At 45.0% G+C, this 202958-nt stretch overlaps 4 protein-coding genes, 1 non-coding gene and 1 gene segment (V, D, J or C); 4 read left to right on the top strand and 2 right to left on the bottom strand.

Moving 5' to 3' along the window:
- The first annotated feature begins 402 nt into the window (after positions 1 to 402).
- LOC144485802 (uncharacterized) lies at positions 403 to 8850 on the top strand. 5 transcript variants are annotated; one of them, XM_078203887.1, is made up of 5 exons: positions 406 to 569; positions 1856 to 1967; positions 2174 to 2326; positions 7406 to 8063; positions 8145 to 8850. In XM_078203887.1, the coding sequence occupies exons 4-5, from the start codon at positions 7514 to 7516 to the stop codon at positions 8708 to 8710; spliced, it is 1116 nt and encodes a 371-aa protein (XP_078060013.1). In that variant the 5' UTR covers positions 406 to 569; positions 1856 to 1967; positions 2174 to 2326; positions 7406 to 7513; the 3' UTR covers positions 8711 to 8850. The 5 variants fall into 5 exon arrangements, with proteins under 5 accessions (XP_078060008.1, XP_078060011.1, XP_078060013.1 ...); XM_078203882.1 differs by having other exon boundaries at positions 403 to 569; positions 7406 to 8827; XM_078203885.1 differs by having other exon boundaries at positions 403 to 1099; positions 7406 to 8827.
- Positions 8851 to 11823: 2973 nt separating this feature from the next.
- On the top strand, positions 11824 to 20875 carry LOC144485820 (uncharacterized). The gene is made up of 2 exons (XM_078203900.1): positions 11824 to 11913; positions 19205 to 20875. The coding sequence occupies exon 2, from the start codon at positions 19529 to 19531 to the stop codon at positions 20873 to 20875; it is 1347 nt and encodes a 448-aa protein (XP_078060026.1). The 5' UTR covers positions 11824 to 11913; positions 19205 to 19528.
- A 34353-nt stretch (positions 20876 to 55228) lies between these two features.
- On the top strand, positions 55229 to 70082 carry LOC144485810 (Ig heavy chain C region-like). The segment is given in 7 exon segments: positions 55229 to 55321; positions 55454 to 55775; positions 57009 to 57043; positions 66331 to 66630; positions 67604 to 67915; positions 68833 to 69141; positions 69635 to 70082. Coding segments are annotated over 7 exon segments (1716 nt in total).
- A 6230-nt stretch (positions 70083 to 76312) lies between these two features.
- LOC144485819 (uncharacterized) lies at positions 76313 to 200505 on the bottom strand. The gene is given in 17 exon segments (XM_078203899.1): positions 76313 to 76448; positions 79424 to 79831; positions 86652 to 86740; positions 87013 to 87507; positions 92303 to 92399; positions 101741 to 102026; positions 116425 to 116467; positions 129845 to 130715; positions 147755 to 147865; positions 147946 to 148612; positions 158199 to 158308; positions 164746 to 165411; positions 170947 to 171306; positions 191277 to 191636; positions 196264 to 197194; positions 198907 to 198986; positions 200430 to 200505. Coding segments are annotated over 15 exon segments (5292 nt in total). The 5' UTR covers positions 196857 to 197194; positions 198907 to 198986; positions 200430 to 200505.
- LOC144485801 (uncharacterized) lies at positions 175807 to 180126 on the top strand. The gene is made up of 2 exons (XM_078203881.1): positions 175807 to 176084; positions 177625 to 180126. Exon 2 carries the CDS (start codon positions 177864 to 177866, stop codon positions 179124 to 179126), a length of 1263 nt encoding a protein of 420 aa, XP_078060007.1. The 5' UTR covers positions 175807 to 176084; positions 177625 to 177863; the 3' UTR covers positions 179127 to 180126.
- trnaq-cug (transfer RNA glutamine (anticodon CUG)) lies at positions 194798 to 194869 on the bottom strand. The gene has a single exon. It is a non-coding gene; the product is annotated as a tRNA-Gln (tRNA).
- Positions 200506 to 202958: the final 2453 nt, after the last annotated feature.

The raw sequence follows: 202958 nt of genomic DNA, 5'->3' as shown, positions 1-202958 counted from the left end.
TGGAGAACGTGCAGACTCCGCACAGACAGTCACCCAAGCCGAGAAACGAACATGAGTCCCTGGTGCTATAATGGTTGTCCACAGAGAGAATGTGGACAGCCATTAGCAGTCTTTTCCCCTGGTTTCTGTGGCTATGGCTCATCTTTCATTCCCTCACCCTGCAGTATAAATACCTCCCACTTGCTATTTCTTTTTGCTTTGATAAAGGGTCATCTGGACTCAATATTGCAAATATCTCTGACATTAAGTGATGTCCATCTTTGTGCGGGGCAAACGTGCTCCATTTGGACAGAAGGTGAAGTGTCGGAATAGATGCGCCCCTAAAAAAGATGACGACGATGTGGGGGCGGGGCTTTGGGCGGTGCCCGCAGAACGCTAAGGCGGTTGGGCTTGCACATGCGCATTGGAGCGGGAGTGTTTTGTTGACGGAAATACGCGGCTTCTTCTCTTGATCGGAATCAGATTTGAAAGGGGGGACGATTAACTGTCGGCGGCGTTGTCATGGCTGCAGGGGCGGGGCTTGACAACCGCGCGTGCTGGCACAAGCGGACCCTGAGCGGCACCAGCAGGTGCGGAGGCCGCGCGGGGAGCCGGGGTCTCGAGTAAGCGACAAGCCGGGTCAGCCCGCCTCTCCCGAGGGGACGCCACCGCACACTGACCCGGGGACGTGGCACCAACCCAAAACTTCCCAACCCCGGGTTTTTCGCGCCTCTTTTACCCCTCACCGAGCTCCTCAGCACAAAGCAGCCCCTCAAATCCCCCAGAAACCACTCAGACCCCACTTGGCATCTTTTCCCCAGGTCATGACCCTGAGATGCCCTTTTGGTTTCAGCCCCTCCACCTGATCAGGTGCCAACTGCGGTGGTGGTTGGAGGAACGATTGCTCGTTTCCAGGGCCGGGTGCTGAACTGGATCTCTCTCAATGTCCCGCAGTGTTTGTTTTCAAGATACAATTTGGTAGCTCTTTCGGCACCAATCAAGTAAACGAACTCAAATTAACTTAGGGACAAAGTAAAAGGGGCGGCTCCCCAAAAGGAAGGGGGGAACAGCCCGAACCAAAATCAAAGTCGAAAGGAAACTTAAAACGTCAAACCAAAAGGTGATTATCGGGGTCGATAATACACCCCAGCCCCTGCGGCGCCCAGCGGTCGCGGAAGGCGTCAACCGCGCCCGTGGACACCACATGCTCCCTCTCCAGAGACACCTGGCCGCGAATGTAGCCGCGGTAGAGGGGCAGACAGTCGGGATGGACGGCCCCGTTGATCGCCCGCTGCCTGGACCTATTGATGGCGCGTCTCGCCAGGCCCAGGAGCAGGTTCACGAGGAGGTCGGCATCCCGACCCGCCCCTCTCCGCACCAGGTGCCCGTAGATCAGGAGCGTGGGACTGAAGTGCAAACAAAACATCAGTAAAAGGTGTTTGAGGAAACCAAAAAGGGTGTGCAGCCTAAAACACAGAACGTAGACATGGTCCACGGACTCCACGAGGCCACAGAAAGGGCAGTCTTGGGAGCCCGTGTACCGGAAAAACCTACGGTTGCACGGCACTGCTGCGTGCAGCACCCTCCACCCCAGGTCCCCGAGATAATTTGGTACATGTGGTGATTTGTCACTTTGTCCCTAAATGGAGGGCAAGCGGATTGGCACCCTGATTATCAATTCACACTAAATCCACTTCTGCAGCCCTCCATTCCCGTGGCAGTTCAGTGGACACAACGGCAGTGTGTGTCTGAGGTTTGCCCAAGCTTTAGTTCGTGCTGGCACTATTGCCACCATGTTGGGGTCGTCAACAGAGAGACTCCCTCTTTAAAGAAGGTCTTGAAAGGGTGACCCACTTGTGTTTTCTGTTTCTCATAGGAGCCGTGATCAACAGTGTGGCCAGAGAGACTCCATGTACCCAGTCGTATATTCGGACAAACAGCTACCGGACATCTGCGTCCAAGAAACAGACCGGATCCTGGTTGAGAAAGTAAGTTGGATTTGAATGTGTCTTTAGTGTGTGGCTGACAACGCCCCTGGTTTGTCCACGGTGGTGAAGTACCTTGGTGAACCACAGCAGCCTGTGTGTTAAAGGGTTAATCGTCATCCTTACTTCCAGGCCTGGGTATAAGATCAGCATATGGCCTCCCCAAACCGGCCCCCTTTACTGATACCCTGCTCACTTTCTGTTTTCAGTCCTGCTGGGACACCGCCTTGGGCCCATTGAAACAGCTGCCCATGAATCTGTTCATCATGTACATGGCTGGCAACACCATCTCCATCCTCCCTATCATGATGTGTGCATGATGGCCTGGAGACCCATACAGGCCTTGATGTCCATGTCTGCAAGTGAGTATTGTATTGAATCTACAGCTCAGAAACAGCTCTGAACCGGCATCACTTGAGTGCAGCTTAGAATATAATTCTGGGAGTTGGGTAATTAAGGGAGTTAGGGAAGGAAGGGAAAGAGGTGCCCTTTTGCTTTCTAACTTTCTCAGCCTTTGGGAAGTGATCTTACTCTTCGACAGGAGAAGAAGCCAGATTTTTGGTGAGTATCTGCTAAGTAACGAAGATTTATTCTGTTCCTAAGGATCAAAATAGTATAGCAACAGGTGTTAAGGTTAATAAAATACTTAAAAACCAAAATAAATTATCATTGGATAAAAGAAATAGTTTATCAGTACACATTCAAGCTGCAGCATTTGGGAGTTCCTGGGTGTCAGTTTGATCCAGGGCAAACAGGGCATAGAGGTTTACAGCATGGAAACATACCCTTCGGCCCAACTTGTCCATGCCACCCTTTTTTTAAAACCCCTGAGCTTGTCCCAATTGTCCGCATTTCGCCCATATTCCTCTGTACCCATGTCTAAATGCTTTTTAAAATACAAAATTGTACCCCCTCTACTACGACCTCTGGCAGCTTGTTCCAGACACTCACCACCCTCTGTGCGAAACAATTGCCCCTTTGGACATTTTTCTATCTCTCCCCTCTCACCTTAAACCTATGCCCTCCAGTTTTAGACTCCCCTACCTTTGGGAAAAGATATTGACTATCTAGCTGATCTATGCCCCTCATTATTTTATAGGCCTTCATAACATCACCCTCAGCCTCCTCAGACCAAGAGAAAAAAGTCCCAGTCTATCCAGCCTCTCCTTATAACTCAAACCATCAAGTCCGGTAGCATCCGAGTAAATCTCTACTGCACTCTTTCTAGTTTCATAATATCCTTTCTATAATAGGGTGACCAGAACTGTACATAGTATTCCAAGTGTGGCCTTACCAATGTCTTGCGCAACTTCAACAAGATGTCCGAACTCCTGTATTCAATGTTCTGACCAATGAAACCAAGCATGCCGAATGCCTTATTCTCCACTCTGTCCACCTGTGACTCCACTTTCAAGGAGCTATGAACATGTACCCTTAGATCTTTTTGTGCTATAACTCTCCCCAACACCTACCATTAACTGAGTAAGTCATACATAGAAAATAGAACAGGCCCTTCGGCCCACGATGTTGTGCCGAGCTTTATCTGAAACCAAGATCAAGCTATCCCACTCCCTATCATCCTGGTGTGCTCCATGTGCCTATCCAATAACCGCTTAAATGTTCCTAAAGTGTCTGACTCCACTATCACTGCAGGCAGTCCATTCCACACCCCAACCACTCTCTGCGTAAAGAACCTACCTCTGATATCCTTCCTATATCTCCCACCATGAACCCTATAATTATGCCCCCTTGTCATACCTCCATCCACCCGAGGAAATAGTCTTTGAACGTTCACTCTATCTGTCCCCTTCATCATTTTATAAACCTCTATTTAGTCTCCTCTCAACCTCCTCCGCTCCAGAGAGAACAGCCCAAGCTCCCTCGACCTTTCCTCAGAAGACTTACCCTTCAAACCAGGCAGCATCCTGGTAAATCTCCTCTGCACTCTTTCCAGCGCTTCCACATCCTTCTTATAGTGAGGTGATCAGAACTGCACACAATATTCCAAATGTGGTCTCACCAAGGTCCTGTACAGTTGCAGCATAACCCCACGGCTCTTAAACTCCAACCCCCTGTTAATAAAAGCTAACACACTATAGGCCTTCTTCACAGCTCTATCCATTTGAGTGGCAACCTTCAGAGATCTGTGGATATGGACCCCAAGATCTCTCTGTTCCTCCACAGTCTTCAGAACCCTACCTTTGACCCTGGAATCCACATTTAAATCTGTCCTACCAAAATGAATCACCTCACATTTATCAGGGTTAAACTCCATCTGCCATTTTTCAGCCCAGCTTTGCATCCTATCTATGTCTCTTTGCAGTCTACAACAGCCCTCCACCTCATCCACTACTCCACCAATCTTGGTGTCATCAGCAAATTTACTGATCCACCCTTCAGCCCCCTCCTCTAGGTCATTAATAAAAATCACAAATAGCAGAGGACCAAGCACTGATCCTTGTGGCACTCCGCTAGCAACCTGCCTCCAGTCCTAAAATTTTCCATTCACCACCACCCTCTGTCTTCGATCAGATAGCCAGTTACCTATCCAATCGGCCAACTTTCCCTCTATCCCAACCTCCTTACTTTCATCATAAGCTGACCATGGGGGACCTTATCAAACGCCTTACTAAAATCCATGTATATGACATCAACTGCCCTACCTTCATCAACACACTTAGTTACCTCCTCAAAAAATTCTATCAAATTTGTGAGGCACGACTTGCCCTTCACGAATCCGTGCTGACTATCCGCTGATTAATCCACATCTTTCTAAATGGTCATAAATCCCATCCCTAAGGACCTTTTCCATCAACTTACCAACCACCGAAGTAAGACTAACCGGCCTATAATTACCAGGGTCATTTCTATTCCCTTTCTTAAACAGAGGAACAACACTCGCCACTCTCCAGTCCTCTGGCACCATCCCCGTGGACCGTGAGGACCCAAAGATCAAAGCCAAAGGCTCTGCAATCTCATCCCTTGCCTCCCAAAGAATCCTAGGATATATTTCATCAGGCCCAGGAGACTTATCGACCTTCAGTTTATTCAAAACTGCTAGTACATCCTCCCGCCGAACATCTACTTCCTCCAGCCTATTAGCCTGTAACGCCTTCTCTTCCTCAAAAACATGACCCCTCTCCTTGGTGAACACTGAAGAAAAGTATTCATTCATCACCTCTCCTATCTCTACTGACTCCATACACAAGTTCCCACTACTGTCCTTGACCGGCCCTAACCTCACCCTGGTCATTCGTTTATTCCTCACATAAGAGTAAAAAGCCTTGGGGTTTTCCTTGATCCGACCCGCCAAGGACTTCTCATGTCCCCTCCTAGCTCTCCTAAGCCCCTTTTTCAGCTCATTCCTTGCTAACTTGTAACCCTCAATCGAGCCATCTGAACCTTGTTTCCTCATAAGCTTCCCACCTCTTTTGTGAACCATGGTTCCCTCACTCGGCCATTTCCTCCCTGCCTGACAGGGACATACCTATCAAGGACACACAGTATTTGTTCCTTGAAAAAATTCCACTTTTCATTAGTGCCTTTCCCTGACAGTTTCTGTTCCCATCTTATGCCCCCTAATTCTTGCCTAATCGCATCATAATTACCTCTTCCCCCAATTATAAACCTTGCCCTGCCGTACGGCCCTATCCTTCTCCATTGCAATAACAAAAGACACCGAATTGTGGTCACTATCTCCAAAGTGCTCTCCCACAACCAAATCTAACACTTGGCCCGGTTCATTTCCCAGTACCAAATCCACTGTGACCCCATCTCTTGTCGGCCTATCCACATATTGTGTCAGGAAACCCTCCTGCACACACTGCACAAAAACTGCCCCATCCGAACTATTCGACCTACAAAGGTACCAATCAATATTTGGAAAGTTAAAGTCCCCCATGACAACTACCCTGTGCCCCCCACACCTATCCATAATCTGCTTAGCAATTTCTTCCTCCACCTGGTTTCAGCAGCAGGTGAGCTGAGGCCAGGACAAAGTGGGGCGATGTCACTGAGGTGGAAATAGGTAGTGTAGGTGGTGATGTGGCAAATAGAGTTAAATACAGATCAGTGTGAGGTGTTGCATCATGGAAAGTCAAACCAAGGTAGAACTTTCACAGTGAATGGTCGGACCTCAGGGAGTATCGTGGAACAGAGGGACCTTGGAGTCCAGGTGCACGGTTCTCTTAAGGTGGAGTCACACATAGATAGGGCAGTGAAGAAGGCTTTTGACATGCTGGCCTTTATCAGTCAGGGCATTGAGTATAGGAGTTGGGAAGTTATGTTGCAGTTGTACAGGACTTTGGTGAGGCTGCACCTGGAATATTGTGTTCAGTTTTGGTCACCTTGATTTGGAAAGATGTTATTAAACTGGAGAGAGTGCAGAAGAGATTTACAAGGATGTTGCCAGGACTCAAGTTATAGGGAGAGATTGGATGAGTTAGGACTTTTTTCTTTGGAGCGTAGGAGACTGAGGGGTGATCTTATAGAGGTGTGTAAGATCATGAGAGGCATGGATAGGTTGAATGCACTCAGTCTTTTTCCCAGGGTTGGGGAATTAAGAATTAGAGGGCATAAGTTTAAGTTAAGAGGAGAAAGAATTAATGGGAACCTGAGGAGCAGCTTTTTTACACAGAGGGTGGTACGTATGTGGAATGAGCTGCCGGAGGAAGTGGTTGAGGCAGGGACATTGTCAACATTTAAAAGGCATTTGGACAGATACATGGATAGGAAAGGTTTAGAAGGATATGGGCCAAATGGAGTTAGCTTACATGGGCATTTCTGGTGGGCATGGACCAGTTTGGGCCGAAGGGCCTGTCTCCGTGCTGTAGATTCTATGAGGATATGTTTGGAAGCTCAGTTTGAAGTGAAACATGTTACTGAGACTGTGAATACTCTGGTTCAGCCTCAGACAGTCGCAATGGGGACAGATGGAGTCAGTGGTTCGGAAGTGGAATTTGTTGCAGGGCTGAAGATGATAGCCTTCATCTTCCAATATTTAACGAAGGCAATTACTGCTCATCCAATCCTGGGTGTCAGACAAGGGAGGATGGTGTGTAAAGTTGGAGGGAATTTGGAGATGATGGTGTTCACATACACCTCTTACCCTGATCCTTCTCGGTGTGCAGGTTAACGGTTTTAAGGTTCAAACCACTGGTTGAGTTGTAGATACATTAAGTCCCTCCTTTGCCCCCACCTCTCTCTCCATCCATTGAGGCCAGAGCCTTGTGTAGTCCCAGACTGGATGGCAGATTATCTTCCCTGAAAGGCATTAGTGAACCAGTTGAGGTTTTATGACAATCCAGCAGTTTCCATGGTAACTTTTTCTAGTGCCGGCCCCACAAATGACCAGATTCATTCAGCTCAATTTCACAACCTGCCTTTGTGTTTTTGTGGGATCTCTCTCACTCCCTTTTCACTGTTTTAAATCAATTTCACAGAGTTTTAGAAGGGGAGGATTTGCGTCAGGAAACTCAGACCAAACATCACATCAGGATCTGACTGAGTCGCCCAATTTATTGTAACCTGAATATAACTGAACCTTGAGCATGGAAGGGAAAACCACCATTCACAATGGGGCAAAACTGTACACGTGTTCTGTGTGTGGACAAGGATTCAGACAATCATCTGGCCTGTCAAGACACAAGTGCAGTCACACTGAGGAGAAACCGTGGAAATGTGGGGAAGGATTCAGAGACCTGTCTGAGCTGGAAATTCACCAATACAGTAACACTGGGGAGAGGCTGTTCACCTGCTCTGAGTGTGGGAGAGGATTCACTCAGTCATCCACCCTGCTGACACACCAGCGAGTTCACACTGGAGAGAGGCCATTTATCTGCTCCGAGTGTGGAAAGGGATTCACTCAATCATCTAACCTGCTGACACACCAGCGCACTCACACTGGGGAGAAGCCATTCACCTGCTCTGAATGTGGGATGCGATTCACGCAGTCATTCAACCTGCTGAGACACCAGCGGGTTCACAAGGGAGAGAGACCATTCACCTGCTCCGAGTGTGGGAAGGGATTCACTCAGTCATCTACACTGCAGACACACCAGCGAGTTCACACAGAGGAGAGACCATTTAAATGTCCAGAATGTGGCAAGTGCTATAAAAGTTTAAAGGAAGTGATGTTCCATCAACGTGTTCACACTGAGGAGAGACCATTTAAATGCCCAGACTGCGAGAAGTGTTATAGAGGTTCCAGAGAACTAATGTTCCATCAACGTGTTCACACTGATGAGAGACCGTTCAGGTGCTCTCACTGCGGGACTGGGTTCAGGTGGTCATCTCAACTCACTGAACACCAGCGAATTCACACTGGGGAGCGGCCGTTCACCTGCACCGACTGTGGGAAGGGATTCACTCGGACATCACACCTCATGGCACATCAGCAAGTTCACACCGATGAGAGACCGTTTAAATGTCCAGATTGCGGGAAGTGCTGTAAAAGTTCCAGCAATCTAGTGTCCCATCAACGTGTTCACAGTGAGGAGAGACCTTTTAAATGTCCAGACTGCGGGAAATGCTATAAAAGCTGCAGCGATCTGATGTCTCATCAACGTGGTCACACTGATGAGAGACCGTTCAAGTGCACTCACTGCGGGACTGGGTTCAGGCGACCATCCCAACTCACTGTCCACCAGCGAATTCACACTGGGGAGAGGCCGTTCACCTGCTCCAAATGTGGAAAGGGATTCACTCAGAAATACAACCTGTTGAGCCATCAGCGAGTTGACAAGTGACTGCTGGAGTTTGATTCTGCTGTTTATCACAAATCACAAACATGTTGATTGTGGTCATTCGCCTCTGATGTAAATAAATTTGAGCCCACATATAAATACTAATGTCCTGGATGAAAGTCAAATCAATCTGCTTTTATGTTAAACAATCTGTTGAAACTTTTTTTATCTCTGACTCAAGTCCATTCCTTTCAAATGGCTCTCCCTCTCCCCTGTCTCCTCCATCCTGACCCCCAACAAAAAGTATGATGAAGTCATGGAGCTTCTTTGTCACTCGGATTGAGCCAACCCATTCAGCTGCCCCTGCTGCTTCCCTCTCTTCCACCCTCCCACTGAGCCAAACTAATATATCTAAAGCCTTTCCCTGTCTGAGCCCCGAACCCACATCTTTCAACAGTTTCTTTCCTGTTTTGCCCTGACTCTATTTCCACTAAATTGCCGACCATCCAACTTCCCCATATTGGCTGATATTGTTAATGATTCTCTCTCTCTCTTCTGGTTTTGTTCCTCTCACTTTTAAATACACAAACATCACCCTTTCTGAAAAAAAACCCTTTGATCCCACTTTGCTTGCAAATTATGGCCCCATCTCCAGCCTCCCTTTCCTCTCCAAAGTCTTTGAACTTGGTGTCTCCCAAGGAGACTTTTGGTCTCCTATTTGGGCAGCACGGTGGCATGGCGGTTCGCACTGCTGCCTCACAGATCCAGACACCTGAGTTCAATTTCAACCTGTGTGGAGTTTGCACATTCTTTCTGTGTCTGTGTGGATTTCCTCCGTGTGCTCCGGTTTCTTCCACACTCCAAAGATGTGCAGGCGAGGTGGAATGGCCATGCTAAATGTATGGGATTACGGGTATAGGGTGGGGAGAGGGACTGCAGATTTCCTTCCCCAGAGGATGTTAGTGAGCAATCAGCAATGGTTTCATGGTCAGAACATTGCCCTGGGTCTCTGGGTTACTGCTCCAGTGACAATATCACTATGCCACTGCCTCAATGTACACACATAGGGAAAAGACCATTCACCTGCTCCGTGTGGGAAAGAATTTGTGCATCCAATTTGAAGGGCTGTGATCACAATAACCTCAGTCTTCCGGACTGTTGTGGTTGTGGTGGATATTTAGTAAGGATACTCCAACTGTTGTGGAGAATCAAAGACACAGCTCCAGTCTGATACAGACCTTGTTCATAAAACCAAAACCTGATCACATAAACCCCAGTGCAATCTAACAGTGATTTGTCTTTCTCAGGTCATTTGGACACGACCTCTCACCTGATAAGTACATGGGATTCTTTCATACTGAAACATACCAGACAAATGATAATTATGAAAATTCAGGATATGAATGCCTGTTCTTTGTAATTCTAACATTCATCCACTCTTAACCATAACTATTAGACATAGGAGCAGAATTAGGCCACTCGGCCCATTGAGTCTGCTCCGCCATTTAGGCATGGCTGATATTTTTCTCATCCCCATTCTCCTGCCTTTTCCCCATAACCCCTGATCCCCTCATTAATCAAGAACCAATCTATCTCTGTCTTAAAGACACTCAATGACCTGGCCTCCACAGCCTTCTGTGGCAAAGAGTTCCACAGATTCACCAAGCTCTGGCTGAAGAAATTCCTCCTAATCTCTGTTTAAAGGATCATCCCTTTCGCCTGAGGTTGTGCCCTCTTTCGCCTGAGGTTGTGCCCTGGATGATTCTGGTTAACACACTGGAATACTCCCTTGGCCCTTTAGGATAATGTCACTGCAGTATATGGGATCTGCAGAAACATTCAACTAAATTCTACCAGGCACCTGATATGCTTAACTGTGGAAACCCTTTTCCATTAAGGTCTCAGATTACTACAGCAGATATGCATTGTTCTGACTCGACCAGCTGGGCTGTGGAATTAATTGGATAGCTCTCCTCGAGAGCCAGCAGAGACACAATGGGCCAAATGGTTTCTATTTGTGCTGTATCATTCTCGAAAAGAGTGAATATTCAGTATCAGGGACAGAGAGAAGTACCAGTGACTGTGCGATTGAACCCAGCCAGAATCAGTGCCATAAAAGGAGTGAGAGGGGAAACGTTATAAAAGCTTTGAAACCATTGCATGGTCCTGCAGCAGAACTTTAAGAAATGGAGCACAGCAGATCACCAATTCTCAATATTTCATTAATTTACCTCAAATGCTAACAATGTTATTTTGAATTAACTGTATGTAGTTTCAATGGCGGTTATTACCCAGCATCCGTTGCGGGTGTGAAAGTGCCCTATTCACGCTACAGGAGCCCAGTACGCAGACGCAGCGTTGTATCTGGGGCATGCGCATAGTCACTTTGCTCGGAGCCCTGCGAGTGTGGAGATGCTTATTTCAAGGGGTGAGAGTCGGTGGGGCGGAGGGAGGAATGGAGCCGGGAGTTGGGGTGGGGAGGGAGCAGAGGCTTCATAAACATCTGCTGTAGGCCGCAAGGTCTGAATAAGAGCCTTCCGGTCCCGGGTTTGCAGCTGCGGGGATTTTATCCGGGATCAGGCCCAGTGCCGCGGCCGCCATCTTTGTTTAGCGGGGAGCAGAGCGCATGCGCGGCCAGTGGGCGGAGCTTCAGGATTTGGGTGTCCAGGAGAGACAATGTTTGAGTCATTGACTGACAGGCCGGGTTCATGGATGCTGCCTTTCACCTTCTCAATTTGGAGCGGCGGCTCGCCGTCTTTTATACACTTTAATCATACAGACATTAGCGGTTACTTCGTCGTTAACTTTGGGTGATTACATGTATTTAGCCAATTGGGCTCCCCTAGCAACAACTGACCTCCAATCACATTCCTTCAAAAACAGCCGTTTGCAAAAACCCACAACTTCTTGTTTCGGTTCCGCTTTATCTGAAGCTAAACGGACCATCTGGACCTCGCGGTCTGGTTTTTTTTGTCTGTTCCGTATTTTTTATACAATAACAGGATGTAGCTCAAAGGTTAGTTCGTTATTTAGTCAGCAACAGAATGATCTTTGTTAACCACAGGATAAGTGCTGGGTGCAGCCGGTCCCTGTAGTCACGCACGCATTAACTTTCAAAGGTCACAGTCTTAATTTCACTCCAACAATCACATCTCATTTATCAAAAATCCAATGAGCATAGATGTACCCTGCCGAACCTTTCCTCATAAAACAGACCCCTTCATGCCCGAAATCAGCTCGTGAACCTTGTCTGAATTGCTTCCAATGTAAGTATATTCCATCTTAAGTAATCTTATGCTAGAAAACAGGAGGGGAGAATGTTATGGATTTATATTCGGGACTGACAAATGACTGTTGGGGGTGACACAGTGGTTAGCACTTCTGTCTCATAGCGCCAGAGACCCGGTTCAATTCCAGCCTCGGGTGATTGTCTGTATGAGTTTGCACATTCTCCCTCTGTCTGTGTGGGTTTCCTCTGGGTGCTCTGGTTTCCTCCCACACTCCAAAGAGTGGGTTGATCGACTATGCTAAATTGTCCCTTTGTGTCCCAAGATGAGGGGGAAGGAAAGGATTAGTGATGTACGTACATCAGGTTACAGGGATAGGGCCTGAGTAAAGGTGCTCTGTTAGAAACTTGGTGCAGACTCGATCGGCTAAAAGGCCTCCTTCTGCATTGCAGAGATTCTGTGGTTTTGGAATCTCCTTTTACAGATGGTTAGAAAAAGAGGATTTTTACAGCAATCTCAAGCCCCCAAAAAATGTGTATTTCTTAATTTCAAGCCACAATTGACACATGACTCTTGTAATCTCCTTTTGCAGGGAGTTAGAATATTTGAAGATTGCAATTTTTCTCTGATTCCAGTGCTTCTGACATCTTGTGTTTCAGCAGGTTGGATAACTGAGTGAATCCTTTCCCACACACAGAGCAGGTGAATGCCCTCTCCCCAGTGTGAACTCCCTGGTGTGTTTGTAAATGGGATAACTGACTGAATCCCTTCCCACACACAGGGCAGGCGAATGGTCTCTCCCCAGTGTGACTGCACCGATGAGTTTCCAGTGCAGATGGGTACCTGAATCCTTTCCCACAGTTCCCACATTTACACAATTTCTCCATGGTGCGGGTGTCCTTGTGACTCTCCAGGCTTGACAATCAGTTCAGTTACAACATAACATGGGTGCGGTCTCTCTGCTGCAATGTATTTTCAGGCTGTTTAACTGGTTAAAGTTCTTTCCACAGTCACTCAGGTGTGTGCATGTTTCAGTGTGTGTGTGTCTCGGTGCTTTTCCAGTCACACATGTTCAAAATCTCCTGAAGCAGAGAAACATTTCCATTCTAGATTCAAAGGTTGATGATATTCAGGTCCCAATGAACTGAGTGACGATGTTAGATTTCGATGTGAAGTTTGGTTTGATATTCGTCTTTAAATTTTCGCCTTCTGATATCCTGCAAAAGGAATTTACAAAATTCATCAGTGTCAGTACAGGACAGAAATTCAGAACAGACAGTTCCAGTTTCTATGGAGCATTCTTTCCTCTCTCATTCTCCAAAAGCTGTAAATCTCCATCCCACACACTCTCCCTCCATTCTCACTCTGCTGTATCTAATATTCACCCTCCCAATTCTCCTGAAGGTGCTGATTGAGGCTGATTGACAGATCCATGCTCACTGCTTCCTGTTCTGGACACAGAGAGCTGGAAATCTCCATGCAGGCTGCCAAACAGGAACATGTCTACCTGACCGGCCGAACAATGTGTGGAATATACAGACTGGATTCACTTCCTTTCCCTTCCCTTCAGTTGCTGCAAGTCCCCAATTTCCCCCAGAATGAGAAAAGAAATGGAAAGGGGGAAACATTGATTTCCTCCCAGATGTTGCCCAGAGGAGGAAATTTCACTCTGAAGCTCATTGGACAACTTCCGTATTGTGACATCACAATGGAGCCTGCCTGAATCAGCCAATAGGAATCACTGTGCTCCGCGGTGACGTCTCCGGGTTCCAGTGCGCAGGCCCGGGCGCGCGGACCCGGGAGCCCCGCCCCCACCCATTGTTCCCCTCCCCCTCCACCGACTGGAGCCAAGGTTTCCAGGCAACCGGTTGGCGGCTCCAGCCAGAGCGAGAAGCTGCTCGGTGATCGCCCCCCCCCCCCCCCCCCCCCCCCCCCCCCCCCACCCAAAAAACTGGACTGTGCATGTGCAAGGGAGAGGGGAAGCTGCGCATGTTCCGGGGAGTGCCCACCCCCCAGACCTTTATGCTTGAAGTGTTGACCAATGGAAAGAGTTGGAGGACCGGAAGGACTCTGGTCCTCCAGCAATCAGAGCGCAGGCTTTGTGTGAATGAAGATTGAGCTTCAGACAGACTGAAACTTCCTCCCCTCTCCAACATCTGTGAGTAAAATACCAAACGAGAAAATGCTGGAAAATCTCAGCAGGTCTGGCAGCATCAGTAAGGAGAGAAAAGACCTGACCTTTCGAGTCCAAGCTTTGAGATTTTCCAGCATTTTCTCTTTTGGTTTCAGATTCCAGCATCCGCAGTAATTTGCTTTTATCCTGTGAGTAAAACACTTTCTTTTGTCCCCCTTTTCCATTTCTTTTCTCATTCTGGGGGAAATTGGGGACTTGCAGCAACTGAAGGGAAAGAAAAGGAAGTGAATCCAGGGAGGCTGCAGACTCTGAGCAAAACACCATTAGTTTTTAAATAGTTCTGGAAAAAGATAAGGCGTGTCCACAGGTTCAAACCCTAAACTGGAGTAGGGCCAATTTTGTCAGCATTAGGTAGGATCCAGCAGATTTCGATTCGGTGAGTTTGTTTGAAGGGAAAGGAATGACTGGCAAATGTGAGGCTTTTAAAAGTGTGATAAAGAGTCCAGGAGTAGTATATTCCTGTTAGAGTGAAGGGAAAGAATGATAAATATAGGGATCCCTGGCTGACAAGGGATATTGAGGCTCTGGCCAAGTAAAAGAAGGAAGCATACATTGGGTTTAGGCAATCGGGGACAAGTAAATCCCTCAATGTCTGGAACAAGCTGCCACAGGTAATAGTAGAGACTGGTACACTTGTCTTTTAAAAAGCATTTAGACAGTGACATGAGTAAGATGACTATCGAGGGATATGGGTGACACGCAGGCAATTGGGATTTGCTGAGTCATTAAAAAAAGGGTGGCATGGAGAAGTTGGGCCGAAGGGCCTGTTTCCATGCTGTAAACCTCTATGACTATAAAACGTGTAAGGGAACACTTGAGAAGAAATCAGAAGGGCAAAAAGAGGGTATGATATGGATCTGGCAGGTAAGGTTGAAGAAAATCCCAAGAGGTTCTGTAACTATACTGAGAGTAAAACGGTGGCTCGAGAGAGAGAGAATAGGTTCCCTTAAAAATCAGCATGGCCATCTGAGCATGGAGCCACAGGAGATGGGTGAGATTTTTAATGGATATTTCTCCTTGGTGTTTACTGAGGGAAACATGATGGGTGCTAAAGCAATAAGGGAAACAAGTGGTGATGTCTCGGGCCACACGCATATTACTAGGGAGGAGGTATTGCAGCCCTGAAGTGCGTTAAGGTGGATAAATCTTCTGGGCCTGATCAATGCCTCTATTTCTCAGGAGACGAAGGAAATTTGGCATTTCTTCTACGACTCTCACCAACTTTTACAGATGCGCCATCGAGAGCATTCTTTCTGGTTGTATCACAGCTTGGTATAGCTCCAGCTCTGCCCAAGACCACAGGAAACTACAAAGTCATAGAGTCATACAGGTTTACAGCATGGAAGCAAGCCCTTTGGCCCAGCTTGTCCATGCTGCCCCTTTTTTTAACCCCGAAGCTAGTCCCAATTGCCCGTGTTTGGCGCATATCCCTCTATACCCATCTTACCCATGTAACTGTCTAAATGCTTTTTAAAAGACAAAATTGTACCCGCCTCTACTACTACCTCTGGCAGCTTATTCCAGACACTCACAACACTCTGTGTGAAAGAAATTGCCCCTCTGGACCCTTTTATATCTCTTCCCTCTCACCTTAAACATATGCCCTTTAGTTTTAAACTCCCCTACCTTTGGGAAAAGATATTGACCAGCAGGTCTATGCCCCTCATTATTTTACAGACCTCTATAAGTTCACTCCTAAGCCTCCTACACTCCAGAGGAAAAAATTCCCAGTCTATCCAGCCTCTCCTTATAACTCAAACCATCAAGTCATGGTAGCATCCTAGTAAATCTTTTCTGCACTCTTTCTAGTTTAATAATATCCTTTCTATAATAGGGTGACCAGAACTGTACACAGTATTCCAAGTGTGGCATTACCAATGTCTTTTACAACTTCAACAAGACGTCCCAACTCCTGTATTCACTGTTCTGACCAATGAAACCAAGCATGCCGAATGCCTTCTTCACCACTCTGTCCACCTGTGACTCCACTTTCAAGGAGCTATGAACCTGTACCTCTAGATCTCTTTGTTCTGTATCTCTCCCCAATGCCCAACCATTAACTGAGTAAGTCCTGCCCTGGTTCAATCTACCAAAATGCATCACTTCGCATTTGTCTGAATTAAACTCCATCTGCCATTCGTCAGCCCACTGGCCCAATTGATCAGGATCCCATCGCAATCCTCAATAACCTTCCTCACTGATCACTATGCTACCAATCTTGGTGTCATCTATAAACTTACTAACCATGCCTACTAAATTCTCATCCAAATCATTCCTAAATTCTCATCCAAATCATTAATATAAATGACAAATAACAGACCTCCAGTTTGAAAAACAACCCTCCACAACTATCCTCTGTCTTCTGTCACCAAGCCAATTTTGTATCCATTTGGCTACCTTACCCTGGATCCCGTGAGATTTAACCTTATGCAACAACCTACCATATGGTACCTTGTCAAAGGCCTTGCTAAAATCCATGTAGACAACATCAACTGCACTGCCCTCATTTACCTTCTTAGTTACCTCTTCAAAAAACTCAATCAAATTTGTGAGACATGATTTTCCACTCTCAAAGCCTTGCTGACTGCCCCTAATCAGTCCTTGCATCTCTAAATTCCTGCAGATCCTGACTCTCAAAATACCTTCTAACAACTTACCCCCTACAGATGTGAGGCTCACCGGCCTCTCGTTCCCATACTTTTACCTGCAGCCCTTTTTAAACAAAGGCACAACATTTGCCACCCTCCAATCTTCAGGCACCTCACCTGTGACTATTGATGATTCAAATATCTCTGCTAGGGGACCCATAATTTCCTCCCTAGCCTTCCACAATGTCCTGGGATACACTTCATCAGTTCCCGGGGATTTATCTACCTTGATGCGCTTTAAAACATCCAACACCACCTTCTCTGTTATATGTGCACTCCTCAAGTCATCACGATTTATTTCCTCGAGTTCCTTAATATCCATGCTTTTCTCAACAAAGTGTTTCTCAAAGGATTGTGAATGAAGCCCAGTCCATCACCCAAACCTGCCTCCCATCCATTGACTCTGTGTACACATCCGGTTGCCTCGGAAAAGCAGCCAGCATAATCAACCCTCGCACCCCGGAGATTCTCTCTTCCACCTTTTTCCTTTGAGGGAACGATACAAAAGTCTGAGCTCACGTACCAACCAACTCAAGAACAGCTTCTTCCCTGTTGCCATCAGACTTTTGAATGGACCTACCTCGCTCTAAGTTGATCTTTCTGTCCACCTTAGCTATGACTGTAACACTACATTCTGCACTCTCTCCTTTCCTTCTCTATGAACTGTATGCTTTGTCAGTATAGCCACAAGAAACAATTCTTTTCACTGTATACTAATACGTGTGACAACAATAAATCAAATCAAGTGCATCCTTGGATCTTGTGGGAGTTTGGGGAAGAAATTGCAGAGGGTCTTGCAGAGGTATTTGCTTCATCCCTTTCCACTGACAAAGTTCTGGAAGACGAGAGATTGGCTAATGTTGTTCCATTGTTTAAGAAGGGTTGCAAAGAGAAGCCTGGTAATTACAGGCCGGTGAGCCTGACAACAGTGGCGGGTAAGTTACTGGAGAGGATTCTGACCAACCTTTGGATAGTCAAGGTCTGGTTAGGGAGAGTTGTCAGAGATCCTGGGTCACAGCAACTTTAGGCATTCTTAGTCGACTTGAGTACAAACAGCACTGGACACCACGCACAATCGAATGTGGGGCCTTTAATAACTTGTGCACAATGAGAAACCCTGTGCAGCTGTCCCGCAAGTGGTTCTGATGTTACAGAAAAATAACTTGGCAATAATAGTCAATTACAGCAAATCAGAAACCAGGAATGTTTCTAATCCTTCATTGACGGACATATTCGCCAATTAAATCCTAGCTTTTCACTCTTTCACATTCAAAATTGACTTCTGCTCATCTTTTATTTGCATAGCATATCCCCATATCTCGCCTTTGGTATTTGTTATGGAGAAATCTGGTCTTGCTCACCCTCTGGTGAAGGCCGAAAAGCAGAATGTTCTGGGGCCTACGTAGGTGAAGATTAGCCTGTTCGTGCTGAAATAGCAGACACTGACTCCTTTGAAGGTCTGCAAGCCGAAAAACATTTTCACTCGCTGTTACAGAGAAGGCAGGAAACTATAATCTGAGCATTTCCACATAGTCAGCCCTGCTTCGTGCATGTGTTAGAGTGGGCCAAGGCTGAGGCAGCTGTCCTATATATATTTATAGAGAGAGAATAGACCAACGTTTCGAGTCTGGATGACCCTTTGTCAGAACTCTGATGAAGGGTCATCCAGACTTTAAATGTTGGCTCTATTCTCTCTCCACAGATGCTGTCAGACCTGCTGACATTTTCCAGCATTTTCTGTTTTGGTTTAAGATTCCAGCATCCGCAATATTTTGCTTTTATATGTATTTATATATCCAAATGTGCTATGTTAACAAAATGGACCGTTACTAACCGAAATATAAAGCATCATGTGATTTAGCTGACTTGACCATATTCCTATAGTTATTCAGTCATTAAAGACACAGTCATGGAGCATTAAACTTGCCTCGCAGGGCCCCTTGTATCAGCACACAGGCAGCTGCTTTGTGAGACTGCGAGCAGCACAGACAAGTCAGAGATAAGAGTGTCCTGAGAAGAGAGATTCATTGTGAAGGCTCAGGGACGGTTGATCAGATGTAAGAACTCTATGATTCTAATGAACATTCTTTCCTCTCTCGTTCCCCAAAAGCTGTAAATCTCCATCCCACACACTCTCCCTCCATTCTCACTCTGCTGTATCTAATATCCACCCTCCCAATTCTCCTGAAGGTGCTGATTGAGGCTGATTGACGGATCCATGCTCACTGCTTCCTGTCCACCACACACAAATCATAAGAAACAGGAGCTGCAGTTGGCCATTCAGCCCATCGAATTGCCTCAACCATTCATTGAAAATTGGCTGATCTACCACAGCATCATTTCCCACGCTATCCACCAGATGGAGAGAGAAAAGAGCCAATGTTTCGAGTCTGGAGAGAGGAAAGAATGTTCCATAGAAACTAGAATTGTGTGTTCTGAATTTCTATCCTGCACTGACACTGATGACTTCTCTAAACTTGTTTTACAGGATATTGAAAGAGGAATCACAGGCTGAAATCTCAAACGTCACATCTAGATCTGACAGTCACATTCCTTGGGACCTGAATAACATTGGCCTTTGAATCGAGGAGAAATGGTTGTCCGGCCTGATGACTTGAAAAGATTTCAAACATTAATGTGACTGTAAAAGCGCCAACACATTGCCACACAGGAGTGAGAGTGTTCCAGTGCACTGAGCTTGAACCAGTTACACAGCCTGAATAAATATCACACCATTCACAGCGGGGGTGGGGGGACTGTTCTGTGTGTGGACGAGTCTTCAACTGAAGAGAGAGGCAAGGACACCTGCACCATGGAGAAACCATGGAAATGTGCAGACTGTGGGAAGGGATACAGATACCCACATGAGCTGGAAGCTCATCGGCGCAGCCACACTGGGGAGAGACCATTTACTTGCTCTCAGTGTGGGGAGGGATTCACTCGGTTATCTCACCTGCAGGCACACCAGCGAGTTCATACTGGGGAGAGACCATTCACCTGCTCTCAGTGTGGGAAGGGATTCACTCAGTTATCCAGCCTGCAGGCACACCAGCGAGTTCATACTGGGGAGAGACCGTTCACCTGCTCTCAGTGTGAGAAGGGATTCACTGATTTATCCAGCCTGCGGAATCACCAGCGAGTTCACACTGGGGAGAGGCCGTTCACCTGCTCTGAGTGTGAGAAGGGGTTCAGTCAATTAGCTAACCTGCAGAGACACGAGCGAGTTCACACTGGGGAGAGACCATTCACCTGCTCTCAGTGTGAGAAAGGATTCACTGATTTATCCACCCTGCGGAGACACCAGCGAGTTCACACTGGGGAGAGGCCGTTCACCTGCTCTCAGTGTGAGAAGGGATTCAGTCAATTATCTAAGCTGCAGACGCACCTGCGTGTTCACACTGGGGAGAGACCGTTCACCTGCTCTCAGTGTGAGAAGGGATTCACTGATTTATTCACCCTGCGGAGACACCAGCGAGTTCACACTGGGGAGAGGCCATTCACCTGCTCTCAGTGTGGGAAGGGATTCAGTCAATTATCTAACCTGCAGACACACCAGCGAGTTCACACTGGGGAAAGGCCATTCACCTGCTCTCAGTGTGAGAAGGGATTCTGTCAGTTATCCAGCCTGCAGGCACATCAGCGAGTTCACACTGGGGAGTGGCCATTCACCTGCTCTCAGTGTGGGAAGGGATTCAGTCAATTATCTAACCTGCAGACGCACCAGCGAATTCACACTGGGGAGAGACCATTCACCTGCTCTCAGTGTGGGAAGGGATTCACTGATTTATCCACCCTGCGGAGACACCAGCGAGTTCACACTGGGGAGTGGCCTTTCACCTGCTCTCAGTGTGGGAAGGGGTTCAGTCAATTATCTAACCTCCAGACGCACCAGCGAATTCACACTGGGGAGAGACCGTTCACCTGCTCTCAGTGTGGCAAGGGATTCACTGATTTATCCACCCTGCAGAGACACCAGCGAGTTCACACTGGGGAGAAACCATTCACCTGCTCTCAGTGTGGGAAGGGGTTCAGTCAATTATCTGACCTGCGGACACACCAGCGCATTCACACTGGGGAGAGGCCATTCACCTGCTCTCAGTGTGGGAAGGGATTCAGAGTTTCATCCCACCTGCTGAGACACCAAAAGGTTCATGAGTGATTCCAGGGCTTTGGATTCTGCTGTTATTGTTTCTGCTCTCAATTACATCCAGGACTGCATTTTGTTCATTCTCACAGTTGGTCATTGGGGAGGGTCGGAGGGTTTCTTTCTGCTGGACTGGTCGGTCTCACGACTTTGCCTCCAGTGGGCTGATGCTCTTTGAGTCTTGTTGCGAATACCTGGTTTCAGATTTCTCAAGGATCACAGAGTGACAGTGTTAGGAAGTTCAGAGATATTTAGTCAGCATTTCTGTTTGAAACGCCCCAAATGTCCAACCAATTTCCTTTGTAATTGTTTATTGTCCTTCACCCTTGTAGGCAGCGAGTTCCAGGTCATAACCATTCGCTGCATCAAAATATTCTTCCTCACGTCCCCCCTTCCTCTCTGACCCAAAACCATAAATCTGTGACCCCCCTCGTCCTTGTCCCGTCAGCTAATGGGAACAGCTTTTCTTTGTCCACCTTATCTAAACCTGTCAGAATCTTGTCCACCTCTATCAAATCTCCCCTCAACCTCCTTTGCTCCAAGAGGAACAACCCCAGCCTGACATTGACAATAAAGAACAAACTAACAGAATATGTTAATCCCTGAAATCAAATGGGAATGTTTAATTTTTGTTTTAAAGAAATCAAGGAATTTACAAAAGTCATCACTGTCAGCACAGGAGAGAAATTGAGAACAGACTATTCTAATTTCTATGGAACATTCTTTCCTCTCTCATTCCCCAAAGCTGTGAATCTCCCTCCCACACACTCTCCCTCCATTCTCACTCTGCTGTATCTAATATTCACCCTCCCAATTCTCCTGAAGGTGCTGATTGAGGCTGTTTGACAGATCCATGCTCACTGCTTCCTGCCCTGGACACAGAGAGCTGAAAATTTCCCTGCAGGCTGCCAGACAGATAAATGTCTACATTACTGGAGTTAAATGTGTGGAATATACAGACTGAATTCACTTCCTTTCCCTTCAGTTGCTGCAAGTCCCCAATTTCCCCCAGAATGAGAAAAGAAATGGAAACGGGGAAACATTGATTTCCTCCCAGATGTTGTCCAGAGGAGGGAGTTTCACTCTGAAGCTCATTGGCCAACTTCCGCATTGTGACATCACAATGGAGGCCTGCCTGAATCAACCAATCGGAATCACTCTGCTCCGCGGTGACGTCTCCGGGTTCCAGTGCGCAGGCCCTGGCGGGCGATCGGACCCGGGAGCCCCGCCCCCACCCATTGTTCCCCTCTGGTGGCAAAAGGACTAAAATGGTCAGGATGATAAAGTCTGGGTTCTGATTCCCGAGCCCATGTAGAATTAACAAAATGAGTGAACCAGTTTATAAAGAACAGAAGTTACCCATCCCTAACAAAAACTGATCAAATGAAAATAATTAGGTTGAGGAAAATAATAAAAAATTAATCGATGAAGTTTAAAATCAAGTTTGTTTGGTTGATAGAGAAGTTTTTTAAACTTGTACAAAGTGACGTAATTGTGTGCCAAGTTTTTCCCGCTCACTCCCCACCCCTTTAGGTTCTGTAGAAAAGTTAATCCTTTCAGCAGACATTTGATTTGTTTTTAAATCACTCAGAAACTCATCTGTCTATTTTAGTTTATAATTGAGGATTTATGGGATCCAGTTAAATGTGGAAATTTACGCATAGCCTGGAGGAATTTGGAATAACTGAGAATTTTATCGTGTTGTCACCTCAACCCCAGGTAAAGAACAAAGATTTTTCCGGTGGCAACTTGTTTGCGATTTTGCCTATGAATCAGGTCTTGGAAGTTGGCTAAAAACGGTTAGAATGAAGGATCTTGTATCTTATTCAAGGAGTTGTGAGCTTGTAGTGCTCTGTCGCTTTAAGAAGCTATAGCTGAGAGAGAGAGAATGCTGACGATTCATTGCTTGAAATTTACAAGCTGTGAGAACCTGCATGTTTCATTTGTTTTATGGATGTTTGTAGATGCGTTTTATCATTGTTTTGGGCTACATTTGTTAAGGTTTATCTTTCTGGGAAATTAACCTTATCTTGAGTCTTTAATTAAAGGCATTTCTGGAAGTTTAAAAGCAGAACCACAAGAACGCTTAAGAAATTCATTCTGGTTATTGTTGTTGTAAAGCACATGCTAAGTTTCTCTGCTTGTGTATGGATGATATTTATGGATTCAATGCTTCAAGCTTTGAGGCTTTCTGTCTGTGATTTAAATCAAACAGATTTTAAAAAAGTAAGTGTGATTAATAAAGCTTTTTTTCATAAGTTATGAACCTGGAACCATATTTACTGGCCAGAGACAGGATTCCAGGATAGTTTACTAAACATGCAGGAATTTCAATCCAGATACAATTCACACGTGAGAATGAGAATTTTAATTTGTAATGGTTATTTAAAATTTGGGACATGTGAAATGATTCTGACCAATCCTGTGTTGGATTGATCTTGAGTTAAACTTCCTGTCGGATCCAAAGATTTATTCCTGACGCAATTAACACAATGAAAAGGAAAATTCTGGAATTGGATACTGAAGGAAAGTGTTGAAAAGGAGAAATTATGAAATAGAAATGATTCCCAGACCATGTGGTCATTAGATTAAAACAAAGAAAGGGCGCTGACATCCATGGTGGCACAGTGACAGTGACGGCATGGTGGCACAGTTTTTAGCACTGCTGCGTCACAGCGCCAGGGACCCGGGTTCGATTCCCGGCTTGGGTCTCTGTCTGTGTGGAGTTTGCATATTCTCCCCGTGTCTGCTTGGGTTTCCTTCGGCTGCTCTGGTTTCCTCTCTCAGTCTGAAAGACGTGCTGGTTAGGGTGCATTGACCTGAACAGGCACCGGAGTGTGGCAACTGGGGGAATTTCACAGTAGCTTCATTGCAGTGTTAATGCAAGCCTTACTTGTGACAAATAAATAAACTTTAAAAAAAACTAATTTTGAGAACTTTTAATCCACCCCTTTTCAAACGAAGGGAATCTCAGTACAAAGAAAGCCCAAGGATGGTAGGTAAGGAGTTTTGGAAAGCATCATGATGGGGGCAACTATCTGTACATGAGATAGAACATAGAACAGTACAGCACAGAACAGGCCCTTCAGCCCACGATGTTGTGCCAAACCTTTTCCGAAACCAAAATCAAGCTATCCCACTCCCTATCATCCTGGTGTGCTCCATGTGCCTATCCAATAACCACTTAAATGTTCCTAAAGTGTCTGACTCCACTATCACAGCAGGCAGTCCATTCCACACCCCAACCACTCTCTGAGTAAAGAACCTACCTCATACATCCCTCCTATATCTCCCACCATGAACCTTATAGTTATGCCTCCTAGTAACAGCTACATCCACCCGAGGAAATAGTCTCTGAACATCCACTCTATCTCTCCCCCCTCATCATCTTATAAAGCTCCATGAAGTCGCCTCTCAATCTCCTCCACTCTAAAGAGAAAAGCCCTAGCTCCCTCAACCTTTCCTCATAAGACCTACCCTCCAAACCAGGCAGCATCCTGGTAAATCTCCTTTGCACTCTTTCCAGTGCCAAATTTCCCTCTATCCCACACCTCCTTACTTTCTTCATGAGCTGACCATGGGGGACCTTATCAAACGCCTTACTAAAATCCATGTATATGACATCAACTGCTCCACCTTCATTGACACACTTAGTTACCTCCTCAAAAAATTCAATCAAATTTGTGAGGCAAGACTTACCCTTCACGAATCCGTGTTGACTATCCCGGATTAAGCTGCATCTTTCTAAATGGTCGTAAATCCTATCCCTCAGGACCTTTTCCATTAACTTACCAACCACCGAAGTAAGACAAACCGGTCTATAATTACCAGGGTCATTCCTATTTCCTTTCTTGAACATTCGCCACTCTCCAGTCCTCTGGCACTATCCCCGTGGACAGTGAGGACCCAAAGATCAAAGCCAAAGGCTCTGCAATCTCATCCCTTGCCTCCCAAAGAATCCTAGGAAATATCTCATCTGGCCCAGGGGATTTATCGACCTTCAGGTTTTTCAAAATTGCTAATACATCTTCCCTCAGAACATCTGCCTCCTCCAGCCTATCAGCCTGTATCACACTCTCATCCTCAAAAACATGGCCCTTCTCCTTGGTGAACACTGAAGAAAAGTATTCATTCATCGCCTCTCCTATCTCTTCTGACTCCATGCACAAGTTCCCACTACTGTCCTTGACCGGCCCTAACCTCACCCTGGTCATTCTTTTATTCCTCACATAAGAGTAAAAAGCCTTGGGGTTTTCCTTGATCCGACCCACAAGGACATCTCATGCTCCCTCCTAGCTCTCCTGAGCCCTTTTTTCAGCTCATTCCTTGCTAACTTGTAACCCTCAATGGACCCAACTGAACCTTGCTTTCTCATCCTTACATACGCTTCCTTCTTCCTCTTGACAAGACATTCAACCTCTTTTGTGAACCATGGTTCCCTCACTCGGCCATTTCCTCCCTGCCTGACAGGGACATACCTATCAAGGACATGCAGTATTTGTTCCTTGAACAAGCTCCATTTTTCATTTGTGCCTTTCCCTGACAGTTTCTGTTCCCGTCTTATGCTCCCTAATTCTTGCCTAATCCCATCATAATTACCCCTCCCCCAATTATAAACCTTGCCCTGCCGTACAGCCCTATCCCTCTCCATTGCAATAAAGAAAGACACCAAATTGTGGTCACTATCTCCAAAGTGCTCTCCCACAACCAAATCTAACACTTGGTCCGGTTCATTTCCCAGTACCAAATCCAATGTGGATGATATTGAACTGCGCTCGCAGGAAGTCTTACTCATGTTTGCAGCCAATCGTGAAACAAACAACAGCAACAGCACCGGTCAGGCAGCCAAACCTCTCTCCATCTCCAGCTGGAGAAATTGGACTCTGAACAGTTGATCAGAATAAGGACTCACTGACGGAATTTATGATGGAAACCAATCCAACCCCGCACTTTGCATTGTCTTCGGGAGCTCCTGTCTGTCGCATTGTAAAATAGTAATTGCTTAACGTTGCAAAGCCAATGCGCAGAGTGGACTGGCCAAGCCAGAATCCATCTCCTAATCGCCCCCAAAACCAATTCAAATTGAATCTAATTCATGGTCCTCGCAAAAGATCCAAGCTGACATGAAAGAGCATCGCACCTGATCTTGGGCTCCATTTGATGCTTGATCCGAGTCCAAAGACCGAGATGCCGGCTTTTTGTTTTAGTTATATCCAATCAAAAACCGAATTGGTCCACTCAAAAGTCGCTGCAAGAGAGACGTTGCAGATCGAAGCCGACAACACAGGGCCCATTCCTCCAGTCTTGGGCTTGATTAACAACATCCTAGCTGATTGGAGCAGGTATTATATTCCTTCCAGCGCTTGACCTGAGCTTCATCTTAGCAAAAGGCCCAGATGGCATTTTTCAAAAATTGATTCAAAAGAAACCTCGATGTAACCTTATTGATTTCTATCAAGTGCAGGGTTAGCAAATTACACTTGATGTTAGACAAAGGATAGAATCTGGATAGATACAGCCACTGTGAGCAGTGCTGTTCTCAGCCGCATCAAAACACACACACCCAGCGGAAAACACATTAACCTCGGACTAAACATTCACCCATTTTTTTTCCAGTCATGACCGAGAAAATTAACTGCAGATTCCGATCAGACCGGCAGATCCGTCATCAAATCAGTTTACAGGTTAAACCAGTTTCTGATCAGTTGTAAATTCCCACAAACTCAGGGCTGGATATTCAGATCAGCTCCGGGAGAGATGTTTCTGTCCCTCAGACCAGACCCACTGACGTCAAAGGGCTGCATGGTGACGCCGCACATGCCCGCATTCTGACGTCACAGAGGCGGATACTCTGATGTCACAATGTCTGTTGCTCTGATGTCACAATGCGGGATGCTCTGACTCTTGCGCACGCTCCTCCCCCACACCCTATCGATGCTGGAGCTCCCTCACTATTTCACTCCCTGATCAAAAGTCTCAGAGATCCAGCTCTGGTCGCGAGAGTATAACTGGTGTTGGGCTCAGATTCATGTCCAATAGCTTTGCTTTCCCAGGAGCTTTTCCTGTCCTGAGATCTTCCTACAACTGTTTTACAAGTGTCGATAGGTTCCGACATGAAGCTCAGCTTCGCTTCAGTGATCATCTCCCTGGATTTCTTACTCTTCCCTCAGTGTAAGTGTGGTCGCTATTTCTGACAGCGATATTTCACACATTAGCAATGCTACGTTCTGTTAAATAGTATTCTGTTTTGTTGTGTTATCTTGTATTATGCATTCAATTGTACTTCATTGTGCAACATTGTATTGCACTATGAGATTTTAATTTTATGATATTATTGCGTATCTACATATCCTTCCCAGATGCCGCTGGTAGTGAAGAGGTATCACAGTCTCCAGAGTCTGTGGTGGTTACTGAGATAGACCTGGCATCGTTGAAATGTTCCACTACTGCAACTGGACTGGTCCTACAATGGTACAGACAATACCCGGACCGAACCGTGCAGCACCTGGTGAGCGGTACCAGCGATCAGGGCAGGATCAGTGCTCGGAACATTGTTGCAGAGAAACGAAGCGTTCTGAATGTTGGTGGCACTCGGGTGACAGACACTGCTACCTATTTCTGTGCAGTCGAGGCACAGTGTTGTAAAGATCAATACGAGTCGTACAAAAACCTATAGAGGAGCAGTCCTGACAGTTTGTCGCCTGTGCTTCATCAAAGAGATAGACATTTTATAAACTTTATTGTAGTAAATCCAGTGAACAACACAGCCCTCCAAATCTATAGCAAATAATTTCCTTCGCAAGCCGTACCGGGAGATATCAGCAGAAGTAGTTGTGTTTCATAAGTCATTTGCATCTGTTTGCGATTTTCTGGGTTCTGTGGTGTAATGGGTATTACTCTTGACTTTGAATCCAGCGATCTGAGTTCAAATCTCCGCAGCACCTTGCTTTTCTTTGTCAATGCCGATGATTGCTTTGCTGAAGGACATTCCGCTTAAAGTTTTCACCAAGTGCGAATCGAGAGGACAATTTGCCAGCCTATTCCACTGCTATTACAATGCACATTGCTGGGCCTCTGTCGACAGATGCCTGCAACATCAGTGTTTCTCTTTTTCATTTTCGCTCCTCTTTAACGCTCTGTCGATAGAAAGGAGCAGTTGGTGTCAAACAGCAACAGCCCTTATTGACCAAGAATGTGTATGTGTGAGATCTGAGTGAAAGACCTCCTGCCTTATACCGGCGCCTGTTGGTTTCATGATGTAACGGTGAGCACGTTGGACTTTCAATCCAGCAGTCTGAGTCCGAATCTCGGTGGAACCACTATTCTCACCGTCCCAACTCCTGTTTATCTTGGGACTCCTGTTTATCCTGTTCATGTTGAGTGAGGTTTTGAGAGTTTTTGTACAGGTTCAGCCCAGCTCTGTGTCTCTGTGGGTCTCAGTGCGCAGTAATAAACCCCGGCGTCTGCCAGCTCTGTTTTACACATTTTCAGCGGGACGGTACGGGTTGTATCATTGAGCTCTGCTGATAAACGGTCCCCTGGGAATCTCTCTTTGTTCCCGGTATATTTGCTTCCCCTCAGCAGGTACTCCATGGATCCGCTGGGATACTGACGGTACCTGAATAGGTAATAATTGTCAAAGCTTGCAGTTGTATAATTACAGAATAACTGAACATCATCTCCTTCACTCACTGTGACTGCAGCCGGTATCTGTGAAACTGGATCTCCTCCACATTGTCCTGTAAGAGCCAAGAGTAATGCTAAATTAAACGATGTCAGTTCACTTTGTTTAATGGCCGGATTCGGCCCGTCACCCTGGCCAATAATCTGAAAAACGAATCACAGGATCTAAACAGGAATATAAATCCCGCAACACGCAGGTTGTAACGGGAACGTGTTTGTCGCGGTTAAATGACACTCCGTTAAATGAACACCTCCTGAGGAGATCAGATCCTCGCCTTCGTTTCACGTTATTTGATGGGGAAACTAAACTGTCCGTGGGTTTATAGATCTCGGGTTTGTCAACGCTTTCATCCAGATTTTATCAAGTTTGTCAAAGTCCCTCAGCGGCTCCGGCGGGGCCTGCAATCCCACCTTAACTCTTCACTCTCATTCAGCTGAGGTATTTTGCCTCCTCCCTTGGTGAGACAAAGATGATTCTAATTGATATTAGAATCAATATATATTTTTACCAGTGCGTTAATCGAACTGCTCAATTGAATGCAGTGAATGGTAAATATGTGAAACGCAGAGTTTGTAACTTGTGAACCTACCGGTTAGTAGAGCTGCAGCTGTGAGGAATAAGCTCAGAGTCACAGGAGACATGTTTGCAGAGAGGTCGAGCGGGATGTGAGCAGAGAGGGTTGAAGTTAACATTTTAATTGTCAAGAGCGGGTGAGAAGTTGAGTTACATCCGGGCCGTTGTTGATTGGTTCATTCCTGACACCGTCATTCATTGACATCCAACCTTAGAATTCCATTGTCTTCAAATGACCCAATCAGCGCACGGCTCCCTTGGCTCTCAGCGTCGGGAGAAATAAACTAAGGAGTTTGTTCCCCCTCGGGGACCTGGAAAGGGATGAGACCCAAACTTGTCCATTTAATCGCTTCAACCTGTAAGGCGGAGTGAGAACAGGAAGTCGGTTAATTTTATTAATTTTTTAACTGTTCTCTTCCTTTTATTCCTGTATTGTCTTTCTTATCCGCCTCCTATTCTTTCCCCTTTCCTTATCTTTTCTCCACCTTTGCTTCCCTTTCTCCCCGTTTTCACCTCTCTCCCACCAATTTTACCTCTCTCCCACCAATCTCCCTCCTCCCCCCTTATCTTCATCTGTCACAGCTTACCCTCTGATTTCAGCTTCTCTGCCGTTTGGCCATTCACACCTACTATTTCCACTGGTGTCTTCCACCGTGAAGACTGATGCAAAGTAAATATTCAGTTCCTCTGTCATTGCTTTGTTTCCTATTATTACTTCTCCAGCCTTATTTTCCAGTGGTCCAATGACTACTCTTTGCCTCTCTCTTACCTTTTATATCTTGAAAAAAAAATTCTTTCTATGTACTTTTATATTACTGGCTAGCTTACACTCATATTTCATCTTCTCCTCCCTTATTGTTATTTAGTTGCCCTCTACTCGGTATATTGTAGAGCAGGAATCCGGGAGAATTGGATTAATTGCTGGGTTACAACTGATATGTTACAGAGCAGGAATCCAGGAGAACTGGATTAATTATTGGATTACACAGTGATATGTTACAGAGCAGGAATCCAGCAGAACCGGATTAATTGTTGGATTATACAGTGATATTCACAGAGCAGTCATCCAGGAGAACGGATTAAATTATCAGAATACACAGTAATATTTTATAGAGCAGATATGGATGCAAAGTTTGATGACGACAAAAAGGTAGATAGGAAAATAAGTGGTGAAGAGGATGTAAGGAGACGATCAAGGGACATAAATAGGTTAAAAGAATTGGCAAACCTCCGTCAAATTTAGTGTAATATAGGCAAATGTGAAAATGTCCATTTTGGCATGATGAACATTAAATATGCTTAATATCTAAATGGTGAGAGATCACAAAATTCTGAGGTACAGAGGGGTTGGGCTGTCCAAGGCCGTGAATCAAGAAGGGCTAATATACAGGTACAGCAATTAATTAGAAACGTCATAAAATGTTACCATTTATTGCTGGGGAATGTATCATTAAATAGGAAGGGTCATAAGTTCATAAGATATAGGAACAGAATTGGGACATTCGGCCCATCGAGTCCGCTCCACCATTCGATCATGGCTGATAAGATCCTCATCCCCATTTTCCTACTTTCTCTCATAACCCTTCAATCCTTTCCCAATTAAAAAATCTGTCTAACACCTCCTTACGTTTACTCAAGCATCCACCGCACTTTGGGGTAGGGAATTCACAGATTCACAACCCTTTGGGAGAAGTAGTTTCTCCTCAACTGTTTTAAATTTGCTACCCCTTATCCAAAGTCTGTGCCCTCTCCTCGAAGAATGCCCCACAAGAGGAACATCCGCTCCACGTCTACTTTATCCATATCTTTTGTCATCTTGTATTCCTCAATTTGATCTCCACCCATTCTTCTAAATTCGAGTATGTTTCTGTTGTGTAGGGCATTGGAGAAATCACATCTGGAGTATTGTGTACAATACTTGATTCCTTATCTATAGAAAGATGGTAATGCGTTAGCAAACGTCCAGAGAATGTATTACCAGGTATGAGCGGGTTTTCTGGATAAGCAGAAGGGTACTGATGCTGGATTTGTATCCACTGAGTTTCGGAGATTGAGAGATAACTTTCTTAAAGCCTTAAAACCCGAAGGGGTATTAATGGTGTGCATGTGGAGCGGATATTTCCTCTTGTCCGTGTTGTACCTGTACTAGATATTTCTGGGTTTTTATATTTCTCAGACTGTACATATCTGGGCTCTTCGTTCTGCATCTGTTTCCAATGCGCTGGTACTGTCCACGGGAGGGCGCGCTCTGATCACTTATCAAACATCACAGTCGCCTTCTGCAGAGTGACTTTTTGCAGATATAAAAATGGGCGAGGAAAATAAATCCCAGCCAATCGCATCACACCTTGCTAATTCTTTCAATTTCTCACATTCCAGGTCCCGTTCAGACAGAGATCACCCTCCCTAATTCTGGAGCTCAGATTGGAACCATGGGGGTGAAAATGTTCCTGACCCTGGTTATTGCTCTGATGTGGAGATGCCGGCGTTGGACTGGGGTAAGCACAGTAAGAAGTCTCACAACACCAGGTTAAAGTCCAACAGGTTTACTCAGGTTCCACTCCATCTGACGAAGGAGCTGTGCTCCGAAAGCTTATGGTATTTGCTACCAAAGGGGTCGCGGCCAGACGGGTCTGTCCGCTCCAGGATCGACTTCATGTTTGCATCCCGCGCGCTCATGGTCAGGTCCACCGACGTCAAGCCGGTGTTCTTCTCTGACCACTGCCTCCTGCTGGCAGACTGTCAGCTGGAGGAAAACCAGAAAGTGGGCAGGGGGTCCTGGAAGCTTAATGTAGAACTGTTGACCCCAGAGAACCTCGAGGAACTCAAGAGGGTTTACCACGGTTGGAGAACCGTGAAACCCTTCTTTGAGTCTCCATCGCTCTGGTGGGAAACCATCAAGGGCAACATCAAGAGATTCTTTATCCGAAAAGGGGTTCAGAAGGCCAGGGAGAGACGGGGGGAAATGTCCCGACTCCAGAAAAGCATGCAGGAGCTACTCCAACTGCAGTCGATGGGGGTGGATGTCAAGGAGGACCTCCGGGAGGTGAAGAGCCAGCAAGCCTCGCTCTTTGCCTCGGAGGCCTCCAAGGTTATCTTCCGGTCCAGGGTCCGCTCTGTGGAGCAGGACGAAACGTGCTCGCGTTTCTTCTTCCAGGAGGTGCACAGAGAAACCTCTGTGATCACAAGCCTGAAGGAAGAAGATGGCTCTGTAAGGTCATCGCAGTCTGACATCCTGAGGATTTGCAAATCCTTCTATGCCGGACTGTATGACCTGAAGCCAACAGACAGCACGGCCTCCCAGTCTTTCCTGTCGTCTATCACGCAAGTCTTGGACGACGGCGAGCGGGAGAGCCTGGACAGACCGGTAGCTCTGGATGAGCTGACAAAGGCAGTCGAGTCCCTTCAGAAGGGTAAAACTCCCGGTAGCGACGGCTTACCGGCTGAGCTTTACTCGGCGTTGTGGGACTTGACGGGCCCGGACCTCCTGGAAGTATACGAGAGTATGCTTCTGGAAGGCAGCATGTCAGAATCCATGAGGAAAGGCATCATTACCCTCATCTACAAGCAGAAGGGGGAATGGGAAGAGATTAGAAATTGGAGACCTATTTCACTATTGAATGTGGATTACAAGATTCTGGCCAAGGTCATCACCAACCGGGTCAAGTCTGCTCTGGGGTCAGTGATCCATCCTGATCAAACCTGTGCTGTACCCGGCAGGAAGATCTCTGATAGCCTCGCGCTACTCAGGGATACGATCGCCGAACGTGCAGGACAGGCAGGTGGACACCTGCCTCATCAGTCTAGACCAGGAGAAGGCGTTTGACAGAATATCGCACAGCTACATGATGGATGTGCTCTCCAAAATGGGCTTTGGGGAGGGAATCCGCATTTGGATCCAACTGCTCTACACAGACATCAGTAGCGCAGTTTCAATCAATGGGTGGGAATCAGATATGTTTCAAATCAGGTCTGGAGTCAGGCAGGGCTGCCCTCTCTCCTCCGTCCTTTTTGTGTGTTGCATTGAACCCTTTGCCGAGGCCCTCAGAAGCGACCCAGGCATCAAAGGGGTTACAATCCCAGGCAGCGGAGGGACGCAAGTTAAAGCCTCCCTCTACATGGATGACGTGGCTGTTTTCTGCTCGGACCCCTCATCTGTTCGCAGGCTCCTCCGAGTCTGTGAGCAGTTCGAGCTGGACTCGGGGGCCAAAGTCAACCAGGGTAAGAGTGAGGCCATGTTCTTTGGGAACTGGCCTGACACATCCTTTGTCCCCTTCACCATTAGGGTAGACTACCTCAAGGTGCTGGGGATATGGTTCAGAGCGGCAGGGGCATGCGCCAAAAACTGGGAGGAGCGCATCGCCAAAGCCAGACAAAAATTGGGATTGTGGGAGCAACGCTCCCTCTCCATCACTGGGAAGAACCTTGTGATCCAATGCGAGGTTCTGTCCGTGTTGTTGTACGTGGCGCAGGTGTGGCCTCTCCCCAAGTCCTGCGCAACAGCAGTGACCCGGGCCATCTTTAAGTTCATCTGGAGATCAAAGATGGATCGTGTCCGGAGGGAGGCGATGCACAAATCTCCAGAGAATGAAGGGAAAAACGTTCCCAACGCCGCCCTCATCCTGATGGCCACCTTTGTGTGCGGCTGCATCAAGCTGTGTGTAGATCCTCGGTACAGCAACAGCAAGTGCCACTATTTTTTGAGGTTCTACCTGTCCCAAGTGTTGCGGAGGATGGGTCAGGCCACATTGCCGCGGAACGCTCCAAGTAGTTGGACCGTACCGCAGCACCTGTCCTTCGTGGAGAAATTCTTCCGGAAACACACCTTTGACCACATGGCTATCAAGCAGTGGTCAGCACGTAATGTCCTTGAGGCCCTGAGAGAAAAGGAGACGGCAGATCCTGTCGGATGGTTCCCTGAGCGGACTGTCAATGTCATTTGGCAGAATACCTCATCACCAGAACTCACAAACAAGCACCAAGACCTGGCTTGGCTGGTGGTGAGAAGGGCACTCCCCGTCAGATCCTTTATGCACGCCCGGGGTCTCAACCTCACCGCACGCTGCCCTCGAAGCGGCTGCGGGGCTGATGAGACGGTGGCACACCTCCTTGTGGAATGTGCCTTTGCAAAGAAGGTCTGGAACGAGATGCAGTGGTATTTGTCGCGGTTCGTCCCGAGCAGCTCGGTGACGCAGGACTCTGTGCTCTACGGGCTGTTTCCGGGGACGCACACCGAGACAAATATCAACTGCTGCTGGAGGGTCATCAACTCGGTGAAGGACGCGCTTTGGTCCGCCCGAAACTTGCTGATCTTCCAGCTGAAAGAATTGTCCTCGACCGAGTGTTGCAGACTGGCACATTCCAAGGTCCAGGACTACGTGCTCAGGGACGCGCTCAAGCTTGGGGCAGCCGCCGCCATGGCACAATGGGGAAAGGCCACCGTGTAAAGCGTCTCAACCGAGGCAGACCGAGGGCCAGGTAACTGCAGAATACTCTCGGCCTGCGTAACTGTGTGCCAACCTGAAAAATAACGGCACACAGTAAACTCTGACACATGTATATAGTTTTAAGAAATGAAATGTAATGGAATGTAATGTTTTTGTAAATGAGCACGGTATTGGACTGTAAAAATGATTCTTTTTTACACTGTTTATGACTTTTGGATCTGTAATTTTGCAATGTTTTATTGGAGAGTTTTTTTTGTGTGAATAAAGTATATTTTTGAAATAAAAAAAAACCTGTTGGACTTTAACCTGGTGTTGTGAGACTTCTTACTATTGCTCTGATCCCAGGTCAGTGATTCTGATCTTATATTGTAAAGTATATTTCAACCCTTGTGCAATTTCCGTTTCCCAGCTCTGTGTGACTATTGTCTTCCTCTGTCTCCTAACCCGCTTTGTATCCGCTGTATATTTTCTTTTTTTTAATACTTTTCCAATTCAATCAAATCAAATCCAATTCAGAGTCTCAACAAGTTGAGACATTTCAGATCCAGGCTGACAAGACAGGACGGGAGACCAAAACCCCCCTGTCCTGGGCCTGATCTACATGAGTCAAGCTGATTGGAGAAGGGGGAGGTTCCTCCTCCAAGACTTGAGCTCATTTGCATCTTAGCCAAAAGGCCGAGATGCCGCTTTTAAAAATTGCTTCATATGAAACATATGAAGCCTCAGCGTAACCTAATGACCTCAACCAAGTGCAGGCGATCCATACTACACTTGATCTTAGCCAAAGGCAGACGTGAGTAACGGAGACTCAGTATCCCAGTCAGAACCAGGAGTTGAAGCAGCAGAGGGTGAAGATTCAGCAATACCCTGCAGTTACTCGGTACCGAGTTCAGCTGTACAACATTACCTGTTCTGGTATCGCCAGTATACACACCGAGCTCCTCGGTATCTGCTCAGAGCCGATAGTTATGGGTTTAACGAGACGGCTCCCGGCTTTGAACATTTCAGCGGGAACCTCAACCAGAAACAAAGCACTTTTCACTTGTCAATGAAAGATTTGAAGATGACTGACAGCGCCGTGTATTACTGTGCACTGAGACCCACAGTGCATGAGCCTCCCATGGGCCTCATACAAAAACTAGTGCAGGTCGATAATCAAGTGTTCTGTGTCAGGAAAAGAGAGTCGGATCTCATCGAAAATGCACAGAAAGGGAAGGGGACAATACAGCCCCAGCTGAACGATATTCCCCGCAGAGCTCATCCATTATCAGTATTGTGAAATGTCACATTTGGCGGTCATATTATTCCCGGATCAAATCCAATCATTCTCCGATCAAATTCGAACAAATTTGCAGATTACCCCAGGTGAATAACTTCGTTAAGCTGTACTTAGAAAAGATATGGATCAGGTGCCTTTCTGTCAGGCGACACATTTTAAAAGTGATCAATTATCAAATGCAGCTTCAGAATTGTCCCATTTTATATTTGTGGAGAAGAAATATTGACTGATTGAAATCAGAGCTTTACTATTTGAGGAAGGATATCCTTGGTATAGAGGGAGTAGAGGGTAGGGTTAAAGAGAATCCTAAGGCGTTCTATAGGTATGTCAAGAACAGAAGGTTGGTTAGGGCAAGTTTAGGGCCAGTTATAGATGGCAGAGGGAAGTTATGTGTGGAACCGGAGGAGATTGGTGAAGCATTGAACCAATATTTCTCTTCGGTGTTCACGCAAGGGGACATGAATATAGCTGAGGAGGACACTGGGTTGCAAGGGAGTAGAATAGACAGTATTACAGTTGATAAGGAGGATGTGCAGGATATTCTGGAGGGTCTGAAAATAGATAAATCCCCTGGTCCGGATGGGATTTATCCAAGGATTCTCTGGGAGGCAAGAGAAGTGATTGCAGAGCCTCTGGCTCTGATCTTCAGGTCGTCGTTGGCCTCTGGTATAGTACCAGAAGATTGGAGGTTAGCGAATGTTGTCCCATTGTTTAAGAAGGGGAACAGAGACTTCCCCGGGAATTATAGACCGGTGAGTCTCACTTCTGTTGTCGGCAAGATGTTGGAAAAAATTATAAGGGATAGGATTTATAGTTATTTGGAGAGTAATGAATTGATAGGTGATAGTCAGCATGGTTTTGTGGCAGGTAGGTCGTGCCTTACTAACCTTATTGAGTTTTTTGAGAAAGTGACCAAGGAGGTGGATGGGGGCAAGGCAGTGGACGTGGTATATATGGATTTTAGTAAGGCGTTTGATAAGGTTCACCATGGTAGGCTTCTGCAGAAAATGCAGATGTATGGGATTGGGGGTGATCTAGGAAATTGGATCAGGAATTGGCTAGCGGATAGGAAACAGAGGGTGGTGGTTGATAGTAAATATTCATCATGGAGTGCGGTTACAAGTGGTGTACCTCAGGGATCTGTTTTGGGGCCACTGCTGTTTGTAATATTTATTAATGATCTGGATGAGGGTATAGTTGGGTGGATTAGCAAATTTGCTGATGACACCAAAGTCGGTGGTGTGGTAGACAGTGAGGAAGGGTGTCGTAGTTTGCAGGAAGACTTAGACAGGTTGCAAAGTTGGGCCGAGAGGTGGCGGATGGAGTTTAATGCGGAGAAGTGTGAGGTAATTCACTTTGGTAGGAATAACAGATGTGTTGAGTATAGGGCTAACGGGAGGACTTTGAATAGTGTGGAGGAGCAGAGGGATCTAGGTGTATGTGTGCATAGATCCCTGAAAGTTGGGAATCAAGTAGATAAGGTTGTTAAGAAGGCATATGGTGTCTTGGCGTTTATTGGTAGGGGGATTGAATTTAGGAGTCGTAGCGTTATGTTGCAACTGTACACAACTCTGGTGCGGCCGCACTTGGAGTACTGTGTGCAGTTCTGGTCCCCACATTACAGGAAGGATGTGGAGGCTTTGGAGAGGGTGCAGAGGAGGTTTACCAGGATGTTGCCTGGTATGGAGGGGAGATCCTATGAGGAGAGGCTGAGGGATTTGGGATTGTTTTCGCTGGAAAGGCGGCGGCTAAGAGGGGATCTTATTGAAACATATAAGATGATTAGAGGTTTAGATAGGGTGGATAGTGATAGCCTTTTTCCTCTGATGGAGAAATCCAGCACGAGGGGGCATGGCTTTAAATTGAGGGGGGGTAGTTATAGAACCGATGTCAGGGGTAGGTTCTTTACCCAGAGGGTGGTGAGGGATTGGAATGCCCTGCCAGCATCAGTAGTAAATGCGCCTAGTTTGGGGGCGTTTAAGAGATCCGTAGATAGGTTCATGGACGAAAAGAAATTGGTTTAGGTTGGAGGGTCACAGTTTTTTTTTAACTGGTCGGTGCAACATCGTGGGCCGAAGGGCCTGTTCTGCGCTGTAATGTTCTATGTTCTATGTTCTATGTTCTAGAGCGAAGGTTTACCAGGCTGATTCCTGGGATGGCAGGTTTGCTATATGAGAAATCTGTTGGTCCCTCACGCCTGACCCGCCATTCAAGAAGATAATGTCCGATATGAGCAGGTCTCAACTACTTTTCACCAGACAGACACCATTTAGATACTTCTCATGTGCAAAGAGATTGATTAAGTTACCCCATTTGTCAATACTCCACCACTAAAAGCTCAAACGATTCGATCAACAGGCAGTGCATTTGTGGACACATTCAGCAAGGCATATGACAGGATGGGCGTCGGACTAAACAGTAAAAATTAAAAAGTTCTCTACCAGTGCTCCCCTGCAACACAAAGCTACCCTCCAAGCCATCAGGATCCAAGGGGAGTCCTTGGACAACGTGGATCATTTCCAATAAGTCAGGTGCCTCCTCTCGGCAGGAACAGAAATTGGCGATGAAATTCAGCATCGACCCCAGTGTGCCAGTGCAGTCTTTGGACGCCTGAAACAGAATGTTCAAACACGGAAATCTCAAACCCAGCACTAGGCTCGTGGTCCCCACCATGCTGTAATCATGAGAAACATGGGTTATGTACTGCAGACATCTCAAATCCATTTGGAGATATCACCAATATTGCCTTTGCAAATTCGAGCAACAGGGAGGATAGACGTACGAATGTGAGTGTCCTCTCCCATGCAAATATCCCCAATATCGAGGCACTGGTCACACTCGACCAGCTGTGACCGACAAGGCACATAGTCGCATGCCATACTCAAATCTCCCAAAACATGTGCTCTGCACCGAGCTCTGTATAGGTACGCGATCACTCGAGGGGAGAGGAATAAGGACACTCGGAAAGCCTCCCTAAATTAATACAGCATCCGAATCGACACTTGGGAATTGCTTGCCGTAGAATGACCAAAATGGAGAAGAAACATCCGTGAATCACCTCGAGCATCACTGGGCACAGCACATGGTGGCAAAACATCAACATCAGAAAGAGAGCACATTATCCAGAGTGTCCCACCTGCCCACCACCGAAGAAAGCTGTGGCAGAGTCTCCATCTCCAGCATTGGATAATTCAAGCACCACGGAACACTTCTTTGGAGTGCAAAACCAGACCGTGAGTGACTGCAAAAGTGCAAAAGATAAGTGAGGGGAGAAGAAAAATCAGATTTAAAATCCCACACTGATGAGCTGTGAATCTTGAGGTTGATTTCCATATTAAAAATCTCAAACGACACTAGGATAGAGCGGAGGGAATTTTAAACTGTAAATAAATCCACTCCCAGCAGGCTTTGGACTTTTGGATCTGCAGTGGAGGTGAAGCTTTACACTGAATCCCTGGTGTTAGAGTGAAGGAATGATATCATATATAGTTTCAATCAAACCTTAATGGCAATGGACAGGATTGATAAAGAGCAACTACCTCCTCTTGTTGGAGATTTTAGGACTTGATTTACATGTCATGATTTTAAACTGCTCCATTAAACCTCTGTTCGGAGGTAAATATCCCAACTTTCACCAGCCCCTCTGAGAAACTGTTCGATCTTATCCTGGGGACCATTCCAGTAAATCTCTGTGCCTTAAAGGAAGTGTTCATGTGCTTCCCAAAGTGTGGGGTCCAGCAATTAGCACACTACACCAGCTGAAACACATAGTATATTTTATCAAGATTTAGGACTACTTCCTGATATGTGAACTTGGTTCCTCTTTTTGTTTGTGTCTGTGATGGTCTTTTTGTTAATTTGTGGGTGCTTGTGAAAAATTCTGTTTTTTTCTGTCTGTTCTGCTCTGTGTGAGTGAGTGTCTCTGTGTTTATAAGTGTGCCTGTCCATATATATCTGTGTGTGTGCGTATGAGATAGAGAGAGAAATAGATAGAGAGAGAGGGTCAAAGAGAGAGAGAGAGAGAGAGAAAGAGACAGAGAGAGAGAGAGACAGAGCGACAGAGAGACAGAGAGGAGAGAGACAGAGCGACAGAGAGACAGAGGAGAGAGGCAGAGAGACAGAGAGGAGAGAGGCAGAGAGACAGAGAAGAGAGAGGCAGAGAGACAGAGAAGAGGGGTCGTGGAGCATTTGGAATCCAAATCAGTTGTTTTATCTGTATCTTCGTTTCTTGTAGATCAAGAGCTGCAAAATGGGAAAACGTTGATATCTCTTCTTTTTTTGATACAGCACGGACACAGTGTGATTAAGGCTCGAAAGATTTCTCTCAATTTTCCATTCCTCAGCTATTATTTCTTTTCTTCGTCCCGTCACAAATCCAGCCCAGCCCTACTTATATTTTATTCGTGTATGTTTAAAGTGTATTTGCTTATCTGAATTCTTGATTCCAGCATATTTAGGGTCCGATTTCACTCTGAACTATAAGCCATTGGTCAGACAGAAACAGAAAGCCAATCGGAAAAATGTCGAACGTGCCCGCCAGAAAGACAAGTACACACACAGGCACACACATGGACAAGCACGTAGACAAACACGCAGACAAACACACGGCCAAGCACGAACAAAAACGCACAGACAAACACACACACAGGCACACACCAACAAACACACACATATGTACTGAAAGCGTTAAAAATCATACAAGTTTTTTTTTAAGTTGCATTCTGTTAAAATTTCAAAGACAGAGAGACCCTGATGAAACAAAATGTTTCTCAGATACAAATAATATTCAAGGGCAATGGTTGTTTTAATTACACGAAGGATTTCTTGATATAATATACACACAAGAATCAAATTGAACTCTGTGCAGCTGAAACTTGTGTACATTCGCTGAAAACATGGAAGTCGATAAACTATTGGTCAATTAAATATATAGGTATTATGTCGTGACGTTGGTGGATCAATAGAATGGAATGTATGGTTGATATTGCAGTTAAATAGATGTACTTAAATTGTAATTGGACAACTATACTCACATGTTATACATTATGTAATCCCAAATATTAAACGGAATGGGCATAGATAATTTGTAAACAAATCTATTCATGGTCGAACATAATTGCTTGTAGTTGAGCTAAAGTTCATAGCTGGCATTGCATTTTCTTATTCGGAGTGCTTGCGATCCCCAGTGGCTGACAGACGTTCTTGCTTTAACATGAATAAAGTTCTTGATCTGGAACTTCCAGTGCCGGCTGGTCAGTTGCAAAACAGTCGAACAGCTGCGGAACTCCAAGAACACACACACACAGGCCGACTCATATGCATCTATCTATGCAGGAATCATTTGGGTTAGAATTGAAATAGTTGGAAAGGCTGAAAGGAACAATATCGCTCATTTGCCTTGTTTTGGCGAAGTGGACTTTCCCACACCGCGTGAAATTGCATTTTTCTCAAGCTGTTGCGTGGAGGAAAATGCGTGGAGAACTAACAACAAACGAGGTAGGGGACGAGCCTTTTGACTCTAGTGGTAGCGGTCGAAACATTTCCTGAATCAGCTCATAGAACATAGAACAGTACAGCACAGAACAGGCCCTTCGGCCCACGATGTTGTGCCGAGCTTTATCTGAAACCAAGATCAAGCTATCCCACTCCCTATCATCCTGGTGTGCTCCATGTACCTAGCCAATAACCGCTTAAATGTTCCTAAAGTGTCTGACTCCACTATCACTGCAGGCAGTCCATTCCACACCCCAACCACTCTCTGCGTAAAGAACCTACCTCTGATATCCTTCCTGTATCTCCCACCACGAACCCTGTAGTTATGCCGCCTTGTAATGGCTCCATCCACCCGAGGAAATAATCTTTGAACGTTCACTCTATCTATCCCCTTCATCATTTTATAAACCTCTATGAAGTCTCCCCTCAGCCTCCTCCGCTCCAGAGAGAACAGCCCTAGCTCCCTCAACCTTTCCTCATAAGACCGACCCTCCAAACCAGGCAGCATCCTGGTAAATCTCCTCTGCACTCTTTCCAGCGCTTCCACATCCTTCTTATAGTGAGGTGACCAGAACTGCACACAATATTCCAAATGTGGTCTCACTAAGGTCCTGTACAGTTGCTGCATAACCCCACTGCTCTTAAACGCCAACCCCCTGTTCATAAAAGCTAACACACTATAGGCCTTCTTCACAGCTCTATCCACTGGAGTGGCAACCTTCAGAGATCTGTGGATATGGACCCCAAGATCTCTCTGTTCCTCCACAGTCTTCAGAACCCTACCTTTGACCCTGTAATCCACATTTAAATGAGTCCTACCAAAATGAATCACCTCACATTTATCAGGGTTAAACTCCATTTGCCATTTTTTCAGCCCAGCTTGGCATCCTATCTATGTGTCTTTGCAGCCTACAACAGCGCTCCACCTCATCCACTACTCCACCAATCTTGGTGTCATCAGCAAATTTACTGATCCACCCTTCAGCCCCCTCCTCTAAGTCATTAATAAAAATCACAAAGAGCAGAGACCAAGCATTGATCCCTGCGGCACTCCGCTAGCAACCTGCCTCCAATCCGAAAATTTTCCATCGACCACCACCCTCTGTCTTCGATCAGACAGCCAGTTACCTATCCAATCGGCCAACTTTCCCTCTATCCCACACCTCCTCACTTTCATCATAAGCCGACCATGGGGGACCTTATCAAACGCCTTACTAAAATCCATGTATATGACATCAACTGCCCTACCTTCATCAACACACTTAGTTACCTCCTCAAAAAATTCTATCAAATTTGTGAGGCACGACTTGCCCTTCACGAATCCGTGCTGACTATCTCGGATTAATCCGCATCTTTCTAAATGGTCATAAATCCCATCTCTAAGGACCTTTTCCATCAATTTACCAACCACCGAAGTAAGACTAACCGGTCTATAATTACCAGGGTCATATCTATTCCCTTTCTTAAACAGAGGAACAACATTCGCCATTCTCCAGTCCTCTGGCACCATCCCCGTGGACAGCGAGGACCCAAAGATCAAAGCCAAAGGCTCTGCAATCTCATCCCTTGCCTCCCAAAGAATCCTAGGATACATTTCATCAGGCCCAGGGGACTTATCGACCTTCAGTTTATTCAAAACTGCCAGGACATCCTCCCTCCAAACATCTATTTCCTCCAGCCTATTAGCCTGTAACACCTTCTGTTCCTCAAAAACATGGCCCCTCTCCTTGGTGAACACTGAAGAAAAGTATTCATTCATCACCTCGCCTATCTCTACTGACTCCATACACAAGTTCCCACTACTGTCCTTGACCGGCCCTAACCTCATCCTGGTCATTCTTTTATTCCTCACATAAGAGTAAAAAGCCTTGGGGTTTTCCTTGATCCGACCCGCCACGGACTTCTCATGTCCCCTCCTAGCTCTCCTAAGCCCCTTTTTCAGCTCATTCCTTGCTAACTTGTAACCCTCAATCGAGCCATCTGAACCTTGTTTCCTCATCCCTACATAAGCTTCCCTCTTCCTTTTCACAAGACATTCCACCTCTTTTGTGAACCATTGTTCCCTCACTCGGCCATTTCCTCCCTGCCTGACAGGGACATTAAGAAGTTTAACAACACCAGGTTAAAGTCCAACAGGTTTATTTGGTAGCAAAAGCCACACAAGCTTTCGAGGCTCTGAGCCCCTTCTTCAGGTGAGTGGGAATTCTGTTCACAAACAGAACTTATAAAGACACAGACTCAATTTACATGAATAATGGTTGGAATGCGAATACTTACAACTAATCCGGTCTTTAAGAAACAAAACAATGGGAGTGGAGAGAGCATCAAGACAGGCTAAAAAGATGTGTATTGTCTCCAGACAAGACAGCCAGTGAAACTCTGCAGGTCCACGCAACTGTGGGAGTTACAAATAGTGTGACATAAATTCTGATTCTAGGATCGCATGATAAAGACTCAGGAGGAAAAAAGCAGAAATATTTATGTGAAATAGTGTGACATAAACCCAATATCCCGGTTGAGGCCGTCCTTGTGTGTGCGGAACCTGGCTATCAGTTTCTGCTCCGCGACTCTGCGCTGTCGTGTGTCGCGAAGGCCGCCTTGGAGAATACCTATCAAGGGACATACCTATCAAGGACATCCAGTATTTGTTCCTTGAAAAAGTTCCACTTTTCATTAGTTCCTTTTCCTGACAGTTTCTGTTCCCAACTTATGCCCCCTAATTCTTGCCTAATCGCATCATAATTACTTCTCCCCCAATTGTAAACCTTGCCCTGCCGTACGGCCCTATCCCTCTCCATTGCAATAACAAAAGACACCGAATTGTGGTCACTATCTCCAAAGTGCTCTCCCACAACCAAATCTAACACTTGGCCCGGTTCATTTCCCAGTACCAAATCCAATGTGGCCTCACCTCTTGTTGGCCTATCCACATATTGTGTCAGGAACCCCTCCTGCACACACTGCACAAAAACTGCCCCATCCGAACTATTTGACCTCCAAAGGTTCCAATCAATATTTGGAAAGTTACAGTCCCCCATGACAACTACCCTGTGACCCCCACACATATCCATAATCTGCTTAGCAATTTCTTCCTCCACATCTCTGTTACTATTTGGGGGCCTATAGTAAACTCCCAACAACGTGACCGCTCCTTTCCTATTTCTAACCTCAGCCCATATTACCTCAGTGTGCAGATCCCCCTCGAAGTGCCTTTCCGCAGCCGTTAAACTATCCTTGATTAACAATGCCACTCCTCCACCTCTTTTACCAGCTTCCCTACACTTAGTGAAACATCTATACCCCGGAACGTCCAACAACCATTCCTGTCCTTGTTCTACCCACGTCTCCGTAATGGCCACAACATCGTAGTCCCAAGTACCAATCCACGCCCCAAGTTCATCTACCTTGTTCCAGATGCTCCTTGCATTGAAGTAGACACACTTCAACCCACCTTCCTGTCTACCGGTACCCACCCTTGACCCTGATACCTTCCCCAATACCTCACCACCCTCACTGACTTCTGGACTACAACTCCTTTTCCCACTCCCCTGACAAATTAGTTTAAACCCCCCTGAAGAGCCGTAACAAATTTCCCTCCTAGGATATTGGCGCCCCTCTGGTTCAGGTGCACCCCGTCCTGTTTGTACAGGTCCCACCTTCCCCAGAATGTGTTCCAATTATCCACGTATCTGAAACCCTCCCTCCTACACCATGCCTGCAACCACATGTTTAACTGCACTCTCTCCCTGTTCCTCAACTCGCTATCACGTGGCACCGGCAACGTACCAGAGATGACTACATGTTTCGTCTTGGCTCTCAGCTTCCAGCCCAGCTCCAGAAATTCCCGCTTTAAATCCCCGTCCCTTCTCTTACCTATGTCATTGATACCAATGTGTACCACGACTTGTGACTGTTTCCCCTCCCCCTTCAGAATCCGGAAAACACGGTCTGAGACGTCACGGACCTTGGCAACATACCATCCGTGAGTCTCTTTTGCTGCCACAGAACCTCCTATCTATCCCTCTAACGAGTCACCAATAACTATTGCCCTCCCGCTCTGCCCTTACCCTCCCGAGCCACAGAGACGGACACAGTGCTGGAGATCCTCTCACTGCGGCTCACCACTGGTATGTCATCCCCCTCAACCGTATCCAAAGCGGAATACTTGTTGCTGAGGGGAACAACCACCGGGGATCCCTGCACGGACTGCTTCCTCCCAGCCCCTCTCACCGTCACCCATCTGTTTTCATTCCTCGGAGTAACTGTATTCCTAAAGCTTCTGTCTACGGCCACCTCTGCGTCCCTAATGATCCTAAGTTCATCCAACTCCAGCTCCAGTTCCCTCACACGGTTTTGGAGGAGCTGCAGATGGGTGCACTTCCCACAGGTGTAATCAGCAGGGACACTGTCGTCGTCCCTCACCTTAAACATAGTGCAAGAGGAACATAGCACTGCCCGCACACCCACCCCCTCTAGATACCTTGCCAGTACCAGGTAGAAACAGCAAAAATGAATTAAACTCACACCTGCTTGTCCTTTCTGCCTAAGCCCTGTGAGCCAAAGCCTTATAGCTCACACTCTGTTTCCCACTCACTCCACAGCCCGCTCCCGACGCTGCCCGCTGTATACTGCAGCCGACCTTTTATACTTCACGCACTTAAAAAACCCTTCCCAGACTCCTTCGCAGCCCACTTCCAGTTTTCACTTTAAACTTAAAATACAACTGCAAAAGTAAAGGCCAAAGAAAACACACACGAGCTAACTAATTAAATAAATAAACAATTCAATTAATCTCTCACCAGCACTGCTGACTCCAATCACTCCCTCTCAGCTTGCTCCAGTGGAACAATGAGGAGGAACCTCCCAGGTAACTGACTTTTAAAGTTAAAATAAAAACCCTTCCCAGACTCCTTAGCAGCCCACTTCCAGTTTTCACTTTAAACTTAAAATACAACTGCAAAAGTAAAGGCCAAAAAAAAAACACACGCTAGCTGACTAACTAAATAAATAAACAATTCAATTAATCTCTCACCAGCCCTGCTGCCTCCAATCACTCCCTCTCAGCTTGCTCCAGTGGAACAATCATGTTAATATTTACTTGTCAAACAGACAGCCGTTTCGGTGACTAAGAGATGAAAGCAGTTACAAGTTCGTAATCGAGAGAAAACATTCATCCGCTGTTTTTTTACCGTATTATTTTGGAATTCGAACATACAGGAAGGGCAAGTTCAAGTTGCATGCACTATAAGAATGATAATATCAAGGTCATATGTCTACTGACTGTACTTGTCCACCAACATTTAATTGATAAAATGAGGATTGAAACGACTTCTCATTGCGTTGCATGAGTTTACTGGTGAATTTATTTCAAATATACATATGAAGAGCCATCAGCAAAAACATGAAACGAAGAGAGCAATTATCGTTTGACACAGTTCACCAGTTCTTACGAACTTCGAGAGCACAGGTTACGGAGCACGCATTGGGAGACGAATTCTGCTCGATTCACTGAAAGCATGCACGGAATAGTGTCAAATAAAGATATCTCTGAGCAATCTGAATGTCAAAGAGGCAATGAATCTTCCTGCTTCAGCTTTTCCCTTTATTTTATGGCAACATTCGTGTCAATGCCACTTAATTTTAGAATGAAATTGATTTCTTCCAATAATTACATCATAAAGAACCTGAGCTACTCAAATAAAAACTTCTAAAATGCAATTATATAACAATATCGTTAATTCAGAATGGAAGAATGGACGGTGAGTCCACTTATGACATTTGCATGTGAAGGAATTGTGGAGAGACAGAGAATTGGCCTTCCCAGCTGCTCTAAATTCATCCTTCATGAATAAAACTCCACGCATGAGAGTGCATAGCCTGTCAACTATTTTCCAGATGTTCTCATGTCCACAGCAGCTGCAGCATCTGACACCACCGAGCACACACCAGGTTTTTGTCATCACTTTGAATCTGAGTACCTCTACTCCCACCCCCCAGACGCCCCCCCCCCCCCCACTAGTCTTCCGCCAAGATGGACGCTGCCTCACTACACGTTTGGCTGTTTTATGCTGTGCTCACCGGTCTGTCTCTCCTGCCGTTACTTCGAGTACACTGGCAATGGGCTGGTAACCTCAGGAGACATAACCTTCTGATTCCAACTGCAAATGCCCTCGAAGTTGACAGGAACACAGTCCTCGAGGCTGTACCGAGAAGAGAACTGGAAAGCTTTTTTTTGGGTGAAAATGCAGATCGAATCGAGAATCTCTCCCATATAATTATATTCACATATTTGGTGAATGATTAAGCGTGACTCAAAATTGGGAGGGCGGCCGTGAGTGCTATGATCAAGCCCGGAAATTTTTGGAGCTTAAATGAAAAATTCATGCATAATTTTCCTCTTCTCAAAACCTAAGTAATTTAACAAGTCGGCTCAGTGGGAAGTTCACAACATTTTTTAACTCTGTTCTGAATTTAGACTGCACCCCAGCGTAAATAAATGGGTTGGTACAGGAACTCAACAACTGAAGCATATGTCCGCTTTCTTCCAAGATAAATGATGGTTCACTGATATCAGGAACTGAGGAATAAGGAACCTCTGCAATTTGGATATAGAGGATCGTTGTGAAAAATAATGAATATAACAAAATGAAACTACCCGAGATTGCAAAGAGCAAAACCATGGACCTTCTCCTCTTATCCATCTGTGCATCACCCTGATTCTCGCCATTGCTCAGTGTCTGGAGTCTCCTGCGGGCTTTGTTGGCCGCGAGAATGTGTCTGACGGTCAGGGCATTGAGCAATAAAACCACAATGAACGGGATGCAGGGCATTAAAATGGAACAAATCCACTCGTATGCGGCCCATGCAACTGATGTATAGAATATCGATTTCACCACACAGAACCACGGCATATTATTAATTACGTATAGAGGTTCAAACACAAAATACAAGAAGCCATTTTTTACAAAGCTCAGAGCAGAGATTATCCCTATCACCCATGCTGCTGTTTTCTCCTTGCAGTATTTTATTTTCATCTTCTGACAGGAAATAGCTACAAATCGATCAAAAGTGAAAGCGACCGTTAACCATGCTGAACTGTCTATTGCTGAGTAGATTAGCACAGTGCGGAGATTGCATATTGGTGTTATCGACAGGAAACTGACTGGGAAATAAATACCAGCAATCTTGTTTAATATCACGGTTGTGATAATGACCAGGAGGTCCGTAACTGCCATCGACACGACGTAACACCGAATACATCCGGAGAGACCACATGATCTTCGAGACAAGATCACAATCACTGCCAAGTTAGCTGTAAAAGAGGAAAAAAAATGGTGACTGGTTTAGTTTTGATGAATATCAGCATCCGAATTCGAAGTAAGTTCGATCATTTTCATATCATTTTTTAATGGCGCATATCAATAGAACCGTTAGAGAATTGCATTGAAATCACATTACAACACTGTGGGAAATAGGCTAGAAAAAGAAATCAAGTCACCAGGCAATCATAGCAATCATTCCACTCGGTAACAAAAGCACAAAACAACGCATGTCTTAAATCCAACCAGAAAGCACATTCCATCTCGCCCGGGTCTGAACGTGGTCACATTGAATGAATTACTGTAAAATGATTGTGGCAATTCCATTAAATCAACTTGATCATAATCATCTTCAGGAATAGCGAATGGACAATGAGCGTTTCTCTGATTTTGCAGAGGGTTTTTTGAATAGGACATAGTGGTAAATCAAGTTTCTTGACCTGATAATTACCTGAGACGTTCTGTGCCAATCTGAGCCAGATGATGACTTGGCAACAGGAGAATGGCCCACCTGCAATGCAACATTTCCTCAGGGTTGAACAGCATTTCTCCGAATAATGATCAACTTTGACCTGCAGTGGATGTTTGAACTCAAAACTTTGCGTCTTTGATGTGATAGCTGTCACCAGATACCTGGCCTCAGTCAATATCAAAAACAATATGAAAGCTGGGAACATTGCTCAATCATGACAGATGATACGAGCAATAAGAAGCCCAGAACTCAGCTGTACTCAACGTGGTACCATCCGCAGCAGTTAATAGTAAAGAGCCGAGACAGTTTTATGCACTGTCCATTCGGGGCTCGGGCAAAAACACTCTGCTTTGTCAGTTCAAGCAAATGTAAACAATACAGCAAAGGGCGGCTGCTACATGCGTCACACAGCTATTAACAACTCGGAACCTTACAATGACTATTCAATAAAATATTTTCTTATTTTCATCCGAAAATCGACCAATATTCTAATCCCTCAAACCATGAACCATTTATGCAATTTACTTCGTCACTGTCAATGTCAGCGATAAACAAGATCAATAATTTAACAGTGATGCAAATGTCGGAATTCACCCACAAACATAGCGCCAGCCAGACAAGAATTTGTACGGATGCAGTGATATCCAAGTGAGAATTCATCAACACCAGTAATGCCAAATGGACAATTTTTGCAACTCACAACCTAAAAATAATACTCCCACGGCAGTATTGCCAATAACACAAGAGTGCACTTTACATGTGAGAGTGTAGAGATAAATAGAAGACACTGTTGGAGGGAGGAAAAAATTCGGGAAGTAATGCCAAAAAGTGGAACAATTTTACGCTAATACGAAGAATTAAGGCAGCTAAAGTAAATAAAAAAAACATGAAACTCTAAAAGAGTGGAAGTTACATCAGTATATCATTAGAATTCATATAGATCAATGAGCAAATGTATCACTTATGCCGTAAAAAGAATATTCCTATTATTAGCCTGAATTACATTACGAGAGGGTCATTAATGAGATAAAGCGAACTAACAGACCTTACCTGGAATCCCGATAGCGGCAAGGACGGGATAGTAAATGGCAAACAGCAGACCTTTTGGTGCTATATGCATTTCAATCAGAAAATCTACGTGCTTTCTGCATTACACTGGAGTGTGGTAAGATTTATATGTCATGTGAAGCTCCAGGGAAACAATTAGTTGCTTTGATTTTTCTAACATTAATTGTATTGATTGCAAAAAATAAAATTTGCGCAGCTGCTGCCCAGCTAATGTTTATATTTTCATGCAATATAATATATTCTACTGAGACCTCACAAAGTTTTAAAGTGTAATACCTTAGTATGCCCGCATTATACCAATTAAATGTATTTATGAAACTGCAACCTGCAGCAGTAAACACACAAACATGGTGAGGCAGCTCCATCTAGTGGCTATCTAAGGCTAATTCCTGGAAATTCACCGAATTCTCAAGTTCCTGAAAGATGTTGTTACATGATTTTGCCGCATTATTCTTGCACATATTGTTATTATTGCAATGCAGTGAACATGAGAGAAAATTCCACTTTTATTTTAAACCCTGCCGATTTATTGTAATGCCTCAGCCATTCTGGACCAAGAAGCTTGTTTTAGCAATATGAATCCGCCAAGATCCCAATGAAATCATGACTTTAAAATACCAACACATACAAATTATGTAAATAGACCCCCTGTTCACACATTCGTTCGAGATTAAATGGTATTGTTTCAATTTTAGTTACTTTGGTTGGCAGTAAACGAGGAAACTAATGTCGGAATTAATATTAAATAGTAAACGTAACAAAAGTAAAACAATGAAAAAAGCATAAGCAGCAGGAATAATAAAATCAAAGCAATAAAATCCGTAATAATCGGGCATAGTAATATTTTAGTAACATCATACCGCAATATTCGAGAATAATTGTGTTTACACAGATCATTCCACTAGGTGGCTCTCCAAGAATTTATGTTTAACCGAAACTACATAAAACTACAGTTCACCGCTCTCACAGGTGACAGCTGTAAATTACAGGAAATAATGTTGCGAAGTGACATTTCACTGTGAACAGTGGTATATTTAGGACAAGCACCTGTGATGAATTGTCAATGTTATGGCAGAGGAGACTTAGAGAGTGAACTTTGCAAACCATTGCATTTCATGGTGAACGGTCACAGGGTAGTCTGTAGGAAAAAATCAGCGCAATGTTTCTAATTAATAGCGTTGATCAGAGAGAGGGACAGCGAAAGGGGAGGGACAGCGAAAGAGAGAGGGACAGCGAAAGAAGGAGAGAGAGAGGTGTAAGATCTGATGTAAGATTTTGCTTACTATTGTTCACAATCTCAAAGTACCCAGAAAATACCGGGACTTGCAAACCTCTTCATTTGACTATGAGCGTCAGAGTGACAATTCTTTCTGGCGGGTGATCCACAATGCCCCGTGTCCTCTGTATAAATAATGTTTCAAACAGCACACAGCGGCTACACTGGAAATAAACTTCCATAATTTGTAAAGTGCTTTCAGGTGAACAGTGGGAAGCTTTTTCCCAGGTCGGAGGTGACGAACACAAGGGGTCACGGTTTCAAGGTGAGGGGGGCAAGGTTCAACACAGATGTCAGGGGGACGTATTTTACACAGAGGGTGGTGGGGGCCTGGAATGCACTCCCAAGCAAGGTGATTGAGGCGGACAGGCTGGGATCGTTTAAGACTTATCTAGATAGCCACATGAACAGACTGGGAATAGAGGGATACAAACGAATGGTCTAGTTGGGCACATGAGCGGCGCAGGCTTGGAGGGCCGAAGGGCCTGTTCCTGTGCTGTATTGTTCTTTGTTTGTCCAGAATCCAAAAAGGGTGCTAGACCAGCAAAAAACCTTTCTTTTCCTTGACGAGTAATAGTTGATTCCAAAGGTTAAATATGTTATCCGGCCGCTTCCATCAGGACCAGCAAAGGTTACTGCTTTAAATTTCCGTTTCTTTATTTTAATCCATGACTGGGTTTATGAGCAGTCACTGCCTCCTGGGATATCCAGGGTTCAGTCTTCAGTCTATTCTGAGATTCTTTCCTCTCCACAAGACACTCGGATTCTTTCAGGAAAAACTACCCGAGAAGGTACTTGGGTGACCCTGATGGAAAGTGACTGAGGCACCGAGAGGCTGCTTCCTATCTATCTCTCAGTTATCAGGCTGATTACCTCGATTAACAGTTGCATCAACCCGGCATGTGTAAATATAAACTCCTGATACATAGCTGGTGTGGTGATTTCCACAGTAATGAAATGCATTAAAGTACCTTGCACCTAATATGATTTTACTGAATTTTTAAATCCCGATTCATTATTACACAGTTTTGGGAAATAATGTAACACTTGTAGTTGTCCAGTGAGTTTCACAATATATCTGTTGCCACATTATTTATTTTACAGCATGTTACCTTCACTAATTTGGGTGAGGGCATGGTGAGTGATTTGCTGCACATGTTTCAAATATTACAATCCTCCCTCCTCAGCCAAATCATGTTCCCTCTTTCGATCTTGGATATGAATATTCAGTATCAACAGAGAAATGAAACATCCGTGCCGCAGGAAAACGCCCTCTTCTTTTCGTGAGGATCAGCTTGCTAACTCCCGAGAAAATCGGGTTTGATTTCACCCAGACCCTCTGGAAGTATGAAATTATTACACTGACAGAAATGGAATCAAGGAACTGTTTCAATTTATGAACCAGTCAAGTACAAATATGGGAATGTGGAACAGCATCTTTCAGTACCATTTAACAATGCATCCACCAATCCGTTCACTGATTCCTCAATCAAAATATTCAGGCATCCAACTGATATTCATATCATTCATTCAACGGTCATTCATTCCTGCATCAACACAGTCATTCATTTATTGTTTGCGCAGATGGTGACGTAATATTAATTGAAGTGGCCCAGTGATCCAGAGGCCCAGGACAATGATGTGGGGACAGGGATTTAAATCGGAGCATTGCAGCTGGTGGAATTTGAATTCAATTAATAGATATGGAACAGATACTAATGGCGACCATCGGACCCTCTCTGATTCCCCAATGAGTGAAATCTGCCATCGCGACCTGGTCTCACACGGATGTGACTCCAGATGGACAGCAAAATAGCTGACTCCTTCATATGTTCAGAAGTGGCCGAGAAAACCACTCAGTTCAAGGGAATTTGGGACAGGCAAAAACTGCCGGTCTTTGCATCCAAACATCCCATGGAAAGATAAAGGGAAAGAAAATACAAACATACATGTTCATGTATCGTCTCTCTGAGACATTTCTCCGTTTGCCTGTAATTCTTTCTATCCATCTATCACAATATCCTGATGTGTTGGAAAAATCATCATTGTTGCTAACAGGGTGCCAGAGAAGCTGCATGACTTTCCTTTCATTAGAGATGGGAAAAATTCATCTAGATTTACAACTTTAAAAAAGTAAAGTGCCTGCAGTACTGTTGCTGGGTAGATTTATTTATAAATAGGCCTGATTGACAATGTGAATGGTTTTAAGTTGGCTTGCAGCCAAGCGGTCAGTACTGAGGAAACAGATCTTTGTTCTGCTGCACAACACCCCCAGATGCTTCCTGTCAATAACTTTGAGCATTTGGCAGAAGGCTGGATTGCTGCCAAATACTGTGTGGGACAGATTAGCGTGAACCAAAACGGACAAAATGGGATTCAGCCATTTAAACAATAAATGTTTCATTCCCACAAGAATGACACATTTTAAATCGTAATCATTCTAATCAAATATTTTCATTCACTGTCCTGTTCATTATGTGAGTAAATAGTATCGCAAAACAATAATGTGACCAGATGCTTTTTCATTTGTATAACTTCCAAGTAAATGCCATTCCAATAATTAAAGTCAGTTTATTAACCACTTCATGAAATACGAGAGAGAGATGTTGATGGTCCCAATTCCCCAGTCAATTGAAATCAGTGCAATGGCATAAAATGCATCGAAATAATATTAAGGGAACATCATAAAACTGACATGAACAGCGGGAATTCCTGGAATATTCTGAACGTTCTGTATCACACTTAAACAGCAGCGTCTCTTGTACCTGATTAACACCCTATTCTATTGTACAGAATAATCTGATTCCTGTTATTGAAGAGTTCCAATCATAGCTGCCAATGAGTGGAGAAATGATCAGTTCATAACCTGATTCAATGGAAGATAAAACATTTATTCTTGTGATATTGTGCAAAGCCCTGATATCTTGTGTTCGCAATACCAGCGAATGTTAGACAGCCGGTGGCCGATAGAGTGACCTGCAATGATCTGGATGCTGAAGAAGAATTTTAATGATCTTCGTGTCCGTTCCATTCATTAACTTCTCTGTCAAAAGTCGAGGTTAATTTTATGTTTCTCTGTCAACTCACTATTTAATTATCAGGAGGGCAGGATTCTTATTATTTTCAAAGGGCTGTCTTCGAGATTGGGGCAGTTTGACAAATATAAGGAGAAACATTGTATTGTGTGAGAGTTTCTTCTCATCTCCAAACCCAAATTGTACAGTGATAGCCATCCGCACTGTAAATGCAATCACTTTGTTCATACTCCGCATTTAGTTACAGAAATCGGTAAAAATTCTTCTGATAAATGATGCTTTATTATTGTGATGTGACAGAGACCCAGAATTGTCGCAAAATAGACTGACGGTCTCCTTATTCTCCAAAAATGTTATTTCATCATTGTTAGATTTGTGTTCTTCTTGGGGCGTGGTAATAAAATCACCATATTTACAATGGAATTAGTTATTTTAAATAAAGAAATGATGAACTGCAATATCACCATCAGAAATAATGGAGACAATACAATTAACATATTCAGCCAAACAAATATCCCGACACAGACAAAATGTCCATTTTAATATTAACCTATTGTAAATCTGGAAGTCCATTCTATTGGGGGGTGTGGAAGGTGGGACCTGGATCCTGTCGCCGCCTCCAGCAGGGAATCAACAGGCGGCGCCTGGAAAGCCGCCCCCTTCTGCCGGGTATTTAAATACCGCTCACTGGGACCGGAATCCTACAGTCCGGGAGGTGGTTTGTTCACTGAGTTCCTGACACAACCATTTCCCCCAAATCACCAGAAGGATGAGGTCGGCAATTTCTCTCAGTTTGTTGCTGACTTTCTTATCCGGTGAGTAGTTATTTTTCATTGTCTAAGTCTCCCACAGTTACTGTCTCAGTTTTAGTCCATCTCTGTAATATTCCCGACTCAAAAATCATTACACCAGGATTAATCCTCGGGTTTTTTGATCTATTTTTACAGGTGTCCAGACGCAGGTTGTGTTGACTCAGCCAGAGGCAGAGACCGGGCGTCCCGGAGGCTCCCTGACACTGACCTGTAAAACCAGCGGCTTCGATCTTAGCAGCTATGCCATGAGCTGGATCCGACAGGTTCCAGGACAGGGGCTGGAGTGGCTGGTGTGGTACTATACTTCATCCAGCAACAGCTACGCCCCAGCAATTAAGGATCGATTTACTGCGTCCAAAGACACTTCAAGCAACATCTTCTCTTTGGAAATGACGAGGCTGAAGACCGAAGACACCGCCATCTATTACTGTGCAAGAGACCACAGCGAGAGGAACTAGGGATGGACCCGAACAAGAACAGCTCGAGAGGGAATTCAGCAACTTTCATCATAACCTGAAGGTCAGTATCTGTTTTAAATATAACACTAACGACAGTGATCAGAAGCAAAACACAAACTGCTCCTGACAAACCTAACTTAGTGAAAATTAAACATTAAACCAAGAAAACACACAGACATAATGGGCTGAGCTTTTCACTCTGTTTATATTTACTGTTAACAGTTTCAGCAATTACACACCTGGATATAATGCTCGTTTTAATATTTCTGATACTTGGAGGAGATGTTTTTAGATTGTGTTTTGTAAACTGTTGCATGAAGTGTAAATTACATCACGAATAATGGTCTATTTGAAGTGAATATTGAGCGGCAGTACTGAACAGAAAGTAAGTGCAGTTTTTGTGCGAGTGTGTGTCACTGTGATACTACAGTGGGGTCACAGTGCTGAGCACAGCGACATCCTCATACAAAACCTCATGGAAAGAGATCGCTCAAATTGGTGATCAGCACCACAGCAGGATTTTCAAAGTAAAAGAGGCTTCAATGAAATAATGCGCAGAAGCAATATTAGTTTGTGAAAAGGTATAAACATCTTCCCGTAAAATCTGTGTTGAACGATATGCTAAATCTACATAGAGGGTTTAAAAGCATTCCGATACCCCTTGTAAATATAATGACTTGGACAAGCTACAATATCTCACTCATTCGCTCTTAGAAGAGGCAGAATCAGATTTTTGAGAGTAGTGAAATTAAATCTCTGTATTTTACAGTTAGCAGTCAGACTCAGTATTTGTCATGCTGTGTCTCACTGTGATAACTGGGGTGGCACATCAGTTACTGTCAATACAAAAACCCTCAGCACTAATTGACCGAGACTGGGTCAGTGCTCTGTTTTGCAATCCAAAATTATTTGCAGTGCTGTATTATTTATGCCCAGCTCTGTACAAACAGCGAGAATCAAATGGAAAATTTATGATAACTATTCAATTATCATTTGGTGTTTTCAGTAACATGTTCATGTTATACCCGGTGAAATACAAAACATAAGGGTTATTTATGTAGAGCGAACGGTATCCACAAATACAATAATAATCTCATGAATATTAATTGACTTTGCTTTTCCTCAGGTTTGTGAATATTTAAAATAATGGCGGCTTTTCTGTCTATTTTTTGCAGAGCCAGTTATTGTATGATCCAGCCAAGCGAATGTGACACTGTGACTACTTTGACTACTTGGGGACAAGGGACCATGGTGACGGTGACTGCAGGTAAGAACCATGCAATTATTTAGTAACTGTTTTACTTGAGCTTTTGTTTTATATTTTTTATCGATTTTATTAATTCATTCGTTCACTGAAATGTGGTTTGGCGGATTCTGTACTAAAAATCTGAACAATGTTTCATGTGATTCTGCTGAAAATGGGGGTTATAAAATTATACTGTTAATTGACAAGGCGATGCTGAGGGATTCAATCCTTGGTTGTTGTATTTTGGTGTTTATCTGCTGAGGACATTGTGTGGCTGGGTTACTTTAAAAGTTACTGTCTAACTTCTGTTAAACAGTTCGATGTTTCTGCAGTGTATAAACTCGGTGACATCTAGTGGCTGCGGGTTGTGCCATCTGCTGCACACGCATTTGAAATCTAACCCAATATTTTAAAAATGTGTTAAAGATTCTGTATTAATTGAGTGATCATATTCCGCTTACTCGCAATGCCGGTGTGGTTCTGACATATTTCTGTTAATTTAATAATTGATTAGTTTGGTGATGAGCGGATTGGCTGGATTTAAATTTGAGATTTGCTGTCAATGTTACATTTGATTCTATTGAAAGCGTTTGTAGAATTGAGCTGCTTCTGCATTATGCGGGGTTCAGTGATATATATTTTTTCTGTTGAGGAGATTGTGGGTCTGGGTGACTTTGAATAAGTAAAATTTTTGAAATGGTTTGGCGATTCTGCATTATTTAATCTCGGTGACACAGCTGTTACACACTTTGTGATTGAATACAAACAGTCTTCGCGTCTGAAACTGCTTGACGCATGATTATATGTTGAAATCAGGCAGGCTTTATTCCATTGGCATTTTTGAAAATCATAATTGATAATTGCAGGTTAAACTAAATCACAGTTTACGCAGTTTGTTCAGAATATAGTTTGCCACTGCATTCACTATTTGGTTAACCTGCAATGTTAAATCTCAGTGATTGCTGCAGCTTTTACCATCCAAATGTTTAAATATGTTTGAAATATGATCCAATATGAATAAAATGTGGTAAAGTTTCCATATTAATGTGTTGGATATATTCTATCTCTTCACAATGCTATTGCTATTATTCCAGATTTCTGTTTTGTTTAATAATTCATACATTTGGTGAAGAGCTGTTTTGCTGGATTCGATATTGAGATTTTCTTGCAATGTTACATTTTATTATGTTGAATGAATAATTGAGCTGCTTCTTCATGAAGCGGAATAATTCCCTCAGTGATGTGCTTTGGAGTGTTTATGTTCAGGAGATTCTATGATAGTTTAAAATTTGCGAAGTGATTTGGTGTTTCCGCATTGTTTCTGCATTGTTGAAACTCGGCGGCACTGAGCGGTTACACGTTTTCTGGTTGAATGCAAAGAATCTCTGAGTTTGAAAGTCCTTGTAGTAGAAAACAGGCAGGTTTTGGAAAAAAATGAAATCAAGATATCACAACATTTTTATAAATTTTAACTAATGTTTAAATATTAAAATAAATCATGACTTACAAAGTTCACTTGGACACTAAGTCATTGCTGCAATCACAAACTTCTCATTAACCAATTTGATCATGAAATTAAGATAAATCAAACAATTATTGATCGGCAATATAACTCCATATTCACCAAAGATTTTTTTATGTTAATATCATTATTCATTAATCACCTCTAATAGTTCTGTTCAATTAAAATGACCAGAAAAGTTTCTGGGCTGGAAATATTTTGTGATAATTCCAGAAACTATTTCAATGATAACGTGCTGTTTCCATAGCAGCGCTCAATTCAACAAGATACTTTGCATTAGTCGTTATATCCCAGATTAAGTTCGCATTCACTGGAATACGAGTTTTGCAGAATAAGACGTTGCTTTTTGGCAATTTATGTATCCGATTATTACATTTTCTTTCTGTGCAGTCGCAATCAGATTATTCCTTCCAAGTAATTTGTAATTGGATACCGAGATAATTAATTACTAATCTCATCTCAAAATTTGTGAAATGGTTTGGTGTTTCTCAATTGTTTCTGTATTGTTTCAACTCTGTGAAACTGAGCGGTTACACGTTTTCTGGCTAAATGAAAATAAAACTGCGTTTGAAAATTCTTGCAGGGATAAAGGAAAAAGGTTTCGGAAAAATAAAATAATTAGATGTTTGGGCTTTTATTCAAGTTAACTGATGCTTACATATTAAAATAAATCATGAATTACAATTCTTACAGAGACACTGTATCTCTGTTAGGGAGATTACACTACCCTGAATCTGTTATATTTGAGGTGCTCATTTTCAGAAAAAATACATTTTTGCCCAGTTTTCATGATTTGAGACAGACAGGGAGAGATAGTTAAAAGGCGAAGGGAGTTTTGAAATGAACATCAGGTTAATTTAAATTTTTTATTGACTTTTTTGCAGTTGTAATTTGACCTTAGATCAATTAGAATCAAACAGTTTGAATAAATTTGACAGAGCGAACAGAGTTTTCTGACAGGTGGAATTCGCTGACACTCATGCAATTGTTCACATAATTGTGTTTGAATTGTAGTAAAGTGTCAACAGAAACTGGCTAGAGATGGACAAGTTAATGCTTGAAATTCAAAAAGATTAATTTAAATAAAAATATTATACTATTATAAATACTATAAAAATAATCTTATCTCTGCACTTGATAATAACATCATGTCTCCCATTACTGCTGAACACAGGATAGAATTATGGGAAGAATAAATGACAGAATAGAAGAATTGATTCTATCTGAACCTTATGTTTAATTCATATTAAATATTATAATGAAGAAAAAGTCTGGACTTACATTCTGCATCATGTTTTAGTGTTACAGAGGATTTGAATCAATTGTCCTCTTTGTGTTTGCACTGTTTAATTCAGATCTTCTTTAATTAAACAATGTGTTCAGTAATTAAGTTATATGGATGTTCTAAATTACTAAATCTTGGAAGCAGTATTATTGACTTCAAACTGCCAGGCCGTTACAGTCTATACATATTCAGCAGTATGCAATTTTAACACTTTTGCAGGTTATAATAAGACACTTGTAGTAAAAGTGAAAAAGTAAAATATTACAATGTGATTAGATTTAAGTAAATGAATGACAGATGTCTGAATGTTTCTGTTCAGTAATTTGAAATTATATTTAACATTGTCTAAGATTTAATTGTAACCTAATTATTTAACAATGTTGGAGGCAGAAGCACATTTTGAATGATTGAAAACCCATTTTATTACAGAGTACAAATGAGCTGACAGGAGAACTAACTAGTAATTAACAATAACTTAAAATATAATAATGCTGCTGATTAATTCAAAACAAACTACCTTGAATATTGTACAGGCGTGCAAAATACAATCCGTTTTAGAGAATATTCAATTGTATCGGAAATGTATTCAGAAACAAAACATTACTTTACTCAGCTGTGCTCACTCGATAAAGTGCTTTGCTTTGATTAATTTGTTGAGTACATTTAATTAAGAAATTAGATCTAATCAGGTAATGATTTTCAATCTAAATGTTTCTTGATTTGGTTACTTCTTGCTGTGTCACTGCATCTCTGTTAGGGACATTGAACTGTCCTGAATCTGTTATTTTTGATTGCTCATTTTCGGCGAAATTACATTTTTACATAGCTTTCGAGAAGTGAGACAGAGGAATAATTAACAGTCGAAAGGAGTTTTGAAATGAATATCAGTTTAATTTAAAATAGGTTATTAATTTTCTGTTGTTGTAAGTTGGCCATTGATCAATTAGAATCCAACAGTTTGAATGAAATTGACAGATTGAACAGATCTATCTGCTGGGCACTCGATTGTTGCACCGTTTATGTCTGTTCTGTTTCTGTGCGCGTGGTCACTGTGTTGGGGCCAGGAAACACACACACACACGCACACACACACATGCACTATCCCTCCCACATTCCCGTACTCTCACTTCGTCTCACACTCATTCACATGCTCCCTCTCTCATACGAACACTTCCACACGCATTCTCTCACGCAGGCACATATTTCTCTCTCTTTCACACGCTTACTCCCTTACACATTATCTCACATACGCACAATCTTGCTCTCAAACACTGTCTCTCACAAAGACTCTCTCTCACACGCCCACAGTTCTCTCCGTCTCTCACACACGAACACACATGTATACACAATGTATCTCTCTGAAACACTCCACCTATCACAGACACGTTTTCTCTCAATCGTTATTTCACTCACACACACTCACACATCCACTCTGTCTAATTTTCACACTTTTTCTCGCTCACACTCTCCCCGCCCCTCCACACACGCACACACACACACACACACTTTGAAGAACAGAGACACTCTCACACACATAAAGAATATCTCTTCAAACACACACTCTCTCTCACACACACATTCGCGATATCACATATCCATTCTCTCACGCACACTCTCTCCTCTTGCACACACAGACCACTGTCTCACACACGTGCAAAAGCACTCATGCGTCTGACACACTCTCACCCACATAAACCACACACAACGCCTCTCTCTCACACACAAAAACTCTTTCTCTCTGTCACAGACACACACGCTCACACACACACACACTCAAAAATATTGCTTCTATCACCCACACACATTGTACACATCTTTCTCACTCACACGCAATCCCATGCACACTTTCACACACTCATGAACCTACTATTTTGCTTTCAAATAGGCACTCCCTCTCGCACACACTGTCTTTCACATGAACACAACACTCTCTCCCACACACAGACCCTCCTTCTCAAGCACACGCACTCTCTTTCACAGACACCCTGTATCTCATATAGACACACTCCTTTTCACATAAACACACACTCAATCACACACAGAAGTACTCTCTCATACATTCTCCCCGCCCCTCCACACACACACTTTCAAGGTGAGACACACTATCACACACAAAGAATAACTCTTCAAACACATGCTCTCTCACACACACACATTATCTCACACACACTTTCTCGCACACACACTCTCCCCTCTTGCACGCACAGCCCACTGTCTTACACACGTGCAAACGTAGTCTATCACACACAGGCACCCTCCCACACATTCACTCTCTCTCTCTCTCTCACACACACACCCAAACACCCTCTCACACACTTTCCATCTCACATACGTCAGAGTGTCTGTCCTTGACATTATAGAATAGAATCATAGGATCCGACAGTGCAGAAGGAGGCCATTCAGCCCATCGAGTCTGCACCAACAGCAATCCCGATCCCCATAACCACATGTATTTACCCTAACTAGTCACCCTGACACTAAGGGGCAATTTAGCACGGCTAATCCACCGAACCCGCACATCTTTGGACTGTGGAAGGAAACAGGAGCACCCGAATGAAACCCAAATAGACATGGGGGGAACTTGCAAACTCCACACAGACAGTGACACAAGTCGGGAATCCAACTCTGAGGCAGCAGCGCTAATCACTGTGCCACCGTGCCACCATCCCCCCGCCCCCCCACTTACTCACTCGCATTCACTCACTCACCCTCATTCACTCACACTCACACCCTCATTCACTCACCAGCACTCACTCACACTCTCTCACCCTCACACATCCTCACTCACTCATCCCCATTCACTCACTGTCACTCAGCCACCCACAATCACGCGCTATCACTCACTCAACCTCACTCACTAACCCTCAGTCACTCACTCAGAGCCTCAGTCACTCACCAACACTCATAGTCACCTTCATTCACTCATCCCACTAACCCACCCTCACTCACCCAGTCTCACTCACTCTCACTCACTCACCCTACTTACCCACCCTCACTTATCCAGTCTCACTCACTCTCACTCACCCTCACTCACCCCACTTACGCACCTTCACTCATCCAGTCTCAATCACTCTCACTCACTCACCGCATTTACCCTCCCTCACTTATCCAGTCTCAATCTCTCTCACTCACACTCACTCACTCTCCCCACTTACCGACCCTCACTCACCCAGACGCACCCCCACACACTCAAGCTCAATCACCCTCTCTCTCTCACATACGCCACCTGACCCATTCAAACTCACTGAGACTCGCGCACCTACATTCACTCACACACCCTCACATATTCACCATCACTCAAGGTCACCCACCCTAACTCACAGATCCTCAATCACTCATCCTCACTCAAACACCTTCACTCACTCACCCTCACTCATCCACCCATCCGCATTTATTCTCCCTCACACACTCTCACACCACCCTCAATAACACACCCTGACTCACTCACTCTCTCACCCTCACTTACAAAGTCACATTCACTCCTCACCCTCATTCACTCGCTCTCACTCACCCACCTTCACTAACCTTCATGCATCCTCACTCGCTCACCCTCATTCATTCATTCTCACTTACCGACACTCACTCACCCACCTTCACTCACACATTCAGCCACCTTCACTCACCCACCCTCTCTCACACACCCTCATTTACTCACGTTCTCTCACCCTCACCCACACTTACTCACTCACACTCAATCACTCACCCTCACTTACCCACCTTCCATCACTCACACACCATCACTCATCCACTTTCACTCCTTCAATCACTCACCCTCACGCACTCACATTCTCTCACTCACACTCGCTAAACCTGTGTGTGGAGGTCTGCAACGAGAGAGAAGAAAGATCTCAAGCGGCAGTTTGGTGTTCAAATGTGGGAGCTGCCCTGGGAATGTGGAGAGCTGGGGGGAATCCCTGGGGGCTCAGGGCCAAGGACAATGGCAAAGAGCCGGGGAGAACAGGAGGCGTGCTAAAGGGCAGAGAGCTGGGGGGGGGGGGGGGGGGGGGGGGGGAGGGCACAGAGTCTGGGGAAAGGGCCGAGAGCCGGGGGAAAGGGCAGAGAGCCAGGAGAAAGGGCAGAGAGCCAGGAGAAATGGGAAAGAGCGCCAATGGAAAGGGCAGGGAGCCAGGTGAAAGGGCAGAGAAACAGGAGAAAAGGCAGCGAGATGGAGGAAATGGCAGAGAGATCAGGGAAAGAGGAGAGAGCCAGGATAAAGGGCAGGGAGGCCGGGGAAAGGACAGAGAGCCGACGAAAAGTGCAAAAGAGCCCTGGGGAAAGGGCAGAGAGTCAGGGGGAAAGACAGAGAGTCAGGGGGGAAGGGCAGAGAGCCGGGGGAACGGGGAAAGAGAATAGTGAGCAGGGACAGAGGGCAGAGAGCTGGGGGAAACGGTAGGGAGCTGAGGGAAAGGGCAGAGAGCCGGGGGAGAGGGCACAGAGCTGGAGGAAAGTGTCGAGAGCCAGGTGGAAGCGCAGAGAGCAGGGTGTAAGGGGAAAGGAGCCACAGGGAATGGCAGAGAGCCAGGGGAAAGGGCAGCGAGGCGGGGAAAATGTGCAGAGAGTGGGTGATCGGCGGGCGGAGTGAGGAGGTGCAAAATAGAGCGAGCACCACAATCAGATCATCTGTAATCTCAGTGAACAACGGAGGTGACGTCAGGGTCCGAATGGCCAACTCTTGCTATTAATGTACGGCCCTTCAATTAGTCAATGTTGCAATTATTTGAATTTGTAATCACATTCAGAGTTTCCTGGTCATTCAGTAAGTATTCATTCCGAAGGTATTTCTGAAGGAAAGTCACTGATCTTCGTTTTATGGAGTGAGAGGCAGTGAGTTGGAGCGAGGAAGGGGATTCAGTCAGTTTGAACACAGGCAATATCCCAAAATTACAATGTGGAGATGCAGGCGTTAGGCTGGGGTGGGCTCAGTAAGGAGTCTGACAACACCAGGTTAACGTCCAACACGCTTATTTGGACTTGCGAACTTTTGGAGCTCTTTCATCAGGTGAGGGGCCACTGCTGTTTGTAATATTTATTAATGATCTGGATGAGGGTATAGTTGGGTGGATTAGCAAATTTGCTGATGACACCAAAGTCGGTGGTGTGGTAGACAGTGAGGAAGGGTGTCGTAGTTTGCAGGAAGACTTAGATAGGTTGCAAAGTTGGGCCGAGAGGTGGCGGATGGAGTTTAATGCGGAGAAGTGTGAGGTAATTCACTTTGGTAGGAATAACAGATGTGTTGAGTATAGGGCTAACGGGAGGACTTTGAATAGTGTGGAGGAGCAGAGGGATCTAGGTGTATGTGTGCATAGATCCCTGAAAGTTGGGAATCAAGTAGATAAGGTTGTTAAGAAGGCATATGGTGTCTTGGCGTTTATTGGTAGGGGGATTGAATTTAGGAGTCGTAGCGTTATGTTGCAACTGTACACAACTCTGGTGCGGCCGCACTTGGAGTACTGTGTGCAGTTCTGGTCCCCACATTACAGGAAGGATGTGGAGGCTTTGGAGAGGGTGCAGAGGAGGTTTACCAGGATGTTGCCTGGTATGGAGGGGAGATCCTATGAGGAGAGGCTGAGGGATTTGGGATTGTTTTCGCTGGAAAGGCGGCGGCTAAGAGGGGATCTTATTGAAACATATAAGATGATTAGAGGTTTAGATAGGGTGGATAGTGATAGCCTTTTTCCTCTGATGGAGAAATCCAGCACGAGGGGGCATGGCTTTAAATTGAGGGGGGGTAGTTATAGAACCGATGTCAGGGGTAGGTTCTTTACCCAGAGGGTGGTGAGGGATTGGAATGCCCTGCCAGCATCAGTTGTAAATGCGCCTAGTTTGGGGGCGTTTAAGAGATCCGTAGATAGGTTCATGGACGAAAAGAAATTGGTTTAGGTTGGAGGGTCACAGTTTTTTTTTTAACTGGTCGGTGCAACATCGTGGGCCGAAGGGCCTGTTCTGCGCTGTAATGTTCTATGTTCTATGTTCTATGAATGAAGAGACAACTTCTTCATCACAAAGTGCTGTCGTTAGAGAAATAGGTAGTGCTTGAAATAATGGAGAAAATCTTTACTCTTCTCTGTTAATCCAATGAATGGTATGTCATTACGATGACATCAAAATGTTTTTTGTCTTTCCAATCTGATAGAGGTGGAGACAGTGATGTGAGTTTCTACAAAGATGGCGATTCCCAAATGATAGGAGTAACAGAAGCTCAAAGGTGTGCGTAGGTCTTAATCGGGAAATATTAACTTAAGTTTATTATTCTAGTCAAATTGTGACGTTGAAACATAAAAAATAGAAGCAGGAGGAGGCCATTCGGCCTTTTGACCCTGCTCTACCATTCACTTTGATCACGGCTCATCAATATCCTGACCCCGCCTACTACCCATATCCACTGATCCCTTTAGCCCCAAGAGCTATACCTAATATAGAAACATACTTGCATAAATATGTTTGATTAATTAATAAATGCAGGTAAGAGTCTAACTTATTTAATCGACTATTCTTTCCCAGTGACACCGTCTCCGCCCACTCTCTACATCCTCGGTTCTTCCTGTCAGCAACACAACTCCGATGGCTCCAACATCTACGGCTGCGTGGCGATGGACTACTCTCCAGATGTCTCCAAACTGACCTGGAAGAAAAATGGGCAGCTGATCACCTCTGGATTTAAGACTTACCCGTCAGTGAGAAACGCGAAGGGAACCTATACCCTGAGCAGCCAGTTAACCATCACCCAGTCAGAGGGAGAGTGCAGCAAAATCAACTGTGAGGTTCGACACAGCGGCTCAGTCAAGAGCATTGTAATGCGATGTAAGTGTTGTGGAACTTGGGCAAGACAGGAACTCGCCGATTGAACTATATAAGGCCTTAATTATAACTGATCTGTAGCATTCTGAAAAAAATGAATTATGCAAAATCCAGGTAAGTGCCTACTGACTGAAAAGTTGCTCAGAATCAAAGAACAACAGAAATGTTACTGTGCAGAATGAGGCCATTTAACCCATCATGTCTGTGCTGGCCAAAAGGGAGAACAAATAAACTAGCCAGACAAGTTAAGCCTATTTTCCAGCCCTTGCTCTGTAGCATTGCAGGTTAAAGCACTTGAGATGCAGACCCAGATACCTTTTAAATGACCATGCTCCCTGGTAATTGAGCCCTCCACTTGGGGAATGAATTATTTCAGCCTATGTCCCTTATAATTCTGTGAACCACAATTATGTCACGCCTCAGCCTCCTCTTTTTCTAAGGAGAACAAACCCTGCCTATCCAATCTCGCCTCATGGCGGGAATTTTCAGTCCCTGGCAACATTCCTGTAAACCTCATCTCTCTCCAGAGTCATTACGTTATTCCTGCAACGTGGTGACCAGAACTGTACAGCAACCTCCAAACGTGGCCTAACTCGGTTTTATGCAGCTCCATCATTGCATCACTGTTTTTGTATTCAATATCTCACAATAATAGAGGAACTAATCCGATATGCTTTCTTGGTCAACTTTTCCAGCTGCCCTACCATCTACAAGGACCTGTGGACATGCACTCAAAGGTCTTGCATTTCCTCAATCCCTTTTAACATTCCAGTTTATTGCCTTGCTTTTTTTTCCCTCCCCAAATGCATTGTGTGGCACTTTTGACGGTTGAATTCCATTCGCCATTTCCCTGCCAATTCAACCAAACCATGGATATAATTCTCAAATCGGCAGCTATGGTGCTAAAATAAAAGAACTAAATTTAATTGGTGTCAATTGAATCTTCAAGTAACGTCTGAACATTTGTTTGTTGAAGGCCCACCCGTTCTCCCCCCAACCGTTATCCTCACCGTGAGTTCCAGTGAAGAAATCACCAGCAGAAAATTTGCAACCATCGTCTGTTCAATCATCGATTTCCAGCCAAAGTCAATGACGGTGAAGTGGCTGAAGAATGGACAACCCATGGATTCAGGAATTGTCACCTCTCCCGCCTGTGAAGTGAATGGGAACTTCTCGACCAGCAGTCGGTTGACAGTCTCCGCTCAGGAATGGTTCAGCAAAGCGGTCTACACCTGCCAGGTCACTCATCAAGGATTCACTCAGAGTCAGAACATCAGCGGATCTCTGGGTAAGAGACTCAAACCGATAAAAAAATTATTCCGCTGTTAATCGAAATTAGGGATCTATTAAAGTTAATACAAAGCATAGAACAACTTCTAAGTTATTGTCATGTAGTTTGCTGCATTGGGACAGTGCCCCATTCAGAACTTCATCACAACATCAATTTTTGTTATTCCTTCATGAGATGTGCATTTGTGGCCCATCCCGGAGGCCACTTAAGTGTCAACCACGTTACTGTGGATCTGGAGTCACATGCATGCCAGGCCAGATAAAGACAACAGATTTACTTTTCTAAACGGCATTCGTGAACCAGGTGGGTTTTTACAACAATGGCTTCATGATGATCATTTGACTTTTAATGATAGATTTTTACTAAATTCAAATTTCACCATCTGCAGTGGTGAGATTCGAATCTGTGTCCCCAGAGTCGTGCCCTGGGTTACAAGACCATTGGTAACACCACCATGCCACTGCCTCCCCTTGAAATAGTGTTCCCTTTCATTTTAAAGTAACATAGTAAGCGAGGTGGTCTTGATGTCAGCTTTTTCCTGAGACAGCTGGTAAGATTTGGAGAGACAGTCGGTGTCGGACTGTTTCACAGGTCACAGCATAGGGGTAAAATATTGGGAAGTGTATCCACCCTACTTATAAACTAACTGCCAGTACTTGGTTCCTGAGTTCAGGAATGCTATATTTGTTGGGGAATACTGCAATGTTGATTCATGAGAATGATACCGCTGCTAAAATACTTGAACAAAAAGAGAATAATTTCACAGAGCAGGCTGGTTTTCCATCCTCCATAGAGGCTGAAAGGTGATAGTTAGAGGTTGATATATCGAAGGCAACTTCGTCTCCTTCAGGCTGAAGACTGCTGTCCTGCTTCTGAAGAGGGAACTAGGGTTGATTTTCATTTTTCATTCACAGATCCTCCCCAGTGCCCTGATACCACAGTGACGATACAGCCCCCGCCAATAGAACAGGTCTTATTGGAGGCGACCGTGACCTTAACCTGCATCATTTCTCATGCTCCCTATGGAGTCAATGTGTCCTGGATCCGAGACAGGAAGTATTTGAAATCAGAGATTGCCGAAAAGCCAGGAGCGGATCCTGACAGCGTGGTCAGCAACTTAAACATCTCGACACAAGCCTGGCTGAGTGCGGCTGTGTTTGACTGCGTGGTGAGCCATCAGGATCTGCCGACTCCTTTAAGAAAATCCATCCACAAGGAAACAGGTGAGCTGAGAGATTGAAGCAATAAATGCGTCACTGTGTCTATTTCCAGTGTCAGTGTACTGGTCAATATTCAGTATTCAGTGCATTAATGGTCTCCCCTGAGTGGAAACTCCATTAACTAAAAACTGGGAGTTGTAGATATTTTTACGGGGAAATTTGATGTGTTGATGAATGAAAAGTGAACTGAAGGCGATGTTATTGGGTTTAGATCGAATAACGAGGGAGGAGCCTGATGTGGAGCATGAAAACCAAAAGAAAAGCCGATCAGTTGGGCCGAATAGCCTGATTCTGTGCTGTAAAATTTCTGAAACTTCCCAGTCCAGCCCCCTGAATTATTTGATAAAATAATTGTGTTCACATCTGCTCCAAACTGGAAGTCAAAAATGGAAACATTTAAAATCGAAACGAAGCACATTTTTCTGATACCGAGCCAGCAGTTTCATTGTCTCCAGAATCCTCCAGTTTATTGACATTTATTGTACATTTTCTGCAGATCCAAATCCGCGGGAACCGTTCGTCTCTGTCCTCTTGCCCTCGGCAGAAGAAGTCTCCGCTCAGAGATTCGTCTCCCTCAGCTGCTTAGTGAGACGTTTCTCCCCGCGAGAGATCTTCGTCAAGTGGACCGTCAACGACAAGCCAGTGAATCCTGGGAACTATAAGAACACCGAGGTGGTCGCGGAGAGCGGGAATAGCTCCTTCTTCATTTACAGCCTGTTATCCATTGCAGCAGAGGAATGGTCCAGCGGCGCTTCTTACTCCTGTGTGGTGGGACATGAAGCCATCCCCTTGAAGATCATCAACAGAACAGTTGACAAATCCAGCGGTAAACCCAGTTTTGTGAACATTTCCCTTGCACTGATGGACACCGTTAATTCATGTCAATGAGAATCACTCGGTTACATTAAAAACTTCAATAAAAAGAATAAAATCTTTTTCCTCCAACGATAAATGAAATACCCAATAGCTTAATTGATTGGTTTTCAATTTTACTTCCACTATGTATCTTCGGTTTGAGTCAGGTATTTTCACGTCTCGGGCCCAAGTTTTGTTGAACCAGTGCACCCAGCTCAGATACACCCTGGGTTAGAGACAGAGTAGAGCACATTCATTACAGTATTCTGCAAAATATCTTCACCGACTTGCCTCCCACTGAGGAGAAATCTGACAATTTGAACATTTCTGACAAACAAACACAATTTAGATCTCGGTGTTCCTGCTTCTCTCGTTGTCCATGCCTTTACCATTGATGTCAGCTTTAAGCTGCTGCACCACACCCACTGGGAACTGAAGTGAGGGTCACACAGAAACATGGAGCAACAATCCCCCCATCAGAGAGAGGGGAGAGTGAAATTGTTAACATACCAGATTCCTACTCACCCAACAAAGAGAGGGGAGAGCCGTAGCTAACCCATGTACCACCACTTCCTCAATGAAAAGAGGAGGAATGTCATTATTTATTCCACTCACCTCGTCAGTGGTTAGAACCATCAGGCACATTACTTCACCGGGTAGAGAGAGAAATTATGAGCTCACTCTCCTCCCTCTTCGCAAGTAACGTGTTTGGACGGGACCATCTCTCTACTAGAAGAACCCAGTTGCCAACAGTACAAATTAGCTTCTGGTTTATTTGCTGCAGAGTTTGAAGTATCATTATCTTAATCAATGTGATGCATACATACTTATGCAACATAATTTTTAAATGTTTCTGCACTCTTGTTCCTGTTAGTCATGTCCTGGCATTGATTTCCCATAATGCAAATTGAAACAAATGATTGAATCCTCCCCGGTTTTTACTGTTCTGTCCCTGATGTTTCTGAGATGCATCAATGAATGATTTCATTCGTTCTCCTGATATCACCGTGCCACTCACATAAACTACATTCATACAGCAAAACATTGAAAATATGCTCCATTATTCGTATTGTTTGGATCATTTTCAGTTAATGATTGCGATGAAACTTGGAGCAACAGCTAAGAAATATACACACTGACAATACTCCACAAAACTGTCACAATTATAAATACACACATAAGCGCACACACACACACTCACACTCACACACATACACACACACACACATCGACACAAATGCACAACTACACACACAAATACACATACTCACACATATGCACACAAATACAGAAAGACACATGTAAATATACACGCACAAACGCATGCACATACCCCCACACACATACATATACAGAAATAGGGACAGGCACATTCAAATACAGACGCAGAAACACACAAATACACAACAGATACACTTTCACACACCATAGGTACACTCAATACTTGCACAGACGAACACACATGCAGAGAAACAAGAATGCACTCATGGGCAAAACATGCACAAACTGAAATACACACTTACACAAATACACCCACACAAAAATACACCCATACACAAACACATCCGTACACAAATATACATAGGGACACACCCATTCTCTCTCTCTGTCTCTCAAACACACACACACACATACACACGCACACATACACACATACAGACGCACACATACTCACACACACATACGAACACATAGACACGCGCTCTTGGACAAACAGACACTAAAGCAACAACATACACATAATCAAATATGTACAAACGCACACATGTACACATGAAACACACAAGTACATACACATGCACATACGCGAGTAGGTACAGACCCAAACACAAACACATACATGCATAGACACAATACAGACAGATACACACGCATGCAGACCCACATAAATACACAAGCACATACTTAGACTCAAATAAATACATATATTAGCACACGTTCACGCTGATAGGAATATAGATATAAAGACACACAACGTTATACACATTCACAAACATATATGGAAATACATATAAACAAATCACCAGACTGCATACAGAAGAACAGACAGCAAAACATTTACACACAAACATGTAGACGCAAACATTAACATGCTCAGAGAACAGAACACCATAGCACACATTACTACACATCGAAACACAAATATACATCAACGCACCGTTATAAAGAATGTCAACACGTGTATACATACACTGACATGTTAACAGGCGTGCACACAGACGCATGGAGAAACAGACGCACACAGAAAGGGAAACAGTAAGTAGTCACCTGATGAAGGGACAACGCTCCGAAAGCTCGTGCAACCAAATAAACCTGTTGGACTTTAACCTGGTGCTGTGAGACTACTTACTGTGCCGACCCCAGTCCAACGCCGGCAACTCCACAGAAAGGGAAAGAAACATTATTAGAGTGACAGAAATTAACACAGAGCAATAGGCATAAACACATGTGCACGCATTAAGAATGGCATTAATATATATTCATAGACTTCACACAATAATAGAGTCATATACACACAATGACAAAAGAATAAAATATGCGCACAGATGCAGACACTCAACTACACAAATCAACAATCACAGGCAAATGTACGCGCACATTAACACTCATAATCACATATTAACTCAGAGCCAAAGATTAATGCAGAGCACGAGATGCTCATGCACACGCACACAAATGCAAAATCTTCAATACAAACGGTAGGCAAATGATGAAAGTACAATTTAAACGTGACTTTTTAATGGAGATATCCACAGATTTATTATCCCAATGTACAATGAACAGATAAACACGCTGAGAAACTGAATTAAGCTCACGATCGACTAAACATTTCCACCATAAAGAAGCACAGATCGGAAATTACATCCCAACTCTTAAACAACAACATTCACAGTTTACAGATCAGTAACCATCTGTGAAAACAATCATTGATCAGTGAACGTACCTCGATATCAGTGATAATATTCTTCAATAAGGGATAGTTCCGAATTGTTAAAAAATCAACTGATTTTCGAGAAAACATCTTCAGTGCTTTTTGACATGGACTGTCCAAGGAATGTCAATAAAGATCAGGTGTGAAAATAGTTACGGAGATCGGTTACTGAGTGTCCTGAGCTTAAGAGTAGGTATACATTGAAAATTAAGTTCAAGAATAAATGAACAGTTTAAAAAGGAGAACGGGGAAAAGAAAAATAACAATAAGATTACCTGGATAAACAAAGTAATCTAATTTCATATCCTGGTCTCCGTCCCCTAGACTCCACCGACCGCATCTGGATTGAAGACAATGAGGATGATAACAGTAACATCTGGACAACGGCTTCCACATTCATTGTCCTGTTCTTCCTGAGCATTTTCTACAGCACTGCGGTCACTCTGGTGAAGGTGAGATGATTGAATGCACTCACATATCAAACTGACAGAATGGATTTGAAAAATCTCTCAATGTTCCATTAAAAACTCTAACTTTAATATCCCGCATCATAAACAACTGCTTCATTATTGTATCTTTCTTTTACAGATCAAGTGATGGGTTGAATTTTGGAAGCTGCAGATTTCCCTCAGCTGATTATTATGATCTCCGTATGACAGAAATACAATATCTACTCTTGGTGACTCTATCAGTAAAATTCTCTCAGTTTATCATTCTGAATCTGTAACTGAGACAATCGTAGACGGTATTTCAGTTTTCAGAGTGAAAAGCACGAGGCATTTTTTGTTATAATGTAATTGTGGTTAACAGTTTCCCCATAGTTTAAATATCATGTATAAATAAGAAACTTTTCTCATTCCTTATCCATATTTGTTAATTCCTCTTTCTATTAAGGTCCTGTTTTCTCTTTCTGGTGTATGTAACAGATGTACAAATATTGACGGATTCCCTGTGCATGTGTTGTGTTCTCAATGTGAAGCTCGATCGTTAAATTCACTTTTCTAACTTTAAAAAATAATGTCGCTGTAAAATATTCTCTGAATTTTTAAAATAAATATTGAATGAAAATTTAACCATCTCTGGCTTGGCTTAATTCCGTTTTCCAAAGCCCATCAACTCCGCCCCATATTCCATATTATACGGTTTCCCCTCTTTCCCAGACATGTCTGTTCCCCCAGTCCTGTGCGGGATGTGTTTGAACTCAAGGCCGTTCAGTGAAAGAGTCACTGCGCCACCCAGTGGCCAATCCGTATAAAGACACCTTCATCTCTGCCTTTTTATGATAAAATCCAGAGACAGAGCGAGTGAAGAATGAGAAGAACCTCGGTGATTTCACTCATAAACTGGTCTGCCACTGACCGAGTTTCAGGTAATTCTAAAAAGCAAAGGCTCTGTTTCATCAGAGGCCGATGCAGGACAGTGTGTGGCAGAAGATAGTTTCCTTTACACTGCCCCTTAAAAAAACTATCAGTGTCGCTGCAGCGTGGGTCAACAGTGTGAATCTCTCTATATTTCGTCCGATGGAATACTTACAAGGCAGACATGCCACAAGCTAGATAGAGAACACATACAGAGCAGAGGTGCAAACCATGAGGTGAAACCAAGAGACTGAGGTGCATTTCACATAAGCACATAATAGATTACAAATTTCCAAATTAAGGCGAGTGCTATGGGATAATTTGAGATGACCAATACTGTATTTAACTACAGACAATATAAAACTCACGTGGCAGATATCTCTGTGTAAGGACGGAACATTTATTTAAAACAAAAACAGAACTATCAGCTGCTTGGAGATGACCAAAAGGGTTAAGTAGCTCTGGAACCGAGCGGCAGGATCATTCCGATACATCTAACGTGTACCATCAATAACAGATCAATTATAGATTGTCGTACCGATCGTTCCGACCTCATGTTAGTTTAAGAATCAATTACGTTCAGTAAACATACATCAATAATAATTCCTGACAAGTTGCTCAGCCAATCGCATTTTACAACACAGCATAATGATATCTCCTTCATCCATTTAAATCGGAGGCTGACTCATCTGTAATCATTATCTGGGAGAATCAGGAAGGTGAGATAGAGTCATAGAGTCACAGAGGTATAAGCATGCAAACAGGCCCTTCGGCCCAACATGTCCATGCCGCTCTTTTTAACGACAAAGCTCGTCCTAATTGCCCGCGTTTGGCCCATTACCCTCAATAGCCATGTAACTCTCTATGCGCTTTTTAAAAGACTGTCTGGCAGCTTGTTCCAGACACTCACCACCCTCTGTGTGAAAGAATTACCCCTCTGGACCCCTTTATATCTCTCCCCTCTCACCTTAAACTTATGCCCTCTCGTTTCAGGCTCCCCAACCTTTGGGAAAATATATTTACTATCAAGCTGATCTATGCGCCTTATTATTTTATAGACCTCTGTAAGATCACCACTCAGCCTCCTACGCTCCAGAAATTAAAAGTCCCAATCTATCCAACCACTCATTATAATTTAAACCATCAAGTCCCGGTAGCATCCTAGCAAAGCTTTTCTGCACTCTTTCAAGATTAATAATACCCTTCCTATAATAGGGCGACCAGAACTGCACAAAGTATTCCAAGTGTGGCCTTACCAATATTTTGTACAACTTCAACAAGACGTCCCAACTCCTGTATTCAATTTTCTGACGAATGAAACCAAGCATGTCGAGTGCCTTCTTCACTGCTCTGTCCACATGTGACTCCACTTTCAATGAGCTATGAACATGTACCTGTTGATCTCTTTGTTCTATAACTTTCCCCAACGCCCTACCATCCTGCTGGTCTAGTGGTAAGGGTTCAGCGCTTTCAGGGTCGCAGACTGGCTTCGATATATTAAGATTTAATGTTTTTGATAAACAAACTTGAATTACTTCCTGATCGAAAGCAAGTCTGTCAGCATCAGTCGAGTGAGATTTTGCTTCCTAGTTGGAAAAGTCACATGGGCAACAGGCTGAGAACAAACACAGATAGTGAAAAGGGGGTGTTCGGATGCAAAGCACTGACGATGGATGTGGTGATACAGGGTAAAGTCTGGGTAATGGGTCAGATTTAACCGGATGCACTGACAGAAATATCACTCATTTGTGGATGAAAATCTCGGGCGAAATGACAAGGAAATTTCTCACTGAATGAAACACTAAACTATTTGACTTCGACTGATTGTAAGCAGTTTTCATTCAGAAAACAGTAACTGTGAGATTAGCAAAGCGGGATGGAGACAGTCTCAGTTTGAGAGGTGATGCAGCAACGTTTAAAATTAACGAGAACCAATCAACGTTGTCCTTGTCCATCAATCCTTGTGTCAGTTAATCCATCCTGTCTTGCTCGCTATCACAGGGATTCTTTTCACTGTGTGATTCCCGTCCTAAATGCCGGAAAAACTCATCAGCTCAATTAATGTTTCATGCGAAACGAGAATAACTGAAATCAGAACCATTATGGAAATGTTCAAATGTGACCGGGGACCTTCCACGTGTGAGGCCAACGTGACAACCACTACACTACAGAAACACGGCGATGCATGCATGTGAAACAGATCCGGCTAACTGGCGGAACAACTAAACTCGTTTCAAGGCTGTCAGTTACTCGCTTTGCATTGTCTCTGCTGGTTTTTCGAGTCAAAATGAATGATGATACATTCTACTGCATTCAATTCAAGTAATCACATGCTTTGACCAAAGGTGTTCAGAACGTTTATAGTAATTTAAGTGAAAATGTGACAGTGGGGGATTTGATCCCACTCCGCCATAAACATCACGATCCTAAATTTGTGTCTTAGACTTCCCAACAACGGCAGCAGCAGAAGTCATTGCTGTCAGAGCTGGTATTGGCAGTGAACAAAATCAATGGAGTTGAATTCGGTCACAGAGTCCCTTTGAGTCTCTTCTGCCATTTAAAATCAAGACGGATCCCCAGCTCAACGACCACCTCATTTCAGGAATCAAATCAATGAAACTTGATTCCACCCAGACAGGGAGAGAAGAGAAGGAACAAAAACAAAAGAGGGGAAATGGAGAGTTAGACTGAAAGAGGGAAAGACCAAGGCAGATGTCCAGAGAGAAAGAGGTAAATATAGAGACAGAGTGGGGTAGACATTGAACGGAACAGATACACTTCACCATTCCTTATGATTTCAAGAAAAAAACAAACTTGGAGCATTGGAAAGAGCAAATACTACAGCCCTGAAAAAGATTCTGGCAATGGTGCTGAAGAATTGTGCTTCAGCACTTGCCGCAACCTTAGCTAAGATGTTCCTCAGCTAGAACACGGGCATCTAACCGCCAATGATACAATATGCCCAAGATTGCCCGCTTTACAAAACTCAGATCAAATCCAACACCGCCAATAACTACCAGTCTACTCTTGATCATCTGTAACGTGACGGAAGGGGCAATAAACAATGGTAACAGGAGGCACTCCAATGCAAACTGGAGGAACCGGATAAGTGTGTGGTGATCCATTTTGGCAGCTCCAATGGGATGAAGCAGCAGTATAATATGAAGGGTACCATTCTTAGCAGTGTAGAGGATCAGAAGGACCTTGGGGTCCGGGTCCATAGGACTCTTAAATCGGCCTCGCAGGTGGAGGATGCGGTCAAGAAGGCGTACGGCGTACTGGCCTTCATTAATCGAGGGATTGAGTTTAGGAGTCGGGAGATAATGCTGCAGCTTTATAGGACCCTGGTTAGACCCCACTTGGAGTACTGCGCGCAGTTCTGGTCACCTCATTACAGGAAAGATGTTGAAGCCATTGAAAGGGTGCAGAGGAGATTTACAAGGATGTTGCCTGGATTGGGGGGCATGCCTTATGAGGATAGGTTGAGGGAGCTTGGTCTCTTCTCCCTGGAGAGACGAAGGATGAGAGGTGACCTGATAGAGGTTTACAAGATGTTGAGAGGTCTGGATAGGGTAGACTCTCAGAGGCTATTTCCAAGGGCTGAAATGGTTGCTACGAGAGGACACAGGTTTAAGGTGCTGGGGGGTAGGTACAGAGGAGATGTCAGGGGTAAGTTTTTCACTCAGAGGGTGGTGGGTGAGTGGAATCGGCTGACGTCGGTGGTGGTGGAGGCAAACTCGTTGGGGTCTTTTAAGAGACTTCTGGATGAGTACATGGGATTTAATGGGATTGAGGGCTATAGATAGGCCTAGAGGTGGGGATGTGATCGGCGCAACTTGTGGGCCGAAGGGCCTGTTTGTGCTGTGGCTTTCTATGTTCTATGTTCTATGTAACATTTACTGATAAAAGTTTATTAATGAAACAGAACATGGTTAAAACAAACAGAAAATGACTTGAGGATCAAAGACAACCAGAGTAAAAGGAAGTTCACAATGTTCTGGACACAAATATGGTTTCTCTTTAATTCATCTGTAGCCTGTTCCCTGCCCTCTTTGTGGAACACCTCCGCTCAGTCCACAAGCATGACCCTGACCTTCCGCTTGCCATTAGAATTCACCACCTTGCTCTCACGCTCACATTTCTGTCCTCGGCCTGCTGCAATGTTCCGGAGAAGCCCAACACAAGCTGGACAAACAGCCCCGCATCTTCCAATGTGGCACTTTACAGCCTTCTGGATTCAACATTGAGTTCAACAACTTCACACCCTGAACTCTCTCCTCCATTTTGATTTGTTTTTTATTTGCTGAGTGTCAGTCTGCATCTTGTTTTCATGTTTTTTTGCTTCCAGACAGAGCTGTCCTTTATTCTGCCATTAACACTTACCAATGCTTTGTTTCTTTACGATGTGGAGATGCCGGCATTGGACTGGGGTAAACACCGTAAGAGTTTTAACAACACCAGGTTCCTGTTGGACTTTAACCTGCTGTTGTTAAAACTCTGATTGTTTCTTTATTACAACTATTACCTCTCCCTTTGCCTTTTGTTCCAGGACATTTTTGTCATTTAATCTCACCCGCCCTCTAACCAATCCCTGACTTTCCCTTTTGTTCTCCCTGCCCCTCCCCCCTTTCTCAGCAGCATCAAACCCATCACATTTCTCCCTCTCTTTCGTTCTGAAGTAGAGTTACATTGGACGTGAAACATTAACTCTGTTTCTCTCTCCACAGATGCTGCCAGACCTGCTGTGTTTTTTCAGTTCTTTCTGTATTTATTTTAAATCTACCTTAGTCATAGGAAAAGCACTCTTTACTATCCAGGATAAAATAAATGTCCTTCATCAGCTTTTGTGGATCATTTCAGTGGAAATGTGCTCTCCCAGGCTCAAAGAGCATCAGCCCACTGGAAGCAAAGTTGGGAGACCGGCCAGTCCAGCAGAAAGAAACCCTCCGACCCTCCCACTTCACCAACTGTCAGAATGAACACTGTTCAGTCCTGGATGTGATTAACAGCAGCAATAACAGCAGAATCCAACACCAGTAATCACTTGTGAATTCGCTGGTGTCTCAGCAGGAGGGATGAATCACTAAATCCTTTCCCACACTGAGAGCGGGTGAATGGCCTCTCCCCGGTGTGAACTCGCTGGTGTTCTCGCAGGTTGCATGAATCACTGAATCCCTTCCCACACAGAGAGCATGTGAACGGTTTCACTCCGGTGTGAACTCGCTCATGTTTCCGCAGGTTGGATGAAGTTCTGAAGCTCTTTGTGCAGTGAGAGCAGGTGAACAGTCGCTCCTCAGTGTGAATGCGCTGGTGGGACACCAGATCCTGAGACCTTTTGAAGCCACTCCCACAGTCAGAGCATTTAAAGGGTCGCTCATTGGTGTGAACTCGCTGGTGTTCCCACAGGTAGGTTGATGTTGTAAACCTCTTTGTGCAGTGAGAGCAGCTGAACGGTCTCTCCTCAGTGTGAATGCGCGGGTGGACCAACAGTTGATGAGAACTTTTGAAATCTTTCCCGCAGTCAGAGCATTTAAAGGGTCGCTCATTGCTGTGATTGACTTTGTGACTGCAAGCTAGATAAATCACTGCATCCCCTCCCACACACACAGCAGGTGAATGGCCACTCCCTCGTGTGAACTCGTTGGTGATTCCGCAGGTTGGATGATCTTCTAAACGTCTTTGTGCAGTGAGAGCAGCTGAACGGTCTCGCCACAGTGTGAATGCGCTGGTGGGACACCAGATCCCGAGAGCTTTCGAAACCAGTCCCACAGTCAGAGCATTTAAAGGGTCTCTCACTGGTATGAGTGAGATTGTGACTCAGCAGATTGGATGACCGAGTGAATTCCTTCCCACACACAGAGCAGGTGAACGGCCGCTCCCCAGTGTAATTGCATTGATGAGTTTCCAGCTGAGATGGGAACCTGAATCCCTTCCCACAGTCCCCACATTTCCACAGTTTCTTCATGATGCGGGTGTCCTTGTGACTCTCCAGGTTAAACAATCAGTTAAATCTCACACAGAACGTGGGTACAGTCTCTCCCCGCTGTGAATGCTGTGATGTATTTTCAGGCTGTGTAACTGGTTAAAGCTCTTTCCACACTCAGTGCACTGGAACACTCTCACTCTGGTGTGTTTGTGTCTCGGTGCTTTCCAGTCACACTGATGTTTAAACATTCTGAAGCAGAAAAAACAGAGAAATATTTCTCCTTCTAGATTCAAAGGTCGATGATGTTGAGGTCCAGATGAATTGAGCGACTGTCAGATCTTGATGTGATGTTTGGTTTGGGATTTCCGTCTATGGATCTTAACCTTCTGATATCCTGTAAAGGAGTTGCAGCAGAAATCACAGTCAGTACAGGATCAAAATTCAGAACTAGAATTCTAGTTTCTAAGGAACATTCTTTCCCCACTCATTCCCCTAAATCTGTAAATTGGTTAAGATACAGGGGGTTGTGATTGGTCATGTTCTTGACCTTGCTGCCTGTGAGGGGAGTCAAGCAGAGATGGTCAGTAATTTTGAATGTGATTGGATGGGTGCTGCAGGGTTACAGAATGGGACCCACTCCAGACTGACAGAATTGCTCGGCAGGGACTGGAGTTGTCCAATGAACTCCTCCTGTGCTGTAATGACTCTGACTGGAAATATATGACGGAGCTACAGTACAATATTACAAGACTGGAAATAATAATAAATGTACTTTATTGCAGAACCATCCGATATTTATCACATAACAACACTGGTCATATTTCTGTCCTCAGAGTTTTAAAGCACAGCAAGAGGCCCTTTGGCCCATCGAATTTGTGCCAGCTCTCAAGCATCGATCTGTTCTAATCCCACCTTCCACCATTTGGTCAGTAGTAGCCTTGTAAGCGATGCCATTTCAAGTGCTCATCTAAATGCTTCTTAATGTTGAGCGTTCCCACCTCTCCCACCCTTTCAGGCAGCAAGTTCCTGATTCCACAATCCTCTGGGGTGAAAATCTTTTCCCTCAAATCACCTCTAAATCTCCTGCCCCTCACCTTAAATCTGGATGTTGACCCAGCGACTAAAGTTACTTGAACTAAGGGTTCATATTTTTGTCCACCCCAATCAGGCCCCCCTCAGCCTTCTCTGAATTAGGGAGAACAATTCGAGCCTAACCAGCCTCTCTTCATGGCTGAAACTTTCCAGCCCAGGCAGCATCCTGGTGAATCTGCTCTGCACCTTCTCGAGCGCAATCTCATCCTTGCTAAAATGTGGCGACCCGAATTGCAGACAGTACTCTAGCTTTTTATACAGCTCAATCATAACTTGCTTGCTCTAATATTCTATGCCTCGGTTAAAAAAGGCAAGTATCCCATATCCTTCTTAACCACTTTATCAATTTGTCCGACTGTCTTCAGGGTCCTATGGACATGCGCCCCAAGGTCCCTCTGGTCCTCTGTACTTCCTGGTGTCCTATTGTTCATTGTCTATTCCCTTGCCTTGTTAGTCCGCCCAAAACGCATCACCTCGGACTTTAGGGGGTTAAATTACATTTGCCACTGTTCTGCTCATCTGACCAGCCCGTCCATATCCTCCTGTAATCTCAGGCTTTCCTCCTCGCTATTTACCACCAATTTTTGTATCATCAACAAACTTACTGATCGAACCCCCACATTCAGGTCCACAGGAAGCTCCACGCGGTCATTGATACAAGGCCCGGACTCTGATTGGCTGGAGGACCAGCGCCCATCCGGTCCTCCACACGTTGCCATTGGCCAATCTGCCGCATATAGACAATGAGAGGGCGGAACCCGAGCCCACGTGAGGATGGGCGGGGCTTTGACCGCCAGCCGCGCTGAGCTGGTGTCCAATCCGCAGTGTGCGGCTTCTGTAACCAGTGACATTGCTGCCAATGGGACACTGTGTGCTGGGAACGCCCCTCTGAGTCATTGTGACGGCACAATGGAGCCCTGCCTGAATCAGCCAATAGCAATCACTCTGCTTCGCGGTGACGTCTCCGGGTTCAGCCGCGCGGACCCGGGAGCCCCGCCCCCACCCATTGTTCCCCCAGTCTGTACATTCCACATATTTTTATTCATTCATGGGACACGTCCCTGGCTGGGCAACATTTATTGGGGTAACATTTACTGCCCATCCCTTGATATCCTTGGAGGACATTTGCGAGTCAAACACATTGCTGTGGCTCTCGAGTCACATGTAGAACAGGCCCAGTAAGTATGGCAGATTTCCTTCCCTAAAGTACATTTTAATGCACTTAGATTTCCAGATAGCATTTGATAAGGTACCACATCAAAGGTTATTGCAACAAATAAAAGCTGTGGGGATAACATACAATCACAGAATCCCCACAGTGCAGAAAGAGGCCATTCGGCCCATCGAGTCTGCACCAACCACAATCCCACCCAATCCCTCTAACCTATGCATTTTAGGACATTAAGGGGCAATTTTAGCATGGCCAATCAATCTAACCCGCACATCTTTGGACTGTGGGAGGAAACCGGAGCACCCAGAGGAAACCCACGCAGACACGAGGAGAATGTGCAAACTCCACGTGACCCGAGCCGGGATCAAACCCAGGTCCCTGGAGCTGTGAAGCAGCAGTGCTAACCACTGTGCTACCGTGTCGCCCCATCATATTGGCTTGGATAGAAGATTGGCAAGCTAGCAGGAAACACTCGACATATGTAGGTCATTTTCTGGTTGTCAAAATGTAATGAGAGCTGTCACAGGGTATAGTGCTGGGGCTCCAACATTTTACAATTGATATAGATGACTTACAAAGAACAAAGAAAATTACAGCACAGGAACAGGTCCTTCGGCCCTCCAAGCCTGCACTGACCATGCTGCCTGACCTAACTAAAACCCCTACCTTCCGGGGGCCATATCTCTCCATTCACATCCTATTCATGTATTTGTAAAGACGCCCCTTAAAAGTCACTATCGTATCTGCTTCCACCTCCCCCGGCAGCGAGTTCCAGGCACTCACCACCCTCTGTGTAAAAAAAACCTGCCTTGTACATCTCCTTTAAATCTTGCCCCTCGCACCTTAAACCTGTGCCCCCTAGTAATTGGGTCTTCCACCCTGGGAAAAAGCTTCTGACTATCCACTCTCTCTATGCCTCTCATAATCTTGTAGACTTCTATCAGGTCGCCCCTCAACCTCTGTCATTCCAGTGAGAACAAACCAAGTTTCTCCAACCTCTCCTCATAGCTAATGCCCTCCATACCAGGCAACATCCTGGTAAATCTTTTCTGCACCCTCTCCAAGCCTACACATTCTCTGGGAGTGTGACAACGGGAATTGAACACTATATTCCAAGTGCGGCCTAACTAAGGTTCTATAAAGCTGCAACATGACTTGCCAATTTTTAAACTCAATACCCCGGCCGATGAAGGCAAGCATGCTGTATGTCTTCTTGACTACATTCTCCACCTGCATTGCCACTTTCAGTGACCTGTGTACCTGTACACCCAGATCCCTCTGCCTATCAATGCTCTAAAGGGTTCTGCCATTTACTGTATATTTCCTATCTGTGTTAGACCTTCCAAAATGCATTACCTCACATTTGTCCAGATTAAACTCCATCTGCCATCTCTCCGCCCAAGTCTCCAACTGATCTATATCCTGCTGTATCCTCTGATGGTCCTCATCACTATCTGCAAATCCATCAACCTTTGAGTCGTCTGCAAACTTACTAATCAAACCAGTTACATTTTGAGGGACCTTGTCAAAGGCCTTACTGAAATCCATGTAGAGAACATCCATTGCCCTACCCTCATCAATCATCTTCGTCACTTCCTCAAAAAACTCAATCAATTTAATGAGACACGACCTCCCCTTCACAAAACCATGTTGTCTCTTGCTAATACATCTGTTTCCAAGTGGGAATAAATCCTATCTTGAAGAATCCACTCCAATAATTTCCCTACCACTGATGTAATGCTCACCAGCCTGTAATTACCTGGATTGTTCTTGCTACGCTTCTTAAACAAAGGAACAATATTGGCTATTCTCCAATCCTCTGGGACCTCCTCTGTATGTGGAGATGCCGGCGTTGGACTGGGGTAAATACAGTAAGAAGTCTAACAACACCAGTGTAAAGTCCAACAGGTTTATTTGGTAGCAAATGCCACTAGATTTCGGAGCGCTGCCCCTTCGTCAGGTGGAGTGGGAGATGTGCTCACAAACAGGACATACAGAGACACCAACTCAATTTACAGAATAATGATTGGAATGCTAATACAGCTAATCAAGTCTTAAAGATACAGACAATGTGAGTGGAGAGAGCATTAAGCACAGCTTAAAGAGATGTGTATTGTCTCCAGACAGGAGAGCGAGTGAGATTTTGCAAGTCCACCTGACGAAGGGGCAGCGCTCCGAAAGCTAGTGGCATTTGCTACCACATAAATGTGTTGGACTTTAACGTGGTGTTGTTAAACTTCTTACTGTGTTTACCTCCTCTGTAGCCAGTGATGATACAAAGATTTCTCTCAAGGCCCCAGCAATTTCCTCCCTTGCCTCTCTCAGTATTCTGGGGTAAATCCCATCAGGCCCTGGGGACTTGTCTATCTTAATGTTTCTCAAGAACCCCAATACCTCCTCCTTTTTGATCTCAACATGACTCAAACTATCCACACACCCTTTCCCAGACTCATCATCCACCAAGTCCTTGTCTTTGATGAATACAGACGCAAAGTACTCATTTAATACATCGCCATTTCCTCTGGCTCCACGCAGATTCCCTCCACTGTCCTTGAGTGGGCCAACCCTCTCCCTGTTGCTCTTTATATATGTATAAAAAGCCTTGGGATTTTCCTTAATCCTGCTGCCCAATGCTTTCTCGTGACCCCTTTTAGCCCTTAGACTGAGGTGAAAGGACTGAGGGGATGGTTGCTAAATTTGCTAATGGCATAAAGATAGGTAGGAAAGTTGTGAAGACGACATAAGGAGACTACAAAAATGTATATTTTTATTTCTTGATTGTGTTTCTTCATTTTTCTTCCTCCCTCCCACTCTTTCTCCCTACTTTATTCCCCTTCCCTGACCTTTTCTCCCTCTTTGCTAAATCTTACCTCGTCCCATTCATTCCATCCACCACGCCGCCCCCCCCCCCCCCCCCCCCCGACTCCCAAACATGTTCATTTTAGCTTCTCTGTCTTTTGGCCATTCAAACCCTTTATTCTCTCTGTGGACAGCTATGAGCAGTCTTTTCCCCTGGTTTCTGTGGCTATGATTCATTTTTAATTCCCTCACCCGGCAGTATAAACATCTCCCACTTTCTCTGCCTTTTAGCTTTAACAAAGGGCCGTCTGGACTTGAAACGTCAGCTCTTTCCTCTCCTTACAGATGCTGCCAGACCTGCTGAGATTTTCCAGCATCTTCTCTTTTTGGTTACAAAAATATATAGATATGTTAAGACCGGGGCAAAGATCTTCCAAATGGAATATAATGTGGCAAAAAGTCAAATCATCCATTTTGGCAGGAAGAATAAAAAGAGAAGCTTATCATTTAAATGGTGTGAGATTGCAGAGCTGGGATTGCAGAGGGATCTGGGTGTCCCAGTGCATGAATCACACAAGGCCGGTATACAGGTTCAGCAGGGAATTGGGAAAGCTAATGGAATGTTGCTGTTTATTGCGAAGGGAATTGAATAAAAAAGTAGGGAGATTATGCTTCAGTTATACAGGATATTGGTGAAACCATCTGGAGTACTGTGTACAGTATGGCTCTCATTTAGGAAAGATGTAAACACATTGGAAACAGCTCAGAGAAGGTTTACTGGACTAATACCTGAAATGGCTGGTTTGTCGAATGAGGAATGATTGGACAGGCTAGGCTTGTATCGACTGGAGTTTAGAAGAGTAAGACAAATAACAGGAGAACGTCTTCCTCTCAGAGGGTCTGAATGTCTGGAACTCTCTTTCTCAAAGGGCAGTGGATGCAGAGTCTCTGAATCTTTTGAAGGCAGAGCTGGATAGATTCTTAATAAGCAAGGGGGTGAAAGTTTATCGGGGGGTCGGCGGGAATGTGAAGTTGAGGTTACAATCAGATCAGCTGTGCACGTATTGAATGGTGGAGCAGGCTCGAGGGACGTACCCCTGTTCTGAATGTGCATATTCATCTGTTATCACATCCTGTACAATAGATTGGAGCATTTTCCCTCCGGCTGATGTCAGGCTGATGGGTCTGTGGTTCCCCGTTTTCTCTCTCCCTCCTTAAACAGTGGGGTTTCATTTACCACCTTCCAATCTGCAGCAACCATTCCACAATCTATAGAATTTGGAAAGATGACCACCAATGTATCCACTATCTCCACAGCCACCTCTTCCAACACTCTGGGATGTAGATCAGCAGCTTTTTGGGGATTTATTCACTTCCAACCCCATTAATTTCTCCAGTGCTACTTTTTCACTGATACTAATCTCTTTCAGTTCCTCATGCTCACTACTCCCTCTGCGTGCTTTGCGAGCCTTCCAAACATAATTGCGAACAAAATATCTTTAAACTACCGAACACCCTTTCACTCTGTGATCCTTGAGAAATCCAAAGCCAGATATTCGCAACAAGGTTAAAAGATTATCAGCCACTGGAGGCAAAGTTGTGAGACCGGCCAGTCCAGCAGAAAGAAACCCTCCAATTCTCCCCAGTGACCAACTATGAGAATGAACAAAATGCAGTCCTGGATGTAATTGAGAGCAGAAACAATAACAGCAGAATCCAACCCCTGGAATCACATGTGAACTCGCTGGTGTCTCCGCAGGTTGGATAACTGAGTGAATCCTTTCCCACACTGAGAGCAGGTGAATGGTCTCTCCTTGGTGTGAACTCGCTGGTGTGTCTGAAGAGTGGATAACTGAGCAAATCCCTTCTCGCACTGAGGGCAGGTGAACGGCCTCTCCCCAGTGTGAAACCGTTGGTGTGTCTTCAGATGGGATAACTGAGTGAACCCATTCCCACATTGAGAGCAGGTAAACGGCCTCTCCCTAGTGTGAACTCGCTGGTGTGTCCGCAGGCTGGATGACTGACTGAATCCCTTCCCACACTGAGAGCAGATGAATGGTCTCTCCTCATTGTGAACTCGCTGGTGTGTCTGCAGGGCGGATGACTGAGTGAATCTCTTCCCACAATGAAAGCAGATGAATGGCTTTTCCTCATTGTGAACTCTCTGGTGTGTCTGCAGGGTGGATAATCGACTGAATCCATTCCCACACTGAGAACAGGTGAACGGTCTCTCCCCAGTGTGACTGCGTCGATGAGTTTCCAGGTGAGAAGGGTATCTAAATCCCTTCCCACAGTCCCCACATTTCCACCGTTTCTCCATGGTGCAGGTGTCCTTGTGACTCTCCAGGTCGGACAATCAGTTGAAACCTCATCCATACACAGAACACGGGTACAGTCTCTCCCCGCTGTGAATGCTGCGATGTTCTTTCAGGCTGTGCAACTGAAGCGTTTTCCACACGCAATGCACTGGAACACTCTCACTCTGGTGTGTGTGTCTCGGTGCTTTTCCAGTCACACTGATGTTTAAAATCTCCTGAAGCAGACAGAACAGAAAAACATTTCTCCTTCTAGATTCAAAGGCCGATGATATTCAGGTCCCGTTGAATTGAGTGACTCTGTCAGATGTTGATGTGACGTTTGGTTTAAGATTTCTGTCTGTAAATCCTCACCTTCTGATAGCCTGTAAAAGGAATTTACAAAAGCCATCACTGTCAATACAGAATCGAAATTCAGAACAGACAATTCTCGTTTCTATGGAACATTCTTTCCTCTCTCGTTCCCCAAAAGCTGTGAATCTCCATTCCACACACTCTCCCTCCATTCTCACTCTGCTGTATCTAATATTCACCCTCTCAATTCTCCTGAAGGGGCTGATTGAGGCTGATTGACAGATCCATGCTCACTGCTTCCTGTCCTGGACACAGAGAGCTGAAAATCTCCATGCAGACTGCCAGACAGTCTCGAGAGTCATAGAGGTTTACAGCATGGAAACAGGCCCTTCGCCCCAATTTGTCCATGCCGCCTTTTTTTATAACCCCTAAGCTAGTCCCAATTGCCCGCATTTGGCCCATATCCTTCTATACCCATCTTACCCATGTAACTGTCTAAATGCTTTTTAAAAATCAAAATTGTACCCGCCTCTACTACTACCTCTGGCAGCTTGTTCAAGACACTCACCATTCTCTGTATGAAAAAATTGCCCCTCTCACCTTAAACCTATGCCCTCTAGTTTTAGACTTCCCTACTTTGGGAAAAGATATTGACTATCTAGCTGATCTATGCCCCTCATTATTTTATAGACCTCTATAAGATCACCCCTAAGCCTCCGACACTCCAGACAAAAAAGTTCCAGTCTATCCAGCCTCTCCTTATAACTCAAACCGTCAAGTCCCAGTAGCATCCTAATAATTATTTTCTGCACTCTTTCTGGTTTAATAATATCCTTTCTATAATAGGGTGACCAGAACTGTACACAGCATTCCAGGTGTGGCCTTACCAATGTTTTGTACAACTTCAACAAGACATCCCAACTCCTGTATTCAATGTTCTGACCAATGAAACCAAGCACGCTGAATGCCTTCTTCACCACTCACAAAGCCATGCTGACTGTCCCTAATCAGTCATTGCATCTCTAAATGCCTGTAGATCCTGTCTCTCAAAATACCTTCCAACAACTTACCCACCACAGATGTGAGGCTCACTGGCCTGCAGTTCCCAGGCTTTTCCCTGCAGCCCTTTTCAAACAAAGGCACAACATTTGCCACCCTCCAGTCTTCAGGCACCTCACCTGTGACTATCGATGATACAAATATCTCTGCTATGACTGAACTAAAAATATATTTAATGGATAGGATGGCTCCAGTTGGTTAAGATACAGGGGGTTGTGATTAATTATGATCTTGAACTTGTGCCGTGGGGGTAGTCAAGCAGAAATGATCAATAATTTCTAAATGAGATTAGATGGGTGCTGCAGGGTTACAGAATGGGACCCACTCCAGACTGACAGAATTGCGTGACAGAGGATTTATAGTTTACTTTTGATAATTTATTAGTTCGTGTCACAAGCATGCTTACATTAACACTGCATGAACTCACTGTGAAAATCACAAAAAAACTGAAAAACTATGAAGTTACAGTGAGAGTCAGCATGGACTCGAGTTATCCAATGGACTCCTTCTGTGCTGGAATGACTCTATGACTGGAAAATCTGATTTCCACTCCATCGGACGAAGGAGCAGCGCTCCGAAAGCTAATGGTATTTGCTACCAAATAAACCTGTTGGACTTTAACCTGGTGTTGTTAAAACTGTTACTGTGTTTACCCCAGTCCAACGCTGGCATCTCCACATCATGACCACATAATAACACCAGAGACATTCTCTGCTCAAGTTTAGCTTCTGCTCAACTTTAAAAAAGTAAGAGGCAATTTAATTTAAACCTTCAAGATTCTGAAAGGTCTTGGATGTGGAGAGGATGTTTACTCTTATGGGAGAATCTGGGGGTCACTGTTTAAAAAACAGTGCTGCCCATTGAAGACAGAGCTGAGAAGGTTTTATTTCATTCAGAGTCTTGAATCTTCGGAAGACCCTTCCTCAAAAGTAGTAGAGTCTGATTTCAATAAGGAATTAGATACATTTCTTGGGGATCAAGGGATACGGGGGGTGGGGGTGGGGGGAGGCGGGATTACGATATTGAATTTGATGATCAGCCATGACCATAATGAACGGCGGAGCAGGCTCGAAGGGCCGAATAGCCTCCTCCCTACTTCTATTTTCTAGTATGTTTCTATGTAAACATGAGGAGCCTGGGGCTGAAGTGTAACCAAATTCTTTGCCACCGCTTCAGGCAACTTCTCACACTGAAACATAGAATCTAGAAGTGGGGGTAGGTCATTCAGCCCTTCGAGCTTGCTCCACCATTCATTATGGTCATGGTTGATCATCAAATTCAATATCCTAATCCCCCCCACCCCACTCCCGTTCCCCCATATCCCTTGATCTATATTCTGTGGCAGTGAATTCCACACATTCATCACCCTCTGGGTGAAGAAATTTCTCCTCACCTCAGTTCTAAAAGGTTTACCCCTTATCCTCAAGCTATGCCCCGGGTTCTGGACTCCCCCCACCATTGGGAACATTCTTCCTGTATCTACCCTGTCCAACCGTGTTAGAATTTTTAAGTTTCTATGAGATCCCCTCTCTCTCTTCCAAACTCCAGTGAGTATAATCTTAACCGATTTAGTTTCTCCTCATATGACTGACTTGCCATCCCAGGAATCAGCCTGGTAAACCTTCGCTGCACTCCCTCTATAACAAGGACATCCTTCCTCAGATAAGGACACCAAAACTGTACACAATACTCCAGGTGTGGCCTCACCAACGCCCTATACAACTGCAGCAAAACATCCCTATCCCTATACTCAAATCCTCTTGCTATGAAGGCCTACATATCATTTGCCTTCTTTACTGCCTACTGTACCTGCACGCTTACTTTCAGCGACTGATGCACGAGGAATCAAACATCTTGTTGAGTATACACCTCCCTCAATTTACACCTATTCAAGTAATAATCTGTCTTCCTATTATTGCTACCAAAGTGGATAATCTCACATTTATCCACATTATACTGCATCTGCAATGCTGATGCCCACACACTCAGCCAGTCCCAATCACGCTAAAGCATCTCTGCAGCCTCCTCACAGCTCACCCTCCCACCCAACTTGGTATTATCTGCAAACTTGGAGATAATACATTCCGTTCCCTCTTCCAAATCATTAATATATAATGTGAAGAGTTGGGGTCCAAGCACAGATCCCTGACAAACCCCACGAGTCACTGACTGCCATTCAGAAAAAGACTCATTTATGCCAACTCTTCGCTTCTTATCTGCTAACCAGCTTTCTATCCATCTCAAGACATTACCTGCAATCCCATGTCCTTTAACGTTACATAGCAGTCTGTTATGTGAGACCTTGTCGAAAGCCTTCTGAAAGTCTAAATAAACCACATCCACTGGTTTTCCTCGGTCAACTCTACTACTTACATCCTTACAAAATTCCAATAGATTCGTCAAGCATGATTTCCCTTTTGTAAATCCATGCTGTCTTTGTCTGATTATACCACTGCCTTCCAAATGCCGAGTTGTGAAATCCTTGATAATAGACACCAGCAACTTCCCCAATACCAATGTTAGGCTCACTGGTCTATAGTTCCCTGTTTTCTCTCTCCCTCCCTTTTTGAATAGTGGGTTTACATTAGCTACCCTCCAATCTGTCGGAACTATTACCGATTCCAAAGAATTTGGGAAAATAACCACCAATGTATCTACTATTTCCAGGACCACTTCCTGAGATACTCTGGGATGAAGCTTATCTGGACCTGGAGATTTATCCACCTTCAATCCCATCAATTTCCCCAAAAACTTCTCAACTGATGCTGATTTCCTTCAGCCCCTGACTAAAACATGTTTCTTTCAGCACTTCTGGTACATTATTCACGTCTTCCTTTGTGAAGACTGAAGCAAAGTACAAATTTAATTCCTCAGCCATTTCTTTATTCCCCGTTATGAATTCTCCTGTTTCTAACATTCGTTTTTGTCAAACTTTTTCTCTTTACATATCTATAGAAACTTTTACAGTCAGTTTTTATGTTCCCTGCTTGCTTCCTTTCATACTCCATTTTTCCCTTCTTAATCAATCCCTTGGTCCTCCTTTGCTGAATTTTAAACTGCTCCCAATCCTCGGATCTATTGCTTTTTCTTGCCAATTTGAATGCTTCTTCCTTGAATCTGATTCTATCTCTAATTTCCCTTGTAAGCCATGGCTTGGCCACAATTCCCTTACCACTCTTGCGCCAAACAGGAATAAACAACTTCTGGAGTATATACATGACCCATGGATTCCTCGAGGCTGCAAACATTAGCTGCCGCCTGGGAGTGGGTGAAGCTGTTGAGAACCTGTTACTCAGTCTGCTGTGCTATCCGGTCACTAGGACCCAGTCGGGAGCAGAAAACGCTGAAGCCCCACCCACTCACTGTTGCGTCACCAAGACACCAGCGCATTCGCTCCGCTCCCTGCTGAATCAAGATGGCGGCTGTTAACCTCGCCTCGTCTCGGGAAAAAGACCTGAAGCTGTAAACACGGAACCTGCGGGTTACTTTTAGAGGTTTGAGACCTTCACCAGATATTTAGAAACCCTCTCCGTCCATCTGCTGGTTCCAATCCTCCCTCCATGTATCCGCATCCTAACCGGTTGCTGATGAGACAGAGGAACGTCCTTCTCCATTGCCATCGTCCACGCTACGCATGCGTCAAACACTGCTTCACTGCGCATGCACAACTCTCCCGTGCTGTGGATAGGGGACATTCCCCACCGCGAGGAATGGTGGGTAAAACGCACGCCATCGAAACTCCTCATTTGTGAACAGTAGCTTTTTCTGCTGCGATGTGAAAATTAGGGATAGGGGTGCAGTTAATAAAATTAGGAATCAAATTGTACTGTAATCGAAGTGCTCAAGACATCCATTATCCACCAGGAAGTAGGGGAATGGAAATTCTCGACCAAAGTATCTGAAATTGATACATAATGAGGGGGAAGTCAATCCGTATCTTTAATGAACATCAACACGCAAAAATGGAACTTGACGACTTTTAAACAGCTCGCCCTCTTGACATAGAAGTGTCATAATGGGAAATGTGTGTGATGGATAGAGCTGTTTCTGGGGCACAGGAGATTGTGGGATCCACGGCCCCATTAAACAGCAGCTATTGGTATGTGTTTTATTAGAGGAGCATCAGTGACTGCAAACATTAACTCTATTTCTGTCTCTATAGATGCTGTCTAACCTGATGAGTATTTCCAACGTTTTCTCTTTTCATTTCAGATTTCCAGCAGCTGCAGTGTTTTGATTTTGTTTAGTAAGGAAGTTAAAACTAGAGGACACAGCCTCAAAATAAAGGGGGGTCGGTTTAAGACAGAGTTGAGGAGGAACTTCTTCTCCCAGAGGGTGGTGAATCTCTGGAATTCTCTGCCCACTGAGGTGGTGGAGGCTACCTCGCTGAATATGTTTAAAGCGCGGATGGATGGATTCCTGATCGGTAAGGGAATTAAGGGTTATGGGGATCAGGCGGGTAAGTGGTACTGATCCACGTCAGATCAGCCATGATCTTATTGAATGGCGGGGCAGGCTCGAGGGGCTAGATGGCCTACTCCTGCTCCTATTTCTTATGTTCTTAGTTGAAGGCGTTGCTCATGGAACTGAATCTAGAAACAAACGGACCATTTAAAGCTGTGTTTCAAGTAAGGAAAAAGTAGTTATGTCGGGTATTTTTGTAAAATTTACATTTAGAAAAATTTCATATTAATAACTGGAACATGGACATTACTGGAATTACCAGCAATTGGCTAAACCTCCTTTGACAGCAGCTTCCAAAACTACAAACCTCTTCTCCAATATGGATTAGGGCAGTTTGTGCATGGAAACCCCACTACCTGCATTTACTCTTCAGAATCACACACTATTCTGACTTGGTAGTATATACTGCTCTGCCTTCACAATCACTCGGCCAAAATCCTAAAACTTATTTCTGAGCAACATAGTACAGTGGCACAGGGTAGCACAGTGGTCAGCACTGCTGTTTCACAGCACCAGGGACCCGGGTTCGATTCCAGCTTTGGGTGACTGTGTGGAGTTTGCACGTTCTCTCTGTGACTGCATGAGTTTCCTTTAGGTGCTCCGGTTTCCTCCCACACCCCAAAGGTGTGCAGGTTAGGTGGATTGACCAGGCTAAATTGCCCCTTAAATGCAGGAGGTTATAGGTTACCTCACGATTACAAGTTGTTTTGAGATTGAAAGCGACATTTGGAGGTGATAGTTATCCTGCATCCTTTGAGTTGGTGAAGGTTGTGGTTTGGCAGGTTCTGTCAAAGTTCTTGTCCAGTTGCAGATGTATAAAGTCCTTACCGTTCATTCCCTCCCTGTTTCATCTCTATCTTTCTCCTCCCATTAAGGTTGAATTCTTGTGTAGATCTGGACTGGGTGGCAGGTTTCCTGCATTGAAGGACATTAGCAAACCATTTGAGTTTTTAATCACAATCCAGCAGCTTTCGTGGTCACTTTTTCCTTGTGCCGGCTCCACAAATTACCGGATTCATTCAGCTCAATTTCACAACCTACCTTTGTGTTTATCACTGTTTTTTTCTCCTTTTTGAATTAATTTTACAGCATATTGGAAGAGGATGATTTGTAGGTGGGAAACTCAGATCAAACATCACATCAGGATCTGACAGACACCCAACTCATCAGGGCCTGAACATCATCGACTTCTGAACATGGAATCAAAAAGCACCGTTCACAATGGGGAGAAGGTGTTTACATGTTCTGTGTGTGGACGAGGTTTCAGTCGCTCATCAAACCTGTCAAAACACAAGTGCTGTCCCACTGGGGAGAAACCGTGGAAATGTGGAGACTGTGGGAAGGGATTTGATTACCCATCTGAATTACATATTCATCACCGCAGTCACACTGGGGAGAGGCCATTCACTTGCTCTGTGTGTCAGAAAGGATTCACTAAATCATCCCACCTTCTAAGACACCGGCGTGTTCACACTGGGGAGAGACCATTCACCTGCTCCGTCTGTGGGAAAGACTTCACAAACTCATCCCACCTCCTGTCACACCTTCGTATCCACAGTGAGGAGAGACCTTTCCAATGTTCTGACTGTGAGAAAAACTATAAACGGAAAAATGATCTGTTGAACCACAAACACACTCACACTGGGGAGAGACTGTTCCCCTGCTCCGTGTGTGGGAAGGGATTTACCCGTTCATTCGACCTACTGACACACCAACTTGTTCATACTGATAAGAGACTGTTTAAATGTCCTGACTGTGAGAAGTGCTTTAAAAGCCAGACGGATCTGCTGATGCACCAACTCACTCACACCAGGGAGAGACCCTTCACCTGCTTTTTCTGTGGGAAAGGCTTCACTTGGATGTCCAACCTACTTAATCACCAGCGAGTTCACACTGGGGAGAGGCCGTTCATCTGCTCAGTGTGTGGGAAGGGATTCACTCAGTCATCCACCCTGCTGACACACCAGCGAGTTCACACCAGGGAGAGGCCATTTCCGTGCTCAGTGTGTGGAAAGAGATTCAGTCGTTCATCCACACAGCTTAGGCACCAGCGAGTTCACAAGTAACTAGAACATAGAACATAGAACAGTACAGCACAGAACAGGCCCTTCGGCCCACGATGTTGTGCCGACCTTCATCTGAAACCAAGATCAAGCTATCCCACTCCCTACCATCCTGGTGTGCTCCATGTGCCTATCCAATAACCGCTTAAATGTTCCTAAAGTGTCTGACTCCACTATCACTGCAGGCAGTCCATTCCACACCCCAACCACTCTCTGCGTGAAGAACCTACCTCTGATATCCTTCCTATATCTCCCACCATGAACCCTATAGTTATGCCCCCTTGTAATAGCTCCATCCACCCGAGGAAATAGTCTTTGAACGTTCACTCTATCTATCCCCTTCATCATTTTATAAACCTCTATTAAGTCTCCCCTCAATCTCCTCCGCTCCAGAGAGAACAGCCCCAGCTCCCTCAACCTTTCCTCATAAGACCGACACTCCAAACCAGGCAGCATCCTGGTAAATCTCCTCTGCACTCTTTCCAGCGCTTCCACATCCTTCTTATAGTGAGGTGACCAGAACTGCATGCAATATTCCAAATGCGGTCTCACCAAGGTCCTGTACAGTTGCAGCATAACCCCACGGCTCTTAAACTCCAACCCCCTGTTAATAAAAGCTAACACACTATATGCCTTCTTCACAGCTCTATCCACTTGAGTGGCAACCTTTAGAGATCTGTGGATATGAACCCCAAGATCTCTCTGTTCCTCCACAGTCTTCAGAACCCTACCTTTGACCCTGTAATCCACATTTAAATTTGTCCTACCAAAATGAATCACCTCACATTTATCAGGGTTAAACTCCATTTGCCATTTTTCAGCCCAGCTTTGCATCCTATCTATGTCTCTTTGCAGCCTACAACACCCCTCCACCTCATCCACTACTCCACCAATCTTGGTGTCATCAGCAAATTTACTGATCCACCCTTCAGCCCCCTCCTCTAAGTCATTAATAAAAATCACAAAGAGCAGAGGACCAAGCACCGATCCCTGCGGCACTCCGCTAGCAACCTGCCTCCAGTCCGAAAATTTTCCATCCACCACCACCCTCTGTCTTCGATCAGATAGCCAGTTACCTATCCAATCGGCCAACTTTCCCTCTATCCCACACCTCCTTACTTTCATCATAAGCCGACCATGGGGGACCTTATCAAACGCCTTACTAAAATCCATGTATATGACATCAACCGCCCTACCTTCATCAACACACCTAGTTACCTCCTCAAAAAATTCTATCAAATTTGTGAGGCACGATTTGCCCTTCACAAATCCGTGCTGAATATCCCGGATTAATCCGCATCTTTCTAAATGGTCGTAAATCCCATCCCTAAGGACCTTTTCCATCAATTCCATTAGTGACAAAAACGGTTGATGAAGGAAGGGCCGTGGATGTCGTCTATATGGATTTCAGTAAGGCATTTGACAAAGTCCCACATGGCAGGTTGGTTAAGAAGGTTAAGGCTCATGGGATACAAGGAGAAGTGGCTCGATGGGTGGAGAACTGGCTTGGCCATAGGAGACAGAGGGTAGTGGTCGAAGGGTCTTTTTCCGGCTGGAGGTCTGTGACCAGTGGTGTTCCGCAGGGCTCTGTACTGGGACCTCTGCTATTTGTGATATATATAAATGATTTGGAAGAAGGTGTAACTGGTGTAATCAGCAAGTTTGCGGATGACACAAAGATGGCTGGAATTGCGGATAGCGAAGAGCATTGTCGGGCAATACAGCAGGATATAGATAGGCTGGAAAATTGGGCGGAGAGGTGGCAGATGGAATTTAATCCGGATAAATGCGAAGTGATGCATTTTGGAAGAAATAATGTAGGGAGGAGTTATGCAATAAATGGCAGAGTCATCAGGAGTATAGAAACACAGAGGGACCTAGGTGTGCAAGTCCACAAATCCTTGAAGGTGGCAACACAGGTGGAGAAGGTGGTGAAGAAGGCATATGGTATGCTTGCCTTTATAGGACGGGGTATAGAGTATAAAAGCTGGAGTCTGATGATGCAGCTGTATAGAACGCTGGTTAGGCCGCATTTGGAGTACTGCGTCCAGTTCTGGTCGCCGCACTACCAGAAGGACGTGGAGGCATTGGAGAGAGTGCAGAGAAGGTTTACCAGGATGTTGCCTGGTATGGAGGGTCTTAGCTATGAGGAGAGATTGGGTAGACTGGGGTTGTTCTCCTTGGAAAGACGGAGAATGAGGGGAGATCTAATAGAGGTATACAAGATTATGAAGGGTATAGATAGGGTGAACAGTGGGAAGCTTTTTCCCAGGTCGGAGGTGACGATCACGAGGGGTCACGGGCTCAAGCTGAGAGGGGCGAAGTATAACTCAGACATCAGAGGGACGTTTTTTACACAGAGGGTGGTGGGGGCCTGGAATGTGCTGCCAAGTAGGGTGGTGGAGGCAGGCACGCTGACATCGTTTAAGACTTACCTGGATAGTCACATGAGCAGCCTGGGAATGGAGGGATACAAACGATTGGTCTAGTTGGACCAAGGAGCGGCACAGGCTTGGAGGGCCGAAGGGCCTGTTTCCTGTGCTGTACTGTTCTTTGTTCTTTGTTCTTTGTAATTTACCAACCACCGAAGTCAGACTAACCGGTCTATAATTACCAGGGTCATTTCTATTCCCTTTCTTAAACAGAGGAACAACATTTGCCACTCTCCAGTCCTCTGGCACCATCCCCGTGGACAGTGAGGACCCAAAGATCAAAGCCAAAGGCTCTGCAATCTCATCCCTCGCCTCCCAAAGAATCCTAGGATACATTTCATCAGGCCCAGGGGACTTATCGACCTTCAGTTTATTCAAAACTGCCAAGACATCCTCCCTCCGAACATCTATTTCCTCCAGCCTATTAGCCTGTAACACCTTCTCTTCCTCAAAAACATGGCCCCTCTCCTTGGTGAACACTGAAGAAAAGTATTCATTCATCACCTCGCCTATCTCTACTGATTCCATACACAAGTTCCCACCACTGTCCTTGACCGGCCCTAACCTCACCCTGGTCATTCTTTTATTCCTCACATAAGAGTAAAAAGCCTTGGGGTTTTCCTTGATCCGACCCGCCAAGGACTTCTCATGTCCCCTCCTTGCTCTCCTCAGCCCCTTTTTCAGCTCATTCCTTGCTAACTTGTAACCCTCAATCGAGCCATCTGAACCTTGTTTCCTCATCCCTACATAAGCTTCCCTCTTCCTTTTCACAAGACATTCCACCTCTTTTGTGAACCACGGTTCCCTCACTCGGCCATTTCCTCCCTGCCTGACAGGGACATACCTATCAAGGACACCCAGTATTTGTTCCTTGAAAAAGTTCCACTTTTCATCAGTGCCTTTCCCTGACAGTTTCTGTTCCCATCTTATGCCCCCTAATTCTTGCCTAATCGCATCATGAGTAACTGAAGGGATTGGATTTCGAATCTGCTGTTAATGACATCCAGGACTGAACCATGTTCATTCTGACAGTTGGAGTTTGTTGCTGCTGATATTAATAAGCATGAAAGCTGGTGTGTGCAGTGATGTTGTTTGTAAATGTTGATTAAATCAGCTTTGATTCAAACACAGTGTTTTGGATTTCTCCAATAATAAGAGGAGAATGATTGATCTCCTGTTTTTGACAGTGCCATTATTTGGGCCTTTTCTTGCTCAAGATTATTTCTGTTCTCTGATTCATCTTCTCCCGGATTAAACTCTGAACTTTCATCAATCCTATCAATCTATTGAAGACATTGGGTGCTTGGTGAAACCCACCTGATGTTGGTGTCATTGCCTTTCGGAAGATTTCCCAGTTTTCTGAAATTCCATCGTGGTTCTGGTGTTGATGTAATGATGGGAGTTTCAGTTCCAATGCTGATGATGTGGGGTCTGTGCTGACAGAAACACAGAATCCTCACAGTGCAGAAAGACACCATTCAGCCCATTGAGTCTGTCCTGGGTCTCTGAAAGGGCATTATACCCAGTCCTACTTCCCTGCCTTATTCCCGTAACATTGCACATTCTTTCTTTTCAGATAGCAATCTAATTTTCTTTTCAATACCTCAATAGAACCTGCCTCCACGACCTCCTCAGTGAATTTGTTCCAGACTCCAACCAACCTCTGAGTGAAACATTTTTACTCACATCACTCTTACTCCTTGGCTAAATACTTTGAATCTGTGCCCTAGTTCTTGGTGCTCTCTTGAGTGGGAACAGTTTCTGACTATTTACTCTGTCCATACTCATTGCTCAACCCTAATTGCCCTTGAACTGAATGGCTTGCTGGACCATTTAAAGACCCACATTGCTATAGATCTGGAGTCACATGTGGAACATACCGGGAAAGGGTGGCAGATTTCCTTCCCGAAAGGACATGAGTTTTTTATAACAATCGGCAATGGTTTCATTAAAAGTTTATTTCCGGATTTTTTTGTTATTGAATTCAAATTCCACCGTCTGCCATGGTGGGAATTGAACCTAGGTCCCCAGAACATGACTTTGGGTTTCTGGATTACTTGGATTTGGTGTCTGGGTGTAAGTGGTCTCTGGATTTGGTGTCTGGGTTTAAGTGTTTGGATTTACTACTATTTACTGTCTATTCATGTCTCAGTGGAAACATTCTGTCCATATCTACCTGTCCATCCCATTTGAAGACCTGTATCCGAAGAATCATAGAATCCCTACAGTGTAGAAGGAGGCCATTCAGCCCATCGAGTCTGTGCTGACTCTGCAATAGGGCATCTTACCCAGGCCCACCGCCAGCAACTCCACACGTTTACCCCACTAATCCTCTAACCTGCACATCTTTTGACTGTGGGACGAAAGCAGAGCACCTGGAGAAAACCCCTGAAGTCACAGGTGGAATGTGCAAACTCCACACAGACAGTGAGGCAGCAGTGCTAACCACTGTACCACCCTGTAGAGATGAACCTTTCTTTAGTTTGAGATTGCCGTGTGTAAATCCTCCTCTTCTAACCCCCTGTAAAAGGAGTTTCCGAAATCCATCCAGGATAGAAATTCACAACATTCTCTCCTCCTGCTCCAGGTTTGTCACCGGGATAATTCCCCTTGTGTCCATTCAGTAACTTCTCATTTGGGATTTGCAGTTTACACAACAGGTTTCCAGAGAATCTCTATCCACCCACCAAATCCATTCCTCCCGCCATCCCACCTTTTACCCATCGTGGATCCGAGAGAGAAATGTCTGTTCATAGTCATGGCTGACACTGCGGATGCTCCAAACACAGAATAGAACCAGGCCTGCCCACTGCTCTCCTGTGCTGTGGAAAGGGGATACTCTCAACCATTGGGAATGCTGGGTTAAAAACACCACCACTGATGGTCCCAATTAAATGGTGACAGAACCCAGAGGAAGATGCAGGTTCAGAGCTCAGACAATGAGGAACTTTAGAAGCAGTATTTTTCTGGTGGGCTGTTGGAAGTAGTAGAGGTAATTCATTGGATGTTCTCAATCCTAAAGAAGCTCTATGAGCTGCTTACACTTGTTATTGGAAGTGAGGATGGAGGAAAGAGGGAATGGGCAGAGATTCTCAAAAACTCCTAACATATTGGAGATATCAAAAAGATTGACACTCAGCTTAACATAAAGCTGATTTATTTAACTTTTAACCAGAAGATTAAAAACATACAACTGGCCTGGAGTTTATCATCAGCAGTAGAAACAGACCCCAAAGAATGCGATTTAGTGCTGGTTGTGATTAAAAGTAAAATACAATCAATGTAGTTATTTCTGAAATCACTGGATCTCAGCGGATGGGACGAATGAGTGACTCTCTTCCCACATTCAGAGGGAGTGAACATTCTCTCCTCAGTGTCAATGCACTGGTGTACAGTGGGAAGAGGTTACCTGAACTCAGACCAAAAATGACAACACTTGAATTGTCTCTAGTCAGTGTGGATTTGTTGATGGGACAGCAGTTCCCTGGAACTTTTGTTGCACTTTCCGCAGTTCAGTCTCATCAGTGTGGATCTGCTGGTGCGTTAGCAGGTGGGATGAATTAATGAATCCCTTTCCACACTCAGGGCAGGTGAATGGTCTCTTCCCAGTGTGAATCCACTGGTGTGTCAGCAGAGTGGACTTCTGAGCAAATCCCTTCCCACACTCTTTGCAGGTGAGTGGCCTCTCCCCAGTGTGAATCCACTGGTGGACAGTGAGGTCAGATGATTGTGTGAACCCAGTCCCACAATGAGAGCACCTGAACGGTCTCATGTCAGTGTGAACATGTTGATGGTGCTTCAGTTCCCAGAAGTTTTGCAGCACTTCACACAGTCTGTGTATTTAAAAGGTGTGAACTGGTTGGTGTCTCAACAGATGTGATGAATGAGTGAATCCCTTCCCACATTCAGTGCAGGTGAACGGCCTCTCCCCAGTGTGAACGAGCTGGTGTCTCAGCAGGTTGGTTGAATTCACGAAGCTCTTCCCACACTCGGTGCAGGTAAATGGCCTCTCCCCAGTGTGAACGCACTGATGAGTTTCCAGTATAACTGAGTAACTGAATCCCTTCCCACAGTCCTCACATTTCCACAGTTTCTCCATGCTGTGGGTGTCCTGTGTCTCTCCAGGTTCTATAATCAGATGAAGCCTCATCCACACACACACAACACACGGACGCTTTCTCCCCACTGTGAATGGTACTTTCTCCTTCCATGTTTACAACACAATGATTTCAGGTTTGGATAAATTGAGTGACTCCATCAGATTCTGATGCGATGTTTAGTTTGAGTTTTCCAACTGCAAATCCTTCCTTCCAATTGCCCTGTGAAATTATTTCAAAACAGAGAAAAGGGAATGAGAGACAAGCCGCAAAATCAGGCTGTGAAATCGAGCTGAACAAATTTGGTAATTTGTTGGGCAGATACGAGAAAAATGTGACCATGAAAACTGACATTGTTGTGAAAAACTTAACTGGTTCACTGGTATGGGAACCTACCACCTTTTCTGGACTGACACCAGGCTCTTCTCTCTGGGAGGGGAGGGAGAGGGTGAGAAGTGGAGCGACATGGGGTGACGGGAGGGAATTTTACTTACTTACAAATAAACCAACCTCCAGCACCGAGGAGGACCAGGGTAGTAGGTGTATGTGAACATCATCCCTCCAAAATTCCCTTCAAGTCACACATCACCCTGACTTATCTGACATCTTGCACTGGATGAACAGAAATTCCCTCCATTTAGCAGCATAGAGTTTTACAGCATAGAAAGAGGCCCTTTGGCCCATCATGTCTGTGCCGGCCAGCAAGCACCTATCTATTCTAATCCCATTTCCAGTAATTGGTTCATAACCTTGAGTGCTATGGTGTTTCGCCTGCTCATCTAAATGCTTCTTATATAATGTGAGGATTCTTGCCTCTACCACCCTTTCAGACAGAGAGTTCCAGATTCCTACCACCCTCTGAGTGAAAGGTTATTCCTCCATTCCACTCTAAACCTCCTGCCCCTTAACTTAAATCTATCTCCCTGGTTATTGACCCCTCTACTAAAGGGGAAAAGTTCCTTTCAATTTACCTGATTTATATTCCTCATAATCTTGTACACCTCAGTCAGGTCACCCCTCAGCCTTCTCTGCTCTAAGGAAAACAACCTCAGCCTAACCAGCCACTCTTCATAGTTGAAATGGTCCAGCCCAGGCAACATCCTGGTGAATCTCCTCTGCTCCCTTTCTGATGCAATCGCATCCTTCCTCTAGTGTTCCAAACAGAACAGCACACAGGACTCGAGTTATGAGTAACAAGTGTTTATACAGCTCCAACATAACCACCTTATCTACCTGTCCTGCTGGCTTCAGGGATAATTGGGAATGCTCCCCAATGTCCCTCTGGTCCTTTATATTCCCTGGCCTTGTCCTCCCAAAATTCATCACTTCATACTTTTCAGGGTTAAGTTCCATTTGCCACTGTTCTGCCCGTCTGACCAGCCTGTCTGTATCACCCTGCAATCCAAGGTTGTCCTCCTCGCTATTTACCACACCACCAATGACAATCTGTTCAATTCTATCACACACCCATCCCTGCTTTCTGTACCTACATTGTCCTTCCACACAGTGAACACAGATGCAAAATACTCCTTTAATGCTTCAAATACATCTTCCGGCTCCACACCCAGGTTGCCGAATGGGCAATTAATTCCTAACCTACCAACCACTCTTTCCCTGATTACCCTCTTGCCCTTAAAATATTTATAAAGCATCTTGTGATTTCTTTCCTTCTCTGCCACCGCTCTGCCTCATCAATAAGACATTGGGACTCAGAGGGTTGATGCAGTTTGATGGACAAGTTGTCTCCATTCTGAACAATGGGGAACCCGCTCCTCCCAGTCATTGACAATATTGCCCCCTACAAAGATGGCGATCACCCATGCGCACTGCCGCACATTGCCCCCAATAAAGATGGAGGTCGTTAACGCGTGGGCCGATCTCAGGGATCTTTGACCCGCTCGATGCAAATGGGGTAATTGGAGAATTTTGGGGGGAGTTTACAGATCGCACAACCGGTTTCTGAAGCCTTCCCGTCCACTCGCCGGTTCCATCGTACCCACCGATCGGCGATTTTCCGCTGACAAATTACGGATCCGAAGCAGGAAGCCTTTGCCGTCGCCATTACCCGCAATGCGCATGCGTCAGTTGGAGCCCCTTTTTCACCCTGATTGGTTGGAGGACCAACCCCCCCACCCACCACCCCCACCGCGTCATCCAGACCCGCCCCTCGTATTGGTCCGGAGCCGCTGTCAATCACCCTCCCCGGGGCATCACGATCTGGCACATGCGCAGTCCGGTCTGGCTGATCATGCGGGACACTCTGTCTGAATGTGGAGCATGCGCAATTCCTTTGTTCGCCTCGGGAGCGAGAGTCCTTTGTCCCGGAGAAGCGGAGTCAGCGTTAGGCGGTGGCTGGGAGGATTTGGAAACACTTTGTGGATCCGCAAACCCTTCAGAATCATTGTCAGCTCCCTGGTTTGCAGCTGCGGGGCTTCTCCCTCCCTCCCTCCCTCCCGGGAACAGGCCCAGGTTAACGGCCCCATCCTGGCTCAGCCACTGGAGGATGGTTCACATCAGAGGATGGGGGAGGGGGACAATAAATAAGAGGTTACACTTTGGCCTCAAATCAATGAGGACTCTGATCTCTGGGAAGGAAGGAAACCCTGGGAGGTGGGCGGGGAGGATTCACAAACACCCGCTGGAGTCCCCAACACCCCCAGTAAAAAGCTGCAGCTCCCAGCAGTGACCAGGAGAGAAAATAATTGATTGATTTTATTTTGACTCTGTACAAAAGAACTGAACCCAGCCAGAATAGAGAGTGGGAGAAAAGATTTGTGAAGATATTTCACACTGGGTTTGCCAGGCTGACCAACTCTCTCTGAGAAAATGAAAGGACATTCTTCACGAGTCTGTTAGAGCAGGTGAGCAGTATTGTGTGCGGTGCTGCTGGAACTGTGTGGGTGGGCATGGGCTGGTTGGCAGCCAGAACAGTTGGAAGAGGGTGCTGCACAGATCCATCTTATGGGTGAAACAGCACCCATACGCCATGCAGCCTGGCACACTGGACTCAAACATGGGACAATCAATGAAATATGAGATGGTTGTTCAATGTGGGAGTTGGTTGCAGGACAGGGAGGTGGGAAAGTGTTCAGGATGAGGATTTACTGCTTTACAGGAACAAGTGAGGAAACGATGTTCCACAGAAAGTAGAAATGTCTGTTCTGAATTTCTATCTTGTATTGATAGTGATGATGTTTCTAAACTCCTTTGACAGGATATTTGAAATATACACACATTAAATCATCCAACCTGGAGAGACACGAGGACATCTACACCATAGAGAACCCATGGGAATGTGGGGACTGTGGGAAGGAATTCAGTTCTCCATCCCAGCTGGAAGCTCATCAGTGCAGCCACACTGGGAAGAGTCTGTTCATCTGCACCGTGTGTGGGAAGAGTTTTAGTCGAATGTTCAACCTTCACACTCACCAGCGACTTCACACTGGGGAGCAGCCATTCACCTGCTCTGTGTGTATGAAGGGATTCAGCAGTTCATCTCACCTGCTGAAACACAAGCGTGCTCACACTGGGGAAAGGCCTTTCACCTGCTCCGTGTGTGGGAAGGGATTCACTAACTCATCTGATCTCCTGATACACCAGCGAGTTCACACCGGGGAGAGGCCGTTCACCTGCTCCATATGTGGGAACAGATTCACTCAGTCACAAAACCTAATGAGACACCAGCGAGTTCACAAGTCTTCTGGAGGCAGATTCCCCAGTTATTGAACAGGTAATCACATCCTGCACTGACCCATGTTCATTCTGATAGCTATGGTGTGTTTCTGCTGCTGTTAATAACTGCTGTAACCAGCTTGAGTTAACAATTCAGATATTTGTTCAAGTTCAGATAGACTAATGGATCAACCAGGGTCTAATTGAATAACAGAGCAGACTTGAAGGGCCGAACAATCTATTCCATTTCCTGAGTAGTCTGTCCACAGGACTCTCCTACTCTTTAACTCTGCTCCATCGCTGGTTCCTGGTGAAGTGTCTTCTCCCCAGTTCACCCATCACTTTCCATTCATCAGCTGGTGTTTGAGCCCAAGTTTATTGGGAACAGGAGGAAATCATTTATCCCCCTCGAGCCTGTTCTCTTATTGACTGGGGTCACGGCTGATCTGTGACCAAACTCCATTTACCCAGATATTGTTTTAATCCTGACTTCCCCAATCTGTTACAATGTGATTTAAAACTAACTTTCATTTATATCAGACCTTTAATGTAGGAGAGTGTCCCAAGGTTAATCTCAGAAACATCAACTGACAGAATCAGACAGAACGTAAGGACAGTAGTGGGAACTTGTGTATGGAGTCAGTAGAGATAGGCGAGGTGATGAATGAATACTTTTCTTCAGTGTTCACCAAGGAGAGGGGCCATGTTTTTGAGGAAGAGAAGGTGTTGCAGGCTAATAGGCTGGAGGAAACAGATGTTCGGAGGGAGGATGTCCTGGCAGTTTTGAATAAACTGAAGGTCGATAAGTCCCCTGGGCCTGATGAAATATATCCTAGGATTCTTTGGGAGGCAAGGGATGAGATTGCAGAGCCTTTGGCTTTGATCTTTGGATCCTCGCTGTCCACGGGGCTGGTGCCAGAGGACTGGAGAATGGCGAATGTTGTTCCTCTGTTTAAGAAAGGGAATAGAAATGACCCTGGTAATTATAGACCGGTTAGTCTTACTTCAGTGGTTGGTAAATTGATGGAAAAGGTCCTTAGAGATGGGATTTACGACCATTTAGAAAGATGCGGATTAATCCGGGATAATCAGCATGGATTCGTGAAGGGCAAGTTGTGCCTCACAAATTTGATAGAATTTTTTGAAGAGGTAACTAAGTGTGTTGATGAAGGTAGGGCAGTTGATGTCAATACATGGATTTTAGTAAGGCGTTTGATAAGGTCCCCCATGGGCGGCTTATGATGAAAGTGAGGAGGTGTGGGATAGAGGGAAAGTTGGCCGATTGGATAGGTAACTGGCTGTCTGATCGAAGACAGAGGGTGGTGGTCGATGGAAAATTTTTGGATTGGAGGCAGGTTGCTAGTGGAGTGCCGCAGGGATCAGTGCTTGGTCCTCTGCTCTTTGTGATTTTTATTAATAACTTGGAGGAGGGGGCTGAAGGGTGGATCAGTAAATTTGCTGATGACACCAAGATTGGTGGAGTAGTGGATGAGGTGGAGGGCTGTTGTAGGCTGCAAAGAGACATAGATAGGATGCAAAGCTGGGCTGAAAAATGGCAAATGGAGTTTAACCCTGATAAATGTGAGGTGATTCATTTTGGTAGGACAAATTTAAATGTGGATTACAGGGTCAAAGGTAGGGTTCTGAAGACTGTGGAGGAACAGAGAGATCTTGGGGTCCATATCCACAGATCTCTAAAGGTTGCCAGTCAAGTGGATAGAGCTGTGAAGAAGGCCTATAGTGTGTTAGCTTTTATTAACAGGGGGTTGGAGTTTAAGAGCCGTGGGGTTATGCTGCAACTGTACAGGACCTTGGTGAGACCACATTTGGAGTATTGTGTGCAGTTCTGGTCACCTCACTATAGGAAGGATGTGGAAGCGCTGGAGAGAGTGAGGAGATTTACCAGGATGCTGCCTGGTTTGGAGGGTAGGTCTTATGAGGAAAGGTTGCGGGAGCTAGGGCTGTTCTCTCTGGAGCGGAGGAGGCTGAGGGAAGACTTAATAGAGGTTTATAAAATGATGAAGGGGATAGATAGAGTGAACGTTCAAAGACTATTTCCTCGGGTGGATGGAGCTATTACAAGGGGGCATAACTATAGGGTTCGTGGTGGGAGATACAGGAAGGATATCAGAGGTAGGTTCTTTACGCACAGAGTGGTTGGGGTGTGGAATGGACTGCCTGCAGTGATAGTGGAGTCAGACACTTTAGGAACATTTAAGCGGTTATTGGATAGGCACATGGAGCACACCAGGATGATAGGGAGTGGGATAGCTTGATCTTGGTTTCAGATAAAGCTCGGCACAACATCGTGGGCCGAAGGGCCTGTTCTGTGCTGTACTGTTCTATGTTCTCTAACACTGAGGAACACTATAGGAAGGATGTGATTGCACGAGAAAGAGTGCAGAGGAGGGTCACCAGCATGTTGCCTGGGCTGGAGTGTTGGGAAGGCGACTTATTATCTAAATGGGGAGAGACTTCGGGGTGCTCCAGTGCAGAAGGATCTGGGTGTCCTCATTCACCAGTCACAGGAAACCAGCATGCAGGAACAGCAGATTGTAAAGAAAGTGAATGGAATGTTGGCATTTATAGCTAAAGGATTAGAATATAAATGTAAGGAACTATACAAGGCATTGGTGAGGCCGCACCTGGAGTATTGTGCATAGTTTTGGTCCCTTTATTTGAGGAAAGATGTCGTGGCTTTGGAGGCAGTTCAGAGGAGGTTCACGAGATCGATTCCAGAGATTTCGGGTTTGTCGTATGAAGAGATATAGGCCTATACTCTCTGGAATTTAGAAGAATGAGGGGAGATCAAATTGAGGTGTACAAGATGATAAAAGGTCTGGATAAAGTAGACGTGGAGTGGATGCTTCCTCTTGTGGGGCATTCTAGGATGAGAGCTCATAGTCTTTAGGATAAGGGGCAGCAAATTTAAAACAGAGTTGAGGAGAAACTACTTCTCCCAAAGGGTTGTGAATCTGGAATTCGCTGCCCCGAAGTGCGTTGGATGCTGGGACAGTGAGTAAATTTAAGGAGGAGTTAGACAGATTTTTAACTGGTTATGGGGAGAAGGCAGGAAAATGGGAATGAGGAGCATATCAGCCATGGTCGAATGGCAGAGCAGACTCGATGGGCCGAATGCCCTAATTCTGCTCCAATATCTTATGAACTTAACACAGCCTTAAATGTATTAAATGACCAAGCCTCCTACTTACTGGAGAAGGGATTTCCAAAGACTAATGATCTTCATAAAGAATACGTTTCTCCTCATGGTGTAAACTGAGAGACCTCTTATTTTTTAACTGTTCCATAATTCGATATTACCCCATGAGGGGAAACATCCTCTCAGAATCGACCCAGTCAAGCTCCCCCAGGATCTAATATGCTTCACCAAGATCACCACTCATTCTTCTGAATTCCAATGGGTAAAGACCCAACCTGTTCCACCTTTCCTCAGAAGCCAAACCCCCTCATCACAGGAGTCAGCCGAGTGAACATTTTCTCATCTGCTTCCAATGAAAATGTGTCCCAGCTTAAGTAATCCTGAGCCGGAAAGCAGGCAGACACAATGTTGTGAATTTCTATCCTGGACTGAGAGTGATGGGTTTTGGAAACTCATTTTACATGGGTTAGAAGGGGAGGATTTACCCACACCAAACTGCAATCAAGTGAATGTTTAACAAAAACAAAGTGCTGGAAAATCTCAGCATGTCTGACAGCATCTTTGGAGAGAGAATAGAGCCAACGTTTCGAGTCTGAATGACTGTTTGGAGAACGGTCATCCAGACTTGAAACATTGACAGAAGTGAAAGACCTGATGGGCCGAATGGCCGACTCCTAATTCCTGAGGTGAAACATGTCACCATGGTTGTGAACAATCATGTTCAGCCTCGGACAATTATCAGGGAGAGAGATGGAGTCGGTGGCTGGGGAGTGAAGTTTGTAGCAAAGACTGAAACCAGTGGCTTCAGTCTTCCCAATATATAAAATATCTGTTCATCCAGTACTGGATGTCAGACAAGTCAGGACAGTGTGTTTAACGTTTTTTAAAAAAGTTTATCATGTCACGAGTAGGCTTATATTAACACTGCGATGAAGTTACTGTGAAAATCCCCTAGTGTGTGAGACTTGAAGGTGAATTTCGAGGTGTTGATTCACACTTGTGATCCTGGTCCTTCCAGGTGGTGGAAGTTGAGGGTTTGGGAGATTCTGTCAAAGCTCCAGCTGAGTTATAGATGTGTAAAATCCCTCTCCTCCTGCCATCACCAGCACCTCCCCCATCCCCCCACAACCTCACCTCCTGCCATCACCAGCACCTCCCCCACCCCCCCACAACCTCACCTCCTGCCATCACCAGCACCTCCCCCATCCCCCCACAACCTCTCCTCCTGCCATCACCAGCACCTCCCCCATCCCCCCACAACCTCACCTCTTGCATCACTCCCCATTCTCTCCCACTGTCTTGAACTCTCCTTAAGTAGAGGCCTGAGTCTGTACAGACCCAGACTGGGTGGTAGTTTCCTTTCCCTGATGGACATTAGTGAATCAGCTGGGTTTTTATGATAATCCAGCACTGTTCATTAGTATCAGACAAATGACCAGATTCATTCAGCTCAATTTCACAAGCTGTCTTTGTGTTTTTGTGGGTTCTCTCTCACTCCTGTTTTTTTGTTTTAAATCAATTTCACAGGGTTTTAGAAGAGGAGGATTTACAGTCAGGAAACTGAAACCAAACATCACACCAGGAGCTGACAGAGGTGTATCATTTATCGTAACTTGAATATCATTTAATATTAAACATGGAAGGAAAAAGCACTGTTCACAGTGAGGAGAAACCATACACGTGTTGTGTGTGTGGACGAGGCTTCAGTCGATCATCTGGCCTGTCGAGACACAAGCACAGTCACACTGGGGAGAAGCTGTGGAAATGTGGGGATTGTGGGAAAGCGTTTAGTTATCCATCTGACCTGGAAACTCATCGACGCAGTCACATTGGGGAGAGACCATTCACCTGCCCTCAGTGTGGGAAGGGATTCACTCAGTCATCCAGTCTGCTAAAACACCAGCGAGATCACAATGGGGAGAGACCATTCACATGTTCTGAGTGTGGGAAGGGATTCACTCAGTTATCCAATCTGTTAGGACACCAACGTGGTCACACTGGGGAAAGGCCATTCACCTGCTCTGTGTGTTGGAAGGGATTCACTCAGTCATCCCACCTGATGACACATCAGCGAATTCACACTGGAGAGAGATCATTTACCTGCTCCGAGTGTGGGAATGGATTCATTCAGTTATCTGATCTGCTGAAACACCAGCGAATCCACACTGGGGAGAAACCATTTACCTGCTCTGTGTGTGGGAAGGGATTCACTCAGTCATCTCACCTACTGAAACATCAGCGAGTTCACACTGATGAGAGACCTTTTAAATGCCTGAACTGTGAGAAGTGCTTTAAAAGTTCTGTGGAACTGACATCCCATCAACGGGTTCACTCTGACGAGAGACCATTTAAATGCCTGGATTGTGGGAAGTGCTTTAAAAGTTCTGGGGAACTGGTGACCCATCAACGTATTCACGCTGACGAGAGACCGTTCAGATGCTCTCGTTATGGGACTGGGTTCAGGAAATCATCTCAGCTCACCGTACACCAGAGAATTCACACTGGGGAGAGGCCGCTCACCTGCTCTGTGTGTGGGAAGGGATTCAATCACTCATCCAATCTGCTGAAACACCGGCGCATTCACACCGGGGAGAAACCGTTCTCCTGCTCTGTGTGTGGGAGGGGATTCACTCAGTCATCCCATCTGCTGAGACACCAGCAAGGCCACAAGTAACAGGTGATTTTGCTGTTAATCACCTGCAGGTCTGAAGATTATTCACTGGAGTCTGGTCCTGCTCTTGCTAATAAACACCAGGCCGGTTATAGGTGTAAATATTCTGGATAAGAGTCAAATAAATCAGCTTTGTGTTAAACACAGTGTGTTGTGTCTTTTTAATATCACTAATAGAAGTTAATTCCTTTTGAAAGGTTCTCCCTCTCCCCGTCTCTGCCATCCTCACCTCCAACAAGTGTGAGTAGCTCCATCGCAGTTTATTTTTTACAGGTCAGTAGCTGAGAGACAGGCTCCACAGCAGCTGTCCCCCTGAGGGAGCGTATTGGAAATGCCAACAGCACCCTCGCTTTCCTCAGTGCCCGTCCCCTTCCCTCCCTCCCCGGCAGCACTGAGCCTTTCCCAGCATGCATTTCACACTGACTGATCATTAATTGGCCAGTCTGAAATCACATTCCGGGGCCGATTGCACCCACTTCCAGGCTCTCCCGTGTGAGTGTGCCCGACAGATGGAAAATTCAGATCTTGGTGTCAGATTTAACAACAGGATGAGTTTCTGACCACATATCCACACCATCACTAATACCAAATATTTCAATCTCCATAATGTCAGCAATCTCCACCCCACCCCAGCTCATCTGCTGCTGAAACCCTCACCCATGCCTGTGTTTCCTTTAGACTTGATGATTCCAGTACATTTCTGAGCAGCCTCTCACATTCACCCCACTCCCACATGGAAACGTGAGATCATCCAAAACTCTGCTGCCTGCCGGCTTTCTCACACCAAATCCCATTCACCCATCTCCCCCCACCCCTGCCTTGCTTACTGACCTACACCGGCTTTAAGTCAAGTCATGCCTCGATTTTAAAATTCACATCCTTATTTTTAATTTCCTCCATGACCTTATCCCTCTCTATCTCAGTAATCTCCAGTTTCACAATTCCCTGAGTTCATAGAATAGAATCCCTGAAATGCAGAAGGAGCCCATTCGGCCCATCAAGTCTGCACTGATATCAATCCCACCCAGGTCCTATCCTTGTAACCTCACATAATCCCCCTGACACTCAGGGCAACCCCATCCAGAACTGTTTCCCATAACCCCAAGTATTTACCCTGCTAATCCCCCTAACCTGCACACCTTGGGACACTAAGGGGCAATTTAGCTTGTCCCCCAGATATCTGCACTCTTCTCATTCAGGCCTCTTGCGCATCCATGGTTTTAATTACACCGTAAGAAGTCTCACAACACCTTCTTACTGACTTCTGACAACTGACTTCTTACTGTGCTTACCCCAGTCCAATGCCTGCATCTCCACATTTTAATTACACCACCATTGGTGGCAGGGTCTGAGTGTGAAACTCTGAAATTCCCTCCCTAAACTGTCCATCTCTCTCTCTCGTAATTCAGGATCTGCCTCTCAATCAGGCTTTTGTCCATCCATCCTAATATTATGCTCTGTCACTCATAGAATCCCTACAATGCAGAAGAGGCCATTTGGCCTATCGAGTCTGTACCGATATTCTGAAAGGGAATCATACCCAGGCCCTCACCCTATTCCTGTAACACATTTACCATTTCTAATCCATCTAACCTGCACATCTTGGGACACTAAGGGGCAATTTAGCATAGCCAATCAACCTAACCTGCACATCTTTGGACTGTGAGAGGAAATCCAAGCACTCAGAGGAAACCCACACAGACATGGGGAGAGTGTTCAAACTCCAGACAGATAGTCACCCAAGGCCTGAATTAAACCTGGGTCCCTAGTGCTACGAGGCAGCAGTGCTAATCATTGTCATTTTTTTCTTCATGAAACTCCTCTGAAATACCTTGGGGTGCTTTCATTCCCAGTCTTCTCATTTCCAGATCTATCAGTAATGAACTTGCTGCCGTCTGGAACAAAACTGTTTTCACCACTAAGGCTCCGCTGTGATGTAATAGTCTCTATGACATCATTGCAGCAGGAGTGGATGACATCATCAGAGTCCATTGTTTCTGAATGATCCACATCAATAACAACAGGAAATACTCATCAAGCTGAGCACATTATCTAGGCTGACACTGCAGTCTGACATTGAGGGACTGCTGTACTCTGACACACACTGTCCTTCACATGGAGCTTGTGGAGCTCTGACTACAATCTTACAATCCTTACAGAGTAGTGGTGACAAAGGACTGAGAGATTGTAAATGTTACATCCCTGTTCAAGAACACAGCAATTACAGAACAATCAGCTTAACATCAGCGGTGGGGTAAATGAAACCAATAATCTGGGACACAATCAACTGATACTTGGAAAAGTATGGATTACTAACTCCAGCATTTTCTGTTTTTAATACTGAAACTTCCCTGAATCTCTAGGCTGGGAGAGACACTCTGGAAGGTACGAGGAGCTGGGACTTGTCCATGAGAGTAACTGAAGGTATGAGAACTGAAATAATCTAGAGTTAGAAAGGAGAAAAGATCCAAAAACAGAACTGTCGGTAACAGGACATCAATTGGGCGGCACGGTAGCACAGTGGTTAGCACTGCTGCTTCACAGCTCCAGGGTCCCGGGTTCGGTTCCCGGCTCGGGTCACTGTCTGTGTGGAGTTTGCACATTCTCCTCGTGTCTGCGTGGGTTTCCTCCGGGTGCTCCGGTTTCCTCCCACAGTCCAAAGATGTGCGGGTTAGGTTGATTGGCCAGGTTAAAAAAAAAATTGCCCCTTAGAGTCCTGATGTGTAGATTAGAGGGATTAGTGGGTAAATATGTGGGGGTAGGGCCTGGGTGGGATTGTGGTCGGTGCAGACTCGATGGGCCGAATGGCCTCCTTCTGCACTGTAGGGTTTCTATAATAAAAAATTAAAAAAAATTAATCAATCAATTAATCCTGGAGAAATCAAGTACTTGACACACTGTGTTTGAAACAAAGTTGATTTATTTAACTGACATCAAGATATTAAACTCCAGCCCAGTTACAAAGATATTAATAATCAGTAGAAATAAACTCCAATTACCAGAATCAACATGGTTCAGTTCTGGGTGTGATTAACAGTGACAGTAAAAGAATAAAACACATTAAGAGGAACAGAGGGTAAATATAAATTATTTCTGCTGGTTTGACAGTCTAGGAATCCGTGGCATTGTCTAAAAGTTTGAAGCAGACCCTTCAGGAGTGAAATGACACAGGAGGCAAAACAGGCCATTGGACACAACTCCAGCTCAGTGTATCTGCTCCAAAGGAGCTTCCTCACATCATTCCTCATTTCAATCTCTCATTGTACCTCTAGTTTCCCGTTCAATACTAACATACATACAGACGTATGAAATAGGAGCAGAAATAGGCCATTCAGCCCTTTATTCTTAGTGCCATAACTGACAGATTAAGAGTGAAAAAATCAACTGTTTAATAGTAAGGGGAAGAGGCAAGTTGGAGATGCTCCACAGTGTTACAGACTGACTTGTTGAATCTGTTTATTCCATCCCATCTCATATTCAGCTGATTGGAAAATGGCTAAAATACTTCAACATGCAGGGATTTGGGGACAATAGTGAGTTTGCTGCTCAGATTAGCTGATGTCTCCAGTCTCCATATTATAAGATGGGTCTAGAAGGACTGGAGAAGATGCAGGAAAATAGACTAGAAAGATGCATGAACAGGCAGTTACACCCAGCAAGAAAGACTGGACAGTCTGTAAATATTTTCTCTGGAAAAGGGAGTGAGGATGATCTGATTAAGATTATGAAAAGGCTCGACACAGTAGACAAGTGGAAGATGTTTCCATTCTCAGACAGATGAGAAATAAAAACAGAAAATGCTGGAAATAATAGCCTATCTCTGGTAGGAGAAAGTGTGCTAATTTTCAGGCCTGGGTGTTGAATGGTCATGGGCCTAAAATGCAAACTCTGTTTCTTGCTCTACAGATGCTACTAGATCTGCTGAGTATTTCCAAAATTTTACATTTTGATTTCCAGCATCTGCAATATTTTACTTGTCTTTGACTGGAGAGCACAAAGAATGCTGAACACATCATCAGAAGGTGTGAGATTACCGTCGGAGCTGTAAACCTTTGGGTAAAATCCCATTATCAAAAGATTATTTCCCAGTTGAATGTGGAAATGGATTCACTCAGTCGTCTCATTTACCAATAGAACAGCACAGTTAGACTAGAGGGACAACACTCAGACACTTCACATGTGCAAAGGCATTTCCTTAGTTTTCCTCAGTGGCTAATACTCTGACTTTAAAAGCTCAAAACATTTGATCCAATGTCAGCATTCTTATTGGCAAGGGGCAGTTTAACTGTTCTGTCCATGGGGAAAACCTGCTGAGATCCTGATGTGTTCACTTCTAACTGTAGATGTTTGTTCTGTTGTCAATCAGACCCAGAACCGAACTTTAGTGGAGAGCCTATGCTCATAGAATCATAGAATCCCTACCGTGCAGAAGGAGGCCATTCAGCCCACACCGACAACAATCCTACCCATGCACTATCCCCATAACCCCAAGTATCCACCCTGCTAATCCCCCTGACACTAAGGGGCATTTTAGCATAGCCAATTAACCTAACCTGCACATCTTTGGACTGTGGGAGGAAACCAGAGCACCCGGAAGAAACCCGCACAGACACAGGGAGAACATGCAAAGTCCACACAGACAGTGACCCAAGGCCGGAATTGAACCTGGTTCCCTGGTGCTGTGAGACAGCAGCGCTTGCAACTGTGCCACCCCAGTCCTTAGTTACTATATCAGTCCTTAGTTCCATATCAATCGATTTAATACATTTGTTATTGTGGCCCAATGGTACCAATCATGTTCAGATCGCAAACCATATTTTCTATTAAACAAAACCAGTGTGAATGGCGGGGTGATTACCCAACATTCTCTGCGGGTGAGAAGGTGCCCTATCCACATTACGGCACCGCCTTGCGCAAACGCGGTACCTGGCTCTGACCGGAGCATGCGCAGTCCGGACTGTGACTGGAGCTGCGAGGAGCCGAAAAGAAACAATGGAGTGAGGTTCAGCAATGGAGCCGCTGGGTGACCGGGGAGGGATAGAAGCAGCGGAGTGGGCTGGGAGGCTTCATAAATATCCCCTAAAGGCTTCAATCCAGAATAAAATGTTCCCGGTCCCGCTTCAATTGGTACTGAATAGAGTCGGAGCTGAGCGGCTCCAGGCCCGGGTTAGCGGCCGCCATCTTTACAGGAACAATGTACAGAAGGGCGCATGCGCTGTGAGCCTGACCCAGTGACCAACTCTCCCGGATTGGACTGGAGTCTCCAGGAATTTTTTTATTCATTCAGGGAATGTGGGAGTCGCTGGCTGGACCAGTATTTATTGCCCATCCCTAATTGTCCTTCAACTGAGTGGCTTGCTAGACCATCTCACAGGGCATTTTAAGAGTCAACCACATCTATGTAGTTTGGAGTCATATTTAGGCCAGACCAGATAAGGATGGGAGATTTGTTTCCCAATGCATCCAGGGAATGTGGCTGCCACTGGCTGGACCAGCATCTATTGCCCATCTTTATTTGCCCTTGAACTGAGTGCACTTCACGGGGCATTTTAAGAGTCAACCAACCACACTGCTGTGGATCTGGAATCACATATAGACCTGACCAGGTCAGGTAGCAGATTTCCTTGGCTCAAGGACATTAGTGAATCAGTTGCTTTTTACAACAATCGACAATGGTTTCATGGTCATTATTCGACTTTCAATTCCGGTTTTTTCTTGAATTCAAATTTCACCATCTGCTGTAGTGGGATTCAAACCTCAGTCTCTAAAACATTCAGGACATTAAAAAAGATATCTTTTGTTGTCATTTTCCTTTGAACATTTCTCTTCACCGGATATAAAAATATTGAAAATGGATAAAAAATGTTTGCCTAACTGTCAATCATTATGCTGTAAGGTGCGGAGTCTTTTTTGCTTTCCAATTGGCCCAGGAAGGCAGTGGGGATGGATGTGTTGACTGATTAGTGGTTGGAGGATGGGCACAATAGAAAAGACGTGATAAAACCTCCAGGAACCATTTAATCACAATTGGCAACTCGGAGGAGAGAATGTTGTGAATTTCTATCCTGGACTAACTGTGATGGTTTCTGTAAATTTACAGAGTGCTGAAAGTGGAGAATTGACATATGGGAAACTCAAATCAAACATCACATTGTGATCTGATGGAGTCATGCAATACATCAGAACCTGAATATTAGCAGCCTCGGAATGTGGAAGGTAACAGTTTTGTTGATTGTGTCTGTGAGAGAAGATTTTGGGTTTCAGTGTGACTGGAAAGGCCCTGAGATTCACAAACCTTGGTTAGACCACATCTGGAGAACTGTGCTCAGTTCCGGGCAACAGGACATAATAGCCCTGGAGAGAGTGTAGAACAGATGGACCTGAGTGATATCTGAACTCCCAGGTTAAATTAGAAGATGAGATTACAAGAAAGTGTCATTCTGGTGCAGGGCCATTCAGCCCATTGGATCCATGCAAGGTGTCTACAGCAATCCAGTCAGTCCCATTCCCCTGCTCTATCCTCATATCTTTGCAGCTTTATTTCCCTGATAGATAATATAGATAACTGATAGATAAGTAACTGGCTATCTCATAGAAGTGGAGATGCCGGCGTTGGACTGGGGTAAACAAGTAAGAAGTTTAACAACACCAGGTTAAAGTCCAACAGGTTTATTTGGTAGCAAAAGCCACACAAGCTTTCGGAGCCTCAAGCCCCTTCTTCTGGTGAGTGGGAATTCTGTTCACAAACAGGGCATATAAAGACACAAACTCAATTTACAGAATAATGGTTGGAATGCGAATACTTATAGCTAATCAAGTCTTTAAGATACAAACAATGTGAGTGGAGAGAGCATCAAGACAGGCTAAAGAGATGTGTATTGTCTCCAGACAGGACAGCCACTTCAGTGGTCACGGGCATTCGGCCTCTGATATTCAGGTAAGCATTCTCCAAGGCGGCCTTCACGACACACGACGGCGCAGAGTCGCTGAGCAGAAACTGATAGCCAAGTTCCGCACACATGAGGATGGCCTTAACCGGAATATTGGGTTCATGTCACACTATCTGTAATCCCCACAGCTTGTCTGGACCTGCAGAGTGGCTGGCTGACCTGTCTGGAGACAATACACATCTCTTTAGCCTGTCTTGATGCTCTCTACTCACATTGTTTGTATCTTAAAGACTTGATTAGCTGTAAGTATTCGCATTCCAACCATTATTCTGTAAATTGAGTTTGTGTCTTTATATGCCCTGTTTGTGAACAGAATTCCCACTCACCTGAAGAAGGGGCTTAAGGCTCCGAAAGCTTGTGTGGCTTTTGCTACCAAAGAAACCTGTTGGACTTTAACCTGGTGTTGTTAAACTTCTTACTATCTCATAGAAGACAGAGGGTGGTGGTGGATGGAAAATTTTCAGACTGGAGACCAGTTACCAGCGGTGTACCACAGGGATCAGTGCTGGGTCCTCTGCTATTTGTGATTTTTATCAATGACTTGGAGGAGGGGGCTGAAGCGTGGGTCAGTAAATTTGCTGATGACACCAAAATTGGTGGAGTAGTGGATGAGGTGGAGGGCTGTTGTAGGCCGCAAAGAGACATTGATAGGATGCAGAGCTGGGCTGAAAAATGGCAAATGGAGTTTAACCCGGATAAGTGCGAGATGATTCATTTTGGTAGGACAAATTTGAATGTGGATTACAGTGTCAACGGCAGGGTTCTGAGGAATGTGGAGGAACAGAGAGATCTTGGGGTTCATATCCACAGACCTCTGAAGGTTGCCACTCAAGTGGATAGAGCTGTGAAGAAGGCCTTTAGTGTGTTAGCGTTTATTAACAGGGGGTTTGAGTTTGAAGAGCTGTGGGCTTATACTGCAACTGTACAGGACCTTGGTGAGACCACATTTGGAATATTGTGTGCAGTTCTGGTTACCTCACTATAAGAAGGATGTGGAAGCGCTGGAAAGAGTGCAAAGGAGATTTACCAGGATGCTGCCTGGTTTGGAGGGTAGGTCTTATGAGGAAAGTTTGAGGGAGCTAGGGCTTTTCTCTTTAGAGTGGAGGGGGATGAGAGGCGACTTAATAGAGGTTTATAAGATGATGAGGGGGATAGATAGAGTGGACATTCAGAGACTATTTCCTCGGGTGGATGTAGCTGTTACTAGGGGGCATAACTATAAGGTTCATGATGGGAGATATAGGAGGGATGTCCGAGGTAGGTTCTTTACTCAGAGAGTGGTTGGGGTGTGGAATGGACTGCCTGCTGTGATAGTGGAGTCGGACACTTTAGGAACTTTCAAGCGGTTATTGGATAGGCACATGGAGCACACCAGGATGATAGGGAGTGGGCGAGCTTGATCTTGGTTTCGGACAAAGCTCGGCATATCGAGGGCCGAAGGGCCTGTTCTGTGCTGTACTGTTCTATGTTCTATGTTTATCTTTCAAGCTTCAAGGAATACAGACCTCGACATTTATTCTCTCTTGATCGGACAACCCTCTCATCCCAGGAATTAACCTGGTGAACCTCCAATCTTACTATATCCTTGTTTAAATAAGCGGATCAAAACTGTGTGCATTATTCCAGGTGAGACCTCACCAACACCCTGTGCAGTTGCCACAAAACCTCCCTGTTTTTAAACTCCAACCCCTTTGCGATAAAGGTCAAAATTCCATTTTCCTTCTTACGTATTGTGGGACCTGCCTGCCAGCTTTTTGTGATTCATGTGCAAAACACCTCGATCCCTCTGTACTTCACTCACCTGCAGTGCCTCTCCATGTAAATAATCTCCCTTTTGATTCTTCCTAGTGAAATACAGGACCTCACATTTCCCCACAGTAAAGTCCATTTGCCAGGTTTTCGTCACCCAATCTATCTATATCCCACTGCAGAATCAAAATATCCTCATCACAACATGTCCTTTCACTTATCTTCATATCATTTGGAAACCTTACATTCTGTTCCTTCTCCAGGTCATTAATTGAATCATGAATTGCGGGCCAAGAACTGATCCCTGTGATACTCCACTAGTTACATCTTTCCACTCTGAAAATGACCCATTTATTCCAACTCTCTGTTTTCTATGTGACGGCCAGTTTTCAATCCATGCTAACACATTTGCACCAATTCCATGGGCCTTTACTTTATGCACCAGCCTCTTATGTGGCACCTTGACAAATGCTTTTTGGAAATCATAGAATCCCTAGAGTGCAGAAGGGGGTCATTTGGCCCATCGAGCAGCTTGAACATCTTTCCCAGGCCCCATCCCATAAGCCCACATTTTTTCCCCACTAGTCCCCCTAATCTAAATCTATTGGGACACAAAGGGATAATTCAGCATGGCCAATCAACCTAACCTGCACATCTTTGGACTATGGGAAGAAACTGGAGCACTCGGAGGAAACCCACACAGACATGGGGAGAATGTGCAGACTCCACACAGACGGTCACCCAAGGCTGGAATTGAACCCTTGTCCCTGGCGCTGTGCAGCAGCAGTGCTAACCACTGTGCCACCCTATGTAAATACACTACATCTACAGATTACTCTCGATCTACACGACCCCTTGCATCCTCAAAGAATTTGAACAAATTTGTCAAACATGATTTATCTTTCATAAAACCATATTGACTAGGTGTTAAATTCACTGGGGCAGCACGGGGCGGCTTGGTGGCACAGTGGTTGGCACTGCTGCCCCACAGTGCCATGGACTTGTGGAGTTTGCACGTTCTCCCCGTGCTTGCGTGGGTTTCCTCTGCGTGCTCCGATTTCCTACCTCATTCCAAAGAAGTGAGGGTGAGGTTGATTGGCCATGATGAATCGCCCCTTAGTGTCGGCAGATTAGGAGGGATAGGACCTGGCTGGGATTGTTGTTGGTGCAGGCTCGATGGGCCAAATGGCCTCCTCCTGTTCTGTAGATTCTATGATTCTATAAACAGGTCTATAGTTCACTGCCTTCTGCCTTTCTCCCTTTTTGAACAAAGGAGTCACATTGGCTGTTTTCCAATCTTCTAATATCCTCCTGGAATTTAGCGAGTTACAAAATATTTTAACCAAAGTGTCCACTATCTCTTCAGCCTAGTGTGCAGTTCATTGGGTCCTGGCGACTTGGCCGCCCTTAGCCGCTGAAGGGAAGGAAGGGAGTCCAGTCTGTACATTCCACACATTGTTAGTCCAGTCAGATAGACATATATCTGTCTGGCCGCCTGCATGGAGATTTCCAGCTCTCTGTGTCCAGGACAGGAAGCAGTGAGCATGGATCTGTCAATCAGCCTCAATCAGCACCTTCAGGAGAATTGGGAGGGTGAATATTAGATACAGCAGAGTGAGAATGGAGGGAGAGTGTGTGGGATGGAGATTTACAGCTTTGAGGAATGAGAGAGAAAAGAATGTTCCATAGAAACTAGAATTGTCTGTTCTGAATTTATATCCTGTACTGACATTGATGACTTTTGTAAACTCCTTTTACAATATCAGAAGGTGAGGATTTACAGACAGAAATCTCAAACCAAACGTCACATCAACATCTGACAGAATCACTCAATTCATCGGGACCTGAATATCATCGGCCTTTAAATCCAGAGGGAGAAATGTTTCTCTCAGCTGTCTGTTTCAAGAGATTTTAAGCATCAGTGCAACTGAAAAAGCACCAAGGCACACACACACCCGAGTGAGAGTGTTCCAGTGCACTGAGTGTGGAAAGAGCTTTAACCAGTTACACAGCCTGAAAATACATCACAGAATTCACAGCGGGGAGAGACTGTACCCACGTTCTGTGTGAGATTTAACTGATTGTTTAACCTGGAGAGTCACAAGGACACCCACACCATGGAGAAACCATGGAAATGTGGAGACTGTGGGAAGGGATTCACGGTCCCATCTCGGTTGGAAGTTCATCAACGCAGTCACACTGGGGAGAAACCATTCACCTGCTCTGTGTGTGGGAAGGGATTCACTGACTTACCTAATCTGCAGAGACACCAGCGAGTTCACACGGGGGAGAGACTATTTACCTGTTCTGACTGTGGGAAAGGATTCACTCAGTTATCCCACCTGCTGAGTCACAATTTCACTCACACCAATGAGAGACCCTTTAAATGCTCTGACTGTGGGAGTGGATTCAAAAGCTCTGGAGAACTGGTGTCCCACCAGCGCATTCACACTGAGGAGAGACCGTTCAGCTGCTCTCACTGCACAAAGAGATTTAGAACGTCATCCAACCTGTGGACACACCAGCAAGTTCACACCGGAGAGAAGCCATTTACCTGCTGTATGTGTGGAATGGGATTCACTCAGTTATCCCACTTGCTAAGTCACAAAGTCACTCACACAAGTGAGAGACACTTTAAATGCTCTGAGTGTGGGAGTGCCTTCAAACATGTTTCAGATCTGAGGGTCCACAAGCGCATTCACACCGGGGAGAGACCGTTCAGCTGCTCTCACTGCACAAAGAGGTTTAGAACGTCATCACACTTGCAGGTTCACCAGCGAGTTCACACTGGGAAGAAACCATTTACCTGCTCTGTGTGCGGGAAGGGATTCACTCAGTCATCTGCCCTGTCGACGCACACAGTCACTCACACCCAGGAGAGACCCTTTAAATGCTCTGAGTGTGGGAGCAACTTCAAAAGCTCTCAGGAACTGATGGTCCACCAACGCATTCACACTGAGGAGCGACCGTTCAGCTGCTCTCACTGCACAAAGAGATTTAGAACAGCATCCAACCTGCAAAGATATCAGCGAGTTCACACTGGGGAGAGATCATTCATCTGCTCTGTCTGTGGAAAGAGATTCACTGTTTCATCCTCCCTGCAGAGACACCAGCGAGTTCACAAGTGATTCCAGGAGTTGGATTCTGCTGTTATTGTTTCTGCTCTCAATTATATCTCGGGCTGCAATTTATTCATTCTCAAAGTTGGTCACTGGGGAGGGTTGGAGGGTTTCTTTCTGCTGGACTGGCCGCTCTCATGACTTTGCTCCCAGTGGGCTGATGCTCTTTGAGCCTGGGAGAGCACATTTCCACTGAAATGATCCACAAAAACTGATGAAGGACATTTATTTTTCCGGGATAGTAAATAGTCTATTCCCTCCACTAGATCAAAAATAAAGACAGAAAGAACTGGAAAAACACAGCAGCTCTGGCAGCATCTGTGGAGAGAGAAACAGAGTTAATGTTTCACGTCCAATGTAACTCTACTTCAGAACTAAAGAGAGGGAGAAATGTGATGGGTTTGATGCTGGTGAGAAATGGGGGAGGGGCAGGTAGAACAAAAGGCAAAGTCAGGGATTGGATGGAGGGTGGGTGAGATTAAATGACAAAAATGTCCTGGAACAAAAGGCAAAGGGAGAGGTAATGGTTATAGTAAAGAAACAAAGCATTGGTCCAGAGTAAGTGTTAAGGCAGAATAAAGGACAGCTCTGTCTGGAAGCAAAAAAATATGAAAACAAGATGCAGACTGGCACTCGGCAAAAAACAAACCAAAATGGAGGAGAGAGTTCAGGATGTGAAGTTGTTGAACTCAGTGTTGAGTCCAGAAGGCTGTAAAGTGCCTCATCGGAAGATGCGGGGCTGTTTGTCCAGCTTGTGTTGGGCTTCTCCGGAACATTGCAGCAGGCCGAGGACAGAAATGTGAGCGTGAGAGCAAGGTGGGGAATTCTAATGGCAAGCAAGCGGAAGGTCAGGGTCATGCCTGTGGGCTGAGCGGAGGTGTTCCACAAAGAGGGCAGGGAACAGGCTACAGATGAATTAAAGAGAAACTATTTGTGTCCAGAACATTGTGAACATCCTTTTACTCTGGTTGTTTTTGATCCTCAAGTCATTTTCTGTTTGTTTTAACCATGTTCTGTTTCATTAATAAACTTTTATCAGTAAAAATATTTGATTGATCTGGATTTTTCCTGCTGAGATTGATGCACTTTAGGGAAAGTGGGTGAGAGGGGTTGGCAGGCTCTTTAACAGAAAGTGATCCCTCTAAGGTAATTGGCAAAAGAGCCAGAGGGGGAGATGGGATTTTGTTTTTGACTCAGCGATGTTAGAAAATGGGGTTCAGGGAGTCAATTAACCCTTTCTCCCCTTTTCCCAAACTCTGAAATGATTCCCAGTGATAACCCTTATTGGTGACAGTGGTTAGATTTTATTCAGTATCAATAAGAGCTGACACAGGCTAATGTCTGAGCAGTCGTATCAAAGTGCAGCAGCATTACCATTACACTCTGGGTAGAAGCAGCATCTCCACGGAAATGCTCCCTGCTCTGCCCCAGATGCCATGGCACCAGTCAATGCAATATGTAAAACCTCGACAAATCTCTGTGCTCGGGGAATCCCTCCTTATACTTTGTTACATCACAAAGTCTATGGAGACTGATTTAACCCAATCATTGCCCAGCTAACATTTGAACGGACCAATTAGAAAACGTGTCATTGAACCACCTGTATCCGCCCAAGCCAAGTCAAACTCTCAAACAATTGTCTTCCCACGCTCCGTCCCTGGTACAGGGAGTCAGCATTCCCATGCCAAGCAGTGAAAACATGGTGGCCTTGACACACAGGTGTCATCCAGGATTCAAGGCCCTCTTGTTTTGCCTGTCTTCTCGCAGCTGTTTATCTCCCTGTTCCCACACAGGAAGTCATCTGTTCTCAGCTCTGCTGGATTTCTGATGAAGTTTGATTCCTTTTACACCTTTCAGATCAACAAAACATTTGGTCAATGAAGATCCAAGCCACAATTTCCCATCCTGTCACCTGTCAACCATCCTTACCCAGAGTGTAATCACAACAGGAATAAAAACAGGAGAAGTGTAACAATCAAATTCAAAATAAACGCACAGCCAGTCATAGAATCTAATATAATATTCACTAATTAGCAAGAAAACCCAAAGAAGGGGGTTCCCCAGGATTCTTACAGTCCACACCTTGAGGGGGAGGAGAACTCTCTCTCTGACCCTCACTCAATTTCACTCCGTTATTTTCCAGTTCTGTTCTGGCCCCGCCTGGGGTAACACTTGGTTGATCTTGTCTTCCGAAAGAGCATCGTGAGTTCCAGGTTACTTATACAAAAGGACAGATGCTTCAAGCAACAGATCAAGCATGGATGCAAAAGATTCTCCAGCTCTCTCTTTACCCCTATCCAACTTGTGGACAGTTCTTACTCAGTATTATTTCTCCCAAGCGGTTAATTGTCCTAATCTATAATATTATCCATTTTACTTTAATTTTCCTCACTTTGTGAGCATGTGCAGTGTGTTTAATTGGATCCTGATTGTTTTGAACTCAGTTTCTCTGGAGTGTGTGTCAGTGCCTTGATGGAGTCACAATGTTGTCTCAATGCCCTGGCCACATTAACCATTTCATCTCCTGCTGTGTCTCAAGTAGCTGTGCGTGTTTGGGACCCGCTCTTCACTCCATCTCACCATGAATTTAGGCTTGCTATTTTTCACATGTAACAAATCACATCTGTACACTCACTCCGCTATCCCAAAATCATGTCACACATTCTTAACTCTCAGATGTGTTGATGAAAAGATCAATATGTCTGTCTTTCTTATCTTCCCCTGTTATAGTGCTGATATTTCGTATAATGGCTGGGCTTTCAAATATGGATTTCTTTTTAACAGAGTTCATGGACAATGATAAAAGTTCCAAGAGAAAATATCCACCTCTTCATCCCATCTCACGTTTTAGAGGTGTTGATGGAAAGGAGGTCATTGATATTGTTAAATATCATAATAAAAAAAACTACCAGTTCAGACAATACTGAGATGTCAATCATTAAGCAGATTATTGATTGTGGAGTAAAACCATTGACATATTTGCAACCAGTCTTTTCAAACTGGGCTATTTCCCTGTAAAATGAAAATCGACAAAGTTACTCCATGGTTTAAAGCTGGAGACAAACCTGATTTTACTAATTACAGGAGTGTCCTCACTTTTCTCATTTTTCAAAGAAAAGAGAAGTTATTTGCTAAATGGTCTGATAATTCCATTCCTCAATGTAACTCACTGTGTAATAGTCAGACCAAGTCAGTCTATCTCATTATCACTGATGGAATTTGTGGAGAAAATGACGAATGCTGTGGACAAAAAGACAATTTACAATCGAGGTTTTTACTGATCTTACACAGATTTTGATACAATTGGCCATGGAATATTACTTAAAACACTGGAAACAAGGGACTAGGGGAGTAGTGAATAAGTGGCTCAGAAGTTATTTGGAAAATCTCAACAATTTGTAACAGTCGATGATGTGAATCAGATTTTGTGAATAATCTGTGTGGAGTCTCACAGGGATCTGTTTTGGGCCTTAAATTGTTTATTTTATATATTAATGACATTTGGAATGTATCAAAGTTATTACAATTAGTTTTGTTTGCAGATGATGCCAATATTTTTTATTCTGGGTGGGATCTTCAAGAGCTTATTGAAATTGTTAGTGCTGAATTGGAGAAAATAAAAATATTGTTTGTCAAAAATGAATTGTGACTGACTCTGAGTGGAACGAAGTTTATGTTATTTGGTGAAGTAAATCCCTTGGTTAATATAATAAACAATGGCAACATTCACAAAAACAGAAGAGGGGTCAGACCCCTCTGATGAAGGGTCATTTAGACTCGAAACGTTGGCTCTATTCTCTCCCCACAGACAATGTCAACATTTATTTATTCATGGGATGTGGGTGTTGCTGGGACAGCATTTATTGCCCATTCCTAATTGTCCTTGAACTGAGAGAGCAATTAAAGGCAGCCATGTTGCTTTGGATCTGGAGTTACATGTTGGTCAGACCAGATAAGGTTGGCAGATTTGCTTCCCTAAAGGACATCAGTAAACCAGATGGGCTTTTAGGACAATCGACAATAATTTCTAATCATCATTAGACATTTAATCCCAGATTTTCATCTAATTTATATTTCACCATTTGCCACAATAGGATTCGAACCTGGGTCCCCGGAGCATTACCCTGAGTCTCTGGGTCACTCGTCCTGTGACACTGCCACTACACCATCGCCTCCCCAATATGGAAATATAGTTCTGGGTGTTCTCCTAGACCATACCTTTTGTTGGAAACCACATATACAATATATATTAAAACAAAATAATCAAAGAGTATTCTATGATTTCTATGAGTATTGAAATTCTGAGTAAAACTAAATTTATATTGGATCTGCAGTCCTTGCATATTTTGTATTGTTCATTTGAGATGATTCTTCAGAGGTTTGGGGAAACGTTATAAAGCATGAATATTTGGGCGACATGGCGGCACTGCGGTTAGCAGTGCTGCCTCTCAGTGCCAGGGACCCGGGTTTGATTCCTGGCTTGGGTCACTGTGTGGAGTCTGCACGTTCTCCCTGCGTCTGTGTGGATTTCCTCCGGGTGCTCCGGTTTCCTCCCACTGTCCGAAAGACGTGCTGGTTAGGCGCATTGGCCATGCTAAATTCTCCCTCAGTGTAGCCAAACAGGTGCTGGAGTGTGGTGACTGGGGGATTTTCATTAACTTCATTTCAGTGTTAATGTAAGTCTACTTGTGACACTAATAAATAAACATCAAACTTTAACTTTATTAATCCGATCTATATGTTACAGAAAAAAGCCAAATTAATAGTAATAAAGTGAATTTTCAAGAACTTAGCAACAAATTATTTCTAAAATGTCCAGGTTTTAAAGTTTAGGGAGTCCGTTGAACTGAAAACTGCAATGATTTTGGATGAAGCAAAAAATGAATCATTGCCTGAAAATTTGCAAAGAAACTGTTGACTTTAAGGGATGATGATCATGTATTAAATAGAAAAAAACAAGTTTAAAAAATGTTATGTTTGTACAACTTTGAAGTCTGTGTATATTTCAGTTTGTGGATGAATCTTTGGAATGCTTTGGGTGAAGATTTGAAAATATGTGTAAATACAGCTTTAAAACAATGTATAAGCTTCAAATGTTAGTTTATAGAAAGTCATGGAATTAAATAATGGTATTATCTATGAGTTTAATAGAAATACTATTTGAATAATCACAATAATGAGAAAATTATGTGACTGGGAAATGGGAATGATGAAGTATTTGATCTGTATTTGTGAAAAGGAGTTGAGATTTATAAATTTATACTTTTTCCTAGTCCTTTTTGATCAGGTGTTTATTTTATTTATGTGCAGTGCAATATAGTATCTTAGTGCAGCACGGTGGTATAGTGGTTAGCACTGCTGCCTCACGGCACCAGGGACCCATGGCCAGTTCCCGGCTTGGGTGACTGTCTGTGCAGAGTCTGCACGTTCTCCCCGTGTCTGCGTGGGTTTCCTCCAGGTGCTGCGGTTTCCTCCCATAGTCCGAAGGACGTGCTGGTAAGGCACATTGGCAGTGCTAAATTCTCCCTCAGTCTCCCCAAACAGGCGCTGGGTTGTGGCAACTAAGGGATTTTCACAGTAACTTAATTGCAGTGTTAATGTAAGCCTGTTTGTGACACTAGTAAATAAATATACTATTATAGTGTCATGTTCAAAATAAAAAAATCAGTTCAGTGTAACATAGGTAAGGGGCCCATTAAATACTCCCACAAGAGACCTCATACCTTTACCATTTCTTATCTCGACCCAAACCGATCCTTCATCCTGATCTTTCAGGCTAAGGTGGTAGCTCTGTACTGAACTAATGTCATCGTTAATTAATGGGAGATCCTGTCACCTTTTCCTAGCTTCCTGCCATTCCATTATGTCAAATACCCTTTATTTAGATCCCAGCCTAGGTCACCTTTCAACTAAGTCTCTGTAATGTCTATCAGGACACACACATTTATCTCTATCCGCGCTGACAATTCATCCTTTCTGTTATAAATGCTGTGTGCATTTTCAGAGATTCAATAATCCAATAGGGATTTAATGAGAAACCTCTTTACCAGCGAGTGGTGAGACTGTAGAACTCACTACCACAGCGAGTGGTTGAGGTGAACAGCATGAATACATTGAAGGGGAAGCGAGATACATACATGAGGGAGAGAGGAATAGAAGGATATGCTGATGGGGGAGATGAAGAGGGGTGGGTGGAGGCTCATGTGGAGCATAAATACTGACACAGACCAATTGAGCCGACTGGCCTGGCCCTGTGCTGTAGACTCAATGGAACAGAGACAAATGTATTTATTTTAGATCTACCTGTAGTGGTAGGAAAAACAATATTTACTCTCCAGGATAAAATAAATGTCCTTCACCAGTTTTTGTGGATCATTCCAGTGGAAATGTGCTCTCCCAGGTTCAAAGAGCATCAGCCCACTGGAGGTAAAGTCATGAGACCGGCCAGTCCAGCAGAAAGAAACCCTCTGGCCCTCCCACTTCACCAACTGTCAGAATGAATGTGGTTCAGTCCTGGGTGTGATTAACAGCAGAATCCAATGCTTGTAATCGCTTATGAACTCGCTGGTGTCTCAGCAGGTGGGATGATCGTGTGAATCCCTTTCCACATTCATTGCAGGCAAACGGCCTCTCCCCAGTGTGAAGTCGCTGGTGTGTCAGCAGGTTAGATAATCGACTGAATCCCTGCTGACACACAACGCAGTTAAATGGCCTCTCTCCAGTGTGAACTCGCTGGTGTGAAATCAGGTTGGATGAATCACTGAATCCCTTGCCGCACACTGAGCAGGTGAATGGCCTCTCCTCGGTGTGGACTCGCTGGTGTGTCTGCAGGCTGGATGCCTGACTAAATCCCTTCCCACACAGAAAGCAGGTGAATGGCCTCTCCCCAGTGTGAGTTCGCTGGTGTGAAAATAGGTTGGATGAATCACTGAATCCTTTACCACACTCAAAGCAGGTGAAGGAAGCCTCCCCAGTGTGAAGTTGCTGGTGTCTCAGCAGGTTGGCGGAGTTACTGAATCCCTTCCCACACACAGAGCAGGGAAACGGCCTCTCTCCGGTGTGAACTCGCTGGTGTGAATACAGGTTGGATGACTGAGCAAATCCTTTACCACACATGGAGCAGATAAATGGCCTCTCCCGAGTATGAACTCTCTGGTGTGTCTGCAGTGTGGATGAATCGCTGAATCCCTTCTCACACACGGAGCAAGTGAATGGCCTCTCTCCATTGTGAACTCGCTGGTGTATCAGCAAGTGTGATGACTGAGTAAATCCCTTCCCACAATCAGAGCAGGTGAATGGCTTCTCCCCGGTGTGAACTCGCTGGTGTGTCAGCAAGATCGATAACCGAGTGAATCCTTTCCCACAATTGGAGCAGGAGAATGGCCTCTCCCCGGTGTGACTGCGTCGATGAATTTCCAGCACCGATGGGGAACGGAATGACTTTTCACAGTCCCCACATTTCCATGGTTTTTCCATGATCTGAGTGTTTTTCTATCTCTCCTGCAGTTTTCACAATACATGCACTGGAACACTGTCACTCGGGTTGCACGGGCCTCGATGCTTTTCTGTTCACACCAATGGTTCACCCAACTCAAGCAGATAAACGTTTCTTCTTCCAGATTCAAACCGATGACATTCAGCTCCCATGAATTGAGTGAATATTAGACCTTGACATTTCTATCAGCAAATCATCTCCTTCTAATATCCTGTAAAAATAATTTACAAAAGTCATCACTGTCAGAACAAGATAGAAATTCAGATCAGACAATTCTAGTTCCTGTGGAACATTGCAAAGGATGTCAATAACTTTAAGAGAGAGAGAAACCTGGGCCAACCTTTCCAGAGCCTGCAACCTCCTTGGATTCACTTCCTTTCCCTTCAGTTGCTGCAAGTCCCCAATTTCCCCCAGAATGAGGAAAGAAATGGAAAGGGGGAAACATTGATTTCCTCCCAGATACTGTACAGAGGAGGAAGTTTCACTCTGAAGCTCATTGGACAGCTTCCACATTGTGACATCACAATGGAGCTCTGCCTGAATCAGCCAATAGGAATCAGTCTCTTCCACAATGACGTCATGGTGTTCCAGTGCGCAGGCCCGGGCGCGCGGACACGGAAGCCCCACCCCCACCCATTGTTCCCCTCCCCCTGCACCCCCTCCATCCAAGGTTTCCAGGCAATCGGCTGGCGGCTCCGGACAGAGCGAGAAGCCGCTCAGTGATCTCCCCCTCTCCCCGGCCCGGGACTGCGCATGTCCAATGGAGAGGCGACACTGCGCATGAGCGGGGCAGCCCGCCTTCTGACCTTCGTGCTGAGGTGTTGACCAATGGGAAAAGACCGGAAGGACTCTGGTCCTTCAGCCAATCGGGCTTTGTGATACTCAGATTGAGATGCACAACAGACTGAAACTTCCTCCTGTGGCCAACATCTGTGAGTGGGAAAGATTGGATTGTCCAGCCAGTCCACCATATTGGCCGTTCGCTTTGCGTGTTGGCCAGTATAGTGTGCTCCAGGCAGGGGGCGGGCAGGCAGAGGATAAGGAGTTCAAGCGGGCTTAATGCGCGCCTTGCGGTGAGCTTTTGGAAATGTGGCCGCTGGGAGGAACGCCTTGGTCGGCGTGAAGTTTCTGTTTCAAGTGCTTGGGTTCGTGACTTGTGCAAGAACTTTTTGTTTCGGCTGGGGCTTGTTGAATGCTGCTCTCGCTGGGATTCCTGTGCCTTGAAAGGCGTGGCCCAGGTAGATGCAATCTCGGAAGACCCAAGCCAGGGAGGAGCCATTTGGGAACTATGGTTTCGGAATGTTCAGCCGCGGAAGGTGTGACCCCAGACGGTGCAGCCCCAGTGGGTGTGATTTTGGAAGATCTGGCCCAGAGTGGTGGACTTTGGAGGACTGTAGTTGAGCGTTGTCGACTTCGGACGGTGGAATGTTGATGGGCGAAGCTCTGGAAGGCGATGCCTCCGAAATGTTTCACAATTGTCTGGTTGTTCATGGATTGTTTGTTATTGTAATATGTGGTTTTCCTGTTATGGTTGTTGGTGGTTTGTTCCGGCCCCCATCTATTTTCTTGCGTTATTTGTGGCCTGGGGGGCATCCCCCCCTGGATAAAGTCACCCCCGGGGGGTGTGACATCCACTTGGGGAAAGTTCTGGGTGGTGAAGCCCCGGACATAGTAACACCAGAGGGATTTTTATTCTCCGGCAGAAAAATTGGGAAGGCAGGCCCGAACTGAGTACCCTGGAGAGACTCTCCCACCGCCCCGGCTGAAATTCCGGAAGGGATTCCGGATTGAGTAGGCGGGGTGGTTTCCCCATTTCCCCCCACCGGCTGAACATCCGTAAGGTGTAACCCCCGGATATGAGTACCACTGGAGGGTTGCATCCCCCGGCTGGTGGACAAACCCAGGGGACGGTGCCCTTATGCTTCAGTGTTTATTTTTTGTTGTGTACAGTTGTAGTGTTGTGTTAATATTTGTAGATTATGATTTGTAAATGGAGGTGTATTTTGAGGGCAATGCCCTGGAAAACAGTAATTGACGATGAACCCTTCCGAAATGGAAGGTAGTAATTGATAAATGGATGGTGTTAGCCATCGGTAATGTATTTTTCATGGATTGTTTGTTATTGTAATATGTGGTTTTCCTGTTATGGTAGTTGGTGGTTTGTTCCGGCCCCCGTCTATTTTCTTGCGTTATTTGTGGCCTGGGGGGCATCCCCCCCTGGATAAAGTCACCCCCGGGGGGTGTGACATCCACTTGGGGAAAGTTCTGGGTGGTGAAGCCCCGGACATAGTAACACCAGAGGGATTTTTATTCTCCGGGAGAAAAATTGGGAAGGCAGGCCCGAACTGAGTACCCTGGAGAGACTCTCCCACCGCCCCGGCTGAAATTCCGGAAGGGATTCCGGATTGAGTAGGCGGGGTGGTTTCCCCACTTCCCCCCTCCGGCTGAACATCCGTAAGGTGTAACCCCCGGATATGAGTACCACTGGAGGGTTGCATCCCCCGGCAGGTGGACAAACCCAGGGGACGGTGCCCTTATGCTTCAGTGTTTATTTTTTGTTGTGTACAGTTGTAGTGTTGTGTTAATGTTTGTAGATTTGTAGATTATGATTTGTAAATGGAGGTGTATTTTGAGGGCAATGCCCTGGAAAACTGTAATTGACGATGAACCCTTCCGAAATGGAAGGTAGTAATTGATAAATGGATGGTGTTAGCCATCGGTAATGTATTTTTCATGGATTGTTTGTTATTGTAATATGTGGTTTTCCTGTTATGGTAGTTGGTGGTTTGTTCCGGCCCCCGTCTATTTTCTTGCGTTATTTGTGGCCTGGGGGGCATCCCCCCCTGGATAAAGTCACCCCCGGGGGGTGTGACATCCACTTGGGGAAAGTTCTGGGTGGTGAAGCCCCGGACATAGTAACACCAGAGGGATTTTTATTCTCCGGGAGAAAAATTGGGAAGGCAGGCCCGAACTGAGTACCCTGGAGAGACTCTCCCACCGCCCCGGCTGAAATTCCGGAAGGGATTCCGGATTGAGTAGGCGGGGTGGTTTCCCCATTTCCCCCCTCCGGCTGAACATCCGTAAGGTGTAACCCCCGGATATGAGTACCACTGGAGGGTTGCACCCCCCGGCAGGTGGACAAACCCAGGGGACGGTGCCCTTATGCTTCAGTGTTTATTTTTTGTTGTGTACAGTTGTAGTGTTGTGTTAATGTTTGTAGATTTGTAGATTATGATTTGTAAATGGAGGTGTATTTTGAGGGCAATGCCCTGGAAAACTGTAATTGACGATGAACCCTTCCGAAATGGAAGGTAGTAACTGATAAATGGATGGCGTTAGCCATTGGTAATGTATTTTTTCACATTTGTTCTTTGTGTATTTGTAATTGTTTTGTATTAACGTATTTGTAATAAACAAAAAGAAACCAACATCTGTGAGTGGGAAAGATTGGATTGTCCAGCCAGTCCACCATATTGGCCGTTCGCTTTGCGTGTTGGCCAGTATAGTGTGCTCCAGGCAGGGGGCGGGCGGGCAGGCAGAGGATAAGGAGTTCAAGCGGGCTTAATGCGCGCCTTGCGGTGAGCTTTTGGAAATGTGGCCGCTGGGAGGAACGCCTTGGTCGGCGTGAAGTTTCTGTTTCAAGTGCTTGGGTTCGTGACTTGTGCAAGAACTTTTTGTTTCGGCTGGGGCTTGTTGAATGCTGCTCTCGCTGGGATTTCTGTGCCTTGAAAGGCGTGGCCCGGGTGGATGCAGTCTCGGAAGACCCAAGCCAGGGAGGAGCCATTTGGGAACTATGGTTTCGGAAGGTTCAGCCGCGGAAGGTGTGACCCCAGACGGTGCAGCCCCAGTGGGTGTGATTTTGGAAGTTCTGGCCCGGAGTGGTGGACTTTGGAGGACTGTAGTTGAGCGTTGTCGACTTCGGACGGTGGAATGTTGATGGGCGAAGCTCTGGAAGGCGATGCCTCCGAAATGTTTCACAATTGTATGGTTGTTCATGGATTGTTTGTTATTGTAATATGTGGTTTTCCTGTTATGATAGTTGGTGGTTTGTTCCGGCCCCCGTCTATTTTCTTGCGTTATTTGTGGCCTGGGGGGCATCCCCCCCTGGATAAAGTCACCCCCGGGGGGTGTGACATCCACTTGGGAAAAGTTCTGGGTGGTGAAGCCCCGGACATAGTAACACCAGAGGGATTTTTATTCTCCGGGAGAAAAATTGGGAAGGCAGGCCCGAACTGAGTACCCTGGAGAGACTCTCCCACCGCCCCGGCTGAAATTCCGGAAGGGATTCCGGATTGAGTAGGCGGGGTGGTTTCCCCCATTTCCCCCCTCCGGCTGAACATCCGTAAGGTGTAACCCCCGGATATGAGTACCACTGGAGGGTTGCATCCCCCGGCAGGTGGACAAACCCAGGGGACGGTGCCCTTATGCTTCAGTGTTTATTTTTTGTTGTGTACAGTTGTAGTGTTGTGTTAATGTTTGTAGATTTGTAGATTATGATTTGTAAATGGAGGTGTATTTTGAGGGCAATGCCCTGGAAAACTGTAATTGACGATGAACCCTTCCGAAATGGAAGGTAGTAATTGATAAATGGATGGTGTTAGCCATCGGTAATGTATTTTTCAGATTTGTTCTTTGTTCATTTGTAATTGTTTTGTAATATCGTGTTTGTACTAACCAACGGAAAATCTTTGCATTGTTTGTGGCCTGGGGGGTATCCCCCCCCCCCCCCCCCCCCCGGATAGAGTGACCCCCGGGGGGTGTGACATCCAGTTGGGGAAAGTGTCCGGGGCACCCAGAGGGGTAACACCGGGGGGGTTTTGTTCTCCGGGAGAAAAATTGGGAAGGCAGGCCGAATTGAGTATCCCGGAGAGCTTTTCCCACCGCCCCAGCCGAAAATCCGGAAGGCAGTCCGGATTGAGTAGGTTCGGGGTGGTTTTCCTGTCCCCCCGCCTCCAGTCGAACATCCGTCAGGTGGAACCCCCGGACCTGAGTCCCTCTGGAGGGTTGCATCCCCCGGCAGGGGAAAAACCCAGGGGACGGTGCCCTTATGCTTCAGTGTTTATTTTTTTTGTTGTGTACAGTTGTAGTGTTGTGTTAATGTTTGTAGATTTGTAGATTATGATTTGTAAATGGAGGTGTATTTTGAGGGCAATGCCCTGGAAAACTGTAATTGACGATGAACCCTTCCGAAATGGAAGGTAGTAACTGATAAATGGATGGCGTTAGCCATTGGTAATGTATTTTTTCACATTTGTTCTTTGTGTATTTGTAACTGTTTTGCATTAACGTATTTGTAATAAACAAAAAGAAACCAACATCTGTGAGTGGGAAAGATTGGATTGTCCAGCCAGTCCACCATATTGGCCGTTCGCTTTGCGTGTTGGCCAGTATAGTGTGCTCCAGGCAGGGGGCGGGCAGAGGATAAGGAGTTCAAGGCGGGCTTAATGCGCGCCTTGCGGTGAGCTTTTGGAAATGTGGCCGCTGGGAGGAACGCCTTGGTCGGCGTGAAGTTTCTGTTTCAAGTGCTTGGGTTCGTGACTTGTGCAAGAACTTTTTGTTTCGGCTGGGGCTTGTTGAATGCTGCTCTCGCTGGGATTTCTGTGCCTTGAAAGGCGTGGCCCGGGTGGATGCAGTCTCGGAGGGCCCAAGCCAGGGAGGAGCCATTTGGGAACTATTGTTTCGGAAGGTTCAGCCGCGGAAGGTGTGACCCCAGACGGTGCAGCCCCAGTGGGTGTGATTTTGGAAGTTCTGGCCCGGAGTGGTGGACTTTGGAGGACTGTAGTTGAGCGTTGTCGACTTCGGACGGTGGAATGTTGATGGGCGAAGCTCTGGAAGGCGATGCCTCCGAAATGTTTCACAATTGTATGGTTGTTCATGGATTGTTTGTTATTGTAATATGTGGTTTTCCTGTTATGATAGTTGGTGGTTTGTTCCGGCCCCCGTCTATTTTCTTGCGTTATTTGTGGCCTGGGGGGCATCCCCCCCTGGATAAAGTCACCCCCGGGGGGTGTGACATCCACTTGGGGAAAGTTCTGGGTGGTGAAGCCCCGGATATAGTAACACCAGAGGGATTTTATTCTCCGGGAGAAAAATTGGGAAGGCAGGCCCGAATTGAGTACCCTGGAGAGACTCTCCCACCGCCCCGGCTGAAATTCCGGAAGGGATTCCGGATTGAGGAGGCGGGGTGGTTTCCCCCATTTCCCCCCTCCGGCTGAACATCCGTAAGGTGTAACCCCCGGATATGAGTACCACTGGAGGGTTGCATCCCCCGGCAGGTGGACAAACCCAGGGGACGGTGCCCTTATGCTTCAGTGTTTATTTTTTGTTGTGTACAGTTGTAGTGTTGTGTTAATGTTTGTAGATTTGTAGATTATGATTTGTAAATGGAGGTGTATTTTGAGGGCAATGCCCTGGAAAACTGTAATTGACGATGAACCCTTCCGAAATGGAAGGTAGTAATTGATAAATGGATGGTGTTAGCCATCGGTAATGTATTTTTCAGATTTGTTCTTTGTTCATTTGTATTTGTTTTGTAATATCGTGTTTGTACTAACCAACGGAAAATCTTTGCATTGTTTGTGGCCTGGGGGGTATCCCCCCCCCCGGATAGAGTGACCCCCGGGGGGTGTGACATCCAGTTGGGGAAAGTGTCCGGGGCACCCAGAGGGGTAACACCGGGGGGGTTTTGTTCTCCGGGAGAAAAATTGGGAAGGCAGGCCGAATTGAGTATCCCGGAGAGCTTTTCCCACCGCCCCAGCCGAAAATCCGGAAGGCAGTCCGGATTGAGTAGGTTCGGGGTGGTTTTCCTGTCCCCCCGCCTCCAGTCGAACATCCGTCAGGTGGAACCCCCGGACCTGAGTACCTCTGGAGGGTTGCATCCCCCGGCAGGGGAAAAATCCAGGGGACGGTGCCCTGGAGGGCGGCGGATTTGCTGCAATGTTTATTCTTGTTGTGTTGTACTAATGTTTGTCACTTTGTAGATTATGATTTGTAATTGGAGGTGTATTGAGAGGGCAATGCCCTGGAAAACTATGACCGTTAGTGAACCCTTCCGAAATGGAAGGTAGTAACTGATAAATGGATGGCGTTAGCCATTGGTAATGTATTTTTTCACATTTGTTCTTTGTGTATTTGTAACTGTTTTGCATTAACGTATTTGTAATAAACAAAAAGAAACCAACATCTGTGAGTAAAACACTTTCTTTTCTCCCCCTTTCCATTTCTTTTCTCATTCTGGGGGAAATTGGGGACTTGCAGCAACTGAAGGGAAAGGAAGTGAATCCAGGGAGGCTGCAGACTCTGGAAAGGTTGGCCCAGGTCTCTCTCTCTTAAAGACAGTGACATCCTTTGCTCCCTCAGCTTGACACATTTATTTGTCTGGCTAAAAGGATGGTCTCTTTCCTAATGTTCACAATTAAAGGGCTGGTTTCCCCAGGAGATGGCTGACATTTAAGGGAACAAATTAATATAGGACAGAGATATGTCTAGTTTTGTTCTATTGTACAGATTAGATTTTATTTATAGTCCTGTAATAAAGTACATTTATTTGGAGAGAAAGCGAAGATGAGGTGGGATTTCTTCACTCAAGGATGTGGTGAAGCTTTGGAATTCTTTACCTCAGAGGACTGTAAAGCTCAGTCATCAAGAATTTTCAAGTAAGGGTTTGATATGTTTCTAGATATTCAAGATATCAAGGGATCCAGGGGATACTGTGGGGAAAATGGTGCTCAGGTACATCTGGGTGGCACGGTGGCTCAGTGGTTATCACTTAAAGGGCAGGAGATGGCTGACATTTAAGGGGACAGTAAATTAATATAGGACAGAGATATGTCCAGTGTTGTTATATCAGACAGGTTTATTCCTGGTCCTGCAATAATTACATTTATCATTCCAATCTTGTAATATAGTCCTGTAGCTACGTTATATATTTCCAGTTATAGAGTCATTCCAGCACAGAAGGAGTCCATTGGACAACTCGAGTCCATACCGACTCTCTCTGTAACTTCACAGTTTTTTTGCACTTTTTTCATGATTTTCACAGTGACTTCATTGCAGTGTTAATGTAAGCCTCCTTGTGACACTAATTAATAAACAATCAAAACTAAACTATAAACCGCCTTGGCGAACACTTACCCGAAGATCAGAGGCTGAATGCCCTTGATCTTCGGGTAAGTGTCCTCCAAGGTGGCCTTCAAGACTCACGACAGTGCAGAATCGCTGAGCAGAAACTGATAGCCAAGTTCCGCACACACGAGGACGGTCTCAACCGGGATCTTGGGTTCATGTCACACTATCTGTAACCACCACAACTTGCCTGGGCTTGCAAAATCTCACTAACTGTCCTGGCTTGAGACAATTCACACCAGTTTAACCTGTGCTTAACCTTCTCTCCACTTGCATTGTACCTGTAAAGACTTGATTACCTGCTAAGACTCGCATTCCAACCATTATCTTGTAATGGAGTTTGTGTCTATATATGTCCTGTTTGTGAACCAAATCCTGCACACAGCTGATGAAGGAGCAGTGCTCCGAAAGCTCGTGCTACTGATAAACCTGTTGGACTTTAACCTGGTGTGGTGAGACTTCTTACTGTGTCTACCCCAGTCCAACGCCGACATCTCCACATCCAGGACAGGAAGCAGTGAGCATGGATTTGTCAATCAGCCTCAATCAGCACCTTCAGGAGAATTGGGAGGGTGAATATTAGATACAGCAGAGTGAGAATGGAGGGAGAGTGTGTGGGATGGAGATTTACAGCGTTTGGGGAATGAGAGCGGAAAGAATGTTCCATAGAAACTAGAATTGTCTGTTCTGAATTTCTATCCTGTACTGACACTGATGAATTTTATAAACTCCTTTTGCAGGATAGATTTGCAGAAGGTGAGGATTTACAGGCAGAAATCTCAAATCAAACAACACATCAAGACCTGACAGATTTATTCATTTGCTCAGGTTCTGAATATCATTGGCCTTTGAATCTAAAAGAGAAATCTTTTTCTGTTCTGTTTGCTTCAGAATTCTTTTTTAACATAAATGTGACTGAAAAACCACTGAAACACAGATACACCCGAGTGAGAGTGTTCCAGTGTACTGTGTGGAAAGAGATTTAACCAGTTACACAGCCTGAAAATACATCGCAGCATTCACAGCGGGGAGAGACTGTACCCGTGTTCTGTGTGAGAGTTAACTCATTGTTGAACCTGGAGAGTCACAAGAACACCCGCACCAGGGGGAAACCGTGTAAATGTGGGGACTGTGGGAGGCGATTCAGGGTCCCATCACGGCTGGAATCTCATCGACACATTCACACTGGGGAGCGGCCATTCACCTGCTCTGTGTGGGAAGGGATTCACTCAGTTATTCAGCCTGCAGAGTCACAATCTCACTCACACCAATGAGGGATCCTTTAAATGCTCTGACTGTAGCATTGGCTTCAAAACCTCCGGAGAACCAGTGTCCCACCAGGTGTCACACTGAGGAGAGACCGTTCATCTGCTCTCACTGCACAAAGAGGTTTAAAAGCTCATTCAATCTGCAGCGACACCAACAAGTTCACACTGTACAACATGCTACTGTGCAAAGGGACCTGGGAGTCCTTGTGCAGGAGTCGCAAAAACTCAGTCTGCAGGTCCAACAGGTGATCAAGAAGGCAAATGGGATGTTGGCATTTATCGCGGGGGGATAGAATATAAAAGCAGAGATGTCTTGCTGCATCTGTACAGGGCATTGGTGAGGCCGCAGCTGGAACACTGTGTGCAGTTTTGGTCCCCTTACTTGCGAAAGGATATATTGGCCTTGGAGGGAGTGCAGAGAAGGTTCACCAAGTTGATACCGGAGATGAGGGGTGTAGATTATGAGGAGAGATTGAGCAGATTAGGTTTGTACTCGTTAGAGTTTAGAAGGCTGAGGGGGGATCTTATAGAGGCATATAAGATAATGAAGGGGCTGGATAGGGTAGAAGTGGAGAGATTCTTTCCACTTAGAAAGGAAACCAGAACAAGAGGGCACAGCCTCAAAATAAAGGGGGGTCAGTTTAGGACAGAGTTGAGGAGGAACTTCTTCTCTCAGAGGGTGGTGAATCTCTGGAATTCTCTGCCCACTGAAGTGGTGGAGGCTACCTCGCTGAATATGTTTAAATCACGGATAGATGGATTTCTGATCGGTAAGGAAATTAAGGGTTATGGGGAACGGGCGGGTAAGTGGAACTGATTCACTTCAGATCAGCCATGATCTTATTGAATGGCGGGGCAGGCTCGAGGGACTAGATGGCCTACTCCTGCTCCTATTTCTTATGTTCTTATGTACACCCAGATCCCTCTGCCTATCAATACTCTTAAGGGTTCTGCCATTTACTGTATATTTCCTATCTGTATTAGACCTTCCAAAATGCATTACCTCACATTTGTCCGGATTAAACTCCATCTGCCATCTCTCCGCCCAAATCTCCAACCGATCTATATCCTGCTGTATCCTCTGATGGTCCTCATCGCTATCCGCAAATCCACCAACCTTTGTGTCATCCGCAAACTTACTAATCAAACCAGTTATATTTTCCTCCAAATCATTTATATATATTACAAACAGCAAAGGTTCCAGCACTGATCCCTGAGGAATGCCAGTTGTCACAGCCCTCCATTCAGAAACGCACCGAGTCAGTTTTGTATCCACCTTGCCAGCTCAACTCTGATCCCATGCGACTTCTTCTGCACCAGCCTACCATGAGGGACCTTGTCAAAGGCCTTACTGGAGCCCATGTAGACAACATCCACTGCCCTACCCTCATCAATCATCTTCGTCACTTCCTCGAAAAACTCGACCAAGTTCGTGAGACACGACCTCCCCTTCACAAAACCATGTTGCCTCTCACTAATACGTCCATTTATTTCCAAGTGGGAATAAATCCTGTCTCGAAGAATCCTCTCCAATAATTTCCCTATCACTGATGAAAGGCTCACCGGCCTGTATTTACCTGGATTATTCTTGCTACCCTTCTTAAACAAAGAAACAACATTGGCTATTCTCCAATCCTCTGGGACCTCCCCTGTCGCCAGTAAGGATAGAAAGATTTCTCTCAAGACTCCAGCAATTTCCTCCCTTGCCTCTCTCAGTATTCTGGGGTATATCCCATCAGGCCCTGGGGACTTGTCTACCTTAATGTTTCTCAAGAACCCCAATACCTCCTCCTTTTTGATCTCAACATGACTCAAACTATCTACACAACCTTTCCCAGACTCATCATCCACCAAGTCCTCTTTGGTGAATACTGACACAAAGTATTCATTTAATACCTCGCCCATTTCCTCTGGCTCCACGCATCGATTCCCTCCCTTGTCCTTGAGTGGGCCAACCCTCTCCCTGGCTACTCTCTTGCTCTTTATATATGTATAAAAAGCCTTGGGATTTTACTTAATCCTGCTGACCCCTTTTAGCCCTCCTTACTCCTTGCTTAAGTTTCTTTCTACTTTCCTTGTATTCCACACTTGCTTCATGTGTTCCCAGCCTCCTCGCTTTGACAAATGCTTCCTTTTTCTCTTTGACTCGGTTCACAATATCTCTCGTTATCCAAGGTTCCCAAAACTTGCCATACTTATCCTTCATCCTTACAGGAATGTGCCGGTTCTGAATCCCTATCAACTTACACTTGGAAGCCTCCCACACGCCAGATGTTGATTTGCCCTCAAACATCTGTCCCATCTTGTAGCTATTTATTAGCGACCAGTCATTAACAGATGAGAAAGTTATGAGCCTTAATTGAGTTATAGTTAATCAATGAATCAGTCGTTATAGTAAAAGATTGAGTTTTATTTGCTGTAAGAGTTTAATTGCTGTGTATGTAAAGAATGTGCAATGAGGATAAACGTACTGGCGAGAGAGACCTTCAAGCTCTGATTAGCCTCAACATTTGAAACTGTGTGAATAAGGGATTGTATAGAATCAGCTAAAGGGATAGTATGAACCAGTTCTCTTGTATTCCTGTCTAAGATAATGAGAGGTGGTGGTGTCAGTAATTGAGGATCCAGTTAAATTAATCTAGTGATCAAATTGACCAACTGTTGTGATTCAACAGGCCCAACTCTGACGTGAGGTAATTGTCACTTTGGGAATAAAAGTAGAGGTTCTGAAGGTCTTCCTTGGGAGCCAAATACTAAAGACTCCCAAGGCTGAGTTCCAAGGAAATTACTGTCAGAGAAGGAGCCAGACTCCCAAGGCTGAATTCCACAAGAATTCCTGTCAAAGAAGCAGCCAGAGAGGGTTACGCTTCAACGGACCAATCACCCACTTGAAGTTGTAAAAGTCAATGTCCTAAAGTTGTTCAGTAAAACTTTTTCATTCAGTAAAATTCTTTTTAAATTTGCTATCCAGAGAATTCTGCCTTTACCACAAAGAGGGCAGGGAACAGGCTACAGATGAATTAAAGAGAAACCATTTGTGTCCAGAACATTGTGAACATCCTTTTACTCTGGTTGTCTTTGATCCTCAAGTCATTTTTCTGATTGTTTTAACCATGTTCTGTTTCAATAATAAACTTTTATCAGTAAAATATTTGACTTTTCTGGACTTTTCCTGATGAGATTGATGCACTTTAGGGAAAGTGGGTGAGAGGGGTTGGCAGGCTCTTTAACAGAAAGTGAGTCCCTCTCAGGTAATTGGCAAAGGAGCAAGAGGGGGAGATGAGATTTTGTTTTATTTTTTGACACAACGAGTTGTTCTGATCTGCCTGAGAACAGATTCGATAGTATCTTTCCAAAGGGTAAAGACTTGAAAGGGAAGAATTTGCAGGAATGTGGGGACAGATCAGTGTGGTCGGATGAATCAGAGAGTCCTTTCAAAGCGATAGCAGGGGCACGATGGGCTGAATGGACTCCTCCTGCAGCCTGTCAATCTCAGCCTCCTGCTTTTGTGCAGGTTTGAAGGGCAGATTTCATTGCAGCCTCTTCCCTGTATATGTATTTAAAGAGACAGGTTTCTCTTTAGCTCTGAGTGACTGATATAACAATTGGTTGGAGGCCCATTTCCCAGTCAGTCCTCCAGCACCTTCCTGTCTCTCTATTAGTGCGACGCCCAGGGCAGTTTCCCAACTGGGGCGCAGGCCCCATTATTCTCTGCTAAATTCAGCCCTCAGCTCCGTCGCCTGGCTCTCATTGACACGAGCAATAGGGAGACAGAAAGGTGCCCCAGGCTCAAATGGGAAATCAAAACTTGTGGCTTTAAATGAACTGTTAGAATTTCTGTGACAATCAATAATTTAAAAAATGAATTCTAAACCCAGTGAGTAAATTAAAGAATCACATGACAAAACTTCAAGTTTTTTGATGTTTACTCCAACAAACTGGAAGCAACAATGACTAAACACCGTTCTTTGTAAGGAACATTGCCCTTATTCTGTAAAATTGAACTTTGCCCTTTTACTCTTAACACAATCAAATATCCCACTGAACAATTATATTTTACTCTGTCTCCAAAATTTTCCAAAAACCAGTCCAAAGTGATTCTTCACTCCCCGAGTGTTTATTTCCTTTTCCAGTCTGGCAACCTTTAATCCCAGAACTGTCCTTCACAGTGATGGTTCTCCTGGACATTTTCCCACTAACACAAGCAAGGTGAATCTTCCAGCCTTGTTACACAATCCTCAGGAATTTGTGACCGACATTCAACACCGGAGCAGAAGTCGGCCATTTGGCCCTTTGAGTCTGCTCCACCGTTTATTTAGATCATGGCTGATCTTTTTGTGTTGAGTTCCACATTCTTGTTCTACACCCGATACTTTTGATTCCCGTACCCAACAAGAATTGGTATGAAGGCAACGTTCTGCTGTTGTTGGAATCTGAAACAGAAACAGGAAATGCTGGACAGTCTCAGCAAGTCTGACAGCATCTGCAGAGAGAGAGAGAATGGAGACAACATTTGGAGTCAGGATGACCCTTTGTCAGAGCTGAAAACAAAGAAAATCAGACAAATTTGATACTGTGAGGGTCAAGAATTGGGAAGCAAACTATTAAACCTCCTCTGAACCACTTTCAATGCATTTGTATCATTTCTTAAATAGGAGACAAAGCTGCAGCCAGTGTTCAAGATGCAGTCTCAGCAACGCCCTGTATAACTGAAGAACATCTTTACTCCTGTGTTCAATTTCTCTCGTGATAAAGGAGAGCATTCCATTTGTAAGAACTTTGATTTATTTGAACTAAGATTTATGGGGGTTCTCTTGTTTACAATAACCTCCCTAATCGTAAATCACACCAGGTTCCAGTGACTTAACCATATGGCAAGAAAGAACACTTTAAATGGTGAAATCAGAAAGTTTGTTAACCATTAAAAACGTAACAAGTCAGAACGATAAAAGGCAAAGTATCGATTAACAGTGAATAGAGAAAGCTTAACTTTAACAATTGAACAGACTTCTCTCCATCCCTCTCAGACCAGGACATGAAGTGACCGCTCCAAAAACGTGGATAGCTTGTAAAACCAACAGCTCTCAACACCTCTCTGTAAACATCTCTCCCTCCACCTCTCTCTACCAAATTGCCTTCTCAAGACCACTTTTTTATACTTTAAAAATGTCAAAAGTCCATCTGAGCCAATTCCCATAAATCTTCAATTATGAATTAAAATAGACACGAGTTTTCAGGCGATTTAAAAAACAGGCCGAAGGGCCTGTTTGTGCTGTAGTTTTCTATGTTCTAAATGAACTGTCTGCTGAAAGGGTTAACTTTTCTACAGAACCTAAAGGGGTGGGGACTGAGCAGAAAAAACTTGGCACACAATTACATCACTTTACACAAGTTTAAAACAAAACAAATGATTTTGAACTTCATCTATTAATTTTTTTGTCATATTCCTCAATCTATTTACTTTAATTTGATCAGTTTTTGTTAGGGATGGGTAACTTCTGTTCTTTATAAACTAATTCACTCATTTTGTTAATTCTACATGGGCTCGGAGAATCAGAACGCAGACTTTATCATCCTTATCCTTTTTCTCCCTTTGCCACCACTCCCTCTGTTTTGCGGGAGGATCGTGGGGATTCCAATCAGAACGAATCATTTTATCATAAAAGTAAAATACTGCGGATTCTGGAATCTGAAACAAAAACAGAAAATGCTGGAAAATCTCAGCAGGTCTGACAGTATCTGTGGAGAGAGAATAGAGCCAATGTTTTGAGTCTGGATGACCCTTTATAAGAGCTCTTACGAAGTGTCATCCAGACTCGAAAGATTGGCTCTATTCTCTAATCATTTTAATCGATAAGTTTCCTGTTCTTAGTTTCTGAATGGCAGGTAAGAGACCTGTCCGGTCCCCACTGGAGCTCTGATTTTTCACTGGCCATGCTTGGGTAAGATTATAACCATTAGAATCTACTCTCAGAGATCTGCTTTTCAGTCCAGTGCTACTTGGAGTATACCGTCACTTCACCGACTATCAGGTCACAAGTCCCTCACAGTTCTGAGCACAAATTTATAAAATAATTTAAACATGCCTGAGAACGCTTCTTAACTTCTTAGTCAGCTTCCTACCCCCGTCTGTTGATTAGTCAGACCCCATTTTTACAGATTCCAGGTTTCTCAGCTGCTGAACACCAGCCGGTCCTGCAATAATCTCATAGAATCTCTAAAGTGCAGAAGGAGGCCATTCGGCCCATCAAGTCTGCACCAACCACAATCCCACCGACCCTATCCCCATAACCCCATGCATTTACCCCAGCTAGTCCCCCTGACACTAAGGGGCAATTTAGCACAGCCAATCCACCTAACCCACACATCTTTGGACTGTGGGAGGAAACCGGAGCACCCGGAGGAAACCTACACAGACACGGGGAGGATGCGCAAACTCCACACAGATAGTGGCCCAAGCTGGGAATTGAACTTGGGTCCCTGGTGCTGTGAAGCAGCAGTGCTAACCACTGTGCCACGTGCCGCCCCAGTTTAATTCTAACTCATTCTGAGTAAATATTCTCACCAGGTCCTCTGTTGGGGCCCTGCTAAGCAGCTTTAATGGTCCATGATTGCAGAAACTGAGCAGTCACAGGAATGTGGTCAAGATAGTCCAGTCCCATAATGCCTCACATTCAATCTGCAGTCCTTCAATTATAACAGAATATGTGGCTGTATGTAGCTGCCTCGGACATGGTCAACCCCAACACTGCCTTCCTGAACTGTTACAATGCCTGAGGTGTAAGTACACCCACAGTGCTGTTAGGGAGGGATTTCCAGCTACACATTCCAGACTTTCACTGGACTGTAGGTGGGTTCCAGATTGATATATTCCATTCAACCACACCCAAGGTGAGTTATTCCAATTCCTTTATTGTCCAGGACAATATATTCACAATATCTTTAAAACAGAAATTAAACATTCCCATTTGATTTCCGGTATTAACATATTCTGTTAGTTTGTTCTTTATTGTCGATGTCAGGCTGGGGTTGGTCCTCTTGGAGCAAAGGAGGTTGAGGGGAGATTTGATAGAGGTGGACAAGATTCTGACAGGTTTAGATAAGGTGGACAAAGAAAAGCTGTTCCCATTAGCTGAAGGGACAAGGACGAGGGGGGGACACAGATTGAAGGTTTTGGATCAGAGATGCGGGGAGGGATGTGAGGAATGACCTGGAACTTGCTGCCTACGAGGGTGGAGGAAGTGGAGACAATAAACAATGACAAAGGAAATTGGATGGGCTTCTGGGGGAGTTTCAAACAGAAATAGTGACGATCTCTTAACTTCCTAACACCCTGTCACTCTGTGATCCTTGCGAAATTTGAAACCAGGTATTCGCAACAAGACTCAAAGAGCATCAGCCCACTGGAGGCAAAGTGGTGAGACCGGCCAGTCCAGCAGAAAGAAACCCTCTGACCCTCCCCATTGACCAACTGTGAGAATGAACAAAATGCAGTCCTGGATGTAATTGAGAGCAGAAACAATAACAGCAGAATTCAACCTCTGGAATCACTTGTGAACTCGCTGGTGTCTCAACAGGTTGGAGGACCGAGTGAATCCCTTCCCACACTGAGAGCAAGTGAACGGCATCTCCCCAGTGTGAACTCGCTGGTGTGTCCGCAGGCTGGTAGAATCACAGAATCCCTTCCCACACTGAGAGCAAATGAATGGCCTCTCCCAGTGTGAACTCGCTGGTGTGTCCACAGGTTGGATGAATGACTGAATCCCTTCCCACAGAGAGAGCAGGTGAATGGTCTCTCCCCAGTGTGAACTCGCTGGTGTGTCTGCAGGCTGGACAATCGAGTGAATCCCTCCCCACACTGAGAGCAGATGAATGGCCTCTCCCCAGTGTGAATACGCTGGTGTGTCCGCAGGTTGGATGAATGACTGAATCCCTTCCCACACACAGAGCAGGTGAATGGTCTCTCTCCAGTGTGAACTCGCTGGTGTGTGTGCAGGCTGGATGACTGAGTGAATCCCTCCCCACATTGAGAGCAGATGAATGGCCTCTCCCCAGTGTGAACTCGCTGGTGTCTCTGCAGGTCAGATGACAGAGTGAATCCCTTCCCACACTGAGGGCAGGTGAATGGCCTCTCCCCTGTATGAATGCGCTCATGTGCCCGCAGGTCGGATGACCAAGTGAATCCCTTCCCACACTGAGAGCAGGTGAATGGCCTCTCCCCCGTGTGAACTCGCTGGTGCCTCCGCAGATTGGATGAACAAGTGAATCCCTCCCCACACTGAGGGCAGATGAATGGCCTCTCCCCAGTGTGAACTCGCTGGTGTGTCCGCAGGCTTGATAAATGACTGAATCCCTCCCCACATTGAGAGCACATGAATGGTCTCTCCCCAGTGTGGCTGCGTCGATGAGCTTCCAGCTCTGATGGGTATCTGTATCTCTTCCCACAGTCCGCACAATTCCATGGTTTCTCCATGGTGCAGGTGTCCTTGCCTCTCTCTTGGGTGGACAATCAGTTGAAGCCTCGTCCACACACAGAACACGGGTACAGTCTCTCCCCGCTGTGAATGGTGTGATATTTATTCAGGCTGTGTAACTGGTTAAAGCTCTTTAGTCCGTGCGCTGGAAGACTCTCACTCGAGTGTGGCAGTGTGTTGGTGCTTTTCCAGTCACACGGACACGTGAAATCTTTTCAAATCAACAGACTGGACAACAATTTCTCCTTTTAGATTCAAAGGCCGATGATATTCAGCTCCCAAGGAATATGACTCTGTCAGATCTGGATGTGACGTTTGAGATTCGGCCTGTGATTCCTCTTTCAATATCCTGTAAAACAAGTTCACATAAGTCATCAGTGTCAGTACAGGATAGAAATTCAGAACAGACAATTCTAGTTTCTATGGAACATTCTTTCCTATTTCAGTCCCAAAAAGCTGTGAATCTCCATCCCACACACTCTCCCTCCATTCTCACTCTGCTGTATCTAATATTCACCCTCCCAATTCTCCTGAAGGTGCTGATTGAGGCTGATTGGCAGATCCATGCTCACTGCTTCCTGTCCTCGGATGAGGAGGATCGCAACAGACACCTCCAGACGCTGAAAGATGCCCTCATAAGAACAGGATATGGCGCTAGACTCATTGATCAACAGTTCCAACGCGCCACAGCGAAAAACCGCACCGACCTCCTCAGAAGACAAACACGGGACACAGTGGACAGAGTACCCTTCGTTGTCCAGTACTTCCCCGGAGCGGAGAAGCTACGGCATCTCCTCCGGAGCCTTCAACATGTCATTGATGAAGACGAACATCTCGCCAAGGCCATCCCCACACCCCCACTTCTTGCCTTCAAACAACCGCACAACCTCAAACAGACCATTGTCCGCAGCAAACTACCCAGCCTTCAGGAGAACAGTAACCAAGACACCACACAACCCTGCCACAGCAACCTCTGCAAGACGTGCCGGATCATCGACACAGATGCCATCATCTCACGTGAGAACACCATCCACCAGGTACACGGTACATACTCTTGCAACTCGGCCAACGTTGTCTACCTGATACGCTGCAAGAAAGGATGTCCCGAGGCATGGTACATTGGGGAAACTATGCAGACGCTGCGACAACGGATGAATGAACACCGCTCGACAATCACCAGGCAAGACTGTTCTCTTCCTGTTGGGGAACACTTCAGCGGTCACGGGCATTCGGCCTCTGATATTCGGGTAAGCGTTCTCCAAGGCGGCCTTCGCGACACACGACAGCGCAGAGTCGCTGAGCAGAAACTGATAGCCAAGTTCCGCACACACAAGGACGGCCTCAACCGGGATATTGGGTTCATGTCACACTATTTGTAACTCCCACAGTTGCGTGGACCTGCAGAGTTTCACTGGCTGTCTTGTCTGGAGACAATACACATCTTTTTAGCCTGTCTTGATGCTCTCTCCACTCCCATTGTTTTGTTTCTTAAAGACTGGATTAGTTGTAAGTATTCGCATTCCAACCATTATTCATGTAAATTGAGTCTGTGTCTTTATAAGTTCTGTTTGTGAACAGAATTCCCACTCACCTGAAGAAGGGGCTGAGAGCCTCGAAAGCTTGTGTGGCTTTTGCTACCAAATAAACCTGTTGGACTTTAACCTGGTGTTGTTAAACTTCTTCCTGTCCTGGACACAGAGACCATAACAAATCGGAGCTGCAGTCGGCCATTTGGCCCATCGAGCCTTTTAAACTATTCAATGAGATAATTTGTTCATCTACCTCAGCATCATTCTCCCCACACTAAACCCATATCCCTTGATATCTTCAATATCTAGAAACCAATCAATCTCTCTCTTGAAAATAGTTGATGTCTGAGGCTCCACTGTCCTCAGGGGTTGAGAATTCCAAAGCTTTACCACATCCTTGAGTGAAGAAATCCCCCCACATCTTAGCTTTTGCTCCATCTTCTTGTCTGTTCCCCATAACCCTCAACACCCTTGTCAGTCAAAAATCTGTCTAACTGGAATATATTCAATGATCCTCAGCCTCCACTGGTCCCTGTGGAAAAGAAATCCAAAAGACTAACAACTCTCTGAGGGAAGAGATGTCTGGAAATATATAACATAGCTACAGTTCCATATTACAAGATATTCAGATCCCAAGGAATATGACTCTGTCTGGACATGACAGTTGAGATTTTTGCCTGTGATTCCTCGTTCAATCATAGAAATCATAGAATCATAGAAACCCTACAGTATAGAAAGAGGCCATTCGGCCCATCGAGTCTGCACCGACCACAATCCCACCCCCATATCCCTATATATTTTACCCGCTAGTCCACGCATCCCAGGACACTAAGGGGCAATTTTAGCAGAGCCAATCAACCTAACCCGCACATCTTTGGACTGTGGGAGGAAACCGGAGCACCCGGAGGAAACTCATGCAGACACGAGGAGAATGTGCAAACTCCACACAGACAGTGACCAAAGCCAGGAATCGAACCCAGGTCCCTGGAGCTGTGAAGCAGCAGTGCTAACCACTGTGCTACCGTGCCGCCCCTGTGAAATGAGTTTGCAAAAGTCATCACAGTCAGTATAGGATAGAAATTCAGAGCAGACAATTCTAGTTTCTCTGGAACATTCTTTCCTATTTCATCCCCAAAAAGTTGTAAATCTCCATTTCTGTGGATTCTATTTACAAATGAAAGTGGTTGGGCATTTGAAGGAAATAAACTTTCAGTAGAGTGAGGATATCGAGTGAGAATGGGACTGGAATGTTTTACAGAGAGTCAGCCTGGACTCGAGTTACCAAATGGATTCCTTCTGTGCTGTAATGACTTTATGACTGGAAATGTATAACATCGCTGTAGCATTATATTACAATGCAAGAAATAATAATAGAAGTATTTTATTACAGAAACATAAATAATATATCTAATCTGGGTACCATCTAACAACACCAGACATATCTCTGTCCTATATTAACGTACTGTCCCCTTAAATGTCAGCCTTCTCCTGGGGAAAGCTGCCCTTTAATTGTGAACATTAGGAAAAAGACCATCCTTTTAGACAGACAAATAAATGTGTCAAGCTGAGGGAGCAAAGGATGTTCACCAGGCTGATTCAGGGAATCGTGGGACTGATGTATGAGGAGAGATTGACGAGGTTAGGATGGTTTTCGTTGGAGTTCAGATGAATGAGGTGGGGGGAGTCTCATAGAGACTTTATAAAATTCTAACAGGTCGAGACAGGATAGATGCAGGGAGGATGGTCCCGATGGAGTCCAGAACCGGGGGTCACAGTCTGAGGATTCAGGGTAGACCATTTAGGACAGAGGTGAGGAGACATTTCTTCACCCAAAGAGTAGTCACCCTGTGGAATTTATTACCACAGGACGTAGTCGATGCCAAAACATTGAATGTATTCAAGAGGAGGCTGGTACAGCACTTGGAGCGAATGGGATCAAAGGTTATGGGGAAAAAGCAGGTTTAGGCTATTGAGTTGGATGATTAGCCATGATTGTAATGAATGGCAGAGCAGGCTCGAAGGGCCAAATGGCCTCCTCCTGCTCCTATCTTCTATGTTTCTATATCAATGTCTTTAAGAGAGAGAAAGAGACCTGGGCCAACCTTTCCTGAGTCTGCAGCCTCCCTGGATTCACTTCCTTTCCCTTCAGTTGCTGCAAGTCCCCAATTTCCCCCAGAATGAGAAAAGAAATGGAAAGGGGGAGAAAAGAAAGTGTTTTACTCACAGGTGTTGGCCTCTTTTTAGGTCAAACCAAACAAACAAACTCAGGAAGTTTGAGTCTGTCTGAAGCTTAATCCGCATTCACACAAAGACCGCGCTCTGATTGGCTGGAGGACCACAATCCTTCCGGTCCTCCAACTCTTCCCATTGGCCAGAGCTGGTAAGGGACCGTGAATCAAAGGTGCGCATGTGCGGGTTCTGGGGGAATGCGCATGTGCGGGTGTGGGGCGGGGCCCGGGACAAAGCCGGCGCACTGACCATTGTCTGTCCGGCTCTTCCAGCCTTTTCCATTGGACAACAGCTCAGCGCGGTTGGAGGACAAAGTCCCGCCCACCCCATGTGGGGCTCTGCCCCTCATTGTCTGTCAGCGGGGATTAACCAATGGAAACCCTGGAGGACCGGAAGTTCTCTAGTCCTCCAGCCAATCAGAGCTCCCCATTGCCTGAATGCGGAGGTTGGACAATGAGCTTGTTAGAACATAGAACAGTACAGCACAGAACAGGCCCTTCGGCCCACGATGTTGTGCCGAGCTTTATCTGAAACCAAGATCAAGCTATCCCACTCCCTATCATCCTGGTGTGCTCCATGTTCCTATCCAATAACCGCTTAAATGTTCCTAAAGTGTCTGACTCCACTATCACTGCAGGCAGTCCATTCCACACCCCAACCACTCTCTGCGTAAAGAACCTACCTCTGATATCCTTCCTATATCTCCCACCATGAACCCTATAGTTATGCCCCCTTGTAATAGCTCCATCCACCCGAGGAAATAGTCTTTGAACGTTCACTCTATCTATCCCCTTCATCATTTTATAAACCTCTATTAAGTCTCCCCTCAGCCTCCTCCACTCCAGAGAGAACAGCCCTAGCTCCCTCAACCTTTCCTCATAAGACCTACCCTCCAAACCAGGCAGCATCCTGGTAAATCTCCTCTGCACTCTTTCCAGCGCTTCCACATCCTTCTTATAGTGAGGTGACCAGAACTGCACACAATATTCCAAATGTGGTCTCACCAAGGTCCCGTACAGTTGCAGCATAACCCCACGGCTCTTAAACTCCAATCCCTTGTTAATAAAAGCTAACACACTATAGGCCTTCTTCACAGCTCTATCCACTTGAGTGGCAACCTTTAGAGATCTGTGGATATGGACCCCAAGATCTCTCTGTTCCTCCACAGTCTTCAGAACCCTACCTTTGACCCAGTAATCCACATTTAAATTAGTCCTACCAAAATGAATCACCTCACATTTATCAGGGTTAAACTCCATTTGCCATTTTTCAGCCCAGCTTTGCATCCTATCTAAGTCTCTTTGCAGCCTATAACAGCCCTCCACCTCATTCACTACTCCACCAATCTTGGTGTCATCGGCAAATTTACTGATCCACCCTTCAGCCCCCTCCTCTCAGTCATTAATAAAAATCACAAAGAGCAGAGGACCAAGCAGCGATCCCTGTGGCACTCCGCTAGCAACCTGCCTCCAGTTCGAAAATTTTCCATCCACCACCACCCTCTGTCTTCGATCGGATAGCCAGTTACCTATCCAATTGGCCAACTTTCCCTCTATCCCACACCTCCTCACTTTCATCATAAGCCGACCATGGGGGGCCTTATCAAACGCCTTACTAAAATCCATGTATATGACATCAACTGCCCTACCTTCATCAACACACTTAGTTACCTCCTCAAAAAATTCAATCAAATTGGTGAGGCACGACTTGCCCTTCACGAATCCGTGCTGACTATCCCGGATTAATCCGCATTTTAATCCGCATCTGTTCAGCTGCTCATTCCTGCCCAGCAAAGCTGCTGCTCTCTCTCTCTAAATGAAGATTGAGCTTCAGACAGACTCGAGGAAGTGAAAAGAATCAGCCAATGCCTACGACCATACTAGCCTGAAAACGCCTGATCTCGGGAGCTAAGCAGACTCAGGCCTGGTTAGTACTTGAATAGGAGACCTCCTGGGAATACCAAGTGTAGTCGACTTTAGGGTGGCATGGTGGCACAGTGGTTAGCACTCCTGCCTCACAACGTCAGGGACTCGGGTTCGATTCCTGGTTTGGGTCACGTCTGTGTGGAGTTTGCATTTTCTCCCCATGTCTGTGTGGGTTTCCTCCGGGTGCTCCGGTTTCCTCCCACAGTCCAAAAGATGTGTGGGTCAGGTGGATTGGCCATGTTAAATTGACCCTTAGTGCCAGGGGGACAAGTTAGGGTAAATGCACAGGGGTACGGGGATGGGGCCTGGGTGGGATTGTGGTTGGTGCAGACTCGATGGGCCGAATGGCCTCCTTCTACACTATAGGATTGTATGATTCTATGAAGTGAATCCAGAGAGGGTGCAGACTCTGGAAAGGTTGGCCCAGCTCTCTCTCTCTCTCCCTCTCTTAAAGACATTGACATTCTTTGCTCCCTCAGCTTGACACATTGATTTGTCTGGTTAAGAGGATGTTCTCTTTCCTAATGTTCAGAATTAAAGGGCTGCTTTCCCCAGGAGATGGCTGACATTTAGGGGGACAGTAAATTAATATAGGACAGAGATATATCTCGTGATTTTTTTTGTCACAGATTAGATAAATTATTTATGGTTCTGCAATGAAGTAATTTATTCTTATTTATATTCTTGCAATATTGTTCTGTACCTATGTTCTATACTTCCAGTTATAGAGTCATTACAGCAAAGGGGTCCTTTCAGCCACACAAGTCCATCCTAACTCTTGGTAAAAGTCTCTTAGTTCTGGAAGCAGTGAGCATGGATCTGTCAATCAGCCTCAATCAGCACCTTCAGGAGAATTGGGAGAGTGAATATTAGATACAGCAGAGTGAGAATGGAGGGAGAGTGTGTGGGATGGAGATTTACAGCTTTTGGGGAATGAGAGAAGAAAGAATGTTCTGTAGAAACTAGAATTGTCTGTTCTGAATTTCTATCTTGTACTGACAGTGATGAATTTTGTATACTCCTTTTACAGGATATCAGAAGGTGAAGATTTGCAGGCAGAAATGTCAAACCAAATGTCACACTAAGATCTCACAAATTCACTCGATTTATCGGAACCTGAATATCATCAGTCTTTCAATTTAGAAGGAGAAATTTTTGTCTGTTCTGTCTTTTTCAGGAGATCTTAAATATCAGTGTGCTTGGAAAAGCACTGAAACACACACACACACCTGAGTGAGCGTGTCCCAGTGCACGGACTGTGGAAAGAGCTTTAACACAGTCTGAAAAAACATTGCACCATTCACATGAGGGAGAGAAATTAATTGTGTTCTGTGTGTGGACAACGCTTCAACAGATCGTGAAACTAGCAGAGTCACAAGGACACCTGCACCATGGAGAAACGGTGGAAATGTGGGACTGTGAGAAGGGATTCAATTGCCCATCAAAGCTGGAAACTCATCGATGCAGAAACACTGGGGAGAGGCCATTCACCTGCTCTCTTTGTGGGAAGGGATTTAGCCAGACGAGAGATGAAATCGCTGGGCCTCTGACGCAAATCTTTGTCTCGTCACTGGACACAGGTGAGGTCCCAGAGGATTGGAGGATAGCTAATGTGGTCCCGTTATTTAAGAAGGGTAGGAAGGATAACCCAGGAAATTATAGGCCGGTGAGCTTGACATCCGTGGTAGGGAAGTTGTTGGAGAGGATTCTTAGAGATAGGATGTATGTGCATTTAGAAAGGAATAAACTCATTAACGATAGTCAGCATGGTTTTGTGAGAGGGAGGTCATGCCTCACTAACCTGGTGGAGTTTTTTGAAGAAGTGACTAGAATGGTTGATGAGGGAAGGGCCGTGGATGTCGTCTATATGGACTTTAGTAAAGCGTTTGACAAAGTCCCTCATGGTAGGTTGGTGCAAAAGTTTGGATCTCATGGGATAAAGGGGGAGGTGGCTAGATGGGTGGAGAACTGGCTTGGTCACAGAAGACAGAGGGTGGTAGTGGAAGGGTCTTTTTCCGGCTGGCTGCCTGTGACTAGTGGTGTTCCGCAGGGCTCTGTATTGGGACCTCTGCTGTTTGTGATTTATATAAACGATCTGGAAGGAGGTGTAGCTGGGGTGATCAGTAAGTTTGCGGACGACACAAAAATGGCTGGACTTGCAGATAGTGAGGAACATTGTCAGAGGCTACAGAAGGATATAGATAGGCTGGAAATTTGGGCAAAGAAATGGCAGATGGAGTTCAATCCAGATAAATGCGAAGTGATGCATTTTGGTAGAGCTAATGTAAGGGGGAGCTATACGATAAATGGCAGAACCATAAAGGGTGTAGATAAAAATCAACTGTCTGCTGAAAGGGTTAACTTCTCTGTGGAACCGAGAGAGGCGGGGAGTGGGCAGAGGAAACTTGGCATGGAACTGTGTCAATTTACATAATTTAAAAACCTCTCTTGTTATTTTGTTCAAATTTCATCTCTTTTATCTATCCTTTTTTGAACACCAATTAAGTGGTGGCGAGCTCGAGCTGGGAACTGTCAGTGTAACTGTGACACTGACACTGTTTTCAGATGTTGTCACTATGGAGAGAATGTTGGTGAATGAGACAACGTCAAGGCTGGAATCTCTAGAGACACCAGAGGTCAGGGTGACAGTGGGGAGGGAAGACATTACAAGTGATTCTCTGACTCTGATCAGACGAAGAATGGAAGCAGGAGAGAGCAGCCCCACCCAGCTGGACGACAGCTGGAGAGGGGATGGAGCATGATGATGTGGAAACCTTGTCAAAGGCTGCAGACAGGTCGAGGATGAGAAGGGAGAGTTTATCTTTGTTGTATAGGATGTCATTGGTAACTTTGATAAGAGCTGTTTCAATACTGTGGCAGGGCAGATACTTGATTGGAGGATTCAAATATGGAATTCCAGCAAATGTGGGCAGGGATATGGGAGGTGACAGCACGTTCAGAGAGTATAGAGTGGCTGAAGATGGGGCAGTAGTTTGTAAGAATGGCGGGATTACAGGTCTATTATTTGAAGGAGAGAGGGATAGTACCTAAAGAGAGAGAACTGATCAAGTCATGGAACGTGGGAAAGTTGGGTGATCAGCAGTTTAGTGATTATAGACTCAATGAAGGAGGAGGTTTCATGGATAAAATGAGTCCTGAGAGGGCATGAGGGGAGATGGATGAGAAACTGGAGAAAATTGTGTTCAGGACTCAGGAAAGGATGAAATTTAGAGACAGTCTGGCCCAATGAGCTAGTGGAAGGGAGCGAAGCAGCAGAGGCAGCTGATCAGATTGTCCCAATCTTAGTGACAGAGAAGCTCCATGAGCTCCTCACACTTGTTTTTGGAGGTGAGGATGGAGGAGACAGGGGAGAGGGAGAGCCCTTCAAAAGGAAGTAACTTGTGTTAGAGATATTAAAAGACTCCGCACAGTGTGTTTACAAATCTTATTTATTTGACTTTTAGGCAGAATATTAGCCCCTGTAAGTGGGCTGGAGTTTAACATCAGCAAAAAGAGCCTAATGATTCAGTCCTGAATGTGATTAACAGCAAAGTTCACTATAGTTACTTGTGAACTCGCTTGTGATTCAGTAGATTGGATGAGGTCGTGAATCCCTTCCCACACTCAGAGCAGGTGAATGGCCTCTCCCCGGTGTGAATTCGCTGGTGTACAGTGAGTTGAGATGATCGTTTGAACCCAGTCCCACAGTGACAGCATCTAAATGGTCTCTCAACAGTGTGAACACGTTGATGGGACATCAGGTCCCAATAACTTTTAAAACATTTCCCACATTCTGGACATTTGAAAGGTTTCTCCTCAGTGTGAACTTGCTGGTGACTCAGCAGGTGGGCTGAAATAATGAATCCTTTCCCACACTCTGAGCAGGTGAACGGTCTCTCCCCAGAGTGAATTCGCTGGTGCTTCAACAGGTTGGATGAATTACTGAATCTCTTCCCGCACTTGGAGCAGGTGAACATTCTCTCCCCAGTGTGAACTCGCTGGTGTGTGGACAGACTGGATGACTGAGTGAATCCCTTCCCACATGTGGAGCAGGTGAATGGCCTCTCCCCAGTGTGACTGCGTTGATGAGTTTCCAGCACGGATGGGGCAATGAATCCTTTCCCGCAGTCCCCACATTTCCACAGTTTCTCCCTGGATCGACTGCACTTGTGTCTTGACAGGGCAGATGATTGGTTGAAGCCTCGTCCACACACACAACATGTGTATGGTTTCTCCCCACTGTGAACGGTGCTTTCTCCTTCCATGTTCAAAGGCCGATGATATTCAGGTTAAGTTAAATTGGGTGACTCAGTCAGATTCTGATGTGATGTTTGTTTCGAGGTTTTTGGCTGCAAAGTCTTCCCTTCTAATATCCTGTGAGATTGATTTAAAACATGACAGTATGTGAAATTGAGCTGAATGAATCTGGTACTGTAAGGGTCAGCACGAGGATAAAGTGATCAGGAAAGCTGCTGGATTATTGTAAAAACCCAACTGGTTCACTAATGTCCTTCAGGAAAGGAAACCTGCCACCCGGTCTGGACCCATGCAAGGCTTTGGTCACTATGGCTGGAGAGAGACAAAGGTGGGAGGCAAAGGAGAGGAAATTTGTATATTTATCAAAGATTATGAGAGAGTAGTTAGCAAAGCAAATTAGATCTTGAGCTTCATAAACAGAAATAGTGATACAAAAATAGGGAGGTTTTGCTGAATCATTCTCAAGCTCTGGTTAGGTCACAACTCGAGTATTGTGTCCCGTTCTGGTCAGCAGACTTTAGGAAGATGTGAAGGTTCTTGAGAAGGTGCAGAGGAGATTTACTGGAATGATCCCATCAAAGGAGGCTGAGGGAAGATTTGATTCAGGTTCTGACAGGTTTAGATCACAGACAAAGAAAATCTGTTCCTGTTAGCTGATCATACGAGAATTAGGACAGAGTTTTACATTTTTAGATAAGAGATAGAGGGGGATATGGGGGAGAACATTTTTACACAGTAAATAGTAATGAACCAAAATCTACTGCCTATGAGCAGAGTAGAAATAGGCATGATGAATAATTTCAAAAGGACATTGGATAGACACTTGAGGGAAATAAAGCTGTGAATATACAGGGATAGAGCAAGGCAATAGGATTGATTGGATTGCTCCAGACAGCTGGGACTCAGTGGGCCAAATGACCTTTTCTGTTGTCCTTGAATATTTTATGTAGTCTGGTTTTGTAATTTAACCTGGTGGTTCAGATATTGCTCAGGTAAATCTTTGCTACGTTCCCTCCAAGGCCTTGTGTCCTTCCTAAGGTTTGTTGCCCAGAACTGAGCACTAACCAGAGTTTACGAATCTCGGGGCTTTTCCAGTCACACTGAGACCTGAAATCTTCTCTCACAGACAGAACAAAAAAACCTGTTACCTTCCACAATCAGATGCTGCTGATATTCAGGTTCTGATGCATCGAGTGGATCTATCAGATTACAATGCGATGTTTGGTTTGAGTTTCCTGTCTGTCGATTCTCCACTTCCAGTAACCTGTAAATTTACAGAAACGATGACAATCAGTCCAGGGTAGAAATTCACACATTCTTCTCGAGGATTACTAACTGTGATTAATTATTTTCCTGGAGAATTTATCACATTTTATCTCATCCTCCAGCCATTAGTTGGCCAATACATCCATCCTTCTGACACACTGCCCCCTTCGGCCAAGTGGAAAGCAAAAAGACTCATTCCCAATTGGATATATGATTGACTATTATCCGGACAGTCTTTACCCCACTTTCAAGGTTTTTATGTGTGACAAAAAAAGATAATTACAAAAAATATATATCTTTCTATTATCTTTCCCAGGGTTTGCACAGACTGTGCTGGAGATTGATCTTCAGTTCCTGGAGACTCCAGTCCAACCCTGGAGGGTTGGCAACCCATGTCTCCTGCTGACCCCTGACCTGAGTTACTGAGCATGCACCCTGCTGTTCAACGCCCCCGATAAACATGGCGGCCGCACATGCTCCCTGCTGTAAATTGCCCCCTATAAAGATGGCGGCCGCTAACCAGGGCCTTTGACCAGGAGGCGCCTCAGAGCTCATATTCTATTCGTGCCAAGACGGGGCTGCTGACTTGTTGTTCGGGATCTCAGCTCTCCCTACGCTATTTATGAAGCCTATCTGCCCGCTCCACTGGCTCTATTCCTCCCCACACAGCCACTGGCTCCATTGTTCAGCTGCACTCAACTGTTTGCTTCCAGCTCCTTGCAGCTGGTCACAGTCTGCATGCTCCAGTCACAGCCGGGCGTTGCGCTTGCGCTGGGAGCTCTTGCAATTTGGATAGGGCACTTTCTCACCCGTGGTGAATGCTGGGTAAGGACCTCGCCATTGAAATAAGATGTCACAGAATATAAAATTATGATTTGGGATTCGATTATGATTGGAGTCATTGGGCCAAAGGGCCAACTTCTTTTTAATTAATTGATGGAGCAACTAAAAGCATAAGCCTTCCTCATGGGTGTAATTAACATTAGAATGACGTGTACAGTTTGATGTAAACTCAGTGGCGTCTCAACAGGTTGGATGGAAAAGATCTTTCTTTCTCCCCATCAGAACAGTTAAACTGCCCCTTGCTGATTAGAATGTGCTTTGAACTTTTAAAGCCAAAGGGTTAACCAGTGGGAAAACTAAGACAATCTCTTTGCACATGTGAAGTGTCTGAGTGGTCTCCCTCTGGTGTCCCTTTGTGCTGTTGTGTCAGTAAATGGGATGACTGAGTGAATAAATTTCCACATTCGGCAGGGAAATATTTATTTTCATGGTGGGATTTTACCCGTGAGCTTCAAGCGGAGACAGGGATATCAAAACCTTCTGAAATTAGTTTCCTATTCTCAGTGCTCTCCAGTTGAAGAAAAACAAAATCCTGCAGATCGTAGAATCCCTACAGTGCAGAAGATCATTCAGCCCATCGAGTCTGCACCAACTCTCTGATAGAGCATCTTGCCCAGTCCCATGACCCACTCCACAACCCCTCACATTTACCCCACTAATTCCCTTAACCTACACATGTTGGGACACTAAGGAGAAATTTAGCATCGTCAATCCACCTAACTTTCACATCTTTGGACAGAGGCTTGAAAGAAAAATTAAAAATGGAAAATTATGGAAATACTCAGCAGATCTGGTGGCATCTGTGAAGGCAGAACCTGAGTCTGTATTTCAGGCCCAGGGACGTTCATCAGAACTGCACTGCACCAGTGCTCAGATCTGAAACATTAACCTTCTTTCTCCATCCACAGCTATGTTCCGTATTTTCAGCAAACTCTGTTTTGATCCTTGTTTGAAACTCCTGCTCCAGAACTACACATTAGATTTATTAGTGACTGATATTTATTTTAATCTGTCAGCAAGTGGAAACATCTTCCACTTGTTTATTCTGCCAAACCTTTTCATTATCTTAAAGGGTCAGAGATTTAGTACAACATTCTTGCTGGGTGTAAACTGTCAGTTCTAGCATTATTCTAGTATTTTTTCATAGAATCATAGAATCCCTACAGTGCAGAAGGAGGCCATTCAGCCCATCGAGTCTGTACCGACCACAATCCCACCCAGGCCCTATCCCGATAACCCCATGCATTTACTCCAGCTAGTCCCTCTGACACTAAGGGGCAATTTAGCACGGCCAATCCACTTAACGCGCACCTCTTTGCACTGTGGGAGGAAATCGGAGCACCCTGAGGAAACTGACGCAGACACGGAGAGAATGTGCAAACTCCACACAGACACTGACCCAAGTCAGGAATCAAACCTGGGTCCCTGTGAGGCAGCAGTGCTAACCACTGTGCCACCATGCATCATTTCCAGTCCTTCTAGATCCATTTTATAATATGGAAATCTGAGCTAATCTGAACAGAAAACTCACTATGCCCAGATGCCTGAATACCACAGTATGTTAGTAATTTTCAAATGAGCTGAATATAAGATGAGATGGAATAAACAGATTCAACGAGCAAGTCTGAAACCCTGGTTGGTGGTCCGTATACTACACCAATCAATGTTTTTGCACCTGAATCATTCCTTCCCAGAGAGGTGTTATCTTTGACCCCATAAAGGATATTATAAACTATTTGATCAACCTGTCCTGATAGATTCTAGGATTTGTGGACATCCACTCCCAGATCACTGTGTTCCTGCACTCTGTTTAAAATGGTCCCATTTAGTTTATTCTGCCACTCCTCATTCTTCCTTCTTTAATTCACCATTGATTCTGAATCACTTTAGGATGTTCTGAGAGTGTGAAAGATTTTAAATAAACGGAATAACTTTCACTCCACGTACTGTCCAGTTCTCCTGGTGCAGTGGGACCAACATTCATGTTTTAACTAACATCACCAAAAAAACTGGATTAATAAGTTGGCCTGATTGTTGTTTGTGGAATCTTATTTTGCTCAAACTGACTGTTGTGAAACAGTAATAACTTGTATTTATAGAAGACGTTTAATGTCATAAAACATTCCAAGATACTTCAGTGGTGTTTCATAAAGAAACAAAATTGCACTGTGTTCCACAGGCTGATATTAGGGTACAAGCAAAATGTTGAAATCTGAAACAAGAACAGAAAATGCTGGAAATCTCAATAGATCTGTGGAGAGAGAATAGAGCCAATGTTTTGAGTCAGGATGACCCTGCGTCAGAGCTATTAGGGTAGATGGCCAAAAGCTTGATTGGAGATACATTTTAATAAGCATATTCATTTGAAAGAGGTGAGTTTAGGGTGGTTATTTCAGAGTTTCATGCCGATGCCCAGCCACCAATGGTATTCAAAATCAGCGATGCTAAAGAGTCCAGAATGAGAGGAGCGCTGATATCTCAGAGGGTGTGGAACTGGAGATTACACAGATCGGGAGGGATGAGACCATGGAGGGATTTGTAAACAAGGATGTGAATTTTAAAATGGAGTCATCACGTGACCAGGTGCCATTACCGGTCAGTGAGCACAGGGGGGATGGGTGAACCGGGCTTGGTGTGAGAAAGCACATGGGCAGAGTTTTGGATGACCTCACATTTCCGTGTGGGGGTGGGGTGAAGGTGAGAGGCTCATCAGGAATGTACTAGAATTGTCAAGTCTAAAGGTAACATGAGCATGGAAGAGGGTTTCAGCAGCAGATCAGCTGGGGTGGAGACAGGTGACATTATGGAGATTGAAATATCTGCTTTTAGTGATGCTGTGGATATGTGGTCATAAACTCACCTTGGATAATGTTGCCCAGTGACAGCATGCAGATGAGAAATAAGAGCAGCGAAGGAGAGCTCCTTGGAGAACTCCAATTACCAGGATTTTGGAGAGGAAAGGGAGGTCGGAGTTGAGGCAGCAGTTTGCAAAGATGGTGGGGTCAATTGTTTTTAAATTATGATTACTGATGGTGAATTTAAGAGAAATATTTTTGAATGATATCAGCTAACATGGAGAAGTTGAATGGTCAGCAGTTTTGTGAGGCTGGGATCAAGAAAGCAGGTGGATCTCATGGACAGGATGATCTGTGAGGGGGAAGGAGATAGAAGAGAAACTGGAAAAGGATGTGAGTTCAGGGCTTGGTCAAGAAGGAAATTTACAGACAGTTTGGCCGGTGAGCGAGTGGAAGGGAGGGAAGCAGCAGAGGCAGTTGATCAGATTGTCTCAATCTTAGTGACAAAGAAGCTCCATAAGCTCCTCACGTTTGTTGTTAGAGGTGGGGATGGAGGAGACAAAGGAGAGAGAGAGCTCTTCAAAAGGAACTAACTTGTGCTAGTGAAATTATAAAGGCGTAACATTATGTGCAATACAAAGCTGATTTTTGTGACTTTTATCGAGAATATTAGTCCATACAACTGGATTGGAGTTTATTAAAGTAAGCAGAAATAGACCCTAATGAATATGGTTCAGTCCTGTATGTGATTAACAGCAAAATCTATTCACTTATTCGTTGTGAACTCGCTGGTGTTTGCACCATGTGGATGAGACAGTGAATCCCTTCCCACACGCTTGGCAGGTGTGAACTCGCTGGTGTCTCAGCAGTGTAGATGACTGAGTGAATCTCTTCCCACACTTGGAGCAGATGAATGGCCTCTCCCCGGTGTGAATTCGCTGGTGTGCAGCGAGTTGTTCTGGTCCCCTGAACCGTGTCCCGCAGTGAGAGCACCTGAACGGTCTCTCATCAGTGTGAACACGTTGATGGCGGATCAGTTCCCCGGAATATTTGTAGCATTTCTCGCAGTGTGAGCATTTAAAAGGTCTCTCAATGGTGTGAACATGTTGATGGTACAGCAGTTCCCGAGAACTTTTATAGCACTTCCCACAGTCTGGACATTCAAATGATCTCTTGTCAGTGTGAACACTTTGGTGTTTCAGCAGAGTGGACATATCAGTGAACGTCTTCCCACATTCGGAGCAGGGGAACGGCCTCTCTCCAGTGTGAACTCGCTGGTGTGTTAGCAGTGCAGATGACTGAGTGAATCGTTTTCCACACTGGGAGCAGGAGAACGGTCTCTCCCCGGTGTGAACTCGCTGGTGCACAATCAGTTCTCCTGATCGTCTGAACCCATTCCCGCAGTGAGAGCACCTGAACGGCCTCTCATCAGTGTGAACAAGTTGATGGCGCATCAGGTCCAGGGAACTTTTATAGCACTTGCCACAGTCTGGGCATTTAAAAGGTCTCTCCTCAGTGTGAATTCGCTGGTGTTTCAGCAGGTTGGACAGTTGAGCAAATCCCTTCTCACATTTGGAGCAGGTGAATGGCCTCTCCCCACTATGAACACGCTGGTGCGTCAACAGCCCTGATGATCGAGTAAATCCCTTCCCGCACTCGGGGCAGGTGAATGGTGTCTCTCCACTATGAACACGCTGGTGTCTCCGCAGGTGGGAGGATTGACTGAATCCCTTACCACACTGTTGGCAGGTGAATGGTTTCTCTTCAGTGTGAACCTGCTGGTGTTGTAGCAGGTTGGATGACCGACTGAATGTCTTCCCACACTCAGAGCAGGTGAATGGCTTCTCCCCAGTGTGAATGCGCTGATGAGCTTCCAGCTCGGACGGCGATCTGAAACCCTCCCCACAGTCTCCACATTTCCACCGTTTCTCCTGATTCTGAGTGGTGCTTTTTCCTTCCATGTTAAAAATTCAAGAATATTCAGGTTACAATAAATGGGCAACTCTCTCTGATCCTGATGTTGTGTTTCGTTTGAATTTTCTGATTGTGAATCCTCCTCTTCTAACACCCTGGGAAAGTGATATACAATAGAAAATACAAGAGTGAGAGAGAATCCAGAAAAACAGGTTGTGAAATTGGTAACTTGTGGGACCAACACTAGGAAAAGGGGACCATGAAAGCTGCCCAGATTGTTGTAACCCAACTGGTTCAGTAATGTCCTTCAGACAAGGGAACATTCCACCCTGTCTGGACCTAGACAAATTCAGGTCTCTATAAAAACATAAGAGATAGGAGAAGCAGACCATTCAATCTGCCAAGACTGTCCATCTTCCAATACAATTGAGGCTAATCCTAATCTTCAACTCCGCTTTTCCACACACTCCCCATATCGTTTGACTCACTGAGATACCAAAAATCCCTTTATTTCATCCTGAAATATATTCAATTTAGAAGCATCCAGAACCCTCCGGGGTGGAAAATTCTGTCTGATAAGTGTAGCAGAGAGTGGGAAAATGCAGCTATATGTGACACCATCACCTGCAGATCTCCTGCAGGTCACACACCATCCTGATTTGTCTGACATCCAATACTGGATTGACTCTATTTGAAAAGGAGAAGACCAAAGTCATTGTCTTCAGTTCCCAGTACAAACTCATTCGCCACCGACTCCATTCCCCCTCCCTGGGAACTGAGGCTGAACAAAGCTATTCATAAATTCCCAAACTGAGATTCTGAGCACAGTTTCAAATCATCAATAAGACCGTCTAGGGCAGCATGGTGGCACAGTGGTTAGCGCTACTGCCTCATAGTGCCAGGGACCTGCGTTCCCGGCTCAAGTCACTGTGCGGAGACTGCACGTTCTCCACGTGTCTGTGTGGGTTTCCTCCGGGTGCTCCGGTTTCCTCCCAAAGTCCGAAAGACATGTTGGTTGGGTGCATTGGCCGTGCTAAATTCTCCTCAGTGTACCCGAACAGGTGCCGGACTGTGGGGACTCGGGGAATTTCACAGGAACTTCATTGCAGTGTAAGCCTACCTGTGACACTAATAATAAATATTTCCACCTCAATACCGCCCTAGTCTCACGTGCTCTGCTGTCTATTACCCCCACAAAGATGGCAGCTGCGCATGTGCTCTGCTGTCCAGTGCCCCCTGTAAAGATGGCGGCAGCACTGCCTATTGTCCAAGATGGCGGGGCTGCAAAATTGATCATAACGCGGGATCTTTAGCGGCTTATTTGTGGTTTGAGACCTCCATCCCTGTTTATGAAAGCTCCCTTTCCTACACCGGGTGTTTATGAAGCCTTCGTTCTCATCCTTCGGCTCCATTTAACCTCACTCACCCGCTGTCTCCAATCTGCTCTCCCCGTGGCTCTGATACCACCCCGTCCGTGACTGCTAACACCAGCATTGCGCATGCTCCAGTCAGAGCGGCACTGCGCCTGCGCAATGATCTACGATTACTAATGATAGGGCTTATTCACTCGGTAAAGGCAAAGTGCTGAATAGGTTGGAATCTGAAACAGAAACAGAAAAATGCTGGAAAATCGCAGCAGGTCTGACAGCTTCTGTGGAGAGAGAGTAGAGCAGAGCTTTGACGAAGGGTAATCTAAACTCAGAACGTTGGCTCTATCTCTCCACAGATGCTTTGATTTGATTTGATTTATTGTCACATGTATTAACATACAGTGAAAAGTATTGTTTCTTGTGCGCTATACAGACAAAACATACCATTCATAGAGAAGGAAATGAGACAGTGCAGAATGTAGTGTTACAGTCATAGCTCGAGAAAGATCAACTTAATGCAAAGTAAGTCCATTCAAAAGTCTGACAGCAGCAGGGAAGAAGCTGTCCTTGAGTCGGTTGGTACGTGACCTCAGACTTTTGTATCTTTTTCCCAAAGGAAGAAGGTGGAAGAGAGAATGTCCGGGGTGCGTGGGATCCTTAATTATGCTGGCTGCTTTGCCGAGGCAGCGGGAAGTGTAGACAGAGTCAATGGATGGGAGGCTGGTTTGCGTGATGGATTGAGCTCCATTCATGACCTTTTGTAGTTCCTTGCGGTCTTGGCAGAGCAGAGCCATACCAAGCTGTGATACAACCAGAAAGAATGCTGTCTATGCTGCATCTGTAAAAGTTGGTGAGAGTCAGATCTCCTGAGATTTTCCAGCATTTTTGTTTTTGTTGCTTATTCACCCTCCCCCGTGCAGGCTGGGTAATAACACAGCCACTGCCTTCAGATATTGTCAAATGCAAAACCATCCCTTTTTATCTGATTACGATTTGAACCATACACCTAAAATGATTAAATCACCAGATTAAATACTTTGGATCTGCGCCATCATTCATTTGCATTTGATTGCAAGCGAAACAAAACCCTAAATGTCAAATGCGAATTCACTGGAATCTCAACAGGGGGTGTGAGCAGATGTTTCTTTTCTCAGAAAGAGAACATTTAAGCAGCACCTCAGCACCAAGAATGCACTGATTGTATATCAACTACTCTGAACTTCCAAAGCTGTTAGCAGATTAAGGAAAATGACAGAAGACAGATTTACTGTTGAAGAATAAACAATACAAAATCCAGTACACTTTTCGCTCGCTTCTGCTCTGAAGAACACATTCAGACTCAAACTATTAAATCTGTTTCATTCTCCACGGATCCTGCAAGACCTATTGAGTTTTTCCAGAATTTTCAGTTTTTATTTCAGATTTCCAGCATCTGTGGTGTTTTATGTTCTGGACCCAAATAGTTTCTCTTCAGCTGCTTTGTTCCTGTGTCTCCCAGATTTTGACACAGAGGCACTGAACCTAATGCAGGGTCGTATCAACATCAGCCCTGGTCACCCCACACATGCTCTGATTGGTTCGGGGTCCATTTCCCAGCCAGCCCTTTAGCATCTTCCTGTATATGGCACCCATGGCAGTTCGTCAACTGGGGCGCAGGCCCCATTATTCTCAGCTAAATTCAACCCTCAGCCCCACCTGTCTGCCATTTCCCCAAGCAAAAGAAAGACAGGAAGGTGCTGGAGGTTCAAATCACAATTTGTGGTTCTGAACCAACTCTTCATCATTTGTCAGTCAAAAAGATCCTATTTACACTGGAATATTTCGTATTAGATTTTGGGCATGGAGGCTAAGGGTGGGGGCTTTCAAAGGGTAAATTTCACTTTTTAGCTTTGGATTGGCAATAGTGTCAACCATTGTTCAATGAGCAGCATTCTCATCTCTGAGTGAGGAGGTTATGGCATCAAATTCCACTCCAAGGACATAAGCTCAGAAATCAAAGCCATAGATCCTCATGCCAGCACTGAGGGAGCGCTGCACTGTCAGAGCAGCTTTCCTTCAAATAAGATTTTAAACTGAGGGTCCTGTCTGCTCTCGAAGGTGGATGCAAAAATCCCACAGTCAGTATTTTGAAGCAGAGCAGGGGAGTTATCCCCGGTGTCCTGGCCAATATTTATCTCTCAATCAACATCATTAAAACAGATCATCCGGGTATTATCACATTGTTGTTTGAGGGATCTAGCCGTATGTAAATTGCCTGCCATGTTTCACACATTACAACAGTGACTACACTTCAAAAGTACTTCATTGGCTGGAAAACATTTTGGGATGTTTTGCAGTTGTAAAATGTTATCTGATCTTGTTATCTGTAATTTAATTGATTTCAGCCACCTGCAACTTGCTATTTAATTAATTCACTTTAGTTCAGATAAGATTTTAACCAATTGAAGCAAAGACAGAATTATCTGGATAATAAATTTAAAATAAAGTTTATTAAATGAAAAAGGGTTTTTGAACAGCTTTAAAACAATGACTTTTACAACTTCATACAAGCAATCAGTCTGGAGAAGCATAACCCTCTCTGGCTCCTTCTTTGATAGTGATGCTTCTGGAATTCAGCCTTTGGGAGTCTGGCTCCTTCGTTGACAGTAATTTCCCCGAAACTGGGCCTCAGAAATCTTCAGTACTTGTCCGACAAGGTAGATATTTAGAAATCTATTTTTAGCCCCAAAGTGACCATTACGTCACATCAGAGGTGGGCCTGTTGTAACGTGACCCATTGGTCAATTTGCTTATTAGATTAATTTATTAATTGGATCCCCAATTACTTCACACAATTGAACTGTTTTATACTATCTCTTTATCTGATTCTATACCATTACTTACCCATACAATATCAAATGTTGATGCTAATCAGAGTCTGAAGGTCTCTCTTGCCAGTACATTTATCATCATTGTACATTCTTTATGTTCACAGCAATCAAACTTCTATATTTTTCAGAAAATTAAACACAGTGTTTTACTATAACTACTGATTCATGAATCGTAACACAATTAAGGCTCACTACTTATTCAAGCATCTATTACAGACTGGTAGTTAGTGAGAACAGTAATTGCTGAAGGACAAGACATGTTGAAATGTTTAATTTTGCACTCATCAGGACATTCACAAGAAATGTAAAGGGAACGACAATATATACTTCGTAAAAGGAGAGTTTTGATTTGTTGGCAAGTGGACTCAGATTGGTAGAGGCATTGCCATGTAGACTGTAATAGTAAATTGATGACTTACAGTTAACTGCCATGCTTTGTTCAAGCTCAAACCAGGCAGGTTGACTCTAATTGGATCAAGGCACTGCCCTGTGGAATGAACCACAGGGCTGTTGCTACTCTGTTCAGTTGAAACAAGTGCAATGTGTGTATATGTTCTTTCTGTCTGCAAAGAACAGGGTTCTGTGTATTAATATACATATCTTCTGGAACACCTAAGTGCACCACACTGTGAGCCCAACTAATAAACTGAATGGTCCCCTCCCAACCCTAATGACACAAAGATCTAATGAGACAAATTTCAGCTGCCTCACTCTCCAAATAACTGAAGCCCCTCATCCCTGATATCATTCTGATAAATCCTCTCTCCAACCTCGAGACTCAATGGGACAGAGAGAAATGTATTTATTTTAGATCTCCCTGTGGTGGTAGAAAAAACACAATTTCCTATCCAGGATAAAATAAATGTCCTTCTTCAGCTTTTGTGGATCATTTCAGTGGAAATGTGCTCTCCCAGGCTCAAAGAGCATCAGCCCACTGGAAGCAAAGTCATGAGGTCAGCCAGTCCAGCAGAAAGAAACCTTCCGACCCTCCCACTTCACCAACTGTCAGAATGAACGTGGTTCAGTCCTGGATGTGATTAACAGCAGAATCCAATCCCTGTCATCACTTGTGAACTTGCTGGTGTCTCAGCAGGTTAGATAATTGTGTAAATCCCTTCCCACACACGGTGCAGGTGAACGGCTTCTCCCTGGTGTGAACTCGCTGGTGTCTCAGTAGGGCAGATGGATCACTGAATCCCTTCTCACACTCAGAGCAGGTTTACGGCCTCTCCCTGGTGTGAACCCGTTGGTGCACCAGCAGATTGCAAGACTGAGTGAATCCTTTCCCACAGTCAGAGCAGGTGAACGGTCTCTCCCCAGTGTGAACTCCCTGGTGTGTCAGAAGGTGTGATGAATCTCTGAATCCCTTCCCACACACAGAGCAAGAGAACGGTCTCTCCCCAGTGTGAACTCACTGGTGTGTCAGAAGGTGTGATGAATCTCGGAATCCCTTTCCACACTCAGAGCAGATGAATGGCCTGTCCTTGGTGTGAACATGCCGATGTTTCCTCAAGGTCGATGAATCACTGAATCCCTTCCCACAGTCAGAGCAGCTAAATGGCCTCGCTCCAGTGTGAATGCGTCGATGAGTTTCCAATGCAGACGGGAAACAAAATCCCTTCCCACAATCCCTACATTTCCACGGTTTCACCATGGTGTTGGTGTCCTTGTGTCTCTCCAAGTTTAACAATCAGTTGAAGCCTTGTCCACACACAGAACGTGTGTACAGTTTCTCCTCGCTGCGAATGGTGTGGTGTTTTTTCAGGCTGTGTAACTGGTTAAAGCTCTTTCCACAGTCAATTCAATGGAACACTCTCACTCAGGTTTGTCTGTGTCTCAGTGCTTTTCCAGTCACACTGATGTTTAAAATCTCTTGAAGCAGACAGAATAAATAAATAATTTTCCCCCTAGATTCAAAGGCTGGTGATATTCAGCTCCCAATGAATTGATTAAATCTGTCAGATCTTGGCATGACATTTGGTTTGAGATTTTGCTTTGCAATTTTGCTTTGCAAATCCTCCCCTTCGAATATTCTGCAAAAGTAGTTTCATCACTGACAGGACATGACAGAAATTCAGAACAATTTTACTTCCTATGGAACACTCTTTCCTCTCTCATTTTCCAAAAGCTGTCATTCTCCATCACAAAAACGTCCCATTATTCTCATTCTGCCGTTCCTTATATACGCCCTTCCAATTCTCTCACAGATGCCCATTTATCCTGATCAATAGAACCATTCTCACTGTTTCCTGTCCAGAAGTGGAGATGCCAGCGTTGGACTGGGGTAAACACAGTAAGAAGTCTCACAACACCAGGTTAAAATCCAACAGGTTTATTTGGTAGCAAAAGCCACTAGCTTTCGGAGCGCTGCTCCTTCGTCAGGTAAGTGGGAGTTCTGTTCTCAAACATATAAAGACGCAAACTCAATTTACAAAATAATGGTTGGAATGCGAGTCTTTACAGGTAATCAAGTCTTAAAGGTACAGACAATACAAGTGGAGAGAGCATCAAGCACAGGTTAAAGAGATGTGTATTGTCTCCAGACAGGACAGTTAGTGAGATTTTACAAGCCCAGGCAAGTCGTGGGGGTTACAGATAGTGTGACATGAACCCAAGATCCTGGTTGAGGCTGTCCTCATGTGTGCGGAACTTGGCTATCAGTCTCTGCTCAGCGACTCTGCGTTGTCGTGTGTCGTGAAAGCCGCCTTGGAGAACGCTTACCTAAAGATCAGAGGCCGAATGCCCGTGACCGCTGAAGTGTTCCCCAACAGGAAGAGAACACTCTTGCCTGGTGATTGTCGAGCGGTGTTCATTCATCCGTTGTCGTAGCATCTGCATGGTTTTCCCAAATGTACCATGCCTCAGGACATCCTTTCCTGCGGCGTATCAGGTAGATAACATTGGCCAAGTTGCAAGAGTATGTACCGTGTGCCTGGTGGATGGTGTTCTCACGTGAGATGATGGCATCCGTATCGATGATCCGGCACATCTCGCCAAGGCCATCCCCACACCCCCACTTCTTGCCTTCAAACAACCACACAACCTCAAACAGACCATTGTCCGCAGCAAACTACCCAGCCTTCAGAAGTACAGTGACCACAACACCACACAACCCTGCCACAGCAACCTCTGCAAGACATGCCGGATCATCGACATGGATGCCATCATCTCACATGAGAACACCATCCCCCAGGTACACAGTACATACTCTTGCAACTCGGCCAACGTTGTCTACCTGATACGCTGCAGGAAAGGATGTCCCGAGGCATGGTACATTGGGGAGACCATGCAGACGCTACGACAACGGACGAATGAACACCGCCCGACAATCACCAGGCAAGAGTGTTCTCTTCCTGTTGGGGAACACTTCAGCGGTCACGGGCATTTGGCCTCTGATCTTCGGGTAAGCGTTCTCCAAGGCGGCCTTCACAACACACGACAATGCAGAGTCGCTGAGCAGAGACTGATAGCCAAGTTCCGCACACATGAGGACGGCCTCAACCGGGATCTTGGGTTCATGTCACACTATCTGTAACCCCACGACTTGCCTGGGCTTGTAAAATCTCACTAACTGTCCTGTCTGGAGACAATACACATCTCTTTAACCTCAACGCTCTCTCCACTCACATTGTCTGTACCTTTAAGACTTGATTTCTTGCAAAGACTCGCATTCCAACCATTATTTTGTAAATTGAGTTTGTGTTTTTATATGCCCTGTTTGTGAACAGAACTCCCACTTACCTGACGAAGGAGCAGCGCTCCGAAAGCTAGTGGCTTTTGCTACCAAATAAACCTGTTGGACTTTAACCTGGTGTTGTGAGACTTGTTACTGTGTCCTGTCCAGAACACAGGGACCTGAAAATTGTTATGCATATAACTGGTCTAAACGTACAAGTGCATCTTTAGTGGGCTAAAAGTGTGGGTAATATTATTCGATGTGAGTTACAGAGGTTGGGCGGGGAGGATATTTATTTAGGCAATGAGAGATGACATTGAACTCGCTGCCTTTGAGAGTGTTGGACAGGATGATCAATGATTCCTCAATTTACCTGGATGAACGTGAAAAGTAATAATGTTACAGGAAACGGGGTTAGGGTATATCGGGATATGGCGGGGGGAAGAGAATGGGACTGACTGGTTTGCTCTGCAGAGATTTGGGCATAGATTCAAGTTGCTCAATATAGTCCTGTGCCACAACTTTATGATTGGAAATATATAACAGAGCTACAGTACAAGATTACAAGACTAGAAATATAAAGAAATGATCTTTATTATAGAACCATAAACAAAATATGTACCATATAATACTTGGCATATCTATGTTGTTACAATCCCCGTAAAGACCTTGAAAACAAACAAATTCCCAGAGAATCCCAATGGAATAAACTGAAGGACAAGGTTTCATTTTAAAAAAAAACTTTATCTGTAACGATCGAATTAAAATCAACATAAATGAATCAGAATGCTGCCAGGATGGAACCTTTAAGTTATGAAGAGAGCTTGGATAGGCTTGGATTGTTTTCATTGGAGCAGAGAAGACCTGATCGAGGTGAATAAGATAATGAGGAACATAGGCAGAGTGCAAAAGGAGCTGTTGTTCCCCTTAGTTGAAGGGTCAGTCACGAGGTGACATAGGTTCAAGGTGAGGGGCAGGAGGTTTAGGGGGAGATGTGAGAAAAAACCTTTTTCCTCAGAGTCTGGAATGCGCTGCCTGGGAGGGTGGTAGAGGCGAGCTGCCTCACATCCTTTAAAAAGTATCCGGATGAACACTTGGCACGTCATCACATTCAGGGCTATGGGTCAAGTGCTGGCAGATAGGATAAGGTGGGAGTTCACCTGTCGGTGCAGACTCAATGGGCCAAAGGGCCTCTTCTGTGCTGTATGATTCTATGAATCATGAATTAACAAACAGTATCTGAATAGACAGGATAAATTTGACTTTAAAAATCTCAGACAATAAAAACACGTTTCACAAAATCACAAACATTTCCCCCTCACTATATTTGGCTCTAATTCCAGTTCCAGAGAATTTATCTGTCTCTGTATTTCCCAGGGGAAGAAAGAAAGTGTTTTACTCACAGATGTTGTCCAGAGGATGAAGTTGGAGTCTGTGTGTGAAGTTTGAGTCTGTGTGTGAAGTTTGAGTCTGTGGTGAAGTTTGAGTCTGTGTGTGAAGTTTGAGTGTGTGCGTGAAGTTTGAGTCTGTGGTGAAGTTTGAGTCTGTGGTGAAGTTTGAGTCTTTGTGTGAAGTTTGAGTCTGTGTGTGAAGTTTGAGTCTGTGGTGAAGTTTGAGTCTGTGTGTGAAGTTTGAGTCTGTGTGTGAAGTTTGAGTCTGTGGTGAAGTTTGAGTCTTTGTGTGAAGTTTGAGTCTGTGTGTGAAGTTGGAGTCTGTGTGTGAAGTTGGAGTCTGTGGTGAAGTTGGAGTCTGTGGTGAAGTTGGAGTCTGTGGTGAAGTTTGAGTCTGTGGTGAAGTTTGAGTCTGTGGTGAAGTTTGAGTCTGTGGTGAAGTTTGAGTCTGTGTGTGAAGTTTGAGTCTGTGTGTGAAGTTTGAGTCTGTGGTGAAGTTTGAGTCTTTGTGTGAAGTTTGAGTCTGTGTGTGAAGTTTGAGTCTGTGGTGAAGTTGGAGTCTGTGGTGAAGTTTGAGTCTGTGTGTGAAGTTGGAGTCTGTGGTGAAGTTTGAGTCTGTGGTGAAGTTTGAGTCTGTGGTGAAGTTTGAGTCTGTGGTGAAGTTTGAGTCTGTGTGTGAAGTTTGAGTCTGTGGTGAAGTTTGAGTCTGTGGTGAAGTTTGAGTCTGTGTGTGAAGTTTGAGTCTGTGTGTGAAGTTTGAGTCTGTGGTGAAGTTTGAGTCTGTGTGTGAAGTTGGAGTCTGTGTGTGAAGTTGGAGTCTGTGGTGAAGCTACAAACAGAAGCTGTTCTGTTTCAAATCAAACTGCGGGACTTGGAAGAAAATGATGGGAAGAGATTTTGCAAAGTCCCCTCCCCCACTCCCTCAGCTGGCAGCCCAGCGCGCAGGCGCAGAGAGCGCTGCTGAGCCGAGCTGTCCGGAGCAGGCGCAGAGAGCGCTGCTGAGCCGAGCTGTCCGGAGCAGGCGCAGTGCGGCTGCCGCCAACGGTCGCTCTCGATTTCTTTTTGGAGCAGCCGCCGGAGAGAGAGGGGGGAGGGGGAGATCACCGAGCGGCTTCTCGCTCTGGCCGGAGCCGCCAGCCTGGAAACCTTGGCTCGAGGGGGTGCAGGAGGAGGGGAACAATGGGTGGGGGCGGGGCTCCCGGGCCTGCGCGCGCTTTGTCCCATTGTCTGAATGTAGAGTTCAGCTGCTCATTCCTGCCCAGCAAAGCTGCTGCTGCTTCTCTCTCTCTGAATGAAGATTGAGCTTCAGACAGACTCAAACTTCCTCCTGTCGGCACCATCTGTGAGTAAAACACTTTCTTCTCTCCCCCTTTCCATTTCTTTTCTCATTCTGGGGGAAATTGGGGACTTGCAGCAACTGAAGGGAAAGGAAGTGAATCCAGGGAGGCTGCAGACTCTGGAAAGGTTGGCCCAGGTCTCTCTCTGAAAGACATTGACATCCTTTGCTCCCTCAGCTTGACACATTGATTTGTCTGGCTAAAAGGATGGTCTCTTTCCTAATGTTCACAATTAGAGGGCTGGTTTCCCCAGAAAATGGCTGACCTTTAAGGGGACAGTAAATAGGACAGAGATATACCTAGTGTTGTTGTGGTACATATTAGACATTATTTATGGTTCTGTAATAATTATTTACTATTAATTCTACATTTTAATATGTACTGTATATCTTTACAGTCCTCGCGATATAGAGATCATCATTCAGCAACACGGCGGCACGGTAGCACAGTGGTTAGCACTGCTGCTTCACAGCTCCAGGGTCCCGGGTTCGATTCCCGGCTCGGGTCACTGTCTGTGTGGAGTTTGCACATTCTCCTCGTGTCTGCGTGGGTTTCCTCCGGGTGCTCCGGTTTCCTCCCACAGTCCAAAGATGTGCGGGTTAGGTTGATTGGCCAGGTTAAAAATTGCCCCTTAGAGTCCTGAGATGCGTAGGTTAGTGGGATTAGCGGGTAAATATGTGGGGGTAGGGCCTGGGTGGGATTGTGGTCGGTGCAGACTCGATGGGCCGAATGGCCTCCTTCTGCACTGTAGGGTTTCTATGATTTCTATGATTCTATGAACTCCATTCCTTACCAATGCTTTGTCGAGCAATCTCGTCAGCTCTATTCCTCCCCATATAACTGTACTTCTGTAAGTTCATTTACTTCAAGTACTCATCCAATTTCATTTTGAAATAATTTGTCACTGCTTCCACAATCCTCATAGGCAGAGATGCAGATTAAGATTACTCACTGTCTGGATAATTTTCTTCCTCACATCCCCTGCCACTGTGCTGCTAATTAAGAAATAGAGTATGACATATCACACATTTGTCATTCAGGTTTATACACGTGATATTAAATATATATTCCAGCAGACTGCATATTGAGGTTTTCAGGTTTCTTTGAAGCTGTTGAATTGCTCCTTCACTAAAATTGTTTGGCTGAATATTTAGTACAGCAGAGTGAGAATAGAGAGAATGTGTCATGCAGCATGGTGGCACAGTGGTTGGCACTGCTGCCTCACAGCTCCAGGGACTTGGATTCGATTCTCGGCTTGGGTCATTGTGCAGAGTTTGTCTATTCTCCCCGTGTCTGCCTGGATTAGAGGGATTAGCAGGGTAAATATGTGGGGTAATTGGGATAGGGCCTGGGTGGGATGGTTGTCAGTGCAGACTCGATGGGCCAAATGGCCTCCTGCACTGCAGCGATTCTGTGGTTTCTATGATCAGGGTCGATTTTTGTTTAGGAACGATAGAGGAAAGATGATTCCATTGACACTGGAAGTATTGCTTTTGAATTTCTATCCTGCCCGACAGTGATTACTTTCATGAACTCCTTTTACAGGGTATTAGAAGGGGAATATTTGCAGACAGAAATCCCAAACAGTGTAACTGGAAAAGCACCGACACACACACCCGAGTGAGAGTGTTCCCTTGAACTGACTATGGAAAGAGCTTCAACTAGTTACACAGCCTGAAAACACATCACACCATTCACAGGAAGGAGAAACTGTACATCGTTTTATGTCTGTATGAGGCTTCAAATGATCATCCAACCTGGAGAGACACAAGGACACCTGCGCCATGGAGAAACCATGGAAATGTGGGGACTGTGGGAAGAGATTCAGATCTCCATCAGAGCTGGAGATTCATCGACGCAGCCACACTGGAGAGAGGCCGTTCACCTGCTCAGAGTGTGGGAAGGGGTTCAGTAATTCATCCAACTTATTCAAACACAAACGAGTTCACACTGGGGAGAGACCATTCACTTGTTCTGACTGTAGGAAGGGATTCAGATCCCTATCAGAGCTCGAGATTCATCGACGCATTCACACTGGAGAGAGGCTGTTCACCTGCATCGAGTGTGGGAAGGGATTCACTCATTCATCCAACCTTCTGACACACAAGCGGGTTCACACCGGGGAGAGACCGTTCTCCTGCTCTGTGTGTGGGAAGGGATTCAGTGATTCATCCACCCTGCGGAAACACCAGAGAGTTCACACTGGAGAGAGGCCGTTCACCTGCTCTGACTGTGGGAAGGGATTCACTCAGTTATCCAACCTGCATACACACCAGCGAGTTCACACTGGGGAGAGTCTGTTCACCTGCTCAGAGTGTGGGAGGGGATTCAGCAATTCATTCAACTTGGTGATACACCAGCGAGTTCACACTGGGGAGAGGCCATTCACTTGCACCGTCTGTGGAAAGCGATTTACTCATCCATCCTCCCTGCGGACACATCAGCGAGTTCACACTGGGGAGAGGCCATTTACTTGCACAGTGTGTGGGAAGCGATTCACTCAGGCAGCCAGCCTGCGGGCACACCATGTCACTCACACCGAGGAGAGACCCTTCAAATGCTCAGCCTGCGAGAGCAGCTTCAAAATAGCTGCTGATCTGAGGGTCCATCAGCGAATTCACACCGGGGAGAGACCCTTCAGCTGCTCTCAGTGTGGAAAGAAATTTCGAACATCATCCAGCCTTCGGACACACCAAAGAATTCACACTGGGGAGAGGCCATTCACCTGCTCTCAGTGTGGGAAGAGATTTAATGATTCATCCACCTTGCTGACCCACCAGCGAGGTCACACTGGGGAGAGGCCATTCACCTGCTCCGAATGTGGGAAGGGTTTCACTCGGTCATCCCACCTGCTGACACACCAGCAGACTCACACTGGAGAGAGTCTGTTCACCTGCTCTCAGTGTGGGAAGGGATTCAGTAATTCATTCAACTTGCAAACACACCAGCGAGTTCATACGGGGGAGAGACCATTCACCTGCTCTGAGTGTAGGAAGAGATTCATTCAGTCTTCCCACCTGCAGACACACCAGCGAGTTCACAAGTGATTATGGGGGTTGGATTCTGCTGTTTCTGCTGTTGTCCATCACATCCAGGCCTGAACCATGTTCATTCTGACAGTTGGTAAAGTGGGAGGGTTTCTCCGGCCAGTCTCAGAACTTTGCTTCCAGGGGGCTGATGCTCTTTGAGCCTGGGAGTGAACATTTCCACTCAATTTATCCGCAATAGCTTATGAAGTACATTTATTTTATCCTGGATAATAAATACTGTTCTTCATACCACAACAGGTAGATCTGAAATAAATACATTTGTCTCTGTTTCATTGAGTCTACAGCACAGGGCCAGGCCAGTCGGCTGAATTGGTCGATGTCAGTATTTATGCTCCACATGAGCCCCCACCCACCCTCTTCATCTCCCCCCATCAGCATATCCTTCTATTCCTCTCTCCCTCATGTATGTATCTAGCTTCCCCTTCAATGTATTCATGCTGTTCACCTCAACCACTCGCTGTGATAGTGAGTTCCACATTCTCACCACTCGCTGGTAAAGAGGTTTCTCATTAAATCTTATTTGGATTATTGAACTGCTTTGTTATCTTTAAGACCTTTCATCAGGTCACCCATCATTTTCTGTTGAATGAAAAGCAGCCTTGGCCTTTCCTGAAAGTTAAATGTTCTCAGTTCTTCAATATCACAGAACCATATTGACGGGCTGGTCAGATCTGTGGCAAATGTCCAAAGATGTGCGGGTTAGGTTGATGGGCTATGCTAAATTAACCCTAGTGTCAGGGGGATTAGCAGGGTAAATATGTTGAGTTATGGGAATAGGGCCTGGGTGGGATTGTGGTTGGTGTAGATTCGATGGGCCGAATGGCCTCCTGCGCTGTAGGGATTCTATGAAATGGAATTTAACCCTGAACACTGTGAGGTGATGCATCTATTCATTAAATGTTACTTTATTAACTACCTACTAGTCAGTAACAGATGATTGAATAAGTGGTGAGCCTTAATTGAACTGCAATTAATGAATCAATAAATCTGTTATATTACAGACTGAGTTTTATTTGCTGTAAAAGTGTAATACTTTAATGACTGTGGATGTAAATGTGCAATGAAGATAAAGATGGAGTTGTATCCAACACGAAGAAAGATAGTTGTTGTTGGACATCAGTCATCTCAGCTCTGGGATATCACTGCAGGAGATCCTCAGGTTACTATCCCAGGCCCAACCATCTTTAACTGCTTCATTAATGACCTTCCCTCCATCATAAGGTCAGAAGTGGGGATGTTCGCTGATGATTGCACAATGTTCAGCACCATTCGTAACTCCTCAGATACTGAGGCAGTGCATCCTCAAATGCAGCAAGATCTGGACAATATCCAGCCTTGGGCTGACAAATGCCAAATAACATTTGTGCCACACAAGTGCCAGACAATGACCATCTCCAACAAAAAAAGTTAAAGTAAAGTTTATTTAATAGTCACAAGTAGGCTTACATTAACACTGCAATGAAGTTACTTTGAAAATCCCCTTGTCGCCACACTCCACACCTGTTCAGTTACACTGAGGGAGAATTTAGCATGGCCATTGCACTTCACCAGCACGTCTTTCAGACTGTGGGAGGAAACCCAATGGGAAGAACGTGCAGACTCCACAGACAGTGACTCAAGCTGGGAATTGAACCCGGGTCCCTGGTACTGAGAGGCAGAACCACTGTGCTGCCCCAAGGGATTCTTTAGAATCCAATAAAGAGATGGTATGAAACAGTTCTATTGTATTCCAGTCTAAGACAAGAAGAAGTGGTTGTAGGTAATTGGGGATCAATTAAATTAATCATTTAACCAAACTGACCAATTGTCAATGGGCCGTACTCTGACATGTAGTCATGGTCACTTTGGTGTTGAAAGTGATTTCCAAAGGTCCAAGTACCGAGGCTGAATTCCACAAGAATTACTGTCAAAGAAGAAGCTCGAGAGGGTTCAGCTTCTGCAGACTGATCACCCACATGAAGTTGTAAAAGTCAATGTTTTAAAATTGTTTAGTTTTTCTTTCAATAAATTTCTTTTTAATTTTATTAATTTTATTAATCAGAGAATTCTGACTTTACTTTAATTAGTTAAAGTAGTCCAATCCAAAGTGAATTTATTAAATGACATTAGTGGGGTGGCTGAATCAATGAGTCAATTGAGTTACAGATAACAAGATCAGGTAGCATAAATGTTCAATTTAAAACCTGCATTTGTACAGCACCTTTCACAACCACAGGACACCTCAAAACGCTGTGCAGCCAATGAAGTACTTTTAGTTACCATCACATCACCATCGTGGCAACTTCCAAGTCCACCCAGAGGGAGCAGCACGCATTAGCAGTGAAGGAGCTGCTATTAGCACCAATAGTGAAGGAGAATTTAGCATAGCCAATGCACCTAACCAGCACGTCTTTAGAGTGTGGGAGGAAACCGGAGCACCCGGAGGAAGCCCACGCAGACAAGGGGAGAACATGCAGACTCCACACAGACAGTGACTCAAGCTAGGAATCAAACCCGGGTCCCTGGCGCTGTGAGGTAGCAGCGCTAACCACTGTGCCACCGTGCTGCCTCATATCCTGAATCTTCATGATCATTACTTGGCTGGGATGCTTCAGCATGAAAGAATTCCAATTACTTGTCAGGCGAAAGGGGTCGTGTCCAATAGACCTGTTAAAGACAAATCACTGTTAGATTGCACTGGGGTTTATGTGATTAGGTCTTGGTTTTATGAACCAGGTCTGTATCAGACTGGAGCTGTGTCTTTGATTTGCCACAACAGTTGTAGTATCCTTACTAAATATCCACCACAACCACAACCGTTAGACCAGAAATCTGAGGTTATTGTGATCACAGCCTTTCAAACTGTAACTGATAAAATCACCAAATATTCTGAAAGCTCCTTTGGTTGTAATTCCCTCACAGAAAACCTACCCCTCTGGAGGAGAAAACACAGCTTCTCCACAGCAGAAAGGAAACCATTCCTCACCACTCCGAACTCTGAATGATTGGGGATGTTGCTGGTAAGTGTCCAGGACAAATTGCTATTTGTGAGGTGAAGGTAGATCAGCAGCAGGAGTTAGTGAAGGGAGTGATGATAATAACCAGGCAAACTGAATCACCAGGAAAGCTGCTCCAAATGAGATTCCATGGGATCCACCCAAAACACAACTGTTGGGACCGACAGACTCCAGGAAAATGTCATTTAAAAACTGGTCAGGACGCTGACCCAAATGTGACTGTGAGTAAAGAGAGTGGGCACGACTGAAAAAACTTCCCCTCGTCACTTACAGCAAGTAAGGACTCACTTATCTGACAGGTTTATTTTTAAATCACAAGCGTGGTTTGAATTTGACTTTAGTCACACCTTGGAAAGGAAGTAGTATAAGATCAAAGCAAGGCATATTGCTTGTTTTTTGACTCCTCAATATTATACAAGATGATCATACTATCAGCAGCTGAGGATGCATCAGAATGTCCATCAGCACCTGAAGCTGTGCCTCATCTGTGTCCAAACTAATCAGATCCTGCAAAATGCATTGTCCCAATTTACACATCCCATATTATTGATCTTCCTTGGGAAACACTGCAGCTTGATTATACAGGCCCACTCTCCACACTAAAAGGAGGAGACTGGTATATCCTGCTAATTGCAGCTATGTTTACCTGGTGGATTGAAGCATTCCCTGTTTGTAAAAATGATGCAGATACGACAGCTAAAATCTTGTGCGAACAGATCTTTGCCAGATGAGACATCCTGAAATGGATGGAGAGTGATAATGGTTCTCATTTCTCAGCAGAAATAATGTAACAGCTCTGCAGGCTTTGGAAAAGAAAAAAATCCAGAAAAATAATTTTGGAAAGAAAAGGATTAATTTCATATTTATCCAGAAATAAAGCCCAGTTGAGTTGGGATGGTTATTCCTGTCAGAAACAAAACCTGACTCAGAATGAACATTGTTCAGTCAAACTGGGTGGCATGGTGGCACAGTGGTGAGCAGTGCAGCCTCATAGCACCAAGGACCCAGGTTTGTTTCCCTTGGGTCACCGTCTTTGTGGAGTCTGCATGTTCTCCTCATGTCTGTGTGGGTTTCCTCTGGGTGCTCTGCTTTCTCCCCACAAAGATGTGCTGGTTAGGTGCATTGGCCATGCTAAATTCTCCCAAATTCAGTGTACCCGAACAGGCGCCGGAGTGTGGCAACCAGGGGATTTTCACAGTAACTTCATTGCAGTGTTAATGTAAACCTACTTGTGACACTGATAAATAAACTTTAAAAAAAACAGCAGTACTGACAGGAGAAGCCTGTGGGTGACCAGTTGTATAGTTGGAGGATACTGTGTACAGTTCTGGTCACCTTTTTATAACTGTGTACAGTTCTGGTCACCCTATTATACTGTGTACAGTTCTGGTCACCCTATTATAACTGTGTAATACACAGTTATAATAGGGTCACCCTAATATGGAAAGGATATTATTAAACTAGAAAGAGTGCAGTAAAGATTTACTAGGATGCTACCGGGATTTGATGGTTTGAGTTATAAGGAGGGGCTGGATAGACTGGGACTTTTTTCTCTGGAGCGTAAAAGGCTGAGGGATGAACTTATAGAGGCCTATCAAATAATGATGGGCATAGATCAGCCAGATAGTCAATATCTTTTTCCAAAGGTAGGGGAGTTTAAAACTAGAGGGCTTAGATTTAAGGTGAGAGGGGAGAGATACAAAAGGGCCCAGAGGGGCAATTTTTTCACACAGAGGGTGGTGAGTGTCTGGAACAAGCTGCCAGAGGTAGTAGTAGAGGCGGGTACAATTTTGCCTTTTAAAAAGTGTTTAGACAGTTACATGGGTAAGATAGGTATAGAGGGATATGGGCCAATGCGGGCAATTGGGACCAGCTTAGGGGTTTTTAAAAAAAAGGGCGGCATGGGCAAGTTGGGCCGAAGGGCCTGTTTCCATGCTGTAAACCTCTATGACTATATGACTCTAAGCCAATCTCTGGAGTCACTTGTGAACTCGTTGGTGTCTAACCAGGTTGAATAACTGAATGAAGCTCTTCCCACACTCAAAATGTGATGTGGAGACTCACCTGATGAAGGAGCAGCGCTCCGGAAGCTCGTGCTACCAAATAAACCTGTTGGACTTTAACCTGGTGTTGTGAGACTACTTACTGTGTCCACACTCAAAACAACTACTCCCCTCTGTGGATTCACTGGTGTCTCAACAGGTTGGAAGGGCAAATCCTTTCCCACAAATGGAGCAGGTGAATGACATCACCCTTGTGTGAATGAGTCGGTGATTCAGCATTTCATGTCTGCTTTTAAAATTTTTACACATTTCGAACATTTAAAAGGACTATTTTCAGTATTAAGAAATTAAATTTCAGTGAGGCAGAATGACAGAGCGAATCCCTTCACACACAGGGTTAGGGTCTGTAATGCACTCCCTGAATGTGCGGTGCAGACAGATTCAAAAGGGAAATTAGACATTATCAGAATAGGAAGAATGTGCAGGGATACAGGGAGAAGGTGGCAGAATGGAACTAGTTGAGTTATGCATTCTTAGAGATGGTGCAGACACAATGGGCCAAATGGCCTCCTTCAGCAGGAAAACTCTTCAGTGACTCTGAAATCTTTAAAAGCCTAAAATGCTGCAATAAAACTCAGCAGGTTCGGCAGCATCTGTGCAGAGAGAGAAACACAGTTAACATTTCAGGTCTGTGACCTTTCTCTGAACTGGGGAAAGTTAGAAATGTAACAGGTTTGGAGAAAGGAACGGGTGGGACAGGGACTAAAGGAAGGTCTGTGATAGGGTGGAAGACAGGAGAGATTGAATGAGAGAAAAGTGAATGCCCCCGAACCAAAGGGAATGAAGATGGAGCGAGAGAAGAAACAGAGAAACAGGAGCTGTGTCTGGAGCAGGGGGGCTGCCAACTGAATAGAACAAAAAATGAAACAATCAAAGAGAAAGAAACAGAACGGGCTGAGAGTTCACTCTCTGAAACTGCTGGACTGAATGTTGGGTCCAGGAGGCTGTAAAGTGTGGAGGCGGGGGGGTGAGTGGGAGGATCTTCTCTTGGACCTGCTCTCGACCCTGGTTAAAGCAGTAATCTGTAGATTCAGGATGGGAGGTGCTGAAGGGGGAGGCAGGGGTCACTCTGGCTGCTGGATGATCTTCTATGGTCTTGTCTGTGCCCAGGAGGCGCTGAAGAGGGAGATTCTGTTTGGCCTTTGTTGCTGATTTTGATCCTTTAGTTTGATTGAACCACATGTTTGGGAAAACAAGAGGAAAGAATTTTTTCGAAAAAAACTAGAATTACCTGTTCTGAATTTCTATCTTGCGCTGATAGTGACACAGACACTCTCGCCTCCTTTACAGGGGATGAGACGGGGAAGATCTACAAACAGAAAATTCAAACCAAACGTCATATCAAAACCTGACAGAGTCAGCCGGTTCATCAGGACCTGAATATCACAGAATCATGGTGCAGAAGGAGGCCATTTGACCCATCGTGTCTGTGTCAGCTCTCCAGATGAGCACTCTGGCTGACTGCCATTCTCCTGCCTTTTCCCGTACCCCTTGTCAGGGAACTTCACTGGCTATCCAGCTATCCATTCTTCACTCTCCAGGAGACCAAATGAAGATTTCCAGAGTTTAAAATTGGCCTTTATTCAAGCTCTGGCAAGCAAAACCTGTTTCAACACACATCACATACAGACTCCCAGAACAAAGGAATGCATTGGCAATTATACCTAAAGGTTTAACTACAAGTAAGTCATAAACACCAACAGAAATTGTATACTTGTTCAAAGGTACTCACTATCCTATCCCAACTAATAGTTCTGATTACTTCATTTGTTTCCCACAGTAGTGTTGAACCAATTACAGCAACTCTGCTTCCCTAATTACAATATCCAATTGTCAACAGGGCACGTACACATAGCAACATTATCAATAAGCACATGGTTATGATCCTTGACTGTCTGGCACCCTGAGTGGTGATTATGACTTCTATCAAAACACACTGCAGTCCTGGGCTGTTATCTGAAAGCAGTGATGTTGTAGTTACAGCCTCTTGTTGTCTATCAAAGCCCCCTTGTTCATTGTTTTTGCAGCTGTGCCTTGCAGCTCCAGCAGTTTCCCAGGAATTTTGCTGCATTGAATGATTTTTAACCCTTTCATCATCCATTCCAGCTATTAGTCCAGCAGACCTTTCCTACTCCTATTTACACATTCACATCCTTCCTTAAATAAGGAAACCAATGGTCTCACCAGTGTTCTGAAGAATAACATCCCTTCTTTTGTAATCTATTTGCCGCACCATAAACAATAACATCCTATTAACTTTCCTGATTACTTGCTGTACCTGCATTCCAGCCTTTTGTGATTCATGCACTTGGACACCCAGATCCCTCTGAATCTCTCACTATTTAGAGAATTTACTCTGTTTTCATTCTTCCTGCCAAAATGGACAATTTCACATTTCATAGAAATCATAGAATCCCTGGAGTGCAGGAGGAGGCCTTTTGACCCATCGAGCCTGCACCGACAACAGTCCCACGCAGACCCTATTCTCATGATGCCACATATTTCCTCCACTAATCCCCCGACACTAAGGGACAATTTAGCATGGCCAATCAACCTAACCCGTACACCTTTAGACTGTGGGAGTAAACCGAAGCACCTGGCGGAAACCCGCACAGGCATGAGGAGATCATACAAACTCCACACAGATGGTCACTCAAGGCCGGAATTGAACCTGGGTCCCTGGTACTGTGAGGCAGCAGTGCTAACCATTGTGCTGCCCTGCACATTTGTCAACATTATACTAAATTTGTCAGTTCTTTGCTCACTTGCTTAACCTGTCTATGTCTCTTTGTGGCCCCTTACATCCTCTTCACAAATTATTTATCTACCTATCTTTGTGCCATCGACAAATTTAACAACCATGCCTTCAGTTCCTTCTTCTAAATCATTTATATAAATGGTCAAAAGGTTGAGGTCCCAGCATTAATCCCTGTGGTACACCACTCGTCACATCCAGCCAGCTAGAAAAAGACCCATTTATGCCAACCTGGCTGGTTAACAGGAAAGAATCTTCTATCCATGCTAATATGTTACCCCTACACTGATTTTTATCTTCCACAATAAACTTTGATGTGGTAACTTATCATTCTGGAAATCCCGGTGCTTTCACCCTTATCCACCTTTGGCTCCTGTTTATCCACAGCACATGTGACTGCTTCAAAGAACTCAATAAATAGGTTGAATATGAATTCCCTTTCTCAAAACCATGTTAGCTCTCTCTCATGGCCTGAATCTTTCTCACTGCCCTGCTATAACATCTTTAATAATAGCTTCTAACATTTTCCCTCTGACATGTTAACTGGCCTGCAGTTTCCTGCTTTTTGTCCCTCCTTTTTTGAACAATAGAGATCCATTTGCTACTTTCTAATCTAATGGAACTTTCCCCAAATCCAGGGAATTTTGGAAAATTATAAACAATGCATCAACTATCTCACCAGCCATTTCTACCCCTCTTCAGCTAAAGAACAGCCAAATGGACTCGAAACGTTAACTCTGTTTCTCTCCTCACAGATGCTGCCAAACCTGCTGCATCTTTCCAGCATTTTGTTTTTATTTCAAATTTTCAGCACCCTCAGTGTTTTGCTTTTATCTTACGAGCCATTTTTAATATCCGAGGATGAAGTCCATCAGGACCCGGGAATTTGTCAGCCCACAGCTCCAACTATTGGCTCAGTACTACTTCATAAGTGACTGTGATTTTCCCCGAGTTCCTTCCTCCCTTTCATTTCCTGATTTTCTGGGATATTACTTGTATCCTCTATACTATCGGATAGGGTACGAGACTATAATGAAGACTGATGCAAAGAACGTAAGAACTAGGAGCAGGAGTAGACCATTTGGCCCCTCGAGTCTGCTCCACCATTCAATAAGATCATGGCTAATCTTTTTGTGGACTCAGCTCCACTTACCCACCTGCTCACCATAACCCTTAATTCCTTTACTGTTCAAAAAACTATTCATCCTTGCCTTAACAACATTCAATGAGGTACCTCAACTGCTTCACTGGGCAGGGAATTCCACAGATTCACATCCCTTTGGGTGAAGAAGTTCCTCCTCAACTCAGTCCTAAGTCTGCTCCCCTTTATTTTGCCATACCTCCTAGTTCTAGTTTCACCCGCCAGTGGAAACAACCTCCCTGCTTCTTTGTTATCTATTCCCTTCAGAACCTTGTATGTTTCTATAAGATCGCCCCTCATTCAAAGTTAAAGTTTATTTATTAGTCACAAGTCAGGCTTAATTAACATCAATGACATTACTGTGAAATTCCCCTAGTCATAGAATCATAGAAACCCTACAGTACAGAAAGAGGCCATTCGGCCCATCGAGTCTGCACTGACCACAATCCCACCCAGGCCCTACCCCCATATCCCTACATATTTACCCGCTAATCACTCTAACCTACACATCTCAGGACACTAAGGGCAATTTTTAGCATGGCCAATCAAACTAACCCGCACAGCTTTGGACTGTGGGAGGAAACCGGAGCACCCGGAGGAAACCCACGCAGACACGAGGAGAATGTGCAAACTCCACACAGACAGTGACCCAAGCTGGGAATCGAACCCAGGTCCCTGGAGCTGTGAAGCAGTAGTGCTAACCACTGTGCTACCGTAGTCGCCACACTCTGGCGCCTGTTCGGTCAATGCACCTAGCCAGCACATCTTTCAGACTGTGTGAAGAAACCGGAGCATCCAGAGGAAACAGACACAGGGGGAACGTGCAAACTCCACACAGACAGTGGCCCAAGCCGGGAATCGACCCCAGGTCCCTGGCGTTATGGGGCAGCAGTGCTAACCACTCTGGAACCATGCCACCCACGAATTGGAATTCTTCTGAATTCCAATGAGTATAGTCCCAGTCTACTCAGTCTCTCCTCATAAACCAACCTAGTGAATCTTCTCTGCATCCCTTCCAATGCCAGTATATCCTTTCTCAAGTAAGGAGACCAAAACTACACAGTACTCAAGGTGTGGCCTGACCAGCACCTTACACAGCTGCAACATAATCTCGCTGTTTTTAAACTCCATCCCTCCAGCAATGAAGGACAAAATTACATTTGCCGCCTTAATTACCTGCTGCACCTGCAAACCAACTTCTTGTGATTCATGCACAAGGACACCAAGGTCCTTCTGCACAGCAACATAAATAATAATCAATTTTGCTGTTATTCCGACCAAAATGGATGACCTCACATTTACCAACATTGTGCTCCATCTCCCAGACCCTCGCCAACTCACTTAGACTATCTATATCCCTTTGCAGACTTCCAGCGTCCTCTGCACGCTTTGCTCTGCCATTCATCTTAGTGTCATCTGTGAATTGTGACACACTACACTTGGTTCCCAACTCCAAATTATCTATGTAAATTGTAAACAATTGTGGTCCCAACACTGATCCCTGCGGTACTGATCGCCAAGCCGAAAAACAACCATTTACCGCCAGTCTTTGCTTTCTGTTAGTTAACCAATCCTCTATCATAGAATCATAGAACCCCTATAGTGCAGAAGGAGGCCATTTGGCCTATCGAGTCGACACCGACAACAATCCCACCCAGGTCCTATCCACGCAACCCTACATGTTCCCCCCGCTAATTCCTCTAACCTACGTATCCCGGAACACTAAGGGACAATTTAGCATGCCCAATCAACCTAGCCCGCACATCTTTGGACGGTGGGAGGAAACCGGAGCAACTGAGCAAACCCACGCAAACACAGGGAGAATGTGCAAACTCCACACAGACAGTGACCCAAGCTGGGAATCAAACCCAGGTCCCTGGAGCTGTGAGGCAGCAGTGATAACCACTGTGCCACCATGCTGCCCATGTTAATCCATTGCCCGTAACACCATGCACCTGTTGAATTCATCTGCCATCTCCTTACTTCCCATTATTAATTGCTAAAACTCACTTTCTCTTGGACCAACATTCACTTTGTCAACACTTTTCCTATTTAAATATCCAGAAACACTTACTATCCATCTTTATATATCTAGCTGCCTTTCTCTCGTACTCTAATTCTTCCCTCCTTATTAATCTTTTCATCATTCTTTGCTGTTCTTTATATTCTGTCCAGTTTTCTAATCTGCCAACGGTCCGTGTGCAATTGTTTACCTTTTTAAGTTTGATACTATCTTTAACTTTTTAGTGAACCACAGATGGTGGGTCCTTCCCTTGGAATTTTTCTTTCTCATTGGAATGTATCCGTTCTAAGTTTTCTGAAATATTCTTTTCAACACCTGCCACTGCATCTCTATTGACCTGTCCCTTAACCTCATTTGCCAGTTCACGTACACTGAACACAGTTTGGTCCTGGATGTGGTTAACAGAAAAATCCAATCACTGTAGTTAGCTGTAAACTCGCTGGTGACTCAGCAGTATGGATGGCCGACTGAATCTCTTCCCAAACTCGGAGCAGTTGAATGGTTTCACCTCAATGTGAACATCGCTGATGTATAGCGAGTTGAGATGATCCCCTGAAGCCAGCCTCACAGCAAAAGCAGACAAATGGCCTCTCCCCAGTGTGAACTCAGTGGTGTGCAATCAGCTAGGAAGACTGAGTGAATCTCTTCTCACAGTGAGAGCAGGTGAATGGCCTCTCCAAGGTACGATGGCGTCAATGAGTTTCCAGCTCTGACAGGTAACTGAATCTCTCCTCACTGTCTCCACATTTCCATGGTTTCTCCTTCATGTGACTGTGGTTGGGAACGGTGCTGTTTCCTTCCATGTTCAAAAATCTCTGCTTTTCAGGATATGACAAATTGTGCGGCTCCATCCAATCCTGATCTGATGTTTTGTACGAGTTTCCCGATTCCCAAATCCTCTTCTTCAAAGGCCAATATTAATATCTATAACAGAGCTGGAGTTATTTTTCAATTCAGCAGAAACAGACCCAAATGAACATGGTTCAGTCTGAATATGATTAACTGCACAATCCAAATGTAATAGTTACTTGTGAATTTGCTGGTGTTTCGGCAGCCTGGATGAGGTAATGTATCCCTTCCCACACTGGGAACAAATGAATGGCCTCTCCCCAGTGTGAACCCGTTGGTGATTTACCAATGTGCATGATTGACTGAATCCCTTCCCACACAAACAGCAGGTGAATGGATTCTCCCCAGTGTGAATTCGCTGGTGTTTCAGCAGATGAGATGAGGTAGTGAATCCCTTCCCACACTGGGAGCAGGTGAATGGCCTCTCTCCAGTGTGAACTCGCTGGTGTAGTGCTAGGTTAGATGACCGATTGAATCCCTTCCCACACTGGGGGCAGGTGAACGGCTTCTCCCCAGTGTGAACCCGCTGGTGTACTGCTAGATTAGATGACCGATTGAATCCCTTTCCACACTGGGAGCAGGTGAACGGTCTCACCCCGGTGTGAATACGCCGATGAATTTCCAGCTGGGATGGGTAATCGAATCCCTTCCCACAGTCCCCACATTTCCACACTTTCTCCCTTTTGTGACTGCAATTATGTTCTGAAAGGCTGGATGATTGGTTGAGATCTTGTCCACACACAGAACATATGTACAGTTTCTCTCCACTGTCAACGGTGCATTTTTCTTCCATGTCCAAAATGCAATGATATTCAGGATACAATAAATCAGCCAACTCAATTGGGTTCTGATATCATGTTTGGTTTCAGTTTCCAAACTGTAAATCCTTCTCTTCCGGAACACTCTGAAATGGATTTAAAACAGAAAAAAGGGAGTGAGAGAGAACCCACAAAAACCAAAAGCAGGTTGTGAAATTGAGCTGAACAAATCTGATCATTTGTGGGGTCGGTATTAAGAGAAAGTGACCATGAAAACTGCTGGATTGTAATAAAACTCCAACTAGTTCACTGATATCCTTCAGGGAAGAAAACCTGCCACTGGTCTGGGCGTCATGGGAGGAGACAGAGAGAAGTAGGAGAAGCCGAGGGTGAAGGAGCAGGATTTTATACATCTACAAATCAATGAGAACATTGCCAGAATCTCCTGAACCCACAACCTCCACCACCTAGAAGGGCCAAGGTAGCAGGTAGATGTGAAAACCATCAGCTCCAAGTACCCCTCCAACTCACACACCATCCTGATTTATATGGCATCCAGTACTGAAAGAATGCAATTTCTTTCATATAAATACTGGGAAGACTCCACTCCCTCACCACCAACACTAACCCTCTTCCTGGCAACTGTCTGAGGCTGAACAAGGCTGTTCCCAACCATGGTGAAATATTTCACGATGTGGAGATGCCGACGTTGGACTGGGGTAAATACAGTAAGAGTTTTAACAACACCAGGTTAAAGTCCAACAGGTTTATTTGGTAGCAAATGCCATTAGCTTTCGGAGTGCTGCTCCTTCTCACGGGAGAAGCAGCGCTCAGAAAGCTAATGGCATTTGCTACCAAATAAACCTATTGGACTTTAACCTGGTGTTGTTAAAACTCTTACTGAAATATTTCACCCCAAGTTGAGCTTCCAGCCACATATCCACATCATCATCAAGACCGCCTATTTTCACCTCAGTAACATCGCCCGACTCCACCCCAGTCTCAGCTCATCTGGAACCCTCATCCATTCACTGTGACGTGAAACTCAGGGGAATGGGAATATAGAAGGGGAATGAGACTGACTGAATTTCTCTACAGAGAGTTGGCATGGATTTGAGTTGCAAAATGGATTCCTTCTATGTTATAATGTCTCCATCACTGGAAATAGATAACATTGACACAGTGCCATATATTTCAAGACAAGAAATGGGGAATCATAATTCAGCTAGACGTTTTCTTCTTATTTTGCGCGAGATTGGAACCAAGATCTGGGAGATTGTGTCAGTGGAAACAATAATCATCCCCATTGCCATTCAGTCACTCCAACCTTACATCCTGTCACAAGGTCATAAAAAGAGTTCTTGCCCTCTTTTTGTCCTTCACTCTGCAGTTGCTTGTAAACCATTAAATCTCTAACTTCTTCCATTTTGGATATAACGTCAGCGACCCGGAACATTCACTTTGTTTCCCTCTCCAAAGACGATGTTTGACCTGCTGAGTGTTTCCAATATTTTCTGTTTTGAAATGGGATTTTCAGTAACTTCAGTGTTTCTTTTTCTAGTTCAATGTGGATTAGTTTTCTTGGACTGAATGTTCCCTGTTTAAATCGTTAAAGGGCCGAGGTATTAAAAAATAAGATACAAGAATGTGTCACCCTATTTGACATAAAATGAAACAAAATGAGGATCAATCATTCCAAAAGATGTTCCTAATTCAAAATATCTTTTGCAGGGGGTCCACCTCCGGGTGCCATTCACTCACTCATCTGTCCCAATTTAAACCAGAAGTCAGATGGCGACAGTCCAGATTGCGAAGCGTTACACCAAGGAAACAACAGCACTCTGACCTATGACACCAGATCTTGCTCCCAAAACACACACACACACACACACACACACACACACTTGCTCAATAATTGCCAGTCTCCAGTCGAATGGTTGCTGTTGTGTGACACCAGCTGATTCTTTCTTTCAGCAGATGATTTAAAGAGTAGCGAAAGATGAAAAAATACATTGCTGATGTCGGCACCTATCGCCAGAGGCTCAGCAATGTGCAGTGTAATGGAAGTTGAACTGGCTGAAAAATTGTCCTCCCGATTCCTGCTTTATGAGGAACTGAAATAAAAGATCCATCGACAAATCAATCCTCAACAATGGCAAAGAAGAGCAAGGGTCCGCCTAAATTTAAACTCGGTTCGCTGGATTCAGAGTGGTCACCATTAGACCAGAGGACAGACAACATAGCAGCCGGCTGCAAATGGTCACTCAAAGCATTTGACCCACTTGCTGTTGCTGCCACATTGAATGAAAAAGTTCACATGCTTTGAGTAACTATTTGCATCAGGTGGCTCTGTTCCTGTTTCTGTGGTGTGATGGTGGGCACTCTGGACTCCGAATGCAGTAAGCGGAGTTCAGAACTCGGTGAAAGATTGTTTTTATTTGCTAAAGACGATGATGAGTTTGCTGAAGCGCATTTCATTTTTACTTCTCAGAAAGTGGAAAACTAAACACTGAGGAAATTTCAGCAAATTCCAGCGCAATCACATTGCAGACGATGCAGCGAATGACTCTCCCGGCGTCATTGCATCAGCTCCAGAGAACGATTGCTCAAGAACACAAAGGGCTGAGAAGCAGGGAAACCACAGTGGGCAGGGGGTCCACCTACATGTGTCACTCATTCACTCATCCGTCCCAATTTAAACCAGAATTCGGAGGCGAGCGGCCAGAGTGCGAACCATTACACCATGGAATCGACAGCAGTCTTTTCTCCAAAACACACACACACGCACCGACTCTCTTTCTCTCTCTCACGCACTCACACGCACACACTCACATTTTGCTCAATAATTGCCAGACTCCAATCGAATTGTTATTGTGCGACACCAACTGCTTCTATCTTTCAACAGAGGAGGTAAAGAGTGGCGAAAAGATGAAAAGCACTGATGTTGCAGGCATCTGGCGCCAGAGGTTCAGCAATGTGCATTGTAACAGCAGCTGAACTGGCTGACAAATTGTCCTCTCGATTTGGACTTGGTGAGAAAATTAAACGCCCTTTAGTATATCCATCATCTGCAAATTAAAGCAAGGCTCCGCCGAGATTTGAACTCGGATCGCTGGATTCAGAGTCCAGAGTGCTCACCATTACACCAGGGAACCCAGCACACCGGAGCAATCTGAAAATGGTCGCTCAGTACCTGTGCCAATTTGAACAGCAGGGCAAAATATCAGTCCGAGGTATCAGTAACACAGGCATGTACTTCCCTTCGGAGTGTTTGATGGGATATTTAGGCAAGTGTTCTCTTCCTGTTGGGGAACACTTCAGCAGTCATGGGCATTCAGCCTCTGATCTTCGGGTAGGCTTTCTCCAAGGCGGCCTTCACGACACACCCTTCACTAACTCCTGCTGCTGATCTACCTTTACCTCACAAATAGCAATTTGTCCTGGGATACCGTGGAGGGATACCAAGGCTAAGAGAGACTCTTTGGAAGGGATGGGAAGTGGGTTCATGAGAGTAACCAGAGGGCGAAGAACTGAAATAATCCAAGTAATGAGGTCTTGGCACAGTGGTTGCTTTCTCATATCTGAGTCAGGAGGTTGCAGGTTCAAATCCACATCCAGACAATTGAACAGAAATTCCGGACTGACGCTCCATTGCAGTACTGAGGGAGCCCCGCACTGTCAGAGGTCCCGTGTTTGAGGTGAGACTGAACAGACAGGTGCAAGAGATCCATTGATGCTATTTCAAAGAGCTGGGGATTTCCCCCCAGAGTTTTGGTCAATCTTTATTCCTCAATCAACATCACTCAAATACACGAGCGCACAGTGGTTAGCACTGCTGCCTCACAGCTCCAGCGACCTGGGTCCAATTCCCGGTTTGGGTCACTGTCTGTGTGGAGTTTGCACATTCACCCCGTGTCTGCGTGGGTTTCCTCCGGGTGCTCCGGTTTCCTCCCACAGTCCAAAGATGTGCGGGTTATGTGCATTGGCTATGCTAAGTTGCCCATAGTGTCCCGGGATGTGTAGGTTAGAGGGAATAGCGGGGTAACTATGTGGGATTGTGACAATAGGGCCTGGGGGGCGGATTGTTGTCGGTGCACACTCGATGGGCCAAATGGCCTCATTCTGCACTGTAGGGTTTCTATGACATTATCTGGAGTATTGTTCATGGGATCTTGCTGTGCACATGAGCTGCTGCATTTTCAACATCGTTTGAACTTCAAAAGAAATTAATTGGCTGAAAAAGCTTTGGGACAACCTGATGTCATGAAAGGCTCGACAGAAATATAAATCTTTTTTTAAATGAGAAAAGACCAGAAATGGAACAGTCGAGAACAGGATTTCAATTAGCCCCCTCTTATCCTGGAGAAAACAAATACTTAACAAAAGGGTATTTGACACTGAGCTGATTTATTTTACATGTATTCAGAATATTAAACTCCATCCCAGTTCTTGGGATTATCATCAGAAACAAACTCCACAAGTTAGAATGAACATGGTTCAGTCCAGGATGTGATTAACAGCAGCAATAGCAGCAGAATCCAATTGCTGCTGTCAGTTGTGAACCCGCTGGTGTCTCAGTAGGTGGGATGAATTAGTGAATCTCTTCCCACACTGGGAGCAGGTGAATGGCCTCTCCCCTGTGTGAACTGGTTTGTGTCTCAGTAGGTGGGATGACTGAATAAATCCCTTCCCACACACAGAGCAGGTGAACAGTCTCTCCCGCGTGTGAACTCGCTGGTGTTTTAGCAGAATTGATGAGTGAATGAATCCCTTCCCACACTCGGAGCAGGTGAATGGCCTCTCCCCAGTGTGAACTTGCTGGTGTGTCTGCAGGTTGGATGACTGAGTGAATCCCTTCCCACATACAGAGCAGGTGAACGGTCTCTGCCCAGTGTGAATGCGTTGGTGGGTCAGCAAATCCGGTTTCCTTTTAAAGCTCTTCTCACAGTCAGAGCAAGTGAAAGGTTTGTTATCAGAATGAACAAGATGGTGTGTCTGAAGACAGGATAACCGAGTAAATCCTTTCCCACACACAGAGCAGGTGAATGGCCGTTCCCCGGTGTGACTGCGTCGATGAGCCTCCAGATGGGAAGGACAACTGAATCCCTTCCCACAGTCCCCACATTTCCATGGTTTCTCCATGGTGCCAGTGTCCTTGTGTCTCTCCAGGTTGGATGATCAGTTGAAGCCTCGTCCACACACAGAACACGTGTACAGTTTCTCCTCGCTGTGAATGGTGTGATGATTTTTCAGGCTTTGTAACTGGTTCAAGCTCTTTCCACAGTCAGTTCACTGGAACACTCTCACTCAGGTGTGTGTGTGTCTCGGTACTTTTCTAGTCACACTGATGTTTGAAATTCTTTTCCCACAAACAGAACAGGCAAACGTTTCTCCTTCCACATTCAGAGGTTGATGATATTCAGCTCCTGATGAATCGAGTGAATGTCAGATATTGACGAGTGTTTCCCGATTGTAACTCCCTGCGGAAAAAAGTGTTTAGAAAAGCTGTCAATGTAAGGACAGGATAACATTCAGAACAAACGTTTCTCTTGGTTTGAGTTTGCTGTGTGTTAATCCTCCCCTTTTAACCCCTTAGAAAAGGAGTTTCCAAAATCCATCACTGTCAGTCCAGGATACAAACTCTGAATTTGGTTATCGGAAGGGGATGAATGAACCAGGTTAGACGGAAAAGGCAGGGGAATACCACTCAGTGAATTGCTCATTCTGAGAGCCAGCACAGACACAATGGGCCAAATGGCCTCTTTCTGTGCTGTAACAATTCAGAGAAAGTCACAACATTCCCTCCTCCTGGTTTCTCGCCCAGGATGAGGACACATTGATTTGATTTATTGTGACATGTGAAAAGTAATGTTTCTGGCAACCTATACAGACAAAACATACCATTCGTAGAGTATATAAGGGAGAAATACAAAGTCTCACAACACCAGGTTAAAGTCCAACAGGTTTATTTGGTATCACGAGCTTTCAGAGCACTGCCCCTTCATTAGGTGAGCGTGTTCACCTGATGAAGGAGCAGTGTTCCAAAAGCTCCCAGATTTTTAACAAATTTAACAAAAGAATAACCAATTTTAACAAAAATAACAAACAGAACATAATTTCATTCATGCCTTGTGAAAAACATGGATCTGAATCTTGTGTTCAGAGCTGGGTGTGTGGAGATATTTTCAGATGAGCCTTGGTCAACACCACTGAGACCAACTTTAAATTGCAGATTGTATGAATGGAATGGATTTGAAGCCCTGTCCCCAGAACATTGTGCTGTCTCTCTGGATTACTAATGCAGTGACATTGCCACAGGTTCAGTCTCTGAATTCAGGGGAATGATCACAGTCACATATTCTTAAAGGGAGACTGCAGGTCCAAGAACATAATCAGCTAATTAACTAGAATCTTAAACTCCAGCCAGTATTATGGTTGGTAACATCAGAGCAACAAACCTGAATTGTCAGAATGAACGTGGTTCAGTCCTGGGTATGATGAACACCAGCAACATCAGTGGAATCCAAACCCTTCAGTCACTTGTGAACTTGCTGGTGTGTCATCAGGTGGGCTAGCTGACTGAATCCCCTTGCACACACTGAACAGGCGAATGGTTTCTCCCGGGTGTCAACTCGCTGGTGTGTCAGAAGGTTTGATGAAGTTTTGAATCCTTTCTCACACATGGAACAAACGAATGGTCTCTCGCCAGTGTGAACTCGCTGGTGTGTCAGAATGTTTGATGAATTAGTGAATCTCTTCTCACACACAGAGCAGGTGAATGGCCTCTCCCCAGTGTGAACTCGCTGGTGTGTCAGCAGCTGGGATAACTGAATGAATCCCCTCCCACAAACAGAACAGGTGAATGGCTTTTCTCCAGTATGAACTCTCTGATGTATCAGAAGCTCAGATGACTGAGTGAATCCCTTCCCACATACGGAACAAGTGAACAGCTTCTCTCCAGTGTGACTGAATTTCCAGCAAGGATGGGTATTTGAATCCCTTTCCGCAATCTCCACATTTCCAGTTTCTCCGTGATGCTGGTGTCCTTATTTCTCTCCAGGTTGGATGATCAGCTCAAGCCTCGTACACAGTACACGTCTACGAATTCTCTCTGCTTCAATTGCAATGTTTTATACACTATGCAACTGTTAAAACAATCTTCCCTCCATATTCAAAGGGCAATAATACTCACACTCCGATTCATTGAGTATCAGATATTGATGCGATGTTTGGTTTGCGTTTCCCACCTCCAAATCCTCTGCTTCTAATAACCTGATAAAGGAGTTTGAAAAGTCATCACTGTCAGTACAAGATAGAAATTCTTAACAGACAGTTCTCATTTGGTGGAATATTTTCCACTTTCATTCCCCCCAATTAATTTGGTCCTGAATTGATCCTAAATTGAATATCTTCTCCACAAATCCTCAGCTTCTAATATGTTGTCAATGGAGTTTACAAATGTAACCAATGTCAGTCCAGGATAGAAATTCTCAACAGACAATTCAAATCTGTATATCCCCATCCCACACACTCTCCCTCCTCCCTGGAAATCCAAATTAAGTTTTGGATAATACTTTCGAGATCCTTTTAACAAATTTAACAAAAAAAAACAATTTTAACAAAAATAACAAATTGAGCATAATTTCATTCATTACTTGTGACAAACATGAATCTGAATCACTCTGACTGGCCAGACAGAATAACAGACGTTAATGTTAACAGTTACATGGGTAAGATGGGTATAGAGGGATATGGACCAAATGCAAGCGATTGGGAGTAGTTTAGGGGTTTAAACAAAAAGGGTGGCATGGACAAGTTGGGCCGAAGGGCCTGTTTCCATGCTGTAAACCTCTATGACTCTAACCTTGCGTCCAGAACTGTGTGTGTGGAGATTTTCTCAGAGGAGCCTCAGTCACCAGGGGTTTACAATGGGTTTGCCTCACAACATCAGGGACCCGGGTTCAATTCCCGGCTTGGATTACTGTCTGTGTGGAGTTTGCATTTTCTCCCCATGTTTGCGTGCATTTCCTCCGGGTACTCCAGTTTCCTCACAGTCCAAAGGTATGCAGGTTAGGTTGACTGGCTGTGCTAAATTGAGCCTAGTGTCAGGGGGGATTAGCAGGGTAAATGTGTGGGGTTACAGGAATAGGGCCTGGGTGGGATTGAGGTCGGTGCAGATTCAATGGGCCGAATAGTCTTCTGTACTGCAGGGATCCTATGATTACCATCACTGAATCTAACTTTAAATTGCAGATTGTATTAATTGAATGGATTTGAAGCCCTGTCCCCAGAACATTGTGCTGTCTCTCTGGATTACTAATGCAGCGACATTGTCACTCGGTCAGTGTGTCCCCCCTGCTCTCTTTATTGGAGGTGGTTTGTGGGGAGAAAACGGAAGCGGTGGATAGTGAGTGGAGAATGTTCATTGTAATCCCCCGGCCCTGACCTCTCACCCGACACCTCACAATGCCCGGGGACTGATTGACAGCAGCTCCGACCAATAGGAGGAGGGGGCGGGGCTGGAGGACCAATCGGAATGCATGAGAGGCGAGGCTGAGTGAGGCATGCGCAGTGTGATTAAGGGCAATGGGGAAGTTTTTTTTTCCGATCTGCAATCGGTCCAGGAGAGAATGGCGGGAGCGATGGATCAGGTCAGTGACTGGATACGCTTCGTAAGCATGTTATATAGATTGCAAATGAGAAAGAATAACCCACCGGTTCCCGGGGACCGTTCCCCCGCCCTGGAGTGCTTTTCTCACAGAGCTGGGTTAGCGGCCGCCATCCTTATCCGGGCACTCGCAGTAGATAGAGCGCATGCGCAGCCGCCAGTTTTATTCGGGTACAGGTAGAGCGCATGCGCAATAGCCATCTTTGTTGGGGGCAATAATTTTGATTATTTTTTCCAAGAGAAATCAACCTGCTTCACGCTTCTACTTCCAGTTTCTTATTATTGAGGCAGAACAATGATAAATGGCCAGGGCAGTGACAATCATTTCTATTTATGTTGTGTCTTCAACAAAATAAAAGTTTTAAGGCAATTTGGAGAAATGTTACAAAATAACAATTGACACTGAGCCAAATGACGAGATCACAGAATCCCTGTCGTGCAAACCATTGGGCCCATCGAGACTGCATCAACAACAATCCCACCCTGACCCTATCCCCGTAACCCCACGTATTTACCCTGCTGACATGAAGGGGCAATGCAGCATAGCCAATCAACCTAACCTGCACATCTTTGGAGTGAGGGAGGAAACTAGTGGCACACGGAGTTGGGGGTAGTGTGTTAAAGTGGATTGGGGACTGGCTATCCGACAGGAAGCAAAGAGTCGGAATAAATGGGTGTTTTTCCGGTTGGAGGAAGGTAACTAGTGGCGTGCCCGCAGGGATCGGTACTCGGGCCGCAACTATTTACCATTTATATAGATGATCTGGAGGAGGGGACGGAGTGTAGGGTAACGAAGTTTGCAGACGACACAAAGATAAGTGGAAAAGTGAATCGTGTGGAGGACGGAGAAGATCTGCAGAGAGATTTGGACAGGCTGAGTGAGTGGGCGAGGATATGGCAAATGGAGTATAAGGTTGATAAATGCGAGGTTATACACTTTGGAGGAAATAATAACAAATGGGATTACTATCTCAATGGAAACAAATTAAAACATGCTACCATGCAAAGGGACCTGGGGGTCCTTGTGCATGAGACGCAAAAGCCCAGTCTGCAGGTACAACAGGTGATCAAGAAGGCAAATGGGATGTTGGCCTATATTGCGAGGGGGATAGAATATAAAAGCAGGGATGTCTTGATGCACCTGTACAGGGCATTGGTGAGGCCGCAGCTGGAATACTGTGTGCAGTATTGGTCCCCTTATATGAGGAAGGATATATTGGCATTGGAGGGAGTGCAGAGAAGGTTCACCAGGTTGATACCGGAGATGAGGGGTTTGGATTATGAGGAGAGGCTGAGGAGATTGGGTTTGTACTCGTTGGAGTTTAGAAGCATGAGGGGGGATCTTATGGAGACTTATAAGATAATGCGGGGGCTGGATAGGGTGGAGGCGGAGAGATTCTTTCCACTTAGTAAGGAAGTTAAAACTAGAGGACACAGCCTCAAAATAAAGGGGGGTCGGTTTAAGACAGAGTTGAGGAGGAACTTCTTCTCCCAGAGGGTGGTGAATCTCTGGAATTCTCTGCCCACTGAGGTGGTGGAGGCTACCTCGCTGAATATGTTTAAAGCGCGGATGGATGGATTCCTGATCGGTAAGGGAATTAAGGGTTATGGGGATCAGGCGGGTAAGTGGTACTGATCCACGTCAGATCAGCCATGATCTTATTGAATGGCGGGGCAGGCTCGAGGGGCTAGATGGCCTACTCCTGCTCCTATTTCTTATCTTATCTTATCTTAAACTGGAGCACCCGGAGGAAACTCATGCAGACATCGGGGAAATGTGCAAACTCTGCACAGAGGCTGGAATTGAACCTGAGTCCCTGGCACTATGAGACAGCAGTGCTAACCACTGTGCCATCAGTTTTGAGTAGTCTTAACGAAGGAGAGTGAGGTAGAGAATCAGAGCGGCTTTAGGAGGAAATTCCAGAGCTTGTGACTTGGACAAATGAAAAAGGTCATTACTGGGAGAGTGATTAAAATTGGAAATGCTTAAGAGCCTGAGTGGCTGAGAAATATTACATAAATTTGGATGATTGCAACTATGTCGGTAAACAGGAATGAGAAATTTTAAAATTTGGTGCTTTTTAAAAGGAAGTGTTTGTAGACTGGTAAGCTCTACGGTGATGGCCGAACAAGATATGATGCGAGTAAGCACATAACCTTTAAAAAAATAGTCTGGTTCAGCCTCATTCATTTGGCAGGGACAGGGATAGAGTTGCTGGTGAGGAACTGAGTGCAATGGGTCCACTCTTCTCAGAATGTCAGACGAATTTGGATGGTGCGTGGCTCAGAGGGGAGCTTGCAGGTGATGGTGTCCACATACTCCTGCTGCCCTGGTCCATCCAGGTGGTGGAGGTTGAGGGTTTCGGAGATTCTATCAAATTGTGGCTCTGTTCTAGGTCTATAAAATGCCTCTCCATTGCCCATGTCTCTCCCACCCACTTCTCTCATTCTTACTCTTTCTGTCTCTCTTGTCACATTGAATTCTCGAGCCCAGGGTGGTAGATGTTCCATCGTTGGTTAAGTTTAAGGATGGGATGGAGAGATTTTTGGTTTCTTGGGCGGGGTGGGTGGGGGGG

The sequence above is a fragment of the Mustelus asterias genome, unplaced genomic scaffold (genome assembly GCF_964213995.1).
Source record: "Mustelus asterias unplaced genomic scaffold, sMusAst1.hap1.1 HAP1_SCAFFOLD_221, whole genome shotgun sequence".
Taxonomy (NCBI): Eukaryota; Metazoa; Chordata; class Chondrichthyes; order Carcharhiniformes; family Triakidae; genus Mustelus; species Mustelus asterias.
The sequence above is the reverse complement of the archived record's forward strand: the minus strand, read 5'-3'. Positions and strand labels throughout refer to the sequence as shown.

Coding starts and splice junctions, on each gene's coding strand:
- LOC144485820 (XM_078203900.1), top strand. CDS start 19,529: ATGGAGAAACCATGGAAATGTGCAGACTGTGGGAAGGGATACAGATAC.
- LOC144485801 (XM_078203881.1), top strand. CDS start 177,864: ATGGAGAAACCATGGAAATGTGGGGACTGTGGGAAGAGATTCAGATCT.
- LOC144485802 (XM_078203882.1), top strand. CDS start 7,514: ATGGAAGGGAAAACCACCATTCACAATGGGGCAAAACTGTACACGTGT.